The sequence below is a fragment of the Ascaphus truei genome, chromosome 13 (genome assembly GCF_040206685.1).
Source record: "Ascaphus truei isolate aAscTru1 chromosome 13, aAscTru1.hap1, whole genome shotgun sequence".
Taxonomy (NCBI): domain Eukaryota; kingdom Metazoa; phylum Chordata; class Amphibia; order Anura; family Ascaphidae; genus Ascaphus; species Ascaphus truei.
In genome coordinates this window covers 20,940,819-21,229,176 of record NC_134495.1, presented here as the reverse complement: position 1 = coordinate 21,229,176, position 288,358 = coordinate 20,940,819, and the positions used below count along the sequence as shown (strand labels likewise).

The following is a 288,358-nucleotide window of genomic DNA, read 5'->3' as shown; positions in this document are numbered from 1 at the left end:
GCTGGGGTATCCTTAAAACCTGGATGGGTAAGGGTGTCCTTAAGGACTGGAGTTGGAAAACACTGCATAGAACATATAACATACAACACAGGCCGCTTTACGTGATGGTTTGAAGCCAACAGAGCTCATTAAAGTCCAAAGTTGCAGCGGTCATGGTTTCGTGTTATTAGTATTTCCCCTCTATTTAAAAAAAAAAAAAAATGAATTAAATGGGAATTGTTTTTCATTGAAGTGTAATAAAAAATGTAAGTTTGTGGGCTGATATGAAAAAAAAAAAACCTTCCTTTAGTAGCAATGGAGTTAGGTCTTTAAGTGGTAGTTACGCACTTATTTTATTTATTGAGGTGCTGTGAGGGGTAGCCTTTAGCTGCTTGTATACTGTTATGTATACAGGGAGAATCTTGGACTTGGGGTTGTAGCTAGGCACTTATGGGGTTGTTTCAGTATATCATTAATTCCTCTTGTCTTCAGGTTCAGAGGAGTCTCCAGAGCCTTTGCCTATCCCCAATCTCCTGGTGGGCTATGACAAGGACTTTCTCACCACCTCCCCCTTCTCTCTGCCATTCTGGGAGCGGCTGCTGCTCGAGCCTTATGGGGGGCAGCGGGATGTGGGTTACCTGGTGCTATGTCCCGAAAACCCAGCCCTGCTGGACGGAGCGAAGGCCTTCTTCAGGGACCTGAGTGCAGTGTATGAGGTGAATGGCCCATTCCATGTGACCCTTGCTTACTTGCTCTTCTGCTACCTTCAGCCACAGTCCCAGGGCTGATCCAGGCATCCTTTTGTCTCGCCTCATGTTTCTAACATCATGGCACTTGGCTTCCTGCTTTCAACCAGAAATGTTCTTTAGTCCTTCTGCTGGGTGGGTCTATATTCCTACTACAGTTTGGGATGTCCCTAACCAAGACCACATGGCAGAAGGCTGTGGGGAACTATCCTAAGCAATGCAGCTTTGTGTTATGTAGATGAGGTGTTTACTTATGCGGTGCCAGTTCTCTGCCAGATGAAAGGATAGGAGCAATGGGTGTATAGGTGAGGGCTCTTGCCCTGCAGCTGCTAGCTAGTTAATGTTCTGTGTAGCAATGTGTACAGAAAATGCGTGCACTCAAAGAGAACAATAAATGATTGCGGGTGCTAATACTCAGTGGTGAATTCCCATAGATACCAGTGGGAAGAGTAGCACTTCAAGGTAGTGGTCAAGATTTATTCATCCAATGTTTCGGGCCAGCACAGAAGACCTTTCTCAAGGTTGGCAAACAAGAACACCCTGACAGATATTGTAACCCCCTTTGAACCCGCCGCTGGAAATTACATAAATGAGAATAATCTCCAAAAAATATAAATATATATATCACATGGAGATTAAAGATATGAACATTCAATGCACTTTTTCAGGGCTCTTAAACTGGTTCTCCAGCGGGGCCAGATGAAAAAACATTATGTAGAAGGGCTGCAAGCTTATTGTAAGGTCAGTTTAGATGCATTTAAAGACTTAAAAAGAATATTTCACAATGTTGCAAGCATGTATAATAACACCTGTACCATATATATTTACATTCCTATAACCTACAAGTGAGTTTCTGTTACAAACTAATATGAAATTAGCAGGAGCAGAGAGTCGAAGGGTCTTTGCAGGCCGCCAGTTGAAGAGTCCTGGTGTATGAAGTCTGAGCAGGGCACTACCTGGGCCTCAGTCCTGGGCTGCCCTGTACCTGGTCCCTTCCTGCCTTAGCAGCATATATAACATCTTCCCTTGGTCTGCTCCACAGATGTGCCGCCTGGGCCAGCACCGGCCCATCTGTAAGGTGCTGTGTGACGGTATAATGCAGGTAGGCCGGTCAGGAGCAGAGACGTCCACCGAGGAGACGCCCAGCGAAGAGATAGATAACCATGCCCGCCTGCGGCTCTACACGCAGGCCTGCCGCCAGCATCTCGGTGAGTCACAGTCGGGGACTGGCACCTCATTAACCCCTCAGCGTCAGAATGGTTTGCGACGCACTGCGAAGCAGGGATAAATGTTGGAGGGTAATACAAAGAGGAAACATGCTTCACTGTATAGTGGTACTATGTATTTACACTGAAGATTCTAAATACTTGGAAGGTTGTCAGAGCTTATTTTGCCGCGCACGAGCACCAGCGCGCCAGCACGCTCGCTCCCAGCCAGGCTGCAGCCTAATGTGGTTATCGGTGCAACACTGCGATTGAAGCGCTGCAGTGGTATGTTATCAGTACTAATATCCATTGGTATTGTGTGTGTCTCTGTTTTATACAGCTCCTTACCTGTCCACACTGCAGCTGGACAACAGCCTGTTATTACCACCAAAAGGCCAGCCTCCTCCTGTACAAGGCATCCCAAGCCCTGCCACCCCACCCTGTCCACCCAACATCCCCTTTAACTCCACTCCGAATGGCACAGGTGCCGCCCCCCTGCTGCCTCCCCCCTCCTCCGTGACTGTTGGAAACAGCTCTGTACCTGCAGGATTCAGCACCTGCCCAGCACAGAACCCTCCCAACCCCAGCGAGCGGGCAGCAGGGAGCCAACCCAGCGTGGAGGGGGAGACCAGCCAGCAACCCACACAGAATGAGCCCCCCGAGAGGTACGTACAGAGCATGGCCATTCTAAGGCCTGGGACATAGTACGGTGAGCCGTGCTGAGCAGATGCACTTACCCCCTGCATCTGTCATCAGTGCTGCTTTAGCAGCCGCTTCCGCACGCGTGCAGAGGCTTAGGTATTTTGGAGACAGGCAAATTTAAAATTTGCCGCTCAGGGAAGCGGAGGAGCAGTCACGAGAGCGAGGGACTAGCCCTGCCTCCCGCCTCCGATCCGCCTTTCGGCCTGCCTCCGCCCCGCCCCCATAGCGCGTTCACTGCCTCGCCTGCCAGGACACAAAAAAGCTCCAGTTTGAGCAGGCGAGGCAGAGCAGGAGCGCGGATCAGCGCGGCCCGAGGCACCATGCCCGAGGCCTAGGCTTCACGCGGCATGGAATATTCCCAGTAAGAGGGCCTTTACAGTCCATTCTCTTTGGGACTAGATGTCTCAATAAGAGGTCGGTGACAGTCCGTCGGGCTTCAAAAACTGACCATTCCAGATCTAGAGCAGGATAATAGAGCACAATTACCAGATGTACAATAATCCAGTTTTTAATGCGTTCTGGTCACTGGGAGCCTGTAATCTCCTAGGAAGCTCAGCTTTGTCGGATGATCGTAGAGCAGAAAAAGAGTGTTTAATGTATATATTTTTTTAATTTTATATTTATCTGTAACTAGCTGATATACCCGGCGTTGCCCGGGATGTAAATGCGTGAAATGATATGATGTAGTTGTTGTTCAAAAATTGTGAGGTGGGGTGGTGTGGGGGGGAGAAGAGGTGGTGTGGTGTGGGGGGGAGAAGAGGTGGGGTGGTGTGGGGGGAAAAGAGGGGGGAGAGGGGAGGGGGGGGAAAGAGAGGGGAGGGGAGGGGGGGGAGAAAGAGAGGGGAGGGGGGGTGAGCGGGGTGTTTGTGAGGTCCCGAAGAGTGGTAGCAGGGGAAAAGAGGGGGGAGAGGGGAGGGGGGGGAAAGACGGGGGAAAGAGAGGGGAAAGACGGGGGAAAGAGAGGGCAGGGGGGGGTGAGCGGGGTGTTTGTGAGGTCCCGCAGAGTGGTAGCAGGGGGGGGGGGTGATAGTGTTCTGTTTCTGCTGTCTGGTGGCGGCGATGTGGGGTACGTGTGCTGATAGAGGGTGTTGTTGGGGGGGGGGGGGGTGCCGCATGGCTGGCCGCTCCACTTCCCGCCTCGGGACCGGGCGGGCCTAACGCTCGGAGCACGCAAGTGCTTGTGCTCCCCCTGCGGGAGCACCACGTGGCACAACAGTGGCTGTACCTCCGCCTACCGTGCGCGACGCCGGACCCGAAGCGGGGAACCTGACTGCTAGACCCCTTCTGGCTGCCAGACCCCTCTGCTCCCCGAAACCACCTCTCCCCGCCGGCAATGTGCTCGTTTTAGAGGACCCGCGGCGGAAAGTGCCGCGTGGGGTAAGAGCGTAGCAAAGGGGCCGTAATGGTGATAGGGGGTGGCTCTGTTGTTGCAGGCCAGCGGCGGGAAGGGAGAAGGGGTGAGAGGGGGGGGTGGTCAAGGGCGGCCAGCCGTTGAGGAGGGCCAGAGGGGTGACAGTTGGGGGGGGGGGGGCAAGTCCACAGGGGTGAGAGGGGGGGGGGTGTTGTACTTATTTTTTGGGGGGGAGGTGTGTGTGTGTGTGTGTGTCAGTCAGGCCAATGAGAGGTGTGCGGGGGCGGGCGGGCCAAGGGACCAATGAGATTTCCCCTAGGGACACCGGACAGGCATACAGTGCTTTCACTAATATAGTATAAGATATGTTACATATAATAGGGATGCATAGCCTGTCACCTCACTTTGTACAATCTGCACAGTACAACAGAGCGGGAGCGGATTGGCATTCCCACAGAGGCGGAGCCTGCGGGAGGCCTCACTTCTCTTCCTGCTGTAGTCATTTACATGGTGGACCCCTTCGCATACACGGCGGATGAAGAGTCTCAAACTGGGAACTTCTGGCTGCTGGGTCTGATCCGATGCTTCACCGACATGCTGGAGAGGTTACCGGAGCAGCTGCGAAGCGCCTGCATCCTGCAGGTACAGAGAATGCGTGTCTGCCTCATCTGCCCAGCACACGAAAGCACATCTATAACGTGCAAATTGCTCTGTTTGTAAACGGCTCTTTAGGAATCATTTGTAAAAGTTTTTTGCTACGTTTCTTCAGGAACAGAATGAGACGCGGTTTTTGCTCGCGTTCTCGGTTCCTCACTTTTTCCGTGCTTCTCTTTGTGTATCTTTCTCGCTGGGCATCATTCTCTAAGCAGCTAATGCTTGGTATCACTATGCAGTGATGAGGAATGAACCTGTTGGCATTTCACCTTTCATTCTGTATATAGACTTGGTCGGTGTATCCCTCACTCTCTGAATGTGCAGTCTGTGTACTCTCTGTTCCTCCCCATCTCTTTCAGGTGGTGCCCTGCCGGTATCTCCTACAGACCGTGAAGGATGAGCAGGTCTCCTATATCCAGCACTTGAAGTCTCTGTCATTCTCCGTGTACTGTCAGTGCCGGCGGCCCATAGCCACACAGATACCCATCAAGCCCCTGACTGGCTTTGGCCCTGCAGCTGTTCTAAATGCAATACTCAGGAACCCAGAGGTGAGGTGAAAGGGAACAAATCAAGAGTTTAAGTCATATACCAATAAAGATAACCGTGTCAGTGCAGGGGATAAAGGGGGGAGAGCTCTTTGCTTACAGATTAAATGAAGTGACCTGTGTCCGTTTTCTGCTGTCATGTCAGTGCACATCCAATCTTTGTTTTCCTTTCGCCTTGCAGCAGCCGTGCCCTGGGCAGCTGTACTCCCCACCCTTCATGCTTGCCCCCACTAGGGACAAGCAGACCGAACTGGGGGAGACCTTTGGCGAAGCTGGTCAGAAGTACAATGTTCTGTTTGTGGGGTACTGCCTGTCTCACGATCAGCGCTGGCTGCTGGCGTCCTGCACTGACCTCCAAGGAGAGCTGCTGGAAACCTGTGTGGTGAATATCCATGTGCCCAACAGGTGAGGACACTTAGTATAGAACAGTATGTGTCTGCACACGTGGCAGTAATAGCCTGGCCTACAGGATGGAGCGATTGTGTGCATGTGAATAATGGGTCCCCAGAATTCTGTGTGGCTGTACAGAAGGGGAGCCGAGGTTTGTGAAGTGCGCAGTTTCTGTGCAAAAGGGAAGCCGAGAGAAGTACATGATGCTGTGCATTTTACACAATTGTGTGTGTAATGAGGGGAACATGGATTAATATAGAAAACAGAATGTAAGGTAAGTAGTTACTGCACAGTGCTACATATGTTAACGGGACGTCGAGATGAGTACAGAGAATACGGAGTGTCCGATTTTGTATTATTGCCGGATACTGTGAGTTGACAGTTGTGGCCCCTCAGGTTTCGGCGGAGCAAAGTTTCAGCGCGGAAGATCGGCCTGCAGAAGCTGTGGGAGTGGTGTGTGGGGATCATGCAGATGACATCATTGCCCTGGAGAGTGGTGATTGGCCGCCTCGGGAGAGTGGGTCATGGTGAGCTCAAAGGTATGTGGATTAACCCTAGAGAAAGTAACTCCACTGAATGTGTGCAGGGAGCAGCTGTGGCTCCTTTCTCTGCTGTGCATTGTAAGACTCTTCCCGTGCCTTTCAGATTGGAGTATCCTGCTAGGAGAGTGCTCCCTACAGACCATCAGCCGCCAGCTGAAAGAAACATGCAGGATGTGTGGCATCTCAGCTGCTGAATCGCCCTCTATCCTTAGTGCCTGTCTCGTAGCTATGGAGCCCCAGGGATCCTTCATTGTCATGCCTGGTGAGTTTATGAAGACTCTTCTACCATTATAGGCTCATTACTCCAAATCTGCTAAGAGGCGCACTCTACCTATCTCTGAGACACAGCTCTACCAGTGCACTGCAATTCTGCTCTGCAGCAAATACCCAAGTCGCAGTACTGCTCTCTGATTAGGTTACTGCATTAGGCCCTGCTACGCCAGTACTTATAGCTGTCAATACACTGCAGTCCTGCCCTGAGGCACCCGCTCCAGTAACCGTACTGATCCCCCAATATATACATGGGACAACATTCGTATTCTGCTCTGAAGCACTTACTAAGGCACTGGTAATCATCCCTAGCAGTGCCACTGTAGCATTCGCTCCCTCATTACCGACCCCTCGATACTCTGCATCTCCATTCTGCTGCTGGTGTTCCACAGTTACTCATCCACTTCAGATCTGAAAGCCCTGTCTTTTCCCACAGATGCAGTTACTATGGGCTCAGTCTTTGGTCGCGGTACAGCTCTGAACCTGCAAACCTCTCAGCTCAGCACGCCCCAGGACGCCTCCTGCACCCACATCTTGGTGTTCCCCACTTCTGCCACCATCCAGGTCGCTCCTGCCAATTATCCCAACGAGGATGGCTTTAGCCCCAACAATGGTGAGTGCAAATCACAATGTCATGGGGCTGGTGGCAGATGAGAATGCAGAAACAGTGCTAATAATTTTTTTTGTCTTTCTCCCGTTGCTCTCCGCTGGTCTTTCTTACCGTCTGTTCGTGCAAATGCCTGAGATAATGTATTCCTAAAAATGAAATTAAAACAATGACCAGCTCCACTTTATTATAAAATTCCTTTCATTTTACAGAATAATCTTCCTATTCTTCACATTTCATTCTTCCTTGCGAGTTTCTTTTTCCATGGACACTTGCTAAAAATAAATTCAATCATATTTGCGTACCTGTTTAAAATTCCCACTGGGAATACTCGCAGTATTCCCATCAATTTCTGCCTTGATTGCAAAGGCCGGAGGGGAAAGCAATATAAACATCACGGTCATTCTCTGTTAACACCAAGCTCCTTGTAGAGCAATGTCTCAAACCATTTACTGTCTCAGGCTGCGTCCCCAGTACGTTTGAGGCGTGCGCTGTGCGAACAAGCACCGTCTCCCAATCAGGCCGGGCCCACTACGCACCTTGGCGCGCATTCGGCAGCCGCTCTACCACAAGTTGGAAAACTGCCTTTACAACTTGCGACAGAGGGCTGGCCACGCCCCCGCCAGCGGTCCAGCCAATGAGGGCAAACCAGCCGCGTGAGGTCATGGGCACGCCGCTGCAAAAACCCTGCCACGCCCCCCTATTGCAATCTCCTGCATCCCACTTGAGGACCGCAGATCGCGGTGTGCACGCGTCGCTTCCCCGCCGGGCGCGCGTGCGACAGTGCAGACTGGGACCGCGGCCTTAATGTTTGGTTCCTGCGACAGATTAACTGCAACAACTGGTTCCCACTGCTTCTTACCACCACACCCCTCCCCATCCTGTAAGATGTGTGGTTATATATTTCCGACAGTAACTGAAGCTAATTGAGCTTTAGTCTTTCCCCTCCCCTCTTACCTTTTACATAAACCCCCAAGAGCCGTTAGGTAAATTAACAATTAAACACTGCTAACTGCTCCCTCCACCCCTGCAGTACATAACTTTCCTAATGATCCCCCTGCTCTCAAAGTCATTTCTGCTACAAGCTGTTCCCATTACCAAGGCTGACAATTAACCCTCTTCTCAGGCCATTAAGCACTGGTGTTGGTGCTTCTGCAGGGATCAGCGTTAAAATGGAACGTGTTGTTACTGCATGGATTGTAATGGGCCCTCCGCATTAGAGGGTGTGCGCTGGAGCTTTATAACAGAGGGTGGATTTTGTATAACACAGAAAGCATTACAAGGGATCGCTTTAGAGAGTGCATTATGTTATAGTGTTTATAGAGCCTTCTATATAGAGGTGCTATATTTAATAGATACTTTATAACAATATACATGTGAATGTGTTCCAATGGAATTGGATGTTTTTCAATGGAAAAGAAGAGGAGGAGCGGCTCAGTGAGTAAAGACACTGACTGGCACTGAGTTTGAAGCAGGGGGACCTGGTTCAATTCTCGGTGTCGGCTCCTTGTGACCTTGGGCAAGTCACTTTATCTCCCTGTGCCTCAGGCACCAAAAACATAGATTGTAAGCTCCACGGGGCAGGGCCCTGTGCCTGCAAAATGTCTCTGTAAAGCGCTATGTAAAACTAGCAGCGCTATACAAGAACATGCTGCTATTATTAATTGCTGTGTCGCATGACTTTTTAACCCCTTTTCTGCCAGACAGGAATACAACACATTGCAAAGCAGGCAGCATAAGGGAGAACACAGTATATAACGGAGGGTCCAGTTACAAATACAATGCTCCTGACTGCCCCTTCATATCTCTCCCACAGATGACATGTTCGACCTGCCGTTCCCTGATGATATGGACAATGACATAGGAATATTAATCACAGGGAATCTGCATTCTCCCCCAAACTCCTCCCCAGGATCCCCTACAGGCATCGGTGTGGGGTCCCACTTCCAGCAAAGCAGAGTGAGTAGGGGGGAATACAGGGCAGGTGATTAGGAGAGGTCACTGAGACCAAAACTTACTGTGTAGTTCTAAACCCGTTCTATTATTCCAGTGTGTGTGTGTGTGTCTGTGTATACATACACACATATATATACACATATACACATATACACACATACACACACTCATATACACACTTATTTATTTTCCATCCATCAAACCTGCACTTGTTATCCCTCCTATCTGCATATGGAGAACCATGAAGCCTATGCTGAGGTTATAATCTGCCTGCCCATTAACACTGATCCTTTTTATTGAGGTGTAATATCTGTGCTGTGCAGGGAGCTACGTGTTTCAGCTTTATGGGGTCAGCAGGGGTCATGGAGCTGCTGGCTATAAGAGTAATTAATTGACCTGACACACTTGGGGTCTCTGTGATTATGAGCTGTTTTCCTTCCCATCCCTCACATACTTGTGGGATTTTACATAATTTGCACATTAATGCCCTCCCTGCCGGAGGGTACTTCAGTGCCTTGCAATCTCTCTTGGTAGTAAAGGTGTTGATGGTTGTTGACCACTATAAGGCCCAGTAGTGTATTTCTTAGCAGCATGCTGGAATTCACCACAGACCTCTGCTCACTTAGGTTTCCTTTTCCCACTGCAGAGTCAGGGTGAGAGGCTCCTCTCCCGGGAGGCCCCAGAAGAACTGAAGCAGCAGCCACTGGCACTGGGTTACTACGTGTCCACAGCCAAAGCAGAGAATATGCCAGAGTGGTTCTGGTCATCATGTCCCCAGGCCCAAAACCAGTGCCCTCTCTTCCTCAAGGTAAGATGGCTTCTCTGACAGGGCAGCACTCTGCGGAGACAATTAGTGGTACATTGAGAAACATTGGCACATTCTCTGCCTATTGTAACTTGGCTCGAATTATTTTTCTGAACGGTTATACCTCGGTGTAAATAGGATTCAGTCGGAGACTACTTTTTCCCACAACATTTTGGGAAAATCAGAGCAGTCATTAAAATAAAATGAACCGTAATGTAACGAAGTGCTTTAAAGTCCAAATGCAGCGTTGTCTCCCACACATTCCCTGTTCTTGGGAAATCGCAGCACAGTGCAATTCCCCCTCTTGTTCTCCCTCTGTGGGAGGCCCTTACTAAGCTGTGCTAGTGAGCAGTCACTGGAGAGGCTGACCTCCTTTATCTAACTCATATGTTCTATTCTACCTCCTCTCCTCCCTGGCTCACAGGCCTCCCTGCACCACCACATCTCTATTTCTCACAGCGACGACCTTGTTCCTGCGCGCACCTCCCAGCGAGTCCCGCACCCCTTGGACTCCAAGACCACCTCAGATGTGCTAAGGTAAACGCTTTGTCCCTCAGCACAAGCTCAACACAGAGTTATGTGCATTTAGGGAGCTTGTAGGATAGGGGGAACCCTTGGAAAGGATTGATCACCCCATCTTCTAGGAGACTCCTGCTACTTATATAATGCTTGCTTGTCCTGTCCTTTGGATTGTGCTGTATTGTCTGGTTCCTCCCTTATAACCTTTTTTCTTCTGGTCTCCTAGGTTTGTGCTTGAGCAGTACAACGCCCTCTCGTGGTTGACTTGCAACCCTGCCTCTCAGGACCGCACTTCCTGCCTGCCTGTTCACTTCACGGTGCTCACACAGATGTACAATACCGTGATGGACATTCTCTGAATACCTTCACCCAACCCTGACCAGGGACATCTGACCGCCAGCAGCCTGAATGCCTGACCAGTCATCGGGGAACCACTGCTCTTCGCCAGGTTCAGCTTACACCTCTAGCTGCGGGAAGTCACAAAAATATCTTGCAGCATCACAACTGTTGAGTGCTACTTTGTGACCACACAACAGAGGGAAAGCAGTTTTCTGTGCAACACAAGCGGCAAGGGAACAACACAACAAAAAGGATGTACACTAAGAGCTGACAGAATGGACAGAAGTCTCTTAAAAATAAGAGGCAAATGATGTAGTCTGCTAGAAAACAACAAATGTGTGAGCAACCAGAGGAAATCAGTCTGCTTCATCAAAAGGGAGGACTGCACAAAGACGAGGAAAGCTCAGAAACACAGGACATGTCTGTAACCGCAGAACAAATATCCGCCTAGTTAAAGGGAGCAGCATGTCCAGTACATACTGCGCGGTGTGATACAGCAGGGGAGACCGGGCCAGGCAGTATATCAGCCTGTGCAGTGTAAAGCCTGGGAAGACACAGCACAGAGAGGCATGGGCTCGCGAGTGAAACACTCGCAGGAAAAAGCATGTGTTCGACACAGCCAGGCATGACGCAAACACACTGAGGGGGATATTCCCTACCTTTGATACAGGTGTTACCACACCGAAAGCTAGCGTTAACTGCCATCCAATTCAAGTGGCCAGTAACGTGAAAACCCGCATCGGAGATTAGTGACTCTCACTCTGTGTGTTTGAGTTGTGCTGGATGTGAATCCCAGTGTGAGTGCTTGTACAGAACCGACAGCACATGCCACAAACATATCTCGATTACAGACCAGTATTCTAAAGGTGCATTCACTTCATACCATGTTTGTCCAACCCTTATAATTATTTTGTCTGCCTCTCAATGAATTCCTTTGCTGCCGGAGGGACCTGCAACACATTGCAAGAGAGCGAGGTGCTGGTCCCCCTGGGAACGAAGGGGTTAAACATACTTGATTGTATTTAAGGTTTTTAAAGTTAGGCCATTAAAGTACATGCTTCTATCCTTTTGTGCTGTATGAGACTTAATTCATACACACAATATATTGCGTAAACCAATGTTTACGTTGTGTATAACAAAGCTATAGCATGGCAGCAGCCATCTTTCTACATGACCCATAAAAAATGTATACCAAGTGTTTCTCTGTTATGCTTGAGAATATTTGCATCAAATGTACAGCAATTCAACTACCCCAGTGCTTATAGATATTTAGGGTATTGTCAAAATGTATTTTCTCTCCATGAAGTCTGAATGCACTTTTGAAACCAGCTCATAATAGCAACAAGGTAGTTTAGGAGTTGAGTTCCCACAATTGAATTTCTGTAGAAGCTAGTTGGCCAGAACATGCATGGTAACCTAACCCTCCCACATGCCTTTTTCTGTCATGATGGGTACTCTGCTCCCCACGTGCCCATGGTACTATTCACATGTGCAAGTGAATGTTTTCAATAGATTTCCCTGCAGTAGGAATAAGGGGATCTGCCTCTGCAGCAGGGAAAGGACTATTGTCAGATTTACAAATGCAGGTAGGGGGAAGGTCAGGCTGTAAAGTAATGGGACCGAAACAAAACCCTTCAAATAAGCCTCAAAGGGCACACAACAAGCAGGGGAGTCAGAACTCCGACAGACAGACTGGGACATCCAGGAATAACGTTTCAAGAATTACACCTGTACAGATTTGCCACTGGGAGCATAGAGAGACCCATTACCATACACACACACACACGTGTCCGTGCGACTGGTGTTACTCCTAGAAATATTAGGTCAACCCTTTTGCTGCCAAAGGGTCCAGCAATGATTTGTAGTTCCTCTGGCAGGGGTTAGACAAATGGAATGAAAGTTGCTAATGAAAGAAATACAATACCATCTTGTTTTACTTTCAAATCTTTTCTTACCATCCGCTTCTTCTGTGCGCGCGTTCTGAATCCAATACAAAGCATTAAACACTTCTCCCTATTTTAAAGTGCAAGCAACTACAATGTATTCTGCAGCTGTATTTATATGTTGGGGGTTTTCTCTCCTTTTTTTTAATAGATGTTCACTATTTAAAGAGGGATTGGACAGTGGCTGTTATTTCCCTTAGGTTTATGGGCAGTTTTAGCAATGACAACAGGGGCAGATAATATGGTTTATTTTTAAATGGTCAGACACAGAAATGGGTGGAAAGATCACGCTGCACCTTGTGACTTTCACCTCTATTTTGCAGCAACACTGCAATTTTTTCCTTGCTCTGTCAACCCTTTAAATTTCATTTAAATCCAATTTTACTTCAAAATGTCCCCAATTAGGGGAGTAAAAGAAGAAAACGGTGTCTGGCAAGACAAAGATTAAAGGATTATGTATTTGTACATAAAAATATATATCAATTTTTTTTTTAAAATGTAAAAGTTGTACATTTCTCAATGAATCTTAATTTTTTTTTAAGGCATTTACTGGCTGTTTTATTTTATTATTATTTTTTTCATTTTATATATAAAAAATATATATAAATATATATACACACATTTACAAATATCTATAAAAAGCCGTAAAATTTGAAAGATGGGAAAAATAAACCCTGCAAAAATAAAGAGGATTCGGGGGGGGGGGGGAGGGGGAAATACTTTTTGGAGTTACAAAAGAAATTTTAATCCTGACTCTGGTACCTCACTCAGAAAAAAATAAGACTTTGTTATAAAAAAAAACAAAAAAACAAAAACAAAAAAAAAACATATGAAGTGAACAGAGTTAAAGAAACTAGTTCTTCAATATAAATGTGCTTCATAAATACCTTGTGAACAAAAAGGTCTATACTTTTACACACTTTTTTAGATGAATAAATTATTGATTTATTGATACCAGACTCGGACTTGTTTGTGTTAATATACAGTATGTTTCCCACTACCGTGCAATTACCCGGGGCACACAACAATTACTCGTACAAAGTGGGGGAGCGGCAGTGTTATAGTACTGTAGATGAGGTGGGAAAAAAGAAATATGTCCGCGAGTCTGCAAAGGTCACTCGTCCTATGTTTGTATTTATAACCAGTGGTTGACAAATCACCAAAAAATCTACTCGCCACACAAAAAAATCTACTCGCCACCTAGTACCAAACGTGTGCTGCTTGGGCCAATATTTACTCGCCCGGGGGTTAAATCCACTCGCCCGGGGCGAGCAAATGTATAGTTTTGTCGAACACTGTTTATAACGATCTAGAGGAAGGTGCACAACAGAACCCCAGTGACATTTGCCAATTTGGTCTCATAAGCAGAAAAATAATTTCCTTCCAATTGGATTTCTCCATGGATCAACATCCTTTCTCTGCGTAACTTATTGGGTATATATTCCTATATACAGCAGGGCCCCGCTCACACGGCGGGTTCCGTTCCAGGCCGCCGCTGTAAAGCGGGGCCCTACTGTACTGTATTGTACCTTTGAAAACTGAGATGCAGAGCTGTAACCCGACTGTTTCGCTGACATGGCACCTGACAAGGAGTTGCGCACGCGCTATAACTGTTGTTTAGTGACAGCCGGATACTATGCTACTGAGCGCGTCATGCTGAAAATTGGCAGAAAAACAGAACACGCGCAGAACTTAATGAATATGGGTATACATTGGGAAACGCTGTATGAGCGGAACGCCATAAAGCAGGGCCCTACTGTACCTTTCCCTTCTAATAAGATGTGTAAGCTCTGCCAACAACCTCCATGGGTAGTTCATTCCACAATGTTAACTCCCCTTTCTGTAAACAACCCTTTCCTCCAGCCTCAGTGGACCACCTAGTGTCATTGTACTGTTCCAAGTGGTCTTGGGGATGTCTTTAAACAACATAAAGGAAGACACAGGCGTTTTAGATCCCTGATGGTCTGCATTGTTTGTTTTACTGAAAGAGGATGGCTATTCCCCTATCATAGTTTAGTTGCCTGATAAGGATGAGTAAATATATCTGACTCCTACCCTTTGAAATCTCCACTCTAAATCCAGACTTCTGATAATGATTTGAAATACTTCTGTCTGCTTTCCCTTATGTGGTGTAAAATATTTTTATTTTTTGTCTGAAACTACCGCTCTTTGTGACTTGGAAAGAGTTCACTTTTTTTTAAAAATAGTACTCTTACAGCAATGTGTGTAAATGTCGCTACTTCGAGTGTCCCATCCGAACAGCTCATTACTGATCTGCATGACCTTACGCAAAAAGCAGGGGCGGCTTTATCTGTCACCCAATTCCATACGAGTAAAATAAAACGCAGGGAAATTATTAGTTATTATTATTAATAAACTTATTATTGCAGAGGAACTGTTTGTGAACCCCTTAGCTGCCAGAGGGAGGGCATTGCTCAGTGAAGGGGTTAATGGATACTCTGTGCTTAGCATTTTCATCTAATATAACTTTTTCCCCCAAGTTTCATACACTTAAAGCTGCAGTTCAGTCTTTTTTTAATTTTTTTTTATTTTTTATTTTTTACTTCAATAGTTTCATGTGGGCAATCTCTAATTACCTAAAGAACTGCATAGCTGCCGGTCAATTCGTTCTCCGTCTATTGATCGGCAAAGTTTGGCGACATCTTTAAATATGGGGAATGTAAATCGTTGCTATAGGAACAAGCATGCTTGTTAAAATAGAATACAAGAAAATTGGTCTTTCAAAGTTGTTTTTTTTAAAACAGAAAATGCTAAAAGTATTTTTTCTTACTACAGAACTGATTTATTAAAAAAAAAACACACATGCAGGATATTGCCTGAACTGCAGCTTTAAAGCAACAAACAATGTGAAATAATTTTTATTTATTTTTTAAATTAAGTTCTTGGATACTTACTGCATTTTTAAAATTATTATTCAACTCTTAATGCCATTTTTAATGAGTTTTAAAGCATCCTTTGATTTCTATAGCAGGTTTTAGCCCACCTCCCCAGCAGTGCAAGATCTTTGCAACACTTTCCTGTTTGTGATCATTTGTTGCCCATGTTCCCAGCAGTTTGAGCTGCAAACTGTAACAATAGATAATGTTACCTTCGTAATATATGGATACATTGTAGCTGCTGAGTTACACTGACTGAAGGATTCATTGAAACTGAGGTTGCCATTATGTTTGTCACACAATCAGTATCTTGACAGATTTTTAACAGGAGCAGCAAACAATGCCAGCTTAGGTAAGAATGTACAATTATACATTGCCACATGCTTTAGATATACAAGGGGGGGGAGAGATATAGTATTGCTGCTTTAACTTAACCTTAACATAACCTGGTCTACCTAAGGCTGCGCTTATAGTGCCCGGTGACGTCGCGCCAAAACATGCATTGGATCCGTCGCATGCGCTTATAGTAAGCGCGACGGAGCTTGAAAAAAAAAATTGGGCTTCTGAAGCCATTGAAATTTGATTTTGGGAGAGTGTCGCCACATGTAACTGTCTCTACACCAATCACAGAGCGCCTACTGCACTCTGCCCGCCCCCTTCGTGACATCACTGGCCTTGTCGACAGCGACGTCGCTCCAAACCTAAGTGCAACTTTCGCCAGTGGCGACAGGTGACGTCATCGGTCGCGTCGCCGGCACTATAAACGCAGCCTAAGAAAGCCAAGGTAAACCACAAGACAACTCTTAAGATATTAGCTGCTTATTTTTTTATTTTATTTTTTACTGATACATTTTTTGAGTTTGACCAAAAATTATCACAAATAAAACACCTTACACGCGGTGACCAACAGTAAAAACCTGAGCGGAAGCGTTTCCTATTGAGTTCCACTAGCGGGCCCAGCCACAGGTAGGGGAGGATGGAAACGATATAACAAATACTCCCCTTAACTTCTGCCAATGCAATCATCTATTATAGGTGACTAGTAGTTATTGTAAAAGTTGAACTACACCGACTATTTTAGATACAACCTATTGCTGTGTGCTGACACGGACATGCCACTCACCACCAGAGGGCAGTGTTCCACTATTAATGGATGCAACGCCTGTCTTTTGCGCGCACACGTATGAGTATATTAGTGTTGCTGTACTTGTACAGTGGAGATGTTACACTTACCCAGCATTGTGTTTGGTTTTCAACCACAAACCGCTTCACAATGCAAAATCGGTGACTGATTCGTCCAAAAGGAAGCAAAAGCTCCTTCTGCACTTCCCTGTGCCAGGCATAGCTGTGTGATACAGCAGGTACAACATATAAGCAACCCACGTAATAAAATGGAGAGGAAGCTAAAAGTTACACCTGTGCACATTTGCATTTCACTACCCCAAATCCTTGTCTGTAGCTTATCAACTGTATGACATGACATGGGTTGAATGTATGCACTGCTCTTCCTACTTGTTCCCCACACCTGCTTTACTTACGAGTGTTGTACTTTCCATCTCATAATGCAGCTGTTTTTGTATACAGCAAAAACATAGCAATACTGTTACTGCACACGTTAAACCTGTTACCCCTTTCCAAGCCAGAGGTGCTGGCAGCACACGGAGAAGGGCTTAGACAAGAGAGGGCCCCACTCCCAATAAATGCAGCGCACAAATGGTTAATGCCCAGCCATATGAACAGGTGCAGCTCCCCCCCCCTCCCTCCCTCACATCTACAAAGTGCTCACCCTCTGTGTAATGAGATGTGTTATTGGCTTATGCTCCAGGCTACTCGCCAGTGCTGGGGGACTCAGAACGTATTTGGAAAAGTTGTTAGCAATGAAACGGGTCATTAACCCACCCGCCTTGTTAACAAGAGCGCCGGCTGATTATTGCCCCAGTTTGTAATAATCCTGGAATTACTTTCATGTAAACAAGTGTGCTCCTTCACCCCTCGAGCACAGAGGTGCTAATACAGGAGGCAGCGGGCACAGTTAACCCTTAGCCCAAATGTCACCAACTTTGTTTGGTCCGTACAAAACACGACTTCCTGTACCGCTGATATTTTGAAGGTTCATCAAAGTATATACTTATCAAAGTTTTCTTCAGTTTTATTTGTTGTAAAATTTAATTTTTTTTTTTCTTTTCATTGTCCACATTTGTGCAGCTGGAAGGCTGGTCCAACACCGTCACCCAATGTAAGAATACTTTTTGCAGACATAAGGATACTGTACAGGGGTGGGAAGTACAGCAGGGCCCCGCTCACACGGCGGGTTCCGTTCCAGACCGCCCTAAAGCGGGGCCCTGCTGTACTGTATTGTACCTTTGAAAACAGAGATGCAGAGCTGCAAACCGACTGTTTCGCTGACAAATGGCATCTGACAAGGAGTTGCGCATGCGCTAAAACGGTTGCTTAGTGACAGCCGGATAGTCGGCTGCTGAGCGCGTCATGCTGAAAATCGCCGGGAAAACGGAACAAGCGCCGAACCCAATGAATATGGGTATACATTGGGAAACGCTGTATGAGCGGAACGCCATAAAGCGGGGCCCTACTGTACCAGCGTCGGTGGTTTACATTTGGTACAGTTTGATTTTGTCAGTAGTCGGAGGAAATGGTCAGACTGGACGAGCCAGATGGATCTCACTCGGACATCTCTTCCTATGTTAAAGCAGCAGTCTGACATTAATGCCATTTTTTATTTTTTTTTGCTTGCTTTGCAAAGCTATTTTTAATTTTTTTTAATCTGATGCTTTGTTCCGGAGATATAAGCGTTTGAAATAATAAGTGTCCGGGAGATTAAAATGAAACTGTTCCCCAGAGCACAGTGCAGTCGTGGTAATCTCAGAAGGTAGAGACGAAGTACATCATATTTTTTTTAACACTAGAAATGAATATATGTTTTAGGGTTTTTTTTAAGAGCGGGACATGCTCAGGGGGCAAGATGCTAACATTATAGGACTTAAACTCGTAGGTTTCTTTGGGATGTGGGGGGAGTGCTGCTTTAAGTGGGAATAGTTGGCTTGATTTCCTCTCTCCTATAAGAGCTAAAGACGTAGAAGCCACAGTAGTGTGAAGTACCAGAATCATATGATAGCAACACCTGCCTTAGAGGATTAGCAGTTCCCTAGCGTGCTGCTGGCTTCTCCAAAAGGCCAGTCTACCCCCTCCACCCAAATTGTTTCTGCAGAGTTTCAAAACCGTAGCAGTGGAATAAAATCCAGAGTATCTCAAGGTCAATAGATGTATTGACAACTTCAGCAAATGGTCGCCCCATATATTCGGCACAAAGGATTCTGTGACGCCTGCTGCCCTCAGGGTCATGGGGGAGCATAGAATAGGTGAGCTGCATCCTTCACCTGTTAATGGCTTTTATGCTTCCTCTTGTGTATTCATCACATGCTGTGTCCTTGTGATTGAGCCAATTCTGCCCTGAGTTCCTGAGAGCAGCAGGTGTACAACTCACCCCTCACACCCCCCTCCACCTCTCCAGCTTTTAGCAGGCAAAGTGTATCTTCCATGGCTCAGGTGGCTAAATGCACAAATCTCCTCTATAAGGATGTTTAAATATGCCATTCCACTTCCTTGCTCCAAAAACAAACACTTTTTTTTTCTTTTGGACCAACTGTCTTTACTTTGCCTTTTTTCATCCTGCTCGCAAACATCGAATTGCCAAACTCAATACAGGCATACCCCGCTTTAAGTACACTCACTTTAAGTACACTCGCGAGTAAGTACATTTCACTCAATAGACAAACGGAGCTCACGCATGCGCCTGTCAGCACGTCCTGAACAGCAATACCAGCTCCCTACATGTACCGAAGCTGTGCGCAAGCGGGGAGACTATAGAGCCTGTTACACATGCGTTATTTACATCAGTTATGCACGTATATGATGATTGCAGTACAGTATATGCATCAATAAGTGGATAAAAGGTAGTGCTTCACTTTAAGTACATTTTCACTTTACATACATGCTCCGGTCCCATTGCATACGTTAATGCGGGGTATGCCTGTAGTAGTTTTCTAGTTTTGGAGGAATATTTAATAAAATAAACCCGTTATAACTTGGCTGTGTTTATCACACAACTTTGATATGTTCTTCACTTATGCCCAAGCCCTTAACGAAAAGCGCATGCATGGTCTGTGTTTACAATATTTGTCTTGATGCTGTTGGATTTGGACCTTAAACATGAACACTTCTGTTTTCAGAGCGAAATGAAGGAGAGCATTGCGTCGAAAAATCAACCTGTCGCCTACAATCACACGCTGGTAGGCATTATTCATGTTCTTCAGTTTGGCACACGTTTTCTTATTCATTGTACGGTGTGTGTTATATTCATACATACGGGTGCACTAAGACATATTTGCATCTACTTGCATTTGTCTTTTACGCCGAGGAAATCTTGATGGGCAATTTTAATGCATTTATTCGGCACAAAAGTGGCGAATCCTTGAAGTTTAACCCCTTGTGTGCCCACGAGGTCTGTAAATGCAGGGGCCACGTGGCATAGCCACGCTAACTCATGGGCTTTTTGCTAAGTTTCCAGAGGAGATCTGACCGGCAGAGTAGACTCCCCCTTCTGCTCACCTCATCAGTGACGGTGCGATCACATGTGCCAGAGGCGCTGCGGCACTCAAACGGTTAATATTACATCATTTCCATACATGTGACACAACATCCAAACTCCGCCTCTACACCTTCGCGTAGTTTTTTTTCCTTTGTGAAAAACGCACACACTTATTTTTTAGACCATGGATCGCAGAGACGCGCTAACCCGCTATTCTGTGTTTCTGCGCTTTGAGTCGCTTATAGCGACGTTTCATACATAGCCTCCGCTATCTGGAAAGTCTGAACACGGGAATAGAGCTAAATCACCGAGCCATGTAGCAAATCAATAGGTTTTTGTGGTGGTTTCTTCTTGTATTATAAGTCAGGGGTGCTCAACTTCAGTGCACACGCCCCCCCCAACACCCCAAACAGGTCAGGTTTTCAGGATATCCCTGCTTCAGCACAGGTGCCTCACAGTCCTTGCTTCAGTTTTCAACTAAGCATCCGAGCCACCTGTCCTGAAGCAGGGTACCCCGAATACCTGACCTGTTGGGAGGGGGTGTGAGGGTGGGGGGGGGGGGGGTGCTTGAGGACTGGAGTTGAGCACCCCTGTCATAAGTGATTGGCTTTTAACTCTTTCTTTGCCAGAGCCATCTGCGACATGCTGCTTTGCAATGCATTTCTGGGCCCCTTTTGGGCATTTGGGCTATGGGACTTTCTCAGATAATCAGCAGAATTAAGGCAAACCCATTTCAGCTATAAGCAGCTTTTAAGCAGAAGAAAGAAACAGGTTAGCCCCTTCCCTGCTGAAGGGAAAGGTGACGCGTTGCCCTCCAGTGACAAAGGGGCTAAAAACAATTATTTTTTTTAAAAGCAACCACAGAAGTGTAACCCCCTGTCCCTGTGTACTAACTAATGGACGGTTTGGCAACATTGTGTGCAGCCCTGTGCTTGCTCTTTCTCTGCACTGAGCACAGCTGGGGATTACTGCAAACTGGGTGCAGAGTGGCAGAAACTCTTCACAGCGGAGAGGAATAAGTGTTTTTATTCGCTCTTTCCCTCTTCAAACAGATTGGCAGGGCGGTGTGCAGGTTAGAGAGCAGGGCTGTGCGAGTGTGCAGGAATAGCAGAGATAGTAACAGAGGTACTCTGTAAGTGTGTAGGGCTGCGGAATAGTAGTGTCTTGTATGGAGCTGGATAGAGGTGCAGTGACAGAGCTGTGTTTATCTTCTCCCAGATTGGGGATTCCCAACTCATAAAACACCTCGATGAAAGCAGTGTGTCAGCCCCAAAAGCACATAGCCAGGAGCACAAAAGCACGCCCCGTGTCACAGACAGACCGCCCCTCTCCCATCACATTCCTCTCACCGGCTACAGGGACACGAACTGACAGGCCTCCCAATCCCACCGCACCACAACTCTCATGGGCAAAGTGTCTTTAACCCCTTCACCGACAAAAAAGGGCCCTGTCGTCCATTTGCAAGCCACAGAATAACAGGAAAAGCAATGCACTGCACACTTGTAGAAGTGACAGATTGATGGTTTGTATGTGCAGTAGTGCACACCCCTACAGTACTAAGTAGTTCACATCACATAACCCTGAGGGTTTCATGTGCCCTTCGTGACCTTCAAAATACAGCGAGGCAATATTACATATCCCAAGATAAAGTTTTACACAGGCTAAAATCATACTCTTGATTCCAATATGATTGATATCATATGAAGGCCACAAAGCCTCTTACCAGGCTGTTCAATTCTTGGGTGGCTGCAGATTGATGGGCTGGTAACTATAAATGTTAGGTTGCCCAACTGGATGTGCCAGGATATAAAGATAACTGGCTGCAAGTTGGCATTTAGAAACAAGAAAGGGGAGTCTCGTACCCCAACTGTACCATAATAGCCACCCACAGTTCCCAAACCTATGATGGCTCCAAGCTGGGATGTCCATCCTGAGAGTTTCAAGCATATGACCTCCTATGATGGTGCCAAATGCTATGAGGTCAGATCCGGATGGTGCAGAAGTCTGTAATGTCACACGGAGCACACAGGTCAAGACTCCGCAGGTGCTGTGTGTCTGGAAGAGGTTTGTCACTCACACGACAGGTGCAGGTAATGACAACTGTCACTGCTGAGGTTTCACAGACGTCAAAATGTGCCAGAATTCCAAGCCCTCTCCCCTTGGGCAGGGCTGCAGGCAGACACTTCATCCATGCCAAACCCGCCTCTGGCCTTGTAGCTTCCAGGATCCCGAGGGAGGAATGTGATCTGCTAGCCACACTTTGGGCCTGCTAGCCAGTCTTACACCCATGAATTCCTGTCCAGTCTGCTGTGTTTTAGGGGGCCTGCAGAGCATCACTTAATACCTTCACTGCTAGAGAACTATGGAGTATCACTTAACCTCTTCACCGCTAGAGACCTGCAGAGCAGCACTTGACTGCTTGAATAGAGGCCTACAGCGCATCGCTAAACGTGTTTATGTCACTGAAATGCATTGCCAGCCCCTCTGGCAGCGAGGGGGATTAGGTGGACATGTGGTTAGCACTGGCTCCAGCCTCCCTCCCCTGCATGATGCACTGTGGTGGGTATATCTGCCCATGCCATCACTATACAGTCACATAGGCTGTGTCTCATTCTTTACAACCTAGGTCAGTAGGATTAGGATTTCCCCCCCCCCCCCCCCCATCAAAGGGAGCAGCAGAGCATAACCCACCCAGGGACTGAAACTCAAGGGGGGAAAGCACGATCTAATACTGCCTGGGTCCCTGCTAATTAACCCCTTTCCTGCTAGAGGGGCAAAGTCACAAATTTGATTTCTTTTTTTTTTTAAGTATGGCATTTAAGGAAGAAAACGCTGAGCTATTCTAATTTAAAAGTCCTCTAGTGTTTCACTAATCATTTAGAATTCGCCTTTTACCATTGAAATGCTTATTCTCACCCTCTCTGCTCTGTTCTGTCCTGAAATCCTCAGTGCATGTATACTTCGTTTCTGTGTCCCATTAGATTGCTAGCTCTTCAAGTCAGAACCGCCATCCCCGAAATATTTACATTTTATTTCCGCTCCCTTGGCCCTTCTGCAGTATAGTATAACGGTTTAACGTGACTTGTATTATTATTACTGTATTATGCTATAAAGAAGTGCACGTGTTTTAGTTCCAAACCTCTTCCTAGAAACCTGTCTGTGTCTAAACATTCCCCTTCACTCACAGATGATGTGTTATGTCAGCACTAAAAAGGCTTCCAGGAGTGAAAGGGGTTAATAAAGTGGCAGTTCTAATGTAAGGCACTCGTAAAATAAGTCTAAATCATAAAATACAAATATATAAGGGCCTCTGGCTTTATTTCCATATGGGTCGGGTTAAGGGAAATATTAAAAACTAGCCGAGTCCATTATGTGCAGGCTTATTAGGGAACGTTTGGTTGATTTATAAACTGTATGTACTTAATCGGCTGAAATAACAAGGGGGGGGGGGGGGTTGAGCAGGAAGAAAGGGGCGGGAGGGCGGAAGAGAGAGTGATGGAGGAAGCCGGTACATGGGTAGAAGAATATTCATGAAAGAAAAGGGAAAAATGAGCAAAGGGGAATTTGACTGAGTTACCAAATACACTGAGCCTTACAATTTAGTTTTTAAAGCCAGGGACTAAGGAGGATAACATTACTCACCTATGGTCACAAGATGTTGGTACTAGGATCTAGGCTGCTCCTTTTTACACAGTCTGTTGGCTCTATGACAGGATGGTCTAGAAGGAGAGTGGTACAAAGAAAAGAGTCTCTATCATCTACATCTTGGTGGTTTAAGAGATGGACGGAGAGGCAGATGCCTCGGCTTAGGTTCCCAACACAGGGATACATATATGGAGACCTATGTTAAGCAGTGTACTGCAAGCCTATATGGAGACCTATGTTAAGCAGCATACTGCAAGCCTATATGGAGACCTATTTTAAGCAACGTACTGTAGGCCCTTCTGGCAGCAAACCACAAGACAGCAAAATATCACACTGTACAAGCCAATGGCTTATTTTTAATCCTATCTTAAGCATCCTTCTCCCTCAAAAAAAAAAGAACGGAGAACTGCTGGAGGGTATCCCAATACAATGTCAGGATGAACCTATCCAAGCCTAAAGCAGGGGAACCCAGGTCAAACCTCCGGACCTTGAGCAAGCCACGTTATCTTCCAGAGCTCCAGGCAGATTGTAAGCTCTTCAGGGCAGGGACTGACATTTGTGTACAGCACTGGGTTCAGTTAGCCCAGTATAAAGGGGGGAAAGTGTGTGTATATACAAATATGTACGTATGCGATACGGAAGTGGACTATTGTGTGAGGCGGACAATATTTGAACCATCCGGCGGTACACTTTCCCTTGGCGAAATTAAACAGACTCCATTGCCACCCGGTCTGAAATACTGCGGATATTCATTCACGGATGGCGAGGTGAAGGTCTGAGAGTTGTGGATGTACCTCGCTTACCCACGTCCACTGTGCGCCGGGCGTCCTGTGCAGCAGAGTTCTTACGGTAACATGCAATATTTTCTGCTTCTTTTGCACCTCCCTATCTCCTTAGTAAATCGCCAAATGGCACCCCATGTTCAGATAGCGTGGCCGGTAGAGCTGTTAATTCAGTGGGAGCTTTTAAAGTTGCGCCCCCCAATGCCATGTGGCTGCTGTTGCAAGGCATTGTGGGATGCGACTTTGGAAACTCCCATGATGCTTGGCAGCTCTACCACCCGCATTGTCTTCATATACGGTGCCGTTCGGTGCTTTAGTAGTTTCATGATCCCCCGACGGGCTCCGGGATCCTACTATACTACCCGGGATTGGTGATACCGAATTAAAAATATAATAACAAATCTAAATGTTTCTCTCCCGGCTGGTTGGGATTGATTCAGCCTGCATCATTGATAGAGGTAAGGCATAGGGTCCCTTTAACATTTGGTATTTAGGGTTTGTGTGGTCAAGAGGGGTACGTTTACCTACTGTGTATCATGGAAAGAATTAGATTACATGTAAATGTAGGCCAATAATTCATGCAGTTATCTAGAACTTGTGGTGGATAAGCAACTTTTCTCTCTCGCTCTGTCTCTCTCTCCTCGTGTCTCTCCTGTCTCTCTCTCTCGCTCTGTCTCTCTCTCCCTCGCTCTGTCTCTCTCTCCTCCTGTCTCTCTCTCTCGCTCTGTCTCTCTCTCCCTCGCTCTGTCTCTCTCTCCTCGTGTCTCTCCTGTCTCTCTCTCTCGCTCTGTCTCTCTCTCCCTCGCTCTGTCTCTCTCTCTCCTCGTGTCTCTCCTGTCTCTCTCTCTCTCTTTCTCTCGCTCTGTCTCTCTCTCTCTCTCGCTCTGTCTCTCTCTTGCTCTGTCTCTCTCTCTCCTGCCAAAATTGTCCACCAGATGGAGATAAAATCTCACCATCCTACAGCACCTTAACCTGGTATTAAAACATCTTATATGCACCATATTCACAGCGAACAAAGACACACAGGGAACTTCATGGTTTTTTTTTTGGTTTTTTTTAAATATATCTACACATTTGCACATGAAAAAAAAAAAAAGAAACTAAACCAGAAAACACCGACGTTATGCACTTTGCTGGCCTGTGTTCCGGTTTCATTAGTAATGTTTTGCAGTCTTTATACCAAGGACAAAACACTTAATGCAAATAGGGTCTTTTAAAAGCTGCTGTTATTAGGAAAGGAAAGCTCTTGAAAATATGTCAGCTCTTGTGGATTAAAAGGACATGTTCCGGCTTTGTTTACTTTATCTCAATTCGCTGATTATGAATTAATGGGTCTCCCACACTGTTTCAGTTTGACATTTTGATATAAGAAGAATGTTTTCCGTATAAGATAAAAGAAGAAGAGGCACTTTATCTCAACGAGACCGTCTTTGAAAAAGCGCAAAGGGAATATTCAGACATTCGGCCTCGGGTTTTGCAGAGCTGTACATACGCAGAAGTGCTTCGGACCTCATGACGTCTGGTCTTAAACATTTGTCCTGCACCGTCCATAAAAGTTTGCAACATGGCCCCAGGATAAAGCTGCCGTCCCGCGGAAGGGGCCCATGTAAAGTAGCGGCAGGGACCAGGGTAACGGGCTACATTTTAGCAACTGATGCGGAAGAAGGTAAGGGAATGAAAAGATTTCCCAGTTCTTGCCGATTACAAACATTTCCAAGAGGACATTAAGAATTCACTAAGACGTACCCACATTCAACTATACCACTGTAGGGTCATTTGGGATGTGTGTACTTACACTTATGAGGGGGGTGAGCTACCACCTCTCCCCCACGGGGAGAGGTGGCGGGAGGGGGGGGGGCAGCAATTCTATACCTGCCGAAGATGCTTTTTGGGCCGTTTTCCCATAGACTTCAACGGGAACTTTCAGCCGCTTTGGAGTGTGTAGTTTATTTATTCCTAGGCCTTCAAAGCCAAGCACATAGGACATGACTTCTACAATATATCAGTGGTGAAAATGAGAAACATATAAGCAGATATCGTCAGCAGATAAGAACCACTGGTCCCACTTACTCTGCAGATTTTCCTATCTGGCGTCTTTGCATATTTGGGAGTCTCTTGTGTCTGCCACAAGCAGCTTTGAATTTATTTTTTTGTTATTAGCCTTCGCCACCTCAGCTTGGAGACTGTCCCATGCACAATTGCAGACTTTCGGTGACCGGCCACCCCGTCCCCATCATGACTTGTTCATCCTGCCAGGTGTGGGCAGGCCACTGCACAAACTTTGTAAGCTTCGTGGCACACGCACTTAATGTAGGTCTTCAGCATCTCCCCCACATGCGCCTCTGAAGAATGAGAGGGTGGGAGAAGAGAGAGAAGAGAGGAGGAGAGAAAGAGGATAGGGGCGAGGGAGAAGGAGAAAGGGGGAGAAAAGAGGAGGAGAAAAGAGAGGGAAAGAGGCGGAAAGAGAGAGAGGAGGGAAGAGTGGGAGAGGAGGGTAAGGAAGGGGAGAAAAGGGGGAAGGAGGATGAGAGGGAAGATAGGGAGGGGGATGGGAGGGAAGACCGACAGAGTGGGTAAGAGTTAAGGAGGGAATAGAGAGGGGGAGAGAGAAGAATAAAATGGGGAAAGAGAAGGGATGGGAGGGGGGATTGAAGGGAAGAGTTAAGGGGGGAAGATAGGGAGAGTGAGAGTGGGGAAGATAGAGAGGGAGGGAGACAGAAATGGAAGGTGGGGTGAGAGGGGGCTGGGAGGTAAGAGAGGGAGGCCCCCTCACTTAGAGATGAGGGGGGGGGCAGATAGTGAGAGTGGGGGAAAGAGAGGAGAAGGAGGGAGAGAGAGGGGGAAGAGAGAAAGGAAGGGGGAGAGAGAAAGGGAGAGGGCGATAGAGAGCGGAGAGAGGAAAGAGAGGAGGGGGAAGAGAGAAAGGAATGGAGATAGACAGGGAGGAGAAGAGAAAGGAAGGGGGAGAGAGGAGAGGGCAATGGGGAGAGAGGGAGGGGGATAGAGAGTTGGGAAGGAAGGTGGGAGAGAGTAGGGGAGCGAGTTGGAGAGAGGGAGGGTTGGAGAGAAGGTGAGAGAGGGAAGGGGGATAGGAAGAAGGGAGGGTTGAAAGAGGCAGGGGGGCAAGAGATTGAGGGGCAAGAGAGGGAGGGGGGAGAAGGGGTGAGAGAAAGGGAGGGTGATGGGGAAGAGATAGGGGATGGGCAAAGTGAGGGGGGAGGGGAAGGGGGAGAGTGAGATTAAGGGGGAGGGTGGAAGAGAAAGGGATGGTGGGAAGAGAGAAAGGGAGATGGGGAGGGGGAGAGAGCATAGGGGAGGGAGGAGAGAGTAGGGGAAGAGGGGGGAGTGCTGGAGAGAGGGACGTTTGGCGAGAGGGAGGGGGAAATAGGAAGAGGGGGGGAAGAGGGAGGGGGATATTACTAATTTTGAAAGATAAGGATAGAGTTCTACTAAATGCAGAAATTTCACGAGATGAGTTACTGGCAATAATTAAGGGACTTAAAAACCCAAAATCTCCTGGTCCAGACGGACTCTCAAATAGTTATTATAAAACATTTAAAACATTTTTGGTTCCAAGGGGAGAGGCAGAGGGGGGAGAGATGGGTGATGGTGGGGAGAGGGAGGGGGGAGAGAGATAGGGAAGGGGGAGACAGAGAGAAAGCGAAGGGGGGGGTGAGAAAGGAGGGTGGGAGAGATAGTGGGAGGGTGGGAGAGAGAGGGGGCTAGGGAGAGGGGGCAAGAGAGGGAATGGGGGAGAGAGAGGGAGGGTGGGAAAGATAGAGGGGGAGGGTGGAACAGAGGGAAGGTGGTAGAGTGGGAGGGGGAGAGAGGAAGGGCAGGAGAAAGAGGGAGGGAGGAGAGAGGTGGAGGTAGAGGGTGAGAGTGGGAGGGTTAGAGAGAGAGAAGGTGGTGAAGATGAAGGGGGACAGAAGGGGAGAGGAAGGGTTGGAGACAGGGAAGGTGGTAGAGAGGGAGGGGGGAGAGAGAAAGAGGGAGGGGGAGGGTGGGAAGGTGGTAGAGAGGGAGGGGGGCGAGACAGGGATGAGAGGGTTAGGGTGAGAGAGGAGGAGTGAGGGAGGAAGAGAGATGGAGAGGGGGAGGGAGGGAGGAAGAATGATGGAGGGTTGGAGAGAGGAAAGGTGATAGAGGGGGAGGGAGGGAAGAGAGGAAGGAGGGGAAGAGAAGAAAGGGGGGAAGGGAGGAAGATAGGGGGAGGGAAAGGGAAAAGAGAGAGAAGGGGTAAAAGGAAGGGGGAGAGAGGGGAAGAGAGGAGAGGGAGGAAAAAGAGAGGAGAGGGGAAGAGGGCGGGAAGGGTGGGGGGAAGAGGGCGGGGAAGAGAGGAGGGGGAGAGAGAAAGAAGGGAGGGAAAAGTTAGAAGGTGGGGAAGAGTGAGAGAAGGGGAAGAGTGAGAACGAGAGGGGGAGGGGAAATGTGTGAGAGAAGGGCGTGGGGGCTTTCCTTCCTCAGTGTCTTTGTCGCCTGCAGTGATAGGTGACGGAGACATACTGTAGGTTTTTACTGACTGTCACCTTGTGAAGTAAGGGACAAATTCAATGAGCCACAGGTTCCTGCGTCATTGTGCTGCCATGCTGTATCTGCCTTTTTGAACAGGCTGTGACAGATAAACACTGTTTGCTCGTAGAGGGTCATAAATCTAATAATTGCAGCAAGAAATTAAGGTTTTCCTGTGCAGAGATGTTGAAACTCCTTGCATCAATGATATAATTATACTACTCTCCAAAAATATTGAGTGTTTTGGGAGGAGATGAAGTCAAGGATGGTGAAGCAAATACATGTTGTTCAAACATATCTAACTCAAGCATTAAACAGGGTTCAGGAAGCGTCACTGTGGGAGAATGGGGCAAATGGGGTGAATGGGATCCTTATGTGCTCTGCCCTGTGCTCTAAGCTAAATTCATGCATGAAAGCCGTGGGCTCGGGGTGCGTCCTGCAATGTACAGCCTGACTTGTGTATTAAACAGAGGGCTTGGCAGAGCATCTTCACCAAAGAACAGGTTAGCTCTTTGACCTTAAAAAAAGACAAACTATATAGAAGAGGTCTCAAGTCCTATAGTCCGATAAACTTCACCTCAGCTCCTAACTATACACAAATAGAAGAGGTCCCCTCAGAGAAAGGGCAGAGGCCCCAGCACGGAGCCGTTGCCCTCATAAAAGCTGGGGGGGGGGAGGGGTTAGAATGCCGGTACTGGGACAGACTAACCTCACCCCCCACTTCCCCTGGGAGGATGAGGGAGACTCGTGGGGTATGTTTGGCCCTGGCTATGTGTGGGTGGGGCTGCATGGCCTTCTAGCACGTAGCCAGGTACTGAATAGAGGAGGGGCAAGGCCAGGAGAATGCTAACCCCCCCCCCCCTCCCGGGCAGGCGGATATGTTCCAACACCAGCAGCACCACCAAGGAGCCAGGCGCCGTATCTGGAAGATCCCCCACCCGAGGAAAGCCGCAGCACATCCCCACACGGAAAAGGAATACAGCCATGGAAAGAAAGACAGGCGGCCAGGAAACACAAGGGGAGCGGGTTTATTCAAAGGAGCAACGATATACAGGTCCCCCCTACAGCAGTAATCGGGGAGTATGTTTCCCACACCCCCTATCAATGCCACTGAAACGGAAAGCATGAGCTATAATCCAGGTCCAGTTCAGTGGAGCTATCAGACAGCGAGCAAACCCCTTATACAGGCTTATCAGGCCGCTACAAAAGACAGGGCCACGGACGTGGTCTGTGAGGGTGATGTCACCTATGTATGCGCGATCTTGTTCCCGCAAACAGTAATAAGAGGGTTATACTGGGCGGAAATGATGTGGACATTTTTTTAATTGTCCACATTCCTGGGTATGAAGGCAAAGGAAGGAGCGAACGCTGGAAGGGGGAGGGGGCACATGGACAGACGAGAAGTACAAGAGACTGGAGACAGCTTTTCACAGGCGCAGCTGGGGCACACGTTTTTTGGGGGGGCTTAGCATATCATTTATTTGGACCGACAAACTCTGGTGTAGTTTGCACAATTAACAGTTTAGCGGCAACATCATAAGACTGCGCAGGTGGCCGGTACGGCGGTGTATGGGTCTGAATATTAACTTTAAGGCTTGACATGTGCCCGAAAGGTTCAATAGCAGAGCAGATGATTTGTCGTGTTTTCAATGGGATCGTTTCAGAGGTTGCACCGGAGGCCCAGGAGAAAGGATTACCCTGTCCCAATCACCTTTGGCAGATGGGGCTCGAAGGTTTAATTGAGATGCTTCAGAAGTCCCTAGCAACTCGCACCTGGAAGGCATATAGCATCGCCTGGGGAAAGTGGCAGGCATTCAAAAGGTGCTAATAACACAAGGGGTAAGGCGAGGGGTAGGGGGACGTTTCTCCAGTTTCTGCAGCAGCACACGCCAGAGTAGGCATAATGCTGGCGGGCACACAGGGCCGGATTAAGACATTTAGAGGCCCTAAGCACTGAAAAGATTACGGAGCCCCCCATATGTAATTTAAACTAAAAACAATACTAAACCGTAAAATAAAATTGAACATTTATGCTGAAATTATTTTTTATTTTTTTACAAATTTCAATAAAAACTGCTTCATTTTTGATTTATCAAAAATGTATACAGAACGCATAAATATTTGTCATTATTACCATGTTTTTTTAAGTTACTAATAAAACAGTATAATACTTACATTTGCTTCAAAAATAATTGCAGTATTGAAAATTAGGCAAAAGTTTTGTACATACGAAATACTGAATTTTGAAACAAATTCTTAGTATAGGGCTTCTAACCTTTCTATGGATCGCGTCACCCAAAACCCGTGCCGAAATGAGATTAAGCGTGAAATGTGGGGGTTACGCAAAGCCATGCATTGGCCGCATAGTAGCGATGCAGCAACGAGTCATAGAGGACTAACATATAAACTGGCGTTGGTCCTGACATCCAACTGTGAAAATCAACACGTACAAAGTTTCCAAATTTGGCACTTAAAGAAGCAGTTCAAACTGCCAGTTTTTTTTTTATTTAATCTTTTCCCCTTTAATATGTGCTTCAATACAATCCAAACAATGATAAGTAATTATATACGTTGCTGACCGATCCGTTCGGCTCGGGGGTTCACTAAATGGTTGTCAGTGCAGCAGAAGAGGACCAAAGAGGCAAAGTTCTGTGAGGGAGATCATGTGATCAGGTAGTCACTAGATAGAATTTGTGCACTGCTGGGGAGAGGGCAGGGCTCAAAAAGGGATGTGCAGAGCCTGTTTCAGAAGAGAAAGGGGATGTGACTTTGTAAAAAGTTGCAATAGAAACAAATAATGCTTGTTACATTATAATACTTTAAAAATGCAATCTAGAGTTGTAGCATTTAAAAAAACAAAACAAAAAAAACAACAAATATTTTCTCATAGTACAGAACTGATTTACTAAAACTGTACTAAAAAAAAATACAATGTAAGATATTGCTTGGACTGCAGCTTTAATATTCAATTTAAAAAAGCTTTTTTTGCATGGTTGGCCAAAGTTGTCCACAAAGGGCCAATGTTACCACAGTTTTTGATATATATATATATATATATATATATAAGAAAAAAACTAAACAAATCAAGTATATACAATTCAGAAAAATATATCAATAAACATAAATTTATTGCAACACGACGGATCTGATTTCCTCGCATTATTTCGATCTACGTTAGTAGTGCACCCCCTGGTTTAGATGGGGATCATTTATAAAAGAGAACAGAAAAATGGGGACAGAGTATGTAGTGGAGTGTAAGAAAATCCAACAAAGTTTTGATTTTTCCCATGGTGCCCTCGCTTGCTTGTGCTCTAAGCGCGTGCTTAGTCTGCCCATTGGGTAATCTGGCCCTGCGGGCACAGCGTTTTTTATGAAACTTTATTTTTTATTTATTTATAAAAATGTGTTACCAGGAAGTGATACATTGAGAGTTACCTCTCGTTTTCAAGTATGTCCCGGGCACAGAGTTATAACAATACATGGTTATATTAAAGGAACAGGGTTATACAGTCAATTCACAGACATTTCATGGACAGATAAGAGTTGGATAATTGGGTACAGGGGATAAAAGGGCTAGTGAGTTTCAGATTGAAATAGAGCAGCTTTAACATCAGCAAACATCAGAGAACGGCAGCAAACGGCTCACACCCTTTAGCTGCTCTTCAGCTGCTCCAAAGGCTGTCTGTCTTTGGGGCGACGCAGATGTACACTGAAGGGGTTCAGGTTGAATGTACCTGCGAATACAAAGTTCTTTGTTCTCTTGGCTCATTAACATTCCAGTGGGTGGGGTTGACGTTCCACAAAGTACAAGCAAATGTTAACCCTTAGCACGCTGGTCCTGTGTAGAGGGGAGCAGCTCTTGGGGAGCCCCATCAGGCGTCTGCCTTTGGGGCGACACAGTTGTACAGAATGGGAAGGAGAAAAGATTTTATAAATAAGGCGGATGGATACTCATTGGGTGGGGTTGGAGGGAATCTAGACAAGCAGATAGCAGGGAGTCCATAATGAGAGTCCGGCTAGAAACTCTAATGGAAGCTGGACAATCAGTATGTAGAGACAAAAGGGAAAGCATCATGTCCCGGACAGTATTTGCTTTGGCTTTCCATGGTGCATTCAGGATTGTCGAGCTAGTGGCAACATATTTTCATGTAGTAGGACATGCATCGAGCACACAGAAATAGATGCCAAATATCGCAAATGGTACAGGGCGGATGGGGTTCACCTTTCAGACCCGGGTATAGGCGTGTTTGAGCATAACATTTGGAGGGCCTTACAGGTATTGATTGAGCAAGAGTCAAGGTCGCAGCTAAAGAATGGGGCGAGGAACTGTTAAAGGGTCGTAAGGGTTCCTCCGGGTGGCGGGACTGCCGGGCCACCCAAGTCATGGATGCAGAAAAGCGGACAGTTTTAGGCACCAGCCTTGTGGCCGGTAGGGTTACCCCAAGAAGAGGCGGGGGAAGTCTATATCAGCTGTTACAGACGCCATCTGTAAATACTCTCTTTGAGTATAATACCCCCCGGCTCAAGCAAATAGCATGCTAGATCTCACATTCCATTGGATCCCTCTATGATCCAATCAGATTGTAGCATAACGATTTCGCGCCACTGAACACATACGTCACGCATCAGCTGGAGGCGGGGGGACATTTCTATCAGCTGTTACACACACCATCTGTAAATACTCTCTTTGACAAAGGGCGACGGCCCGAAACGCGTTAGAGATTTTACCCATCCCATACCATGATGTCTACCATGGATTAAAGGATTTTTAACCTCACACTTACCGGTGTCTAGCCCCCGTTACTTCATTGCTGTGCTCCGCTTCTTTCCTCCGTGGATATTCTCCTGTTACCCCAAGAAGAAAGTGGTAGGCTGCACTTGCTAGCTGTACGGCCGAGCTGGCCATGCCCTAATATTAAGATGGACTCTGAGTGTCAGCTTTACGGTTGGACTCCAGCAGCCTCACGGGGGAGAACATTCTTGTTATTGTGCAGCTTTGGGGTAACCGTGGTGTAGAGTTGGGAGCTTACTCCACCCTGGGTATTTGCTGTAGCCGTCCGTCAGACTTGTCTGTTTTTATGTAATATGAAAATAAAAGCGATGACCTTTTATCCCACTGCAAATGTGTGGAACACCCTCATTTATTGGCTAGAGGGATAAATTCAGGAGGGGGCCTAAATTCGGCATCCAAAGCCTTTATGTTCCTATAGACAGCCAGAATAAGTTCTCTCAGTTTAAATACACTACTAGAAGAGGTTCCCCCCAGTATGTCTATATATACTTAGAATAGGTAACCAAAACGCATATACACAGATAGAAGTCCCCCCAGCTCCTATACAGATAAAAGAGGTACCCTCAGTTTGTACAGATTGATAGGAGACGTCCCCTTAGCTCCTATACAGATCTGGAGAGGTATGCTCAACTTGTATAGACTAATAGGAGAGGTCCCCTCAGCAGCTATACAGAGGTCACCTCAGCTGCTATACACAGATAAGAGACGTTCCCACATATCCCATTACACAGTACGTCAGTTCAAGGAGGAAGGATTAAAAAAAAAAAAAGAGTAATGCAAAAAATAATGTAATACGACTAAATTATTTAGCAGATACCCATAAAACAAGTAACAGGATCCTTGCTCATGGAAGCTTACAATCTAAAAGGATCTTAAAATGCAAAGTCAAATCTCAAACCCTGACACGGTGTGACACTCAGTAATGTCTCACTTCTCCCACTCCCGACATACAAAAACTAAAGCTGTCTCACCTTTTACCTCTCACCTCTGGTCTGTAACTGTTAGATACACCTATAATATATATTATCTCTAACTGCGCATGAATGTCTTGTATATAATGTATAACCTGTTCACTTATGTAACTGTATTTGTAACCATGTATTGTTTGTCATCTTAACTCTGTGCCCAGGGCATACTTGAAAACGAGAGGTAAACGCTCAATGTATTACTTCCTGGGAAAACATTTTATAAATAAATAAAATAAATACATATAATACAAGTCGATCTCCCACAAGTTCTTATGAGCTGATCCACCACAATGCTGCAGCCCTGGCAGGAGGCAGAGATAGTATGGCACTGCCCAGGACAGAGTGGGGGAATATGATTAATAGGTTTAGAGGAACATAGCACTGGGCAACCTCCCCCCTTTTTGCCCTGTTACTTTGCTTTCATGTCCCTTCTTGACAAGTGGACATGAATCATTAAGTGCGGAGACTTATTAACTCCCTAACACCTTCTGCATCAGGAGGCAATCACAGGCAGTCAGAGTCTCCCCCTCCTCCTCTCAACCCCCACACCTCACACCACATCTGCTTCTCTCTCGCACCCTTTCACAACCCCACCCCCTACGGGCTGGCGCTTTTATCTTCCGTCCTAGCGGCGGACGCATTCTTATACCTGTGTTCTTTCCACGTTACTAAAGTTTGAACCCTCGTCTAATGAGAAATCCTCCAGATAATTACCTATTACCCTTTCAGATGGGGAAGCCGGCAGGGCATTTGGTAGCTTCTCCTCTGCCAGAGATGCGCTGAGCATTGCTTGCAGGAGCAGTCGGCGCTCATTGTCATTTATTTTAATTACATTTGTTTTGTTTTTTAACTTTTTATCAGATGCTCTGTTCAGGAGTTAAGCATTTCAAATATTAAGGCTGCGTCCATAGAGGGGGGAGCCGCGCTCCTCCGCGCTCACGCTGAGGCTCGCCTGCGCAATCAGGAGCGATTGCATGAGCTAGCAGACGAGCCAGCGTGCGTGATCGGGAGGCCGGGGGAGGCGGGGCACTGACATCACTGGGCCAATAGCCCGCGAAGCGCCGACGTCACGCCACAGTGACGTTGACGCTGCTTCGCTCTGATTGGAGGTTTTCAGCAGACAGCGCTCTCCGAAACAGGTTCTGCTGTCGGCTGAAAACCCCTGCGCCTCAGCACGCCTGCGGGAGCCCCCTCTCAAGACATACTCATTGAGGATGACGGGGCTCATCGCGGAGCATCCGCACGGCTCAGCGCTGACTGTCCTTCTATGGACGCAGCTTAGGTGCGTAGGAGGTTTAAATGGAGCGCTCCCCAGGTCGCACTGCAGTCTAAAAGTTACCATGGTAACTTCAGAAGCTAGAGATGAAGAAAATCATGCTTTTTAAACACACAAACTTATTTTTGTCATGCTCCGGGGTACTCTCATTATAGGACTTAAACTCAAATAGACTTCTGGTGGGATTGCTACAATAACACCGTATACTTAACTATAGACCTGCAGGCAATCACTTTTGCAATATGTATGTATGTCTTTATTTATATAGCGCCATTAATGTACATAGCGCGTCACAGTAGTAATACACTGTAGAGAGACTTGCAGGGCATCACTTAATCTTTCCTTGCTAGAGACCTGCAGATCATTACTGAATCAATTCCGTGCTCCAGAGCTACAGGCCACAAGCTTAAGTCATTTTCCAATACAGACCAGTACAGTTTTATACTTCCGTTGCTGGAGACCTGCAGAGTGTTGCTTTATCACTTCCTCCGCCTGGCACCTGCAGAGCATTACTTATGCCCTTTCTGAGAGAGATGTGCAGAGTATTGCTTCACCCCAGTGTGTGCCAGTGTCTCTCTTCCCTCTGCCCCCTCTCCTCCTGCCCTTGACTCCCTGCCTGGGAATGCTGTGTGTGAATATTTCATGTCCGTGATTGACGGCTCCATATTATCAGTCTAAGGGATGGCGCCCAGTGAAGAGAAACACACGTTTCATGGGTCCCAGGGTGGAGGTGACTCATTCCCCCTATATAAACCACCATATAATAGGATTTTGAAAGCTGCAGTCCCACTTATGCTGCAGCTGTTAAAGAAGGGAGACCACCCAACCATGCCACACTTTATCATTGTTAGACCCTTCCCTGCCAGTGTATTGACATTAGAGCCAATTCAGCCTATGACCTAAACTTAACCCATTCGCTGCCAGAGAGGCTTGCAACGCATTGCCCTTCGGCGCTATTCTAAATTAATATATATACTGTATGTCCGTACAGAAAACATAAAGCACACAAATCATTAATATATATGAATACAAAAGGAAATTATATGTACTTCTCATCCAATTCTTCACAGTGCAATATTGAATTTTAAAAAATAAAAGTAAAATAATCATGGGTGCAATCTAAAAACCTTTATCAACAATACACTGACATTTAGATTTTTGGTTTCCTGTTGGTCGAGCCCTTTAGGTAATTCTCAGACACCCTTAGAACCCCTGATCTCTATAGTAATCAGCTAATTAGTAGATAATACCTACACAACCCCCTACACTGTGCTCCCAGATCCCTAAAGAAGGACCCAGTGACAGCTGTGACCCTCTGAAACTTGGGGACAGAGGAGTCAGGAAGGTCTGGCAGTAAGTGAATCCTGTCACCTCTCCCCCCTCCCCTCCTTCCTTTGTGGTAACACTATACAGTAGTCAGGGAGTCTGTCCATGCTCTGGCTAAATTGATTGTAATGTGGGGAGGGGGGGGGGGGGCTGGTTTTTAATGTGGTTAAGAAGTTGCTGTTTTCTCGCCTTGGCTGTCTCAGCTAATAAAGCAGAAAAGGAGAGGAGAGAGTGGGTAGAAATGCTAGTAATGGGTGGAGAGATCCATCCCATACAGACCTGTCCCAGTTCAAGGATTCAAGTGGGCAAGATTGTCCACAAAGCACAATTGTAATGGGATCATACTGACCTCAGAGTGAGATGCCACCCAGGTCTACGTGACCAGGTCTACGTGGCCTATTGACAGCTCAGTGTGGTCACCTGCCATATTTGCTATGCCATAATCTTGTCCTCTGGGTACCTAATTATCTCTCTCCCATCTCTTTGTTGCCCTCAAACAATTCAATATCTTTGACTCGATCCCTCTTCACCTATCACTAGGGTTGCCAGGTGTCCGGTATTGAACTGGACTGTCCTGTATTTGGATGTTCTGTCCAGTAAAAAATGAGAGGTACTGTAATACTGGACATGTATGTGTCCGGTATTTTCCTCCCTGGACATAGTGACCTGATGCACCTTTCACCACTGAGTGCAGTATTTTTGGAGAAGCCACCTGGCAACCCTACTACCTGTCACTTGGATTCTCTCTCTCTGTCCCTGTTTTGCGCTCTGGCCCGTGCTAAATAAAGCCGTTTTTTCGTTGCACAGTAAGTTTTATGCCAGATTCCTTTGAATGGGACATAAAGCTTCCCTGGTGAGGAGACAACCACTTAAAAATATGCAGAATATTACCCCGAATACTTCTCACTGTCTTCCTGTCCATTTTTCTCCCTCTCGCTTCCTCCCAGCTGTCTATCTCTCTTTTTCTCTCCCTCTCAATGTCGCTCTCCTTAGCTCTGCCTGTTTCTCCCTCCCTCAGTTCCATTCTCGGTCCCTCTCTCCTCACACTGGGTGCCTCCAGCTCCAACCTCGTGCCTCTGCTGCACAGAAATCAGGTTAGCGCTAAGGCTGACACTGATTAATTGGGGACTTGTGTACCCAACGGCCGGGGCTGCAGTCACATTGCCAGGGCCCGCTTGCAGGCAGTTGGGTCACATTACCCCCGTGTGTGCAGGCTCTGAGGGATCCTGTCAGGACTGTTTAGAGAACACACAGGGGAAGATGCCAGCCTGTTGGAGATAGTATCATCATTTGAGCAGCAGGAAACAAGGGAGAGAGAGAGAGGTCGGAGAGAGAGGGGGGAGAGAGTGAGAGAGAGGGAGAGAGAGTGGGGGGAGAGGGAGAGAGGGGAAGAGAGAGAGGGGGGAGAGAGAGAGAGAGAGTGGGGGGAGAGGGAGAGAGGGGAAGAGAGAGAGAGGGAGAGAGAGAGAGGGGGGGGGAGAGAGAGAGAGTGGGGAAGAGGGAGAGAGGGGGGGGAAGAGAGAGAGAGAGAGGGGAAGAGAGAGAGAGGGAGAGTGGGGGGAGAGAGAGGGGGGGGGAGAGAGAGACACCCCTATTTAATATAGTGAGAAGCAGAGTATCACAATGTAATCAATCAATGAATTTCCATCCAAGTGAATGGAATCCAAGGACTGGTCAGAGAGGGGAAGAAAAAATGAGAGCAAGTTTTGACAAAAAGGGAAGGGAGAGAGAGTGAGAGAGAGGAGAATGAAAGTCAGATGAAGGAAAGTTACAGAGAGAGTGGTAGGGATGGATGAAGGAAAAGAGACAATGTGAGACAGAAACAAAACTAGAAATCCTGGAGTGTTAGGCCGCGCCTATAGTGCCATCGATGGCGACGGCTGACGTCCCCCGTCGCCACCGTCGAAAGTTATATTTCGCCGGGCGGCGGCAGCAGCACGGGTTTCCTGCCATTTGATTGGTTCAAGGGCCGTCACGTGAGGCGACAGCCCTTGAAAAATCTAATTTTGCCGGCTACCAGTTTTCGCGCCGTCGCTTTGCCGCCGTCGGCGGCAATGCATTTGTTTTCGGGCAACGTCGCATCGCCGTCGCTATAAGCGCGGCCTAGGGGGCACTCATTTGGGACGTGTCAGTTATTGGAAAGCAGAATCGCATCTAGGGTTAGTTTAGCTGCTAATTGGAAGACTGTCTGATCTGTTTTGAATGAGTTTTGCTCGTTTTGAGTGCATCTCACTCAGCGTAAGGCAGTCTCACTCATCTAGAGTTAGTGTTGATCAGGCAGTCACTCTCCCATGTTGAGTCAGTCCCAGGAAGGCTGCCTTCCTTTGGATCGAGACTTGTCAGGCCTTCTGTGGGGGATGCTGCAAGATCGGGGAAGCTCCATGGCAGGATGTGAGGTTGAGCATTTGAGATGTGAGAGAGCAGTAGTGGAACAACCCAGGTTGTTGCAGCCAGGATTGAGGTGTGTGTGTGTGTGTGCGCTGGGGATAGTCCTACAATGGTGGCGTCATAAGAAAACCAATGGTGCTTTTTCAGCCAGATTATGGTGCGGTCATGAGATATGAGAGAGCAGTAGTGGAACAATCCAGGTTGTTGCAGCCAGGATTGAAGTACAGTGCTAGAGGTGTGTGTGTGCGCTGGAGATAGTCCTACAATGGTGCTTTTTCAGCCAGATTATGGTGCGGTCATGTACAGCATACCTGTGAGCACGTGAGCTGCATATGGGGCAAGGGTTAATACACACAGCTATCAAGCCGATTCACATTTCTCCACGCATGGACCTTCAAATCAAATATCTCCCCTCAAACTGTCCCAATATACCATCTGTCACAAACAGCACACCTGTGAGCACGTGACATATATGCAACCAGTGTTAATACACACGGCTACTCTAATGAACTCACCTTTCGCTTCTGCAAGGTACTTCAAATGAGTTAATATTTACCCTTACTCCGTTATAATATATATTTATCCCGCTGTCACCACCAACAAAAATATCAACTACCGGTATGTATATAGTTTGCAGAGTCTTGAGCCCCTGTTTATTAAGAAAACTATGCACTTAATGCAGAAAAATCTGCTGTAGCAAAATGTGTCCGAGAAGGTAAATTACTCCCTACAAAGACGGCAACAGTTCAATCAGAGTCCAAAGTATTACTTAATAAAGATTAGCTTTAATATACAAAACTACAGTGCTTAGGTTACAGAAAAAGTGCGGACAGTTTCATCAAAATAATAAGGATAAACACAGAATCTAATTTACGTTATCGTCTAACATTGAGTGGAAATTGAGATTTCATGTGTTCCAGCATGGACACTCTCTTAGTTGAAATCGAACTCATAATTAAAAAGTAGGTCTTTGTATTCTAAATTCCCTTAATTGAGAGCAACATAAGCCCACCGTTCTGCTTTTTCAACCCATCCCTGTCAATCTCAAACGTCTTTTCACCACTAAAAAGAAGAAAAAAAACCTGTTCTTGTGACATTTAAAGTTTGCCTCAATATACAAAAGACTTCATAAAATTGTTACTATAATACTTAGACAGGCGCTATCTTCACTGTTGAAGTCCGCCCCCATATAACTATCGGACCTAATAGAAAGCTACCTGCCTGTGTCGTCCGCCTCCTTTCTGCCGCCCTCCTGCTCTTTTGAAAACCCAGCATCAAATGACGCTGCGGACGCCCCCACCGTGACGTCACACGGCGTCTTGTTTGCCATGGCAACGTGACCGTGCAACGTCAAATGATATCATGACATCACATTTCCGTGGCAATGCGCCGCAGTACAACGTCACGTTCCAAAGCAGGAGGGCGGCACCAAGGAGGCGGCAGACACAAGCAAGTGCCTAGGGGCGGCAAATTTGGAAATCCGAGTCAGGGGCATCGGCTATATACCTGAATGGAAATGACAAAACTGTGAGAGATGAAGCAGCGAAATAGCAGAAGATTGCTGCAGCAAGGAAGAATTTGGGTACAGTGACAGATGTATTGTATTGTATGTCTTTATCTATATAGCGCCATTAATGTACATAGCGTTTCACAGTAGTAATACGCAACAATCATATAAATAACAAATAATATAAATAACAGGTCATGAGAATAAGTGCTTCAGGCATAAAAGTAACATTTAGGACGAGGAGTCCCTGCTCCGAGGAGCTTACAATCTAACTGTGAGGATTATGCAAGCTGGAGGTAACGTGCTGAAATATTGAGATGCAGTGACAAAGCAGTGACAGGAAGAGTACTGGAGGAGCAGTTGGTGGTTGCAAGGCAGGATACAAGTGCAGTGGCAGAGATTTGAAAGACATGCAATGAAGTTGCAGGTGTAGGGCGCACGGCTGAAGCACTGAGGTGCAGTGACAAAGCAGTGGTAGAGTAAGCAGAAGCAACAGCTTAAGCGTTATGTGGATTAATGAAGGTGCAGCGACTGAGCCACGCTCACAGATTAACCCCTCGGCTGCTGGACTTGCTGGTCCGCTCGGGACACAGGGTAATGATCTCAGTAGAGGATAGAGTGCAGTTAAGTTAGTCTCCCAGGGAAGTCCGGGTTGCTTGCTCTAATTGCGACAACCGTATAACAAAACCGCAACAAAGATCCCCCACTTAACCTAATTGAGTGCGAAGGTTTCCCAGGGACATAGGCCTCTTCCATAATATATGCACTATTGACCCACAATTGGCGCCACAGGGATGCTAATTGTGCTCTTGCCGTCGGCCTGACTGTGACTCACATGTGTGTGTGCAGGAGATGGTACTGTCAGTGTTAGGTAGAAGGATGGAGACACGCGTCTGTCATGAATGTAAGACTGCGGCCCTTAATTCCCTATCATGTCCTCCACTTACTACTGGCTTCTGTCTCTGTCATGGGGGAATAGGATAAGGAGACAGCTTGTCCTGCGTCTGTTAGATCACTGCGGTATCCCACAAAGGCCTCCGGAGAATAAACAGTGCTTCTTAACTTCTTAGCCGCCAGAAAACCCACGGGCAGAGAAGGGGTTAACCTTTTTTTTTAGTACATAGTATTATAGTATATACAGTATTTTGCTATGCATTGCTTTGCAGATTAAAAGGCACAACCTCAGTGCTGGGTTTTTTTACCCTCAGATCTGATAAGGACCATGATTGACAACAGTATCCCAAGTGTGGAAAAGGACCAGGAGACACATGGGGTCCGACAGTTCGCAGCAGGTAGAAAAATGAGCAGACCGGATTAGCCGAGTGGTCCATATCCTTCCTTATCTTGTACATTGAGATGCAGTATTTAAACATATGCTACCTTCCTAAGGCATCAATTCTTACCCTTCTTGAGTCTGGTAAGGGGGAGCTGGGGTTCTCCTAAATTCCAATTACCCTGCTCTTACTTATACTAGACCCCCTGATTGGCTCTTTGCAAAGTCCTCCTCTGGCACAGAAGAGGTTAATGTGCGTCCCACTGACATTCTATGGCTATGCCTTATAAGATAGTAAATAATTATATAGCAGTGGCAGATTATGCAGCATGGCACTATGGCCCATGTGTACGAAGTAATGTTAAACCATATATCACCTTCCAGTGCCGAAATATATCTTAGATTGTAAGCTCTTCGGGGCAGGGACTCCTAAGTGTTACTTTATATGTCGGAAGCGCTTCTTCCCATTATGTGCTATTTGTATTATCTGTTATTTATATGATTATGTCACGTGTATTACTGCTGTCAAGCGCTATGTACAGTACATTTATAGCACTATATAAATAAAGACATACATACATACATCTTGAGGCCCATTCAAGTGATTAGGGCCCGGAGAGGTCGAGATGGGTTTTTTTGTTTGACCTACCAACGCTTAGTAAATATGGGCCGTAGACTCTACAAGCGTAATGAGCTTAAGAGCTTGCAGTCTAACTTGTGAGAGGTAAAGGGTTCTGTGCATCAAGTTGGCTGTGCTAACTGCCAAGCAGTTATATGACGCAATAGGGAGAGTTAGGAGTTATAGAGAGCGACTACATGGAGGACTTTTAGGGAGCGATCATTAAATGGAGCGATGAGTGGAGTTTAGGGAATGGTTACATGGAGCAACAGGACAATTTCTGTGCTTGCACATTATAATGGAAATGCGTCAAATTCTGCATCTCGCGATGGCATTTATCTCCTGCTTGCGGTGTGAAAAAACTGCCAGTTCTGGCCAACGATGCGAATCAAATGTAAGAAACTTGGACGAAAACGACGGCGAACAAAAGCAGAAAGGCTAAGAAGTGATAGGATGCACATTACGGCGCACATTTCTGGAGCTCCCTGCATATCTCCCTTGTTACATGTCTAGCCCCCCTTCAAAAGTTCCTGAATAAATCTGAGGGGGGGGGGGGGGTCAGGGTAGCAGAATTCCCTGGAGTTCCGCCTACGATCACGGTTCCCCCTCAAATAACAATAGTGGAAAGGTCACTGGAATTGTGGCAGGCTTGTATATCTGGTCTGGATGACGCACGTCGGTGCTTCTCCCTCAAATTGAGTGTCCCAGTGGGGTAATTCCTTAGGCCCACGCACACCCTTCTAACAATAGCTGCTGTGCTGCTGTTTTGCTTCACTCTAGAGGTACACAGTGTTAAAGGTGCAGGCCCTCATAGGAATAACTTGGAACTAAAGGCAGTAGCATATTTAATAGGTAATAAGTATTTCCGAATCTTTACATTTGTAACAGATTGGTGGTGGAAAAGGGCAGCGATGTCCACCTCAAAAAGGCCAAACATTTTTTTTATAGAAAATTGCTGAATTTTATATCACTATTGAAGTCTATGGGATTATGGACGCTAAAAATCACGGAGAATTCCCTCCCCTTCCCCCCCCCCCCCCCAAAAAAAGTGTCAGGACCGAGAGGGGCAATAGTCAATCTTATTTGCTTCACCCCGATGTTTAATTAGCTTGATAGTATTTCTTAATTTTTAGTGATGGGGTTAAAGTACATGAAATGTGGACAAGCCGTGTTTTTTCGTTTTCAATAATCGACGGACGCTTCAGGAAATTTCGACATGCTAAATGCCGGCAATATCACATCCTCTCTACACAAATAAAACACGAGATGGCCAAAGGCCACTTTAGTTCTTTTCCGCCCCCCTCCACGGGCCAGGCGCTGACTCCAACGCGCTCGGCCTGTCTCCACACAGGAAAGGACACTTTAAGACCAACTTCCTGGTATTATGCCTCCTTAATAGGCTCTAGGTGTTACAGGCCTGGGCGCGGCTGCTAAAAATATTCTCTGACACTTGAAAGAGTCCTTTATTGTTCTCTGAATTTGTGAAGAATCGCTTTCCTTATTGTTCTATGGGTCTTCAGGGGGTTGCAGCGGAGACGCTCGCATTGTGGATAAATTTAGGCCCGGGGACTATATTGGTTTGCTGGCCGGGTGCCCTGGTGCTTTCACTAATCAGAACAGGAAGCATGGAGGCTCTGGATTGGAAAGAGGGGAGGGGGCGAGCAGAGCAGGCATAAAGCAACGGCTTCTTGCGGCAAAAATGTACGGCGTAGCACGAGTGTCTTTAACCTGTTCACTGCCCAAAGGTGTCAACAAATTTCTGACAGAGTAGCTTATTGGCAAGAGCACCGATTTAGGGTTTTGAACCGGGTTCAGCTGCTTCAGTGTCAGTTCTCCTCGAGACCTGGGGGCAAGGCACTTTTGCCTCCGCGTTTCAGGCACAAAAATGAGATTATAAGATTATAGTGCTGTGTACACGGTATATAAGAAAATATTTTTATTATGCAAGTGGACAACCTAAAAAAAAGTACACACACAACACTGTGCAGATTTGTGGCGCTTCATCCACATGCTCCTCTCTGAACAAAAAAGTATTACAGTGTCGTCGACTGTGCCTCTGATTGAGCCACCTGTGCTGAAGCAGGGATATCCTGAAAACCTGACCGGTTGGTAGCTGGGATAGAGGATATTTCTTTGTCAGGCGCAGTCAAAAAACAGCAAATTGTATTTCTGCTGCAGGTAGGTCACAGTAATTAGAAACACCTCCCCATTGTAATGGTCCTTCCAAAATCTAAATACTATCAGTAGCTTTGCAAAAGCTCTTGAAACCTACCGTGAGGAAAACATGTGGGAATATCAAGGAATTGACCACTGCAAATCTGGTGCAGAAGACAACACTAGATTGATCAAATAAAGACATCTCATTGAAAACTGGGTCTCTCCTCTTTGCCCAAGTCAAGTGCTGTGTTTGTACCAATATTGCAGCTGTTTTGCACGGGTTGTCCAAACGTAAAAAAAAATGACAACTACCAGAGCTGAGTGATAATAGTTTTTTTTGGGGGGGGGGGGGGGAAGCCCCTGCAAAAAAATAAAATAAGTTTGTGAATACACAAACGCATGTGAGCAGGACGGAAAACAGCGGGCAAGGGCAAATTACATGGAGTTTTTTTTTTTTTGCTCCATGTAAAAAGAAATGCACTAATACAATATGCGGATATATGTAAATATATCACAAATATATGAGGTCTTATTCTATATATTAAACCCTTGTTAGAGGGGACTGTAATACATTTGCAAAGGAATATGCTGCATGCTTGTCCTGTACCGAAGAGGTTGAGAAAACAATGCTAGAGAAGGTCAAAAAGGACCGGCAAAGGAACTTTGAGAGCAGTGACAGAGATAGGATAGAGACGTGAGAATGTCAGTTAAGGAGGCCATCGGAGATCGTGAGAGACAAACATACAAGCAGGGCACATACAGAGCAGCCTGCATACAGGATATCCTCCTCCTATTAACCTTCCCTCGGTGGGATAACTCATGACCCTTTTCCCTTGGAGGGTTAGCCGCAGGGCATTGCTTCACACTTTGTCCTATTAAGGATTGCTATAGACTGAGTATATAGAGATAAACAGGCCTATGCGCTCATCTTCCCTTGCAGTGATAACTGCAGAGTTATCGCCAAATTAACCCTTTCTTTTATATGTAACACCCCCGACCCCACCCCAGCATGGGGGATAGGGTGTACAGTGAAAAGGCGGTAGAAGTAAACAGTCTGTGCCGCTTCAAACAGGGTTTGTACCTTAATAAAGGATGTAGGTGCTCAGCGGTTTACCTGGTTGTATAAACAGGACAGGTCTTCAGGTTCCTCTCAGGGTAGTTGGATCCGCGCTGGCTTGTGTAAAGGAGTGGTGCCAGGACAAAGAAAGGGTGTCAGGAACTTTTAACTGGACTATATTAGAACAGAACTTAGGCTTACAAACAGAACAGGTTTTCACTGCTTTGGGACTCTGGAGTCCAGTTTCCTCTTGCTATGAGATTTACAGTACTCACTCTCCCTTAGAGCCTCTTGCCTGCCCAGGACCAAATCAGGCAATTATCCTGAAATTCCTGGCAGACCCCTCTAGGACTTTCCTCTTGAAAACCCCTAAGATGGGGAACTACTCTCTACTGTAGAGTAGGCTTACTGGATCACTGTCCCATAAGGCCCCCCTAACACTGGGAAACTTTGCCCTAGCACTGAAAACAAATAAAAGGGATTATGCTGCTTGCCTTACAGGCCAGGATAGCCTGGGGACCTCACTGGAATCCCCTTGGATGGAATAGGATCTTCCTGAAGTTAAATGGGGTCTTGCCACAAAAAGGCGGATACCCACCTTTTATACCCATGTGGTGTGGCCAACATTCTGCCCCAGTAACTCAGCTGAATAAATGTTGCAACCTTGTCACACCATTACCATGGGACCAGCACCAACCTTAAAAAGGCAACATATTAGACACAACAGTGTGACTAACTCACATATACTGAGGCCTGGTGAGGAGTTAACTCCTACACTGCCTGCAGCTACCAGGACTGACATGCAGAGTTCAAGGACTTTCTAGCAGGGTGCTACAGGTATAAATGCAGAGCTCCACTTGGAAAGCTTTGCCTCGTAGGGATAACAATTCCCTTACAGCAGTAGTTCTCAACCAGGAAACCTATAGGTGGCTCAGACTTTAGAATCCAGTAGATTCAGAATTTAGAAGCAATAAGATATTTGTTTTACATTTCTATAATAGTTGATGGTAATGAATGTGATGAACTGGAAAAGTGCCTCTGCACTCTGTTAGGGGTTCACTGTGGGCTGCAAAAGACCAAGAAACACTGCCTTTTAGGAATGACTTAGTGTAGTGCTCTTGTTGAATGCACCAAGTGTAGAGCAGTGGTGCGCAAACTGGGGGGGCGCGCCACCCAGGGTGGGCGGGAGATTTTTGTATGGGGGCGCGGTGTTTGCAGGGGCCCCACGCTCTTCCCCACGGCATTTAAATTAAATGCGGGGGGGGGGATCGCCTGAGGCCTCTGCAACCTATTACAGGCATACCCTGCATTAACGTACGCAATGGGACCGGAGCATGTATGTAAAGCGAAAATGTACTTAAAGTGAAGCACTACCTTTTCCCCACTTATCGATGCATGTACTGTACTGCAATCGTTATATACGTGCATAACTGCTGTAAATAACGCATTTGTAACAGGCTCTATAGTCTCCCCGCTTGCGCACAGCTTCGGTACAGGTAGGGAGCCGGTATTGCTGTTCAGGATGTGCTGACAGGCGCATGCGCGAGCTGCTGTTTGCCTATTGAGCGATATGTCCTTACTCGCGAGTGTACTTAAAGTGAGTGTCCTTAAACCGGGGTATGCCTGTACTTACCGAGATTCAGACAGCTGTTGACGCGCTGCCATGGCAACGCAGCGTCAAATTACGCCACGAGGCCATGTGACGTGACGGCGTCATTTGACACCAGAAACTGCGGTAAAGGGGGCGCGAGCACCGGGGGCAGCAGGCAGGGGCGGCGCAGCTGCAAAAGTTTGCGCACCCCTGGTGTAGAGTATGAATCTCCTTCTGTTAATGTCTGAAAGGTCTTTGTGTCAAAGTTGCTACTTTAGCATACTTTGCACAAAGAATCCTAAAGGGTTTGTACCGCCAGCTATGCAGTAGTGTTATTATTGCTCGCCGAATATATAATGTTTTCAGTACACCGAGACCTATAAATAGGGCCAGATTAACGCCCAGGCAACAAGAGTGAGGGTCCTGGCAGCCGCTGGCAAGACTGCAGACACGGGGGAGCAGCAGGAACTACTGTCACGGGCCCAGTGCCAAGCCCAATGTCTTGCCAACCATCCCAAATACAAGCAGAGTAAGCATGCCAGCCACCATCAAATCTTCCCACCTCCCCCACGTGACAACCAAGCCTCCTCAGCCACGGATTCAAGTCTCTGAAGCTCCAATCCCAGAACACAATGAGACACTTCTGAGGAGAGGTGGTCGTCAAATGACGGGCGGATCACGCGGCGTGACGTCTCGTGACCTTGCTGCGTCATTTGGCGCTGCAGGGGGGCGCGACACCGGAGATCAGACAGGGGGGGGGGCGCAGCGCTGGAAGTTTGCGCACTCCTGGGATAAGGGATTCAGGTGTTGGATAACGTCCCCATGGGATTGCATTGTGAGGCGTCGGATATGCCGTCCGTCGTGAAGTGAAACGGCAGATACCGAGGACCGCCTGTACTGAGAACTGAACCACATAACCGGGCTTATAATGGCACTGCAGGAATAAGTGATTATATGATAATACCAATTTGATGGGACAATTGGGATATCCTGGCATCGGCAAAATGTCTCTGTAAAGCGCTACATAAAACTAGCAGCGCTATAGAAGAACAATTATTATTAATTCATTATTATATCCTAAATATGGAAAGTTGCCAGGGATCAAATGTAGGTCTGAGGCTTCACAGCACACAGGAAATTAAAAGAGTGGGTGCACCATGTTCCTTATATACCGTCAATCTATACTTCTAAATTGCAAGTTGACACCATGGATTTCTAATGCAATAAAGTATTTATTAGTTGTGTTACCTTGAGGTAAAATGATGCTGAAGGGGTCTCATGGGTCCCTTCTTGTATATATTTTTCGGATGATTGCCCATCTTCTGAGTGCCTGCTTTCCCTGGTATTAACAACTCCTAATGCATCATCACATCCTGATGTGGCTCCTCTCCTTGCCCCCGCCTCCCCTGCTCTTTTCTGCCATGCCTGGAGCATTGATCATCTCATGAAGGGAGGAGGAGCGGGAGGAGAACAGCAGACAGAGGGACTGGCCCTTACTGAAAGCTCTCTAGATATGAGGAGGAGATGTCTGCCTTGTCCTGATGTTTATCTCCTGCATGTACTGTAAGGTTTAACTCTCCTTTCCAGCCTACTACAATTGTATTTCAGCAGCCTCTCTTACGTAGTCCCCACGTATATAGCGGCTGCAATACGGTGAAAGAACTCAGCCACGTAACACCTGCTGCCATTTTAACATCTGTTTCATTATTAAAAATGCAACAACAAAAATGACAGAATATGTCACACATTATGGAGAGGCTAGTAAGGGCCTTTGACATAATAAGTGGTACTTTTTTTATACAAACTATAAATTTATATTATCCATTTAACTTTATACCGGTGAAATCCTCCAGTAGCTTATTGCTAAGAAATATCTCTGGGTCTCTTCGCAGCTTGCATTGCAGGCCCCTCTGGCATTGCAAGGGTTAAATCAGCCTTTTACTAGGCACTGCTCTATAACTCTGACCTGGTCTTTGCAGTGATGGCATTTATACAGGGAGCTAGGTCGGACGGACGACATATCTGACGCGTCGCAATGCAATCCTATGGGGGCGTGATCACTATGGTATGAGCATTTACCTAGCTCCTAACAATATACTATATTATTATCGTTTATGTGTAAAGCACCAACATATACCAGAGTGCGGTACAATGGGGGGTGCAGACTCAGAGTGATGTAAATGACAAACAGATACAGGAGGTAATGAGGTCCCTGCTCCTGGGCGCTTACAAACTAAGTAGAAACGCTGAATGTTATTCCTTGAAATCTTCATTAAAAAAAGTTTTGAATCAAACAATTTTCTAGTGACCTTCCAGTCCAAAGACAGTAAAATGTAATTAAATTGTAAGCTCTTCGGGACAGAGACTCCTTTTCCTAAATGTTACTTTTATGTCTGAAGCGCTTCTTCCCATTATGTGTTATTTGTATTATTTGTTATTTGTGTAACGGTGTTTCCTCCACCCGGTGGGAGATTTGACACTTACTAAACGTGTGGTGCATGATACCTGCTGGTAACAAGAGGGCTGAGCCGTACACCGGTGGTAGTGGGGACACAGGGCAAGGCTTCTGGTGTTCATATCCTACATATTCTTTAGCAGTGCAGCGCCTCCATCTGCCGTAGGATCCAGGGAACTGAAGGTGATCTCCCACGGTAGAACGATTACCTATCCCCCCAGTAAGGTCACACACCGGGCAGGAGGTATAACAACAGGAACGGTTTATTGTCCTCACTGTACAGCACAGTAACAAGGCAGAGTTCTGCCCGATGCAGTTTCTCAGCTACCACTGAAGGATGGTCCCTGGAACTTCACTACAGGCCAAGGGCACCCGCAGCAGTCCCAGCTCTTCCCTGCCCCTCTAGCAGAGGCAGAGGTATAGTCCACGCGCACTCTCCCCCGGAGGGAAGAGGACCAGAGAAGGCCCAATAGTCAGGCTGTTGGCTGTGTGACCTACCCCTCTCAAGTGGGTAGAGGCACACCCGAATTTGGGGCAGCACTGCCCTTATGTACAGCCAGGAGGAGAGCACCAGGTCTGTCTCATGATTGGTCATGCCCATGCCGGATGTCACCGCCTCCCGCTGTCACTAAAGTGCAGCTGCTCGGAGGGGGAAAACTCCATATCAACTACTGGCAACCTGATTGTACCCAGGCTTACTGCCAGTACAGGGCAGAATAGTAGCCATCAGGTGACCTGGCTACACTCTCCCTCTGGTGGAATCCCAACAACCCCGCTTGGATCCTAAATTTTCGGGTACCATCCTTGAATGTAACCTGAACATAACAAGAGAACATTTCACATAATGATTATCACATTTGATATGCATGATAAAATTTTCTGTGAATACAGTGAGTACAGCTTACTAGAACCATGTAGCAGCTTATTTGACTACAACCATAAAATGGCTGCCTTACAGAACAAGGGTTCCTCCCAACATGGAGAATCTTATCAATAATAGTGTTCAGGATCCGGCACTTAGGCAAGTGGAAGCGGTACTCACTGGAGCGGGAATCGGAATAATCTCATTCGCCCCAGCGGTCGCTAGCAGCACGACGTCATCTCCGGCAAGTCGAACGCGGTCCTGGTGCATATCCAGATCCCGCACCGGAAGGGCATCAACATCCGACCGTTGCGTAGGGGTGCTGTCTTTGCCTTTGTCAGCTTCCGCCACATGGACGTCGGCACCAGAAGGTACCTCCATATGTACCGGAGAATCCCTGGATTGGCTTCCGGACACCTCCACGAGGGGTAGGCTCACCCACCTTTTAGGTCTCAAGGTCGCGGTTACTGTTGCCGGACTCCTCCGTCTCTCGGAGCCACAAGAACTGTTCGGTTCCTCCACAGCGTCGGTCAGCAGATTCGACTGCGGGCGAAACACCACGGAAGACCGTCTACTACTGGCACGGGAGGAGGGCTGGACACCTCCGTAGGGGAGTCACCAGCCGCAATCAGCAGAGCCGGTCCCGGCTCATGAGCCACCTCGCTTGACATGGTCAGCCTTTTCTATAAGCACGGGCACAAGAGCAATGGGTAGCTCACTCCTTTCACTCGCCAGGCTCCAAAGAACTGAGGGTGCGGTTCTCTACATCCAGTACCTCCCTTGTTCTCCAAAGTCTTTAGGCATTGACTGTCAGCGTGTCCTCTCCTTCTGGTGGAGATTAGAAAAGGGGCACCCGTTAGCATGGACGGGGCGTGACTCTGACTCCTGGCTGAGCCAGTCACATCGCTTGGGTGGGGTCCTGGCTCTCGCGCCAGACCCTTGCAGGACATTGCAAAAAGTTCACGTGCAGCCTGTTTGCAGGCAGCAAGGGCGCTCTCGAGCCTTGGCGGGAAACGCCATTTTAACTCATGTAACTCACGTGGCGTATTACCGGACAGGGGAGCCTCAATTTTGAGCACAATCCCTTCACAGTGACCGCGATTCCGACAGGAATCCGTTCCTCGTGGGTCCTCAAAGCACATAGATTAGCAGTCTACCAAGAGTAGGATGTACCCCAGGCTAGCAAAACTCCATCTTGATACGCTGCACACGATTACAGTCCATTACAAGCACTCTGTAGTTCCATGATCTGGCTACGGCTACTGGAATTCTGGGCTTCTTCCAACAGAGGGGTCTCGACACCTTGTACTTCAGGCACCCCTCCTAAGATACTCTCTATCAGTCCCAAGCGCCGCTTCCTGTTGGCTGCCAGCATTGCAGACCCTAGCTGAAAATAATCTTATTACTTACCTTTCAGCCAGCGACGGACGACATCTAGGAACAGCAGCAGAGGTCCTGTGGCAGTGGCAGCATCGGAAGTGTCTTCAGCCGGCGTGGGACAGCAAGAATCCATTTCACAGCACCGCAGCAGGTAAGGCTGCGGTCCCAGTACAGCCTGTGCGTGTAAGCACCGCCCCTCAATGGGGCTGGGCCCACTACGCACCGTCACGCAGAAGGTGCAGCCGCGCCGTGCTGCAGGGTTTTTCCCAACTCAATAAAATTGAGTTTACTCCTAGCGACGGAGGCGTGGCCACGCCCCCACCCAATGAGGGCGAACCAGCCGCGTGACGTAATGGCCACGCCCCCGCAAATCCCCGACCACGCCACCTCCCATCGCAAGATTCTCCTCTCCTCACAGACCGCAGATCGCGGTTAGCGCTGTGACACGTGCCCCCCCGCCCCCCCGCCGGGCACGCGTGTCACAGACATTACTGGGACCGCAGCCTAAGCAGTGTGTGTGTGTGAGCCGCCGGGGAACCAAGTGACCGGAGCAGGAGCGTTCCTATTGGACAGTAGCCATCAGGTGACCTGGCTACATTTGTATAATTATGTCACGTGTCTTACTGCTGTGAAGCGCTATGTACCTTAATGGCGCTATATAAATAAAGACATACATACAAAATGTACTAACCAGCCAAAAACATAACTTTACCTATCTTTTAGCTGTGTTTCTCCATGTCTTCCACTAGAGGGTGCTTGTTACACCTCCATGATGTCTCTGGCATGGCAATAGCACAAAATGGGCCCCATGCCAAGCTGTGAACAGGATGGGGAAAAAAACTGTGCAGATGTTAATTGTTACAGAATTACAGTAATTTCTGTATATTCATTTTTCTTCGCACCACTAATGTTTTTCTCTCTCTGCACGAGGAGACGGAATCACATTGCAAGGACCCTCTGGGTAAACACACGGTGTATAAGCCAGTGGTTTCCAACCTTTTTTTGGTTAAGGAACCCTATGGTAAATTCTGAGGAACCCCCAACCTTCTCTAACAACACATCTAACATCAGATGCATTGTAAATTCTTCCCTTTAGGAATGGCCGGGGAACCCAAGGGTTACAAGGAACCCTTGTTGAAAAACACTGGTATAAGCTGACATGAGCCTTCCCTATCAAAGAAACGTGTGTCAAAAGTCGATGTTATTACATTTGGAGTATCTTTTATTAATCTTGAGAGCAATCTGCCCAGTATATATATATATATATATATATATATATATACACACACACAGTGGTTGACAAATCACCAAAAAATCTACTCGCCACACAAAAAAATCTACTCGCCACCTAGTACCAAACGTGTGCTGCTTGGGCCAATATTTACTCGCCCGGGGGTTAAATCCACTCGCCCGGGGCGAGCAAATGTATAGGTTTGTCGAACACTGTATATATATATATGGGCTCCGTGTGAATGGATATTCCGGGCAAAAGGTGACACATTGTGTGCTCATTTGCATGTCATTTCCCAGAATCCCTTGCTGCAGTGGAAGCACTGTATGCTAGGTGATAATGGTTGAAAGGCAGGGTTGCAGACCTTAGACATGTGAATGTACTCACAATGTACTCACAAGTGATATTCTTTATTGGCTATATGCTAACGGTGGAGGTTTTTTGTCGCCTTTTTCACCCACCATAACGTAAAATGTATATATATTGTGACAGAAACCAGGGGATGGTAATAAATTCCGTATATAGGGCTCCCAGGATACTAGACAGTTTCTATCCTGTTTGGCCTGGGAGTGCAGCCTTATAATACATACACTCCATCCCACAGTTTGGCAAGCGCTGGAACTGAGGGATGAGAGATCCAGACCAGAGTTTGTCTGCTGCCTGATTTCTGTCACCTGTCATGTTAATTAGGAATCAGGTATGAAAGACTGATTTCCTGTTTGCTCTGGGCTCCCCACAAGAGCCAGGAGGCTGGAAGGCTGCTGAACTACAGAGGGGAGAAGCCTCTTCCCCAAACAGGTTCAATCTTTCTGTTCATTTGTGTAAGACTGCAAAAGTACAATGTTTTGTTGTTGGAAGTGGAAAAGCCACTTCCAACCCTGAGTCAGGGATATCTAAGTTAAGTTATCGCTCAGGTGAGCAGCTTTTGTTTTGATCTGTTTTCTGTTGTATGCACTGTGGCAGTCTCAGTGCCTGGGACTGAATAAACCAGGCATAGCCTGTTTAAAGGAACAGTACGTGACGCCTCATCATTTAACCTACCCTAAAAGACCGTGTTCTAAACAGTCCCGGACAAACGACGGAGCCCCGGAGTAAGCCGTTTGTCACATATGGTGGAGAATGCGGGCAGAGCACTAGGGGGTCTGCGGGTTGAAGAACTTTGAAAGAAAAAAAAAAAAAAAAAAAAAAAAAAGTTTTTTTCATCCTCTGCAAACAAGATGGAAGACGTGGTGAGTGCGCTGGTACGCAATGTCGCTGCCCAGAAAGACGCGAATGAAATCCAGCAACAGCTGTTAATAGCCCAGCAAGAAACTAATGCAAACCAGCAGCAGACGAATGCAGCCCAGCAACAGCTGCTAATAGCCCAGCAAGAGATTAATGCAAACCAGCAACAGGCGAATGCAAACCAGCAACAGGCGAATGCAAACCAGCAACAGGCGAATGCAAACCAGCAACAGACGAATGAAGCCCTGCAAAACGCGAATGCAAACCAGCAAGAGACAAACCGCTTGCTGAGAGAGGAGCAACAGCGGTTCGCTCAGGGCTTACAGCAGGAACTCGAGATCCTGAGGGGGACTATCAGTAACCTTCCACTGGCAGCGGCAGCCCCAGTTCCGAAAATGACCAGGGCAAGCCACTACCTTCAGAAGATGGGACCCTCGGATGATGTGGAAGCCTATCTTCTCACGTTTGAACGCACGGCGCAGAGAGAGGGATGGCCAGAAGCTGAGTGGGCTGGTCTAATCGCACCCTTCCTAAGCGGCGAACCCCAGAAGGCTTATTGATCTAGAGCCAGCCGAAGCTAACGTCTATGCAAAATTGAAGTTCGAGATCCTCTCCCGCCTCGGCGTAACCACGGCTGTTCGCGCCCAAAGGTTTCACGCATGGTCCTTCACGATGGATAAAGCCACCCGAAGCCAGATGTATGACCTCATCCACCTCGCCCGGAAGTGGCTACAACCCGAGATCAACTCAGCCAGCCACATCGTGGAACGGTTGGTCATGGACCAGTTCTTGAGGAAACTTCCCTCTGCCTTACGCCGTTGGGTCAGTCGGAGTGACCCCCACAATGCGGATGAGCTTGTGGCCCTCGTAGAAAGGTACAATGCAGCAGAAGAGCACCCGCAACCCACAGTCGTGGAGCAACCCCACTACCCGAGGTTCCAGGACTCTTCCAGAGACGGTAAAAGGGTACCGGGGTTAAGGGGCGCTGAAGAGCGGCGACCACCTTCACGCAGCACCAGCAACAGTGGTTCGCACACTAAGGGCAATAGCCAACATGGGGAGCCGGGAAAAGGCTCTAAGTGGGACACAGACTATGTACCTAAATGTGTAAATTGTCATGAGAGGGGCCACACAGCAAAAATCTGCCCACTAAATGATGAGCCCATGCAATGCAACAGCGTGGAACATTATTCGCTGTTGTCCCAATGTATGGGCCCTAGCCCAGAGGACCCCTTGAATAACCATCTGTGGGCATTTGTAAAGGTTAATGGTAAGAGGGTTCGGGCACTTCTTGACTCTGGGAGCATGGTCACACTAGTGTCCGAATACCTCTTGCCCATTAAGAAGAAACAGGGAAACAGTTCACAAAGAGTGGCAATTTGTTGTATACATGGGGATAATCATGAATATTCCACTGTTGATGTTTTTTTTGAAACAGAGTTTGGTTCTTTAGATTTCAAGGTGGGTATTGTACCCAAACTGGCACATGATGTGTTAATAGGGACCGACTTACCCCATTTTCTAAAAATGTGGTCCCCCGCTCAGAATAGCGCCCAGAGTTCAATAGCGGACCATAACGAAGTATTAGAAGAAACAAATCCTTTCCCTTTTTCAGAAATGGAGGTTGACGAGGGCCCAAATAAGAAGGGGGAAAAGGAGGAGTGCTGTAAAATTCCCTTCCCCATCACTACTTTGGTAGGGAATACCCCAAATCAAGATGTTGAGCAGACACTTACCACCCCAGAACCGGATAAGACCCTCGCTGACCTAGAGGTCAGTCCTGGGAGTTTTAAGAAGGCCCAGTGGGAGGACCCCACATTAGCGGTAGCAAGGGGAAATATACGGGACCAGAATAGTACTCCTGGCCAACCAGATAGGTCACTTGCTTACCCCTACTTCGAGGTAGAGAACGACCTAGTATATCGGGTTGATAAAAGGAAATCAGTTACAACTAAACAATTGTTGGTACCACGGACATTCCGTAACGTAGTATTACACCTCGCACATAGTCATCCATTGGGGGGACACCTAGGGGAAGGGCAAAAGAAAAGACAGCCTTCTCAACCCCAGACGGCCTCTTTCAGTATAAGGTGTTGCCTTTTGGCTTACATGGAGCTCCCGCCACATTCCAAAGAATGATGGATAAAATTTTAAAACCACATGCTCGGTATGCTGCCACCTACCTGGATGATGTGGTAATCCATAGTGAAGATTGGCAATCCCACCTTCCAAAGGTCCAAGCTGTGCTTGACGCAGTCCGGTCTGCTGGACTAACTGCTAACCCCGCTAAATGCACTATTGGTCTGGAGGAGGCCAAGTATCTGGGATATTCTATTGGCAGAGGTTTACTCAAACCCCAAACACTCAAAGTGGAGGCGATACAAAATTGGCCAAGGCCAGTTACAAAAAAACAAGTAAGGACCTTTTTGGGGTTAATTGGGTACTATAGAAGGTTTATTCCCAATTTTGCAACTAAGGCAACCCCACTAACTGACCTCACAAAAGCAAGAGGACCGCTAATGGTAAAGTGGTCCCCCGAAACCGAACAGGCCTTTAGAAGCCTGAAAGAAGCTCTCTGTGCCCAACCAGTGTTGGTCACACCTGACTTCTCCAAAGAGTTCGTAGTCCAAACCGACGCATCTGAGGTAGGGCTGGGGGCGGTACTCTCCCAGGAGTCTCAAGGTGAGGAGCACCCCATCCTTTATTTAAGTAGGAAACTAAATCCCCAGGAGAAAAATTACTCCATAGTAGAGAAAGAGTGTCTCGCAATAAAGTGGGCTGTAGAGACGCTCAAATACTACCTGTTGGGGAGAAAATTCCGGTTGGTCACAGATCATGCACCCCTTACCTGGATGTGTCAAAACAGGGAAAAGAATGCTAGAGTGACCAGGTGGTTCCTAAGCCTACAACCCTTTAAATTTTCTGTGGAACACAGGTCAGGGCACAAACATGGCAATGCTGACGGGTTGTCAAGGATGCACTCCCTAATATCCATGGTCGCTCATCCCTCGAGGTCTGAGCTGGGGGGGAGGATATGTGACAGAAACCAGGGGATGGTAATAAATTCCGTATATAGGGCTCCCAGGATACTAGACAGTTTCTATCCTGTTTGGCCTGGGAGTGCAGCCTTATAATACATACACTCCATCCCACAGTTTGGCAAGCGCTGGAACTGAGGGATGAGAGATCCAGACCAGAGTTTGTCTGCTGCCTGATTTCTGTCACCTGTCATGTTAATTAGGAATCAGGTATGAAAGACTGATTTCCTGTTTGCTCTGGGCTCCCCACAAGAGCCAGGAGGCTGGAAGGCTGCTGAACTACAGAGGGGAGAAGCCTCTTCCCCAAACAGGTTCAATCTTTCTGTTCATTTGTGTAAGACTGCAAAAGTACCATGTTTTGTTGTTGGAAGTGGAAAAGCCACTTCCAACCCTGAGTCAGGGATATCTAAGTTAAGTTATCGCTCAGGTGAGCAGCTTTTGTTTTGATCTGTTTTCTGTTGTATGCACTGTGGCAGTCTCAGTGCCTGGGACTGAATAAACCAGGCATAGCCTGTTTAAAGGAACAGTACGTGACGCCTCATCATTTAACCTACCCTAAAAGACCGTGTTCTAAACAGTCCCGGACAAACGACGGAGCCCCGGAGTAAGCCGTTTGTCACAATATATATTGCTATCTTGCCCTTCCCAATGTCTCTTGCTGCCCTGACTCACTGCTATCTCCGTCACATGACCTCTCACCCTGTTACAGAAACTCCACTGTCGCTCCATGAACCTAAACTGCTGTGGGTTGCTAAACACCTGCCTGTCATCCCTTGCATTGGGATGAATTGGGTAATATTATTACAGCCTCATTAGTTTTCACTCTGATACCTACAAAGTCATCTCTCTGGTTCATGTGAGGACTCCACAGTGGCAATGGGAGTAGTAGTTAGAGAACCTGTGCAGGCAGGGCAACCCTGTTTCGATTACATGGAGCTGGCCTGACAGAGAGCCGCACAGCCAGGACTATCTCTACAGGGGTTAATCATTCAACTGCAATAGTGCCGGGCAGTATTGCATGTCAACTCCTATTGACTTCAATGGGAGTTTCCATGTGATAGTGCCCTGAACTGGCAGAAGGAGAGGCTCAGTGAGTAAGGACACTGACTGGCACTCCTTGTGACCTTGGGCAAGTCACTTTATCTCCCTGTGTCTCAGGCACCAAAAACATAGATTGTAAGCTTTATGGGGCAGTGACCTGTGCCTGCAAAATGTCTTGTAAAACCAGCAGTGCTATACAAGAACATGCTATTATTATTATTAACTGCACTAGCATAGTTTAATTAATAACACCCGATGTATCAAGCTCCCAAAATCTCTGCGGGTTAGACTTTTGTTATTCAATGTTCGCGTGGAATCTCTTAGAAAGATTAATAATTTGAACTCCAATCTGTTAGGAGCATTAGCGTACACCAGATAAGACGTAAAGGTTTATTGGTTGCACAATAGACTGGAGAAGAATGATAGCAACATATGCTAAAATTGTTACCACCCATCCTACATGCATCAAATAAATCCTTTCTAAGGGCTGTTCTATAGTGGCCATGCGCACGTGGCACTTATAAATGGTTGTGGTTAGTCAGCCTTTCTATAATGGTGCTGCCCTCGCACACACAGCAGTGAGCGTGGAGCCGGCTGACGAGGGAGAAGATGAGGAAAATAATGATTTTGCGCCGCTACCGCCACTGAAATGTATGTATGTGTGTGTATGTGTGTATGTGTTTATGTGTGTGTGTGTATGTGTCAAAGCTGCACAATAAAAAAAAAATGTATTTATACAAAATGTCTTTTTTTTTCTTAAATATTATTTAATACATTTTTAACTCCCACAATCTATACACACACATACACTCACACACACACACATACATACCTTCCATCCCAGTCGCTCACAGCATACACAAAAAGCGTGCGTCACGTGCACGCGCGTTCTCACGCGCGCGCAGCACACTATATAATGGCCCTAAATCCTCAAATTGCTGCATATAACCAATAACCAATCTGTCTCACTGAAGTCAATAGGAGTTTCCATGAGATATCGACCCAATCGGCACAATTGCAGTTTAGGAGGAGCGGCTCAGTGAGTAAAGACACTGACTGGCACTGAGTGTGAAGCAGGGGAACCTGGTTCAATTCCCAGTGTCGGCTCCTTGTGACCTTGGGCAAGTTACTTTATCTCCCTGTGCCCCAGACTCCAAAAAATAGATTGTAAGCTCCACAGGGCGGGCAGGGACCTGTGCCTGCAAAATGTCTCTGTAAAGCGCTATGTAAAACTAGCAGCGCTATACAAGGACATGTTAATATTAATGAATAGCTGTATATGCTCAGTATAGTGAAAGAGACACAGAAGCGCACCAAGGGTTAAGAGGATGTATTAAGCAATAAGTATAGTTAAACATAAAAACATACACATCATAATAAAAATCCAGTAGCGGTCAGTGCATGAGTGGTGAATCCAGGAGGTTTTGCCTGGTGTTTGCAATTCAGTCCCGCGCGCTGGGGCTGACTTGCCCGGCAGTGCTCAGATCTTTCTTCCGGGTTGCGGCTGATGCAGGACCCGTATTGAGCTGTCCTCCGATTGCCTGTATACTCCAAGTCCCACTCGAGCAGGTAAAAACAGCTCAAAGCTTCGTTGGAGGCTGGGAATGGTGCAACCAAACGTCTGGACACCAACAATTACTGTATTCACTCCGCAACGCGTTTCACACTAATTCGTGCTTCATCAGGCAGTATAGAATAATTGCTAGATCATTTGATGATCCACAACACATTCCAGCCCCCTCTTTCCCCCTTTCCCCCCCTCCCCTTCATGCCTTTTTCCTTATCTTCCCAGGTATTTTACATCTTATTTATTCTTTGATTTTGTTTTCTATCACTTATTTTTACTCTTTATTTATTATTTTAAAATATATATGTTTATTATGGTATTAATTTTGTTGCTTAGTGATTTAAGTAATTTATAATCATGCATGTTTCTAACAACTATGGGGACAGCCTCTAGCAGCATGATATTCCAACACTGCTTCTAATTGACCTTTATTTGGTATCTTAGTGTTGTGGATCATCAAATGATCTAGCAATTATTCTATTCTCCTGGGTAAGTGTTTACAAACACTTGCAGCTTGTTAGATACTCAACATCTATAGTATATCTAATGTTTACATTGAGGTACTTAATTAATTCATTTATTGGGCAATTGGATTGAAGTGTCTGCATAAAAGGCCCCCCCCATAGGTGTCTCTATACCGCCTGATGAAGCACGAATTAGTGTGAAACGCGTTGCGGAGTGAATACAGTAATTGTTGGTGTCCAGACGTTTGGTTGCACCATTCCCAGCCTCCAACGAAGCTTTGAGCTGTTTTTACCTGCTCGAGTGGGACTTGGAGTATACAGGCAATCGGAGGACAGCTCAATACGGGTCCTGCATCAGCCGCAACCCGGAAGAAAGATCTGAGCACTGCCGGGCAAGTCAGCCCCAGCGCGCGGGACTGAACTGCAAACACCAGGCAAAACCTCCTGTGCCTATACAACCTCCTGGATTCACCACTCATGCACTGACCGCTACTGGATTTTTATTATGATGTGTAAGTTTTTATGTTTTACTATACTTATTGCTTAATACATCCTCTTAACCCTTGGTTCGCTTCTGTGTCTCTTTCATTATCTTCTGACGTCGGAGTCTTCCTACGGAAGTTAGCAGTGGAGGAGGGGCGCCTCCACATCACAGCAGCAGCAAGAGGGGAGAGTGGATCTACTACAAGATTTCTTCTAGGAAGCATGAGCGTGGATTGACTTTCATGCTCAGTATAGTGTTTGATAAATAAGCCCAGGACTGGCCGAGCCTTTTCTTGGTAATCACTTTAAAGTCGTCAGCTTTGTGCAGAATAATAAGAGAATACAATATGGAGTCCTCTATTAACCTTTCAGTGTCAGCGGCCCGGAATGGGGTTAAGCACTGACTGTTACATTGCTTTGAGGTTTTCTGTGTGTTCCAAACTGTGTGTCCCTCCACCCTTCTTTTTAGCTATGCAGACATGGAAGTAACTAACCTTGTATCCCATCTCAACTGTCCAAGCCCAGACTTTGCAAACACATACACACGCTGTCCAGCCGGAGAGGTGGTTAGCTATGCTTCCCTGCATCATACCCTGACTAAAGTGTCCATTTCAGATTGGGATAGAAGCAGCTTTCATTGGGGTGGCTGCAGGGTCTGACTAAGCCCTTGGAAGCTCCTAGACTTCTAGACATCAGAATATGAAAATCAGTCTATTGTAATATTTCATGCAAGAGCTCTATGGTAAAATGACCTCCTCTACAGTGTTATCCAGCAATTTTAGACCAAAGTAAACCACAATTTTTAGAAAGCTTGCAAAACTGAGAGCTACTGGAGGATTGCACCATGAATTTTGTGACCCAAAAAGAAAGAAAAGGCAAGGGGCAACATATAGCGGACAATACAGCACCAATTCTTGGGTTTAATATATGGGGGACAAGGAGGGGAGCAAATGTGGTCCTCATTGCCCCTTTAAATGATACCTGTGACCTAGCCGTCCAGGCCTGCAGGTGGCAAACTTTGTATCCCTGAGTCTTTATCCCCTGAGTTGCCAAAACCTGAGCATATGGAGTTAGGCCTGGACAATTGTCGTCATCACATGTGCCTCCTTCTCCATCTTTTTAAATGCCTCTTTCAGCATCATTAGCAGTCTGAAAATTCCAACTCCAACCAAACCTCCTTACCAACCTCTTCATCAGCCCATCTTGTGAGGACAACACCTAACCCAACCCAGTGTGGCGAGGCATGCGATGTCGGCAACCAATCAACCAGCAGGGCCCTCTTTCCTCCCACCCTTTGTGCAATGTGGAATTTTCCAAGGCATTACCACTCAGAGAGGGGGGTCAGAAATAGTGTGAGTTTCCTTGCCAAGGCAGTGAGCAGAGTATGGCAGTTCTTTCTTGTTTAGGGGATGGGCTAGCAGTCATGGGTGTAATCATTTTCCCATTCATAAAGAGCAATTAATTTCCAAATCACTGACGGAGCTGTCAAGGTTCAAGGACATAAATGAGATATGGGGTACCAGATCCTTCAAAATAAATATAGCATTTTAGGATTTTAACCCGTCACTGCCAGAGGGAATAGCAATGTAGTGCAGAGTTTATTCCTAGGCCATGTTGAAATTCCCATACACCTTTCTCAAGAGATAGAAAACTACTGGAAATTTTCCACAGTAGAATATGTGATCAGAAAGTAAAATACGGATTGTTTGTTTAAATTAATGCACAGAGTATGTGGGATTGTCTTTATTGATGCATTTTGTGGAATTATCTTACGCTCTCTCGCTCTACTAATGCGTAGACTGCAGGTTCTGCTGGTAAAGGACACCTCTTCTATTGCTACCAACTATGTCTGCATTATATACTCTTGTACTGAGTCCTATTTATGTAATAATTATAGACTTTACCCAAGAAAAAAAAAAGAAACATATACAGTATAATCAGTGTGTCTGTATCAGTGGCAATCTTGTGGTGTACTGTATGTGTATCAGTGCGTGTTCGTGTTTGTACAGCAAGGTTAAAGAGCATCATATACAGCCATTAATGGTCAGCAGCTATAAATGGTACCATAAACTCTCTGATGCCAGGGAAGTCAGCAATTGGGTTAATTTATGTGTGCCTACAAAGGGCCTCATGCAGAGAGCAGCGCTATTTAAAATCTCGCCATTTTCCGGAGAAAATCGCGCAAAAAACAGCTGAAAATGGAGAGGTAGGAAAAACGCGCCATTTTTTTTTCTATTTGAAAATCTCGCTGCGCGGCTGGCGAGAAACTACATCTCGCCAGTCTGAAAAATATCCGAATTCAGAAAGGCGCGCTCGCCATCTAGCGGCTGTTTTTGGCGCGATTTTCTTCAATTTTCTCTGCCAACTAAAGTTGGCAAGAAGCAGGAGCTCGCCGGCTATAGGGGGAAAAAAAAAAATGCTCGATTTTTTTTTTCCCTTTCAGCTGCGCGCATCTCCTCATTTACAATTCTCCACATGCAGTAATGCTAAAAATAGCGGATTTCGCCCATTTCTGCATATGGAGAATAAAATTCTCCATTAAACCTACTTTTTATTCCCCTCTCCAATTTTAAATAGCGCTGCTCTCTGCATGAGGCCCAAAATGTTTGCTGTCCCTGATTTCCTACAGTGCAGAGTATACCGACAGAACTGCGTGCGAAGAAGTGGTCTAAGTGGTAAGGTCACTGCCTTTAGATTGGATGAACTTAGTGTTGTCTCCTTGTGACCTTGGGTAAGTCACTGTCTCCCTGTCTCCCTGTCTCTTAGTCAGAAATGATAAGATTGTAAGCTCTGTTGAGCAGGAACTTGTGAGCCTGACATTTGTACATACTGAGCTGTGTACACTGCAGCGCCATAAGAGCAAACACTGCAATTATTGACCGCAGCAGAACAAAATATCAATGCTTGCAATCCCTCTTCCCTATGAATTTCCCCGTGCTTCAGAAATCCCTCCCATGTCAAGCTCATAGCACGAGTCTTCACGACACCTCTGCTGTTAAAAGATTTATTAGCTCCCATCGCTTGCAGGCAAAAATTAGGCCAAGGAATTAATTTATGGCCTTGTGAAAATCTGCTGCGTTACCCGCCCGGGCTCCATCGCAAGGTCATGGGGGTGGCATGTATATCCCCTGCGTGTTTTTCACTGGGAAAGACGCCAGTAATCCTAGGGGATGCACAGGTCGTGTTTAAAACGTGATCTTGACATTGCAGTATTACTTGTCTTTATCCCTCCCCCCAAGGGCTCTAAGGAACAGTTACAATATAAATTCACAGCTCAAAGATAAAGGTTAGCTATAAGTCCTTGGTTACACTGTTACAATACTGCTTCCCACACAGGTGTGCTACAGCGTCTGCGATCTAGCTGTGGTAGACAGCAAAGGATTCTGGGTCATTGTCTCCAAGAGACAATGGCAGTCCTAGACATATGAAGTGGGATTAGGGTTGCCAACTGTAGGTTTAGCTGCACTCTCTCATATATTTAGGTAATAGGCCACATCACAATTGAGCAAAGTGTCCATTATTTGGGGACAGTCTACTGCTTATGCTCTTCACAGAGTTAATAATGGAAGAGTGTGAACTGGAGATGCACACAAGGAGGATTGAAAAGGAAAAGATGAAGGGGGTAATTCAATATAAGAAAAACTCCATTGATTTTTTTTGGCAATCTGCTGCTTTTGATTATATAGAATTAGCCCTTAAAAAAAGAAAAAAGAAGGAAAATAGCTTGTATAGTGATACTTTATTTATTTTTTAGTTATATATTTCACTCTGCCAATTTGTATCTAAATCTATTTATTTTGTTTTAATAACTGGTGTATGACAAAGCTAAATGTCTGAATATCAGACCCATTATTGTCAACACTTATTTTGTATTAAAAAGAAGATATTGATTTTAATTTGCTTCTCTAATGTCTTTTTATAACTATTTATTTTTGTGTAGTGCTGAACATGATCAAATTCACCTTGGCGCAGCAAGGCAATACAAGATCAATACAAGGGTAAATGCTATGGGCATAAATGGAAACAATATGAGAGGGAATCACTTCCCCGAAGAGCTTACAATCTAATCATGGTTTTCTTCCAGGTTCACATTTAACATTAAAAAAAAAAAATAGTCATTTAAAGAAGGACATGCAGAGGGAAAATAAATGGTACTAAAGTCCAGGAGTGGCCAACTCAAGCCCTCAAGCGCCACCAACTGGTCAGTTCTGTAGGGTTATCCCTGCTTCGGCACAGATGGCTCAATCAGTGGCTCAGTCAATGACGAGCCATCTGTGCTGAAGCAGGGATATCCTTAAAACCTGACCTGCTGGTGGCCCTTGAGGACTGGAATTGGCCAGCCCTGTACTAGTCACTCCACCTCTGATAGCCACTGGCAGATGATGTGGATATCATTAAAAACAATGAGTGACCCCGGTTCTTATTTGACAGATGGTAAACCTAAGCAGGGCACTCGATTTGAGATCAGGTCCCCGTTCTGTGTGCACTTGGACAAGTAACTTCATCGCCTTCCACCTCAGATTGAAATCTCTTTGGAGCAGGGATTCTCGGTTCCTGGAAGTTCCGTCTCTGCTCAGCGGCTGCTCTATACGAGTTAGAATTATGATAAATCAGGTAACATGAGTAACTAAAATCAGCCGTCACCGACATTTTGCCAGAAAACAAGGGCTCCCTCGAAAGGTTTATTGACAACTCTAATAATGCAGCACCAAAAAAAGGAGTAGTAACATCATAGTTACACATAGTTACATAGTACTTTAGGTTGAAAAAATACATATGTCCATCAAGTTCAACATATGCTAAATTTAGACGACAGATACTTATCCTATATTTGTATTTACAGTATTTTGATCCAGAGGAAGGAAAACAAAAAAAAAACCAGTAAAACATCAAACAATGATGTCTCATAAGGGGAAAATTAAATTCCTTCCTGACTCCAAATTATGGCAATTAGATTTCTCCCTGGATCAACATCCTTCCCATGTTTACTAATTTGGTATATCCCTGTCTTTGAAGTGGGTGAAAAATACTTACATTTGTCTGATTTTTTTAATTACCAAATGTAATCCATTAAACATCTCACTAGCATCAGTTCACTGGTCAGAAGCAGGTCTGCACCTTTTTGCTACCAGAATGGCCTGCAGATCCCGCTGGCAGTGAAGGAGGTAAATCTAGCTGCATTTATCTCCCTTTGCCTTTTATCAACTGAGGTGGCTGTATTGAAGGAAAAAAGTCCTTTATCCCTGGGGCTCATCCACACCCGCTCCCCAGGTGTTACAAAAACAGTACAATAAAACACTAAACACACACCTTCCCTCCCTGACCTGTGTCCCTTCGCACCTATCCGTCCCGGGCACCAAGGTAATTGTCTGTTTAGCCTCATAAAACTCTGAGTAAACTTTTACTTTTATGTGTTTATGTAGGCTGGGGAGTAGGTGGAACAACAGAGGGAAGAGAGAGAGAGAGAGAGAGGAGATAAGAATGATAAGGTCCCGGTGATCTAACACGCCTTATCAATTGCCCTGAACCCTGCATGCAGTCAGAGTAATTAATGAATCCCCCCTCCCCCTTCCCTGCTTATCAAAGGTGTAAATGGGAGCGGTGTGGAAGGGAGATACAGTGCTGGCAGGGATGGGCCCTAGCAATTTCTGTGGTAATATATGAGTTTAGTACAGGTGATAAGGTGCCAGTCTGTCTATCAGGTGTTATTTCAGTGACAGGGGATGGCACCTTTGTCACCAGAACTCAAGCCAGAAGGGGTGGGGCTGTTCAAATCAAATGCCCTCCCATGCATTACTCTGACACAGATATCCATTAACCCCTACGATGCCAGAGGGGCCTATATTGCACTGCTTTGCAGGCCACAAAAGAGTTGTAGTTACAGTATATATATAATTTTATTTACATAGCGCCAACAGTAGATACAGCCCTTTACAACATTACAGGAACAATAACGTACTGTACACAGTGGGAATAAGAGCAACAAGTACATGGCAACATAAGGCAAAGGAGAGGCCCTTCCCTGAAGAGCTTACACTCAAAATGAACAAGTTGCATTCACATTTAAACAACATATATATCGGGTGGGAGAGAATACACATGAAGACACCCCGTTTATACCATGGCTTTCCTGTGTGTATATATGACATTTTTTTTTTAATTTTCACATTTGCGCACTTTCAGCGATGGGTAAACCTAGAGTTTCAGTATAATCAACATTTTCAGGCACTCATCATGTTAAAGTAGAATATTCTGTTGATACACAGGTTTTACAACAATCCTCCATCAATTGATATCAGGAATGTTTTAGGATTTCAAAACCCATCTGAAAACTCAACTGTGTCCAATGAAGCATAAATATTTCTGGGTGACCACTACTGTACAGTGGAAAATAGTGATAAAAGGCGCTAACTACTTAAAGTGTGATATTATAACGTGCAAATATACACAAGTGCAAAAAATAATCAGTGTGCTCAATAATTAGACCAAAAATAATGAAAGCTAAAATTGATGACCCTGCTCAAACCCTCTGGTGGGACCTGTTTCACGGGTTCCAGAACGTATGATATATCTCAGACAATCCAGGAGGAGCACATAAGGGAAACAAGGAAGAAATAATACAAAATTCCTTGTTTCCCTTATGTGCTCCTCCTGGATTGTCTGAGAATGACCACTACTGTACTCATTAAACTACACTACGCTCATGTACACACACTTTAACAAAATCACTCACATTTACTCCTACTGTTTCTGTTCGTCTCCCCATATGCTGATTAGACTTTAAACTCCTCGGGTCAGGGACTATTTTCTACCAATGTTAAATTTATGACTTGATGCATTATATCCAATCTGTATTGTAATAATGGTAAAAAAATGGAAAGCTTTGCGTACCTCGTTGGCGCTAAAAAAATATACATAGATACATTTAATTGTAAGCATAAAGAGATACTGAATTATAAATCTAACTTTGTTTTTTTTTAAATATATTTAAGGGAGGCCACCAATGCTGCTTTAACAGATATTTTTAATACATTTATATGCAGGTGTATGTACACACACACACACACACACACACACACACACACACACACACACACACACACACACACACACACACACACACACACACACACACACACACACACACACACACACACACACACACACACACACGTAACCCCTCTGCTTTTAGCTCTCAGACTTACAACTATCACTGAGGCTGCGGCCTGAGTCCCTTGTTACTTACTGGACCACACGTGGCCTACGGTCAGACGGCAGGAATAATACAAAAAGAGTATGGATAATTCACTTAGTTTACTACACACTTATTAAACTCAGGCACCTTGTGATCCTCAGCAGAGGATTACTACACACTATACTCATATACAACACAATCCCCTAGTAGCGCTGTGCGGTGTGAGTCAGTGGTGTAGTAGTCACCCAATCCTGGGTATGTTGGCTTATGATGAGGCCGGCACACTGTGGGAGCTCATGTTGTACTGAACCTGTTGCAGCCTTGTTCTTCAAAAAGGTGCTTCGGTGCCACTGTGTCTTTACAGCCGTTGAGTGTCCCCACTATGGAACTGTTCAGCTCGTGTCACCACGTGCACACGTGTACTCTCTCTGCAGAGCTCGAACGAACCTGCTGTGCTCAGGTCCATGCAGATGTAATTCAACATGGCTGCCTTTCCTTTTCTTAAAGGCTCGCCCCCACATAGTCCCTCCTCTTCCACAGCCGTTATTATTTGCTGCTTTCATGTCCATCACAGTCATGTTGGAGAGGAAGAACCTGTCAGGGGGCAGTGCGATAGAGAGTGAGAACTCACACACTGGAGGTTACATCCATATATGTCTAGCTATATATCTATATAAGTCAGTAAGGGTCACGTTAGTGATCCAAAACACCAACATGGCACAGGAATGGAAAAAAATGAGAATTTATTTAGTTCAACAAGCAAACATTTAGCCCGGCGTTTCGGTCCCCAGTGGGACCTTCTCCAGAGTGACCCCGGGTTCAGACCCGTCACACATTTAACCATTTATCTTATTTTTTTTATAATAATGTCAAGGCAACAGTCTCGCCTGAGTTTCTAGCATAAACCATGGTGACCATATTTTCTGAAACCTACTGACCGTGTCATTGATGTAGGCTGTAAGCTTCTCTATTATAATGATTTCCCATATTTTGCTTTAAACGGATGCTAGAGAGGGGATTTGGGATCCTTCCATTTCCATGCAATTAATCATCTGATTGCCAATAGTATCTGCGATATTTACTGGAACAAATAAACAACTACAGCGCTATACCCGTTGACAATCAAATATATCAAATATATAAATACTGTTCACAAAAACAACCTGATGAAATGTAAAAAGTCAGACAATTATTATATACCAATATATTACAAGTATAGAGTGTCTACTTGCAAACAAAAAGTCCTGCAGCCGTGAGTCCTCTGGGGTTATCCAAATCCCATATGAACAGCCTTTGCAAAATAGAATCCTCCTTGGCCCTGGAACAATAATGTTCTCTACACTTTTTTGTTTTTCCATTTCTTCATGTACTGCATTGTGCAAGACTAACAAGTACCAGTGCCAAGGTGGACTCTATTTTGCAAAGATCTGAGATATTAACCTTATCTCGCAACTATGTAAATCTGGCATAGGTTGTCCCAAAATGATCAACCGGGGATCCCTGGCTATGGTTATTCCCAGTATTTGATTTAACATCTGATTTCAATGCAAAGATTTGTGGCTATCAGAAAGACGATGCATTAGTTGGTAAGTATGGTTACGGTAACAGGAATGAACGTGGGAACAGATTGCAGAATGTGGAAACTTCTACAGCATGAATTCATTCTTCAAGCATCCAAATAGAAAATTGACATGGAATGGACCCAACGGAACCAAGAATGAAAAGGACTATATCCTATTTAAGAAGAAACACATGATTGCAGACTGCACAGTCCTTAACCGTTTTGATACAAGGAGGGATCACGATTGGTATGCTGCTGATTACGTCTGAATGCAAAGTTGGAAAGAAGAAAGCAGATTAAAAACAAAACAAAACAAAAAAACAAAACATTACATCAATAACCTCAGTAATGACCGCAAAGAATTTCAAATACAACTGAAAAATTGCTACAGCTCGCTCAAAATGCATGGGGACACTTTAACTAACGATTATGAAGAACTTATGAATATTGTAATTGAAATCGCAGAAAAAAACAGGATAAGAAAATATCTGATGAGACAAAACAATTGAATGAGGAGACGACAAGAAATGAAGCAATCCCAGGATGCTAGAATAAGAATTGAATATGCAGAGCTATCCAAGACAATCGGCAAACGTATAACTGAAGATGTAAGACGGTTAAACTGTGATATGGTGAGGAAGACTATTGAAGATAAAAAAATCTTAAAGAAGTCAAAGCAACGATTTGTGATTGGGAAGAAGCAAATCATTGTTCTCAAACAAGATGATAGATCAACAATAAAAGACAGCGCACTTATCATAAAAAGAGTTGAGGACTTCTACATGAAATTGTATGCAAACACAGATAACACAGGGCATAATCCAGCAGAGGACAAGCGAGAAGAAGCCACCAATGATGTCCCATGCGTCCTTCCAGAAGTGGCAAAAGCAATAAAATCCACGAAGACTGGGAAGGCTCCTGGGGAAAATGGAATTACAACTGAAATCTTAAAAGAAGCTGAGGAAGAAGTAGAAAGAATCCTTAAAAAACTCTTTACATGCGGCTTGAAAAACAGGAAGATTCCAGAGCTATGGAGTAATGCCATAGTTATCCTCATGCACAAGAAAGGAGACAAAGAAGACCTCAAGAACTACAGATCAATCAGTCTACTTTTAATCACTTATATCAAAATTACGAAGATACTCACTAATCGGCTACAACAGACCCTGGACTTTGCCCAACCTAGAGAACAAGTGGCATATCGCATTGGATACAACACAATGGACCACATCCAAGCAGTACAAGAAGTGATTTAATGAAGTAATGAATACGATCTTCCACTCAGTTTAGGATTTATAGATTATGAAAAAGCATTCGATTCTGTCTACACCTCAATGGTCCTGATGCATTAAGAGAAAATGTTGAAGTGTACATTGATATTATACAGAACATTTCCGAGAATGCCACATCAACCATTCCATTACATGAAGATACAAGCAAGATAAGGATCAGTAATGGAGTGTGGCGAGGAGACACAATGTCACCAAAGCTTTAAACTGCAACATTGGAAGAATTTTTCAAGACATTAGATTTGGATGAAAAAGGAACCAAAATCAACAGTGCATATTTGAGTCACCTACGATTTGCAGATGACATTGTTATTTTTGCCACAAGTCCAAAATACCTACAGCAACAAATTGTAGAACTCGCCAAAGCAAGTAGGAATGTGGGCCTCCGTATGAATCTCAGCAAGACCAAAGTAATGTTCAACAAATGTGTCAAGTCAGCAAAGATTCAAATATATGGAATAGAACTATGGATGGGAACCTTTTGAATTAAATCAATAGGAAAATTAAGATGGGATGGAGAGCATTTGGAAGAAACAAGACAATATTTTAAGGGAACATTCCAAGGTGCCTCAAGAAGAAAGTTTTTGACCAGTGTATTCTGCCCATGCTCATGTATGGATGTGAAACTTGGACCCTAAATGCGAAGATAATTCAGAAACTTCAGAGAACACAAAGAAGCATGGAGAGCTATATGCTGGGTATTATCCAGAGACAGGAAAAAGATGAATGGGATCGAAACCAAACTAAAGTCTGTGACATCACAAGGGTGAAGAACTTAAAATAGCAGTGGGCCAGACACATCGCAAGAAGAAATGACCATCGTTAGACAAATATGGTACTCGACAGGATTCCAAGAGAGATAAAAAGACCAGGACGATGACCAAACGTAAGATGGGAGGATAACATCAGAAAATGTATTGGAGCAACGTTGAGAAGAGAGGCTGCAATCGCAGTACGTGGAAGATCATTAGGGATGGTCTAGGACATTTGGTCGCGGCTGTTTTGTCGCAACCAAATAGCCACCAGTGCTTCACCGTGACTCACCCTTCCACCGGAAGCTGCCGCTGCCACCTGCTAAGGTAAGTGCCTTAACTCAAAAAACCCTACCCTAAGCTCTTACCCTAAAACCCCGTACCCTAACCCTAAAACCGATACCCTAAGCCCTTACCTTAAAACCCACTACCCTAAGCCCTTAATCTACAAAACTTATCATTTACCTTAGAAGCAGTCGGCGGCGGCGGCGGGGACTCCAGCAGCAGATCAGCGGCCATTTTGTCGCAGCGAAACGGCTACGACCAAATGTCCCATTCCGCATTGGGGAGGCTTCATCCAGCAGAGGATCAACCAGGGCTGAAGATGACAATGATGATATATATATAAATGATTTTATATATTATATACACATTACATTATATAGAGTATTGAATTTATGTTAACCTGGTTTAATATGCAGCACATACAGTTTGTATTGGACAAAAGTGGTCAAGAACATGATTGACGCATCGCCCTATAATTACTTTGGTGCTTGAGAGAAATTTATTTTGGCTCACTGTGGGGTTAATGGAGTTAATCTACTGCAACTGTACCATAGCTCAGAGGTGCGCAAACTTTACAGTCTGCGCCCCCGCCTGCTCTCCCCCCTTGCTTGCGCCCCCACTATCTTACCTTGGCTCTGGCGTCACGTGACCCCACGGCGTAATTTGCCATCACGTTGCCATGGCGACGTGTTGCCTGAAGCCAAGGTAAGGGACTTTATAGAGACCTCACGCAGTCCCCCCAGTATTTGATTTAAATGCTTTGGGGAAGACCGCGGGGCCTGTGGAGCGCTGCGCACCCTCCCCCCCACCAGAAAATCTTTGCGCACCGCTGCGTTAGCTTAATTATGTTGATTCATTTTCCCCTCATCTTTGGCCCAATCCCCCTCCTCCTCTTCTTTTATTCCTTTTTCGCTTTATCTTTCTTTCGCATCTCTCCCTTTGATATTGTTTCAGCCAATAAGTGAACTTTTGCCTCTTCTAGGTTTACAGATCCTGTTTAATCTCAGTTTACTTAAACATTGATTTACTACAACACGCCTTCAGGAGCAGGGATGCCTTCAAGGGGGTAACAAGCAGAAAGCGTTTTCACAGCATCATATTTAAACGCAATAATATCTAAGATTTATTGGTCTCCCTTTCACCTTTTCACTCTACTGCCAAAAAATATTTATTAAGCATTAGCATTAAACAGCAATATTACTTTTCACATAAAAATAGACTTGAGGACACCGATATTTCTCTCTTTGCAGCCTCAAAAAAAGGAATTAATGAACACCAAAGCAATTACAAAATAAGAACATACAGACACACACAAATTCACTGCCCTGCAGAGCTGATATCTTATATCCTAAGATATAACCTACAGTGCCAGGTCCGGATCAGGTCTGGACCGCCTACCGAAAAATAATGCAGCTGCATAAATTAATTCTAAGTGGGGTTTATTTACTAAAGTCTGCTGGCTGCAAAACAAGGGTAAAAACAGTGCAAAATAATTGATTTATTAAAGGAAAAAAATCGAATTACTTTGAATGAGATTCCACTTTTCCACTGCTTTTTCCCCAGCTTTATAGCTGGGAGACTTTAGTATGTAATACATCAAAGTCTCACGCCTGCAAAACTGGGCCAAAAAGCAGGATCAAATGGGCCCCTAGCAGTTTCTGTAGTAATATAGGAGTTAAGTACAGATGAAAAGGTGCCAGTCTGTCTGACAGGTTTTATTTCAGTGGCAGGAGATGGCAACTTTTCTCCAGTTGTACAGCAGGGCACTCTAGTAAATCAAAGTCTCCCAGATGCAAGACTGGAGGGGAAAAAAACAGGATTACGTAAAAAAAAATGTAAAATGTTCAAATTCTGATGCAAAATAATTCAGGAGCTCCTTAAAAATACCCAGTATTGTGGGTTTTACAAGAGACGGTTTTTAACTTAGCTCTGACTACTCCAACTATGGATCAGATGAGTCGTCGTTGCACTGTTCAGAACGAGCACTTGGAACTTAAAAAAAAAAGAAAGATTGCATTTTGGAAATTGAAAACGAAATGAATAAATGAGGTACTGTATAGGTGGTGTCATTTCATCTGATAAGGTTACATAGTTTAAGTACTTGCACTTTATTACAAGTCCAATATGTGCTGCCAAGCAGGACTGCACCTTTTTAATTAATATCACCTAATGGTAAGACAACATGTGAGTGACTTCTTGCAATGGTAGCAACCTTGTAGCAGCTTCTAAATGCCCTTGATTACATATGCAATAAGACACGCCAGGGTGTGTGGTTATGGGAAAATAATTAAACGGCTCAAGCCTGTTTTCACAAAACAGCATGCAATTATTCCCTCATAATTATGCATTTCTGAAGTGTCCAATTGCACTTGCAGCATACTGGTAAACCTATACGAACTTTGTTCTGAAAATAAATTTCAAAGAGGGCATTGATAATGGATCTACAATGGATTACTTTATGTTACGCATATATGTATAAAGTAAATAAAGTAGTTCCCAAGTCAGCTTGAACATGGTGCGTCTCTTGCTGTTCAGTGGTTTGCGAAAAGGGTTACACAATTGTGTAGATGTCCAAGACGTGGAGAGCGCAGGTGTTGTTACCAAAAAACTATGAGAAGACACAAAATAGTAAAATACTGTATGTCTGGTTCCTGAGAAAAATTAACACAACTTTGATGGGAATAAAAGTTACTTTTGACACAATGTGAGTGTTGAATTTTATTCTGTTCTATGTGATAAAATCAGTTTGCAGTCTGCACTACTTGTCCTTTCTACTTCTCTACTTCTAAAAAGGTCCTCTCGTCTAAGGTTACCAGCGGGTCACATCATAACCACCATTGCCACTGATTTGGGATATGCTTGTGATAGTGGGGAATATGTGAGTATATTCCCATCAAAGTTGTGTTACTTTTCTCGAGAACCAGACATATTGCACTATTTTGTGTTTTCTTATATTGTTTTTGGCAACAACACCTGCACTCCCCACGTCTTGGACATCTACACTGAGGGGATTGAGAAAGCAATTCACACGAAGGGTTTGAGCTGCAATCAACCGTGGTTTTATTGATTATAGCACATTTTTCACTTTTAATCACAAATGTGCATACTTTTATTTGATGGATGTGTAAAGGTGTCATTCCTTATTGCCTATATGTCATATTAGGATTTTCTTATATTGTTCTATTATTTACATTGGTACAAAGGACCTTTTTTTGAGGTCCCTTTACTGGGATTCCATATATTTATACCTTTATATTACACTGATTGGGTATAGAGTGCCACAGGTAACATCCGTTCTTTCTCTTTACACAATTGTGTACAGTACATGGTTCATTATTCATGGTTCATTGTGATGGAGCGGATCAGTGAGTAAAGGAACGGACACTGAAAATAAGGACACCGATTTTGAAGCAGGGGAGCTTGGTTCAAATTCTGGTGTCAGCTCCGTATGATCTTGGGCAAGTCGCTTTATCTCTGTGCCTCAGGCACCGAAAAAATAGAATGTAAGCTCTACAGGAAAAAAACATTATCATGGTTGGGAGGGAATTTTCTTTAAACCTATACATGAGAGCTCACCGGTTTCTTAGTATGGTACAAAATTGTTTTTGCAAAGTTTTCCGGGTTCAACAACAGATTGATCAAGGAAAAGATCGAAAATATAAACCCATCAGATTTCTTTCCTTAATACATTTACATCCCAGATGACCCAGTGTATGACATTCACAGTTGTACCATGTTATATTGCTCAAGGGCAGCCCAATGATAAGACTAGTCCATTGCAATCCTGGCTCAGGTAGCTAAAGCAGCACTTGGTCGCTTTCATAAAGGTCACATTGTCAGTAGCGGCTGTTTCTCCATGAGGCTCTCAGATGCATGCTCCACAAATCTGACATTTTGCAAGTCTCTTCCATTCAAGGTTCTTATATGTCAACAGCAGCAGCAGACATTGCTAGCATTGCTGGACTAGGCATAGATGGATGACTGTAATTCACCTTCCATGCTTCTATGCAGGTAAATTATCTTATTCATTATTATTACAGTTTGTCTGTTGGAAACATTGTATCCATGCATTGCTCAAGCGGGCTATCAATGGGAAAATGATAAGAATGCTGGAAAGCCACATGTAATATAGGATCATTTATAATCTAATAAAATACTAATCACTGCAATGACTGAATGAACGTTAAAAGTGAGTTTTAATCATACAGTGAGGGTCTGTTAGATAGTACGCGATAGCAACTCAACTCCTGTAGAAACAAAAATCGTAACCATCTTGAGGACTACGTCCTAAGCGGAGATCTGCTGCTGGCACATTACCCCTTGACCAAAAGACCCTGCAATTCCTCGACAATTTGTGACAATTTGTTTTCTTTTTAGAGTCAAATGTCCACACACTCTCCTAACCCCAAATGAAAAACCTCTGGGGTCCCATAAAAAAAAGCTGTCTGAGAAAATAAAGCCGGCTCCCCAGACTGCCTCTGTGTGTGTTCCCTTTTACTGGTCTATTAGGTTATTAAAACAGGGCTCCCTCTTACTGCCCCCCCTCCCTTTTGTAGGACATGAGTATCCATTAGGCAGCTGTTGACAGTTGTTAGACCTATCAGCAGCTCTGGAGAGCCTGTTTGTTCTGGGGAGGCAGAAGTAAGACACCTTGTAAATGCCATGGCCTGTGGTTTGATGTGTAACTTGGGTGGGAAGCAGACCAAGGATAGGGGGACTTGAGGTGGCCTTGGCAGTCCGAGGGCTTGGAAGTGTTTCTGGAAGTGGCTGTTTGATATTAACCAAATGATTCCCCTGGTACACATTACGCAACACTTGGGGTCAGAAGGACTGTTTTATTCCATCCCCTCTGTTATTTTGTGCCTAGTCCAGAGCATTCTTCATAGATGTTATAGTGTGCACAGACCTTTCTAAACCGCACAGGTCTCTATACTCATGACCTGTGAGGTTGTACACACTATTACTTCTATGAACAACTCGTTTGGTCCATTAAAAGGTATCAGCCTACAATACAGCAACACTTCTCCAGGAACAATACAGCTACTGGCCACAGCCAACCTGTTTAGCACAAGCACGGATTGTTGGAGTGCATATGGGTGAGGGAAATTTGTTAGTTTCCCTATGTGCCTGCCTCTCACACAAATAGCACCGAAAGATCTTCCTAGGGGATTTCGTATCCCAAAATAAAATGTAGTGGCACCGCACAAAATGCTGGTGCAGAAGCTCTATTTGCGACTGTCCGAAATTGGCAGGGAGTGTCCAATATTGTGGTGGTATGAACCATGTCCTGAATTTGGAAGGAAGTGCCTTCTTTATATGAGAATTTCATTAACAGGCATGTGTAGATTGGGATACAAAAAGCGATGAGCAGGAAGAGACGGGAAATAGTTGCTCAGTGGTGATGGCAGGAAAAAAAATGTCAGCCACATGCCCACCATAGTGCCAATCCCAGCCAGCTGCTCTCCTGTGGAAAAATCTGTAACCATAAGTAACTGTCTTTACGAACTACTTTCCTTGCTTGATAGCTGGTAACCCTACTCTAAACAGATCTGCATACACAACACAACACAACATGATAAACACAGCATGCTTCCTGTGGAGCTATTAAAAGGTTTAATCCCCTGAACACCTCAGAGCGTTAATAACCCAGCCCACTCACTTAATCCTTTTGCGGAACATCTTCCCTCCTGAGGCAGGATGACAGTTTTGGCAACTCTTTTTGCCTTGTTTTCAGCCCAACATACAGTTATGCTAGCCCTCGGCTAATGTTCTGGAGCCGGGGTGCTGCTAACCAGTTCCGGTCCCTAAATAGGAAAATAAAAAGGGGAGCACAACCTTAAACATCTTCATTGCTGGAGGGGCAATGCACTGTAGCCAGCCCAGTACAGATGGCTCAATTAGTAGCTCACCTGTGCTGAAGCTGGGATCTCCTTAAAACCTGGAAGAAGGGAAGAGAATCAGGGCACTACGGATATCAAAATAAAGTGAATTTATTCAGCCAACTTTATTTTGATATCCGTAGTGCCCTGATTCTCATCCCTTCTTCCATATTAATTTGAATTATCCCACAGGTTTTCCTTGGACCAGGAGCACCGGTAACTGTATCTTTAAGATTATTTTATTTATGGCGTGCAGCATCCACTTACCTTATTCATATCCTTAAAACCTGACACGTTGGGGGGGTCTTGAGGACTAGAGTTGAGATCCTCAGTCTTAAGGGTGACACGGAAAGTCCAAGTGCTATTAAAAATATTAAACATTGACATTTTTAGTTCCCATAAAGCTCTTATATTAATCACAATGTATGTTGCTATCTCTTTGCTATGTTTCATGCCTATGGCCTTTCAGCTAAAATTTGCAACACTATTTTTGGGCTATGAAACAAATGTCTCAAAATGTTAGCGGTTAGGGGGCCTATACCTGGAACCCCCGGTGTTGCCAATACAAAACTGACCAAAAATGGAATGCAATTGGATGCGATAAAAATATTGCCGCATTCATTAAATATGATCTAAGCATAAAAATGGCATTGTTTAACTTCTCATTTGCTGCAATGCTGGCCAGAAACTGACAGTTCAAAATCTCACCTCACTCAGGTAGGTGAAACAGGAGATTTGTGTGAGGGAGATACCTGGGGGATAAGGTGAATACGGCGAGATGCTAATCCCAAATCCCCTTATCAGAGTTTAATTGATAGCAGTGTAAGCCCGCATCCAGTTAGCGCGATGCGCACAAAAACCTGTAAGGCAATGCGCACGGCCATAGAGGCACGCGACAGTGCGGCTGATTTTTCGCAAGACAAAATCTTTTGATTTTGTCGCGCGACAGCCGGGTCACGTGAGCGGTTAAGCCAATGAGTGTGAACCGCTCACGTGACATCACAGGCACGCCCCCAATCATTGAATTAGAGCTGATCTTGGTCGCGTCTCCTCCAGACCCCCCAGGTCACAGATCGCCTGTGCAGCGGGCGCATGTAACATCACACGCTCCGTTGCGCGCCTACTATGTACAAGGCCTAACAGTGCTACAGTATGTGCTTTTGCAGTTCTAATATAGGCTGCTTGGTAGGACTTTACCTATGCACAGATGCGTGTTAGTTAAAATGTTTATTACTTCCTATCTCAGTATCCTGAAGGTGGCAGGGTAGGGCTTGGAAATATCAAAGCTCTTCTTAGATTGTAGCAGAGATGTTGGGATCATGCGATCCCCCTCCCCCACCTGAAAATGAACATGCTGCATTGTAAAACAATGCTGAGGGCTATGTATAAAGGGGTCGCTATAAGTGACTGCCGTAAGATAGGCGCACAGAAGAATAGCAAGTTAGTGCGTCTCCGTCCACCAATGTATAAAAACTATTTGTATGTGTTCTGCAGTGTGCACATCAACATCAAGAAAGAAAAAAATGACGTTAAGGAGTGGCGTTAGAGGCAGAGTTTACATGTTATCTGTGGCACATATGTAAGTAATATGTAATATTACATTTTATGTATGTGCCACTTTTGCACACCACAAAGACATCAATGATTTTCTTGGCACAAAAGACAAATTCAAGTAGATGCATACAATTTTTAATACATTTATATGTATGAATATGAAGCCCACCATACGAATAGCAAAAACGTACGCCAAATAGAAGAACATGAGTAATTACATTTTAAAGCAGCAATACTAGATTCCCACCTCCCTTTCACCCCTTATCTTTATATGTAAAGCATGTGACAAAGTATAATTCTACATTCTTATTTAAGATGGCAATCATTTGGTGCTCCTGTTATAAATCTGTCAAAATCGTTATGTTGTGCCTAAAATAATGGCCACCTTTCAGTTTCAATCAATGAAATCCTTCAGTCAATGTAACTCAGCAGCTACAATGTATCCTTATAAAACTAAGGTAGCATTATCTATTGTTAGGCTGGGGCCATGGTGCCTTCACCCCGCGTGGAGGTGTGCAGAGGCTGGGAAGTGACTCGCGTGAAGCGATATATAGATATATGTAAGTCCCCGCTCACGCTGTGCGCGCTCGTGCGCGGGCACACACGCTCGGCGCTTAGATACACAAAAAAATTATACTTTCCAGCGTGCTCAACTACCCGCAATGCCCCCCCCCCCTGCGTGCACGTACATGCAGGACACCCTGCGCTCATGCTTGGAGCGCTCTCCAAGCATGAGAGCGCTCAGCGCCAGCGAGAACTCAGCCTTATAGTTTACAGCTCAAAGTGCTGAGAACATTGGTAACAAATTATCACAATCAGGAAAGTGTTGCAAATATCTTGCACTGCTGGGGAGGTGGGCTAAAACCTGCTATAGAAGTCAAAGGCTGCTCAGTATATTAAAACTCATTAACAATGGCACTAACAGTTTAATAAAAGAACAAAAAAACAGTCACTATTATCTAATACAGGGGTGCGCAAACTTTTGTTGCTGCTCTGCCCGGTGCTTGCGCCCCCTCCCCTTACCTTAGTGCGGCATCAAATGACGCCGCGGGCCATGTGTCGGCACGTCACATGACCTCACTGCATCATTTGATGCCACAGTGCCATGGAGACGCATCCCGAAGCCGGCTGCATCTTGGTAAGTTGAGTTGCAGAGGCCTCGAGCGGTCCCCCGGCATTTCATTTAAATGTCTTGGGGAAGAGCGCGGGGCCCTTTGCAACCGCCGCGCCTCCCCCCCCCCCAGAAAAATGTTGCGCCCCCCTGATCTAATACTACAGAACTGATTCGTTTTTTAAAAAAATCATAAGATTTCATGTTTTGCTGCTTTTACAGCAATTCTTTAAGTGTAAATTATGCTTAATACATAGCCCCCACTGATACATAAGACACACACACACAAATCCATTCCTGCAAAGCAAAACATATTTGGTTGGATCAATTCAAAAATAATTTTTTGTTTAGGTCGGTGTCTGATAGAAGAATCTTGTTAATCATGTGTCTTATTTTAGAAGCAGCTCGTTAGTCACGGAGAGTTTGGAAAACTTCAGTTGTAAAAAGGAGATTTATTTATTTTGTTTTTTTGGACATTCCCCAAATCACATCCCTATGCAGAAGATGCCAAAGCAGTCCAACCCCACACAAAATGCCTCGATACATTGAGGCATGTTCAAAGCGTCTTTCTCAGTGTCAACGGCAGATCTCCAGTTTTGATTCATTGCCTGGTTGATTCTGCAGTAAAATGAATGAACTCGGGCATGTAATACCTTATTTACCATTTTTAATGTTTGCTTTACGGATTAACCTCTTGGGGACCAGCAACGCATTGCTGTTCAAGGGGTTAATGTATATGTTTAACAAGCTCTCAAATTGAGGGCTGCGTTAGGAGCTAGTTGAAGGATTATTCCTTAAAACAGGGGTCTCAAACTCAGTCCTCAAGGGCCACCAACACGGCCAGGTTTTATGGATATCCCTGCTTCAGCCCAGGTGGCTCAATCAGTGGCTCAGTCTTTGACTGAGTAGAAAACTGAGCCACTGATTGAGCTACCTTGGCTGAAGAAGGGATATCGATAAGGCTTAGGAGGTATGAATGCTACATGGGCGTTTCTTACAAAAGTCACAACAAGCCGTCCACTGCCAGGAGGGCGCGCATCACACTGAGAAGTCATGCCTTCCTGGACACACTGGCTGTGAACAGTTTGAGAATGGCCACAATGTATTATTTTTTAACTGATATTTTTCTCAAACTGACCAGAGCTTGAACATTGTACAATGATATACGTGGAATTTAAAAAAAATTCAATTAACTCTTTTTTTTTATTCTCTAAAATATAACTGGGGCTTTAAAACTTTTCTGTCCACAGGACGGAGAACCAAAATAAACACTTTTGTCTCTCACCAATAATTACAGGTGTGGAACACCCTTCCTCCCTCTTGACATCACGGTTTGCCCCTAATATATTCTGAGCCAATGCAAACAAAGAAAAAAAGATCTCCTATAGGTTTTTCACTAGAGGTTAAAGTGGACTGGCACCGCACAAAGCATGGTTTCCAGCAAGATGATCATGATGCATAGCAGATTGGGGCTTCTTTAAGTTTTGCTAATACAGGGCAAAATCAAAATGGGTGCCAACCCTCCGGCTGCACAAGGGTTAAAGCACCCGCAGCCGCAGTGCATTGCTCTGCTGCATGCTGCCCTAACTCTGTTTAGACCTGCAGATCAAAGCAATTATGAGCCATTACAAGCCCTTAAAAGAGCCTTCGCTCTTACAGACATGTGCTAAAGATCACTTTTATAAATTCTCCCCGCCTTGTAATCACTTAATCTTCTTCTCTTTCTTTCACTTAAATGTCCATTCTTTAGAATATTTAACATTTTAGAAAGTAGGCCCTGAAGTGTTAGAAGGTGTTGTTGACCAATGTCAACCATTGGCAAATATGTGTGTTAATAGGTTAAAGCAAGGTGATTGTCTGATTGAATTAAATGCATCAAAAAGAAGCATTTTAAAAATCATTAAATCGTTTTGAAAGCTTATCATTTCCAATAAAAGAGTGTAGACAAAATGGTGGGGTTTCACTGACCATATCATTTTCTGATCATACCCCTTTTCCTAATTGGTCCTAAAGGAAGGACATACACACTTTTTTTTTTTTTAAGTCCCACAGCAAAGAAAATGCTTCAAACTTTCAAAATGTAAATAAAGTGCTTAGACTTTCTAAGGGTGTCAATCATCTAGCTTTAACCTTATTAAGCCTATGGTCATTATATCACTTTGATCTTATGTAAAACTGTATCTATAAAAGGTACAATTCACAGATATTGTTCATTGACACAAAATGTTACCTTTCAATTAACATTTTATGATTTGTACTGTAACTTACCTTTTTCCCCCTTTCTTTTATTAACTCTCCAGAGACATTGGCTTGAAAATGTTAGACTTATTTTCTAAGTATTTCATTTCTAAATATTTTTTTCGCTGCCTAATAAATCTGTTTGTATGTGTGAGACATTAGTTGATATACGTTTCAAAATAAAATGTTATTTTAATACTGGGAAGGTGCCTAGTCCTCAACTTCCAATAAATTCCCAAGAAGGGACAAATTAACAATTATATTGTGGCTGCCACATTACAGACAGGTAATCAGAAGCACAGGGAGATGAAGGGAAATAAAGAGATACAGTGAGATACGATGTGACCTCGTGACCTTTTCCATTGGAGGAAACCTCTATACCAAGTGAAGATGAGACCCAACCAACCAAGTGACACATTCTTATAGCAACATCTCATGCTAAAACTGCCAGGATATATTAGCAAGTAAGGGCAAAGTGGCTAGGTCAGAAGGGTGACGTTGAAGCACATGCCGAGGCCCATCTGAACCTGTTCGCTCACGGGGGATCCCTGGCAGAGATCAGGCCAGCAGTGCCAGAGACAGAGGGCAGAGCTGTCACCACTCTGCCAGCTCCTCCCACCGCAAAAGCAAACAGTGATTCACTGCAGAAACACACGCATAGCTTCGTAATGCTGTAGCCATCTAAGGTCTAGAACTGACTGAACCGGATCCTACACAGTATGAACTGGCAGGTAAGATAATAAGGGGTCATGTGATGCAAACAAGGCCTCTGGATATATGTTACTTCTATGGCAACACAACAGCCTTAGCACAGGTATATATGTGGGAGGGAGGGGAAAACGATGCCAATTGAATGTTATGGGTCAAAAGCAAATGCAATTAAAAAAAAAATCCTCCCCGCAATAACCTTATCCCCTTGTGCTTTAAAAAAAATATAATCCACGTATTCCAGAGATGTTTAAGGACTAGCTGTATGTTTAACGCAGCTGTATATATTTAGGAGATGCAACCAGCTAGTTTGTTTCCCTCTTTCCAACTAAATTCAGACCACCTTAAACCAGTGGTCACTATATACTGTAGGAGAGCCCAGGCCTGCAACGTAAATAAGTGCTTGCAAATTCTCTAACAATTGGAAAATGCTTTCTAAAGTGTTGCATAACACTTAGATTGTAATTTGCAAAACAAATGTACAGTTGCTGAAGCAATCATCTACGGGACAGGAAAGTAGCAAGGAAATTCACAATGCACACCTAGAAATAATGGGGAGGAATAATAAAAGCAGCAAGAAAATCTAAATTCAACGTTGAATGGACTATAGGGAATAGGGCTCATGCCTGAGGTGACGGATCACTGTGGGGTAATGAAGGGGGTAAGTTGTTTGAACTGTGGAAGTCCCAGGGAATGGATGGCGGTGGAGGGGTGAGACTAAGTAAAGGACTGATAAGGTGGACAACAGGCTGCAGGGGTAGCCATGTTAGGATATCTGTAACAGGTTAGTTACTCTTACAGCAGGTCAAGCAATTCACATTCCCAATAAATCTTGGCGTTGGCACCATTACCGTTCCACAATGAATCCCAGCTTGAAGAGGCTGTGGTAAGGGGAAACCTAGGATCAGGATTCTTATCCCCAATGGAGCTGGAGTTTCTGTTGGGGAAAGTAAGAGAGCAGCCATCACAGGATGGATAAGAAGCCAGATTTCTGGAGGGTTGGGTTTAGGGGATAGTGTGTCCTTAGATGAGGAGGCTAGCACAGTGTGCCCTAGAGTTTGGTTAGTGGATGCCCTCATGAAGAGGGCTAGGAGATTGAGGACCCTAGAAAGATTAAGCACCAGCATCAGCCCAGTGATGAGGAGATGGAGTTCAACAGGGGTCGTAGAGGATCGGTGGAGAAGCAGGAGTGTGGCAAGGGGAGCGGCAGGCCTGGTACGGGCTGGCTCCACGACCAAGCGACGGAGAGCAGGGGGAATAGCGCTGGATAGGGGCATCAGAATGCGGGCTGCCGAGACCGTCCATCGGAAGTGGGAGCGACACAGAGGTCTCTATTACGTGGTGAGGGTGCACAGGAGCCGGACAGTGGCCCTAATGCACTAAGTGGGTGGCAACAGCAGAATAATCGGTGCATGGGCCCTAGAGGGCCTGTTGCACCCTCAGCTGCCTCTTCTTTTTCCTCCATCTCACCTCAGGACTTTGCTGACTATTTTAAGGAAAAGGTGGAATCCATGTCAGAACATCCCCCGTTTCCTCCTCCCATCTTACACCACTTCCTAACTCTGCTCCTGCCTTCCTTGACTATTTTCCCCCTATCTTGGAGGAGGATGTACCACTGTTGATCTCTTCTCCCTCTACCACTTGCCCTCTTGACCCCATTCCCTCCCGTCTCCTAAAACCTCTTGCTCCTACTAAAATCCCTACGCTCACACACATTTTTAACTCCTCCCTCTACTCTGGTACCTTTCCCTCCTCCTTCAAACATGCAACAGTTATACCATTACTCAAAAACCACAAGCTTGACCCTACCTGTTTTTCTAACTATCGACCTGTCTCCCTCCTGCCTTTTTCCTCTAAACTCCTTGAACGTCTTGTATTCTCTTGCTTGCTCCATTTTCTCAACATCTATTCTCTCCTAGTCCCTCTGCAATCTGGCTTCCGCTCTGCTCACTCGACTGAAACAGCTCTCACTAAAATAACTAATGGCCTCCATGCTGCCAAAGACAGAGGTCATTACACTCTGCACTTATTACTCGACCTCTCTGCAGCATTTGATACCGTGGACCACCCTCTTCTCCTTCCCATTCTCCATAATCTTGGTATTCGTAACAAAGCTCTATCCTGAATCTCCTCTTACCTCTCCCATCGTACGTTCAGTGTCCCTTCTGCTAAAACCTCCTCCACCTCTATTGATCTCTCTGTGGGGGTACCCCAGGGTTCTGTCCTAGGACCTCTTCTCTTTTCTCTGTACACACTTTCTCTAAGTGACCTACTGTAATCACATCTCTTAGGTTTAAATAACACCTCTATGCTGACGACACACACATTTATTTTTAAACCCCTGACCTTACTCCAGCTGTACAGACCAAAGTTTCTGAATGTCTCTCCGCGATATCATTCTGGATGGCCCTCTTCCGACTTAAACTTAGCATGGCAAAAACAGAGCTCCTCATACTTCCTCCCAAACCTGGCCCTACTACCTCCTTCCACAATACTGTTGGAAGTACTATCAAGTACCTTGTCAGGTTTTAGCGCAGTGGTTTGAAGGTTTGTGTAGTGAGGTCTTGCATTTAAGGGTACTTTTTAATATAGTTGTGCCAACCAAGGGAAAAAGGTTTATCGGGTTATGGGGTGGATAGCAAATTGTCAGAAAATGCATTTTTTATGAAACTGATAGGATGTAAAGGTGCGATGAAGGAATTTTTGATAAGGAAAATGGTCAAAGGTTGGAAAAAGGGAATGGTATGAAGGCCAGTGACGTTTGTATTGTTGGGAAAGTTATTATCGAGGTTCAGAGAGGTTTGTTATTTGGAATACGAAGTATCCTTATTCGAAGTGTCTTTTGTGATGGCATTCTTCAGAGCAATGAGAATTAGCGAATTAATAGGTACTGTATGAGTAAGAGGAAGTTAGAGGGAATCCAAAGTGGTGATGCAAGAATCTGAGAGGAATAAAGTGACTTTATTAATACGTATGTCCAAGACAGATGTTTATGAAAAAGGTGTGTGGTTGTCCTTTGTGCAATAGGGGGGACATATTGCCCATTGTTCTTGCTGAGAAGAAGGCTTGATAAGGCAATGGCCTTGTTAATACAGGAAGGTTTGCCATTGACACAGTGCCAGTTTCATAGGATTTGTAAAATTGTGCTATAGAAGGTTGGTAGATTTTCTGGGGATTATGGAACTCACACCTTTCGGATAGGGGCTGCAACAGAGGCTGGACGGCTGTGCATGTCTGAGAGAGAAGTGATGAAGATTGGGTAGTGGGAATCAAGGCGCTATAAACTGTATGTGCGCCCGAATCTAGTTGAATAATGTGTGTCCCATTTATATTTAAATCAGACAAGCCAGCCCCGGCAGTATGGATTATGAGCCATTCATATATGTTTTTTTTTCAGTGAAACAATGGGTGGACGGAAAGGTCATTTGGGGAAAATTTGGGATTAGGATCAGTCAGTGTTATATGGTGTGTTTAGGGGTCTAGTATGGACTGAGTTTCTGCCGGACTTAATGGTAATGAGAAAGCAAACTAGGAGCCCAGTTACTATAGTAATCCATGTGGGAGGTAACGACTTAGGCCAGTTGAAAACTACTGAATTAATTAACACCATTAAATATGATGTGTCAAGCTTGTTATCCTTGTTTAAAGAGGGTTGTTTGGTTTGGTCAGAGATGATTCCGAGGATATTTTGGAGAAACGCAAGGAGAGGGATGGCAATAAGTGTGGGAAAAAAGTGAATGCAGCAGTTTCTAAGTTTGTAAGGAATATGGGTGATATTGTGGTGAGGCATAGAGTTGGAGGGTGACAATAGAAATGTGTTGAGGAAAGTAGGGCTGGATATTTTTAATGTGAGTCTCCAGGATGGGATTGAGAGGGCGTTGTCACCTGGTGGGCTGCAGAGACATTTTAGGGCCCTGCTTGAGGGATGTTGCTTGTCAGTGGAAGTGCTTACCTGCTTTTGGCCCAAATTTGACCTCGCAGCAGGGCTTGTGCTAATATTTGGAGAGTACGGTGTGACGTGCCCATTGGCCCGAGGAGTAAATGGCTGGCATGATAGTTTTTTTAAAGTTCGTGTTTAAATGGTTAAGTTATGTTAAATGTCGCTGCCAAGTTTGTGTGATGTACTTAATACTGTAAATGCTGTGGTTATTTTACATCCAAACTGGTCAGAGTGTTATTGGGGTTGGGTAACAATGGCTTGGACAGCAGGGAACATGGAAGCATCTGGAAGTCATCCAATCACCCATGTGGAAGGTCTCCTCTGGTGGCAGCTTTTGACTATGGCAGCAATAACTTGTCATCTAGCAGAGCCATGCTGACCAACAGCAGTGCTCAATTGAGGATCTGGTGGTTAATACTTTTTTTTCTCAGCAGGAAAAGCAATGCTACACATCACAGAGTTATTACTGAGGTAAGGAAAAGAATAGGACTGGAGCAATCTGTCATGGCATGGAACCATGTGGTTACCCCCGACATGGCTTACTGGTGTCTACCTCATGCATATTGTACCTCCTCTACTCTATTTGCCTTGCCAACTAATCTGGAATAATTATATTATATAAGAAAAACCTTCATAGTACATTTACACTTACATTATTAGGTTTTTTTTTTGACAATCATTTTGTTTTTTATTAAGCAAATAAAAATATCACTTGTGAGCACATTCACAAGTCTCCGACAGGTCGGTAACACTGTTTTCACCATTATCGCCTAACATACAGTGCTTCCAATGCAGCCAGGAATTCTGGCAAATAACACGCAAATGAGCAGTGTCTCCTTTTGAATCAAATCCATTTTAACATGAACAACCCCTTTGAGTTTTTGATGAACAATTTTATTTTTAGGTTTGAGGAGACTGTGAGAGGAGGTTAGAGGAGATAGTGTTCAAGGAGGCCTATACTGAGAATACTGACCCGGTGCTGTTGTGGTAGAAATACATAGACGATATGCTTATTCTGTGGGAGGGGGTGAAGACAGAGTTTGTTAAGGTACTCGGCCACAAAGGCATCAATCTCAAACTTGCATTGGAGTTTAATCATACTTCTGTGAATTTTGACAGCTGATGGGACCTTCATTACTGACCTTTTTGATAACTCAACGGCAACTAAGTCATTTACATGCATCTAGCCTACATCCTAGAGCAGCGGTGCGCAAACTGTGGGGCGCGACCCCCAGGGGGGGCGCTGGGTTTACAGAGGCCCCGCGCGCTTCCCGAAGGCACTTAAATTAAGTGCCCGGGGAGCTGCAGGGCCTCTGTAAACCTAACTTACCGTGGCTCCGGCGGCTTCCTCCCTGTGGCGCCATGGCAACGCGGCGTCAAAATGACGTTGCTATGGCAACGTGACGTCATTACGCCGGAGCGCGGGTAAGTTGGGGTTGTCCTAGAGCACAGATCCAAGGGATCCCCACCAGCCAATTTTTACCAATTAGGGAAAACTGTAGTGCTATTCAACAGAACCATATGAGAAATAAGGAACTTAGGGGTTTGTTCAAGGAGAGAGGCTACTGCCATAGAGTTAGCCATGTTGTATATGTGCTGGCATTAAAAGCCGATCATAACCAGTTATTAGTAGGTAAAATACAAAAAGGTACAGGATAGTGCCATACGATTTATTGGTACTTGGAGTTACAACATCATTGGTATGTCTTGCAACTTGATCCACATTTTAAATCTATTTTGGGAGAAAAAGTATGCATACTGTATGAGATTGGCTGATTTAAAAATATATATCTTTGTGAAAAGCCCTTTTGTTCGTAAGAAAATAAGAAACACTGGACTTCAAGGCTCATTTGGTTGTGGGAGCTGCAAGGCTGGTCAATATACGCCTCCTGTAAAAGAATTTGAAACCCCAGATTGTAAGATTTATCTGGCACGTGACTTAATTAATTGTAGGACAAAGACAGTTGTTTACTGTTTTACTTGTCCATGTGGCCTGAATAACAGTGGTATGACAGCTAGGGAGCTATGAAGGTGTGCTTGAACACATTAACAATAGTACTAATGACCCTGTAGACCCAGGGTCTTCAACTGGCCAAGTTCGGCTCGCATAGGACCTGCATATGGCCACAGACCATTCCCCACTAGAGAAATATATATATTATGTAACTCCCTATGAGATTACCATGGCCTTTATGGGGTACACGGTGTGGATTCACATAGAGTTATACCTTTCATATTACACAGCTAAGCCCGCCTCGTGTTGCCTGAAGACAAGGACGTCAGAGGGTTTATAAATAGGAAGGAGAAGATTCTAGAGGTTAGGTTGCTGGAGGGGTGAGAGTGGAGGAGCGTCAGTGTAGATAGTTAAGAAGTTTGTTCTTGGGTATATAGGACAGACGAGACCCCGTTTATTGTATTCTAGCTAGGGACAGTGCCCCTTCAGATAGGGTCCCAAGAGATGGCTAAGGTGAACCCAGTGATTCACAGAAGAGGAGGCATGCATGCTACAGAGCCTCCATGAGGGGGGCCTCAGGGTGCCATAGGATCAGCTCTGCAGGCAGATTCACACACGCCTCAGTTACAGTCTGTCTAGAAGTGACAGTTCAGAGACAGGAGTGGGGTGTAGATTCCCCATCTATATTGAGTCGGCCAAGGCCCGAGAAGGGGTCCATATTGACAGGGTGTAACGGACGTTATGCAGAATGGAGACAGATCATTTAAGAAAATCCAGTCAAGTGTCTGCACCTCCACAAGTTGTTAAGTGAGGGTGCCTGGGGATGCAACCGTCAACTGTACAGACAAGCGATATGAAACTGATGACACCTATGCTTATGGGTTCTGTGAATGGATGAGAGGAGTCCTATCGCCAATCATTTCTATCTTTACTACCTCATCACCCAGCCACACGACTCCTGCACCCTGAATAAAGTAAAGCCTTCTGAGTAGCAACTAGTACAGACTATGATGTAAACTCCCTAGGAGCCGGGCAGGGAGGGTTTTATATATATATATATATATATATATATATATATATATATATATATATATATAAACGGAAACACATTTAACCATTATATATGTATCTGTAGTCTTGGAAAACATAGCGTGAAAATTATATTCAAATATGGTTCTTGGCCTTCTGACTTTATTGTTGTTGGTCCGGGACCCTTGGAAAAGTCGTTGAAGAGCACTGCTGTAGACCATCAAAAAGGGAAGTTATCTAGTGTGGCCAGACACTCGTTCTTCAAATCTACATCCGGCTGAAGTTACGGTTAATTGGATTGATCAGGTTAATTTGGGGATCAGGGGTGGCAATTATGAGCAGTGTTTACCTAAAAAATTAAGTCGTGGCTTTTAACTGTTGGTGTTTAACCAAATGGACTCAATGAGGAACTCACGTTTTCCATGTTTATTTAGTGACCAGGTTTCCCCTAAGTGTATTTTATCTTGTATTATTAGGTTTTTAATATGTTGCTGGTTTTTCCTTTTTTTAAAAGATATTGCTGGGAGATGGCGATTTGTAATGCGGTCTGTACATGGTATTTGGCCTATTTAACTATTTAACTAAACACCAGATAATGGTGGCGTGCAATATGTTTCCAACTAAAATACCGCAATTACTTTAATTATACATGTATACATGAAATGTTGCTGTCAGACACACAAATGATTTTTTCATAATTTTCTTTTTATGTTTGTACTTTAGGATTTTTTTGTAATGAAAAAATATTATTAATTTTGCATATGGAATTTTGCATAATGTTCCCTGAGAAGTTGAGTGCTTTTTTTAACCTTTTTTTTCCCAGTAGGTTTTTCTCATATCATTATATGCATATTGATTCCACTAGGAGCACCGCTGGGACACATTCTTTCCTTTCACCAGCTATGTATGCTGCCTACAGCAGTCACTCCTGGTTGTTTTTGGTTGCTCTGCTGGGATGCTCTTTCATGCACATACTACCTTATTAGCTAACAAATATGTATTTCAGGTGTACAGCACCCCTCACCCCCATATTACTGTACATTATCATTTTCATCTACAAAGAATGTCTGTTCATTAAAAGGTATCACAATCTGTGTGACATCTAATTTTCTTTAGGACTAATGGCGCTACTGAAACTTTGAAGCATCTTTTACAAGCTTTTATTGCCTACTGGAAGACTTGGTTTTTCCAATGCTGTCAAAGCAACGCTAAATCTGTTCTGAAATGATATAAAACCAGGGCCCGATCACAATCTATAAGTGACATGGCCTAAGGTTTGCAACTAGGCCGATTTCACTGGCTAAGTTGACAGCTATGCCGTTGCCAAAAGGGAAATCTGCCCATGCTGCTACAGTACAAGTATTTTTTTTTTTGTGTATTTGGGAACGATGACTGCCAATTAAAAGGCACCAGGTCTCCTCCAGGGATGATGTTTCACTTTTATTTGTTTATTTGTTTTCCCGAATCCTCCTCGTGTCTCTTTTTCTTGCTTGCCTGCCTTTTCTCTCCTATGGTGACTGAAGGCTGTAGCTCTGGTCACACTTCCAAGGGGAAGCAGCTCAGACTGCAGGCTAAGTAGATGCCCAGGAATATAGGCAGTCATTTTTTATTTATGTACATGCTGCTCCAGAGGCCTGAAAAACTGTCTTACTAGCCATTAGCCTGTAGATGTTTGCATTTCTTCTGAAACTGGTTGAATCACATTTTTTTTCATATGCATCACTGTACAATTAATTCCTAGAGCGGTCTTTTTTTTTTATTGGTGACCGATGTTCATGGAGCTAAAGGGACATGCCCAACTCCCACAAGCTGTTGGAAATAGGTCTTGATCTGATTTCTCCTACTTCAAAGGCTGTGCTGCTTATTTGTCAGCAATATGGTTATTTCTCCTAACTTTAACAACGGCCTTGGCCTGCTAGATAAGGATTGTGGGTATGCCAATGGACTGTATTGCTCTTCTGGTTTTACCTTATTGCTGAGGGGGTGGGAGTCCTGAGGGACTATTATACAGTGCGACTAAAATTCTCCTGGTGTTATCAAAAAGAAAATTCTGGTCCAAGTCCCCTTTATACAGAGATGTAATCAACCCAATGGTGTTATTGGTTGGGTGACCTCATTTGACCTTTCTTTATACAGAGGGACTTATCACTGCTGTGAATTATTAGCAGGGTGCCTTGATATAAGGCTGCTTTATCCATAAAGACGTTATATGTCCCACAGTAATTAGAATGGAATGTCCTGATGTAGGGCTTATTTTACAAACTTGTTATCCATTTGTCAGTATTATAGGGTGAAACATTCCATAGGGTGTATGGAAATACATATGGGGTGAGGGGATATCAGGTCTCCCGATTGCCAGTAAAAAGCAGCATGACAGGAGAAATCTTTGTCTGCTCAGGGTGTCTTAAAGTTTCCATTTATAACATGGTTCTTCTCCGCATGACTTAGCTGCTCAAAATCAAACACATATGCAGTTTAGTAAAAATATACAGTTACAGCTTTGACTTCATCTGTATTGGAGGACCTTGCAACACTGCGTCCAAATATTTAGCACCTGTACATCATTTAATTTAAAATAAAATTATAGAGATAATTATTTGACTTACTTATTGGCTACCATCTCGGAATGATGATGTCATTTGTGATAATGAATGTATGAGAGCCTGCAGTCTATTCAGATTCCTTATTAATCCATCTGGGCTCCTGGGTCCTCCTGAACCAGAAAAAGTACACTACCGTATAAACTATTTTAAGCACAGGGCAAACAAAGTGGGATAAGCAGATCCACTAAGCCAGGGGTGGGTGGCCAACTCCAGTCCTTAAAGGCCAATAACAAGTCAGGTTATAAGGATATCCCTGCTTCAGGGATATCCTTAAAACCTGACCGGTTAGTGACCCTTGAGGACTGGAGTTGGCCACCCGATCTAAGCAATATAAGCTATGTAGCCTACCTGGGCCTCTGGCTATTATCTTTCCCTTGGCCCTAGCAGCATAAGTCCTGTTAGACACAGGCAATGTGGGGGATAAGCTCTTTCATGGAGGCCTAGCTTGCTGTTGCGGCCAGGATGCATTATTGCTGTATCCAGGGGCTGGCCTAACAACAACCAGAGAGGGTCATCTTTGGGGAGGATATTGGCTGGGTCACATGCCCCTGATGTGATGCCTGTCGGTATCGGACCTGCCCTGTTATGGGGCAGGGTTACAAGCCCATCCCCTGGGGTACATAAGCTGACACTCTCCCAGAAGTCAGTAGGTTACTTCCCTACTCCCGTGGAGTGGATGTGTTTACCCCTTATTCCATCAGGGGGTAAAGGGAGCCTGAAGGGCCTCAAGCCCAGTGTGTCTGCTCCAGGGAACATCTATGCTGTAACCAGAATGATGCTAATACACAGTTGAACCCATATGTTGTGGCTACTTGACTGGGCCACTATTTGAGTTGCCCGTGCGGACCATCTTGGCTGCACCAGGATCCTCACCGTCTGGAGGCGCTGCACTACGGATGATCACTACTGAGAGCCTGTCCCGACATCCCCATACCATCGCGGAGTTCTCAGGTCCTTCTGTTCAATCTCACAGGTATGCACCGCGCCAGAATACACGGTAGCTCTATGATCTCACTTTGTGTGGGGGGAATGGTGTTACAGCTATATACAGATTTACTGCGCATGTGGAGAAACTAGCCCCATCATTTTTTTGTAAGATTGATTTTTACAAAAATATAACAAACCATATTCAGTGAGGGTCATTCATAACAAGTTTACCTCTAATTTGACTCAATTGAGATTTTTGATACAAAGGCCAGGAAAAATGACAGATACATAATTGTATCTCTATCTTTATAAAAGTGTCATGTACCACTTCCCTAACTCCTAAACACCACTGCGGTTGCAAGCGAATGTTTTGAATATGCTGTAAAAACATCTTTCTTGCGACAGATAAGCTTTTAGTTCTGTACATTTGAATGGAGCTGAAATCTCCAGTACTGGGAAGCAGCTTCGTAGATAATGTATAGTGTCGATTTTCAGGGGAAAAGGGGGATTGCATCCCTTAATTCCAGTGATTTGCAAATATCCCTAATCCCTTCTAGTTGGGGATGAGATCCTATTCCCATGCTGCTGACCCTTTCCTCCCTGTTGTTTCTCCCTTGCTATCCCCCATCACTTGTTTATAGCTCCATCCCACTCCCCCATTCTAGTTGGGGATGAGATCCTATTCCCATGCTGCTGACCCTTTCCTCCCTGTTGTTTCTCCCTTGCTATCCCCCATCACTTGTTTATAGCTCCATCCCACTCCCCCATACTCTCTCTCTCCTTAGACTTCCTAACAGCTATAGCAGTAGCAATATGTTTCCAATACCTCTTGTGTCTCTTTATGCGTGCTTCCCTCCGCCCCATGCCGAGAAGGGCCTGACCTTTCCAGTCTCGAGGGGGATTGAAGCGGGAGGAGAGCAGTTTGGAGCGGAGAAGGAAAGCAAGTAAGAGAGAGAAAGGTTAGAGAGAGAGGGTCAACCTTGTCAGAAAGCTGCAGGCATCATGCAGTCTAATGGGCCTCGTTTCTACGACACCAGGGATGCATTTAACCTGGAAGAGGCCACTGTTGTCTAAGGCCTCAGATGAGTAATTTTGGCATGCTCTGCCTTACAAATGCTAAGCGGGACCTGGCTAACAGCTTTTGACACAGATCCATAGCAGAACCTTTTCAAGCCCTTTCTGTATGGGGATAGGTCATGTCTGGCTTTGTGTTTTGTTCGATAGTACTGAAAGGATGAGAGGACACAGCTACCGGTGTATCTGTCTCCTTGTATCTCGAAACATGCCCACTCCATGTGACATACTCAAAGGTCTCATACCCTTCTCATTCTCCCTCTCCGTGAAACTTAAATGTTTTTTGATGCTTCAGGCACAGGGAGAAAGCAGGAAGCCCAATGTCATACTGCACACTGTATTTAGAAACTCGATGGACAAAGGGGGTTATATTTAGGAGTATCATTGTATTAAAGGCACATTACTTCTTACAAACATATGCTAAAAAGATCACTTCAAAAAGTTTTTCCTACCTTATGATTATTTCATCTTCTTTTTTACCCTACTTACATACCCGTCATCTAACTCGAGGTGTACAGCGTGATGATGATCCCGTCCTAGTTTTGTATTCCCATTTGCTTCTCTGTTAGTAAGCTTTGGCAAGTTGTGAAGAAATCGCCATTATCGCACTGTTGATCTGAAACTAGTTGGTAGGCATGCCCTTAGCAGAATCTAATTTTCAACCATAAACAAAAGCACTCACCGAACACATTTATTTCATTTTATATTGTGTCATGATTTAAGATATGTTTAATAGCTATTCAAATATAAATTTCAATGCCTAGAATAGGCATGAACACAAATCATTGAACAGAACTTCCTACAATTCCACAGTCCTGGGGTTTCTAGTTGTAGGACTACAATTCCAGTCCTGGGGCTTCTTCTTGTACGACTACATTCCTGGCGCTTCGTCACATTCTGCAAACAATTACAATAGTTGCACTAATAAATTAAATTGCATTAAGTCAAAATAAGGGAAAATATAGAATGGGATGGTAATGGTGTAGATGAGGGATTCTCAAACCTTATCATACTGTGGACCATTTCAGTGTTAATAATCATTTGAAGGACCAATATTCTTACATCTAGCTCTGTACTTCCACACGTTTATACAGAAGAATAAAATATATTGTAAAAATACTGGGCTTATGTACAAAAATCAGCCAATGTATACAAGTTAGAATATATTCATACTGAAAAAGAGAGCTGCCTGATGTGAATTTTGAAAGGCTTCATAGAGCACCCAAGCATTGGTCCAGGGACCATCGTTTGAGAACCACTGGGGTACATAAAGAACTTTACAAATCTAGAAGAAAAGAAATGTGGTACGGAAAGTTTTGTTCTGGTATTATTGTGGTAAAGAACAAAATAAGCGGTCTTTATATAACAAAAAAAAAAAAGATGCAGTATAGCAATAGTGAAAATCCTTATTAAAACTTTGCACTTTAATTGGAGTATAACACCTTGCACCTCACATTTTTGTATCTAAAAAAATACTTAATGAGAGATAGTATTAGAAAAATTGATCAAAGTCCCAAAATAAACTGAAACATACAAATATAAATGCAAATAGATAAAAAGAGAGACCGGAAAAGAAAACCAATAAACATAGTAAAACTTCTTGAGCCCAAGATGAAATATTAACTGGCAACTGAATCATTAGCTTTAAATTATTTCTCATAATCAAAATTTGTTCCATTTTACAAAGTACATTCCGACCTTTGTAAATATTATACCCAAGAGCACGATTTTATAGCTGTGGCCCAATGTTTGTTTTATTAAACGTTCCAATTATTTTTATTTTTAAATGAGCAGACCCTGAGGCAGGAAACAGCATATTTGGTATACTTTCCTCCCTGGGTTATTCGAAGAACAGTTGCATGCATATCATGCACGTATGTATGTTTGAATTGTGTGTGTGTGTATAAATATATAAATATATATATCGGAAATAGTCGTTAGTCCAGTTGCGATAGTGCAGAATAAATGAGTACTTCAGTATTAGGTGATACTTTATTTATTTGGACTAACAATTTATGTCATAGGACAAGCTTTCGAGAGTTCTCCTCTCTTCCTCAGGTCTTCAATACTGGTTTACAAAGGAATATATGGCTAAAATAGAGGTTTGGAAAGCAGAATGGTTAAACTGTAACGCCTGTATGCCCGCAGACCTGGCCAGTCCCCAGTACTGAGGTGGGTAGGGTTATAACAAGCACCCACAGCAGTGAGGGCGTGCTCGGAGTGTGGTAGTGCGTTGCCGGGCCTGTAAAAAAAAGGTTAAGGTATACTTGCAACGCCTTGGGTTTCAGAGTTCGGATAGTGATGTCCGTAAGCCAGAGTCCAGGGATAACAGAAGGCAGCGAAGTCGTATCCGGATGCAGGGTTCAAGGGCAGGAGAGAGCAGGGTAATCCAGTACAAAGCACAGTTCAAGCCAGGGAGATCCAAAGGTAAGCAGGAACTGGAACAAACGCTGAAAGAGACAGGAGAGCCAAGCATAGGACTGCACACACAGGGGTCACAAGAAGCTATGCAGAGCAATGAGTGTGAGGACAGACAGGGGTTATAAAGGAGGGAACACCGATGGGAGAGAGAGGAGTAGAGGGTAGAGTGAGAGGCAGCAGGGATAGGTGAGAAGGAGAGAGGTAGGAGACAGGTAAATCAGAGAGGGAGAAAGCCTGTACAGCATGGGGGGCGGAGCCAGAGGTCTGGGGAGGTTTACAAGAGGAGCGTGTGCGCGCGCCCTCTGTAAGGATGGGGCGAGGGAGGAGAGAGAACCGGAGGAGTGACTGCAGAAGGTATTGAGACCGGAGGGGAGACAAAGGGACGCCGCGAGCAGAGTGTCGCGGAGGGGATCGGGTGTTTGGGAACATGTGCACGCCCTGCGGGGAACGCGCACGGCAGCTGGGAGTGCGTCAGGGCATGCCGCAGAGGGACGGGTGTGGGAGGAGCAAGGGAGAGCAGAGCGAAGAGGCAAGGGGGAAAGATCAGAGGCAGGCGAAAGCGCGGTGACGGGGACACATGGAGAGGAAGAAATCCCCTGAACCGTCACAGTATCCCCCCCTTGAGGATCGATATCCGGGCGATCCTGCCATGGCTTCTGGGGAAATTTCTGATGGAATTGCCAGAGGAGTTTGGGAGCGTGAATGTGACGTGACGGAATCCATGAACGCTCCTCTGGGCCATACCCCTTCCAATGAACGAGGAACTGTAGGTTATTTCTGGACCAATAGGAGTCAATTATGGAGTGAACTTCGTATTCCTGCTGTCCGTGAATGGTCACCGGATTGGGTTTTCGGGAACGGTCCGGGAAGTGAGAGCTCTGGATAAATGGTTTGAGTAAGGACACATGGAACACAGAAGAAATCCTCATGGTGGGAGGAAGTGCCAAACGGTATGCAACCGGATTGATCCTCTCTAATATCTTAAAGGGACCCAAGAATCTCGGGGACAACTTTGGAGACGGGGTCTTGAGCCTTATATTTTTTGATGACAACCACACTCTGTCTCCGAGTTTGAACGAGGGACCCGGTTGATGACGTCGATCTGCCTTTATTTTTTGTCTTGAGACAGCAGTTTGTAGGGTCTTAAGGATCTTCCTCCAAGAGTTCTGAAGAGTAGAAACATGAGAATCCGCTGTGGGAACGGAACACCAGAAGGGAGGGAGGAGAGGGGAAGACTGCTTGGGTGGAATCCGAAATAATGAAGAAAGGGGACTCTTGCGTAGATTCATTTTTAAGAGAGTTGATAGCAAATTCAGCCCACGGTAACAGATCCACCCAGTTATCTTTAGATTTGGAGACGAAACATCTGAGATACTGCTCTAAGGTCTGATTCATTCTTTCTGTCTGACCATTGGTCTGAGGGTGATATCCAGAAGAAAAAAGAAGGGAAATCCCAAGTCTCTGAGAAAACGCACGCCAGAACTTAGAGATGAATTGAGAACCTCTGTCAGAAACAATCGAAACAGGGACACCGTGCAATCTGAAAATTTCCTTAGAAAAAATATTGGCCAAAGTAGCAGAATTAGGAAGGCCCTTGAGGGGAATAAAGTGTGAATGCTTAGAAAATCTGTCTACAACCACAAGAATGGTATTCATTCCTTTAGAATTCGGAAGTTCGACAATGAAGTCCATAGAGATGTGTTTCCAAGGTTGCTCCGGAATGGGAAGAGGCATGAGAAGGCCAGAAGGTTTGTGATGGGCGGATATACTCTGAGCACATACCGGACAAGCACTGGTGAAATCAAAAATGTCCTTATTCATCTTAGGCCACCAAAAGGTCAGTTTAATAAGATCCGCTGTCCTCTTGAAGCCTGGATGACCGGCCGAGCTAAAAGAATGTCCCCAAAGTAAAATTTTGTGACGAAAACGTGGAGCTGCGTATAAGCGTCCCTCTGGTACCCTGAATCTCCTGGGAATGTGAACCTGGGCCTTGTTGATTTCATCCAACACATCAAAATTATTGGCAGAGATTATGCACTTGGCGGGGAGAATAGATTCAGCGGACTCATTGGATTCGTACTCCGTGGCGAACTGGCGAGAGAGAGCGTCTGCTTTGATATTTTTGGTACCAGGAATATAAGAAATGGTATAGTTGAAATGGGGAAAAAAAAGAGATCAACGGGCCTGACGAGATCCTAATCGTCGAGCCCCCTCGATATAGAGGAAATTTTTGTGATCGGTGAGGATGGCAATAGGCTCCTTGGTGCCTTCAAGAAAATGCCTCCACTCCTGAAGAGCCAATTTAATGGCCAATAGCTCACGATTCCCAACATCATAATTTCTCTCGGCAGACGAGAATTTCCGAGAAAAAAAACCACAGGGATGGAGTTTTTCTTGGGGAGAAGATCTCTGAGAGAGTACTGCACCGGCTCCCACATCCGAGGCGTCAACTTCTAACGTGAAGGGAAGTGAGGTATCAGGATGTCGTAGGATGGGTGCAGAAACGAAGGCCTTTTTGAGAAACTCAAAGGCGTCAATGGCTTCGGGAGGCCAAGACGTGGGGTCAGCACCTTTTTTAGTCAAGGCGGTGATGGGCAGAGCAATGGAAGAACAATTACGGATGAATTTCCTGTAATAATTGGGAAAGCCAAGAAAACGCTGCATGGCCTTGAGAGAATTTGGCAGCGGCCAGTCGAGAACGGACTTCAATTTTTCTGGGTCCATAGAAAAACCTTGGTTAGAGATAATATAGCCTAAGAAGCAAGTAGACGTTTGGTGGAACAAACACTTCTCCATCTTGGCGTATAGGCGATTGGCACGGAGCCTAGAAAGTACCAATTTGGTATGATGAATGTGCTCATCTAAGTCTTTAGAAAAAATGAGAATGTCATCCAAGTATATGATAACAAATGTTCCCAATACGTCTCGGAAGATATCGTTCATGAACTCTTGGAAAACGGCAGGAGCATTGCATAGCCCGAAGGGCATCACTAGATACTCATAATGTCCAGATTGCGTATTAAACGCAGTTTTCCATTCGTCCCCTTCCCTTATACGAATGAGATTATAGGCCCCTCTTAAATCGCAGAATGTAGAGAAGCAAGGAGCACAGCTGGGTTGAAAATCTGCAGGAAGGGTCCTGTAGAAAAAATGAATGAAGGGCACAACTCCGTTCTAAAACTGAGGGTGGTTTATTGAATAAGTGCACAGGGACAGAAACACAGCCCACACACCGACATGTTTCGTCCCACGGGACTTTATCAAGGTGTTAAGGGGGGTAAGCAGGGTAAACCATATCTGCGGTAGTCGTGCTGACTGACCGCTAGGTCCCATGTATATGTCCCCCCTTAACTCTGCATTATACAATGATGGAATGATTTATTGAAGTTCCCATCTATCTATATGTTGATATACAGCTTGTGAGTCCATACACGTGTATGAGCGTCAATCTTTACGTATATACATGTTGTTCCCTCTTAAATCGCGCTTGGAGAAGATAGAGGCTCCTTGGAGACGACCGAACAGTTCAGAGATTAGGGGAAGGGGATATCGATTTTTTACCGTGATTTTGTTGAGACCGCGAAAGTCGATACAAGGTCTTAGCAATACATCCTTCTTTTTCACGAAGAAGAAGCCTGCCCCAGCGGGGGAGGTAGAATTGCGGATGAATCCTTTCTCCAAATTTTCTTGGATCTAAGACGTCATAGCCTCAGTCTCAGGGACTGATAAGGGATATGATTTCGACTTCGGGAAGATGGTTCCTGGAATTAAATCAATAGGACAATCGTAGGGACGATGAGGGGGCAGTACTTCAGCTTGTACTTTGTTGAACACATCCAGGAACTCGTGATACACGGTCGGAAGAATCGACAGGTTGAAAGGAACGGAGTCCACACCGGTGAGCACAGCAGCAGGAGGAGTAGTAGAGACTGGCTCGGCTGGGGAAGGCCATTGGATAGGTAAGGCGCCGGTCCAATCAATGCGCGGATTGTGGAGCTGCAGCCAAGGCAATCCTAGAATAACCTGAACGGTAGGAGAATGGAAGATATCAAAAACTATTACCTCCTTATGGCCGTCGGCCAAGGTCAAAGTAATGGACTCCCAGATGATAAAGGCTGGCTGAAGCGGACGTCCATCGATAGCTTCGAGGCCAATGGGTGCTTTTCTCTTGACCAGAGGAATTTGGTTCTCAGAGGCGAAGGTATGATCCAAGAAGTTACCGCCAGATCCAGAGTCAGTGAAGGCTTTTACTTCTAATAGAAGGTCAGGACCCGCCAGCGTTACAGGAAGCATGAATTTCTTTGGTAGATCCTTAGGGAGAGAGGGGAAAGAAGAGATAGTACCCAGTAGAAGCCCCTCTACCTTTACTGTGTGTTCCCGTTTCCCGACTTCAGGGAACAGTTCTGGAGGCGATGTTCTGGAGAACCACAGTAGAAACAGAGTCCCTTCTGACGACGTTGCATTCTCTCCGCAGCCCGAGGTTGTTGGCTACCGATTTGCATTGGTTCCGGGGCGTCCAATGCCAGGAAGGGTGAAGGAGAAGACCTGTGAGAGACAACCGGGGAAGAAAGAGAACGGGAACCGTGTTGCTCATGACGTCGTTCCTGGGTGCATTGATCCATTTGTACGCTGAGAGTAATCAGTTGTTCCAGAGAGGATGGCCGGGCGTGGGTTGCGAGATCATCTTTCAGGGTGTCAGACAGACCGTGCCAGTATGCGGCGGCAAGTGCCTCGTCATTCCATTGAGTCTTCGCGGCGAGGGTACGGAACTCTATCGCGTACTTGGCAGCAGATCTTCGAGCCTGTGAGATATGAAATAGAGAAAAAGCGGCCGTCTCCCGGGGTGCGGGAGTGTCAAACACTTGTTGGAATTCACGCCTAAACTTAGGGTAATCTTGGTTAATTCAGTTTTGTTTTCCCAGAGGAGAGAAGCCCAAGCGAGGGCGTCACAAGTGAGTAAGGCGTAAATGTAAGTCACCTTAGAACGGCCGGTAGGAAACTGAGAGGGAGACATTTCAAAATGAACCTCACATTGGTTTAGGAATCCGCGGCAAGTGAGAGGGTCCCCATCATACCGGTTGGGAGGTGGTATACGTGGTCCAGAATTAGCATGGGTCACAGAGACAGGGGGTGACGGAGCCACTGGAGTTTCCTGGATTGACAGGTTAGTAAGTTGTTGCGAAACAGTGGTCAACTGGTTGCTCACAAATTGTAAATGTTCCAAGGAAACACCTTGACCCACCTCAGGGGGGTCTGCATTTATTGGGCTCTGCATAATGTAACGCCTGTATGCCCGCAGACCTGGCCAGTCCCCAGTACTGAGGTGGGTAGGGTTATAACACGCACCCACAGCAGTGAGGGCGTGCCCGGAGTGTGGTAGTGCGTTGCCGGGCCTGTAGAAAGAAGGTTAAGGTAAACTTGCAACGCCTTGGGTTTCAGAGTTCGGATAGTGATGTCCGTGTGCCAGAGTCCAGGGGCAATAGAGAGCAGGATAGTGATGTCCGTAAGCCAGAGTCCAGGGGTAACAGAAGGCAGCGAAGTCGTATCCGGATGCAGGGTTCAAGGGCAGGAGAGAGCAGGGTAATCCAGTACAAAGCACAGTTCAAGCCAGGGAGATCCAAAGGTAAGCAGGAACAGGAACAAACGCTGAAAGAGACAGGAGAGCCAAGCATAGGACTGCACACACAGGGGTCACAAGAAGCTATGCAGAGCAATGAGTGTGAGGACAGACAGGGGTTATAAAGGAGGGAACACCAATGGGAGAGAGAGGAGGAGTAGAGGGTAGAGTGAGAGGCAGCAGGGATAAGTGAGAAGGAGAGAGGGAGGAGACAGGTAAATCAGAGCGGGAGATAGCCTGTACAGCATGGGGGGCGGAGCCAGAGGTCTGGGGAGGTTTACAAGAGGAGCGTGTGCGCGCGCCCTCTGTAAGGATGGGGTGCGCGCGCACAGGCTGAGTCAGAAAGCGCGCAGAGCGCCGCAGGGGCACCCACCGAGGGAGGAGAGAGAACCGGAGGAGTGACTGCAGAAGGTATTGAGACCGAAGGGGAGACAGAGGGACGCCGCGAGCAGAGTGTCGCGGAGGGGATCGGGTGTTTGGGAACATGCGCGCGCCCTGCAAGGAACGCGCGCGGCAGCTGGGAGTGCGTCAGGGCACGCCACAGAGGGACGGGTGCGGAAGGAGGAAGGGAGAGCAGAGCGAGGAGGCAAGGGGGAAAGATCAGAGGCAGGGGAAAGCGCGGTGACGGGGACACATGGAGAGGAAGGAATCCCCTGAACCGTCACATAAACGCACCCAAGAACGGAAAACATTTGAACTCAGAATGATAAGACTCTTTGACACCAAAACAAGGGGACATAATGCGGATATGGAGTTTTTCACACACTATCACAATTGTTTGTAATTGTCCTGCCTGCCTCTCTGCCAATGATCTTATCCACACCTCCCCCCCCACCCACAGCATCCCCTTCCTCCTCCATGCTGTCCCTTGACACCGTTTTATTACCCTTCCTATGTTTTCAAACACCACTTTCTCACCCTACCTTATCTACAGTACATCTCGTTTTTTCTTTCTGCTCTCCTAAGCCCTGTTTTAGCCATAGATTCCTTGTTAATCAGTATTACCGATCTGAGGAAGAGAGGAGAACTCTCGAAAGCTTGTCATATGACATAAATTGTTAGTACAAATTAAAAAGCATGCTGCTTTAAACACAGCTTTTAAACATTGCCTGGGATGAGATGCAAAGCCAATAAACCCACTCACAGACAGACTGTTTCGACCTTGTGGCTCTCGTCAGTGTGAGGTTGGTTGTACTGGCTTTGCAACATGAGACATGAGTAGGTCTTCAACACACATTATTTAGGTTATGGTGGGTGAAAATGTGACTAAAAACCCTCCACCATATTAGCATATAAAAATACTACTTGTGAGCACATTCATATGTCTTAGACAGGTCTGCAACCCTGCCCATCACCAATATTGGCTTTGCATCTCATCCCAGGCTATGTTTAAAAGCTGTGTTTAAAGCAGCATGCATTGGCTTAAGGGGTTTCCATGTAATGTGGTCTTGAGACAAAAGGTGGCACTGTGTGCTCATTTGCATGTCATTTCCCAGAATCCCTTGCTGCAGTGGAAGCGCTGTATGCTAAGTGATAATGGTGAAGGGCAGGGTTGCAGACCTGTCTAAGACATGTGAATGTGCTCACAAGTAATATTTTTATATGCTATACGGTGGAGGGTTTTTAGTCACATTTTCACCAACCATAACTTAAATAATTTGTGGTCTATATATCCCTGAAGAAGTCACCATGTGCCAAAACGCGTTGGGCCGTCATTAAGTAATTGGCGCTGCGCCAGGAGGAACAGAGTTCTAGTGTTGTGTCTCCGCCGGATCCCCTATACATTGCGGGCCACTGAGTGTGTTTTACGAGCCAGGAAGGTCTGTTGAGAAGTCTGCTGTCTCTATTTGAAGTACCGGTCACCTGGTTTCACTCTACAGCAGCAACAAAGTACAACAGACTGATACAAAGGACAACAGATTTATAGACTGTTAGCACGGAGACATAACCCACTACCAGCACAGCTGATACTGAACCCGTTTTTCCTCCCCTGGTGATACCTATCTACATCTCTCAACGTAATGTGTTTTTAATCCCTATGTGAGTGCACATCTTGCAGATTTTCACTCTTCTGATTGTAATAAATTTACGGTTTTATGCTATGGAGCTGGCGCTTCTCTTTTTCTATTTTTTCATATATATATTGTGATACCATCAGGTATATCTAGGTGATGGAACAGTGCAGTAAGTGTACTTTTCCAGTTCACAGAGAGTTAATCTTCCCTGGAATGGCTAATGCAGCTGCTGCCTAATTAATCAGAATGGACTCCTTGAGTGAACAAGGAAGTGTTTAAGACAAAGACAGAGAGTTGCAATGATGCCATGCTGAGTCACAGAGTGAGAGATTGCTGTCCCAGAGAGGGGGACAGAGAAGTGCTCCCCAGCAAGTAAGGCTGGCACAGTTCCTTGGACCCACTGGATGGTACTCGTGGAGTCCGCTGGGACTGCCTGGGTTTGAGTCCCAGAGGAAAGCAGGAAAGACGACAGACCGTGCTGAAGCGGGGATGTCCGGTCCTTGGTATTTACAGAGGAGAGTTTCTCTGAGCTCACGTGGGGCCAAGTTCCCCTAGGAGGAAAGAGTGCTTGTCAGGACCTTGTTTTCATGTTCTTTTCATTTAATAAACCTTTGAAAAATACTCCTCGTGTCCAATGTTACATTGGTGAGGCTGTGCTCCAGTTCCTGATTTGGATCCCTTCCCCTAGGAGGAAAGGCCACAAGGTCGCGCTGAAGCGGGGATGTCTGCTAAAACATGGACTTACAGATAAGCAAACCCCTTTATTTCTGTGTACAGAGACTATGGGGGCTATGCACTAAGCAGTGATAACTGCTTTTAAGAACACAAAGTGGCTTTTAAGGCTGATAGAGCCTGCTGCGCGATTCACTAAGCAGTGATAACAGCGCTTTATCGGCCTTAAAAGGCATTTTTCAGCTTTGTGAAAAAAACACGTCCGATCAGGCAATATATATTGTGACAAACGGCTTACTCCGGGGCTCCGCCGTCTGTCCGGGACTGTTAGAACACGGTCTTTTAGGGTAGGTTAAATGATGAGACGTCACGTACTGTTCCTTTAAACAGGCTATGCCTGGTTTATTCAGTCCCAGGCACTGAGACTGCCACAGTTTAAACAGAAAACAAAGCCAAACAAAAAGCTGCTCGTCTGAGCGATAACTTAAACTTAGATGTCCCTGACTCAGAGTTGGAAGTGGCTTGTCCACTTCCACCAACAAAATAAGTACCTTTGCAGTCTTTAGACAAACTAACAGAATGAATGAAGCGATTTGGGAAAGAGGCTTTCTCACCCCTCTGCAGTTCAGCAGCCTTCCAGGCTCTTGGGCGGGGCCCAGAGGAAACAGGAAACAGGTCTTATATACCTGAACTCTAATCAGCATGACAGGTGACAGAAAACAGGCAGCAGACAAACTGTGGAATGGAGTGCCTGTACCACGAGGCTGCCCTGTTCAGCTTAGACAGGACAGAAACTGTTCAGTATCCTGGGAGCCCTGTATATGGAGTTTATTACCAACCCCTGGTTTCTGTCACATATCCTCCCCCCCAGCTCAGACCTCGAGGGGTGAGCGACCATGGATATTAGGGAGTGCATCCTTGACAACCCGTCGGCATTGCCATGTTTGTGCCCCGACCTGTGTTCCACAGAAAATTTAAAGGGCTGTAGGCTTAGGAACCACCTGGTCACCCTAGCGTTCTTCTCCCTATTTTGACACATCCAGGTAAGGGGTGCATGATCTGTGACCAATCGGAACTTTCTCCCCAACAGATAATACTTGAGTGTCTCTACAGCCCACTTTATTGCGAGACACTCTTTCTCGACTATGGAGTAATTTTTCTCCTGGGGATTTAGTTTCCTACTTAAATAAAGGATGGGGTGCTCCTCCCCTTGAGACTCCTGGGAGAGTACCGCCCCCAGCCCTACCTCAGATGCGTCGGTTTGGACTACGAACTCTTTGGAGAAGTCAGGTGTGACCAACACTGGTTGGGCACAGAGAGCTTCTTTCAGGCTTCTAAAGGCCTGTTCGGCTTCGGGGGACCACTTTACCATTAGCGGTCCTCTTGCTTTTGTGAGGTCGGTTAGTGGGGTTGCCTTAGTTGCAAAATTGGGAATAAACCTCCTATAGTAGCCAATTAACCCCAAAAAGGTCCTTACTTGTTTTTTTGTGACTGGCCTTGGCCAATTTTGTATCGCCTCTACTTTGAGTGTTTGTGGTTTGAGTAACCCTCTACCAATAGAATACCCCAGATACTTGGCCTCCTCCAGACCAATAGTGCATTTAGCGGGGTTAGCAGTTAGTCCAGCAGACCGAACTGCGTCGAGCACAGCTTGGACCTTTGGAAGGTGGGACTGCCAATCTTCACTATGGATTACCACATCATCCAGGTAGGCGGCAGCGTACCGAACATGTGGTTTTAAAATTTTATCCATCATTCTTTGGAATGTGGCGGGAGCTCCATGTAAGCCAAAAGGCAGCACCTTATATTGAAAGAGGCCGTCTGGGGTTGAGAAGGCTGTTTTTTCTTTTGCCCTTTCTGTGAGGGGAACCTGCCAGTACCCTTTTGTTAGGTCTAGGGTTGTGAGATATCGGGCTTTGCCCAGTCTCTCTACAAGTTCATCCACCCTGGGCATAGGATAAGTATCAAATTTTGACACCGCGTTTAGTTTCCGGTAGTCATTACAAAACCTTGTTGTACCGTCTGGCTTTGGGACTAAAACTATAGGGCTGTTCCACCCACTTTGGGATTCCTCAATTACGCCTAGTTTTAGCATTTTTTTAACCTCTAAACTTATAGCCTCTCTCTTGGCCTCTGGGATTCGGTACGGTTTAAGGTTAACTCGGACCCCCGGTTCAGAGACTATGTCATGTTTAATTACGTTAGTTTTACCTGGCTGTGTAGAGAAGATTTCTTTGTTCCTTCTCACTAAACTCTGGACCTCTCGTTTCTGATGCACCGACAGTGTTTCAGCTATGCTAACCTCTGGGTCAGTTTCTTGATTCTCTGACGGACCTGGGGGTACTAGGGTTAACAAGACCTCTCTATCTTTCCAGGGCTTGAGTAGGTTTATATGGTAAATTTGCTCAGGTTTCCTCCTACCTGGCTGCCTTACCCTATAATTTACTTCTCCCACTCTTTCCAAGACCTCATATGGCCCATGCCATTTAGCAAGGAATTTACTCTCCACGGTGGGAACCAGAACTAGTACCCTATCACCTGGAAAAAAAATTCTGACCCTAGCACCCTTATTATACGTATTCCTTTGTGCTTCTTGAGCTTTCTCCATGTGTTCCCTCACTATAGGTAGGACTGCAGCAATGCGGTCCTGCATTTGGGCAACATGCTCTATTACACTTCTGTAAGGGGTAACCTCGTGTTCCCAAGTTTCTTTGGCTATATCCAGTAAGCCCCTTGGATGTCGGCCATACAATAGTTCAAACGGGGAGAAGCCTGTGGATGACTGGGGAACTTCCCTAATGGCAAATAACAGGTATGGTAACAAACAGTCCCAGTTTTTCCCATCCTTATCGACCGCCCGGCGTAACATGCTCTTTAAGGTTTTATTGAACCTTTCCACTAAACCATCTGTTTGTGGATGATAGACTGAGGTTCTGAGATGCTTGATTTTTAGGAGTTTACATAGCTCTTTTGTTACTTGGGACATAAATGGTGTTCCCTGGTCAGATAAGATCTCTTTAGGAATTCCGACCCGGGAAAACAGAAGTACTAACTCTTTTGCTATGTTTTTAGCAGAGGTGCTACGTAGGGGAACTGCCTCCGGATATCGGGTGGCATAATCTAATATTACCAATATATGCTGATGTCCCCTAGCAGACTTTATTAGGGGTCCTACTAGATCCATAGCAATCCGGTCAAATGGTACCTCTATTATGGGAAGGGGTACCAATGGGCTGCGGTATGCTTTGAACGGGGCGGTGATCTGACATTCTGGGCATGAGGAACAATAGTTTGTAATTTCTGCCAGAACCCCAGGCCAATAAAAGCTTCGGAGAACCTTTTCTTTTGTCTTTTCCACCCCTAGGTGTCCCCCCAATGGATGACTATGTGCGAGGTGTAATACTACGTTACGGAATGTCCGTGGTACCAACAATTGTTTAGTTGTAACTGATTTTCTTTTATCAACCCGATATACTAGGTCGTTCTCTACCTCGAAGTAGGGGTAAGCAAGTGACCTATCTGGTTGGCCATGAGTACTATTCTGGTCCCGTATATTTCCCCTTGCTACCGCTAATGTGGGGTCCTCCCACTGGGCCTTCTTAAAACTCCCAGGACTGACCTCTAGGTCAGCGAGGGTCTTATCCTGTACTGGGGTGGTAAGTGCCTGATCAACATCTTGATTTGGGGTATTCCCTACCAAAGTAGTGATGGGGAAGGGAATTTCACAGCACTCCTCCTTTTCCCCCTTCTTATTTGGGCCCTCGTCAACCTCCATTTCTGAAAAAGGGAAAGGATTTGTTTCTTCTAACACTTCGTTATGGTCTGCTATTGAACTCTGGGCGCTATTCTGAGCTGGGGACCACATTTTTAGAAAATGGGGAAAGTCGGTCCCTATTAACACATCATGTGCCAGTTTGGGTACAACACCCACCTTGAAATCTAAAGAACCAAATTCTGTTTCAAAAAAAACATCAACAGTGGAATATTCATGATTATCCCCATGTATACAACAAATTGCCACTCTTTGTGAACTGTTTACCTGTTTCTTCTTAATGGGCAATAGGTATTCGGACACTAGTGTGACCATACTCCCAGAGTCAAGAAGTGCCCGAACCCTCTTACCATTAACCTTTACAAATGCCCACAGATGGTTATTCAAGGGGTCCTCTGGGCTAGGGCCCATACATTGGGACAACAGCGAATAAGGTTCCACGCTGTTGCATTGCATGGGCTCATCATTTAGTGGGCAGATTTTTGCTGTGTGGCCCCTCTCATGACAATTTACACATTTAGGTACATAGTCTGTGTCCCACTTAGAGCCTTTTCCCGGCTCCCCATGTTGGCTATTGCCCTTAGTGTGCGAACCACTGTTGCTGGAGCTGCGTGAAGGTGGTCGCCGCTCTTCAGCGCCCCTTAACCCCGGTACCCTTTTACCGTCTCTGGAAGAGTCCTGGAACCTCGGATAGTGGGGTTGCTCCACGACTGTGGGTTGCGGGTGCTCTTCTGCTGCACTGTACCTTTCTACAAGGGCCACAAGCTCATCCGCATTGTGGGGGTCACTCCGACTGACCCAACGGCGTAAGGCAGAGGGAAGTTTCCTCAAGAACTGGTCCATGACCAACCGTTCCACGATGTGGCTTGCTGAGTTGATCTCGGGTTGTAGCCATTTCCGGGCGAGGTGGATGAGGTCATACATCTGGCTTCGGGTGGCTTTATCCATCGTGAAGGACCATGCGTGAAACCTTTGGGCACGAACAGCCGTGGTTACGCCGAGGCGGGCGAGGATCTCGAACTTCAATTTTGCATAGACGTTAGCTTCGGCTGGCTCTAGATCAAAGTAAGCCTTCTGGGGTTCGCCGCTTAGGAAGGGTGCGATTAGACCAGCCCACTCAGCTTCTGGCCATCCCTCTCTCTGTGCCGTGCGTTCAAACGTGAGAAGATAGGCTTCCACATCATCCGAGGGTCCCATCTTCTGAAGGTAGTGGCTTGCCCTGGTCATTTTCGGAACTGGGGCTGCCTCTGCCAGTGGAAGGTTACTGATAGTCCCCCTCAGGATCGCGAGTTCCTGCTGTAAGCCCTGAGCGAACCGCTTTTGCTCCTCTCTCAGCAGGCGGTTTGTCTCTTGCTGGTTTGCATTAGTCTCTTGCTGGGCTATTAACAGCTGTCGCTGGGTTTCACTCGCCTGTTGCTGGGCTTCATTCGCGTCTTTCTGGACAGCGACATTGCGTACCAGCGCACTCACCACGTCTTCCATCTTGTTTGGAGAGAGAAAAAAAAACCTTCTTTTTTTTTTTTTTTTAAAGTTCTTTAACCCCCAGACCTTTCAGTGTTCTGCCCGCATTCTCCACCATATGTGACAAACGGCTTACTCCGGGGCTCCGCCGTCTGTCCGGGACTGTTAGAACACGGTCTTTTAGGGTAGGTTAAATGATGAGACGTCACGTACTGTTCCTTTAAACAGGCTATGCCTGGTTTATTCAGTCCCAGGCACTGAGACTGCCACAGTTTAAACAGAAAACAAAGCCAAACAAAAAGCTGCTCGTCTGAGCGATAACTTAAACTTAGATGTCCCTGACTCAGAGTTGGAAGTGGCTTGTCCACTTCCACCAACAAAATAAGTACCTTTGCAGTCTTTAGACAAACTAACAGAATGAATGAAGCGATTTGGGAAAGAGGCTTTCTCACCCCTCTGCAGTTCAGCAGCCTTCCAGGCTCTTGGGCGGGGCCCAGAGGAAACAGGAAACAGGTCTTATATACCTGAACTCTAATCAGCATGACAGGTGACAGAAAACAGGCAGCAGACAAACTGTGGAATGGAGTGCCTGTACCACGAGGCTGCCCTGTTCAGCTTAGACAGGACAGAAACTGTTCAGTATCCTGGGAGCCCTGTATATGGAGTTTATTACCAACCCCTGGTTTCTGTCACAATATATATATATATATATATATATATATATATATATATAGTGTTCGACAAATCACCCAAAAATCTACTAGCCCAACCAAAAAATCTACTCGCCCCTAACCCTGCCCCTTGTCCCGCCCCCAACCCCGCTTTAAAATAAAACACATTTAATAAATTCCTAATCAGAACAACATTCATTTTTGACATAAATGTATTTATTGTATTACATTATACTACAATTAGTCGTGTGTGTGTAAATGCCGGATCTTACCTGATCCGCAGTCCCTCAATGTCAAGATACCCTCATTCCCGCAATGTTATACATTGGAGGGGAGATGTTCCCTACCTGTCTTCTGGGTTAGGGGGGGTTCCGATGTCTTCCGTGTGAAGCTTGAGTCAGATCTGGAAGAAAGCAGTATAGGTTATTCCGGTGTAGTATAGGGCAGTTAAGATATATAGGGTAAGTAAGATATTCAGTTCCAGTGTGAGACAGACACAGAGAGAGGGTGAGAGGGGGTGAGAGAGAGGGAGAGGGGGTGAGAGAGGGGGTGAGAGAGAGAGAGAGGGTGAGAGAGAGAGAGAGGGTGTGTGAGAGAGAGGGGGTGAGAGAGAGGGGGTGAGAGAGAGGGGGTGAGAGGGAGGGAGAGAGAGGGGGTGAGAGAGAGAGGGTGAGAGAGAGAGGGGGTGAGAGAGGGTGAGGGGGTAAGAGAGGGTGAGAGAAGGTGAGGGGGTGAGAGAGAGGGGGTGAGAGAGAGAGGGGGTGAGAAAATGGGAGGGGGTGAGAGAGAGAGAGGGCGAGAAAGAGAGGGGGGGCGAGAGAGAGAGGGGGCGAGAGAGATAGAGGGCTTGATTGGGTGGGGTGACAGGGTGATTGGGTGGGGTGATTGGGTGGGGTGACGGGGTGATGTGGTGGGGGGTGATGGGTGACGGGGTGGGGGTTGACAGGGTGGGGGGTGACGGGTGACGGGGAGGGAGTGACGCATTGATGGGGTGGGGTGACGGGGTGGGGGGTTGGGAGGGTGATGGGGTGGGGAGGTGATGGGGTGGGGTGATTGGGATGATGGGGGGTGATTGTAGTGATTGGGGGGGGGGTGATGTGACACTTCTGGTATCCTACACACACACACACACTCTCCCATGCACACACACACACACACACACACACACACACACACACACACACACACACACACACTCCCATGCACTCTCTCTCTCCCCCCTACACACACACACACACACACACACACACTCTCCCCCCCCCCTCTACACACCTAGGGATCGCTGTGGTCTCCCCCGGAGAGCGCCATATCCCACGGAGAGAGGGAGAAGAGGCGGGGGGCAGGCTGGGTGTCGCCCTTGGCGGCTGTCGCTGCGGGTCACCGCCGGGACATGGGGTTGGCGGCAGCAGCCTCAGCTCAGTGGCCGGGAGAGATTGGGGTGAGGAGGGGGGGTCACGGAGGCCGGAAGAGTTTGGGGTGAGGGGGGGTCACGGAGGCCGGGAGAGATTGGGGTGAGGGGGTGTCAATGAGGCCGGGAGAGATTTGTGTGAGGGAGGGGGGGGGGGGGGGGGCCGGATGGCCCGATGCGAGGGGGGGGCGGATGGCCCGATGCGAGGGGGGGTGGATGGCCCGATGCAAGGGGGGGCCGGATGGCCCGATGCGAGGGGGGGGCGGATGGCCCGATGCAAGGGGGGGCGGATGGCCCGATGCGAGGGGGGGCGGATGGCCTGATGCAAGGGTGGGGCGGATGGCCCGATGTGAGGGGGGGTGGATGGCCCGATGGGGGGGGGCAGATGGCCCGATGCGAGGGGGGGCGGATGGCCCGGTGGGAGGGGGGGCGACAGATGGCCCTGCAGGGGCCTGAGGCAGACAGGCGCGGAAGGGGCTGGCTGCCGGAAGGGGGAGGAGTGGAAGCGCTGAGGGAAAGTTGCTGAGACGCGGGGGAGGAGCGAAGGCACTGCTCAGAGAGCCGGAGGCGGGGTAATCTCCCCCAACAACATGAACCCGCCTCCGGCTTTTTTTTTTTTTTCTCCAGCGCGAGCGCGGGAAAAACAGCAGCGCGAGCAGGGGAAATTTAAAAAACACACGTGTGCTGCTTGGGCCAATATTTACTCGCCCGGAGGTTAAATCCACACGCCCCGGGCGTGTAAATGTATATAATTGTCGAACACTGTATATATATATATATATATATATATATATATATATATATATATATATATATATATATATATACACACACACAGGTTGATATCCTACAGCTGAGGTAGGACAGAAAAAACTCTTACCTGTAGGTCCTATAAATGGTCACACCCCTTCTTCCCAGGTAGTCTTGTAGTGTCATAGCTGAAAAATATAATCTTACAACATTAATATAGTCCCCCCTAATCAAGGGATGGGATTGGTGCGCATTGCCATGGAGACTATCCAGGAAATGAAAATGACTGTAAGTAGGGTATCAATTTTCTTCGAAACACTTTACTTAGCTTAGTGTCAGTGTAGTATGGCTTCCCTTCCTTTCCGTTTGCGGGAGAGAGGCTCCAGCTACAATGTAGCTAGTGAGTGTATCCACCGGTGCTGCGGAGTGACGTCATGCCGTTGAGTCACCTGACGTACGTTTCGCGCGTCCAAGCTGGAGCCTCTCTCCCGCAAACGGACAGGAAGGGAAGCCATACTACACTGACACTAAGCTAAGTGTTTCGAAGTCCCCCCCCTGTTTATTGTGTTACCACGTTATTTATGTGGTTCAATAGGGGCACTTTGGTTTATTGTATTATTAGTTACTAGCAACAGTTACGATTCCTGTTGCTTATGTTCTAATACTATGCTCGTGATGTTTAATAGCTAAGACCCAGGTTATTATACAGACTGTGGGTACTACAATATTAATGCATTTATCTATCACCAGCACGTGTATTTCAACCTTACTACATATTTTACTATGTGTTTGCCCTTACCCTGAGGACTATACAGCGATATTTATTACCTTCTGTTATATTCTCTGTGGTGATCCCACTATATTACTCAGTGCATACTGCTTACTACATGCATTTCTCTAAGTATACACTGTTTAGTTGGTTTAGGAGGCTTTAACTGGATACGGTCTTTGAACCGTGCCTCTGGGCTTTACTATTGCATATTTCATGCTAGCCCTTTGTAGGATCCCATCCTCCTATTATGTGCTTTATTCACACATGGATTTTGCAGCTAACATTTATGTAGGTGATTATTTTTCACCGGTGTGTGTTTGTGTTGTGACCATATGTTGTTATACATTTATATGATTACGCTACACTAGTTTTGTATTTTAGGCTGGCCATTTCAGCATATACTTATCGTTAATGACTAGACTCCTCTAGGACTCAGTACTGGTAGTGGTCAGTACAGTACCCTGCCAGTTTTTTAGACAATAGTACTGCCATATTTTATGCAGCTACTTATTCCTTTAGAGTGTATCTGTGTGCATGATAGCCTATACCATACGATTATATACATACTAGTGTTCCTTTAGGTCCCCTTCCTCATAAATTTTATGTGGAAGTTTCTTGTAGTATGTCATTAGGGGGTGGTCTTGGATCCTCTTACCACGCCCCTCTATACAAAATACTTTTTATTTGGTATCTAATAAACTAGTTTTATTTATATATCATTATTCATACTCTATCATTTTGAGTGCATTCAAGAGGGTATCTTTTCTGTTTGTTGTGTCTACTCATGCCTATTTAAGTGAGAAACCACATCCCTTTGAGGCACAAAAAAAGACTCCTCTGTCCTCTTCTCCATGCTAGTGATCTTGAATGACTGACTTCTTCCCGGTCTGTAGGATCTCATCTCTGAAGGCTATTCTTTCATTTTGCCCAGATGGTACCTCAAATCTTCTTACTCTTATTCTTCTACTGTCTTACAGTAGAAAAATACTTTTGCCCCCATTTGTCGATGATTGTATCCAGTTTCTGCCCAAAGAGTAGATTAACTTCAAATGGAATAAGAGATTATTCTTTGAAGCATCCGCAAACCTGGGTCGCAGCCACAATGCTCTTCTAGCAGGTACCTATAAGGCCATAGATCTGACCGCCAGCCTTATTGAGTCCAGCAATGCCTCTGCAATGAAATCTGTAGCTAGCTTTATCCCAGAAAGCATGGTAACGATTGATGCTCACTTGACGCCATTCTCCAGTGCTTCTTCAATATTGCTGATTCACAACTTAATTGCTCTGGAAATAGCAGTGGTTGTTAATGCCAGTTCGCAGGAGGCTCCTGCTGTCACAAACGACTTTCTTAATACACTCTCCATGCATCTAACCATTGGATTGCGAAAAGATGTTGAATCGTCTACTGGCAATGTTGTTTTCCTTGAAAATGCGCCAATGGCTGCATCCAGCTTCGTAGGGTTATCCCACACTTCGGTCTTCTTGGCTTCAAAAAGGTACATCCGTGTAATTTTCTTACTGATTGATACCTTCTTATCAGGTAGGCCCAACTCTTTCGTTATGATCGCCTTGATCACCTCGTGGACTGGAAACGTCCTTGACTTTCTTTAACATCCTCGAAACATACGATCTTTGAGTTTGTAGGGCTGATCTTGATCGTTAATTTGCAGAATATCTTTTACTGCTTTTATCAGCGGCTCAACCAGATCAAGATGAAAATATGATGGATCGTACATTCTCTCATCCTCTTCAAATGTGTAATGGGATAGCGTCTGGTGCGTGGGGTGGATCCCAGTGACCGGAACAGCAGGGCAGGTAGAGGAGTCATAGTTGGGGTCAAAAGCAGAGGTGCAGGGCAGGCAAAGTTGCATCATCGGGTGGTCACAGTCAAACCTGACAACTAGTAGTGCATTTTCAGTGCGGGTCAAGTAATCCAGCTTTTGTTCCTGATCCACTTTTCTAGTTTATGGAGCTATCTTCAATCTTAGAACCGGATAAATGCACCTTCTGGGTACAAAGCTTTGGCATTAAACCCTCTGCCTCATCAATGGGTGGACCCAGGAAACATTCAAACAGGGTAACTGGAATCCGCTTCTTGCTTTGCGACTCACTCGGGTCTTTGTTGTGGCTCGGGCCCATTCCCGGGACACATCTGCCAGTTACTCTGGGCTGCAGCACGTCTTGTACAGCAGGCATCTCGGTAGTTCTTTGACAGACACTTTGCTGACATCGCAACATCATCTTTAACCATTTCTACAACTTCCAGGCACGCGGCGCTCACCACAAACAGGACTAAGACCGCTGGGGTGGGGATGTATAGGTACCAACCTACAACCACGCGGTCCTGTCCGGAGTGCGTAATCCAAGTCGTGTAGCCGGGTCAGGTTTACAGAGGTCAGGGTAGTCAAGGTACTTGCCGTGGTTCGCTGTTGGAGAGTAGACTTTGGTAGATGTCCGTAAGCCGTGGTCCAGGGTAGAGAGGGTAGAATGGTCGAGGTACATAGCCAGGGTCAAAGGGTTGGAGAGTGTAATCCGAAGTGAAGCCAAGATTTAGGACTGGAGAAAGGACTAGTCAAATACAAGCAAGGGTCACGGCACAAACAGCAGGAACAAAACGAACCGACAGCAGCGAGCACAAAGCATAAACCAAAGTTTAGGCTCAGCAATGAAAGAGTGGGAGAGCCCAGTATAAAATGGGCAAGGAGCCAATCAAGGGACAGACTGGGGTGTGAGAAAAACCCTCCAATGGCAGGATTCAGAAGGAGAGATAGGGATCCGCCTCAGGTGAGGACTCTGGCGATCAGCTGATTGGTGGTTCAGTGACGCGCGCGTGGGTGGTGAGGGGCGTGGGCCGGTGACGTCACGCGATGGCGTGGGAGTGTTGCCTCCCCGCTGGGGTCGTGCCTCAGCGACGTCGCTCCTACGTGTGCGCCCAGGTCTGCCCGCGCGCGGCCCTGTTCTCCTGCTGTACCGGGACCTTTTTTTTTTTTCTTCACCCCAAGTTCTGCAGTGGCTGATGCTGCAGTTGCTGTCACTGCTTGCACCTCTCTCCTTGCTGAGGGGGTGGGGAAAGGGGTGGGGCCTTCACTGCACACACCCTCCCTGCCTGTTTTTCCCGCCCCCTGCATGGCTAAGGCCGAGCTAATACACTCTGCTTGCTTGCGAGAGTGCGAGCTACATCTGTGCCGCGCTTCTGTAGCACAGGAGATCTGTGCTCATAGTGTTGCACGTGTTTGGGGACGTGGCGAAGGCGGCACGAAGCTAGTTTGCCCTCACTGGCTGAAACAGCTCATGTGACGCTGACGTCACGCGGCAGTCACCTGAGAACACAAAATGTATTGTCTTCTCAAAACACTGCCAGGTAAACGCACTACTTCGCCGGCAGGCGCGCAGGCACTTGGCTAACAACTATAGCCAAGTACTGAATTGTGCCTGACGTGCTCGCGCACGTAGCATCACCGCCACTATAAGCTCAGCCTAAACAGTAGAGTAGCTCAGACGGACCGAAGCAGCCCTACTACCCCAGGTACATTTCTTGAGATGGGGAGGGAGGGGTGTTGTGTTGTTTTGTATTATGTGTGTGTTGTATTATATTATTTGTGTTGTATTGTGTGTGTGCATGTCTTGTATTGTGCTGTATTATGTGTGTGTATGTGTTGTATTGTGTGTGTTGTATTATGAATGTACGTGTGTGTGTTGTATTATTTGTGTACGTGTGTATTTTTTGTATTATGTGTGTGTGAGTTGTTGTATTGTGTGTGTTTGTGTTATATTATGCCTATGTTTGTGTTGTTGTATTATGTGTGTATGTGTTATATTATGTGTGTGTGTTGTATTATGTGTCTGTGTGGGTTGTATTATCATGGGGAAATGCCCGGTGGCTGCCCTGTTGCTGGATTGCACCCTTTACCCGGCTGTCCAGAGTCTGGGGAGAACCCCAGAGGAAGCACCATGGTAGCGCGGAATTGATCAGGTACTGGGTCAAGTAAGAAAAGCCCAACAGGATTCCCGTAGGGGCCCCGAATAATCGGATTAATACTGATGATGGTTCTGAAGCAACAAGGGGGGCCGGATCCCACACCTGCTCAGAGCAACTAAGTCAAAGTACCTTCATGTGAGTATTAAGAGTGAGCACTGATGGAAGAGCTGTATTCCTGTATGTCTGTTATAAAATACAGTACAGCGTTATGAATATGTCCCTGTCCATAGGGACACGAAAAAATGACAGTTGTACTACAAAAGTTCCTACCGCCCATTATTCTACAACCTTGATACCTCATCGCCCAGCCGTCTGAATCCAGCCCGAGTCAAGGTAACCCATGCAGAGTAGCCACATCATACACACCTAATTCATAATATACATAATAATAGCACATTTAGAGTCGCAACCGGCTTCTTTAGTGTCAAACAATGCCGTTGCGCCCACGTGTGCCGATAAATATTAAGCTCAAATGATCCATTTACGCCCAAAATGCTTTCTTTTTTTATTTTTGGTGCACAGAAATGGACCCCGCTTGGCATATGTAGTTAAAAAAAAACATAAAATCAATAAAAGTGTATCAAAATCATGCACCATGATCAACTTGGCATAAACCCTAAAAAAAGACTCTTAGGGGCCTATGCAGAGAGCAGCGAATTTTAAAATTGGCGAATTTATTAAAAAGTAGCTTTTTTGGAGAGTTTTATTCTCCATATGCAGAAAAGTGCGAATTCTGCTATGTTTAACATGGATGCGTGTGGCGAGTTTAAATTGGCGAGATGCGCGCTTCAGAAACGTGTAAAAACAAATTCGCGCCTTTTTTTTCCCTTTGCAATGGCCGCGAGCGGCAGCTTCTTGCCAGTATTTTTTGGCGAGGCAAAAAGGAGACAATCGCGCCATTTTATTGGCGCGAACAGCCGCTAGATGCCGTTCGCGCCTCTCTGCATACGGATATTTTTAAAACTGGCGAGATTGAGGTTCTCGCCAGCCGCGAGGCGAGTTTTACAAATAGAAAAGAAAAATTGGCGCGTTTTTCGGAACTCGCCATTTTCTGCTGCTTTCTGCGCGATTTTCTCCAAAAAATGGCGAATTTCGAAATAGCGCTGCTCTCTGCATAGGCCCCATAATGCTGTTAGTGCAGAATAAAATTGATATGGATCAGCCTTAAAAATAATAATAAAGTATTTGACGCAGCACGGATGTTTTATTTTCACAGTGTGGCTAATGTAAATATTAATAAACATTAATAATGAATTTATAGTTACGATTACTTGTAAATAAAAAATGTACAAAGTTCTGTTTTTAAACTCACAAATTATGTGTCTTGTGTGAAATTTTCATACATACATCGCACAGTAGTATTTTAGGTTTTGTATTACTTTTTAGCACTGAAATGCACACAAAAAAATGTAGAATAGAATCTTCGTATATAGCTACCCTCAGGAAGCACTATGCTTAACATCTATCCACAGAACACAGAAGTGCCCCAACACACACACACTCTTGCTGCATTCAGCACGCTCTGAAATAACGAAGCAGATCTGATTAAATTTTGACTGGATGAAGCAGCGCAGTTAATTTGGACATGGGCTTATTACTTTAATGACTTATCCGGATAATCAGAATTCATTAACGTCCGTGACTGCCGTCTCTCGTGTTAGCCTTGGGCATTGCCCAGTGTTTACATACATGGGCACAGTCATATAGCTACAGTGTATACACACACGGGCTTGTGATATTATTTCCACTTTGGAAGAAATTCCCTTTGTTATTTTGATGATTATTTTTCCTCATCCACCTTTATTAGTGGCAGAAGTAATGTGGGTGATATGTCCAACGAGCTTGTTTAATGAATAACACCCAAGAGAAAGCAGTAGTCTGTGTAGGGTTCTAGATCCTTTTATATTTTATCGTTTTAACCATGTCAGTGCAGGAGGGCTTTTAAAATGAATGACAGGGAATAGGACGGGTTAATGCTACTCTGTAGAGTGGGAACTCTTATATAGGAGACCCGCAGAACATCCATTGGTCCATTCTCCAGTACAGGGGTCCCCAACACGGTGACCGCTAACACCATGGCACCTGCCAAGTCTTTTGTGGGTGCCCGTGACTGGCTGGCCAACCAGTTGATAATATGGCATAGATCAGGGGTCTCCAACACGTTGATCGCGACCTACTGGTAGCTCGCCGGCTGCCAGTGAGTAGCTCGCCGCAGTGCTGCTGACAGCTGCTGGGTGCCTCTCTCGTGCCGGAAGACTGACCAAACTTCTGCATCTGGAGAAGGTAAATGTATTTTGTGTCTGTGTGTGTTATTTGGTTGGTGCCCACCATTCTCTCCTGACCTATGAAATCTGCCCTTTGGCACAAAAAGGTTGGGGACCCCATGCCTAATAGAAAGCCTTGTAGAGCATCACATTATGCCTATCTGCGAAGTATCAAATCAGAGCAAATTAATTCTCTATTAACTTCTTCACTGCCAATGGGAGGATAAGCGCATTTAAATGTACGGTATAAGCATGCCCACGAATGTCATTGTGTACAAACAGCTTTATAAATGATTATTCACTATATTTTTAAAATCACTGCTGCATTATTTCCTCAGTTGTATGAGAGCACCAAACTAGTTCAAAAACAGCTTGCATGGTATGTCTTGGTATATTGGTTATTGCTTCTTTCGCAGTCTTGTGGCCTAAATTTACAGTGCTGTAAAACAGAAATTCTGAATGGTCTATGAAAACCGCAAATCTGTCAGATGGCTGTATGCTTTCTTTTTATTGCAACACGTATTCATGTTGCTAAGTGGGACTATACCTTTAAAGCACTAGCTTTGGTGCAGGGAGTAGTAGCTGCTAATTGGTAGTCGCTGACCTTTGAAGTGGGGACCTCCCTACAGGGTTTGCAAGATTTTTTCTCTCTCGCATCTCCAATGGTAGGCAACAGATAAGATTGTAAGCTTTACTGGTAGGGACTTGGTAAGCCTGTATTCTTCAAAGCACAGCGCTACACTCCCTGTCAGCGCTACACATGAATAAATGGATTATTCTCACTTCCTGGCTTCCCTCGCTTCAGTGGTGCCAACTCAGCTTGTCAAACGGCCCAGATGCTGAACTGGGAGTTTCCTCCCTGTGGGGTGGGATGAGGATAAGGAGTCCTTGGGTAGGGAGCCTTGCGTGCACACTCGTAGGTACAGTAAACTCACATTCCCAGCCAGAGCTGGCTCCAGCCGAGGAAATAAAATGTGTAGCAACCTGGCTGTGGAAATGAGCCGGGAGCTGTTGAGAGCTGGCACGGGAAGAGGTGTTGCAATACTCTCTGACACCTTTGGGGCATTTAGTGTAATTGTTTGCAGGGCGAGGAGAGCCTTAGTACACAGCTGTAGCCTACATCCATCCCCTAAGACCGCTAATCATAGAGGTGCCAGGCTCTGTACACATTCACTTACTCTTCTTCCCTACATGTGGCAAACAATGTGTCCCTGCATTCATACGATGAGTCAGCTAGTCACAGAGGCGCCAGGCACCTATCCACTGAACCGTCTTAACCTTACAGGATCTATAATACCACAACATCCATTTGCTGTGACAGCTTGCTGTAGAGGTGCAAGGCTCTGTATACTTTGCTCACTCATTATTAGTGGTACCAGGCTCTGAATCCCTTGATTATCCATCACTACAGGTGCTCTGTACATTGTATCCAACACTAAACCCCACTATGCTCTAGAGGTGACAAACCCATTACTGGATCCATCATCAGAGTTGCCTAGCTATAGTTGTACCATGCTCTTTAACTGAGGGTAAACACTGCGTCACTGCGTCATTGCATCCCCATCAAGCCCTATAAGTTGCAAATTCTGTGTTACTGAACTATCCATCAGTAGATGTGATTATATCCCTGTACCATTCCCCTGTACCAGAGAGCCTGAGACAGGGCAAGTTCTGTATGCCAACATTTCCTACGTCAACTAAGAAGAGAGGTGCCAGCATATTCATGCAAGTAATAATTACCACTAGGAGGTGCTCGACTCCGCACCTCCTACTTCAGGTTCTATTTACTGAAAGGGGAATAAGCTTTGCCTGGTTTAGAACTGTATATCGATAATGAGTATCTGTATATACTCTGAGAGGAGTTCAGACTGCAGGTTCAAATCCCATCTATAATCAAATAACTTATATTTAAGTCTGCTAACTGCATAAGTATATATAGCCCTAATTGTTATATAAGCACATGATAATTATTACTATGGCAATACAAATTATAATAAATGACCCATAAAGAACATTACTATGACAGGGGGAGTGTATGGTTTTTTTTTTTACTTGTTTCATAGCTGTGTGTAGTCCTTAACATTTGTTTGTAGTAACGGAGGCTGAGGTATAGTGTTTGCTTTCTTTGAGATCATGCTGCAATGTATAGTGATGCTGAAGATATTTAAAAAAAAACGAGAGAGGGGATGGGTTAAGTATTATGGTAATAATGACATCAAGTACTATAATTCTTTTATTTGCAAACTTAGGGGCAAGTTTCATTACGGGTGTAGGGGTGTGTGTGTTAGGCACCTTATATGGTTGCAGTGTGTGCCCTGAGAGAGTGGTGTAAGGTTCCGTGGCGGCCCGACAGTGTAGGGCGCCGCCATGTTTATTGCGCAACATCACTAATGCACTGGCCGAGCGGAGAGGTCGCGCATGCGCGATGCAAGCGCGCGAACGACGAGCCAATAAGGGAAAGGCTCTGTCGGTGGACTACCAACTCCCATGAGCTCCAGGGCAGTTACCTGATACCGGGGAGCCAATCAGGGGGCTGGAATTACGGGAGGAGGAAAGGGAAGCGTGGGGGAGAGACCACGCTAGGCAGAGGGGATCCGGAAGGTGCAGGAGGAGGTGGTGTGAGTGCAGGGGGTCCGTGACCCGCCTGCATAGGATAGCTTTACCCCGCAGGCCCCTAGGATAATCCCTGAGTCACAGTAGGCTGCTGTGCTGCAGGGACGCCCCATAGTGGTAGTAACGTCACCCCTTACTGAGTACCAGTTAGGGACAAGACACAGAGTTGCGGGGTTGCAGTCATCTGGGACCAGACGACTGGACACCGTGACACACCTGGGAGCAACGTGTTGGATCGACGGATCCTTTTTGAAGCTGTTGCCGGTCACCACAGTGACTGGGAGGTATTTACATAAAGTGCACCAACACCGGTCAACAGGCGCTGATCCCGCCTTAGGTATAACTCTTTGGGGACACTAGTGAGTGGCCAAAGGACTGAGCCTACCTAACGACCTTTTCTAAGTGATACAAGGACACGGTGTGCGGGGCACGCGGTGGCGAGCAAGGACAATACTCCTTAGGAGCGTGGCTGAGCCACTTACGTTATAAAGACATTACCGGTTAGCAGTGTTATGAGTTATATGTTATGATCCCGTATAAGTGATAAGGCTATTCTCGCCTTACAGTAAACCGTTCAAAGCATATGTGTGTGTATATGTTTCTTGCCCAGGGGAATCTCACATAACGGGGATCCTGGGTAAGTGGAGGCGCTGCGCTATAAGTGTTACCCCAGGCTCCCAGCTAGCGGAGGCTCAGATCTCCTGGAGCCACAGCTGCGTGCAGTATTCGTAGTCTCTTTAGAGTATCAGAAAGAGGGCTACACGGGTTAGCACCGTGAAAAGGGAGTTAACTGTCATTGACTTGAATTGGAGTTAATGCCACTTCGGGTACGTTAGCCTGTAACAAACCTTAATTAATAACCCCCTTTCTAAAGAAAAAAATATTTATTTTGAAGGGTCAGCTTTCCATTATATAATGTGCAACCCTCCCTGCCTGCCTTCCTATGAAGGTTACATCTGAGTGATATGGATATGGCTACTGTCACGGAAGTGCTGCCCGCAGACCAGACCCGTCCCTGTACTGAGGTGGGATGTATAGTAACACCCACCCACAGCAGAGGGAGTGTGTCTGGAGTGTGGTAAAGGTGTTAACAGGCCAGTGAGTATAGGTGTAGAAACAGACACTTGCCGGATCCGGAATAGTGGTACCATGGTAGATGCCGTGGCCGAGAGGTTGAGGTCCAAGCCGAGATCAAGGGGCGAGAGAGACAACGCAGTGAGGAGCAAGCCGGGGTCCAGAGCCAGAGGAGGAGAAGCCGAGCCAGGTCAAAACCTGAGAAACACAAACAAGCACAAGGAGGATCCACACTAGGTAAGCAAAGGCTATGCAGAGCAATGATTCCAGGGAAGAACTGGGGTAATAAAGCTGGGAGAGCCAATCAGAGAGGTAGGTGGAGCAGAGGTGTGCCGTGGAGCGCAAGTTGATAGGTGCGCGCTGTAATCCTGAAGCGGCATCAGCTGTGAAGCAGGTGGGCGTGAGTACGGCTGGAGCGAGTGCCCGGGGCGTGATGGAGCTGCCAGTGCAGTGAATAAATTATAGCCGGGAGCGCGCGCGGTGTAAGGCTGTCCCGCGCGCGTCCTGGCCAACATGGCGGCCGCGTGTGTCAGCGTCGGCTGACAAGGAGCATGCTTGCAGAGGGGATACCCCTGGGAGGGAGAAAGGGAAGCAGAGACAGTTCCTGGAAGAGGTAAGGAGGGGTTGTGAGAGCCCTGCTTCCTTGCAGCTACTCCGCATGGATTACCTTGACTCAGGCGTCTGGAATTCAGGCGGCTGGGCGGTGAGGTAGCAAGGTTGGATAATAATGGGTGCCATTAACGTTTATAGTACAACTGTCATTTATGCGTGTCCCCAATCACAGGGGCCACTTATTTATATATTGACAACGTTCCACTGTATGTTATATCACACATACATGAATACGGTTCTTCCATCAGTGCCCACTCTTAACACTGAAATGGAGGTACATATCTTGTTTCTTCACTATGCTAAGACCCGGGCCTCCCTCATTGTTTTGTGATAGCTCTCCTCATTATCTCGGTAATAATAGGCCCATTGGGGATCCTAGCGGGTCCTGTATACGTAACTCTATACCTTGGCCTTTATGGTAACGGCCACTGCCACTTCAGCCTGAGAGGAATTTCTATGCAGATCCGCGGTTAGAGCCGATCCGCTGGTATCCGGGAATCCTCATTACTGAGGCACTCTGGTCACATGCCGGTTCCCTTATATAACATAATAAATTAGGGGGGGCAGGTCTAAAATAGTACTTTAAGAACATGGGTGTCTACTCTTCATGAGGTTCCTCTCCTCTTGTCATCCTGGAACCCAACTTTCTAGAACAATCCCTCCTCATTAAATACCCTGCATGACGTCTGGATCTCCATAGCAACCCAGGCTGGGGCCTAGCAGGGCCGCCATCAGGGGGGGACAGAAGGTACTGGCTTCCCGGGCCCCGTGAGTCTTTTGGAGTAAACCCTCTTCCTTAAGTTTTGTGGGGGGCTCAGTTGTATATGGTGAGTCTTGTCACTACTTATGCATACCCCTGGGCTCAGCGTTTACTCCAAATAGGGACATTACTTGTGTCCAGACTATGGGCTTTAAAAATGTGGCGAAGCACTGTAGAGGGAGAGAGGGGGTGGCCCGGTATTAAAGGGGTTACACCCCATTTGGCCATCCCCTGACCTCACCAGGGAGACAATAGGTTAACTGGGCTGAGGTCCAAAACTGTGATTTAACCCTTGTTATGACATGTAAATGTGTATTCCCCTGTTCCCGTTTTATTGTAACATCTGGTTTAATCAGTGTCTGCATCACACACACACTAGGATCCATCCAAGAGCACAAGGGTTAATAGTTGTTTAGTGATTATAGCCCTTTGTGTAATTTTCCCGCCTTTTCAGGCACCATTTTGCAGGCTCCCATAGGCCGCCATTGAGGCTCCATGTGTTTCAATGGCGAATCTTGCTGTTGAGTCCTGTTTCCTGAGAAGACCAGTAGATGGCGTCCGAGAGGAAGAGCGGCGGTTTCCCATTGTAAGTCAATGGGCCCATTGACTTCAATGGAGAATCCTCGAAAGAGCTTTCCAGGAACGAGTTGGCTGCCGTCCAAACCGCTTAACCGCAAAGCGGATACATTTTCAATAGGAGAGCTTTGATCACTTAACAAGTCAAGTTAAACGACAAGTGGCGTGGGAATAAACAGTTCTAGAGCACCTAGAAATAAAATTCTTTCTGCCCCTAGTTCCTAGACCTCCCCCCACTCGACCACAACCGGGTCCCCGTATCCTGGACCCCCGATAAGGGTCGAACCGAGAAGAGCGGGTCGCGCCATAGGTTCCAATGGCGGCGGCAGAAACGGCTCAGGAAAATGGCAAAGTGTCAAAAGCTGAAATTTGGTAATCCATAGCTCCGGTTCCGGAGGGCCCAGAGGATCAGGGTTTGGGGTATCTGTAGTCACTGCTCCGGCATCGCTGCAGAACCATCCTTGACTCTCTTGGACCAACCCGACGGAGTATGGACCCCCTTGAAAGTTCAGGACTTTTCCCATAGACTCCAATGGCGGCCAAACCCCATTGACCGGCTATGGCGGAAAACCCCCATTGACTTCAACGGCGGCGTCGCCCCATTGAAAGTCTATGGCGGCGGATTCCCATAGCCGCCAACGGCGGCGGTTTGCCATTGAAAGTCTATGGCGGCGGAGCCCGTTGTTTTCAATGGGGATTTAGTGAAAAAACGTGATTTAATTTACAGCGGAGATTTTTGTATTAAAATGTGAAACGGTTTTAAGTGTATTTGTGTATCTCCGGTTCCGAAGGTCGTAGCAAGTCTCAAATTGGACCATAGGGTGTCCCAGTTCCGGCATTGAGAACTGGGAAGTTTGGACCTGCTGGACCCAACGGAACCGGATATTTTAATATGTTAATGTTTTATCTTTCATACTGTGTTCCAAGGTATGGGTAAAACCCAGAGGAAATTCCTTTGGATACCAGGGTAGCATATGGCCAGAAAGGCGACCCAATGTCTACGACTTGAGTATGTTTCAAAGGATTTTGTCACCTCCACTGTTTGCATGAGGGCGGAGATTACTCAAACCAGAGCAGTCTTCAAGTGTTCCATTTCACACCTCACAACAAAGCATATCCTGCCAGGAATCCAATCTGGTAGACTAGCTGGCATTCCTGATGCAGAGGAGGGGTTACAGAAATGAGACCCCAGAGCTCTACTGCACATGTACCAACTAGCAGGGGGGCATGTGTCAAAATGTGTTTCCACATTAATGAGTGGCTAGAGTTAATTGAAGACCAATCCACTGTACTCAATGTTAAGGATAGGGCACAAAAGGTTTATAAACTGTTGTCCACCCTTTATCCTTTGTCTTCTGATATCATCTGATTGTTACCTGATTGCGAGAGAATTGCTATGCTTCATACTTCTCATCCCCCATCCCCAAAATAAGTGTACTTCTTGTCTGTTACTGTATTATTTCGTGTGTTCACCTATCCAAAGGAATAAATATACTTTATTATATCTAAGCCTCGTTCAGTTCAACCCAGTGATTTGTGTAACCAAAATACCTGTGACAGGCTATTGTCACAGGCACTCCAGGAGATTTGTCAGTATGTTTGAGGCAGTGACTGTGCAATGAAGATCGGAGAATTATACACGGCGCATGCGCCGTATCCATGACAACCCCAGACGCTATGAAAAGGCTGACAACGGTGAACATTGGCCATCACGCATGCGCAGTTGTCTTGACAAACGGGGACGCAATGCTGCATGTACATAGAAGCCTCTCAGTAATGCAGATGCCTTATGCCTGATCATGTGAGTGAGACGTGCCAATGGGAGGACTCCAGCACAGATGCAGCTGATTCTTATTGACTTTCTCTGATCTTTGTATTGTCTCCTGCTACAGCGCGCAATTATGTCATCTAATTAGTGGGTGTGTTTTATGTCACATGGGTGTATGGGTATTTAAGTCACTAGCTGTCACTTGTTCTCTGCACCCCCCTGAGGAAGATCCCACTGTGGGATCGAAACGTTTGAGATATGTGCTATATGTTAAATACATAATACTGCTTCAAACTGTCTGAGTGCTGTCGCCTCTTTGCCGCTTCATGGTAATGTATGCTTTTATTATTTTTATGGGACATGCACCAGCCCACTACTGATTACCTACAGAAGTGCCAGTGACCTTCTATTAAAAATAATAATAATAATAATATATATATATATATATATGGACAAGTTATGTAGTGGTACAGAACTCTGGCAGAGCCAGGGGGGATAAAAGAGTTGAGAAGGCTTCCCTAGCTCGTATGATTTATAGCTGGGTGAGAACAGAGGCTGGACTGCACTGTGACTTTGCTACTTCTTGTTTGTGCCTGAGTCGCTATAACAAACCCCATTGCTATGGAAGCCTAAACTTCGGCTACTCCAAAGCTGGCTGACATTAGCTGGGATGCGTGCAAGGGAGCAATCTCATGTCTCTGTGACCTTTGTTAACCCTCACGCACCCAGAGGACGTGGTGCACACCGTGGGATCTGAAATGAGCTATTCCTCATCACAAAGTAGGAAGGTTATTTTTTTTCTACTTACCTTACAATTACCACTGATCGTACAATCCCATGAAGCAAAACACCAACTGCAATACATTTGAAACCCCTCAGCAACATAACACATTCTGTACTGTTTTTATAGTGCAAGATACAATGTATTACCTATGGAAATTTAGGCCGAAAGCCAAACTGCAAAAATCTCAATAAGGCTGCTGCCACGCTGCCGCTGAGAGAGCTCATGCTTGAGAGTGGTGACGTCACCAACTCTCCAAGCATGAGCGCAGGGTGTCCGGCAACTTTTTCTGTAAGCGTGAGCTGGGGGGGGCGGGGGGAGGGTAAGTGGCCTAACAGTGACTGGAGCTGATTGGCTGAGGAGGTCATGTGACCCTTCAGCGTGCCTCAAACTCAATTTTATCTGTCTCGGCAAGCACCTAGCACCCGCGAGCATACGTGCACGCCGCATGAGCGTGGCCGGACAGATAATTGTTTGTGCTGACCGCGCTAACTGCCAAGCGCGGTCAGCAGCAGTGTGGACGTAGCCTAAGGCTGCGGCCAGTCAGGGAGTGAGCGCGCTGGCGCTCAAGTGCTGTGTCCTGCTCAGCCGAGCGATTCGTGGCCACGTGGGTGCGCGTTCGTCTGGGGGCGCGGCCACGACGTCATGGAGCTGGTTCGCCCTCATTGGGCGAACCGCTCACGTGACACGCTTGCGGGCGGCAAATTCAAATTTGCTTGCTCTCCAAGCATCTAAGCATCGGCAGGCGCAGGCTCACGCTGGCCACACACATTGCCTCAATGTGTTTCATAGCGGCCAGCGTGAGCGCGTCCGCCTGCACAGCGCCACCCTGGCTGAGGCCTAAGTCCTAATACATACTGCTTTTGTTAAAAGCACTGCTTAGAAGCTCATACTGAACTGAGAAAAAAACGCAGGAGTAGTTCGTGAGGAGTTATAAGAAACACTTGAGGAGATAAAATGATTAGTCATATGGAGAAATAGGAGGAGTCAGGGTGGATTTACTTGATACACATAGGAGTTGTAACAATGTTAGCATATCTTGCTAGCATTCTTCTCCATTCTATTGTGCATCCAATAAACCTACAGGTCTTACTTACCTGGTGTACACTAATGCTCCTAACAGATTGGAGTCCAAATTATTAATCTTTCTAATTCCTTAGTTTCACACAGACTAAAGCAAAAGGAATAAGAAAAATCTAACCCACCTCTCTCTGCGCCTTAGGCTACGGCCCCAATCCTCCCTGCTGCACGCGCGCCTGGCAGCGCGTGCAGAGACTACAGCCACAATCGGCGGTCTGTAGGGGAGCGCAGGGGCGGGGCCATGACGGTGGGACGGCCATGACGGGGCATATCTGACCGTGTCGCGGCATGGGAAGACAAAATTATTGTCGTCCCTGCCAGCATACGCGTCACAGAGCTTTGCACGCCCACACACAGCCACTAGGGCCTGCCCCATAGAGTGATGTGCTGTGTGGCACGCATTCTGTAGCACGCGCCGCCGTGACCGCCGTTAACTCAACATTAGATGTCACATATTAGATTGTAAGCTCTTTAGGGCAGTTAGTTATTATAGCTGAATATCTATTACATACAGCATGTTGCACAGTCCTACATTCCCAGGGTAATTTTAGTCCACAGATGCTTCTGGTCTCAGTTCTCTGGCAGTCCCCACTGACCCCCACGGAATGAGGCAGTTCTGGGTTTGCCATATTTGAAGCAGAAAGTCAGGAAAAGAAAAGGTTGAGATTTTACAGAGAGGGGTTGGGGAAGGGTCACAGCCATTACTCATACACAGGGCAGAAGGAGAAATAATTCTGGTATCTGAAACCCAAGACGACAGGGAAACTTAACTCCATCCAAGCCAGAGAGCTGCATAGCATGTTGCAACCTCTTCCCTGTTTAAGACCAGAAAAGTAGCACCTAACCCCCATTCATGCCAGCAAAGCATTTCTTTACCCCAGATTTACACAAGGCTAAAAACGAACCACGTTGCTCCCAGTGAGGCTGGCAATGTACGGAGGTTAACTGCTCTTATGCACTGCTTATCTGTTGCTGATCACCTTCCTTTCCAGAGCCCTGCAGAAAATTACTTAACTACTGCTAGGGAGATTAGCATTTAACACCTTCTTTGCCCGATACTCCATGAGAGTTATCGCATCCCATTCTAGCTCAAAATGCAGAACATTACAGTATTGAGTCTTATTTTATATCCACGAAGCCGTCGATCGGGCGGTTTTTCGTCCGAAATGCTCCATTGACTCCATTCACTTCAGCGGATTTAGAATAAACCCCTTAATCTCTTTGTTGGTAATACTAAAGTATCCACATTAAATGGAAGTTGTTTAAATCTTGAGAAGGCTGCAAGGCAAGGGTCCACCTAGCGAGACATTTACGCCCAGATTTACTAAACGGTGATAAATGAATGGGACAAAAGATGCGTTATGATTGCACACCTCCTAATATGACCTTTAATCCAATCTGTCAGGAAAAAAATCGTCTTAACGTTTTTGCTTCAATAGCGTGTCATTCCTAAAAAAGCGATGAGTGTCTCGCCTTCATGGTTGTGAGGGAGATAAAAAAAAAAAACACCTAGATAAAAGGTGTTATTTAAGATCTTAACCACTTATAAGGTTAAAATATTTATTTATTTTTCAAAATGCCCTAACTTTTCCTTTTTTATTCTAACATCACACTTCACTGCATAGCAGTTTTCAATACCAGGGACATGCTGATATAAAGTTGATTTTTGAGAACGTTATAATAAATGGCATGTAACTCAGCCTGAATGAGTGCAACATTGTTACCTTATTTAGGTCCAGTTCCCTAGAATAGTAAACATATCTGAACTATGAAACAAACATAAACAATACTAAACAACTTCATACATGTCGGGTGATTTTACTTTGTGACTAATGCAATGTTTGTTAATAAGTGAGACTTCAAGTAGAGGGTCAAATAGGCCTTTCATAATAACAGTCACATCTCGGGAGGTTGTAAGGAGGTTGAATGTGTTTATCTGTTGGTCCCGCGCAAGGAGTATGTTGCTCTGGCAGTGATGTAAATGTTCACATGACCTTGTACCCTCACTATCTCCCATATTGTGGAACAAAGGAAACAGGAGGATCAAGCTATCAGACGTAGATATTAAAACTGGCAAATCTCTCTCATTTAAGCCAACAGGAGTCCAGCTGTTCTGTGCAGTTGGAAAACGAATAAAGTGATGCTCCTGGGGTTGTCTCTAATAGAGAATGGGCTACATTTTGCTGTGCATGTCTGTCTAGTAGTGTGCTGCTCATCAGATGGGTCAATTCAAAGTCCTGCAGAACTCATGCACTGTATTACAAGTAAGAATGAGTAAAGTGATGCTCCTCAGTCTCTTGCAGGACAAGGGACTCGAGACAATGCAGGTATTTTGCACTGGAGGTTACACCAAGGTTTGCAGATTTCCAGTTTACATGGGGCTATGAAATTATCTGCGGTCTCTAGCAGAGTAATGTCTTCTTGATTCTCTGCCGGCCCAGAGCAATGAAGGCCGCTAAATGATACCCTGCAGTCCCTTAGCACTGGAGTTCTCTGTGACGATAGTGAGGATTTGGCCCGGGATTAACGGGGTTACCCCCCAAGGGCCCCCTCTAACCTCACCAGGGAGACAAGGGGTTAACTGGGCTGAGGCCCAGAAATGTGATTTGACCCTTGTTATAACATGAAAATGCTTATTCCCGTGTAAAAATTATGTTGTTGCTGGATCAGTGTCTGCATAACACACCCACTGGGTCATAAGGGGTTAATGAGCTACAGTTTAAGAAAATTCCACTGTATGGTGTCTTTTCAGGAAATCTGGACTTCAAAGGGCGTAATTGAAGTTGAATGTGAAAAGCAGAAGGGTTTTTTAGTGTACAGTATGTTAATACCTGTTTGCAGCCAGCCCCTGAGTCTTGGGGTGCAGCCTCAGGGGAACCCCCCCAAGTACCCACATATTAAAAATATCACTTTGTCATAAGAGGGACATATATTTTTGATAAAGTGCTTTTCTGGGGCAGTTTTTGAAATGTACAGGCAGAATGCTAATGGTGTGCTAATGCTAATGTACAGGCAGAATGCCTGCCCTTTTGTAATGCATGAGGAACCAAATGGTCTTGACACCTTAAAGCTGGGTTACCTCTGTATGCTAGATAGGACATCTTGCTAGGTGTGATACATAGTGATCAAAAAGTAATTACCTAATTGTTTATGCGGGGAGCTAAAAGCCTACTTCAAAAGGTTTTATTGATGGGGCCAGGGTGGGGCTACCCCAAGCAGGATATCTGAATGGGTGTCCTTATTAAATATAAGAATATTATGAGATGTCCTTGGCTGACCAAGCTAAGAATTACATATTTGTATTAGTGGGAGTTAGCCCATCCTTTTGAGTATAAACACTGTATATGTAACTGCTGCGAAATGCCAGATATTAATATCTCTATTCATTTTCATATTACACCGTAATGTTTGGTCTCTCTGCGAGCGTCAGGTGTGACGGAATGTATTAATATATCGCACCTGCCTGTATGTATTACTGAACTCAAGTTAGGGAGTGATTTGCAGTAAATATGAAATTTTGGTTGAGTTCTGAGAAACTGCAGCCCCCCTGCTATGATAATGAGCAGTAAAGGCTAGAATTTACATTGCCTGGTCTAAAGGCTAAATTGCTAATTGCTTATGCTTGGCCCAACGGACAAAAGGAACTAATCAGAAAAGTGTGACCTTTCACACTGGACACTGGAAGTCCAAACTGAGCTTCAAAAGCTTCAAAGGGACTTTTGCTAGCCGTCGCGGCACCTAGGGTAAAAGAGATGAGTTTGACATAGTATATAAGTCAAAGCCACCCTTTACCCATTGTTCTTCATGCAAATGTTCTTCATGATCTTCATGTCTGCATGTCATCAGGCCTGTGTCTTTATGCAAGGTCTTGGGATGATGCAGGTTTTGCTGTATGACCTGCCTGTCTTGCTGTGATGTCAACTGATATATGGGAGAAGTGGCCCAGTCTGTATCCTGATGGCCTTCTGTCCTAATCTTTAAGTAAGTGTCTATATTTTGCCTGTTATTTGTATAATCTGTTGTGTTCACCTTTATCAAGGAATAAATTATATTTTATCATATCTAAGTCTCGTCCCAGTTCAAACCCAGGTATATATATTTATATATAGTTTTGGTGTAAATTACAGCCTGTCATAAGCTACCGTGACATTCTCTTGCATGGAAACGACTTGCTGTTTAAGGAAAATCAGAATGAGAGGAGAGTTAGACCGTTGGACAGATGAAGGAACTCTAGATAAGCCCAATAATAAATAGTGTCTCTTTTTGTGCATTGCCCGGGGCAGCAGGATAGTGCTCAACATCTCTTTGCCCTTAATCACTTCCTCAATGTTTTTTCTTAATAAGGGTCCATAGTTTTGTTCCTTTTCTGAGCACATTTGGTTCCCATTAGTGTGCAATCCTCTCTGTTATGCTACATAATTGCTTTAATAACAAACCAAAGAAGAGCTTAAAAGACCAATTTTTTTCTTTGCTGTGGAATAAAATCTAACACAAACCAAAGGGGGAGGGGGAGAAAAGATGGAAAATTAAATCATTTCCTTTTTAACCCGTCGGGTGTTGAATAAGTCTACTGGGACTAATTGAGTTAATGCACCAGTACTTTGTCCAAAACATTGTATTATTTGCATAGAACATTTACATTACCTATAATTGTCCATCCAGAATGTCAAAAAAGCTAAAAACTAACAAAATGAGTATGTTTTTGTGTGTTCTGTTGAGGATAAAAGAAATGTAAAACGTCTTATATTGAGTAATAGGAGGACTTAGGGGAGTAGTTACTAGGCGCATATTAAATAACAAGCTATTTCAAATTCTGTGTCTTGTTATTTTCATTCCATTTTTTTGGTGCCAACAAGTCTGATTTGGTGTAAACCTACAAATTAACATGTTTCTTACACGTCAAGCAGAGATTAACAGACTTATGAAGCGTCTATGGTGTTAAAGCGGTCGGGTTGATACATAGGACTCGAAGAGAGAATCACAAGTGTTTGTGATTTTTGCTGCTCATCTCTAGGCTGGAGTTACTTGCCTGCCCAAGGCCACGTCCATGGTCGGCGAGACTGCGGGGAGCGATCAAAATGCCTTATGGCAACGATCGCGGCCACAGACCGCACGTGTGCACGCCAGCATGATGGGGCGCGGTGTGTGCGAAGAATCAGATAAATTTGATTCTGCGGCGCGACGGCCAGGTTACGTGGGCGGTTCGCCCAATGAGGGCGAATCAGCTCCGTGACATCACAGCCACGCCTCCCCATCGCGTCTACCCCGGCCACAATGTGAAATGGATATATAGGGGGTTAATAAGTAAAGTCTACTTGCTACAATACCCAGGCAAAATCTGTGCAAAAGAATTGCACCAGATTTATCAAAATTAAAACTCCACTTGCTTTCAATGTGAATCCTTGTCTTTTGATTTGTTTGGTGCGGTTTGTTGCACTGCTTTCGCTCCAGTTTTGCAATTGGCAAGCTTTAGTAAATAACACCCATCGCTACCCGACTTCTTTATGCAGAGATGGTTTTAGGCATATGCAAACATAGCATCTGATTTTAATTTCAATGGCCCATATTCAGTTCATATTATTATGGTCAGTCAACTGCGTTATATTTTCATATGTTTACGAATGGAGTCATTTACATAAAACAAAAGATCTGTTAGAACTAGCAGTATATAATGTTTAGTGCTTGACAGGCAATACATTTCAAATTGTATGTATGTCTTTATTTATATAGCGCCAAAAGTATACGCAGCGGTTCACAAGGAATGCAGTACAGGGAATTATAATAATACAATAAGCGCAGCAAAATCAGACAATAGGAAAGGAAATCCCTGCCCCAAAGAGCTTACAATTTAAGTGTTATGATGGGAGACTTACAGAGACAGTAAAGGAAGGAATATAAGTGCTGTTGAGGGCAGTGCTTGACCACAAATTCTCAAAAGTACTGAAATGGTTAAGGGTAGGTAAATATTGTGGGCAGATGATATATTCTGAGTTACAGCCCACAGTTGGCTAGCTGCACCTCTGGCTCCGTTCAACCCTTACATGTCTATTACTGTTGTAGTAGACATTATAAACACCCTCAGGACCATTACTCCCTCTCTGGGTACTCCATCTCAGGAATAGAGGATATAACCAGGCTGCATAATGGGCATATTAATATTTTACATCTCAGCTTTTTATCTGAGTTTCCGTCTCTCTCTGGGGGGTGCTCCTTTATTTCAGAGTACTGTGCTCAGCCACTGAGCAGGAGGAAAACTATATGAATAATATAATAATGCTTTTCGTGTTTGTACTGCAGTGTTGTACTTTGCACAACTTTTTAGGTGTGGCAAATGACTGCCCTACAAGTTGTAAGACGCATACTGCCCCTGTCCATTAATTTTGTGAAAGGGATACTCTCTGCCACGGCTGGATGGTACAATGGCCATCTGTTGCCTTAATTATGAGGCACAGGGTCAGAAAGTCCTTTACTGCATTAGAACAGAATGAGCTGATCCTGTTCCTGGTAATCTATAGCCTAGTTGTATGCCTTCACTTACACCAGTGGTGCTCAACTTCAGTCCTTAGGATATCGCTGCTTCAGCACAGGTGGCTTAATCAGTGGCTCAGTCTTCGATTGAGCCACCTGTGCTGAAGCAGCGATATCCTTAAAACCTGACCTGTTGGGGGGTCTTGAGGACTGGAGTTGTGCACCACTGATTCATTCACTGACCATGTGTCATGCTGTAGCAAATGAAAGAGAGGAAAAGAGAAAATCATTTTAGTCAAAGCTCACTCCATCATGTCTGGTTTGACATCTTGTCTGCTTCTGTGCCATATTTTTTTTAATGCTTCCCAAGTCTCATTCAATGGGTTAAAGTCTCAGTTATACCATCAGTGGGTGCTTGGCACAGACACAAGAGTATCTTAAATATGTTTAAAGATCAGAAAGCAATTGGGGTATAAGTTTTCACATCTGGTGCGGAAACAGTCAGACTTGATGTTGTTTCTGTGAACTGCAATGAAATGTTGCTCATTTGAAAATAGTTTACCATTTTAGCATTGCAGTGCAGTCTCGCTCAATTAAAGCAGTCGCACCCATTGGAAACCATTCATTCTCAGTTAAGATTAACATGATAAAATGTCGCCGAAATCACACTCCTGGATTCATGGACCTTGACCGATAAATATAGGTTAGCAAAGTAAACATTAGGCTGTGACCACCACAAGTGACATTTAAACTGCCCATGTTGATGTGTGACACCTCCTACCCTGCTGAGGATAACAAGTCTTGGCTCTGAAGACTTCTGCTTTTAGTGACACCAGTTTTTCATGCCTCTGGGAGTTGGATAGTGGCAGAAGGGAGGCGGGTCAGAGGGTTGGTGGTGTGGGAGGGGATTGAAGATGTTTGGAGCTAGGGGAGCAGAAATTAGTAGACTCTAAGGGACCCTTTGGATGCCACCAGTTTGATTTTGTCTCCCAAGGGCCTGTTGGGAGACTTGATTGAGTTTGGCCTTAATGTTCCATGCCACTTTCCAGCACTTGTCTTTACACATTAGCAAGGGGAGCGGATGCTGGTTTTAACGAGGCAATGCTAATCTAAGCTTGTTAATTCTCTGGATATTCAAATGAGACAAGGATGGAGAGCCGGGCTGGTCTCATACACACTTTAAAAGAAGAGAAAGATCTACAGCCATTTTGGGAAACTTAATGTGAAAGAACTATAGACATAATTGTGTCTAAAAAAGGCTACCATTTTGCGGCTAATTGATTAAATGCGACTATTAACATTCTCTTGTGTTATGGATGTAGTATTTTGAGTTTATATCAAATGTATGAAATTCTCTAGAATGTTTAATACATTTGACAAAAGTTTCTTAAACTCGAGACGGCAAATGAATTGCAAAATCAAAAGTGGAGAAAAATGATGGCAAGAGATGTTAAAATGGATACATATAATTGTCAGACTATGTGTGGCAAGTAAAACCATCCCCAAACTCCTCCAAGTGTTCTATATAACCTTCCCCTATATAAGTCTGTTAATCTCTGCAACATCAACACTTGTAGCGCAGAGATTCAGGGAGGAGACAGGTTAAGTACATTGCAAATGTCCAAGTACATTTTAATTTACACCAAAAATAAAGTATTAGGTTAAAGGGCTGTCTGAGCTGACGCCAATTTGGTATCCCATCTTGCTTTATTGCTTTGGTTTAAAAAAAAAACAATGGTTGAGTAGTCCGAGAAAACGGAGAGAGAAAGAAGAAGAGAAATCGAGGGTGGTGATAGAGAAAGTTAAAAGAAAGAAAACAGAGAGATATAGTGACAGAAAGGAAAAAAAAGAGAGAGAGGAGAGCGAGAGAAGGATAAGGAGTAAATGAGGGGACAGAAAAGGAAATAAGAAGACACAAGACAGAATAAGGACAAAAGATAGAAGCACTTATTTTACTGTACTGTGAAGAAACTTCCCAGTGTTGGGGAAGAGTTCAGCTCCTTCCATAGGAAAGAAGGCGTCACTACATATTGCATAGGGGCCAGAGAGCAAAAAGATAAAGGAAAGACAGAAGGGTCGAATGCAAGGGAGATGGAATGGAGACAGTAAAAGGAAGAAGAAAAAGAAAGGGGGAGAGGGAGGCAATATAACAGACACACAAAGACAGCAGGAGAGAGAGTGAAAAGAAAAGATAGAGGAGAGAATGAGCGTGACAGAAGAGGACGAGAAAAAGAGTAGAATAGAGAGGGGAACAGACATGAACTAATTAAGGCTTTCCTAACAAGCGAGAAACATGTCCGCATGTGACAGTCAGTCAAGCAAATAAAGGAAATGAGCAAAAATCTGGCCTGCGGAGGGCCCGCTAAAGAGGGGGGAGCGGGGAGAGAGGGGGAGCTGGCAGTCAAGAGCGCATTGGGAGCCGGGGGAAGCCATTCAAAGGTCATTTGCATGAAACACGTTGCATGCCTTGTCATCCGCTGGGGATGGAATTAACCCCTTCTTTATCACGAGAGACTTGAATGTAGCGTGTCCACCATTGCAGTGCCTGAGAAGCTTGCAATGCACTGGAAAGTGAGAGTCTCACTCATTGCAGTGTAGTCTCAATCACATGGGCGCAGCCTCATTTATTGAAAAGCAGCCTCACTTACGGAGAGAGATTATACCCAATGGCAATGCCTTCTCACTCATATGGAAGACGTATCACTCATTGGAAGATAAACTTTCACAGATGTGATCACGAACTGGAAGGCAGTCTCTCTTATGGGTAGCGAGTCTCAAGCATCAGTAGACTGTCCGAGTGCACAATGTAAACTCTGATATTGGCAGTAAGTCTTACTAAGGGGAGGGTAGTTTCATGGATATGGAGTATGTCTCACTCATTTTAAGACCCTTTCACTCGTGTGAAGCGAGTAACTAAATGGAAAGCAGAGGCTCCATGCTTCAATTCTACTCTTTGAGATCACAAAATATTTCACTGTAGTGCCTCATGTATATTTAGTTATATGATAATATATCAAGCAGTCCTCCTTGTGTTCACACTCACGTTAGACACATCAATTACCCCAACAGACTTCAATGGGATCACCATTCGGAATCCCTCTTACACAAACCAATATACTTCAATGGTGTGAGATTCATCTTTATTACATCAGGTGCTCTATGTAATAAATGACTTGTAAGAGTCAGGATAATCCTTATATATAATTTGCTCCAAATGTTTTAATACAACAGTTCCCCTCAAAATGCAGCATATTCAAATATAATCCAGATCCTCAAGCATAATTGTCTTCTTTTTTTTTTTAGTCCCTAAAAAGATGAGGGAGTTATGGATACACTTATCTTTTTGACCAACTAGTGTGGGTGCTACCATTTTTTTTTTATCAGGATTTAGCATACCCGAAATTTAAAATAAATGACAAGAATGATGAAAATATAAAAGCAGAGAATGAGAGACAGTGAGATGAGAGTGGGAACAGCAGGTTCAAAACATCGAGAGAGAGCGAGAAAGAGACAGAGCAGACAGAAAAAGATACATAAAAACAATTTCGTAAAAGGTTCATGCAGAGTATGTGCCACTTGTGTCAATATATCTAGGTGCTTTATATCCATTTTTGCCTCGTGTATGTCAGCAAATTATAAAGGTAGCGGCTATATGAAGCAGTAGCAGAGGTTAGGGAAGACGTTTTGCACATATGAATATACATGTATCAGTTGTTTTCAATTGCATTCGTCATTGCTCCGCTTTAGTATCATTCAAACTTATGACAGGACATTTACCTTTCCTTGTAGAAGAAACGGGTGTCTAATATATCAACAATTTATTACATTTGGCACGTATGCTGGGTAATGGAATACTGAATACTTACATTTAATAAGTCCCGGGCAGCATGGCATTACCGCCACTGCTTACATGTGTGGCCCCCCCTAAGCGAAAACATCAGCTGGATGTCCCCCTTACATCTTCCCAGCCTGCGTTGCTCTTTAAAGAGTGTGTTAGCCCCCCTATGGTTTATGTGCGATTTATGAGCTGGGGTTGTTCCAGCGCACACTTCTCACCTGCTATTTACATGGAAGAGCCCGAGGAGAAGACCCTCACTTGTTTTTGTGGCATAAGTAGCAGCTTTAAAGGCCTCTTAATTGACTGTAAAACAGGTTTGACGAGGAGCTGTAAAAAAAAAAAAGTTAACTTCCATTATTCTATGATAAAAGTGTATGTTATGTTGTAAGGGATTGTAAGGGAAATGTATATGTCGTAAGGGATTGTAAGGGAAATTGGCTAAATAAAGACGTATTATCTCTTACAAAAACGTACGGGTTCATATGCTAAATATATTATTTAATATAGATGGTGTATATACTGCAATAATGTGACAGGTCTGCACAGTTCTCTGTGTGTTGAATGGAAGAAAATGTATAGTATTTGTTTTATGTTGTCGTTGTTGTGGGGTTTTAATCAAACTCTTTCAGTGCTGTAGGCACCTGCATCGCATTGTATGTATAATTTTATTTATGTAGCACCAGCAAATGTACACGCAGCGTTTTACAAAATGACAATACAAGGTAAATTAATTGCAGACAATGGAGATAAGTGCAATGGATAAATGACAACATAAGGCAAAGGGAGAACCTGCCTCAAAGAGCTTACAATCTAAGAACATTGGGGAAAAAAGGTATTACCTAGGCACATCTGACACAGATTGTTATGACGAGATGTTTAGATTACATTAGAACCGATGGATTTTGAAAAACAGGATTCAAAAAGATGTAGTATTTTATACACCTCATTGTAACATGGTCACCAGGTAAGTGCAGTCGATATATATATTCCACATTGCTTTGTGATTCAAAAAGGGCAAAATTGCAGAGCAGTAGCTTGACACATTGCTGTACGGTGGTGCAAGATGAAAATGCTTCTTAAGCAAGAGTTTTTCTCCAACCAGTCGGCCAGCCGCAACACTAAGGAAAAAAGGTGCAAAACTGATCCACCAGACTGAATAAAAGGATCATCTTCTATTGCTTCTATTTGAGATTTCTTTGCTGTGATAAAACTGATACAGTTTTTTGCTCCAGTTTTACAGCCAGAACTCTCCATTCCAAATGGACATGTAGACTTGGGGGTTTTAAAACAAAAATTACAACTGCTGGCTTGAACCAAGGAGACTTGGTCAGACCCCGTTCCAACCAGTCCCTGCTGTATTTTTCTGCGACAGTGACACAGAGAACTTATGACAACTGTTTGTTTTTTTCTTACAAACTGACAGTGTCACACAGCAGCCCCCTGAAGACTGAGATGTGAATCCTAGGGGTGCAGAGAGAGAGTAGAGCAGAGGAGAGGGAAGCAGAAACCAAGCTGCAGGGGAGACAGAAGGAGAGGGGTTCTTTACTGTTGTAGGAGAGGGAAACAGACAGTAAGCATATGCCTTTCTGGGTATGAGCATGGACTCTTGAGTGTATTTTGTCTTTACTGTACTCTATTTTTCCCACCATAACATAATTGTGTCTGGTCCACAATGTGCTTCCACTTTCACACTGAGGCAACCAAGCCCAGCTGATGAGAAGACCAAAAGACCATCTGTGAGTGGGCCGATGGGTCTCTCCCCCATACCACAGAATTTAGTTTTTGTGGAAGGGAGACCGCGATCTTTCATTTCCTTTTTACACAAGCCAACATGGGATATCCCTCTGGGGTTTTTCAAAGACATGGCGTGGTTTCCGGGCTGCAGCCCCTTTAATATACCCCACCACAAATAGGAGCATTTGTAACACCAGTCCTATTTCCTGACTCAAGGGAACATTTACTTTGTTTTAAAAAAATTCCTTTGCATTTCCCTTTTCATCTTGATCACTTATCCAAGTGTGAGATCATCCAGTGGTTTTTTTTTTAAAGCTAGTTATCCAGGTCTCCCTGCAAAACTGGGGAACAACTAACTGCCCCGTATGCAACAAAGGAAAATAATTCGGCTGATTTTATTATAATTACTTTTCTTTGATACATCTGGTGCTATTTTGCCCATGGAAATGTTTATAAATAGGCCCCAGTGTCTCATGGGTGTAAAACTGGTGCAAAAACAATACCAGATTTATCAAAGGAAAACATCCTCCTGCTTTCAATGGGATTTTTTTTTTTATCACTAGGTTGCCGTTTTTGCATTAATATTGCAGTGGTTTTGCAGAGAAGAAACTTTAATAAATAGCTCCTAAAATGATTACAAGAGATGGCAAAATGATTACACACTATTATTATATGCACACTGTCTCCTCTTATTCCTCTATATAACCAGTCCCATATTGCCCCAGTTTTGCATTAGAAAAGACTTTGATAAATAACCCCGTCATTATTTAGTTTTGAAGCTGAATTCACTGCCTCAAAATGACTTGCTTATTGACACACAGAGCTCTGGGTCTCCCACTTCCAAGGCCAGTGCCCTGGATGTAAGTCTACTCCTTTCTCCTAACTGCTATTAAAGCCACACATCTGGACATCTGCAAGAAATATTAGGGCTGGTAATCACAGTTTGTGGGCAAAATTGGCCTCAAAAATCTCCCAAAGGGCTGAAGGGGTTAAAGGATAAGACTAAACCACAAGCATGGCCCACAGAAACCAGAAATCAAATGTGGTTGGTGGATGACGGAGGCACTCTAGAGAGCGAGATGTCCGAAACAAAAAAGGCCCGGATAAAAGCAGAAGTGTCCTGAGGAGATGCCTGGACACGACTTAGATCTGTCAATTATGAATGAGCAGAAATAAACAGTCAGCCATTTGCTGGAAATTATGGGTCGTTAATAATACAGGAGGGAAGAGGGGATTGGTATAGGCAGCCCCAGGGGTGCCTTTCTCTCCTGCTGACTCACCTTGGTGCATTTCCTTGTTACAACCGAACTGACTGCAGCGTGATAATAGCTTTGTAGGATTAGATAATAAACATAGATCTGATGTTTGCTAAATGGACAGGAATGGGTGGGACTCAGGTTGCTGAGGGCCACTGGTTCTTAAATCTAGTATTTTAGGTTCAGTGGTACTAGGTACAGAGTACCACTACTGTTTATATTTTGAAAACCTGAAATTAACTACTTTTTATTTTATTTACAAAGACATATATATTTATTTATTTTTTAAGAAAAATGGTCTTAATGAATCCTTCCCTTTCTGTTTTAAAAGCATAATAATAGTTTTTTTTTTTTTTTTATTAATTCAAGTGCGTACAGCTACTTTTTAAGGTACCACATTTGAAAACCCCATGTGCCAATTTATACATCGCAAAGGAATTAGCGAGATCTCCCCCAAAACTCCAAAACACCCATCTTTACTAATGAAATTCCTGCAGTAAGAGCATCTCTTAAATAAGAACATCCCTGCACATATAGAAGACGTCCTTTATTTTATTTGTTGTACCCAAATCCACCACTCGGCAATAGCATCAAAGTGTCCATCTCATGAAAAAAAATTCTATTAATATCCTCCCTTATAAAATGTATCTTACAGGTCCAACGTGATAATTAGAAACTCAGCTAAAAATCTGTGCTTTTGAACATTGCCATCCTGTTATTTACCTGCTTTAAAGATGGTCATTGAATTAGTTTCATGGGATTTACAAAAAGATGATGCTGCCCTAACCTAAAAATAATACACTGTATGCATGGCTTATGTTCCCTACAGTGATAACAATGTTCTGTTATATTCCATGTCCATGTTCCCCTTCTAATTTCTGTACCCCATAATCCTGAAAATGTTCAATACAATTTGAGCTTTAAAATTAATAAATAAACAAAGATGTTCAGTAAATATAACCCTGTTTCTATGCACAGACTCTTTCTTGCTTGCTTCCTTCCTGTGTCATTCTCTATGCCTCACTATTGCCCAATTTTTACACAAAGGAGACTGACAAATACACGGCAGAATGGATGGTTTTATCAACGTCTATTGGGTAGCACAACTGGTGCAAAACTGCATCCGATTTTGGGTTTTTTTTGGTCGAAAAAAAAAATCCTATTGAAAATAATGGGATCTATTTCTCAAAACTAAATTGGCTGCAAAACTGAAATAAAACCAGTGCAAACAAAAAACCAGACCCGATTTATGAATGTAAAAAGTCTCGCTCTAACGTCAATAGGGTTTTTTTTTTAGAAAGAAAAACAAAGTTAAATCTTGAGCTGACTTTTTGCCCCAGTTTTGCAAGAGTTATATTTTTGTGTGACAAATAACCTCCTCCTCTCTATCTCTGCATCTCTCTCTCTCTGGGAGAGTCTCCTGGCGGGAAAAACAGGGATAAACTGATGCATAAAAACTGCACCAGATTTATCAAAGAAAAAAAACCACATGGCATTCCGTGGGATAATATTTGCCTCAATAAATCTTGTGCTCGTTTTGTCCTGTTAGCAGACTTTGATAAATAACCCTTAATGTTTCTGTCTCTCTGCTTCCTGACCCTCTCTCCTTTGCTTCCTCTCCCTCTTGTTCACTATCTCACACTAAGGGGCCAATTCTATAAACTTCGATAACTAACTCACTGAGGATTTTGAGCAGTTCCCGAACGATTTGGCAAGGTTGCTATTCAGAAAGCTCCTGAAGTGCATCTCCCCGAGAGGTAGCACTCCTGTTCAAACACACAGAGCTGGAGCTGAAAAACAGCTCCAACGTGCGTTTTTGATAAAACCACCCTATTCTAGTACCTCCGATGAGATCATTGAGGCACTCACCTAGCGAGATCCTCGCAAATGTCAGATTTCCCAAAATGGGATTTGCGAATAGGACTTAGGGGGAAAAAAGTATTTTTATTGCATCGGATTGAAGCCGGGAGTCTCCGGAGCTGAAACACATTAATACCAGCTCCTGAGACCTCTGGCTTCCATGCTAGGTGATAGAAATACATTTATAGGCACCTTCATTACCTTAGCGGTTAGGGGTGTGCCAACTTGGGGGGTGCAAGGTTTTCTAGGGGAGGCACAGCGGTTACAGAGGCCCCGCGCTCTTCCCCAAGGCATTTAAATTAAATGCTGGGGGAGGCGTGAGTTCTCTTACCTGCTTTCAGCCGACTCTTCGGCAACGTAGCGTGAAATGACGCCGCGCGGTCATGTGACGTGACCCGCTGCACCATTTGCCGCCGGGGTCCTAAAACAGGGGGGGGGCGCGAGTGCTTGGGCTGCCAGGCAGGGGGGCGCAGTTCAGAAACTTTGCACACCCCTGTGCTAAGGTAATGAAGGGGTTACACACTACTGCCTAGTTTATTGGTGGTAGCGGGGGGGGGGAGGGCGGTGGTGAGTGAAGGTGGTGTTTGGCCCATGGTGGGTGTTTTTCCTACCGGGAGGAGTTAACCCCTTCATTATCTTGGCAGTTACAACCGCTACGGTAATAAAAGGGGTTGACCCATCCCACTACCCACCCGGTAGGAATAAACACCTAGCACGGGCAAAATACCACCTTCACCCACCCCTGCTACCCCTAATAAAAATTAAAACCCAATACAACCATTGATTGCCAGTGTGGTTACCTATGCCCTCAATGGGAGCGAATAATCCCAACCTATAACCCCAATGGCAATGAATGGGCACCCCCTCTACCCCCAACAACCCGCCACCCCCAACACATACAGTACAGTAATGGGCAAAATTACTACTAGAATCACTTAGAGAAAAAGAATCCCAGTTATGAGCACTCAATACCTAATTGTAGTGTAATAAATTCATCATTACACTACAATTAGGTATTGATTGCTCATAACTGTGATTCTTTTTCTCAAAGTGATTCTATGTTATTTATATCCCGGGCAGCACCCTATCTATCACTGCCCTATATGCGAGCAGAGCAAGGGTTCCCCTACTCCCTTCCCTCTATTTTTTTAACAAAATTACTATTATCTAGATCTGGATAATAGCTCATTTGCCCATTAAAAATAAAACATTATGCAGCCAGCATAAAGTAAAGTTGCACTTACCCCTGCCAGAATGAAGGCCGTCCTTGTCTTTCTACCCATCCTCAGTGGCAGCTACTTAACAATAAAACACAAACTAATGGCCACTAACCCCTTAATCACCTTAGCGGTGCGGTTAGTAACTGCTATAGTAATTAAAGGGGTTAACTCCCCTCCCCGCTATCCACCAGGGACACCTAACCACCCTCCCCGGGGCAACAACCCCAATAAATAAATAAACCAAGCACCAAATATACACAACAATTAAATATAACAAGCACCAAAAATACACAACAATTAAATAAACCAAGCACCAAAAACACACAACAATTAAATAAAACATGCACCAAAAATACACAACAATAAAATAAGCAATGCATTTTTTGGCAAATGCTTTTTTTTTGTCAGTGTTTATCTATAGCCCGAAATGGGTATAGATAAACACATTGGCAGTCAATGGGCAAACGCAAAAAAAATACGCAATGAAAAAAAAATACAATCAATGTTTTTCTTACTTTTGATGTCTTCACCCTCAGGACACTCTTGACACTCGACGCAATGCTCCTCAACAGCCGGTAAGTTCTTCTTCTTTTATAATCCAATCCAATGGGGCGGATGTTGTCCCGTTGTCTTCTTGGCTTCAAATGAGATGAAACAGGCCTTATGTAATGCCTGTGATGTCACATTTGAGTGTCAAATGGAACACCCCCAATCCTATTGGCTGGTAAACCATGTGACAGGTTTTTTTTTTTTTTTTTTTTTTTAAGGATGTGATGTTATGTTAATGGGAGGGACGTCACATCCTTTAAAAAAAATCGGATGTTGAGATATACCATGTAAGGCATCACATGGTACACCCCCAATCCAATTGGTTGAAGTACCATGTGACAGCTTACAATTTTGTCCATTATTGTACTGGATGTGTTGGGGGTGTTGTTGGGAGTAGAGGAGGTGGGTAGTAGGGTTGTTGTATTTTAATGTTTCTTGGGAGAAGAGGGATTGGGTGAAGGGGGTAGTTGCCCCAAGGGTGGGTGGTTAGGCCTCTCGGATGAGTAGCGAGAATTGTTAACCCCTTTATTACCATGTACTGAAGCAGGGGGTCTCCGGAGCTGAACCGCATTGATTACAGTCTCGGGGACCCACTGCTTCCCGAGTTACAGGCGGTGACGGTCTGCCTGAACCTTCTGTTTAGCGCTTGCCTTCTTAAGATTCTGTTTTATCTTTCTCCAGGAATCCTGTAGAAAACTAATTCTGTTATCCGATGCCGGTACCCCAGAACTAGGTGTGCTGATCGGTAGGAGAGATGGGTGAAACCCATAATTTATGAAAAAAGGCGAATCCATGGTGGACTCACTGCGCAGATTATTGTGAGCAAATTCGGCCCAAGGAAGAAGGTCGGTCCAGTTATCCTGAGTGTCCGAGACGAAACAACGTATGTATTGCTCCAAGGACTGGTTGGTACGCTCAGTCTGACCATTGGTTTGGGGATGATACCCAGTAGAAAAATGAAGAGAAATACCCATTTGTTGAGAAAAATAGCGCCAGAACTTCGAGATGAATTGTGAACCTCGATCGGAGACGATGACATGGGGTACCCCATTCAGACGAAAATTTCCTTGACAAAGACATCTCGTAATTTGGGAGAATTGGAAAGGCCTTTCAGCGGAACAAAGTGTGCTTGCTTGGAAAAGCGGTCTAACAACTAAGATGGTGTTCATCCCTGTAGAAATAGGCAAGTCTACTATGAAATCCATGGACAAATGGGTCCATGGACGATCCGGGATGGGAAGGGGACGTAGAAGTCCTGGTGGTTTGCTCCGGGGAGTCTTGTTACGAGCACATGTTGAGCACGAAGCAACAAATTCTTTAATGTCCTTCTGCATGCCGAGCCAGCAGACGGTCCGCTCCACAAGATTGGTGGTCCTCCTAGTACCTGGATGTCCTGATGAACTGGAAGAATGGCCCCATTCTAGAACTTTCCTCCAGTATGGTAATGAGGTGATGAGACGACCCTCTGGGACTTCGAGACCCTGTGGAATGTGAGACTGGTCTTGTAGAATCTCATTCAGTGCATCAAACGTATTAGCGGAAAGTATGAACTTAGAAGGGAGTGTGGACTCAAGATGATCCTCGGTCTTGTCATCAACCAGAAACTGTTGTGAAAGGGCGTCGGCTTTGACATTTTTAGAATCTGGCAAAAAAGAAATTATTAAATTGAAACGTTAAAAGAAGAGCAACCAGCGAGCTTGTCGAGCACCTAAGCGTCGAGCACCTTCGATGTACAGTAAATTTTTGTGGTCGGTCAAGATGGTGATGCGGTTCTCCGTGCCCTCTAAGAGATGCCTCCATTCTTCTAGCGCTAGCTTAATAGCAAGGAGTTCCCAGTTATCGCACAGGAGCGTCCTGCAGAACTGGAGGAGGTCGTCGCTCTATGCATCTGGGTAGGCCAACGGCTACAGGAAAGGAGAGCCGAAAGGACCCGGCACAAGCAAGGTACGCAACCCTTTCACAGTTTCTACACAGGGGCTGTTAACCTGTCTCCACCAGACCTGGAGGAACCCATGCAGCTTGGCGGTAACAAGCTATCTCCCGGCGAGAAACAACACCGACACAATGCCGGACTCTGCTTATACTGGGGTAACCCCAGACATAAGGTACTTGCTTGCCCTCACAAGTCTGGAAATGCCAAGTCCGAGTGTGAGCCTGGAGAATCACACTGGGAACCCTATCTCTTTCTCCTCCCAAAAAGATGTCTACTAGGATTCTAGTGCCCATTTCGTTAACCAGTGACACCTTCCACGTCACCGCACGGGCCTTTCTGGACTCCGGGTCAGGGGGTAATTTCATTGACCAGGGATTCATGGAGAGAAACAAGATTCCCCTAGTACACAAGAAACACCCAGTGAGACTGGAGGCCATCAACGGCCTTACAACCTGCATTTATTTAGCAGGAGGATTAAGCCGCAGATTCACCAGCTCCTCGCGGTCGCGTGTAGATCTATGGCGGCAAATTCAAAAGATGCTTTGGTGGAGCAGCCGCACGGCACGGTTTGCGGGGATCAGGACAGTCTCAGTGATACCAGGGACCACCCAACGCGTTTTGGAAGCCTCTGCCTCCTTCCTCAGGGGTAAATTGACCCCTGAGGAAGGAGGCAGAGGCTTCCGAAACGCGTTTTCTTTTTTTCTTATATTTCATGGTTGATCACCGTCTGCTGAGATCATCATTGAATTTTCCAATCGCCATCTGGTTGTATATCTTTTATATTATATATATTTTTGATAGCGCCATTGATACCATTACAGTCCATTGCTCTTATCTGACTGGGGGTCAGATGTGTATCTAGGCAGCTTATATTATATGTAATTTCTTTGTTCTATATCTATACATAACCTATTCTTATTAGCGCTACCTATTGTGTTTTACTGCATTTATTTATCTGCAAACCATTTTCTTTCAGTTGCGGACAGGATAGGTTCACACGAGAAGATCCAATTGGACACCATCCATACGCATACGGTCAACGTAATCCTGGGACTCCCATGGCTCCAAGTACACAATCCTTGGATAGAAGGAAAAAACGAATGGCGCACAGCCAGGGAGCCAGGTGTAGAGTAAAACTGCTTCTTTATTTGTGCATGCAGAGAGACAACAGGAGATCCCCTTGATGGGACAAGGACAGGAACCTCCTACGCGTTTCGGACCTGGGGGTCCTTTATCAAGGAGTGTGGGGTGTGCTGGGATAAGGCACCTTAAATACCTGAGCAATAATGGGTGAATTGAAAAAATCTGTGCGAAATTGGCCCTCCGCCCAGTGCGCATGCGCGTGACGTCACTCGTGGCGCCGCGCCGACCACCCGAAGGCTTGTGGGTAAGGACCGCCCATGGTGAGTGTCCGCGCATGCTCAGACTGGAACGTGAGGCTAGCAAAGATCATCCAGTCTGTATCACTACTCCTGCCCTCAGTGACGTCACCGCGGGTCTCCGATAGGCCGGTACATGTCGCTGCATCACCAATGATGGTGCTGAACAGCCGTCATTGCACCAATCATACCAGGTCCCCTGCGCTCACACTAAAGGCTATTGCAGTGTACACAGACTGGGGCTGACTAAAATAAACACTCACCAATGCCCCACAACAAGAGCAATAGCCTTTAGTGTGAGCGCAGGGGACCTGGTATGATTGGTGCAATGACGGCTGTTCAGCACCATCATTGGTGATGCAGCGACATGTACCGGCCTATCGGAGACCCGCGGTGACGTCACTGAGGGCAGGAGTAGTGATACAGACTGGATGAGCTTTGCTAGCCTCACGTTCCAGTCTGAGCATGCGCGGACACTCACCATGGGCGGTCCTTACCCACAAGCCTTCGGGTGGTCGGCGCGGCGCCACGAGTGACGTCACGCGCATGCGCACTGGGCGGAGGGCCAATTTCGCACAGATTTTTTCAATTCACCCATTATTGCTCAGGTATTTAAGGTGCCTTATCCCAGCACACCCCACACTCCTTGATAAAGGACCCCCAGGTCCGAAACGCGTAGGAGGTTCCTGTCCTTGTCCCATCAAGGGGATCTCCTGTTGTCTCTCTGCATGCACAAATAAAGAAGCAGTTTTACTCTACACCTGGCTCCCTGGCTGTGCGCCATTCGTTTTTTCCTTCTGCCTATCACTGGACTTCGGATCCCTCATGGCTGGCACGCCTTTCCATCACCCCTGGAGATGACGTGAGTGGGTTCTTCATGGTGTTTAGACTCTTATGGTTAAGCTTAACAGCTGTTATTGAGGACTTACAAGTCTATATATTCACCACCCACTCCCACTGGTATCTCCAGGGTTAAATGTTTATCACTCACTGAACTGAACAGAGTCGTCCTGGGTTTGAGCACCCTATATTTTCTTTATTATCTCACAATCCTTGGATAGACTGGACCGAATCGGAGCCCTTCCAATGGAGTCCACATTGTTTGAAGAACTGCTTCGTCTCCTCCCAAAAATGATGCAGGGTTTCAATACCGGAACAGGTAAACATACACTTACCGAAAATCTACTCTGACTTCCAGGACATCTTTAACAAAGCAAAGTCTGAGGAACTACCACCCCACCGGGCATTCCACTGCCCCAACGATCTGCTTCCTGGCTCAGTTCCCCCATGAGGATGTTCCTACCCGTTATCTCCCCCGAGACCCAGGCCATGAAGGAATATATTCTAGAGAACCTACAGAGGGGATTTATCTGGAAATCCTCGTTGCCTGCTGGAGCAGGTTTTTCTTTGTAAAAAACAAAGATGGGTCCCTCAGACCCTGCATCGATTATCGGGGCCTGAACAAGATTACAATAAAGAATCGGTATCCCTTACCCCTGATTACCAAACTCTTTGACAGTCTACAAGGGGCCAAGATCTTCACCAAGCTGGATTTATGAGGAGCTTACAATCTAGTAAAAATCCGTCACGGGGACGAATGGAAGACGGCCTTCAACACCAGGGACAGTCATTATGAATACGTTGTTATGCCATTCGGCCGTTGCAATGCCCCAGCAGTATTCCAGGACTTTGTTAATGACATTTTCAGGGACCTCCTGGATCAAAACGTCATTGTCTACCTTGACAATATCCTAATCTTCTCCAAGTCCGTACAAGAACACCCGGGTCATGTTAAACAGGTACTTCTATGCCTACGAGAGAATCACCTTTTCGCTAAGTTGGAGAAGTGTCAGTTCCATCAGACCACTACTGCCTTTTTAGGATATATAATCTCTGATACTGGCCTTGCCATGGATCCTGCCAAGGTGAAAGCGGTCATGGATTGGCCTCGCCCCACGACTCTGACAGCCGTACAACGCTTCTTGGGCTTTGCCAACTACTACCGAAGATTCATACAAAACTTATCCTCTGTAGTAGCGCCCATTACGGCTTTAACACATAAAGGTGCTGATCCTGCCTTATGGCCCCCAGCAGCCACTCAGGCATTCGAGACACTGAAAACGGCCTTTGTGTCAGCTCCTTTCCTCGTGCACCCAGACCCTGGGTTACCCTTCACCCCTGATGTGGACGCATCTGATGTCGGGGCCGGAGCAGTATTGTCCCAGAGGAAGTCACCTCAGGCCAAACTACACACATGCGCCTTCTTCTCTAAGAAATTTTCTGCTGCCGAACAAAACTATGACGTAGGCAATCGGGAGCTCCTGGCCATCAAAATGGCCTCAGAAGAATGGAGGCACCTGCTTGAAGGCACAGAAAGCGCAGTCACCATACTGACTGATCACAAGAATCTCCTGTACATTGAGGGTGCTCGTTGGTTGGGGTCAAAACGAGCACGATGGTCACTTAATTATTTTTCGGTTTAACTTTATTATTTCATATCTACCAGGCTCGAAGAACGTGAAGGCAGATGGTGGAAGACAAAGCTGAAGACTGAAAGGAGACTATACTCCTTCCAGAGTGCATAATATCCGCAAACACCTCCATGGAGAACATCGTTCAAGGTCAGTCCAATATTTATGAGGGTCTCGTATTCCCAGAAGGTCGCCTTTTCACCACCCCTGCATATCGTAGGAAAGTGCTGGAGTGGGGTCACTCCTCCAAGAGCTCTGGACACCCAGGTGGCAGGAGAACCATCGACTTATGGGAATATGTAGGAATATACATATAAAAACCCGGTTTCCTATTTTATCTCTAAATGATTAATGTCTATTAACATTCAATTTTCGAGCAGTGATTGCTCTTGATTTCTCCATGAGGCTTGGTGTCCCCTGTGTCCCAAAACAAAAGACCCTAGCCTTTCTAAGTCTTTGGGCCAAGGCCCCCTCACCCATCGCGTTCGATCTGTGTTCATCGGTTTCATCCACCGGACAGACCCTGTAATAGATTGGAGAAACTATAGGGGGAGACAGGGAGAAAAGCAGAAAGAAAAGTGAAAAAAAAAAGTTACATATCCAGGGTATCTTTCCTTTGATTGCCGTTGGTTGCCATATTGCCGGTCAACGAGATGGCCGCGAACCAGATGAGAGGTAAACTGCATCACAGTCGGTCTAAAATCTTTTATCTCCGGGTAACTGCGCCCTCAGCCAATCGATTGTCATCCATGTTGTTTTCTCGAGATCTTTGGTGCTGACCCAGTGCTGGGGGTCAGACTCAACGCCGTCAGAAAAGATGCTGATTCCTCGGGGTAACGGATCGAAATCTGTCTGTCTTCATGATTTACCACCAGGCGGAACGGAAAGGCCCACCGGTAACGAATAGCCTTTTCCTGGAGAACCACGTTACAGGTCGCAGCCCTCTCCTCCACTCGATTGTCATCCTGGATAGATCCTGGAAAACATGGAGGGAATTGTTTTCAAATTCAATGGAGCCTCTGTTTCTGCAGCCTTTTATAATCCTTTCCGTGGTTGCATATTGATTTTAGTCTTAGAACCACATCTCTGCTTCTTTTAGGGTCATCAAATCTCGGACCTAAGTGTAAAGAATCGGGAAACACGTCCTTTGCGACGTGTTCCTTCCTTACCTGTCATTACACAGTCCTCCACTCTGGCACCAGTGTGTGCGTGCACCCCCACTCTGTTTACAGAGCGTGCGCGCACCCCCAGCTCTTCTAGCGTGCCATGGAGCTTAGCTCTGACCCCTCGGACGCGCCGCGCGCGAGACGCACACGTGACGCCGTGCATCGCTCCCCAGCTGTGTGGCAAGTATTCATCCAGCCCACTTGTCTCCTGCAGCCAATCCTTGCCTCCGGGGAGACCGCGCCTCCACTCCGCCTCCCTTGCTACTGGTTCGTGTGTGCTACAAATACCCTGCAGCTCCCTTCCTGCTTTGCTGAGCATAACTTGTTGTAGCCTTGAGCTCCTGCATCTGTTATGCCTTGCTCCTTGTCTTATGTTCCTTCCTGCAGTTTGATTCTACGTGTACCAACCCGGCTTGACTTCTGAACCCCTCTGGATATTGACCCCGGCTTACCCTCAACTCTGCGGACCTCTCCAACCCAGACTACGGCTATATGGACTTTGACTATTCTGACCTCTCCACTCCAAGACCATGGCAAGTATCAGGACTAACCCACTCTCTCCAACCCAGACCAGGCTACGTTGACAATCCGCCTGCCAGGCACGCTTCCGCTGCTGTGGGTGCGTGGTTCTATACTTCCCCACCTCAGTACCGGGGTCCTGTCCCTCTCGTGGGCAGCGCAAGTGTTACACTAAGGCTCTATGGGCTCTATCCATCAGAAGATCGCCATCTTGTAGCTAGGGGTCAATTGACGTAAACAGTCTCTTAAGATATGGCTGGAGGGCTTCTGCAGACACCGATTCAGGGACATGATGGATTTGTAGATTCGGCCACTGCTCCCTGTTCTCCAGGACGTCTATGCCGTCCCTCATAGTTCTTATCTCGTCAATGAGAAGCAAGACTTCATCATCAGTATTTACCTGATTTTGCAGGGAAATGTCCATCTTATTTTCAAGCTCCGTAGTTCTTTTAGCCAGTAAGGAAACTTCTGTTTTAAATTCCTTTACAGGTCTATCTAGAGCTGACTAAAAGCCTGCTTGCATTTCTCTAAGCAAGTTCTGGAGGTCTTGCTGTGCGATTACTGTGTCATCCTCAGCCATATTCAGCTCACTGTTGGAAGCAGATCTACCCCCTTTCCCCTCCTCTGGCCCTCTCTGCAGAGTTTCTAAGGGTTGCTTTTCTTTCAGGGATATCCCCCTCCGGCCCCGCAGCTTGTCTCTCTCTTTTGTTTGCCTTTTGTGAGCGCGTGTTCTGCGGCGCCATCTTTGTTTTTTTTCTTCTTTTCAGACACCGCTGGCTTCCCACGGCTGAAACGGGCGAGATCAGGGGTTCCCGGCTTCAGAGTTTTCTTCAGCGCCATCCCCGCTGGTTCCCCCGGCCTGTGTGATGTCCTGCAGGGCCGATCAGCGCGGCGATCGGGGTTATATCAAATTATGATGGTGGAGTGCACGGAGCTTCCTTAGCTTGTGTGCATCCACGTGACATAACGCGCGCGCCCCACGGGGGAGAGCTTTGAGAGAGGCTGAGATACCATCGCTGCTGTCCCAACCGGTATTGGCATTTCCCTACCTCACGGTTTGTGACTTGCGGAAATGCTTTCAGATTCTTTCTGAATACCGTGATAACACAAATGACAAACTGTTTGGTGGAAACATGCCAAACCGTTTGAGATAGCAGCAAAGTTATCGAAGCTTCTAGAGTAGGCCCCAAAAGGTTCACTATACATTGGTGAACTCGCAGGAGACGCAGAGCTCACTCAAGAATTCTACCCAGCTTTACATGAGGAGGATTCAGGGAGGGGTGGGGTGGGGGGGGTGGGGTTCTCAGGGCAGCTCATCGGATCTTCATAATTGGGAGCCAAATCAGTAAACCTGACCTTTCACCTTTACTTTTGCACAGGCTGCAATGCAGAAAGGTTAATCTACCAAATGGGAACTTTAACCTGTGGACGGGACAAAAGAAAGGGGGAGAGGGAAAAGGGGGATATAGGATGCTGACAAATTGGGAGCTGCAAAACCTTGAAAGCCGACTGCGCATTAAATAATCATTTTAACCATTCTATTGCATGTAGGACCTCAAAGTCATTGCAGGTTCCTGTGGCAATAAAGAGGTTAACTCTTGATAATTTATAGGCTTTGCCGATTGCTGCAGTAACTGCAAGGCTGCAGTTATTAGGCCTGCATAATAAAGAGTTTTTTTGTTTGTTTTTTATATTTTATAGAAAAGTAGCTATTTGTATGAATCACCACGTTAATTGTATTTACATAAATACAGTAATTTTTTTAAATGCAAGAATTTCTCATGAAATCAGAATGAAAAAGTGGATGTTAAAAAGTAATTTGTGTGTGAATATATATATACAGTGTTCGACAAACCTATACATTTGCTCGCCCCGGGCGAGTGGATTTAACCCCCGGGCGAGTAAATATTGGCCCAAGCAGCACACGTTTGGTACTAGGTGGCGAGTAGATTTTTTTTGTGTGGTGAGTAGATTTTTTGGTGATTTGTCAACCACTGTATATATGTATATATATATATATATATATATATATATATATATATATATATATATATATATATATATATATATATATTCATGTAGAGGTATCAGTACCGTGTTAGCCGAGCTTCAATAATCAAAAAATAAATAGATGATACCGTTCTGTGGCTAACGAAATGCTTTTATTTGTGCGAGCTTTCGACATACACAGTGTATCTCGAAAGCTCGCACAAATAAAAGCATTTCGTTAGCCACAGAACGGTATCATCTATTTATTTTTTGATTATATATATATATATATATATATATATATATATATATATATATATATATATATATATATACACATACACACACAAAAACACACACGGTATATATATTTCTTTAGGACTGGTTTAGTGAGATGATGCTTTTAAATAAGTCTGTCTTAAGCCCCTGTCATAAAAAAGGTGAGGATTCCCCCTCCCCCCGCCCCAACCACTAACCACAGTAAATTGCAGCACTTGTTGCAATCAATGAGATTTCATTGGGAGGAAATAGGCAAGAGTAAATCACAGCAGCTATGCCTTCACCCCAGAAATCAATGTTCACACATTAGGGCTATTAGCTTATTGAGAGGAGCGTGATGGATGGGGGCAGCGGTGGGATATGGGAGCCACACCTGGATTCACTGCTTCCCATCCTTCCTGTAATGATTGCTGAGGGGGGTGATGAAGAAAAGTGCAGACAAGATCAGCATCTTTTTTTGTCACTCCAATAAAAAGAAGAGATGGTGGGGAAGAGAGGGGTGGGAGTCAATACAGGAAAAGTCCTGGATGCTGCAGTGTATGACTGTAGTGCAGTGAGAGGTGTACAGTATGTGGGTTCAGTACTGGTGCAGTGTTGGATTGAGATACACTTACAGGTTAATGTAGAAGTCTTATCTCTGTAAAAGCAGGAGCTCTTGCAGTGCAAGATTGAAGACACACACACCATTTTTCCTGGAACCATGAGGTCTATTTTGAATAGGAACATAGATTTCACTGATGCCATGTGTGTGACATTTGCTCTGTGGGTATTTACTGTATTACACAAGTGTTAGAATTGTGGCTCTTTACTTTCCCCCAAACTGCTGCACCTTGAAATGGCTAGTTCCTTGACACTTGGAACATAATTAACCCTTTCGCTGTCAGGCCAGCATCACATTTCTTACAATGCCGTTGCTGGCCCTTCTGACAGAAAAACGATAAATTGCAAGGAAATCAGTCCATTGTGCTTCCAAATGCTCTTAGTGCTTTATCAGTATAAAGTATTATTATGTTTGCATCACTATCCTGTCCAATAACTCATCTTCATGAGAACCGACGCGGGGTAAACATGGAGGAGCCCAATGGTGAAGGAAACCTGCCAAACGTCCTAGATCTGGTAGCGTCTATGGTTTTGCTATCAGGTATGGAAATAGGGAGACTCAACTGCCAAATGGCCCTTATCCGCCAATGAATTTCTATATTTCTAGGACTCTCCTTCAAATCCAATCTAGTTTTGTATTTAACTCCCAGGTCTGAGGAATATTAGTGGCTTACAAACACACCACGCCTCAGTCTGCCTGGTAACTGCTTTCACCCTCCTGCTAATTAGCCTGATCCTTTACACGCTGTAAAATCCATACAACACCCAACGAGTCCCCCTCTGGCTGTCACCGACCGGCACTGGAGACCTTGTAAAAGCTGAACACACATACACACACACAGACACACATGCTCTGGTTTGCAGCACATGCATGATACAGGTACGCACAGGCAGGGCTGGTTAGTGTAAGTTCTTTCCTCCCCGTGATATCTACAAAAAGCCTCCATAAAACTCTTTTTTACAAGGTGGCGGGATGGAGTCTGTGAATAGAGAATAAAAAAAGAAAGCTCTTTCTTCATTTTGAATTTTATTGTTCTTTTCTCATTTCCATCACCCCACACCCAACCGCTCCCACCATAAAATTTCTTATTGGTGGGATTGCAGATGGCGCTGTGTGGTCCAGAGGGGCTATATGGAGGAAACATTAGAGGGCTATTTATCAAAGTTGCTGGGCTGCAAAACTGGGGCAAGCCTAGTGAACCTCATTGCCTTACAATCTGCGTCAAGTAGAACAAACTTGAATAACAAGCTTGTTGCATTAGACACAGCCGTAATCCGTGATCTCTTAAAGCCAGGGATTTTATTTAGGATGCATTTTTTCTGCAGCAAACCTGACTACCTACAGTAAAAACAAATGAATGCACAATTAAACCCCACTCTGGCAGAAGGATCTTAGAAGACTAGTAGGGGCTCCAGCATTGTTCCCCAAATGGGTCTATTTATCAATACTGGTGCAAAAAAACACCACCTATCATAGGAAATTAAATCCCAGAAGGGAATTTTTTGACTTGGATAAAACCCTTGCTGTTTTTGGCACTAGTTCTAAGTTAGGATAAAGGGCTATTCATGGAATCACGCTCATGCAGAAGTGTCATTGATCATGTCCCACAATATCTCATTATCATTTGTTTTTGTATAGTTCTAGCAGTGTACATTACAAAGACTCTGATGCATTTTATACTGCCCCGTCTGATAACGTCAATCACTGGAAGTTTTAGAATGTCCATTTTTTTCTCTCTTTTTTTTAAAAGTAAACTAAAAAACAAATTGCAATCATATTTCACTTAAAAAAAATCCTTGTTTTAAACAAAACTGTTCATGTTTTGTTAACGCGTCAATTCCTGTGTTAATAGAGAGCAGAGCAGTACTAGCTCTAACCACTAGTTCCTACTAGACCGTAAAAGCAATGGGGCAGATTCACCAAGGTCAGGTGCGCGATATCTCAATATGTTGCGGCATTTACTGCCATTGTAGTCAATTCAACCTTAGTGAATCCCACTTCTACACAATCTGTTGACAGTGCCACAGCACTGGAAACCATTTCTGCCCCCTACACCGTACGAGCCAAGGGGTTAACCCGAGCCGGGAGAGACTCCACAGGCTGAAGAAACAGAGAATACAGCCCTGTAAAAGTAGCTAATTAAAGCTTTAAAACGAGCCTTTACAAGTTGGTTTTATAGTGTCACTGGCTCTTTATAGGGTTTTCTTAGATTAGCTAGATGGAAAAAGGGAGCCTGTAACTTGAGGAGACTTAAAAAGCATGGAGAGGTAGGTGCATCTGGAGCAGGAGACATTTCTCATTGCGCTTCATAATCTATTTTAACCCCTTTAACGACACTTATGACCCTATTGGCCTCTGGCTTGATTCATTATTTCTACCAGGGCTTTACTAGACTCTCTATACCCAACAATGAGGTAGCCCCCAAGTCAATTACTTCCCAATCATATGGACTTCTATGGTTTAGAGTGGGATGTTAGAACTAAGAGAAATGTATGTATTTGTCTCTCTCCAGTATGTGTGTATCTGTGTTGGTCTCTTTTGCATCTGTATGTGTTTCTGTGTTTGCATGTCCATCTCTACGTATGTTTGTCTTTTCCTCCTGCATGTGTATGTGTGTCCTCACGTCTCTCCTTTATGTATGCGTGCCACAACCAAAGCTGCCAGCACAGAGTGTGTCTCTCTCTCCTTCCCAGGCCCGCTGTCACCTCCTTTTGTTCCACGTCTCCCCAGATCCCTCTCCCCAGTGCTAGCAATGTAATTCTTCCTGGGCCAGGAGTAATGCTTTGTGAAAAGCTGACAGAAGCGAGCCTTGTCACTGGTGTGTGTGCCCGCCGCTCGCGAGCTGGCTGTAATACCCACTGAGGTGGCAGACACTCTGTCCCCTACGGCCATCCCATCCCGTCCCTAATGAGGCTGCTGCTCTGACACAGCCAGCTCCGCAGCCGGTATGTGCGAACTTGGAATTAATTTGCCTCTAAAAAGGTCAAAGCATATTAATGAGCCCCTACTTGTGTCTGTGTGCATGTATGTCTAGGTATGTGTGCCTGTGTACAGTGGTGGCTCTGGGAATAAACAATCTAAGCAAATGCTTAGAGACACAAACATTCCATGAGAGACAACAGATACAGTTTTTTTATATTTCTTCAACCAGGGTACTTTGTTTTCTTTGAATCTTCCCATGTATTGTGTTTATTTAAAAGGAGTCTATGGGGCTTGTTCTTGTAGCTCCGAAGTGTGACATCCCGCTTCTAAAGTGAATCGGCAAAGCGGATTGGCATGCTATGCTATTCTGTAAGCCCTTCTCGCATTTCCAATCCTCGTCTAAAAGTCTTTTTTGGCAGCGCTTTCACTCTTGCTTTGCCAATTCGATCGGTTTGTCAAAAAACCCACCAACTCACTTTGTTTTTTTTGTTTTTTTATTATTTTTTATGAAAACTGCACTCATACTCGTAGCTCCATTATGCAAACCGCTTCTAAAAACGTGCATTTTTTTCACGCAACCTCAAGGGTGATGAGATTGGTATTGCGATTTCCATCCAGAGCCTGAAATATCGGTTTGGCTGAGAGAGCAAAACCCCATAATTAGACTGGGTATGGAGTTAGCACCAACTGTGGTCAATCCACTTCTAAAGCAAGTATATAGTGGGCGGTTTGGCACTCACAACTTCAAAGCTATACGAGAATAGACCCCTATATACATATCATTTACAATATAAGTTTAGTGCCTGCACTTACAATATAATTTTAGTGCCTGAAGCACAGGGAGATATAGTGACTTGCTCAGGTCACAAGAAGAGTTTACACTGGGATTTGTAAAGGGTTCACCCACTTGAAAGGCAGTGTACCACTGAGCTACTCCTTCAGTGCAATACAAACTGTTGTAACTTGATGTAGGAAATTCTGCAGTTGGGACCAATATATTTTCCCTTCATGTCTGAAAACCTCAAAGTCTGAGTAGGCATAAAACAGATGCTCAAACTCACTCCCTGACCTCTCCCCCTCCCTCCTGTCCCGTGTTTTCAACTGTCTCTCTGCAATCTCTGCCTCGAAGTTTCACCAATACCTGACGCTTAAAATGTCCAAAACAAAATGCATATTATTTCCCCCTTCCACTGGCACCGCTGCACCAAGAGTCTCCCTCACTGCCAACAACACCACAATGTCCTCAACACCTCAAGCCCGTTGTCTAGTGGTCATCTTTGACTCCGATCTCTTCATCATTCCTCACATTCAGTCCCTCACAAAGTCCTGCCATCTACACCTCCAAAACATCGACCAAGATACACCCTTTTCTCACTCATGATGCAACTAAAATTATAATCCACTCACTGATATCCCTACACTGGCTTCTCATACCCTCTATAATTAATTTGAAAACCACAGTAATGTCTTACAAAGGTCTCAGCAACACGCCCCCCCCCCCCTTATATCTCAGTGCTCATCCACAAATACATAGCTAAACGCCCCTTACGCTCTGCCCACGACAGCCACCTTTCCTCCTACCTTATTACCTTCCTCTCACTCCCACCTGAAAGACTTCTCCTGTGCTGCCCCCTCCCTATGGAATTCTCTACTATGTATCATCACTCTCCCCCCAGCTTTGAGATGTTTAAAAACTCCCTGAAAACTCACTTTTTCAAAGAAGCCTACTCGTCTTACCTCTAACATCCAACTCCCCTCCCCCTCCAACCCAATTGGGACCAGCTGTGTAGCTGGACCATATGTAACATCACCCGAAAAAAAACATTAATGGCTTTAGCTGTCAGACTGGGCCATATTCTAACCTGAGCCACACCTTATCCTACAATGAGCAGCCACCTTACCTTCTTGTTTCAACATTGTCGCTCATTCCCTCTAGATTGTAAGCTCTGTATTTGTATCTGTTTATGCATGTTTGTCCTCGCCTGTACTGTATGTAACTGTTCATGTTTTTGTAATATACATAACTCTGTACCCTATTGTAACGCGCTGTGGAATATGCTGGCGCTTCACAAATAAACGATAATAATACTATAGTCCACGGTTCATAGATGTAACACTTTGGAGCACTGTATACAACTATTTCTAGAGATAGCTCTTACTATTCCAAATACTAATGCTCTGGCCTCAACACATGAAAGCATTGTTCAAACTCTTTTCATGCTTCAGGTGGAGATGTGCTGCAGATCCCTTTAGGAGTTAAGACGATGCCTGCCAGGCCTCACCATTTCTCATTACACTTTAATTGTACCTCTAGCCTACAAATCTTTATTTCAACGCAGGAAACCGCATTGGTTCAGAAAAAAAGCATTAAAAATAAATCCTGCTGTAGCAGCAGAAGATTTAACCCTAACTGGGAGAGACTTACGTAGAGTGGTTAAATAAATTATTGTCAGCAATGAAATTATTAATGTGGCGGTATCCTTAACACAAAAAGGACTGGGAGCAATGCTCTTCAGGGAAAACCATAATGGAGCGAGGCATTCTCTCCAGCAGAATAGTTAAAAGTAAGTGATTATTACAGAATGTCTCACATCTTGCAGTGTCAGGACATCAATTATTAAATATTACAGTTGTACACTATCTCACAAAAGAGTGAACTGTATGTTCAAGGCATCGGAGGGCTGCAGAGTCTGTATAAGGCACACAGCAGGAGTGGACTAGAGAAAAAGAAGGACCAGTGCAGCCGAGAGGAGCAGAGGATGAGCAAACAGTGAAAGAGGAACACGGAGAGTGAAGGGAGAATATAAAGGGAGATGAATATAAAGAGAGATGAGCAGAGGTCAAGACATGAGTTGAAGGTGGGAGAGGCACAGGAGTTGAGAGATGAAGTGAAGATGGGGGAAGGAAATCGCATAAAGATGGAAAAGTCTCAAAATTAGTTTATGGCACTTTCCTCTCCGCTTCTCCCACAATTAACCCCCCCCCCCCTATCGAACAGTATTTGGGTCTCGGATTAGATTCCCAACTTCCTCTACCCACAATAATCTCCTGATCTCTCCCCCACCTGTATCAACTCTCCCCAAGCTACACAAACCTTTCTACTTAAGTGTATATTGACCTGGATCCAGTTGCTCTGACTTATGTCCAGTAAGTCAATTGAAAAGACATAAATTGTGGGGAAGCGCCAGCTAATGATCCAATCTCAGACCCTCTTAACCTGTAGAAGCATTACACCCTGTGAGAGATTGTTTCCCTCTAACAGGCAACTTCAAGATACAGACAGCCCCCACACAACCTGCCTACTCTTAACAGGAACTGTATTCTTCTTTCAAACCACTAGGGCTGCATAATAGTCCCAAATACATCTGTGCTGCCCTTGAAAAATGACAATCCCTCCACCCCTTCCCTAATAGAGACCCACACAACATTATGTAACATGTTTTCTGATAGACAGCTGCCAAGCATAGCTTTCCTGGATACTCCAAACTTAACCTCTCAACTGCTGGGGAGATCTATACAACATGATGTTAACCGTCGCTTTTAATCACCTTGTCGTAGAGGTGCAATCTGATAAAACAAAGTTGCAGTAACCCTTCATATGCACGTCTTAAGTGTCATCATGCTCGCTGGGATTTAAAATGGTGACTCCCTGCCCTTACATGCTTCATTTGGTCACAGTGATGATGCTCTGCAGGGCCACATTGTGGTGAAGGAGATAAAGATGACCCAAATCAGGCTGTGTAAAGAAATGCCGGTCCCAGCGCCTGTCAACAAGGCTTCTAATCTGGTCTCAGTTTTGTCCTGCTGGCCCCTCAGCTAAGTGCAGTTTCCTTGCATTAAATCAGCGGGCGTTCCTGACAGCTGCTGTGTGTGGACTGCAGACAGAGGGGATCTGAGCTTGTCATGGCTTCACTCTGATACATTGTCTGGCAACATATGTGGGATTGCCTAGCAGTGATCTGAGGGGTTACTTGCAATGCTATTTATGGACTTCTCTTTTCTCTCACTGTTTCTTTCCCCTTTTATTTTTTTACTTTTCCCTGTGTTTATTAGCCTTTTCCATTCTGTCTCCATATCTCTCTCTCTTCCTCTTTTTCTGATCTCTCTCTGTATTTTTGCTTTCGCTCACGTTTTCCCTTTTCTATGCAAATTTCTCACTCTTCTCCATCCCGTGTCTTCCTATAACTTTATTTTTCCTCTTTGTTTCCTTGCTTCCATTTTTTTTTTATTTATTATTATCAGATCTTCCTTTTTCTAATTCATATTGCTTTGCACAGCAAACCCTTCTGGTGCCACATGATTTAATCCCCCTAGTCTTGCCCCTCTTATTTACACGTTCCTCTACTTTCTTCCAGCTCAATTTCTCATGGTTTCCAGCGCCCTCTTTCCTGATGGAAATCTGAGAAGTTCTTGTCGTTTTCTTGGTTGCCCCCAATGAAATATTAATGAGAGGGTCAGCCCTCTCCCATGCAGATTTGGACCAGCTCAGGTTAAGAGTGAGTCAGAATGGAGTGGTGTAGTGGTGTAGTGGTTAAAGGTGCAACCCCTTACACAACCTAAATGAATTAAAGATGTCTACAATATGGGTGTGTTAGTGCCTTTTCCATACAAAAAAATAAATAAAAATCAGACACGGATTAGTATTTTTAAATAATGAATAATATATAATAGTAATATTTTTTACTATATATAACGCTGACTAATAAACTTTATAATTAAAGAAAAAAAAGGTTTTCAAAAGCTCTCTCCACTATAATGTCATCCATGAAGAACTCTCATGCTGGTCTATTAACAGGTAATCACAACCTACAACGAATCTAGAGTTGACGGCAACATGTTTCTGGGAGATCAGATTAATTGTCTTTTTAACAGAAAATAGGCTGGTGGAAAAAGAACCTAAATGTCTCAGCACCCTCTATGCTTTTCTGCTGCATGCAGGAGAACACAGGGGAAGCTGGGAGGTGGGCTTACATTTTTGAGAGGACAGATGTGCAAGTAGATCACTTCATACAAATATTTGTTAGGCACCGCATTCTCCTATAGTGGCCAGTTATGAAGCATAGAGGTACACTGGTGCTAAACAAATGCCACTGGAATTTGCCCATTTTGTGTCATCTGTTATAATGATAATAAGGTATTACATGTGTGACGTTGGGCAAGTCACTTTATCTCCCTGTGCCTCAGGCACCAAAAAAACATAGATTGTAAGCTCCACGGGGCAGGGACCTGTGTCTGCAAAATGTCTCTGTAAAGTGCTACGTAAAACAAGCAGCGCTATACATGAACATGCTATTATTATTACATGGCAGACACTTCATTGCAACCCCAAAATATGGTAAGAAGTGGCATTGCACCTTTCAAAGCATACAGTTGGCAATGAAATACTCGAACCATTGAATGAACTTTCTGCTCTGGGAGAGAGAGAGAGAAATGTCTGGCATACATGTAAAAACAGAGACATCCATTTTCTCATAGGACAATAGTATGAGGTCATATTGCTTGAAGCAGTTGAAGGAAGGAGATGCAGAAGCCTGGAGCTGAGGAAGAGCTTGCCAGAGTGTATAAAAAGCATATGAGCTGCTCACACAATAAGCGAAGTGTACCCCTTTGCGGCCACAAGGATTGTAACGCATTGCATGGCCCTCCTGGTAGAGAAGGGGTTGACTCATCTAGCAAGTCCCAACTAAATTGTTAATACCAAGAGAAATTGTGTCCTTATCTCACCTCCTTCATGTAACACGGTGTGTGGAGGTGGCAGGTTTACTTGTAGAAGGTCTCCTTCACGGCTGGAAGAACTGTTATCAACTTATCATCAAATGGCCTGGCAAAACAAAAAAAAGAGGAGCCAGCTGATTTTATCACCTAATACTGCCTTACATTAGGGGTAAACATGTCTTCAGTGTCATCTATAGAAGGAACAAGTTAAACTCCTTGTCAAATATGGTCTAGCTTGGGGAAAAAGGACCACTAGATTAATCATCTATTAGCGACCAACAAATGCAACAGATTAAGGGGTGAATTCTTTATAGTTCAAAGTCTATGGGGATTTCCAGACGAAAACAGCCCGAACAGCCACTTCAGACAATATAGATTTTGCCCCAAAGGGCCATATTACTAAGCGGTGCTACTCCAGAAGACATCTTCCAGCGGGGAAAGACGCCTTACAGCCCACTTACTTCGATTGCTGTAAGTGGTCTTTGACGCCCAAATGTATCTTATGAAGTAGCACTGCTTCGTAAATACAGTCATAATTGTCTAGGGTTCTCTGGCTATGGAAGAGGTAAAAATAATAATCATCATCATCCTCATCATCTAGTACTGCGTTGTAATAGATAAAAGGTCTAGTAATGCCTGGTCATAGCTGGAAGGGCACCAATAGATTCATAAATCGTAATAGTACTGCTACTGCCAGAAAGAAAATGACGGATGGTGACACTAAAATACCATTGCCAGATAGGCATTGTGTAACTCCCTGTCTTTCTCCTCCTTTTGCTCCATGCATTCAATCTTCTTTCTCCTCCTTTTGCTCCATGCATTCAATCTTAAAATCACTTTCTGGCACTGCGGGTAAATATCTTGATACATTGGTGTTCATTAATCTTAGTCAAACTGGTACAAAAGCAGCAATTACTTTACACCCCAGTAAATTTGTTTCTTGAATAAATCTATTTTTGTACAATAAAGGAGACTCAAAAATGGCCCCACTAACCTTTTATGTACGTTTCCTGATTGTTATTTAAAAATATATATTTTTGTTCATTGATTTGCACAGCATTCAAGGAGGAGCAGGCCAACATTTACTCTTGTTTTCCGTTTGTGTTTTTCTTCTTCAAATCTGCAGCTGTTTTTTGCATCGGTTTTGCAGCCCAGACTGGGGTGTATGAATGGAGTGTTGGCGTCACATTTAGAAATAGCATAATTTTAACTTGCATTGTTTTGCTTCAATGTATCCATTGTATTTCTGCCCCATGTCAGTCAGCTTGCAATTTCAGGAGTGTGTAAACAGGAGTTACATGGCACATATATTATAACGGCACATATATAAAAATCCTGCGTTTTTTTTTTTTTACACCTTTTACTAGTGTCAGAAAAGACTGATGTGGCATACATTTCCTCAATAATCTGCAAACGGAAGCAGAAAATGGTGCTTAGTTTGCTGATGCCTAAAACCTCTGCTATTTTCAGTGTTAATGTGTACATTGGCACAGTGTTTTCCCTAGTCCAGTGCTGACAAGTGATGTTAGAAGCGCGTGGTTAACACATTGAGAGACCCTTCTTATCTTATCGCAAGGTTCGGCTCTACTTTGCTCTGCAGCCAGGCTCTGATACCACGATAACCTTGGAGCCCCTGGCTTGTGTCAGGAGGTCTTTGTCCCCAGAGTCAAATCGCAGGACTGCACAAATATTGACCATCGGGTCTCATAAACTGGCGAGTGGCGTGCTCCTCGGGTTAACCCCTTCATTGCTGGATAAGCCTCCAAGCCCTTCTCTATGGGGTTACATTTACGTGGTCTAAAATATGTTTATTTTTGTCCCACTGTAAAAGGGACTTATCACTGTTTGAGAGAAACGGCCTCTAAATCCAGCAGGGAGCTGGTAAATTGCAGACAGGCAATTAACTAGACTCTACCTGGCCACATTAGAGTTCTAAGAAAAGCCTCCTGTTGGAAACAGATTTTCTTATCTCACAATGGCGCTGACATAAGGAAAAGGAGGGCTGTGTTCTGAGAGCAAGACACAAGGGGACCAGACCTCTATGCCGGGACCCTCAAGCAGACAACTACCCGGACACCACTGACCTGAAGGGCCACCTGCGTTAAGGTACCGCTGAGACTTTGGGGTGATAAGTGGATAAGGGGTTCCCCCCCCCCCCCCCCAGCCTTGCAGAGAGGGACTGGGGAAGTAAGTCAGCACTTACACTGGGATAGGTGTTTGTTGTTTTATGTATATTTTTGTTTGCTGTATTGTTTAAAGGAACAGGCAATAAAGCCTTATATTAATTTCACCTTAAAAACGGTCCCCATTGCATACCTCTGCAAATCTCTGCACACATCTCTTACATATGGTTTCAGAAGTTGGGATGAGAGGTGGCCCTTGAAGTTTAAAGGGGCCCCGGAGACTGCCTGTGAAACTTGTTGTGCTTTTACCTGCATAAAGTTCCTGCAAACAGCCTGAGCAACAAAACAAAGAATCACGTGCAGAAGTGACCAGAATTAAAGGGCTACTAATCAAAGCAGGAAAACTACGCTGCACTGGAGAAAGTCACAACGCCACAGTTTTGAATTGGAGGACTGCGACAAACCGTGACCCACACAAGGTACTGATGCTGTGACCAGAGTCTACTCCACCACTTGTGTGAAGAAGAAAAAACATGGGATTTTAAAATGGCCGCCCAGCTGAAGTCAAATAGACTCTGCAAGAATGGGGAATAAAATGTGTTCCTGGTGTAAAGAGCCCAGCCACACGGAGCAGTGTCCCTTATTCCGGTGATGAGGATCCCTATGTGGCCCCAGAAAAACAGCTGCAGCCAGAGGAATATTTTTTTCAACATGACAAGGAACTGCAGCAGCAAGCAATGCGCTTTGGTCACAAGGAAGATACAGAAGTTTTACTTGGCAAAGGCACATCCAGTATCACTGATGAGAAAGAATGTGTGCACAGTACTGCTGATGTTTCAGAACCTACCAAAGTAAAGAAGAAAAAGTCTACAGAGACGCATGTGAGAGCTACAAACTCTGCCAGTCTTCCCACCCATAGGACTACCAGCTGGGGTTCTAGCGAATACAGTGAAAACAGCTGCAATAGCACCTCCCGAGGTCAGGAAGAAAAATACACCTTATAGCCCCAAAATGGAGGACAAAATGTGGCGTTCCTGTAATGAACCCTACCCCACGGAAGAATGGCCCTTCCGGTCTTATGAGGATACGGATAAGGATGAAGGTATATATTGGGAACCCGAACCGAGTCACACCCACAAAACACCCCAAGAATGGTGCAGGTGCCTAAACTCGGTACGCACCAAACAAACAGGTCTCTATAACCCCGAATATTCCTGCCAGATGAAGCAACTGCAAGAAAAGCCTGGCGGCTGCTGAAGTTTCAAATCAAAAAGACGGAAACCCCAGTATCCCTGATGGTAGAGTCGTCCAAAACAAAAAGGCGGAAAAAGAAAAGCGGTACTTCACTTACCGTGGAAGGAACAGACACTTCCGCAGATCTTGCGGAGAAAAAGGGGGTCCGAGATGCCCTGCAGCCTATGAAAAATGGAGGATTCATCACACAGATGACAGAATATCCAGAGGGCCCAAGGCAGAAGTCAAGTAACCCAAAGAAGTGTCTGTCCGGTGCCAACTGTGAGAAACCCTCAACCAACCATACCAGGGAAGCAGAGCCGGAACCAGTGAGTGACGATCCCTTGACCAGCCCTGAAAAGGCACTGCAAGCTGCCAGGCATAACTGTGATCTGCTCTGTGAAGAAGTGAAACTGGAGAGAGAAAATAACGCTGAGCTACAGAAGACTGTGCTCGCAATTTACTCTGCGGCCAAGACCGAATTGGAGGATCTAAGGACGGATCTAGATGCTGCAAACACTACTATTACCACCATGGATGAAAAGCAGAGGAAGTCTGACCGAATGATTGCTAATCTGAAAAAGAAATATGAGGAGGCACTGATAGAGATTACAGTCTCACAGAAAGAGGTTTGTGATTGCCATAGAGAATTGGAAGTCTCTCAAAATGAGGTTCATACTCTCCGCATAGAACTGAATGCCTCACACAAGGAGGTCAACAGTATCTGGACAGAGGTGGACATATCTCAGAATGAGGTTCATGCTCTCCGCATAGAGCTGGATGCCTCACACCAAGAGAGCAGTAGTTGCCGCACAGAACTGGTAGTCTCTAAAAAGGAACTTCACAGTTTCGCTTAGGAGCTGGACATCTCTCAAAAAGCTGTCTACAGTCTTAGTATGGATCTTAAAGTCTCTCAAAAAGAGCTTCACACCCTCAACCTAGAGATAGAAGTCTCACACCAGAAAACCGGGAGTCTAAAATCAGAAGTGCATAAGTGGAAGGAGGACAATGAAGAGGCCCTGAATATTAGAGAGACTGTAAAGAGTAAATACCAGCCTGAAAGAGGTAAATTCTGATTTGACTGACCACGTCAGTGAAGCTTCATGAGCTACAAAAAAGGAATAGACTATTGGAAGATGAAAATGTTAAAGCATTGCAGCAACGTAATTCTGCGTACGCGCCTCCAGAATGCAGAGGAGAAGCACCGAACTCTGCAGGAAGAAAATCTGCAGACTGCTAAAGAAGTACAAGTACTGCAGAAACGTCTAAGAACCAAGTATGTCATTGCAGAACAGAATGAGGAACTGAAGGCTACCCTGAGTATCACCAGAGCATCGCTGGAGGCCAAGCTTAGAGGCCAGGTGACTCTGTATGAGAGGGAGCACAAGAAGGTCCAGAAACTAGAGCAAGAGATGGAGAAGCAGATCAGCTACTCCATCCCCAAAAGTCAGTACGACCAGGAGAAAGAGGCGTGGAAATCGCAAGCAGCGGCGACCCTAGTGATGAAATCTGCAGAGCTCCAAAATATGAAGGATACATGGTAGCAAGCACAGAGAAAGCGCAGTGAAGAGATAAAGACCCTGAGAGGAGAATTGCAGGATGCACTCAAGAAACAGGGATCTCTCGCTGATGTGTTGAACTTGCAGAAAAGCCTAGAAGAGGAAGAGCTAAAGCTGGCAGCTAAACACACATGCCAGAAACTTGCAGCTCTGCAGATGCATATTGCTGAGCTCAAGAGAGAGCTCGCCAAAAAGGAAGAGGTGTCCGTTCGTCAAGTGGCCAGCTTGACACTGTGCTATGAGGCCAAGATGGCTGATTTCCGCAAATTGCTGGATCACATGGACAATGAGAGGGCCTGGCTGCAGCTGGAGCTGGACAACGTCCGGGAGGAGCACCGGCAGATGCAGATCAGAAATAGAGAAAAGGAAACAGATTTAAGCCTTGCTCTGAGTCAACTGGGAGATGTGGAATCGCAACTCAACTCCAAAGAAGCTGAACTGGCAACCACATTGAGTGGAAAAAGAAGTGCAGAAGGGTAGCTTCACGAGCTGAAAACTCAAATAGCTATTCTTGAATGCTCTTTAAGTGATACCATGAAATGGCACGAGTCTAGAATAGTAGAAATAGATTCCGGACATCAAACAGAATTCAAAAGTAAAGTCAATTAGTGATATGTGCCCCAACATATAGATCCAATCTTGGTATAAACCCTTAAATGAAGTGTAGAAAATAGGTACTGGGGCTAGTGAGGTATGTATTCATTGACATTGCATATACCACATATCAAGAACTCTGACCCTGAAGGCTGAAGGCTGAAATATGAAGAAAATCAGACCTACAGCCTCATTGGGAGAGTCCAAAGGTAGGTAGGAAAAGAATGCCCGAAACGCGGAGGGTACCTACCTCCGTTGTTTTAACTATGGAACAATAAAGTACTTTACATATTTTTATTAGTCTTTTGTTGTGGGACCCACTTTGTTCATGGCTGTGCGTTGGAGTATTTTCCCTTAGAATTCAAAAGTAAGCTGACAGGCTTTACAAGACCTGAGCAAGGGTTACAAGGAATGGACATTTAGTGCTAAATTAGAGTCCATGGAAAAGATGGCAAGAGAAAACTATTTGCGTAAATGCTCTGCGACTGTCGCCATACAGTCTGCCTACAAAGAAAAAATCGCCCGACGCAGGGGAAAACTCATGACCAAGCAGTCAGTAGAAAGACTGTACTTGGAAAAAGTCCTCCACAAGCGACTGAGGAGTGCTGATCTCAAGCACCTTCTGGAGGAGACACGACTAAACTGGAGAAAGGGCTCCAATCCCAGCGGGACTGAGGGTTCTCGTACTCCATCCACTCTTATGCGAGATGCAGAGATATCTCGAGTGAGATGGGCTTCGGCCGTGTTAAGCCCGAGCTTCCTACAAACAGGGGAGGTATGTAACAGGGACTTATCACTGTTTGAGAGAAACGGCCTCTAAATTCAGCAGGGAGCTGGTTAATTGCAGACAATTAACTAGACTCCACCTGGCCACATTAAAGCTCTAAGAAAAGCCTCCTGTTGGAAAAAAAGAGAGATTTCCTTAGCTCACAATAGAGCTCACATAAGGAAAAGGAGGGCTGTGTTCTGAGAGCAAGACACAAGGGGACCAGACCTCTATGCCTGGACTCTCAAGCAGAAAACTAGCACTGACCTGAAGAGCTACCTGCGTTAAGGTACCGCTGAGACTTTGGGGTGATAAGTGGGTAAGGGGCTTTTCCCCCCCCCCAGCCTTGCAGAGAGGGACTGGGGAAGTAAGTTAGCCCTTACACAGGGATAGGCGTTTGTTGTTTTATATATATATTTTTTTGTTTGCTGTATTGTTTAAAGGAACAGACAATAAAGCCTTATATTAATTTCACCTTAAAAACCTCTGCAAACATCTCATACACTTTATTATGATTATTTTCGCTTTTCCAACTGGATCGCATTCTTCGCTGAAATTATTCAGTAATTTTCTGTTGCAAAAGATCGCCCTGGAGCCATTTCGATTTTATATACATGCTCTACAGTATATGTATCATTTTATTTATATAGCACCAACAATGTACGCAGCACTTTATGACTTAGCAAAGATTACGGCAATAATAGAAGTGTAGCAGCGTTTTCTCTCCTAGCTTGGCATAGGCCCTTAGAAAAACAGCATGCATTGTATGTATATTGTTTGCTGTTTGTTTTTATTTAGCCTTTAGGCATTGAGGCCTAATAAATCTGCAAAGCAACAAAACATATCTATAATATATCTTAAATTATTAAAAATCTGCCTTCACTTTATTGCGACAATTTGTTAAATGGGAGGTTTTTTGTGTTTAGTTTTTTTACTCTTTTGTGTACATATAGCCTTTTAGAGTTCTAGTCACACTTATAACCAATTATTGGAGCAAAATTAGAGTGAAAGTGCTTCACATGTGCATTTTTATAGCTTTGCAAATTGAGAACTGGAAACTAAATTGTAAAGAAAACAATGAAAAATATAAAATCCTACATTTTAAATGAAAGCAAGTTCGGTATTCATACCCAAGAGGAAAGAATGCAGTCTTTTTTAATGATGCAGACATAAAGCACAACGTTTCGGGGGAAATCCCTTCTTCGGATGCAAACATGTATGGGTAACGTTGTGCATTATGTCTGCATCATTAAAAATAGTTTAAATGTCTATTTGACTTTTGTCACTGAGTTTTTGAGTGAAACAGAGATATTGTTCTCTATTGAAGTCTAAGGAGTGATTTCAGCTGGGATTCTCACTTTTCTGTGTGAGTACCAACCCCCATTTTGTAAGAAATGGAGTGTGCCCACCATCTTTGGGTCCTTTGATGTAATAATTTAGGTCCACTGGCACACCTACACGTGTCACTAGAGTACGAGTTAGTTTTGAAACAGAGCTGAAAAATACTAATTAGCAAAAACAGCGGCATGACTACGTTATTTCTGTGCTGTAGTATTTCCATGAGGGGGGTGGGGCGAGGATTTGTGTGCGTTGGTAGGTCTTTACTGGAATAGCAGAGGTTGCCGCAGGGCCTCAAGGTTGATCATAGTGGATGGTTACAGTATAACATAGCACTTTCCTTTGTTTGTTATATGAAGCTTTGCTGATGGCAATCAGTGACGTGGCAGATAAAAGGAATTGTGATGTCCCTACACCTGCACCCTCCTCCCCTCACAGATCTCATACTGGGGGAGGGAACTTCACTAACCTGTCACATTCTATCTTTCTGAGACTCACACTAGCAGAGATAGTTTTCAGGATGATATGGACATCTCTTTCTGTGCTGACAGGTTTCCAGCAGAGAGAAATCAGCATCCAACAGAGAGATAGGGGGTGAATAGAGATGCTGTGTATATATACATATAAAGCATACTTGCTCTCTCTCCCTTCTTCTGTAATAGAGTGGATGTTGCAGGCTGGACCGGGTTGCAGTAACAACTGTGTGTTGGGACATTATTGTAATAGTAGAAGATGCTGCAGTGATAAGGCATAGTAGTAACCCAAGTCAGGATTATGGTGCAGTGTCAGTTGTGTGGAGGAAAAGCACTAGAATAGTAGTGGATGCCAGAGGTAGGGTTGATATAGTGACAGCTATGTAGGGGACGGTAAAGGAACAAAAACGATAGAGGCACGCTTGGGTATAGTTACCTTTAAGTCAAACCTTAAATCTCACCTCTTAAAGTAAGCATTTCAATAGCCTAGACTGATGGCTGCTGTTTCACGCCCACAGTCGCTCCTACCAACCATTGTGGACAAGCCCTGTCACCTACTGCACTCATTCCCTCATCTGCTGTCTCTGTAAGGCCTCATCCATGGTGGCGGTGAGCGGACGGGCGCGCTCACAGTCGCCACGATGAGACATATTGCAACAATGTGTGTGTTACGCTGTGCTCACCACGGACAAGGAGGGACCCCGAAACTGAGGTGAGATGGGTAACAAACTGCACCCAAAGCTACGGGGACACGCCTGGAAAGTGGAAAATAGGCGTCTGGAACCGTCTGGGAGTATAAGATAAAGTAAGATACTCGCCAGACGAGAAGGGAGATTCCAGAAGATAGGTGGTACCGAGAGCCTGGGGTCCAGAGCCGGGAGGTAGGTAGGAATCCGCAAACCGAGGTGAAGGGGTCGATAAGTCCAGGAGGTCAGGATACAAGCCAAGGGCAGGAGACGAGAGCGGATCCACAGCCAGGCCGGTACGGTATGCAAGGGATCACTAAAGAGACAAAGAGACAGGAACTGAGGCAGGCACGACCGTGGTAAATACAGGTCATACAAAGCTATGCTCAGCCAAAGAATGAATGGCTGAGCAAGGTATAAGTAGGAGGAAGGACCAATAGGGAGAGGGGGAGTAACAAGGGAGCGGCCCCAGGGAAGATAGTAATAGGTAGGGAGAGACTTACCACAGCTGTGTTGAATGTGCAGCTTGTGGGCGGTGCACGCGCATCAGGCGTGTGTGCCGCGCGGGATAGACGCGCGCGGCCCCAGCAGGGGGCAGGAACTCCTCCTGAGGGAGGACGTAAGGTTCCCCAGCCGCGCGCGCGCATGCGCGGGTTCAGTAGCCGCCGCGGGGAGCGGAGGAGAAGGGAGATCCCGCCCGCGGCGGCGGCAAGAAGGCAGAGCAGGCGCAGAGACAGGTAAAGTCTCGGGGGGAACCCCCTTAGGGAGAGGTGTTCCCCCGGACCTCACAGTGTGTGGCCTGCTTAGCGCTTAACTGCTTGCCGAGCAAGCAAATTTGAATTTGCTGCTCGCAAGCGCGTCACGTGACGCCCAATGAGGGCAAACCAGCTCCGTGACGTCGTGGCCGCACCCCAGATGCACGCGCACCTAGCCGGCCATGAAGCGCTTGGCCGAGCAGGACGCAGCGCACGAGCGTCAGCGCGCCCGTTTCCTACCTGGCCGATGCTTTAGTCTCCCAACATAGCACATAGATTGCAAGCTCTCTGTGGCAGGGATTTTCTTTCTTATTGTCTGATTATTATTTTTTACACTTATTGTATTATAATTTCCTGTACTGTCTTTTGTAAAGCGCAGAGTACATTGTTGGTGCTATATAAAGATTTTACATACATACTGTAACGAATGCTCACCACAAACAGGACGGGACTGCGAGACTGAGGTGGGGATAGTGATATGCACCGACCTACAACCGCGTAACCGCGTCCGGAGTGCAGAGTGGAGGTCGTGTAGCCGGGTCAGGGTAGGAGAGGTCAGAATAGTCGTGATACTCGCAAGGGTCTAGGATTGGAGAAGTCAGATGGTCGTTGGGTGTAGAAGGCAGCGGTCCGGGTACAAGCTGAGGTCAAAGGTAACAGAGAAACAAGGCAGAATGCAAGAGCAACAGCAGGGCAGCAGGATGCTTGAGGCAAGCACTTGAAAAATAAACAACGTTTATGCTCAGCCAATTTGCCTAAGGGCTGGCTGAGCATATAAAGAACAGAGAGCCAATGGGAAGGAAGCAGGCAATGAGTCATCACAGGTAGACTGTGTACTGATAGGCAGGGGCAGAGTGTATCGCAGCTGTGGAGTAATTAATGTTGTTAACTCCTTGAGTGCCCCTGGTAATGAGACGTGGGTGTGTACTGGAGGCAGGAACATCCACCGTTGCGTGACGGGACTTGGCACAGGGGCGGAGCTTAGGTCCGGTCTTGGCAGGAGTACTGCGACGCTTGCGCAAGGAGCGTCACCCAACGCGTCACTGGACGCATCACAAGGGCGGAGCCGAGGTCCAATCCTCACAGTACCCTCCTTTTCAGGGGTGACCTCCGGGCATCCAAGGGATGGTATGGAGGGAAATCATTGATGAACGGCCCGAACGAGACTAGGGGCGTGTAGTTGGTCCCTTGGAATCCATGAACGCTCTTCGGAACCAAAGCCCCTCCAATGAACCAGGTATTGGATCTTTCCTCTGGTAAACCTGGAGTCTACGACCATCTGGACTTCAAATACCTGTTGTCCCTCTATCAGGAGGGGACACCGAGGCAGGAGACTGTATGAAGGGTTTAAGTAATGAGGTGTGGAATACAGAAGGAATCCTCACAGATGCTGGTAACTGCAGCCGGTAGGCCAACGGATTGACCTTCTCGATGACGGGAAATCGGCCAATAAACCTGGGTGCAAATTTTGCACTGGGGACCTTCAATCGAATATTCTTCGTGGATAGCCATACCTTTTGCCCTGGAATGTAAGTTGGTGCTTCTCTGCGATGCTGGTCGGCCTGTTTCTTCTGGATAGAGACTGCCTTTCTGAGGTTCTCCTGAATGTTTTTCCATGACTCCTGAAGATGCAGAATCCTATTATCCACAACTGGTACCCCAGATCCAGGTCCCGCGGTAGGAAGCGCTGAGGGATGGAAGCCGAAATTGGAAAAGAATGGTGAGTCCCGAGTCGACTCATTATGTAGATTGTTATGAGAGAATTCGGCCCACGGCAAGAGATCTACCCAGTTGTCCTTGTTATCAGAAATGAAGCAACAAATTAACTATTCAAGTGATTGATTCGTCTGTTCCGTCTGACCATTAGTCTGAGGGTGATAGCCGGAAGAAAAGTGAAGAGAGATTCCGAGTTGTTTGCAAAAGGCCTGCCAAAATTTAGAGATAAATTGGAAGCCTCGATCTGACACAATAACTTGGGGGGCCCCATGAAGACGAAATACTTCCTTGATAAATATTTCACATAGTTTGAGAGCATTGGGTAGGCCCTTGAGGGGAATGAAATGGCCCTGCTTGGAAAACTGGTCGACCCCCACCAGAATGGTATTCGTTCCTTTGGATACAGGTAGTTCAACGATGAAATCCATGGAAAGGTGAGACCATGGACGGTCTGGAATAGGGAGAGGCTGCAGCAACCCTGATGGCCTGATATGGGGAGTCTTGTTTTGGGCGCAAGTACAATATGCGGTGATAAATTCCTTAATGACCTTACGCATTTCTGGCCACCAAAAGGTCAGTTCCAGAAGATCAACAGTTCTCCTTGTACCTGGATGACCGGAGCTTTTAGATGAATGACCCCATTCCAATACCTTTTGACGATAGGCAGGTGCGGTGAAGAGACGTCCCTCTGGAACTTCGAAACCCTCCGGAATATCAGACAGACCTCTCGCGATGTCCTCCATAGAGTAAAATGTGTTAGCAGAGATGATGCATGATGGGGGGAAGTATGGTTTCCTGTCGGTCCTCAGTCTTGTCTTCTACTAGAAATTGACGGGAGAGGGCGTCTGCTTTTACGTTTTTAGAACCTGGTAGATAGGAAAAAATTAAATTGAAGTGAGAGAAGAAAGGGGACCATTGAGCTTGTCACGACCACAAGTGGCTAGTGCCTTCGATGTAGAGCAGATTATTATGATCTGTCAGAATAGTAACCGGATTGTCAGTAACTTTGAGTAAGTGTCTCCATTCCACCAAGGCCATTTTGATGGCCAACAGTTCACGATTGCCCACGTCGTAATTCTGTTCGGCAGGCAAGATTTAAAAAAAAAACAAACGCACATGGTTGTAGTTTGGCTTGTAGAGTCTTCCTTTGGAACAAGATTGTCTCGGCCCCAACATCTGAAGTGTCCACTTCGAGTGTGAAGAGTAGTCCTGGATCGGGATGCACAAGCACGGCGGCTAATACAAAGGCGGTTTTTAGCTTCTCGAATGCATGAAGGGCTGCAAGAGGCCAAAGCGCCGGGTCAGTTCCTTTCTGTGTCAATGTCTTAATGGTTGCTACTATGGATGAAAAGTTCTGTATGAACCTTCAGTAGTAATTTGCGAAGCCTAAAAATCGTTGTACGGCCTTCAGGGTCGTAGGACGAGGCCAATCCAAAACTGTTTTCACTTTGGCTGGGTCTATGGCAAGGCCAGTATCGGAGATGATGTAGCCCAGAAAGGACATCGTAGTCTGATGAAAGTGACACCTCCAATTTTCGCGAGCAAGTGATTTTTCCGTAGTCATTGGAGTACCTGTTTGACATGACCCTGATGTTCGCGTGCGGACTTGGAGAAGATAAGAATATCATCTAGTTAGACAATGATGTATTGGTCCAGGAGATCCCTGAATACCTTGTTGAGAAAGTCCTGGAATACCGGGGGAGCATTACAAAGCCCGAAAGGCATGACTAGGTATTCTTAATGTCCATCCTGGGTGTTAAACGCCGTTTTCCACTCATCCCCCTGTCGGATTCTTACAAGATTGTAGGCTCCACGTAAGTCCAGTTTAGTAAAAATGGTGGAACCATGTAGTCTGTCAAAGAGTTCGATGATGAGAGGTAAGGGGTAGCGGTTCTTGATTGTGATTTTATAAAGTTGCCGATAATCAATACATGGTCTGAGGTATCCATCTTCTTTACAAAGAAGAACCCCGCACCTGCAGGAGACGAGGACTTCCGGATTAAGCCCCTTTGCCTGTTCTCTTGGATGTAGTCCTTCATGGCCTTGGACTCTGGAGGTGACAGTGGGTAAGAACATCCTCACGGAAGCACTGAACCAGGTAAAAGGTCGTTAAGGCAGTCGAAAGACCGGTGGGGCGGGAGCTCCACGGATAGAGCCTTGTTGAACACGTCTTGAAATTCCGAGTAGATCTTTGGCAGATGAGAAGTTACCTTTCAGGTACTGAAACCCCGCATAGTCCATTGGACAGCACAGAGCAGTACTGTAAGCAGTAAGAACTCCATTGAAAAGGCTGCTCTCCTGTCCAGTCGAGCCGAGGGTTATGCTGTTGAAGCCATGGGAGACCCAGGATGACGTCGATAGTAAGAGAATGAATGGCATCAAAACGGATCCTTTCGGTATGAACTTCTGTCTGCAATTGAAAAGGGGTAGGTTGAAGAGAGATGAAGGCGGGTTGTAAGGGTCTAGCCCCACCGGGTGACTTTTACGTTCCAAAGGAATTTTATTTTTCTCCGCTTACCCCTGGTCCATAAAATTCCCACCTGACCCAGAGTTCAGAAAGGCCCGAATGGTGGCCTTGAAGGTGTCACCAATTAGGGTGATTGGTATCAAAAGCCTGGTTGGCATCTTGGGAGGAGAAGTAGATAATGTTCCCAGTGTGATCCTCCCGGCTCCCGCAGGGGACTTGGCGTTTCCCGACATCTGGGGGCAAGTAATTACCTGGTGTCCAACATTACCGCAATAAAGGCAGAGTCCAGCATTACGCCTGCGTTGTTTCTCACCGGGCGATAGCTTGTTGCCTCCAAGCTGCATGGGTTCTTCCAGATCCGGGAGAGGGGGGTTAAGAACCTCTGTGTAGTGGCTGCGGGGAGACTGCATACCTTGCCTGCGTCAAATTCTCTTGGCCCTTCTTTCCTGTAATCTCAGGTCCACTCGGATGCATAGGCCAATGAGCTCCTCCAGTTCCGTGAGGGGTTCCTGTGCAGCAAGTTTGTCCTTAAGGTTCTCGGACAGACCTTGCCAGAATGCTACCGCCAATGCCTCATCATCTCAGCGGCTATGGTCCGAAATTCGACTGTGTACCGAGCCATGGGACGACTGCCTTGGGAAATATGGAAGAGAGATGAGGCAGCGGTTACCTTGTGACTGGGTGTGTCGAATACTCTACGGAACTCTTTGGTGAAGCGGCCTATGTCGCACGTGAGGTCCGGCCTTTGTTCCCAGATGGGTGAAGCCCACATCAAGGTGTCATCAACTAGCAGGGACACGATATAGGCCACCTTAGATCGCTGGGATAGAAAACGTGATGGCATCAATTCAAACTGAATAGAACACTGGTTAAGGAACCAGCAACAACCAAGAGGTTCGCCGCCATAGCGGTTGGGTGTAGGGAGCCGGGGTTCGTAGGCTCCGTTCATGGGAGCGGTTGTGGGAGCAGACACCGCTGAGGGGACAGGGTCCACAGGAGCACTTTTAGCCTGGTCAGTCATAGCTTGTACTGTAAGTAGAAGTAGCTCCATACGCCGACAATTCTGGTCAAGCTGTTTCTCCATTTGGTTAAAAATGTCAGAGTGCATGTACAGGACTCGACCCACCTCAGCGGGGTCCATGTTTGTGGGTCTGAGCATACTGTAATGAGTGCTAACCACAAACAGGACCGCGAGGCTGAGGTGGGGATAGTGATATACACCAACCTACAACCGCGTCCGGAGTGTAGAGTTGAGGTTGTGTAGCCGGGTCAGGGTAGGAGAGGTCAAAATAGTCGTGATACTCGCCATGGTCTAGGATTGAAGAAGTCGGATGGTCGTTGTGCGTAGCCGGGGTCCAGAAGTAGAGACGGTGGGAGTCCAAATACAAGCCGAGGTCAGGGGTCAGAGAAGGCAGCGGTCCGGGTACAAGCTGAGGTCAAAGGTAACAGAGAAACAAGGCAGAATGCAAGAGCAACAGCAGGGCAGCAGGATGCTTGAGGCAAGCACTTGAAAAATAAACAACGTTTATGCTCAGCCAATTTGCCTAAGGTCTGGCTGAGCATAAAAAGAACAGAGAGCCAATGGGAAGGCTGCAGGCAATGAGTCATCACAGGTAGACTGTGTACTGATACGCAGGGACAGAGTGTATCACAGCTGTGGAATAATTAATGTTGTTAACCCCTCAAGTGCCCCTGGTAATGCAACGTGGGTGTGTAGTGGAGGCAGGAACGTCCACCGTGGCGTCACGGGACGTTGTACGGGGGTGGGCTTAGGTATGGTCTTGGTGGGTAGATGTGGGTCCTTATATAGAGCCTACAATATTGTTTCCTCACCATCGGATCTATTTTTGTACGCAAAGTGAGGACACACTGGTTATACAGTGCTGATCTTTTTGCTTGTACTCAGCAATTGTGATTAGACTCACACCACTCTACGTTATCACCTTGTGACCTGTCTGTTACTCTAGACAGGCTATCAGCTAGCCCTCCTCCTATACCAGTACACACCTAACTACCACTAATAGGGAATACTGCATATTGGATCCCTGGGAACGTTCTGATCTAATATACCTCAAACGTTTCCTCTATTATATTGACCCGGAGTATCCTATATACTCATCACAGGGTTTATATATATGTGTGTCAATTGTTGAATTTTAATACCCATTATTTTAATTAGTTGAGCATTAAAGAATATTTTTTAAATATTTCATTACACAATTAGGGGATACTGAGTGCTTCAAGTGGGTTCTTGCTCTTTCATTATTTACCCATTACGTTACCCATTAGCACCTTACCCCCCATACACTCACTTTATTCAGCTGTAGCGGGGTTCTTCACTAATGACTTGGTAGGAGTACTGCAGCGCTTGCGCGCAGTGCACACGCAAGGGGCGTCACCCAACACGTCACAAGGGCGAAGCCGAGGGCCAACCCTCACACATACATAGTTAAAGCTATGGGCAAGGATTAGTAGTACTAGCATAGCAGAGAGTACTGAATGGAACGATTGAGATGCAGTGACAGAGCAGATCATGTAAAAATGCGAAAATGATAACACATTACTGCTTGACCTCAGCAAACAGAACGGCGCGACTGTATCAATTACACTATAGCCAGTGACGCCAACAGATGTGAATAGGAGCTGGCTTAGCACGCATTCCAGCAGCACAGCCATCTATCTGAATATAACTCTCCTTCCCGGGTAACCTTTTCACCCCATTATGTCACAGGGGCTCATCCGCAGCGAGTTCATGGCTTAGAACAGACATTCTCCGGCAGGTCAATACTATCACTCTGCCTTTTGTCTTCCTTTGCCAAACCCCACCCCCTCACAGCGCCCTCACATGGATATTACTCTCTTGGGATGCTTGGCTCCCTGATTTGATTCACCCTAATGGATTTCACCCTGACACATCCGCCTTCCTTCATCTCTTCATTCCGGAGCTGCCAGTCCTAATCCAGCCCTCAGTCATCTCAGCTTGTACTCTTCATATCTAGCCCGAGTCTTACATACTGGCCTAATCCCATATACTTCATATCTAGAGATCTGCACATCTGCTCACATCTACAAATATTGTACAAATATATATACATACATATATATATATATATATATATATATATACATATATATATATATATATATACATATATATATACACACACACACACATACATACACAGGTGACACAGTGTGGTCATTTGCTTGTCATTTCCCAGAATCTCTATCTGCAGTGGAAGCAGTGTATGCTGGGTGATAATGGTGAAAGACCGGGTTGCAGACCTGTAGGCTGCGCTTATAGTGCCGGCGACAGCGACAGCAACGTCGCTTTAAAACAAATGTATTGAAGCCATCGCGTGCGCTTATAGTAGGAGTAGGAGCGACACAACGTATTGGTCGAGATCGCTGGAAGTCACTTCAATTTGATTTTTCCTGCGACCGCAGCGTGACGTCGCTGTCACCGTCGCTATAAGCGCAGCCTAAAATGTGAATGTGCTCACTAGTGATCTTTTTATATACACATTGTCAGTGGTTGACAAATCACCAAAAAATCTACTCGCCACACAAAAAAATCTACTCGCCACCTAGTACCAAACGTGTGCTGCTTGGGCCAATATTTACTCGCCCGGGGGTTAAATCCACTCGCCCGGGGCGAGCAAATGTATAGGTTTGTCGAACACTGCACATTGTAACAGGGACTTATCACTGTTTGAGAGAAACAGCCTCTAAATCCAGCAGCATGCTGGTTAATTGCACACAGGCAATCAACCAGACTCCACCTGGCTGATTAGGACTCTGAGAAAAAGCCTGATGTGAGAAACAGGAGGGGGGTTCCTTAGCTCACAATTGGGCTGACACAGGAAAGCAGAGAAGCCTGCACACAGACACTGTCTTGAGCACAAAGGTGTGCTGAGATCAAGACACCCAGAGACCTACTGTATATTTAATGGACACAGAGGACCCAGGAACCTGCCAGAGACTGACATGGAGGGCCACCTGCTTAAGGTACCTCCTGAGACTTTGGGGTGATAGGCTGGTAATGGGAATATCCCTCCAGTCCTGCAGATAGGGTCTGGGGAAGTAAGTTAGCCCTTACAAAGGGATAGGGGTTTGTTATTTTGTTGTTTTTGTATGTTTTGCCTGGATAAAGGAACAGACTCAATAAAGCCAAGATATAATTTCACCCAAATCGGTCTTCATTATATATACCTCTGCGCACATCTCTTACACACATACATATACACAATGTTCAGGAAAAAGGGGACCCCTTTCTTTTTTCATAATATCCTATATATTTCTCGCTCAATCACCATGAAAATGTGTACAATTGTAGGTCTGTTATGTAGATTAACACTATACAAGAAGCACAATGTAGACAATCAACTTATGGTAACTAACTTGATATCACTTTATTATGTCAACAAGTACCAGATACACTGCGGTCAAGGTTGCCACCTTCTATCGAAGGCTAACCAGGAGACTTTTCGCAATTGAATTAAAATATTTACATTTATTTATTTTATTTGTATACTTCTCTTATCTTATCCGGTGGCGGCATCTCCTCCTGCAAGGTCCAGTCAACATGGCTCCACGGCGTCAAATGGCACCGCGTTGCCATGATGTGACATCACCATGTATCAAGTTACCATGACAACGGGCCACCTTATGATGCTGAGGCCTCACATGACATCCCGTTGTCATGGCTGGCAATGCTATTTAATGTTGCTGAGCCATGTTGACGGGACCTTGCAGATGCTGACGCCCGGCAATTTCACAGGTAAACCCATAGCCCGGAGATACGTGGCAGAAACCATTAGTCTCCGGGTCAAACCTAGAGTGGTGACAGCCCTGACTGCAGTAGGTTCATGTACATTAAACAGAACTTTTTCGTTGGTAGCTCGTAAAAGTGTTAAACTGTTGTAATCTAATCTGAAACACTGAGATTACTATAAAGTTTGAGTTCAAAGTGTGTTCAAAATGTCTTCCTTCTGCTGAAACGCGCGCCCGAAGACGAGAACGTCGCTGTCTGATTGCATAATTCTCATCAAGGATAGGAATAAACAAACCCTCTGCACATATGCTTAAAGTACTGGGGAGGGGGCTGACTGATTCCATCTTTGTGCTTCACATTTGGCCTTGGGCATATATCCAGGTAAGGAGCCCCTATAAAATTAATATTCAACCTCGGACCTATACACAGGAGAAATACTACCTACCCCTTCCCCATAATCTAGCTTTTTAACCATCATGTTTTCCAAATGCTCACCAAAGGAGCAGGAGAGATAAGAAGTGGATGTCAGGGCAGTGTTCAAAGTAGCCACAAGGATGCCTTGATTAGAGCTTGGTGCCTACTTTTTAAAACATCAATATTATAAAGTACAGACGCTAAAATGAAAAAAAAAAAAAAAAGAATATTAAGTGATTTTTAAGGGGAGACCTAAGAGTAATTTGTAGCATATGTCTGCAAGAGTGAATGCATTATTAATACACCCCCCCCCCCTCTGCTATGATGTGCAGTATCTGTCTCTCACAGCCCCATCCAATTCCCTTAACCCCCCCCTACGCCCCCCCTTGGATGAGGAGGCCCCTGGTGCTGAAGCTGGAGCCAGCAGGACCCTGACCTTCCGGTTGTAGGTAACAAATTGGAGGCATGTAAGCTACAGGCGCCCGGGGAGGGGAAGGTGGGGGGGTTAGAATTACACAGACGGCATCTGTTACTCTGGGTATATCAGCCACACAACTTGTCCAGTGCCCCAGGGAACACTGCTTGCTGCAAGGATGGTAGAGAGAGGGGCTTCTCATACAACTTTATCATCTGTATGTTAAATGAAAACATTTGAATATAAATGAACAAATGAAAGTACTTAACTTTAATGGCACGCTTATGCTGTTTATTTTTCAATAACCATTACTATTCTATTTTTAAATATTCCTGCAAGGTGTTGACAATATACATATTTGCAATGTTTCAATATACCTTTTGAAAAGCCTAGCAAACACAATGCATTGGCTTACCATCATAGGGCCATGTACTATAAGTCTAATGGATTTCTAATAGTCTGCAGAGGTCTCCCAAGATACAACTTAGATTGTAAGCTCTGCAGGACAAGGATCTAAATGTTTGTTGTTTTTCCCCAATATTGTGCAATACTTCCCTGTATTGTAACACTAGTACCCTTTGTCATGAAAGCTATTCATAGATACACATGAATTTGCTATGTTAAAACTTACAATCTACTTTTTATGATATCCGAGACAGGGTGATACAAAGAAAATTGTTATTACCTGCACCAGTCTATGGCAAGAGGTCACTCATCCACCTCTGGGGTAGACACAGGAGAGACCATAGCTTCTGTAGAATCTCTTTGGAAGCAGTGCCGCCAATCACCGCTCTGCCTGCCAAAGTAGTACCCCAACATGCCTTGCAAGGCATGATGGGGTGCGACCTTGGGAAGCAGAGTGGCAATTCACAGTTCTGCTTCCGAAGAGGTCTTGCAGCATCCACTGGCTTTCACACATTGCCTTCGATCTTCCACTCTTCCTGGACAAGTGGGTTTTTCGAGCCACTGAACAGACCCTTTCCCCAGTTAAGGGTGTAGTTCTACTAAGCTGCAAAACATAACTAATGGCACTGATAGGTTTAATGGATTCAACGTTGGTGATTGCCTTAAAAAGCAGGTATAAGTAGATTGGGAAGGCTTTAATTTACAATAGACTCTGAAGGAGAGTGATTGTTTTTCCATTTATCCTGTTTTTCAAGCCTTAATGATAACAATCATATTTATACATGCATTGTCAGAGAACCAACTAGGAAAATGTCCTTAAAATAAAGGAAAAAAACACATACAAGGGCAGAAGACATAGGGAGTAAAACAGCTTCTAAGAATTTCCTGGTATAGGAAATGGTTAACACAAATGTTTCTTTACATTTGTACACTGTTGGTGATGCCTTGTGTGGACGTGCCTTGTGCACTGGTCCCAGATACGTAGTGGTGGTAATGGAAATGTAACAGCAGTAGGCTAGGGGAGGGGTGGGAGAGGGGTGTCCAGTTTTATTAGCTATGAAGGCAAACTGGGTGGCCTAGTTTTCATTCTCTTTTAACATTTGATGGAATGGCCACTAGCTGTCTTTGACTCGTGTGTTGGCATAGAGTTTTGGCAACTCAAAGCTAACAGGGCACTTCCATTAACCCCCCCCCCCCCCCCCACCCCCCTGCTGCCAGTGGGTCTGCATTTGGCAATAATGGGGTTAAGTGATTAGTATTTTAGGATGCAAGGAAACCCACATATAGTTATGTTTGTCATTTGCCCTGATATAAAAGGCATTTAATTAAGTCTGCCAACGCAGACCTTCTCGATGGCCATTATGTTAACAATTGCATGGAGCACTACTATTCTTACTTGGCACTGCTAATATTTTCATAAGCACAAAATATAACGGAGTACCTTCAGAAAAACAGCCTGTCACAACACAACGTTCAGTAAAGATTACCGGGCAGTGGTAGCAAAAGCCCCCAGGCTGCAAGATGCTGTCTGAAAATAGGGGTTTTGTGGAACACAAAAGATATTAGGGGCCTCCAGTGGTCCCGTGTATGTGTTAAATCTTCCCCCTAGACCTCCCTTGGCTCCCTTTAGTCCCTTAGGGTGCGTCCAGGGTGGCGCTGAGCTGGTGCTGGTGCGGGCGCTCACGCTGGCCACGATGAGACACATTGCAACAATGTGTGTAGCCTGCGTGATTGCCCCCCCTGCGCGTACCCGTGAGCTGCAGTCAGAGCTCAGTTTTAGGAGATTCAAATTTTTTACTCTGCCGCTCCGACATTTGAACACATGACCAAATGTACCCAATCAGAGGACAGCAAGCAAAACCAATGCAACACAAGCATTGGGAGCTTGTATTGTATTGCATTGCATTGGTTGCTGTCCTCTGACACGAAACAGGGGGGGGGGACACAAAACGGGGGGAGGGGGGAACACAAAACGGAAAACAGAGACATGTGAACGGGGGGGAGGGGGTAAAACGGAGTGGTGGTATGGTGTAAAACGAAGTGGTGGTGTGGGGGGGGGGGGCAAACAAAGTGGTGGTGGTGGTATGGGGGGCAAACAAAGTGGTGGTGGTGGTGGGCAAACAGTGGTGGTGGTGGGGCAAACAAAGTGGTGGTGGTGGTGGTGGTGGTGGGGCAAACAAAGTGGTGGTGGTGGGGGCAAACGGAGTGGTGGGGGCAAACAGAGTGAGGGGGGATGGGGGAGAGAGAGGAGGGAAGGGGGAGAGAGAGGAGGAAAGGGGGAGAGAGAGGAGGAGGGAAGGGGGGGAGAGAGAGAGGAGGGAAGGGGGAAGAGAGGAGGGAAGGGGGGGAGAGGGGAGGGTCGGGAAAAGAGAGAGGGGAGGGGAGAGAGGAGGAAAGGGGGGAGGGGAGAGAGGAGGGAAGGGGGGGAGAGAGGAGGGAAGGGGGGAGAGTGGAGGGTCGGGAAAAGAGAGAGGGTCGGGAAAAGCCCGCTCGCTCCGCTCTTCGCTTCACCCTGGACGAGGCCTCTGGTATCCAAACCAGAGTATCTCCTACTCCTGGACTAGGGCTGCAATCGTGGTAAATTGGAAAACCCCATGGTTTGAAATAAACTTATGTTTATTAAGAAGATGGCATGATTAGCTTGCTGGTAATGTGAAGGCTTAGAATGACTTTGGTCTCCGAAGCAGTGTAGAACCAATTTAAAGGAAACAGGTTTAAAAGTCGAGCATTGTGGATTCCTGCTTTAAAAACCTGGACTGGCTCAGGATTCCAATTAAGTAGGTGGCATTACTTCTTAAAAATGGCTGCTTATTTTTGTCTTTGCTTTGCAGCTATGAGTTTCTTTGCTCCACAAACGTGCCATTATTTTTCCAGAGAGGCATAAGTAAAAAAAAAAAAAGAGAAAGAATTGAACAGTCCGGATGGCAGAGAGTCTGGAGTGCAGGAGTAATGCTTACCAGACCCCCTTCTCATCTGTCTCTCTTCCCTTGTCTGCTCAACTTCGGCAACACCCCTCCCCATCCCCACAACTTTTTGAACCTTCAACTTGTATTGAACTTGGGGGAGACAAAATGGGGAGAAAAAAACCAGTGATGATTTGTTAGTGCGCAAAACGTGGATGCGGCGTATAAGTGTAACTAAGGGTTAGGTATCAACATAAGCAAATGTAATTTCTGCTTTAAAATTGAGACTTGCGCGTTGTGAACATGTCTCTCTAAGCATCAATGTATTAAGGTATTTTCACTTATGAGCCTGTGTGAGCTTGCAATTTGGGTAGTGTCAATAGTAGGAGTTAAGAAGGAGTTACCCAACACACATTAATGGGATGTAAATTTTGCATCTCTGTCATTGTCTCCCCTTTTGTAAAAAAAATAAATAAAAAACTCAGTCTAGTCTGACTTGTCATAAACACCTCTGACTAATGATTTGTGTCAAATGAAAGAAACTTGATTAGCAAGATATAATATATATATATATATATATATGTATGTATATATATATATATATATATATATATATATATATATATATATATATATACACATATATATACAGTGTTCGACAAACCTATACATTTGCTCGCCCCGGGCAAGTGGATTTAACCCCCGGGCGAGTAAATATTGGCCCAATCAGCACACGTTTGGTACTAGGTGGCGAGTAGATTTTTTGGTGATTTGTCAACCACTGTATATATATATAAAATATATATAGCAAAACGCGCTAAAAGGATAATGAAGGTGTGTAGTACATGAATAATATATTGCTATATAAATGTTACCATGATTTGTTGCAAATAGAAAAAGTGAGACAATGCGAGTCCAATGTTATTGGTGAGTGAGGACAGACCGGATACCAATAAGGCGGCGTCCATGCTGCCAAAGACCGTGCGTGCTGCTCGATCATAATGCCTTAAGGCAATGATCGCGCCCATAGACCACGCGCACGACAGCAGGAGGGGGTGCGCGGTCCGCGAGGAATCAGTTCAATCTGATGATTCCTTGGCACGACAGCCAGGTCACGTGAGCGGTTCGCCCAATGAGGGCGAACCAGCTCCATGACATCATAGGCATGCCCATAGACATGCCCCCCACGTCGTGTCTACCTTGTCCAGAAAACGCTCCCGCTATACGCGGGTGACGTCAAGTACACGCACGCCTCTGCGCGGTCTTCGGCAGCATGGACTCAGCCTAAGAAGTGCTGCAGCTCTTGATAGTGGTCTTGAAGGTCACTTTGGTGTCAATTGTCTATAGGAAAGAGCGCAAGAGATGCTTTTATGGCATAGTAGTCATTAAGTGAGAGTTAACAGATGATTAAAACATGCGCACTTATAATTTCAGTAATTGTTCGCATGAACGCAGTATTCAGGTACTGTAACTTGATGATTAAAGGTAAGTCAGTGTGGGGCTCGTCTGCAGGGTGTGTTTTCCTTCTGCGGGGGTTGTTCTCCGGCGTGTCAGCGGTGGCGAATGTCCTCCTTCCATATCCGGAGTCAGTGGATGGTGACATCACCTCCTCAGCCCTGCTATCAGCCGTGTCTTCACTTGTTTATATTGTGCCTATACCTTCGTTGATTTTTGTACTGCACATTATAGGTACTCTGATACAGAAGCAGCCTCCTCGCCAGTAGTGTGACTTTTACTACTAAGGCCGCGGTAACGCTGCATCCGATGGTGCGTGCGTCCGCACCACTCACCTGCACATGGCTTCCTCCCGAGTCGGCCCCAGTCCCTCCTCACTGCAAGGCTCACTACGCGCTGTGACGCGTCAGCCAGCAGGGGATGCAACAGGGTTGTTTTCCCCTGTAGTGACGCATCACATGGTGCGCGAGGGAGCCAATCACAGACTGAATCCCACCAGCCAATGATAATGTGAGCTGCTTTGTGCCTGTGTTTTGGCCCCCACACCCCTGTCATGGCCGTGCTCCCGACCCATTTTGGCCACGCCCCCGCGCCTGAAAATGCTCTCTACGGACCACAGATAGCGGTGAAGCGCTGTACACGCGCCGCCTGGACGCAGTGCAGTCGCGCCGGCGGGTAAAGCGGGGCCTCGGCCTTAAGTGTGTGTCCCAATCCCTTCACCCTAAAATAAATATACACACACACACGTAAAACAGCAACAAGAAAAAAAACTTGATTTCCCTAGAATTTTCATGTAATTTGAAAATGGTACCATGTACAGAAGAATTTACCATGCATCTGATCTCAGAAACGCTAATAGAGAGGGTTAGGGTTCCGTACAATGCAACTGATCTCAGAAACGCTAATAGAGAGGGTTGGGGTTCCTTACAATGCATCTGATCTCAGACGCGCTATTAGAGAGGGTTGGGGTTCCTTACAATGCATCTGATCTCAGAAACGCTATTAGAGAGGGTTGGGGTTCCTTACAATGCATCTGATCTCAGACACGCTATTAGAGAGGGTTGGGGTTCCTTACAATGCATCTGATCTCAGACGCGCTATTAGAGAGGGTTGGGGGTTTCTCCAAATTTCACAATATATTTATAGAGTTCCTTAACCAAAAAAAAAGTTTAAAAAAAACACTGCTCTAGATGCATTTTTAGGATACAAATGCTGCACGTGGCTGGTTTGCCATTAAACAACTGCTAAAAGAGACACTGTGCTGTGCATTCAAGCTCCGCCCCCCAGTCAGGCCGGTCGCAGTTAGTACCCTGTCGCGCACCTTTCCTCAGCGGTGCGCGCCAGGTTTTCAGGCAGGCAGGGAAATTTAAACTGATAGTTTGCGATGGAGGCGTGGCCACGATCGAGAAATCTACCTCAGGTCGAATATCCGGGGATCCAATCCCTGAAGTGCGGAGTGAGGTGACGTGAGTCTAGCAGAGCTGTGGGAGAAGGAACCAGTTCCAGTCTTCAGCCACCGTTGTCGATCCATAGACCAAAATGCCTTATTTGATCAGACACAATGTGAGTGTTTTACCTATGGTTATTTGATAAAGTCTTTTTGTATCAGTCTGCACTATCTCCGGCTTTTTACATTACCGCAGCAAGGTCTTATCCGGTGAATTACTGTATGTTCCCCGTCTACTGCTAACCTGTTGAAAACACGTGGCACAACAGCAAAAAGATACTTTTATACACAGTATAAAAGATTGGAATTTGCGAGTACAAATTTCATTGGATTTGGGAAGGCATTAACTTAAAATTACCAGACCTATTGCACCATTGTATGTATGTGTGTTTCCACATATACCTGCGCTCCCCTTCTATCTGGACGACATAGTCAATAAAATGCAACATTTCTAAGTGAATGTCAAGATGAGCGTGATGTAAGAAATGCGATTAACAACCTTTTAGCATTAGAAGCTGCACACATTTCATAAAATAATTGCAAATGTCAACAGGTTAACACATACATGTGTATGCATGACACAGCGGTGCGCAAAGTGGGGGGCGCAACCCCCAGGGGGTTGGGAGATTTTGCTGGGGGGTGAGGGAGTGGGGGGGTGGGGGAGTGGGGGCTGCGGGCAGATGCAGAGGTCCCGCGCTGTTCCCCCGGGCATTTAAATTAAATGTCGGGGGATCGCGTGAAGCCCCTGTAACTGTTTACTTACCGGGATTGTGTGTGTCGCCATGGCAACGCTGCGTCAAATGACGCCGCAGCGCCATGTAAAGTGACGTCACACGTGTAAAATGGCACAGCGGGTCACATGACGTGACATGACCCGCAGCGTCATCTGACGCGGATGAAGGAAGGCGAGGGGGGGCGCGAGAGCTGGGGGGAGAGAGACAGGGGTCGCAGCACTAAACGTTTGCGCTCCCCTTGCTTAACATATACTATGCCGTTATATGTGTGGTGAGAAACATCTCCTGTAACATCCCCTACATCGAAATAGCACCACCTATATTTGCTCGTGGATGCTAAAAACAGTAAAGCAACTAAACCAGTAATAAATTAATATTGTAAATATCTATTTATATATTTACACACATACATGCATACATGCATACATAAACGTGCGTGTGTGTGGAAGGAAGGGGTTATCCACATTACAGACTTCCCTGGAAAACCATTTGTATTCTTTTTAATAGAATTTGTAAATATTTGCGTGTCCCCAGCCGTCTCCCTCAGGGAATATCTGGGGGAAGAGTCAGAGGATGGCCTGTAGATTAGAGGAAGTCTTCTAGATCTCTCTCGGGCTCTCTGAACTCATCTGTTTTTTCCTGCAGCTGTTATTTCTCTTGCTCTCTATTTATCTCTCTCAGTGTTCTCTTTGTCCTTTTTACTTACTTCATTCTCTTTTTCATTTCATGCTCGCTCGCTCAATCCATCTCCTTTTCACCTTCCCTTTATCTTCACCACTTTTCTCTCCCAACTTTGTCTCTAATGGTTTTCTTTTCCATTCCCACATACCTCCCCTTCCTTTTTTGCTCCCCAGTTCTCTAATGTGCCCTATCTGTGTCTCCATATCTCTGCCCATCTTTATAATTTGGGGATGAATCTCACAGATTACAAGGCAACCTGTTTCCTTTTGAATGAGTCACCCTCAATCCAAGCCGTATATATATATATATATATATATATATATATATATATATATATATATATATATATATATATATGTATATGTATATGTATGTGTATATATATATATATATATATATATTATATACAGGATTGAAGCATGGGGTCTCCAAAGTTGAACCCCATCCATTTCAGGTCCGGGGACTCCCTACTTCCGGAGATAATTACCTCCATAGTGGGAGCCGGTAGCCATTCCAGGGTTCACATTATGGCTGCTTTTCAAAGCTCCCGGGCACTGCAGGCCAATAGGAAGCCGTGACATCACGCAGTGCGACTTCTTATTGGCCCATGTGACAGGGGGGGGTTTAAACGGCAGAAAACTGCAGAGAGATACCAGCACCTCCTTCAGGAGGTAAGTATATCTGGAAGTAGCGGTCCCCAGAGCTGAAATTAATGCCGTTCATCTCCGGAGACCCTCTTCAATGCTGTTTTATAAAATGTAAAAAATAATAATTAAAAAAAAAAAAAAGCCCTAGATTGCTTCTTTAAGGCAGTTTATTTGGAGTGATTCTCACTTATTCATGGGTAGTCTGACTAAGGCCGAGCTCACTCTGCTCACTGCACAACGTGGCGTGTGCGTCCGGTTTGCGAGCATGTCTGCTGGGCGATGTGTGCTCATCCCCAGCAGAATGAATGACGCAACTTGGAGGCGGAACTTCCATATCCTCCGTCATCCATGCAATTGAAAAAAAAGAAACAAAGTGTGCGTGTGCTTTTTTATTGGCTGGCGAAGTACACGTGACCGCTTGAAGTTACAACTTCAGTTGTCTCCCTGTGCACCAGCGTCAACACTGTACTTCGCCGCCAGGAGTCGTTTGTAGTTTGACAACCATTAAAGAGTCAGTGAGCGTTGACGTCATGACGTCATCCGTCGTCGTTGCAGCAGCGATTTTTGCTTATAGTGTTAGAGACAAGAGACAGCGGAGGGGGGCAGGGGGGGTGGGGGGGCCATGAGCGGTTGGCCCTCATTGGCTGAACCGCTCACGTGCCCGCTGACGTGAAAAATCAATTCACATTGACTTCCAGCGATCGCGACCAAGCCGCCGCTTCGTTGCGCCGCTCCTACTAAAGGCGCACGCGACGGATTCAATACACTTGTTTTGATGCGAATTAGCGTCGCTGTCGCCATAGCCAGGACTATACGTGCAGCCTAATATGAAGACTCACTTAGAGTGTATCTCTCATGGAGCAACTCTCACTTATAGGTAACCAGTTGCAAAATTTACAACAGACCAACTAATTTGTAGAAGATGATCTCATATACTGGAAAATAGTAAAATGAATATATTGTAGAATGATTTTCACTTAGTGCACAGAAGTCTACCCTTGTTTGGTTCAAGTCTCACACTATTGAATTATAATAACATTATATTATACATGATTCAGGATCTCCAAATCTCACTCAATTGGCTTATTCAGCTTTGACAGATCTGATATTATTTCCTATGTCTTTTGCATACAATCTCTCCCCTTTTCTGTCATACTGTACACACGCTCACTGACACCCCCTCCCCCTCTGGCCTGTTAGAGACAAATAGCAGAAAGTCTTAGCTGGGGCCTGGTCATTACGTAAATTCCGGGCCTGTTCTGTGCTTGTATGTGTGTTCCAGGTGGGGGTGGTGTAGGTCTACAGTACATAGGCCTGAAAGGAGCAAGAACACAGCATATTTTATTCCGGACTCATTTTTCAAAGGTGTGGCAAAATACAGTTTCCAAACTGCAGTTGCTGAAAAACTGCAAAGGCACATACATTTTGTGGTCAATAAATAATTACATAAATATTACATTTAGAATGGCCTCATCGTGGTTTAACCTATTCAACACACTACGGTCATTATTTCACATTTGTCCTAAGTGGAACTGCCACTTTAAATTATATTTTCTGTAAACAAAGGTACTCACTATCCGTATACATTGCAGCATGTTAATTTTCATTGGGGTTGGGTAAATATTTTTGCCCTTGAACATAAAAATGCTGTTCTAATTAACCGCTTTCTCAATGCTCCTGTTCTGTAGAAACGAAAACTCTCAAATTAAACTCATTCTCCCTGTCTGACATTTCCGCACATTGCCATCTCTGGCCCTTCATTTAATTCTCTAATTTGTCCTAATATGCTTGTTGCCTGCATCTCTAGCCATCCATGACGCTTCTTTTCCTGGGCTCCATCCTTCCCGTCTTTGCGGAGGGATTAAAGGGCTCTCTGTGCCCTGCCACAAGTGCAGGAAATCAAGTTAAGGGACGTATTAATTGGGGCATCAAAGGCCGATCTTGTTTCAGGCAGTTTCCTTCCTAGCGTCACTTTGATGCTTCCTAGCTGGGCTCTGTTTCTCATTAAAAGGAGCTCTTAATGGCTAATGTTGTTTATGCATGTTACAATTATGTCACTGTGTACGCCGGTCGACAATGATTGTTACAGGGGATCGCAGGGGTGCGTGGGGAGGGGGATTTGTGGAATGTGAGCTGAGGGGAGAGGGGGAAAAAAGGCAGAAGTAGACTGGGGGAAGAGTGGATGTTGCAGGTTCAGAAATCTTAATGAGAAGGTGTGGTCTGGTGGTAAGGGAACAGCTCTTTGATGTGGGAGAGATTAGGATGAGAGCCAGTCACAGCTTTTGCAACATTGGGCAATGCACTTTATCTGCCTTTGGACCGTAAGCTCTGGTCCAGAGGTTTCATGTGTCTAAGAAACCAACTACTGTATGTACAGCATGGTGTACACTGTTATTATCAAGAATAAACACTTCTCATAATGCCACAGAACATAATCCGAAGAAAGATGCTTTATCTGCCTGTAATTTAGACCCCATACAAATACATTTGAGGTTCTCTGAATCAGGAATTCAATGTGCATTCACATTCTAATTGCAGCACTGCTTACACTGTCACACCTAAATAAGCAAAAAATGTTTTTATACCATGAATATGCATCAAGGCAATATGGGAGCAAAGCTGGCACACCGAGGTATTTTAATCTTGCTACAATGTATCAAGGTACTTTCCTGGTACTGGAAATGTTGTGCCCAGTCTGCTCTAGGGCTCTTACTGTTTGCCTGTTATATTCTCTCATACTATGATCAATACACACAGCTTTCTCAAACAAGCCCTGTGTTTACAAGGGTAACCATTTATGAGCAGCAAATACAAAAAAAGTTGGTTAGAGTGACTGACTGGAGCCGCAGGAAAGACACGACAGAGCCAGAGATAGATCTATGCAAACAAACTCTAGGCACACCGATACGGGAGGTAACAGAAGTGTACACAAAAACACAGGCATGTGAATGCAGATTTACAATCACATAAGTATACATTTGATAACAAGCAAAAAAGGTCTATAGATGCCAAAGTCAGAAATACAATGGGACAAATTTACTAAGCGGTGCTTCTGGCACCAGAAGAATATTGTTGACTCCTCTGTTATGCATGGCCCTTAGCCAATCAGAGATGTGCTGAAGCACCTTGTGAAGAACTAAAGCTTCAGACTTCAGGAGACTCGTAACATAAAACTGTGCTTGTTTGACAAGCTTCCTCGTAAATTAAAGAAAATACAGCCGTAACGAGAAGCCATCTTAATGTGCACATGCAATTAGCACGTCATCCTTGAAAGATGCAATTTTCTGCATGCAAAAGCACTCATCATGCACCCCTGCTCATCTGTGTGCATGTTACACAGTCTTACACACACTTACTTCCTATTCATGGTAAAGTAACCAAAACTGCATGTGGAATGTACTATACACTGCAGCAGAAACCAAAAAATAAATACAGATAGCAAGCTAAAAGCATGTCTCTTGTGAAAGGGAAGTTGGCAGCTTCTGATGTCCACTTTTGCACCTCTTATTTAACTGTAACACAAAATTCTGGACATTGTTTGAACAAAAAATGTCATATACATTACTGCACTAATGCATCAATCATATTAACTTATTTATGATTTACAATTATGCTGCGTTATACAGAGTATGATTTACACACTGTGTGAATATTGCCCTAAATTAATTTTTCTTAGCGGACGCTAAGGGATAGAAAGCAACTGGTCTTTCTCCCAGAAGATCAACAATCTACATGACCACCTTAAAAGTACATATTTTGCTTTGCTGCGAAGGTGCCATAATTACTTTTTAAAACATCAAAAGGGATTTGTCTGGGCATCAGGATCCCAAGCTGTTAAAAATCTAATTGATGTAAAGACAGCAATCCCCCCCCAAAACCTGTTTTTTTTTTTAACCTAAGAAAAATCAGGGTGTACCGCAGACATTAACTGTGGTTCTCCCAGCACCCAACGTTTGCCGGTAAATAAACTTTAAATATTTTTACGTTACTTTCAAAAACTACAAATATGGTCACATGGTTACCAAAAGAAATCCGCAGTGTCATCTCCCAAATTTTTGGGCCACTGGAGCAAGTTTGACCATATGGTCATTTTGCATCCACCGTGCAGCTTGGGAGCCAGGTGTTCCCTAAATGTCAAGGGGACCACGGATCAGCTCCAAGTTCCCCCCGGTGCAGGCAAGTAAAAACAAAATTCCCTTTCCACCTCAAAAAAACACAAGCAGGAGGGCTACTGCTTTCTAACTGCCCATGCCTTGGATAAAGCATCTACATAGTAAGGTGGTTGCTGTAATTTTGCTCAAATAATAATAATAAACTACAAGTGGGGAGGTTAGTTATAGGAACACATGGCTTGTATAATAATTGGCATGTATAATTTTTTGCACCTCTTGAGGTTGGTTTTCAACATTTTTTTTACATCTAAATACTTCTAGATCTGAGAGATTAGTGCCAATGGAAGAAAAATTGTCAAAAGTTTATTGCACTTGATGCAGATGCTAAAAGACTAGGGGGCAGATTCATCAAGCTCCGTTATGGGTTAACACACCTGTCAATGGGCGCTAACCCTGGATCAAGTATGTTAACTTGTAAGGGAACTTGATGAACCTGGGTGTAAGTAAGAAGTGAATGAGGAGCTTCAAAGTTATAATGTGGTTGGCTTGTTATTATAAGGTGCAAAAAAACAACTTACAAGTGGGTTTTAACATAAGTTTATAACAATGAATGCCCCTGCAGAGTTCCCTGAAGCTCACATGATAAAACCAGTTTGTTTTTCTTGACCACAGACACAACAGAAAACAGATAAAGGGAGCCTCTCTCTTTTTGATCCCGTTCCTGCCTACCTCGTCAGACCATCAATTTCCTGTGACCATGTCAGCAGCCCTCTAGACACATGGATTGTCTGCTAAAGAGCTGTTACCGCATTTAAAGTCAACAGCATCTGTGGGGGACAAGCTCCTGTGACACAAACAGAACTATCCATCTTTTTCCGACTCCAGCCGTTTCAGGAAGGCTGACTCTGCTAAGGTTTATAGTAGCAAGTGAAGCGCTCTGTGAGAAACTGCTTTAATCTGTGGAGAAATTGATCTATTCCCTAGGCAAAGCATGCCGAGCCATAGACAGGAGCGGCAGGTTGTTTATTCCTTGGCACTCCATGAATGATGGGAACCTGGCCTCGGATGTATCATGTAGGAAAGTGGGGCAGACCAGCTATGGACAAGGCCATCTTTGATCTGTAGCCAATGGATGAAGGGTTGTAAGAGTGTTTATATGGCCGACAACGGTTTTTACATCACATGGGCTCTCATCCAGCTTGTTGGAAGTCAGTGAGGAAACCTAGTGTTATATCCTTTGGCATTCGACATGGTCAAATCCAGTTCAAGATCTGGTTTGGGTGCATATCGCCTTGGGAAAATCCATTTTTCTCCTTGTATTTCATGGACCAGAACCTGGACTGTAAAATCTTTAGAGCAGGGATTCATTACACTTGTAAATTATATTATATAGAACAGGGGTGCTCAACTCCAGCCCCCCTCCCAGTCCCTGCTTCAGCACAGGTGGCTCAATCAGAGAGACTGAGCCTCTGATGGAGCCATCTGTGCTGGGGTATCCTGAAAACCTGCCCTTTTGGGGGGGGAGGGGGTGGGGGGGTTGAGGACTGGAGTTGAGCACCCCTGATATACAGCACTGTGTACTCAGTCATTAATAGAATAGAACAATAATGGTTCACAATTATTAGCCTGTATAGAGCCAGGGTGCTGACAAAACAATACAACCAGTCAATAACCACTTACAGTATGTACTGAATAGGTTAGTCTACTGGGGAAGAAACACTGGGAGGGAGTGTATAATGAATTATTTTTTTAAGCAAACAAATTGAAAGAGTGCACTGTGTCAAAAAATCAATCTCTTACCTAAAATCATTAGCAGCATATGTTGGTATTGTCATTATTCGTGTTCCTATATTTGGCACACATTTTTTATTTGTTGTACTTGTGTGTGATGTTCAAACATATGAACACATTAACATTTTTGCGTCTACTTGCATTTGTCTTTTATGATAACACACACTTCTCGAACAATTTTTGGCACTTTTAAAACACACAAATGTGGTGCATACGTGAGCTACAGACAGCATGCACATACCTCCTCCCCTACCCTAATTTCGTCTTTGTGAAAAAGTTGACGCACATACCACACAAACACATACAAATTGGTTTATACATTGAGACACAAACGCACTAACTTATTCTTCTGTGCATCTGTTTTATGACTTATAGCAATGCTATATACATAGCCCGCATAATAATGGCAGGGTGATAGAGACAGGTGGGACATGAGCCATTGATCCTTTCACTCCCCCTGCAAGGTGACACAGATATACAAGGGATCAATGGCCCACTGAGACGCTCATTTACAGTTGTGACAGGAGTGACTAATAGGCTATACAATAAAGCTTAAGCCATCTGGTTACCCCTGAAACCGTGGGGTCCCTGGTAGCTCCATAAGACAGGGACCAGGGATAATACATGTGCAAAATAAAGTGCTTTTTCTATTTTCATGTTCCCCTAGCCCTAGAACTGTGAGATTTCTTGTGTGTCAGTTTTAGGTGGGATATTTGGATGGAAATGCAATTATTTTGTTTGCAGGAGTTCGGGGGCCAAAGTTACCGGTAGTCGTTTAATTCTCCCCAGCGAGCAGGCATGATTTGCCGGTACACTGAGTGACTTACACCGGGGATAAACAGTGTCCCCCAGACTCCTGCATTTCGAGCCCAAATATCCCCAATCCATTTCCCGTATAAGTATAAGGTTCCCCAAAATATATTCTTTATTAAATTGTACTTTATAATGTGCTTTACATTTACTAGAAGGCTCTATGCAGTCCGCCAGGCATATGTTTAAGTTGCCAGCAAGTCTGCATAGAGTCCGTAGTTCAAAGAGGAGACGGGATGTTGAGAGGTGTCGGGGTGCTGTGTGGACGGGCCAGGGCGGAGTACTGCGTCTGGAGAACAGAGACCCCCTGCGAGGACGACCCTCTGGCCTGCCAGACTCAGTGGAGCCTGCCCAGTAGGTGTAAATGGATTGACTGGGGAAGCGGCAGAATGTCGGCGCATTTCCCATTGGTCAGCCCGTATGTCCCGCCCCCGGGACATCCTGAGTCGGCTCGACACGCCCCTCCTCTGACGTCAGCCAAAGTACGAGCCTCACTTTCTATTGGCTGGTGGGGAGGAATTCCAACGCTCTGATTGGTCACTCCTCCTTCCTCCATGCTGAAGATAGCTTAGTGGAGGGTATGTAAGGAGAAGCCTGAATCAGAGTACCAGACCTTCCTGTGATTTGAGTCGATGAAGCTTGGGCGGGCTTTTCAAAGTTGCTTTGTTCGAAATAGCAAAGCAACCAGCTTCGTTTTGAAGCTAGAAAGTCCGTCTTTTGCAGCCAAGTTCAACAAATTGTTGTAGCGATCACGGTCAGAATTTCGTGCCGAAATCGGTTCCAGGAGATTCAGGACTAGGTCCCGGTCAGGCTTTTCTGCTGGATTTCGGTCCAAGACGTCCGTTCAGGGTAAGCCCTTGCAAGCAGGCGCCCTGCACATAGGAAAGGCTAAATCTCATACCGCAGACTCCAGTGAGTGTGTATATTTCTGTATTTTGTGTTTCTGTGTGTTTCCGAGGTCTTTATCCAAATAAAACTCATTTTATTTCACTGCCTTGTTTTTCCTACTGAATGATCCCTAAAATATAAATGTGTTAAAAGACCTGGTCTGCCGTGACAGGCTTTTTTCTGGTGGCAGCATGTGGGATCATAGGGCTTTGGACCATAGATTCCTGCAGGGAATTATAGGACAAAGTGGGCTTGTGGATTGCAAGCTCTCAAAACAAGTGGTGTCGGAAAACACGTTATACAAAATCAGGAATCACACTTTTTTTGTGTCACTAAGTTTAGTGCCACAAGCCAAAGATGTCTCAACGTTCAGGACAGTATCGGTCCTATGATCATGCAGCAATAGCTGCCAGGTGTGATACCTTCGGTCTGCAAACGGAGGGCCGCAGCAGAGCTGGAAGCCATACTGGAGGAACATAAAGATGTCCTTGCCAGTGCTAACCCAGCGGGAGCTGTTGCCTTTGCGGGGAGTTGAGGAACGGAGCCAGGGAGACCGGTCATGGTTGCCCCGGTGGCTCAGGGGTACCCGTGGCCTCGGGGACTCCAGTTCGTTCCCCTGGGGACACTGCAGCTATGGTAGCTCTCCTGGGGCCAGGAGCTACGGTAGCAGACAAAATACAGCTAATGCAGTCCATTGTTCACGCCCCGGCTTTACCCATGCCCAGCGCACCTTGGGACTACTCTCAGGCAGCATAGCAGTGGAGACAGACAGGCACCCAGTTGCAGACCTTCGGGCTGCAAGCAAATGATGTCCGGAGGAAGCATTTGTGACCAGTGACCATCGGAGATCGCCAGGCAGCCGGCCTGATCGGCTCCGGTGCTAAAGTTACCCTGGTGCGACCTGGTATGGATAGCCCAGGGTATCTGCTCCCTGTACCAGGGATGAAGGTCACCATGCCAGACGGGTGACCTCGGTCAATCCAAGTCGCCCCGGGTGTTTCTCGACTGGGGTGCCGGTCGAGGAATAAGAGATGTGGGTGTTTTGCCAGGGTTTGGGTACTGAGGTGCTACTCCGTAACGACCTATGACACCTCAACTGCTCTTTTTCAAACAAAGATGCTCCTGTGGCTGTGGTCACAAGGAGCCAAAGTCGGACATTTGCCCAGGCTGGCGAGCCTTTGGTACACATGCCCACCAAGGAGATCACCGTCCCCCTACATTTGGGAACACCGATACCTGCGGTTCTTGCAGAGACCGACCAGGTAAGCAAGACGAGTCTGTACTGTGTCCTGACCTCCCTGCCAACGTCCGTGTTTCCCCATCCCCTGACATAGTGACTGAGGATGTGTGTCTGGAGTTGGGTACACGGTTCAGAGAGGCAGTGCGGTCCGATCCCAGCTTAGAGGGCATGGGACTTTGGACGTCCGAGTCTGCCTCTGAGAGTGGTCGGATCGGTATCTCTGGTACCGTGGGTTCCTGTAAAGGGAGGAAGCTCCGGTTGCTCCAGACAGAGTATGGACAGGTAAGAGACAGTTAGTGGTACTCAGGGAATATAGGCAGCAGTTATTGCAGGTAGCCCACTCCATGCCAAGAGCGGGGCACCAGGGGGTCGCCCGCACCAGATCCCGGCTATTGCAGCGTTTCTACTGGCCGGGGCATCGCGGGCAGTGGCAGATTTTTGTCGTTCCTGTGATGCTGTAAGGATTGGGCTTCGGTCCCGCCCCCATGATGCGCGCTGAGACGAGACAGGTGACGCGCCTTGCTCTGAGGTTGCGCACTAGCGCTGCACGCCCAGGTGTGCAGTCACCACACGGCTCGGGCTTAGGCCCTGCCCCATGACGCCACGGAGAAGCTCCATGGCACACCGGCGCCGTGTTGCCAGGGACACGCACGGGGTTAACACGATTACCTCCAATTACTCCACACCTTCGGTACACTCCACCCCAGCTTACCAGTGGACAGAATATGTCTGATTATTCATCCCTCACAGCCTAGTGCAGCCCTGCTATTGGCTGTCACTCCCTTATATGCTCAGCCAGCCCTCCTCCAAGTTGGCTGAGCATTACCATAGTTTGTGACTCGGGCTTGCCTCAAGCAACCTGCTTTTTACATTGCCTTGTTTCCTGCCTGCTGCTTTTCGTTGTACCTGACCCGTGCTTGCTCCTAGGCCTCTGCCTCTCTGACCCTGGATCTCAGCTTCTATCTGGAGTCCGACCTTCTATATTCCTGGACCCCAGCTACGCACTATATCCATCCGACTTCTCCAACCCCAAACCACGTCAATGTAAGGATTACCGAAGTACAGCCGCTCCGTGCATCCTCTCGAGCACCACCGCGCACGCGCGGGGTGCCTATGGACCACATTCCTTACCAGACGCGCGCAGCATGCACGCGTGCCAAAATGGTGTCATCCGACGCTGTGGACTAAGGCTCCGCCCCCGGATCGTGCCGCACACTGACTGCACGTGGAGCTCGCACGTCACACGTGCGCCACATCCCCAATCTCCGTGTCAAGATTCATTAGCTGCCCAAACAGCTACACCTGCTCATTGAGCCCTGGACTTATCACAGCTACCGCGGAGGCCGCGCCCCCGCTCCACCCCCCATGGGGGTTGGCCGATCCAGTCTATATATGCTAACCAATGTCATAGGCACATTGGCTGAGCATAGATATATGTTACCCTGTGTTTACCATTGCTGTCCTGCCTTGTTCCTGTCCTGTTGCTTTGTTCCATTTTTGATCTTCTATGTACTGAACCGGCTTGCTTTGACTACTCCTACTCTCTAATCCTGAACTCGGCATTGCACCTCGACTACTCTCCACTCTCCAACCCTGACATCGGCAAAAGTACCTTCTATGCTCCGGATATCTCCTACGTTGAACTCGGCAAGTATAAAGACTACTCTGATCTCTATATCCCGGACCCGGTTATCAAGGCAAACCTACACTCCGGACATGGCCCCCGTGCCTGTGGCTTGTGTTTGTTACTACTCCCATCTCAGTACCGGGGTCTCGTCTTGTTTGTGGTGAGCACAGCGTGACAGGCAAGTACCACGACCATCCGACTTCTCAAACCCAAACCACGGTGAGTATCACAACCAGCCTAACCTCTCCGACCCTGAGCCGTCTACACGACTACGGCTCTGCAATCCGGACGCGGTTGCTTGGTTCTTTGGTCGGTGTATTCAAACATCCTCACCTCAGCCCTGCGGTCCTGTCCTGTTTGTGGTGAGCACCGGTTACAGATGCCTGCCAACGAGTAGGCAAGTCAGGTGACCGTGTGAGGGTCTCCCTGAACCCACTACCGGTGAACCTTTCCAATGGGTAGCAGTCAATATTGTGGCACTTCTTCTGGTCCCTAGCTGGACGGGGAAGCGCTACATCCTCCCTTGGTCGATTTTGTGACCCGATACCCTGAGGCTGTGGCACTGTCCTCGATCGAAGCTAAGAAGGTGGCAGTAGCACTGATAGGGATTTTCTCATGGGTAGGGTTCCCTAGCGAGATTCTAACTGATCAGGGCAGTTAATTCATGTCTGAATTGCTCCACTGTCTCTGGGAGGCGTGTGGGGTGACAACCCTCCGCATGGCCTCTTACCACCCCCAGACCAACAGACTGTGTGAGCAGGTCAATGGTACCCTGAAGCAGATACTGCAAACCTATGTAGAAGCTGAACAGGTGTGTTCCCTCCTTACCTGCTGAATCTCAGTCCCCCCCTCTGTTTACAGAGCGCACGCGCACACGCAGCTCTTCTACCCGCACCACGGAGCTTGACTCCGGCCCCGGTCGTGTCGCGCGTCTCTCGCGCGCGGCGTGCACACGTGACGTTGTGCACCGCTCCCCAGCTGCAAGCAAGTACACACACCTGTCTCCTATGCCTTGCAGCCAATCTCTGCCTCCAGAGGCTGCACCTCTGCTCCGCCTCTCAATCCCAGTCATGCATCTCTATTTAAACCCTGCTCTTTCACTTCCTCATCGCTGAGCATAACCTGTGTAGCCCTGTGTTCCTGCGTTCTGTTTTGCCTTGCCTTGTGCTTTGCGGTTTTCTTTCCAGTTACTTTCACGTGTACCACCCAGCTTGACTATTGGACCCTCTCTGGATAACGACCCCGGCTTGTCTCTGATTACCCGAACCTCTCCATCCTTGACCACGGCTTTTGGATACGCTACTACTCTCCCGGCTCCAACCCAAGATCACGGCACAATGGACATCGGCCATTCTACGGGCTCTATCCCGGACCTAGGCAAGTATCTGGACTAACACATGTGAATAAAAAACATATATAAAAAACAAATTAATGTGCAGTATTGTGATTCATTACTAAATAAATGTGCAAAGATCTTGGCTCTAAGGGAGAACCTACTTACAACACAGTGAAGGGTAAGTTAACTTATTTCAGATACTTATAGACGATGAAATGATTTGTGAGGTTTTCTTTGTGTAGGACTTTTTCTCCCCTCTTGAACTTCCCTTCAGAGGGTTACTCCAGGAAAGGTGTAGCTCAATTTCCCATGGTATGCATGTAAGAGAGGAGCAGAAAAAAAACGTGCTGCCTGACGAAGCTGTATGACGCAGCGAAACGCGTAGAGCCTGATCCAGAGCTTATCCAGTCAAAGCTGCAGCTGACTGTAAGCGAAGACCAAAAGACCCTAGACGTCTGCACTCCCCAGTGATTCCCCGTTCGGCGCCTCGCAGTCCACTACCAACGGATGCGACCAGATACCATCCGGAAGTGACGTCAGACGCCATTGGCGACGGCAGCACTAAGAACAGAGGAGGACAGGGAGACATCACAGCGGGCGCACATAGCGCAAAAGAAACCTTTATGTGCATGATATCAGTGTACTGAATGTGAGTACATGTCCTACGATCTCATTGCCTATAAAATTTTGTTCTCTGCAACCTATACTATTGGCCGTTTTTTTTCTGCTCCTCTCTTACATGCATACCATGGGAAATTGAGCTACACCTTTCCTGGAGTAACCCTCTGAAGGGAAGTTCAAGAGGGGAGAAAAAGTCCTACACAAAGAAAACCTCACAAATCATTTCATCGTCTATAAGTATCTGAAATAAGTTAACTTACCCTTCACTGTGTTGTAAGTAGGTTCTCCCTTAGAGCCAAGATCTTTGCACATTTATTTAGTAATGAATCACAATACTGCACATTAATTTGTTTTTTATATATGTTTTTTATTCACATGTGTTTTTCCTGACTGGGTCGCTCACTTTCCACAACCAATCACGACTGTACTTGTGGGAAATCCGAGCATATTTCCCTGGAAGGTTTGAGAAGTACCCTGTCGGGTAACATCATTTTATTCACTGAATTATACTTTATAATTTATTAGACAGCTGTGGCGCCTAGGCAAGTCATTTAGTATAAAGTATCTGGACTAACCCAATCTCTCCAACCCGGACCCGGCTATGCTGACGATCTACCCTCCAGGTGTGCCTCCGCTGCTGTGGGTGCGCAGTTTCGTACTTTCCCACCTCAGTACCGGGGTCCCGCCTTGTTTGTGGTGAGCACAAGCGTTACAACAGGAAGACTGGGAGATTAATTTACAGCGTTTGCCATTTGCCTACCGAAAGGTACCGCAAGAATCCACCGGGTTCTCACTCTTTGAGCTCCTATACGGTTGCAGGGTCCGTGGACCGCTTGACCTGTTCCATGAGGGATGGGAAGGGGAGACTACTACTACTGATGCTTCTGTGCTACAGTATGTAGTAACTCTCAGAGACCGACTAAACCGGCTCATGGGGTTAGCACAGGCTAACCTTAGGGATGCTCAAACCAAGTAGAAGACTTGGTATGATAAAAATGCCCATAAAAGAGAGTTCAATCCTGGGTAGCAAGTGCTTGTTCTGAAGCCCACTCGGCAGAACAAACTCGTGGCTGCCTGGGCTGACCCATATACGGTACTCCGGCGGATGAACGAGTGCAACTATGTTGTACAGTTAGATCATGAGGCAGGGAGACATAGAACCTCGTACATTAATATGTTTAAGGAGTATTTCTAGAGTGCGGCATCGGTGCTGGCTATCTGTAGCCTCCTAGGGGAAGCTAGGATGGGGGCACAGTAGAGCAGGTAGGGATAGGTCCCCAGCTTGAGGCACCCCAGCGGGTGCAGGCACGAGCTATGCTAGATCAGGTCAAGGACCCGTTCACAGATAAGCCGGGCAAGACCCATATCACTGATCACCCAGTCCACACCAGGGATAAGAGACCTCTGCAAAAGAATGCCTATCAGATATCAGCAGAGGTGAAGTGTAGCATAGAGGAGGTAGAGAAGATGCTGGCCCTAGGGGTAATTGTACAGTCTCAGAGTCATTGGGCTTCCCTGGTAGTCATGGTACCTAAGAAGGACGTGTCCACTCGGGTCTGTGTGGGCTACCGGCAGCTCAGCGCTCAGACGGTGTCGAATGCCTACCCCATGCCCCGCATGGATGAGCTGCTAGATGAGCTCGCCGGGGAAAGGTATCCCAGTGCAGGTGGTCACCCTAAACTCAGGGAAGAAAGGATTGCCAGACGCAGGAGAAAATAAGTACCAAGCGGTCAGAAGAAAGACTGTGCTTGGGAAATGTCCTCCTCGAGTGACTGAAGAGTGCTGAGCTCAAGCACCTTCTTGAGGAGACATTACTGACCTGGAGAAAGGGCCCTAATCCCAGTGGAACTAAGGGTTCTCTTCCTCCATCCACTCTTATTCGAGCTGCAGAGATATCTCGAGTGAGAGTGGAAGTATACGGTTTAGCTGTGGCAAGCCTGAGCTTCCCACAAACAGGGGAGGTATGTAACCAGGACTTATCCCTGTTTAAATAAAGCAGCCTCAGAGCTCTGAGAATCCAGCAGAGATAGTTAGACTAATGAGAGCTCTGTAAAAAGCCTCATGTGAGGCACAGGAGAGCGATTCCTTAGCTCACATTAGAGCTGATAGAAGGAGAGCGGAGAAGCCTGCACACCGACACTGTCTTGAGCACAAAGGCTGTGCTGACATGAAGACACCCGGAGACCTATATTTCCTGGACACAAGACCCAGAACCTGCCAGAGGCTGACATGGAGGGCCACCTGCTTAAGGTACTTCCTGAAACTTTAGGGTGATAGGCTGGTAATGGGAATATCCCTCCAGTCCTGCAGATATGGTCTGGGGAAGTAAGTTAGCCCTTACAAAGGGATAGGGGTTTGTTATTTTTGTATGTTTTGCCTGGATAAAGAAACAGGCTCAATAAAGCCAAGATATAATTTCACCCAGTCTCCATTATATGTACCTCTGCACATATCTCTTACAGGAAGATATAAAGAAAGAACTAACTATTCAGTCCCACTGACAAGTGACATAACAAAGAAAAAAGTACCAAAAACCTTAGGCCTCGGATATAGTACAGGTGCGCGCGAGAAGGAGCACATGTCACGTGCGCCTGTACTACAAGCGATCCGTAGCCTGTAGGACTGCGCGATAGGGAGTGTGGTGAGGGTGTGCCCATGACATCACGTGAGCGGTTCACCCCCATTGGCTGAACCGCGCACGTGACTCGGTCGTCGGGCAGCAAAATAAAAAAAATTATCTCGCAAAGTATCAGCCGCCCCGTCACTCTCGTGCAGACGCGGTCTATGGCCGTGTGCATTACCTTGCGGCCTTTTGTTTTCGGCGCGCGCAACGTCGCTTGCGCCATCGCTCATACTATGGATGCGGGCTTAGCGTTTCTCGCTTTCGCCAGCAGGTAAGATACAGGTTTAGAAAAGCAAATACTTAATTGGAGCAGCCAATAACCTCTCTTTCTATTTACGTTTCATCAGGTGCTTGTACATCAGTTATGTAATAACTCCCAGTATTTAAACCCATCTATATACTAATTCTGTAAAATGTTGAATTCATGACTGACACAATAAAGTGAATCATAATAATTGCACATTCAGAAAAACACATGCATCTCTCTCCAATAAATAGACATTTAGTAGAATCTGACACAATAGCACAGCCAGGAAAAGCCCCAGCTCTTGAATGCCAAGTGCTTGAATAAACAAATAGAGCAGGATGGGATAGTGCACAACATTGGCCTGTGAGAGGAGCGGTAACATTGTATCTGATGTTATGACAGATTATTTTCTAATGATGAAAGAGGGCACAAGATTGCTCAATGCTGGCAGCAAAAGAACAACTGGTGGAGGAATGTATGTTGAAGTTATTAGAATACCTTGTTAATCTTCGATAAAATGCGGGCGTGTCTTTATCTTGACATTGTACTGGAGCATTCATTCAATGCTGGGTCTAGTCATAAAGAAGCTAAGACCTCCACATGTCCCAAGGTGCCACCATTTGCTTATTTCATTTTATTGGTTTCCTCCACGGTGCATTTACTGTTCCAACCAAATTATAAAAAATGCCCTATTTTTTAGGTTCTCTTCTCATTTTATAATCACTGAAACAGTGCAAAAAATAACAACAAAAAAACCTTACTGTTGATTTCCAGAGGCGAGAGAGATTTAATGGCTTTACAAATTGTTCAAGCCTCTCCTGAAAGTTGTGTTCTTGTGTCCCTAATACACAAGTTAGTCATCGGTTAAATATTTAATATTACCCAAAAATATGTCACAGCTGTACTAGAATGGAAACAGATGCACACACAACCTATTCATAATGCCAACACACAAGCACTGAGATACTATAACACAAACCAACCTACATAACATATATTCACATGCATCGGCATACAGAAGCAGTCAAGTGCTTTAGTACACCCAGCCTAAAGTGCACAGATACACACAAACAGAAACTCCCAACATGTGTTCAGACATAGACATATACATATTAATCCAAAAGTAATGTACAGCACATAGCACCCACATTCACACCTGCAGTGATCAATACACATCCACAAGCATGCAGTCCAATATTCACACATGCATGCAGAATTCACACAGCTGTTAAAATATACACACAGAATTATACAACGGTAATTGCTAGTTGATGCTAAAAAATGTATTCTAAAATTTTAAGAAGTTTGCCAAGTTAAAAAAAAAAAAGAGCAATACAACACAGTGTGAGATACCTGTGAGCACGCCAGATAACTGGGAAAATACCGAATTTAAATATTCAAATGAGCAGATTTAAATATGCAAGGTAGCTTATTCCCCAGGTAACTCTGGTGTGTTCACAGGTATCTCTCCACGTCTTGTATAGAGGAGTGTTTTGGCTTTCCCCATCCCTCCCTATATTTCAGGATAGATTCTTCTCTGTCAATTTTACAATTCCGTTAGAAATGTCGAATTTCACTTTAACTGGCCACTTTTTACCAAAAAAAAATGTACTAAACTTTTTCACAAATTTTCTAACTTTTTTTTATTAAACTATGAGCAAAGCGAATCTGGACACATTTGCACATGTCTAGATAGTGCAACACACACTGAAAGACTGTAACACACGTGTACATACGCACACGGGAATTCTCATATACGTCTTAATTCCTAATAACACTCACACAAATATACCTACAACAATACTATGACATATTTATTGTCAGTCACATATAAAACACATTATTGCTGACATACCTGTTGTCACATAGATCCAGTCACACAGCTATATGAACACGCAATATTCTAATACACCTGTTTACACTCTGGCAACAATTTGGACAAAAGTCCGGTAGCAGGGACTGGAAAACTTCTTGTGAATCACAGTTTGGTCTCTTGCTTCCCATAATCCCTACAATTGTTTTCCATGGCTGCACAATGAGCACTGCATTAGTGGCTGGGATGATATCCCGGGGGGGCCATTCTGCTATTGACTACCTGTCCTCTGACAGGTTGTCAATAGCCGACTTCTGTCCAAGAGGTCAAAATCAGGGGTCAAAGGTTGATCAAGAGGGGTCACAAGAGACCATGCCAATGACATGAAAAAGAGACTGTGCTCTTATTGTAGCTTTGCTGCAGAAACAACACCCGGCACACAATGAACACATCCTACTTCTTACCTGCTCAGACAATTGTATCCCAGAATCCTTAGCCATGGGAACACAGGGAGACAGTGTTACCACTCAGGTAACAAGGCAAAATGTATCCCTGAGGGGAAGATTAAGATGACATACAATGGAGTCAGTTACAGAACCAAAAGCAACTTAGTACCTAAAAGGGAGAGTGGCTTGGAAAGTAGTTGTGGGGATCCTAATGAGTAGGCAAAATAGGCAGGAGTGAGAATCCAAGAGAAGCAAGCTGCAGAGCTTGGAGACTGCGGAGAGAAGACATGATGGTCCGACTCTTAAAAAGAAAGAGGGAGCAGGAAAGGCAAGGGTAGAGAGGATGGAAGTACAGGCATTAAAGAGAACTTCAGAAGGCAACAGGTAGAGAAAAAAGGTAAGAGGATGGGTCAGAAGGGGTAAGAAGTAAATTGCATGCAGGGTTGAATAAACCTGGGGCAGAGGATTAATAAGGTGACAGGTCCCCTCTTAACTTGTTCAGCAGCAAAAGGGCCTGCTAAAGAAATTGTAAGTCATGTGGCATTGACAGGGTTACAAAAGTAGCCCCTTCAGCATCTTGCACCTTTGCAGAGGGTCAAACTGGAGGCTGTTATATAGAGAGAATAACATGAAGAGATAACTGTGTGAATGGAAGGTTCAGTGCAGTGTGCACCTTTTTCTCTTTCTACAGCACTCAGCAGCCCCACTTTAAAGCAGAATAAGCCGGCTTTCCCTCTAACAGCACCGTGTCCCAGCCTCACATTGGGATGTCTCCGTATCTATCAACTCTTCCTCATTTGCCAGAACAGAGCCCCATTGTGTGCCATGAAAACTGCATTGTTCATGGCACACCGAGGCTTGTTAGAAGCAGAAACTGATACAAAATCATAATGTACTGTTTAAAGGAAGAAAAGCTATGGGCTTCATGTAACTCAGCAGCTAGCTTTGCTTTCCTCTAATCATTGCCAGTTTTCAATTTTAGGTAATGTTCCTTCTATTTATGTGCAATGTGGGTGTAGACAGATGTATACAAGTCCCCAACATATATAACCATTGTATGGACAGCAACAGTGCAAGTTTCACCCATAAGCAGCCTGTTCAAAGGCAATGGAATTTTCTTTATAGATATCTTGTACGGTTTCCTGCACCACTATTGCCTCAGTTTTGCACCTGGGAGAATTTCATAAACAACTCACAAAGTATGCATGAGTGTATCAATGTATTAATGTATGTTGCATGAACGATAGAATAATTTGCATCGAGTGAAATGGGGAGTGATTATATAAAAGTTCATCAAAATCACCCACACCGTCAAAACGGAGGAAGAAAAACGGCATCATATTTATCAGGTGTACCCGATTCAAACTGCATTTTTCCCCCTTTAACAAATATTGTGTATTTGGCAATGGATTCTAGACTTTTATTGCTTTTTTTTTTAACATAATTTTGTTTCCCTTTTGGCTCCAATAAAACCATCAGATCTGAATTGATCTCTTAACCCAAATATTTCAACCGTGAAATTCCAAAAGCCGCTTGTGTCCCCTGCTTTTGTGAGATGTTATTTTTATATTGTTTGATGATAAAAATCACCCCCTCCCCCCCCCCCCCCCCACACCTTTTCCCAAGGCTCCGGGGCAGATGGTGAAGGAAAAAACACAGGAAAGCTGCCTACTGATAAGATACGGTGACAAAGGACGTGGTGACAAGTAACTGAGAGAGACAAATGGAGAGTGCCATGTTCTGCCATTCTGGCACGGAAAACGGAATGTCATATTTCATAAAGCAGCGGCAAGGCAGGGAGCAGACTCTGCTCTGAGGGAGGAAAGCAACACTGCGTCATTGGGGTTCAATATTTCATCCAAAATGATGAGATTAAATGATTGTTGCTGGCAACAGTATCTGCATCCCAGAGAGGCATTTAGGTGAAGTCAGGCCATCTTCCAGACTCCCCTGCATGTAGTATAAAATAAGGACAGACTGGGCAAATACGCTGACCTGGGATAGGGACAACTGTGGTGAGAAAGAGTATTGGGGCAGAGAGAGCCAGGGAACAGCGACAGATGAAAGTGATATCTTGGTGACTGTGCATAAGGGACAGAAATAGGAAACTTTGAGAAGGGAACAATGGGATCAGAGATTGATAGGCATGGGCAAAAAAAGACAGTTGTAGTCTTAAAGCAGGGGTGGCCAACTCCAGTCCTCTAGGGCCACCAACAGGCCAGGTATTGGCGATATCCCTGCTTCAGCACAGGTAGCTCGGTCATTCTGAGTGTGCCACCTGTGCTGAAGCAGGGATATCCTAAAAACCACTCCTGTTTTAGAGACTGCAAAATGGACAGTAATGGGTCTATGAGAGGAAAAAAACAGTCATTGGGAAAAGGTGCTTATTGTCACCCCAGTACATGTGCTTATTGGGCTTTTTTTGTCAACCACGCCACATCAACTAGAGTCAGAGGGTCCAAATGTGCAGCTGGCGGCTTTGGCTTTGAGTGGGTGCAAACAGAAAGCTGTTTTGACAAAATGCTCAAGTCGTGATTTCCTGCTTTGCTGGTTATCCTCCTACTAGTGCACTTTGTTATAATAAGCATTATATTTTTTATAGTGATGGGTACGTATGCAGCTACATGGAAATAGAGATGTTAGCCCCTAACCAATACAAACTTAAGGGGAACAAAAAAGTACAAATAAAATGGACTGAAGCCATAATGTAATAAGCTCTGCTATGCCATGTGACACATTATGGTGTCGGAAAGACCTTTTTTAAGGTGTCATCCTGAGCTAAACAATTGTTTGGCTTAGCACCGCTTGGTAAATAAGTCTCTAAATCCCTATGCATAAAGTAGACAAAATCCCTACTTAAGAGATCTAACAATTTAAGTAAAGTACAATTACAACTGTGAATTAGGACTAATTACAAAAAATAATTTTTCAATCTATATTTCTTTGGTTAAAATTACCCTCCGTGGAAAACATCTTTCTCCACCTTCCCACTTATCCTAATCACTGTCCATATTGCAGAAGCAATACAATGCACGGCAAACCTCTCTGGCTGCCGTCAGGGGAGGATTGTTATTTCAATGCCTAGCTATGCATTTCCGGACTATCTAGAAACGTAGGAGTGGAAGACAAAGTATCTGCCACTGTATTGGTGTCTGGGAACAAAAACCCTTCGAAAATATATCCTCTCCAAAGAAAACATTGGCTTGTTATGTGCTTGGAAATAAATTCCCCATATTTGTTAAGGGATTATAATTATTTCTGTGGGAGTGAAACATCTTGTCCTCTCTGCTCTGTCATAAGGGGTAATTCAGGGGGTAATTCAATATACAGGTAGTCCTCGTTATCCAACATTTCATTTTACAAAGAATAGCATATCCAACGCTTTAAAATGCAACCCTAAGGGCCGTTTTTCGACACCTGAATGCGTTATCCAATGCTCACCGCCACTGATTAACTTTTGACTCACTTTACAATGGTTTCACTATCCAACGCTACTTCCAGAACGGATTCTGTTGGATAACCGAGGACTGCCTGTACTCTGAAGTGGACGATCATAAACTCCCATTTGACTTTAAAAGGGTTTTTTAGGACAATGGTGAAAGAGTACACTGAATTACCCGCATTAGGGGACCAGTTATAACGTAGAATACTTATTTGGTATTACTACACTTACGTTTCATTGTGGATAACGTTTCGATGTACACCAACCATATCCTTCACTAGAGGTAGGTACCAACACATATATCCAGAGAGCAACAATAAAGCTTTAATATGATGATGCAAAGCAGGTCTGCTCTCATTTGGTACAATTCCTTAGTATGGACGAATACGTGTTGTTCTGAGGTCCCCACAGTATACAGAATCTCTACCACACTCCATTAAATAATTACTAAATCCATTACATAAATACATTTTTTTTTAAGTTGTACACATAATTAGGATTTGTACAAACGGCAGTTATTTAATTTGACCGAACAACCACTTCGTATTCCTGCCTTCACAACATTAGCATCCATTTAGTTTTGTATCTCTTGGCTGCCACGTGTTCCTGGCTTCGCTGACAGCAAAGTATTTAATTGAACACATGTGTGACACGTTTCCAAGACAGGTACTCACCACGGTCCCAACAAGTGTTATTTACTTTCAGCATTTCCACATGCACTCTCTGCTTTACTATCCGGCTCCGTTTTCCCTAGGCTTTCTGGTCTACCTTTAGGGCTCATTATCATCTTTTTATGAGACCTGTACACACTTTGTATCAGTATTCCTCCTCTCAACCCCTCCCCCCCCCCCCCCCCACCCTCTGATGTCCGGGCCTCTCGCTCTTCCCCTCCCTCGCTGCTCCTTCTGTTTTTCACATCTCTTTCTATTTCCTTCCCTGTCTCTTTGTTGTCAAATCGCCACCTTATCACGGAGCCGTCGCTTGTCCTCCTCGCTCTGCGCAAGTCCTATTATTATATGTGCCATGTCTTGTTCCGCTCACTCGCCCCATCTCCTTCCTGACAATAACACGCAGTCTTCAACTTACTCACGTTACTCTTCGTTTATATATATATATAAGAGATCAGTGTATCTCGAAAGCTCGCACAAATAAAACAATGTCGTCAGCCACAGAACGGTATCGCGTATTAATTTTTGATTATTTTAGCTCGGCTAACACGGTACTGTTACCTCTACATATATATATATATTTTTTTTTTGTGGGGGGTTGAGAGCTCCTTTTAACCCTTCTGCTGCCAGGGGGAGAGATGCACCAACGCATTGCTGGGACCTCAGACAAAGAAATGGTTAAAGTGGAAATTCCTCCAGGTACCAATTTTTTTTCCTGTTTGTTTTCACAAAAAGAGGAACATTTAAAGAACTAAAATACCTGAAACTCTATATTTGGTTATTTTTAACCCTAGTGTTGCCAGAAGGCCATGCCACGCTACTATGCAAAAAAAATATGCAATTCCTCCAATATTTTAGTTTTTTTTAGTATATATATTTTAGTAAAAAAATTAAAAACACAGGCTCTCAAAGCACTCCCAGCATCGCAGGCTCGACCGTAAGCAAAAAGTATCACGTTTCTCATAACGTATGCATGCCACACCTGAAGGCAAAATAGCGGCCATTTTATATGCCCCGGAATAAAAGTGGATGTCATTGTAGCGCTTTGTGATGCGAATCGAAGAACGGTGGAAAGCGAGTGGAATCTTGTTAACCCTTGGAGGAGACCTGCGATGCAACGCAAGTTCACCGTTCTGGCAGCGATGGGGTTAACAAGATGCTCCATCCAAACAGTGTCAAGTGCTCCGCAGCAGCATCACAAAGGGCTTGTCTGCGGTGACCCTTTACATAGATTGTGTTTCATGCATTAGAGTTTTCCTTATATTATGCACATAATAGGATTTATTTTTTTACAGTGGGACTAAAAGGCAAATAAAACCAGAGCGCTGGAGAATTTTACTTCCCTATAAAAGAAAGGGAAGAAGCTTAGATGTGTCGCATTCACAAAATATACAGTGAAAAGCATATACTGGATGTGTCCGCGATATATATACATATATATATATACATATATATATGAATAATACAAAATACTGGGTGCACTCAAACACAAAACTGTATGAAGAAAATAAAATATAGTATATACTTAGCAGAAATGGAGGTGCACGCAGAAGGACAAGGAACACCAACCAGTCAAGTAGATACACAGCAACAAAAAAAAAGAGTCTGCAGCACTCTCCAATAGACAATCGTAGTTTAATGAAACATCAGGCAACCAATGTACTGCAGAGCAGGGGTGCGCAAGGTGGGGCGCGTACCCCCATGGGGTAGCTGGAGAATTTCCATGGGGGGCGCGGCAGCTAGAGGTCCCCCGCTCTCCCCCAAGGCATTTAAATGAAATGCCGGGGGACCAGGCGAGGCCTCTGCAGCCTCTCCTACCTGATGACGCGTTGCCATGGTAACCGCGGGGTAACATGACCCTGCGACATCATTTGACGCCGGAGCCGAGGAGATGGGGGGTCCCGAGCCGGGAGGTAGGCAGGCAGGGGGGCGCAGGTTAAAAACTTTGTGCACACCCCTGCTCTAGAGCAACGTACGTTTCAGACCAACAAGGTCCCTTGTCAAGCTTGAGAAAGGACCTTGTTGGTCCGAAACGTACGTTGCTCTGGAGTACATTGGTTGCCTGATGTTTCATTAATCTACGATTGTCTACTGCAGACCCTTTTTTTGCTGTATATACACACATCTTTGGTCAATCTTTTCATTTAAATGTTTTCAAATTAATGCTTTTTGCTTATTAACCCCTTTGCTGCCAGAAGGGCCTGCAACACAGTGCGTCCTGGCAGCGTAGAGGTTCACATGGGCAGGTTTAGTCCTGTGTGTCTCTCTACACACTGCGTCGCTGGCATGCAGCACTAAAGGGGTTAAACCTGTCTGCTGCAGAGTCCTTAAGTCCCCACTGCTCACCTGCTGGATCCCTACCTGCCTCAGGTGAAGTGCAATGAAGGCTCAGTGTCACTTACAGGGAGTATGCATGTCTATGTCACATATGAGAAGGCTCACTCCATTCAAGAGTCACAGTAGTTATCAACCAGTCTCACTCCATTGAAGACAGTCTCAGTAGTTATTACACAGTCTCACTCCATTGAAGACAGTCTCAGTAGTTATTACACAGTCTCACTCCATTGAAGAGTCTCAGTAGTTATTAGTCTCACTCTATTGAGGACAGTCTCAGTAGTTATAAAGATAGTCTCAGTACTTACCAGACAGTCTTATTCCATTGAGGACAGTCTCATTCCATTGAAGATGGTCTCAGTAATTATAAAACAGTCCCACTCCAGAGAAGGCTGTCTCCATCACTCAGGTCTGATGTCAGGTCTCAGGTTACTCATGTAATGATCGCATTCGCAGTCCCCAAACTCAGGTCTCTTTGCAGCCTGTCTCACCTCCCTCCTTGAAAGTCCAACACGAGCCCTGTCCCTCACTCCCTCCCTCACGCTTCCTGTCTGCCTGATACACGAGGCTCGGTGAGCTGTGCTTTTTGCCATCCAATCCCGCTCACTTGTTTCTTCCCGTTCAATACCCGCCCACGCGCGCCTCTTTCCCATCACACGCCTCTTTCCATCCAATACCCGCCCACGCGCCTCTTCCCGTCCAATACCCGGCCACGCGCCTCTTCCCGCCCAATACCCGCCCGCGCGCCTAATACCTACCCATGCGCCTCTTCCCGCCCAATACCCACCCGCGCGCCTCTTCCCGCCCAATACCCACCCGCGCGCCTCTTCCCGCCCAATACCCACCCGCGCGCCTCTTCCCGCCCAATACCCACCCGCGCGCCTCTTCCCGGCCTATACCCACCCGCGCGCCTCTTCCCGCCCAAGCGCCTCTCCCTCCCCCCCCAATTCCCGTTCACGCGCCTCTTTCCGTCCAAGCGCCTCTTCCCGCGTAGACACATGCCACGCCCCCCCCAATTCCCGTTCACGCGCCTCATTCCGTCCAAGCGCCTCTTCCCGCGCACACATGTCACGCACCTCTTCCCGCGCAAACACATGCCATGCGCCTCTTCCCGCTCCAACCCGCGCGCTCTTCAAGACCAAACTAAACCCACCAGCATCTTACCGCCCTAACGGACCCCGGGAGAGGGCGTGGTGACAGGTAATAAATAGCCTGAAAGGGTCCAGAGGTGTATGGAGACAGGGTTATAAACAGGCAGTCGTAAGGAGCAGGCCTGGATTGAACAGCAGCCACCCTGCAGAACTCACACTTCAGCAACTTCTGTGGATCTTTCTGGTGCCTGGAGATGAAAAATGAGATATCCTGCTTATCAGAGAGAAATCTGCATCATTCTATAAAGGTGCAACATTACACATTTACTCACGCATACATATAGTTTAAACGTTTGATAATTAATTAGTATTGTATCCGATTTCACGGGAGTCTGCTAAATAAGTGGAAAGGTCTTTGAGACCCATTTCAAAGGTTTGTTTGTAAAGAACAGAGTGGAAGAGCCTTTCAAATATACGGTTTGTTTTAATGGAATTCAAGTTTTGTCAATAAAAAGAAAGCAGTCATACTTGGGATTTTAAACACACAATAAAATACAAAGTATATAGTGGAAAGTGTTATATGGTTAAATGCTTTCACTTTGTAACATATCTGATGGATGCACCTAAGTGTAATATTCTTCTCCTCAATCTACATCTCGTCTCCCCATCTCTCTCATGTGAACTCTGTCTTCTTATCCCTCTACCTTTTCTCTCTCGCTCTTTCTCCCTCTTTCTTACTTCCCTCGTCTCCCTCCCCATCCCTCATCTCGCTCCCCATCCCTCTTCTCCCTCCCTTCCTTGTCCCTCGTCACTGTCCACGTCCTTCGTCACCGTCTCCCTCCCCGTCCCGCGTCTCCCTCCCTACCTCTCCCTCATCTCCCTCCCCGTCCCTCGTCTTCGTCTCCCTCCCTGTCCCTCATCTCCCTCCATCCCTCGTCACCCTCAGTCTCTCGTTTCCATCTCCGTCCTTTGTCTCCCTCCCCACCCTTCCCCTTCTTCCCTCCCCATGCCTCGTCTCCCTCTATCCGTCCCTCGTCTCCCTCCCCGTCCCTCGTCTCCCTCCCCGTCCCTCGTCTCCCTCCCCGTCCCTCATCTCCCTCCCTGTCCCTCATCTCCCTACCCTCCCCTTCCCTCGTCACCGTTCTCTGTCTCCCTCCCTGTCCCTCATCTCCCTCCATCCTTCGTCACCCTCAGTCTCTCGTTTCTGTCCCCGTCCTTTGTCTCCCTCCCCGCCCTTCCCCTCCTTCCTGACCCTTGTCTCTCTCCTCGTCCCTCGGCTTCCTCCCCATCCCTCGTCTCCCTCCCTGTCCTTCCCCTCCTTCCCGACCCTTGTCTTCCTCCCCGCCCTATATCCCTCATGTCGGTCTCCATCCCTCTTCTCCCTCCCCATCCCTCGTCACCCTCCCCGTCCCTTGACTCCCTACCCCCCCTGTCCCTCGTCTCCTTTAAGGCCCTCGTCTCCCTCGTCTCCTTCCTTGTCCCTCGTCACCCTCCCCGTCCACTGTCTCCCTCCCCGCCCCTCGTTTCCCTCCCCATCCCTCGACACCCTCCCCTTGCCCCGTCACCATCCCCGTACCTCTTCTCCCTCCCCACCTTTCCCTCCTCTCCATCCCTGTCCCTCATCTCCGTCCCTCGTCTCCCTACCTTCCCCATCCCTCGTCACCGTCTCCCTCCCTGTCCCTCTCTGTTCCTCATCTCCCTCCATCCCTCGTCACCCTCCGTCTCTCATTTCCATCCCCGTACCTTGAAACCCTCCCCGTACCTCATCACCCTCCATCCCTCGTCACCCTCATTGTCTCCGCTCTTCCCGTCCCTTGTCTCCCTCCTCATCACTCTCCCCGTCCCTCGTCTCCCTCCCCGCCCTTCCTCTCCTTCCCCATCCCTTGTCTCCCTCCCCGTCCCTTGTCACCCTCGACTCCCTACCCTCCCCGTTCCTCGTATCCCTCCCCGTCCATCGTCACCCTCCCCGCCCTTCCTCTCCTTCCCCATCCCTTGTCTCCCTCCCCGTCCCTTGTCACCCTACCGTCCCTCGACTCCCTACCCTCCCCGTTCCTCGTATCCCTCCCCGTCCGTCGTCACCCTCCCAGTCCACCGTCCCCCTCCCTCGTCGCCCTCCCCGTGCCTCGTCACCATCCCCGTACCTCGTCTCCCTACCCTCCCCGTCCCTCGTCACCGTCCCTTGTCTCCCTCCCTCCCTGGCCCTCATCTCTCTCCATCCCTCGTCACCCTCTCTTGTTTCCGTCCCCGTAGCTTGTCTGTCTCCCCCCCCCCCGTCCCTCATTACGCTCACTGTGCCTTATCCCCGTCCCTGGTCTTCCTCCCTATACTTCCCTACCTGTCCCTCCTCTCCATTCCTGTTCCTCGTCTCCCTACCCTTCCTGTCCCTCATTTCCCTCCATCCCTCGTCACCCTCAGTCTCTCGTTTCCGTTCCCATCCCTTGTCTCTCTCCCTATGTCCGTCGTCTCCCTCTCCATCCCCATCACCCTCGCCATCCCTCGTCTCCCTACCTGTTCCTCCCTCCCTGCCCCTTGTCTCCCTCCCTCCCTGTCCATCTCTCTCCACGTCTCGTCTCATTCCCCGTCCCTCGTCTCCTTTCCTTCTTGTCCCTCGTCTCCCTCCTTCCCTGTCCTTCTTCTCCCTCCCTGTCCTTCTCCCTCCCTGTCCCTCATCAACCTCCCTGTCCCTCATCTCCCTCCCTGTCCCTCGCCTCCCTCCCCTTCTGTCCCTCTCTCCCTGTTCCTCGTCTCCCTTCCCATCTCGTCTCCCTCTCTCCCCATCCCCCGTCTCCTTCCCTTTCTCTTGTCTCCCTCTCATCTCCTGCCTGTCCCTTGTTTCCCTCCGTCCCTCGTCTCCCTATCCCTCCCCATTCCTCGTCTCCCTCCCAGTCCCTCGTCTCCTTCCCTTCATCTCCCTCCATCTTCGTTCTTCGTCTCTCTCCCTGTCTCTCGTCACCCTCCTTGTCCCTCCCCTCCCTCCCAGTCCTTTGTCTTTTTCCCCATCCCTTGTCTCCTTCTCTTGTCTCCCTCTCCTCTCCCCGTCCCTCGTCTCCCTCCCCTTCTTTTGTCTCCCTCTCTCTTGTTTCCCTCCGTGACCCTCGTCTCCCTCCCTTTCCCTCGTCTCCATCCCTGTCCTAACTCTGCCTCACTGTTCCTCGTCTACCTTCCTCCCCATTCCTCGTCTACCTCCCTCACCGCCTCTCGTCTTCCTCCCCTTCTCTTGTCTCCTTTCCCTCTTCTCCTTCCAGGTCCCTCGTCACCCTCTCCGTCCCTCGTCTACTCCTCCCATCCATCATCTCCCTGTCCCTCGTCTCCCTCCCCATTCCTCGACTCCCTCCCTCCTTGTCCCTCGTCTCCCTCCCTCCGTGTCCCTTGTCTCACTCTCTCCTTGTCCCTCGTCTCCCTCCCTCTGTGTCCCTTGTCTCACTCTCCGTCCCTCGTCTCACTCTCTCCTTGTCCCTCGTCTCCCTCCCTCCGTGTCCCTTGTCTCACTCTCCGTCCCTCGTCTCAATCTCTCCTTGTCCTTCGTCTCCTTCTAGTTTGCCTCAGATCAGCTAGTTCTGTGTTCTCCCATTTGCCTCTGAGTTGTGGCTGATCTGATTCGAGTACCCACGTTTTGGGTTCATCCTTCGTTGTAAGGAGAATTTCTGAGTCCCTGGCCGATGCTTCAGGGCTCAGTCAAATTGCTCTTGTTTGGAAGTCCGACTTGAGCTGCTAATTTTGATACCATCCCCTCCTTCGCTGCTTGTCTCCCATTAAATCCTATTAAATTCACCATCACCAATCACCTCTGTGCTACAAGGCTGAATCTGAGCAGAGACTGGGCCTGTCGCACACAAACACACGACTGTCTCTGATCGGCTGTCTGCTGGAAAACAAATCTGATATGTCAAATATTTCACAAGGTATTATTTTAACCATTTTGTTGCTGGAGAAACTGTAACGCAGCAACCTGCGCCGATACCCATAGTAACCTCAACACGCTAGAGATTAAGAAAAGTGTGGGACTAGAGCAGGACATGCTCAGGTGGGAAGGGGCTAACATTACACGGGAGTATTAGTTAAAATAATCAAGTCTTCTTGAGGGGGAGGGCGGGGGGGGTTTGTGCTTTAATTAAGCATTGCAAAGTAAAACAGGATTTTGTGAAAAAAATTGAAATCTTGACTTGCTATGTTGAGATTGATACAGTAACATTAAAGCATCAGTCCTGGCTGCAAGTTTTTTTTGTTGTTTGTTTTTTTTACCATAGTTTTTTTTTAAAAAACAGCAGGTAATTCTCTGCAGCTTAATCGTGTTATTTTCTGAGATACTTACCGGTGCATTCCTCTCCTTTCGGGAGTTAAACATGGCCGCCAAATGTCACAGGCCCCCGTAGTCCAATAGGAAGTCGCAATGCCGTCCGTTTGCGACTTCCTATTGGATGGCCATATAAATGCCCTTTTTAATCACGGGGATCAGCTCCGGAGGGCACCCTGGTTCCAATGCCGTTATAAAATATATTAATTATAAGCAATCTTCCTAAAACTTCCAATCTTACCCAATGAAGGACCCTGAGAGGTTTGAAAGCTTGTAACATATCAATTACTTGCTCATGCAATAAAAGGTATCATACCACCTACTCCCTCCTTTGTTACTACATGGAAGTAAGGACCAACACGGCTACCCACCCTCCTTTGCCAACCCCTCTTTTGCCATGACAACACTTACCACCTTCTGAATATCTATACCCTGTACAAAATTCTGCCATTCTTTAACAATGTGATCCCTTCTGCCAATCCATGCCCCTTCTGCCAAATACCTACTGTACCCCCCTTCTGCCATCCTATACCCTCATAACTCCTTCCACAAATCTTTGCAGATGCGCCTTTTTCAAATCCATACACCCATACCATTATATGCCCTTGTGATCCCTTTTTCCCAATCCATACCCTGTGTCACCTTGTGCTAATCCATACCCCCCGGGGTCCCCTTTGGTCAATGTATATCACCCTATGCCTCCTTGTGCCAATTTATACCCATTGATTGTGCCAGTGAATTCCCCTTGCTTTTATCTCTTTCAATGCATACCACAGTAAGTACCCACCAGTAAATGTATGCCCGTCATGCCTATTATTACCTCCTGTGTCTCCTTGTGCTTATTAATGCACCCTTTCACTGCCAATCCCTATCCCACATCATTTCTACCTACAGGTCAGGTGGTCCTTGTGTGCCTTTACTGCTTGTTCTTATTCTGACCAGGCACCCTTCCCATTCGGCACCCTTCCCATTCTTCTGCAGTGTGTAGCTCTCCGCTGAGCTCCAGACACTTGCCATCACAGCTGGTCAGGTGACAACACCTCTCTCCCCCTAATCTTCTGCCCCCTCCCCTGCACCTTGTGGTCATGCTGAGTCACAGCCCAACACAGGTAATGCAGGGTGGCTCATTTCCTTTGCCTATCAATCATGGGGCTCATTCATCCCGGCCAATTGGAGACTGTTGGCAACTGGGTCTGAGATGTCGTAAAGCAATCTAACATATCACCTTTATTGACAAGTATCTCACATTTGATGTGGGAACCAACACTCATGTGAAGATCAACATTTAGGAGCTTCACATATAACACACACCCTGTGAATATACATCAGGAGATCTATTAAATGGAATCTGGTATTACTATAGCATTGAATGCCATTCTTGCCACACACTAGGATATCATGTAAGTGCCTTATTTCCCTTGAAGTAGCATGGCAAGTTGAAACACATCATTGTAAAAGCAGTTTATAGAAGCACTTCATTACAAGCCATATGCAAATATGATTGTGTGTCTGTTAGTTTGATTTTCCAACCCCCTTAGAAATATAGACTCGGTGTCAAAGAGGGTATCCTGTCTGTATTGTGTCTCCTTGCTAAGTAGGCAGATTGTTTATTCAGCACCCACTGCTCTTTTTGGGAAAGGCGCCTTTGGGATCCCCTAAGTCACAACACATTAGAGGCGAGTGCTGGCCCTATGGGTGTGCTGTGTCTGCGAGCAACCCAACTCTATCCCATCTGACTGCAGCCTCCATCCAGCGCAGTGCTGAGTCTCCTAATTAATGCCACGTGTGGCAGCGCCCTGTCAATCCAAATCACTGTTCAGAGAGCTATTAAGAAGCTGAATTTGTATATCAGCGCGGCTCCTCTCTTGGGGGGGGGGGGGGGAGAGAGTGCTCCGTATTCACCCCTAAGACTGTAAAGTTTTAATAAACACAAATAGGACAGGTCATCGGGGTTCAGAGAGACACTTTTCTTTTGATGTTTAAACCTTTATGCTCTGTTGCAGGCACCTCCTGCATTGAAGGGGTTTAGGGGTAAATAGTACTACATAATGTTGTGGCAGCCTGCATACATTCCTCTGCAATTTACTGCAAGGTCCCCTTACCTTAAATGGTTTAAGATAGAGAGCATGTATTTTATGGGGGTTATTGTGTTATTATTTATAAGGATTTACAAAGCCCTGTTGGGAACCGCTGCTCTAGAGTCTATACAATCATCATATTGAAAAGGATAGGAGTGAGGAGGTGTCTGCAACATGTAAACGCAACACTAATGGATAACTGATAAGTAAAAGTGCAGGTTTGTAAATGAAAAGAAATCGTTCTGCATCAGATTTTCAAAGACTCATTTAGGTTAAACAAGAGAGCAAAGTTATTTAAACCACATTTTATTTAAAAAAAAAAAAAGGATTTTACATTTTATCTCGAATAACAAAATAAAAGAGCTTATTTTTAAAGCATCTTTATCTTCATATAATTTAAAGGGTAGGTTTGTAAACTAAATTGTAGCTGTACCCCTTACAAACGGTTATCATCACATTTAGTTTAGTGAAGGCTGTTCTAAGATGAAAAAGCATTTGAGAGATACTAGTACAATTTAAGAAAAGGAGATATTAAAACAGGGATAACATTGGAATTAATAGAAGTGAGTATCAACAAAAGGGAAGTTCTGTCTTTCATGGGAGTAAATCATCTTACCAGATTTTTTTGTTTGTTTTTTTATGGGGTGGAGGGGGGATTTGGCCGCAATATTTAGTTTTTTGTTGTTGTTATTGCAATTCTGCTTTTTTTAAATTTCTACTGCAAGAGAGACCAATCACACATTGCAGTGTGTTGCTGGCCTCGGGTTAATGGCATTTATACCGTTACGCGCACATATTTCTTACTCCAGTTGCTGTCTTTACTCTTGGTGCCAGGACTGAAATATTCAAAATGAACAAAGGGGAGGGAAGGAGGGGGAGACATCTCTCTGAGGCTCTAAGTGACTGGAGACCGTGGACAATTGAATTCTTATTGACATCCGCGTCTGAGTGTTCATCAAAAGGACTTGACTCGTGGGCCAGATCATTCTATTACGGGGCTCCTGTCGGACGCAGTCGGCAGCCTAGCGATCGATTGTAATATCTTTTGAGCTTGTTTGTTTGTGAGTTTGGCGGGTAGACTTGGAGGGATTGCTGTATGGGAGAGTGCAAGAGAATTCAAGTGGGAAACTTCTCAATATGTGTATATCAAGACAATTCTGAATGCTGACATTAAATTGAAGCTAATAAGGTCATTTTAATCCCGAGCTTCACTGTATTAAGGTTCTTTGTACTTATTTTGCCTCATGTGTATTTATTTTTTTAATTGGATAGCTAAAAAGGAGTTAGGAAATAATAAAGTAACACATAATAGAAACTTGCTTACATTTGGCACCTGCATGAGCAGAAATTAAAATAAAAAATTGCTGGGCTTCAAAGCAAACTTTTCTTTGCTTTGTTGCACAAACCCCTTAATGTGTGATGGTGCTTTGGTTTCTTGCATTGTTGTAAACCAGTTCTTATAAAGCAGTAAAGTGGTTAGTGCTGACTGCTGAGTTGAGGCATAATAGACTTCCCTAGTGTTTAGTGCCTAAAAAGTCCAAATGAGCCAGATGTCAACATTTTGTAAATATATTTGATCACTTTCCTAAGTAGAAAACTCATCAAGCTGCATTTCCTATTCTTAATTGAAAATTGTGACTTTTTAATTTTAACATGGCTACTTTTTGCACTAAAGGAACTTCAGCTTTTGACTTTTTTTTTTTCAGGGAAAGAAAAGGTGACTTTTCAAATGTAAAAACAAGGGATCTACTTATTACGGTCACCTGGTTGAAAATCCGGTAAAAAAAAATAAAAAAATGAAACAGGTTTATTAAAGAAAATGAATCCTATTGAAAGCAATGGAATGATTATTCTTTGATAAATCTGGTACAATGCTTTTGCACTTGTTTTGCAGCAAGGGGAGTTAGATAAACAGACCCCTCCCAAAATGATTGTAAAAAGCCCAGCAAGAAATACAACGTTCTATATACAACACATTTTGAGAAAACAATGCTGTAATGCTGTGAAATATGCAGTCACTATCCCTAATTATACAGTTCTACAGCTGTTAATAGAAAATGTACAGTTGCAGTCATTTTAATTGGTCGCCAACAATATTATTTTACATCAGTTTATATTTAAGAAAAAAAAAAGTGACCAGGAAGGATTAGTGGAGGCAATATGTAAAGAAATTTACATTTTTAGAATTAACATTAGTGGGGCTACACGTTTAAGCCACGATGTGGAGAGATGCTGGGTGAATGTTGTAATTAATTAGTGTTCTCTAACCCTTGGGCAATTTCAGCTTTTTTCTGACAGGGAAGAGGCTGCCGTTTTGTGTATCAACAGAACCTTTGTGGCCTGCCCCTGGTCATTACATCCGCAATGACTCTCTAGGGACACAGGCCATGACCCGTGGCTAGCCTCCCTGGGGACTGGCGAATGGTCAAAGGGCAAGCCGCGCTGCTGATGGGATATGCATTTATTGAAGTGACAGACGCACACAGAGGGACAGTGGGAAAGTGGAATTAAGGCCGCATTTTTCTATTTTTAATACAGCACTGCAAGAGCAATAGTTGCATGGAACAGACTTCCAGCAGAAGTGGTAGAGCAAAAACAGCCAATGTGTTAAAAAATGTTGGAAAACACAAGGGAACCGTATGGGACAAAGAAGTATAAAATAATAGTGTTACGTTTGGTAAATTTAAATTGCCATCCTGTGCTGTAAATGTTTATTGGTTCTGTGCATAGTATAACAGTGTGTGTGTGTATGTGTATGGTGGCTAATTAGAGACTAATACACAATGATATAGACTAAAAATATATAGCAATATTTATTTATTTTTATTTATAAAATATTTTACCAGGAAGTAATACATTGAGAGTTACCTCTCGTTTTCAAGTATGTCCTGGGCACAGAGTAAAACAAATAATACATGGTTACAAGTACAGTTACATAAATGAACAAGGTATACATTATATACAAGAATATATACAAGCCAGGGCGTGACTAGTTTGGGACCGCCATTTGCCCACGAGCACTGAGGCTAGTTGTTGCCAGAGACTTTATCCCTTGTGTGTATCACACGGCCTAAATCCAACCCAACCATAGAGGACTGGTTGCTGTCCGGAGTGTCTCTACCCAGCCGAACACTGCATGTGAGCTTCCGCTTCCGGTTCACCGGCTACACGAGGGGAGTCACGTGACGACGCCAGTACCTGGAGCTACACCGAGAGGACTAAGCTGACGGCACATGAGAGCCAATCTCATACATGCTATTTATCGCTTTACCTTTGTGAGTGGGCATTTGAAAGATTTTATGTTCCTTGAAATACAAATTTTATTATGTTAATGCACTTGGTTTGCGCCTGGTTTTTTCTTTTCTTTTTTTTCATATATATATATATATATATTATACTGCTGTGCAGTCATAGTAGTAAGAAACTATCTTTTTGGTGTAAAGCTGATGCAGCATGATCTTCACTTTTAATGTGTTTGTGTCGGTTTCAAAGTATTAAGCTTTTTTCCACTGATTGACATATTTTGGTCAGTTTGGTATTTAGGGAGGATAATAGGAGGAATTAGTTCAATATCGTCCAATTCTTATAAAGCAATGTATCAACTATCAAGTTTTGACTCTAGTTTATCACATTTATTTTGTACCTGCCAAGTCTGAAGTAGCCTATACCCATCTGGCAAAGGATCTGCATGAAATGCAATCAACTGAAAAATGAACAAGCTTCTAACAACTGATGCGAAAAAAATAAATATTTACTGGGCATCTAGATGTACTTTCTGGAATCTTGCAGTGTTGTCATTAGGGGATTGTAGTTACCCACTTCAGCTACAGCCTCCAGAAGATCCAAATGCATTGCTGGCACATCTCACACTGAAGGCCTCATGCTATAAGCAGGGATAAGACCCTTATCGGCAAAAAAGCCTCAAGCGATTTTGTAAGCCCCGATAAGCTGGCAATAAGAGCAAAAATCGCTGGGTTTTATTGCCGGAAAAAAAATCCGCCAAACGCACGGCGATAAGCCACTTATCGCCAGCTTCTTAAACTTGTTCAATTCTAGTAGCCCCGATCAGCTTATTGAGACTGATCACCACTCTAGAATGGAGATTTCCTCTCCAAATCGTCCCGCCACAAAAAGTTGGCAAGAAGGTGGTGAGAAGCGGAGATGGCACTTAGAAAGAGACCCCTGGTATGAATCGGATGCATGAAAAATGCATTTACAGGCAACTTCATTACCTTAGTGGCTAACCGCTAAGGCAATGAAAGGGATAACCACCAGTGCCATGCTTATTGTGGGTAGCGAGGGTGGGTGAAGGAGGTATTTGGCCCTTGGTGGGTGTTTAGGCCTTGCGGGTGGCTTGAAGGTGGATTTAACCCCTTCATTACCTTAGTGGTTAATACAGCTAAGGTGATGAAGGGGTTAACCCCACCCGGTAGGACTAAACACCCATCCTTGGGGCTAATACCCCCATCACCCACCACCGCTACCCACAATACAAAAAAATACACACACCAGCCTTACTAGCCACCTCCAATGCTACCATAAAACATTACAATATTTAATAAACAACAATACACAACCCATCCACCCCCTGTGCCCCCACATAAATGATTATTTTTTTTTTTATATTATATTAATTTTTATATTAATACCACAGGCCGGCGGGGGTCCCAGGGTGTTACCCACTGGTGTCTGGGGGCCCTCAGGTGGTCCCTGCGGGTGTCCGGGGGACCTCAGGTGGTCCCCGTGGGCATCCGGTGGTGCTAGAGTGGTCCCCGTGGTCATCCTGGGGTCCTCGGGTGGTCCATGTGGGTCCCCGGTGGCCTACCATTCCTGTATTTAAAAAAACAAAAACATGGCCTACATTTCAATAAATACACCTCCTCTCACCCCACCAAACACATACAGTACATTAATGTGCAAAATAACTATTATCCAGATATGGATAATAGATTATTTGCCCATTATTAAACACAAGATTAGCCAGCCAGCATAAATAAAGTAAATAAAAACTGTTCTACTTACCCCTGCCAACATGAAGGGCGTCCTCGTCAGCATACTGCAGGGCCATGTCCTTCGATGCCAGCAACAATACATAAAAAATACAATCTAATGGCCACTAACCCCTTAATCACCTTAGCGGTTAATAACCGCTATAGTAATTAAGGGGTTAACCCACCCTGCCCCACTACCCACCCGGGAGGCCCAGCCACCCACCCCGGACCTACTATACCACCCTGTACCCATTGAGTAGCATTTATTTTTTGGGTAGTATTATGATTTATGTAATTGATTGCATAGTGCAGCGTTTCCCAAACTATTTTTTCCGTGACCCGGTTATTTTTGAACTTCTCCTTCGTGACCCACTAAAAATGTTATCGCCTATACTGGCCTATAGATAAAATAAAACAGTTATGAATGTCCATACAGATTTCATATATTCTCCCAATCCCCTCTATTCTCCCCCCCCCCCCATTCTCTCTCTAACCTGCACAGACGCACACAATCACTGACCTAGAGACACTCGCACAGATAGAACAACACAGCCACTGACCTACAGACACTCGCACAGACAGACCAACACAGACACTGACCACGCACAGACACAGACACAGCTGGCCTGCACAGACACAAACACAGGCACTGATACACAGAAACACAGGCACTGATACACACAAACACAGGCACTGATACACACACACAAGCGCACCCGCAGCCTCTGACCCACACACGCAGCCACTGACCCGCACACGCAGCCACTGACCCGCACACGCAGCCACTGACCCGCACCCGCAGCCTCTGACCCGCACCCGCAGCCACTGACCCGCACACGCAGCCACTGACACGCACACGCAGCCACTGACGCGCACACGCACATGCAGCCACTGACGCGCACACGCAGCCACTGACACGCACACGCAGCCACTGACGTGCACACGCAGCCACTGACACGCACACGCAGCCACTGACGCGCACACGCAGCCACTGACACACACACGCAGCCACTGACACACACACACGCAGCCACACTGCTACACAGACACAGATACACACACTCACTGATACACACACTGATACTGATGCGCACACACACACACACACACACACTGATACACACCCACACACACACTCTCCCCTATACATACACAGACACACACAGTGAATTATAGGCAACGACGGATGTGAGTGACTGGAGGGGGGGGGGCGGGGGAGAGAGGAAAGGACGGCGATCCAAGCTGGCGGCTCCACCGCCTCCCCCTGCTCACCAGCGACCCCTCATCCACCATTGCCCGCCCCCGCGCCCATCTCCCGCACCAACTGACTTTGGGAGACTGTGACTGGGTGGGAGAGAGTGACTGGGTGGGAGAGAGTGACTGGGTGACAGTGACTGGATGGGAGAGAGTGACTGGGTGACAGTGACTGGGTGGGAGAGAGTGACTGGGTGGGAGACAGTGACTGGGTGACAGTGACTGGGTGGGAGAGAGTGACTGGGTGGGAGAGAGTGACTGGGTGACAGTGACTAGGTGGGAGAGAGTGACTGGGTGACAGTGACTGGGGGGGAGAGAGTGACTGGGTGACAGTGACTGGGTGGGAGAGAGACTGGGTGACAGTGACTGGGTGGGAGAGAGTGACTGGGTGGGAGAGAGTGACTGGGTGACAGTGACTGGGTGGGAGAGAGTGACTGGGTGGGAGACAGTGACTGGGTGACAGTGACTGGGTGGGAGAGAGTGACTGGGTGGGAGAGAGTGACTGGGTGGGAGACAGTGACTGGGTGGGAGACAGTGACTGGGTGGATGACAGTGACTGGCTGGGTGGGTGACACTGACTGGGTGGGTGGGTGACAGTGACTGGATGGGTTACAGTGACTGGGTGGGTGACAGTGACTGGGTGGGTGGGTAACAGTGACTGGGTGGGTGGGTGGGTGAGTGACAGTGACTTTGACAGTGACTGGGTGACAGTGACTGGGTGGGTGGGTGACAGTGACTGGGTGGGTGGGTGACAGTGGGTGGGTGGGTGACAGTGGGTGGGTGGGTGACAGTGACTGGGTGGGTGACAGTGACTGGGTGGGTGGGTGACAGTGACTTTACAGTGACTGGGTGGGTGACAGTGACTGGGTGGGTGACAGTGACTGGGTGGGTGACAGTGACTGGGTGGGTGACAGTGACTGGGTGGGTGGGTGACAGTGACTGGGTGAGGTGACAGTGACTGGGTGGGTGACAGTGACTGGGTGAGGTGACAGTGACTGGGTGGGTGACAGTGACTGGGTGAGGTGACAGTGACTGGGTGAGGTGACAGTGACTGGGTGAGGTGACAGTGACTGGGTGGGTGACAGTGACTGGGTGGGTGACAGTGACTGGGTGGGTGACAGTGACTGGGTGGGTGACAGTGACTGGGTGGGTGACTGGGTGAGGCGACAGTGACTGGGTGAGGTGACCGTGACTGGGTGAGGTGACAGTGACTGGGTGAGGTGACAGTGACTGGGTGAGGTGACAGTGACTGAGTGGGTGACAGTGACTGGGTGAGGTGACAGTGACTGGGTGAGGTGACAGTGACTGAGTGAGGTGACAGTGACTGGGTGAGGTGACAGTGACTGGGTGAGGTGACTTACCTTGCCGCCGGACGCTTTCCCCTGCTGCCCCTGATATCCCAATGGCAGTTGCCCGGGATGGGAGGTGGGCTTGGGGGTGCCACGGGAGGTGAGCTCGGGGGGAGCACGGGAAGCTGGCCGCGGGTGGAAGCGGGCCGCAGTAGGATCTAGTACTTCCTCCTCCGTCCCACGTTTGGAGCGGGGGGGGGAGCCCCTGCTTGTCCTGCGCGGGGGAATCGCCGCCATTTTTTTTAACTTGAGCGGGGGGGGGGGGGGGGAGAAACGGGGACACCGCGCAGCCAGCCTCGCTGCGACCCGGCAATTTAGTTTCCGTGGCCCGGTGCCGGGTCGCGACCCACCATTTGGGAAACGCTGGCATAGTGGTTTTAATTATTTTATTGATTGCCTTGTGTTTTTTTTTTCTTTAATTGATTGGCTAGTGGTTTTATTTAGGTAATTGCTTGGTTGGCTAGTGCTTTTAATTTTTGTTTCTGGGTGATTAGGTGCTTGTTGTATCTGTTTTATTATTGTGTATTTTTTACATTCATGCTTTGGTGTTAGGGTGACCATTGACTGATATACTAACTTATCATGCCCATATTATATGGGTATGATGTACTACTATGCCACTCAATGGGTACAGGGTGGGTATAGTGGTTACCCATTGAATGGCATAGTAGTCAGCTGTGTGAGGGACCGGCACACGTCCTACAGTCAAAGCTAAAAGAGCCGGATCGCCCAGCTGCAGAGACCTGGAAGCAGGAGAGATTGCTGACGGAGGGGATCTCCCGATGGGTCATATGATAAAGTGGTACCAAATCAAACCTTTGTGAAGTACAGGCCAGCGACACACAGTTATAAAACACGAGCTCCAACATTGTACAGATACTTCAAATATAGGCCTGACCACCCAGGATTTGGGAGGCCTATTAGGTTAACTATAACCCATGCACAGCGCTTATGTGAACTGAATGGAGAATTGTACTGTGACTTGTATGTGGTGATCCTATGCCCTAAGGGTCACAAGGTTATTGTTAACTGTTTATAGATATACCAATATATATATAAAAAATATATATATCTATATATATATATATATGAGTCACAGAGCCAGTCAGCACACTGATGTAGAGCATAAAGCAGATGCCTGTCCCATAAAATGATGCAGCATAGTTACCAGTCCAAGAACCAATAAAAGAGACAGCATACAGCAGGGAGTAATCCATAAGTAATGTATTAGAAAACACACTGTTACACGAATGCCAACGTTTCGGTCCCACAGGGAGACCTTCCTCAGGGCCGTGCAACCATCAACTATGAGTGACCCATATATATACCCGCACCACAAGTGCATATAAACCAAATACACCAATCATCAACACCCAATCAATATAAAAATGCACCTCACCTGGTAATCTCACAGCTCCAACCAATCTCTGCAAGGAGTTCATGTCTACTACTCCCCCAAACGTAGGGAGTTCAATCCTGTAATCAGAACAGTCCGTTCTGACGTCATTGCCTGGCGTCTAGTGCCGATATTCACAGTGCAGTCCCTGTCGCGCATGCGCGAGCAGAAGTGCTGTGAGCCGAGGAGCCAACAGGGCAGACTCAACTGCAAACTGTATATGGACACAGTGAGCGTCAGTGATTGCCCTGGCAACTTCAGACGCCATCAGACAGCATTGCGCATGCGCACTAGCACTAATAAGCCACTAGGGACAACACTGCATCATCCAGCATAGACAGACAACGTGATAGTAACCAAATGATTAAGCTGCTGGCATAACTAGAGATCAGAGCAGGAGATGTGTAGTAGAAAGAAGTAAAATACAGGTGAGGCTATATCTTGATACTGGACAGAAAATAAAACACAAAAAACAACAGGGAAGGTGAAGTTGTGCAAATAAAATTAAGCTATGGTAAACATTTGGGATCACTGATAATCAAGCGGGATGGTAAAACTAAAACCACACACATGCAAGTCAAGCAATGGGCCTGTATCACAAAAAGCACCCCAATTTTAACTCCTCATTTAGGCCACCAGGTGCCACCGTCCGTAACTCAAAAATGAGTCTGGCCTCTTGCTTTAACAAGGTTTTGCCCCTGTCCCCTCCCCGTGTAGGTACCAGGACCTGGAGTATAGGCATACACCTAAGTGTGGCTAGAGAATGTCTTTCTTCTTTAAAATGTCTGGCAACAGAAAGACATTTCAGGTCCATGTCATCGGGACATAGCCACTTGCTAGGGCTTTTCTGATTGTCGTACGATGCATAGCCATTCGTTCTTTGAGCATTCTCACGGTCTTGCCAATGTACAGGAGTCCGCACGGGCATTTGATGTAGTAAATCACAAATTTGGATTCACAATTGAGTGCTTGCTTAATTTTGATGGATCTGCCCATATGTGGGTGATTGTAGCTCGGTCCTAGCTGCAAGAACTTGCAGTTTGTGCAGCCGTGGCAACGATATGACCCGGGTTTTTTAGCCAACCAGGTTTTGGAGGTAGCATACTTTTCTATAGGGTTTGAACCAGTAACCATGTCTCCAATACTGGGCCCATGCCGAAAGCAGAACAATGGAGGTTCTTTGGCACACATACCCACTCTCTCATCGTTCTCCAGGATGCGCCAGTTGTTACGGACACTTCGCTTGATCCCATTTGAGGCTGTGCTGAAGGTGCTGACAATGTTCAATCTGTTCGTAACCTGCCCATGAGGTACTGGTGTCAGTAATACACTCCTGTCAATTTGTGCAACCTTCTGTCAAGCATAACGGATATCTTTAGCATCATAGCCTCTCTCCCGAAAGCGTGCAGCCATCTGTATGAGTGCCCTCTGCGTCTCATCTGGATCGGTGGTGATCCTCTTCACTCACTCACTCTGTGAGTAGGGGAGACCCTTCTTCAAGGGTAGTGGGTGATGGCTAGTTGCACATAATAATGAGTTCTTGTCAGTGATTTTCCGATAGAGCTTTGTGGCCAACATGCCACGAGATTTATACACTACAGTGTCCAAAAAAGCAATTTCATTGATGTTATAGTTAAGGGAACATGGGTTCGAACATGGCACCGTCTTACGCGAATCTTTTTATGGATTTATATGAGCGTATGCACATTATACATGATGAGACCTATGGACAGCACATTGTGAAATATCTTCGCTACATCGATGATGTCTTCATTCTGTGGGATGGCAGTGAAGAAGAGTTGCTGGCGTTTGTGTCGGCTTTGAATGGGATTCCATTCACAATACGTTTTTCCCTTAACTATAACATCAATGAAATTGCTTTTTTGGACACTGTAGTGTATAAATCTGCTGGCATGTTGGCCACAAAGCTCTATCGGAAAATCACTGACAAGAACTCATTATTATGTGCAACTAGCCATCACCCACTACCCTTGAAGAAGGGTCTCCCCTACTCACAGCTCCTAAGAGTGAAGAGGATCACCACCGAATCAGATGAGACGCAGAGGGCACTCATACAGATGGCTGCACGCTTTCGCTTTAGCTATGATGCTAAAGATATCCGTTATGCTTTACAGAAGGTTGCACAAATTGACAGGAGTGTATTACTGACACCAGTACCTCATGGGCAGGTTACGAACAGATTGAACATTGTCAGCACCTTCAGCACAGCCTCAAATGGGATCAAGCGAAGTGTCCGTAACAACTGGCGCATCCTGGAGAATGATGAGAGAGTGGGTATGTGTGCCAAAGAACCTCCATTGTTCTGCTTTCGGCATGGGCCCAGTATTGGAGACATGGTTACTGGTTCAGACCCTATAGAAAAGTATGCTACCTCCAAAACCTGGTTGGCTAAAAAACCCGGGTCATATCGTTGCCACGGCTGCACAAACTGCAAGTTCATGCAGCTAGGAATGAGCTACAATCACCTACTTACGGGCAGATCCATCAAAATTAAGCAAGCACTCAATTGTGAATCCAAATTTGTGATTTACTACATCAAATGCCCGTGCGGACTCCTGTACATTGGCAAGACCGTGAGAATGCTCAAAGAACGAATGGCTATGCATCGTACGATAATCAGAAAAGCCCTAGCAAGTGGCTATGTCCCGATGACATGGACCTAAAATGTCTTTCTGTTGCCAGACATTTTAAAGAAGAGAGACATTCTCTAGCCACACTTAGGTGTATGCCTATACTCCAGGTCCTGGTACCTACACGGGGAGGGGACAGGGGCAAAACCTTGTTACAGCAAGAGGCCAGACTCATTTTTGAGTTACGGACGGTGGCACCTGGTGGCCTAAATGAGGAGTTAAAATTGGGGTGCTTTTTGTGATACAGGCCCATTGCTTGACATGCATGTGTGTGGTTTTAGTTTTTAGTTTTACCATCCCGCTTGATTATCAGTGATCCCAAATGTTTACCATAGCTTCACTTTATTTGCACAACTTCACCATCCCTGTTGTTTTTTGTGTTTTATTTTCTGTCCAGTATCAAGATATAGCCTCACCTGTATTTTACTTCTTTCTACTACACATCTCCTGCTCTGATCTCTAGTTATGCCAGCAGCTTAATCATTTGGTTACTATCACGTTGCCTGTCTATGCTGGATGATGCAGTGTTGTCCCTAGTGGCTTATTAGTGCGCATGTGCAATGCTGTCTGCTGGCGTCTGAAGTTGCCAGGGCAATTACTGACGCTCACTGTGTCCATATACAGTTCGCATTTGAGTCTGCCCTATTGGCTCCTTGGCTCACAGCACTTCTGTTCGCGCATGCGCGATAAGGACTGCACTGTGAATATCGGCACTAGACGCCAGGCAATGACGTCAGAACGGACTGTTCTGATTACAGGATTGAACTCCCTACGTTTGGGGGAGTAGTAGACATGAACTCCTTGCAGAGATTGGTTGGAGCTGTGAGATTACCAGGTGAGGTGCATTTTTATATTGATTGGGTGTTGATGATTGGTGTATTTGGTTTATGTGCACTTGTGGTGGGGGTATATATATGGGTCACTCACAGTTGATGGTTGCAAGGCCCTGAGGAAGGTCTCCCTGTGGGACCGAAACGTTGGCATTTCGTGTAACAGTGTGTTTTCTAATACATTACTTTTGGATTACTCCTTGCTGTATGCTGTCTCTTTTATTGTTTCTTGGACTGGAAACTATGAAATATATATATATCATAGTTACCAGTCCAAGAACCAATAAAAGAGACAGTATGCAGCAAGGAGTAATCCAAAAGTAATGTACATATATATATATACACACAGGCATACTGTACCCCGCATTAACGTGCGCAATGGGACCGGAGCATGTATGTAAAGCGAAAATTTACTTAAAGTGAAGCACTACCTTTTTTCCACTTATCGATGAATGTATTGTACAGCAATCATCATATATGTGCATAACTAATGCATTTGTAACAAGCTCTATAGTCTCCCCGCTTGCGCACAGCTTCGGTACAGGTAGGGAGCCGGTATGGCTGTTCAGGACGTGCTGACAGGCGCATGTGCGAGCTGCTTTTTGCCTTTTGGGGCGATATGTCCTTACTCGCGAGTGTACTTAAAGTGAGTGTCCTTAAACCGGGGTATGCCTGTATATATATACATCCAATGTTGGGTCCCCTTACTTGCTCCATGTGTGGTATCTAACATATAAAAAAAGAGGGGTTACATTGGAGGCACTGCTGAGATTTTATGTTTAATTGGAGTGACACACACAATAAGTTTTCCCATTAGTTTGGCCTATCAATGGTCTCAGTTGCAAAGGTCGCTACAAGCCATTGCCCTAAGACCACTATGACAATGAAGAAAATGGAAGCAGGCACACGGTCTTCTGAAGATGCAATTTAATGTGCCACCAAAGGGTCCAACGTTTCGGCAAAAATTGCCTTTATCAAGGAGAGGGCTACAGGATACACATAAAACACCACTATATATACACTGATAGGTACTCACCCCTCTATGATTACTGCTGCCATGCTCCTGGATGTCCACGCCCACATCGTGACGTCAGGACGCTAGCGTGACGTGGCGTGATGATGTAATGCGCCACCAGGGGGGGGGGGGCCATGGGTACCTGTGAAGAGACAGCCTCCCTGATGCCTGTAACAGGCAAAGATGGCGATCCTGCAGCGTGTGGGACTTGCAGAGAGCAGCCCCTCCACTGGCAGCCGAGGCTCCCCTGGAGACGTCAGCGTGCCCTCACGACGTGACGCGATGACGTCAGACGTCCAGGGGGGAGAGGGGGCGGGCCCCAGGCAGCAGACCTGCCTAAGAGTGTGAAAAAGGAAGCCCGATGCCTAAGGGGACCTGCATAATCATGTAGTGGTGAGAGCCCTTACATAAACAGACAAGTGCAGTGAGACCTTAATACATTAAAGTGAATAAGGCAAAAAAGTGTACAATATAACCAATAAAACATAATATCACCTAATAAAGTGTTTAAAAGAGGTATTGAACTGTATTTATGCTAGCAGCTATTCGTGTAGACATGATAAAACATGAAAGGATACATAATATAAATAATGCATATATAGAAATCCTCAGAGGAGCATAATGTTCCATAATGAGTCGCAGGGGCCCATGGCTGATCTCCTTTGGGATGTCTGGACCTCCCTGGACACAGTGCACCGGCAGATAAGTACCCCCCTCCAGCACCTATTAGCGGTGTGCATGCACTTCCATATATGACAACTATGACAATGGCCAGTTTTGGTGAGTGGTGTGCGCGGGAAGGCCTGGACAGAAATAAAGCCATACTCCTAATAGTCCCAGATATGATGGATGATGTGAACATTAATGGAGTGATAGCGGTGAATCCCATGTGGGGGCAAATTCAAATAAAAGGAAAAATTATGTGTACCCTACTAAGACTGCATATGTATTGTGTATGTGGGATAATAATATTGATCCTGCTAAAGTGTCAATCAGTATTGCAAGGAGGGAACATGATATGTGGGATATCACTATGGGATGAAACCCTGCCACTGGCTCTAATGTTGTGAATCACACTATAGTAGATAAATTCAGAGAGTTTGTTGCTAAAGAGGGGGCCACACTAGAAGAGTTCTATAATGAGATGTATCCTGAAGTTCCCACTTCTTCTATGGGACAAACAGTGGCGGGTTTGAAAATCCGCCAGCCCATGGCACGTAGCTGTTACAGCCACCTCCTTACCTGCCACCCCCTCCTCCTGAAGCACAGTGTCAAATTACGCCGTGGACGTCACCAACGTGACGTCGCACTGTCATGTTTCCATGCTAATGCTACATCATTAGACGCTGCAAAGTCACGTTGCCATGGCAACAAGACGCCATGATGTCTCGGTGACAACGCTGCAGTTCAGAAGAAGGAGGGAGGCAGGTAAGCAGGCGGCTGCAACAGCTAAATGACTTCCCATCAGGCCCAACTGGCCCAAGAGTGCGGCAAAAGTATATGGGGGCGGTAATTTTTGCCGTCCCAAAATTTTTAGCCCGGGCCTAATGGGAAATCCGCCACTCGGGACAAGCCACTGATTCACCACAGGCCTTTACCACCGCCATGGGACAGTTCGTGTAAAAATTCATGCACTCTGCAGACCACATAGATAGTGCAGGAATGGGGGGGCACAGATCAAGACAAGAAGGTCCGAGTTGCGGAAAGCCTAAAGGAGCCCGCATTAGCCATAGTAAGGGCTGTCTGAGAAGGAAATGCAGTTAGCAACCCTAGCAACTACCTGAAGGCATTAGAAAATAAATTTGACGCACTTAAAGTGGGGAGGAACTGTATTTCCGATTCCGAGGAATGTACCAGCAGGAAGGGCGAAAGCTATCTGAGTTCTTGCTCAGACTAGAGGTGGCCTTACAGAAGGTAGTGAGGAATAAGGGTATCCCCTCTGATCAGGTGGACTGCTCCAGGGTAGAACAATTGATCCAGTGGGCACCTGCTGGGGATGTAATGACCCTCTATTTGTGACTCCGAGATCGAAGAGAATCTTGCCCAAAGTACCTAGAGCTACTACAAGAAATAAGGGATGTGGAAAAACAGATGGTGCTCCACCCGGTTGAAGGGCAGCCCGCTAAGAGGGTAGCAGCAGCTAGCCAATGGGAATCAGGATATAGGACAGCTGTCACCTGGCCCGCCGAGGATGGACCGATACGTGCCCTGACCCTTGATAGGCCAAGTGAGGAGTGGCCGAGCATGGGCCAAGCAAAGGAGCCCACAAAGAGGTGACAGAATTGATGAACGCCATGCAAATGGGAGAAGTGGCTAGTGCAAATACTCGAGAGGAACGTCGGAAAGAAGCACGGTGGTCACCCCATGAAGAGAAAACCCAGGTGGGGAAGAAAACCAAGGGAAAATTCTGATCCCAAAACCGGAGGGCCGGATTTCAGCTTTAGATGCGAGGAAGAAGGACACTATGCCAATCAGTGCTGTAACAGGGAGAATCTACCGCATGTAGTGAAGCAATTCATCCGCTCTCGCTCGGCCTCAGGAAACAACCTATGGACCCAGTGAAGGAGCATACTGGGTCCCAAGTGCAGAAAGGCTCTGTTCGGATGGCACCCACAAGAGCTCATTCTTCTTCCCACTTACCCTGAGTACTTCTGGGGTCCTCAGCGTGAGGAAAGCGATGATTGAGGGACAAGTATGCAACGTCCTCTAGGATAGTGGGTAACAAGTATCCATCATTTTCAAGCCCTGATATGATCAGTACCTAAAACACCTGCCATTGCAACCACTTGAGGGCCTGTTCGTTTGGGGCCTCAGTGACTCCAGCTACCCTTATCTAAGGTATGTATTGGTGAAGCTTGAGTTTACCAAGAATGTAATTAGAGTAGAAGAACCATTGACGTGGTGGCCCTCATATGCCCTGAAGTCCACAGCAAGAAAGAGACTGGAGCTATAATTGGAACGAAAGCCAATATTTTTGTACAACTAGCAAAATGGTGCTAGACCATTGGTGGAAACGATTATGGCCAGACATTGACAATCCATCCTTTGTGTTTGTTTGAAGGCCTAGCAGCAGATGGAGAAAAAAGACAGGGCTCAGAGTGAGATTCCCTTGGGGGAGATTACGTGGGTGGGACCCGCCCTTTGCAAGTGCCCCCCAATAGCATACAGAGGATAATTGGAAAAGTGATACTCATGTGAAACATAGAAGGGACCACTGTCATGATTGATCATTCACCCCATGAAGGATAACCTGGAAGACTACTGTTAAAGGCCGGAGTGCAGTCCATACACAAAGGGAAAATGGACACACTAGGAGTAGAAGCAGCGGCAGATTTGAAAATCCGCCACCCCTAGGCACTTACATGTGGCGCTCACTTCCTTGCTGCTGCCCTCCTTCTTCTGAACCGCAGTGTCAATGACGCTGCTGACATCACCAACGTGACGTCGCATGGCATCACATTGCCATGGTAACGCAACGTTATTTGACGATGCGACATCGCATTGCCATGGCAACGATATGCCATGTCCGCTGACGCTGTGGTTCAGAAGGAGAAGGAGGGCGGCAGCAAGGAGGTGCATGCCAGAGCTAAATGCCTTCCCATCAGGCCTGATAGGCCCACGGTAGAATTGGAGTATACTGCGCGAAATGCGTAAGAGTTCTTTCTTGCTACTTTTTATGTGCCGGTCTCCATTTTAACTTACAAGGCAGCTACACCCCCTCTTACACTCCAATTCTAAGTTGATCTTACCTGGTAGGAGCACACCAACAGCACCCGGGACCCCACGGTGTACTGAGTAATCCATTCATTTGTACACATATCCTCTTTGCCTTCGTTATTATTGGCTATCAAGGTTTATATTCACCACTGCATGTTCAAAATACAAACCTTATACCATCAAGATTTGAGTGCTGTCTCCTGGTCTCGTGTAACAACGGTATTGTATCTTTATTATATTTATATATATATATATATATATATATATATATAAAGAGAGGAGAGAGCGCACGCCCCATAGCGTAAAATGTACATTTATTTGATGAATAGGGAGGGAAGAGGGGGGGGGGAGAGAATATCACTCACAAGGGTAATAAAATATAGGGCAGTTGTGAACATATGTTGTCACCGCCAATCCGGAATGTCCTCGTGTGGTCCACGACCCAGTAATCACTGGACAATGCCAGGAAACGGTACTGTCCGGAAGGCCAAGAAATCGCCACTGCAAGTTCCTCAGAAAATCTGCATAACACCTCTGCAGGCGCTCCTGAGGAGACCAGCCGCAAGTATTACTCCGTGCGTGTTCCGGCTTGAACACGCGTCGCGTGATTACGTAGTGTCCGTACGTGATGACATATTCCTGACGCGTTTCGTTGCGCACCGGCAACGTTTTTAAAAAAAGTCACTCCACGTGATGAAACGCGTCAGGACGTTTGCAGCGTCATTACGTCATCACTGGGGGACGGTGAATCGTGGCCGGATCGCGTCTTCAGTGCTGCAGGAGGCTATCAGCATCGTGTACTCATTGGAGTTAGCTGTGTACGCTGGGACTTTTTGATGCTAAGGACCCAGGTCTTCCCTGAGCTGTGTGAGGACACTTGAGAACTCTGTTTTTTACTGCCGACGGCTTACCAACCCGATGAGGTGGTGACTATATGTGTTCACAACTGCCTGTTTATATGCTTTCCTTGTGAGTGAGCCTGTTTTCTCGAACCCTATATCCCTTGGCAATAAATGTCATAAATTTTATGCTATGGGCCGTGCGCTTTCTGTTCTTCTTGTTATTTATATATATATATATATATATACATCCAAGTGTTCTGTCCCCTTACTTTCTCCACGCACGCATGGTATCTAACATAGACATACCCACTCAGGCCCCCACCTCAGCGCAAGTTGTACAGTCTGAGGTACAGTAAAAGTAGAAGGGTTACAGTAGGATGGAATGTATCTCAGGTTGGAATATGGCACATACCAAGACAGCTGATTCCATTAAGGTTTTGGGGGGGGGGGTGTTACATAGGGTGAATATTGGTTGAGCCACAAAGCTGGTCCCAATTGGGTTGGGGGGCAGGTGGGGGCTGGATGTTAGAGGTGTGCAAGATAGTCTTCCTTTACAAGGTGAGGTTTCAGGTAGTTTTTAAATATCTGAAAGCTGGGGGAGAGTCTGATTGGTGCGTGGTAGGGAATTCCATGGAGAGGGGGCACCATGGGAACAGTCTTGTTGGCCGTAGTGAGAGGATGTAACAAGGTGGGAAGAGAAGAGGATTTCATGGGCAGAACATAGGGGGCGTTTGGTATGTATTTGTTAAATTTAATTCTAGAAGATATGGAAAGCCAGTGTAAGCATACGTGTAGTGGAGCTGCATGTCTGCCTGTATACCTCTTTCTAAAGTATGCAACTGATTGGTGTGTGGTAGGGAATTCCATGGAGAGGGGGCACAACAGGAACAGTCTTGTTGGCCGTAGTGAGAGGAGGTAATAAGGTGGGAAGAGAAGAGAATTTCATGGGCAGAACATAGGGGGCGTTTGGTATGTATTTGTTAAATTTAATTCTATAAGAAATGGAAAGCCAGTGTAAGCATAAGTGTAAGCATACGTGTGGAGCTGCATGTCTGCCTGTATACCTCTTTCTAAAGTATGCAACTGTTCTGTATATTTTGGAGGCTCTGCTCTGTTTGGTAAAGGGAAATCCTCTGGTAGTACATACGGCCATCAGTCTAAGTCAGCGGTGCGCAAACTGTGGGGCGCGACCTCCAGGGGGGGCGCGACACTGCCGACGGGGGGCGCGGGGTTTACAGAGGCCCCGCGCGCTTCCCGAAGGCACTTAAATTAAGTGCCGGGGGAGCTGCAGGGCCTCTGTAAACCTAACTTACCGTGGCTCCGGCGGCTTCCTCCCTGTGTCGCCATGGCAACGCGGCGTGAAAATGACGCTGCGAGGTCATGTGATGTCACGTTGCTATGGCAACGTGACGTCATTACGCCGGAGCGCTGGTAAGTTGGGGTTGGGAGGGGGGCGCGGGAGTGAGGGGACAGCCGGCAGGGGGGCGCAGGGAAAAAAGTTTGCGCCCCCCTGGTCTAAGTGATAGAATTATGTGAAGAGCCTTCATATTCCCTGTTCACAACCTCTAAACCATCAGTTACTGCAGATACATTGATTGCATCTCATCTGAGAACAAGTTCACTAAGTGAAATGAACCGAAGGATCCATATAGATAAACGGCCCCCTCTAACATTCCTCATTATTTTATTATCATATGTAATGTTGTTAGCATTACCTAAAGGGGTGGGAAAAGCTATAAAAAAGATTGTAAGCTCCTGGAGTCAATTATTTATTGTCTGTATATGATCATACCAGATCTAATAAATAATGGATAACACAATAGACTATTGCCAGTTTTTTTTCTTGACGGGTTCTGTCTGAGATGTAATGGCTTTATAATGATGCTAAAAGAGACATTTGAAACGTACCTTTTAATGTCCCTGAATCAAGTTACCTAATACTTGTATCAAGTGTGTATGAGTGAATAGAATGGAGATCAGTTCTTAACAGAAAAAGGGGGAAAGCTACATGAAGTATATTTACCAACCATTTATAACTGAGGGTTACTGCAGTGGAATGCTCCCCCTACAACCAACACAACAGGAGTTAATGAGCAGTCTCATCTTGTGCATTTTTACTTCATTGTCTTCCCCTTTTAATATGAAATTTTAAAGGGTCAGTCATAAATCGTAACCTTTACTCCAGTTGCAATACACTGACAGCCTTCAGCATTGTAACACATTCTACCATTTTAAAGGGGCATAGCCTCGTGTACATTTTCTATTATTATTCTTATTTATTTTTATAAATGCAGCATTTTCTTGCCTTTACGATAATGCAGTTATCTAAGGTGCGGATCGATCCGTTCTCCCGTGATCAATCAGTGAAGATTCTGCTTCCCACAGCACACAATATGGCTGCCTATTTCAAAAGAGAAAGTGGTATAGCTTTCTAAATACTGTAGTTTCTATAGCAGCTCAAGGAAGCTTAATACATATGTAGCCAGGTCACCCTTTGCCCCCTGCGACCCCCTCGGGAGCCTCCGTGGGCACAAGCGATGCCGGGTACTGCCGCTGGCCAGCGGCAGACCCGACGGCCATCCCAAGGGTGGGGGCCGTTGCAGGGAGCGGTGCGCTGTCTCCGCGAGCGGGCCGGTTGCCGGGGACGCGATCGGGCCGTTGCTAAGGCCGCGGTCGCGTCTCTAAGGTCCCGGCGGCCGGCGAGGAGAGCGCCGCCATTGCGCTTCAAGTCGCGCATGCGCAGTGATCGCGCCAGGGCAGGAGAGCCCCAGATAGGTCGCGCATGCGCAGATAGGGGTAGGGAGCTAAGGCAGCTCTTAGGAGGTCGCGCGAGAGTAGGGAAGCATAGGGAGAGCTTGAGGCGGCCATTAGGAGTTAGTGTAGGCAGAGGGGAGGAACGCACGCGGTCCCAATGTTATTGTAGGGGCCTCGGGACTACAATTCCCATGAGGCATAGCGAGGCAGGCACCAGGTGCTTGATAGGAGCCAATAGAGATGTAGGACAGCCCTGGAGGAAAAGAGATACATTTCCCGGGCTTTGCATGAGTCACGTCAGTCAGGAAGAAGCAGAGCAAGGAGGCAGACAAGGGAAGGAGGTAGGGTGCAGGAGAGAGGGACTCCCCTGTATTAGGCCAGCACCCCCTTGGTCAGAGATAGCTCAGCTCCCCAGTAAGGTGAGTGTTGCCAGGGGCAGCCCTCAGGTTAGGGACCCTGCCACTTACATTAGTAGGAGCTGAGAGAAGGAAGTCTGCAGTTAGAGAGTTGGAGTCAGGGAGCTGTTAGGGAAGTAGGGTGTAGGGAGCGAGTGCAGCTTCTGCCCCATATAGGTACCTACACTCCAGGTAGACCCCAACTCCCCACTAGTTGGGTGGGTAACTGTTCAGAAGGTGATAGAGAGTTGGAGCTAGGGAGCTGTGAGGGAAGAAGGGTGCGGGGAGTGAGAGCAGCTCCTGCACCCCATAGGTACCCACACCCCAGGTAGGCCCCAACCCCCCGCTAGCGTAGTGGGTTAAGTACTGAGGGAGGCCCAAGATAGGGACGCTGCCCTTAGTGTTGTTAGAGTGCTGCATTGTCAGGGTCACAGCGAGCAGTGCTGTGAGGTCTGATAGGCAGGCACCTTGTTGCGCAGCACGTTGGCTGCAGCCTCCAGTGAGTTACAGCTTGCTGCGGTAGGCGCTGGGACTAGTCAGAGAGTAGTGGGTCTGGAGAAGGGCTATAGCTGTTCTAGTCACCTTGAGGTAGCGCTAGGGGTAGGATGCCTGAAGGGATAGCCTGTTAACGAGGTCAGGAATTCTGGAGAGGATCTGCACTAGGCTAGCCAACAGTAGGTAGACGCCCAAGTACTGCATGGAAGAGTACTCTAGTCCATTCCAGATCACTTACCGAAGGGACTTGGGTAGTTGGGGGAGTGGGACAGGTCATTACCCCTGCAGGCCCTAGGAGTTCCCCAAGCCACTACAGGTTGCTGTACTACAGGGACAGGCCCTAGGTTAGGGTTCCTGTCACGTTAGTACCATTTATATAGATAGGGACACAGCGGCTGCTGCTGTTCCTGTGGAAGCGGTTGGACCCACGTTGGGGTCCACAGAGACGATTCCAGAGTGGGACCGCCCTAGTGGTCCGCACGTGCAAGAAGTTCGGTTGGAGGATCAGACGGACTCATCACACGTCTGACCCTTTGAGAAGTTTGTTGCTGACCCGAGCACCGGAGTGCTCGGCAGGTATTATACCATCACATGTGCACCAACAGGCCTAGAGGTTCTTAGTGACTGCGCAGTCACCCATTGACTATCTCTGTAGGAGTACGGGACATTGGGTGGGGTTCTTGGGACACTGGGTGGGATCACCTAGTGTTTGGGAATCGTCCTGCGAGACGTCACTGTTAGTGTCTCACCGTGAGAGAGACACAGGTTATCATTATTATTCGTTAGTAAAGTCCTTAGTTATATAATCACTGTGTGTGTGGTTTCTGATTGGGTTCCTATGTAGGGTCATTCTACACTTCCATAGAATCCTACACAGGTGGAGGCGCTGAAAGAAGATTCGTTCCAGAGGATTCACCCCAGGCTCTCATTAGCGGAGGCTCAGACCTCCTGTGAGCCTGCAGGTATACGCACCACACCGGTAACACCGCATGTTCTACTCACCCACACTATATATGAGATTGGGTGGGGTGGAATACCCGTTACACATAAAAACAATCATTAAAAAGGGCATAAAGTGTGGGGAGTGGGGGAAAAGCATTAAGTATTATCTAATACTTTATGTTTTGTTTCATCATTGTTCCTCATTCCCTCTAGATTGGAGTCTCTCACGAGCAGCGCCCTCATTTCCTTTCGTATCTGTTTGTGATTGTTTGTCCTTATTGTGTATGTAATTTACATCTCTGTAACCCCATTGTACTGTGCTGCGGAATATGTTGGCGCTTTATTTAATTAAAAAAATAATAATCATACTTCACAACTGATTTTTTTTTTTTTTTTTTAACGCATAGAATTTTGAATCAAATGCTGCCTAAATGTCTGTCTCATAATGTAAGATAAATGTATGAGGTCTCCAATGAACTGTAAAAATCTCAAGAACAAATATTACAGACTTTACTGGTCAGGAGCTCATATCTATTGGAGGAAAGAAAGTTGCAAAAAAAAGGTTGTAGTAATGATGGCTGAGCTATTCGGTTAGAAAATCGACAATTGTGACCATATTTAATTGACCCTAAAAAGAAAAAAATGACATCAATATTTCCTGCTCAATCTAATGCAAATGAGGCATGAAAGGAACCAGGAAAACAAGTTAAGATAAAGCTAATTGTGCAATATATATTATATATTATCTGTATATATTTATTTATATATTTATTTTATAAGCTACATGGACTACCTCTAACCATTTTCTCAGTACCGGTACATTCCATTCTTCCTTTAAACATGTACCCAGCCCACCCATTCTAAAGAAACCCTCTCATGACCCAGCCTCCCTCTCTAACTACCGTCCTAACTCTCTTCTCCCATTTGCTTCCAAGTTACTAAAGAAGCTTGTATACAATCACTTGATTCACTTTTCCTACTCCAACTGCTCGACTCTGCTATCTAGCTTCCACCATCTACACTCCACTGGGACAGCACTAACAAAAGTGGCCAATGCCCTACTTGCCACTAAGTCTAAGGACCATTTCTCCTTACTTATTCTCTTGGGTTTCTATGCTGCCTTTAGCACTGTTAACCACTCCCTTCTCTTGCATCCTCTCTGCTCTATTGACATCCATGATTCTTGGTTCCATGCTTCCTATATAGCTGCTCCTTCAGTGCCTCCTTATAAAGGTGCTCGTCTCAGAGCAGGAAACGGCCCTGCAGGGCTAAGGTAGGGTTTATGTTCACTGACCAGAGCCAGGGGACAGAGTCCTGTTTAGTGATATCATGGTTGGGATGCAGGCAGAGGATCAAGGAAGGCAGCACAGTGCAAGATCGGATCACATGCTGTGATCAGAGGTCAAGGCAGGCGGCTAGTTTGGGTCACAGGCTAAGGTCGGCAACAGAATCCACAGGCAAGAGGACAGGAGATTCAAGGTAACATGGCTGGCACTTCAGTCAAACAGGAAGCTAACTTAAGTGCAGCCTTAAGTAGGTGGCTGCCAGGAATCAAGATGGCCACAACGACCATTTAAGGTCAAGTTCCAGCACACCCCTCTCCCCCCCCCCCTTCAGGAAAGACATTCGGCCAATTTAGGCCGGGTTTGAGGAGAATTTCTGGTGAAAGCCCCGGATCAGAGAGGGGCATGGACGTACCTGGAGTTGATCTAGGAATTCTCCTCAGGACCATTCCTTTCTAGGAGACCAGGTACTGCAGTCAGCCCCTGGACCTTCTAGAATCCTTTATTTTTTTTGTACCGTAAATTCCTCCCGGCCCTCGACCAGAAGTGGTCTAAGAGGGGAGGAGATAAGAGAATGGATGAATGGCTTGAGGAGAGAGATGTGGAACACCGGGGGTACGCTCAAATTAGTGGGGATTACTTGATTGACACTGATTTGCTTTACGATCTAATAGGGACCGATAAACCTGGGGCCAAGTTTGGGAGATGGCATCCTCAGGCGGATGTTCAGTGTCGATAGCCAGACTTGGTGACCTACTTGAAAAGTAGGGGAAGGCCATTTCCGTTTGTCCTGTCCGAACAGCTTTTTAGGCTGCACTCAGGGTGCCGGCGTCGCTACATGCGCACTCTTACGTGTGCGCGCACGATCGAGACATACTCATGTTAGAGAATGAGCTATAGCAAGGTAAATGCTCCTCCTGGCGGCCAAGTTGCGTTTGGACAAACAAGTTAAATTGTCTCTCGGGCTGCAGTAGCGTGACGTCAGCATCACGTGAGCATGTTCAGCCAATGAGGGCGAACCAGCTCCGTGACGCATTCGCCACACCCCGATCGCCTCCCTAATCTCTTGCAACTCAGTACTGGGATGTTCACACATCACCCGAGAGACTGCTGCGTGCAAGAGTGGGGGCGCGCTTGCTACGTCGCAACGCCGGCACCCTGAGTTGCAGCCTTAGACAGGTTAACATGGATCTTTTTCCAGAGGTCCTGCAGTTCTCGAAATCTGACATCAACCTGGGGAACTCTGGAGGGAGAGGCAGAAGTGGGGAGGACTGAAGGGGGATACCCATAGATGCAAAAAAAAAAGAGGGATTCCAGAGTGGAATCATGTTTAAGCGAGTTGCTGTAAATCTCGGCCCATAGAAGCAGGTCCATCCAGTCATCCTGTAGCTTGGACACGAAGCAGCGCAGGAGCTGTTCCAAGGACTCATTGGTCATTTCTGTGGGTCCGTTGGGCTGGTGGTGGTAGGAAGAGGAGAAGTGGAGATTGATTCTCATTTTCTGGCAGAAGCCCTCTAGAATTTGGAGATAAACTGGGACCCACGATCAGAGACTGTGTCCGTAGGTACTATATGCAGGCTAAACACTTCCCTGATAAAGATCTCCACAAGCTCAGAAGCCGTGGGCAATTTCTTGAGAGGGATGAAATGGGCCCGGGTGCTAAAGCAGTCGACCACCACCAGAGTGCTGGTCATACCCTTTCATGGCGGAAGCTCCATGATAAAGTCCATGGACAGGTGGATCCAAGGACTGAGAGAAACAGGTAGAGGCTGGAGCCAAAAACAGGGCAGTGCTCTGGGCGCAGACAGAGCAGGTTGAGGCAAATGTTTTCAAATCTCCGTGCATCTCATGACATCAAAAGTTGCATTCCAGGAAGTCGCAGGTCTTCCTCACCCCTTGGTGACAACTATTTTTGGATTGATGCCCCCATTGTAGCACTTCTCTTTGCAATTGGAGGGGGGGGGATGTTGGGTTAGAATGGGTGGACGTTGGCCTAAGAGCTTCTGCCTGGACCTGAGAAATCCGGTCCAGAAGGGGAGAGGATACTGCTGAAATGATTTGTGAAGGAGAAATCGTCGGACCCTGATCTGATTCCTCAGAACAATCTGAGGAAAATTGTCGGGAAAAGGCATCTGCCTTGATGTTCTTGGATCCTGAGTGAAAGGAAATCACATAATTAAACTGAGTAAAAAAAAAAGTGCCCATCTTGCCTATTGTGTCCCGAGTCTCCTTGCTCCTTCGATGTATACAAGGTTCTTGTTATCCGTAAGGATTATGATGGAAAACACTGTTCTCCCTAGCAAATGTCTCCATTCCTTCATGCCATTAGCATTTGAGAAAGGCCATAGGGGCCGAAACGTCATCATACTGGCTAAATAAATCTTTTTTCACAAGCAGAAATCCGTAGTGCTCAGGCTCTTCCTTCCTATTTCACTTGGAATACCACCCAGAGATTCCTGAACCAGGAGCACCGGTATTTATCATTATTTTCTTTGTTTGGGAGTGCAGCATTCATCTTCCTTTTTGTCCATTCCTCAAGAGCCATTTTAATGGCCAGCAGTTCACAATTACGAACGTCATAATTCCTAGCTGCGGCTGAATTTTTTTTAGAGAAGAAGACACAGGGATTGAGTTTTCCTTGGAAAACTCTCCGGCTGCCAGGGTGGATGCGTCTACTTCTAACACAAAGGGTTTTGTAGGAGCTGGGTGGATCAACACTGGTGTAGAGGAAAAAGCAGATTTGAGCTTTCGAAAGCCAACAGAGCCTCAGGAGACCATTTAGTAGGATCCGACCTCTTCTTGGTAAGGACCATGATGGGAAAAACTTCCCTGGAGAAGTTCCGAATGAATCATGGGTAGTAGTTGGGAAACCCAAGGAATCGTTGAGTAGGTTTGAGACCTACTTGTAACGGCCAACTACGGACTGCTGACACTTTTGTGTGATCCATCTCGAAGCTAAGAGGGGAAATTACATAACTGAAGAAAGATATCATCTTCTGCTCAAACTGGCATTTCTCAAATTTAGCCAAAAGTGACTTAGCCAAAAGTATACTTTAACCTGTGTCTGATGTTCGGACAAGGACTTAGAAAAGATAAGAATATTGTCCAGATATGCAACAAGAAACTGATCGAGTAGGTACTGGAAAATCTAATTGATAAAGGTCAGAAACACTGACAGAATGTTCCATAACCTGAAGGGCTTGACCAGATACTCATAATAGCCATCATGAGTATTAAAGGCCGTTTTCCACTCATTGACATCCTTGATCCGAATCAAGTTGTTTTCCTTTTGAAGATCCAGCTTTGTAAACATAGAGGCTCCGCGTACCCGGTCGAAGGGTTCTGGGATGAGGGGTAAGGGATCTTTACCATGACTTTATTTAGGCCTCTGTAATCAATACAAGACCTGAGGAAACCGTCTTTTTTGGAGACGGAGAAGAAGCTAGCTCCAGCAGGAGAGATAGAATTGTGAATAAACTCTTGCAGAAGGTTATTTGAGATGTATTCACGCATAGTCTTGGTTTCTGTCTCCATAAGGGGGTATGTGCGCCCTTGAGGAGGGATAGCCCCTGCAAGAAGTTCCATAGCACAATCGTAAGGATGATGTGGGGGTAACTCCTCTGCCTTTTTTTGTCGAATACATGAGCAAATTCCTGATATGGAACTGCAAGGTTAAACGAGGAGGCCACCGTAGATACTCAAATTGCCGAGATGGGACGAGGCACTTGAAGACAGGACCCATGGCAATGTTGTTCCCAAGTTGTCACTTGACCACGCGTCCTATTGATTTTGGGGTTGTAGTGTACAATCAAGGGAATCCTAGGAGCACTGGATTCGAGGGAGAGTGAATCACATAAAAGGAGAGTGTCTCTTTATGTAGTATCTCCGTGGTTCGTAGCAAGGGTATGGTTTCACGAATTATGGTCCCGGGTTTCAGAGGCCTTCCATCAATGCCCGTCACAGCCAATCAAATTTTTCTTGCCCGGAGAGGGATGGAATGGTGTTCCACAAAGGTGCGGTCTATGACATTCCCTGCAGCTCAAGAATCCACAAATGCCTGGGTGGTAAGAGAAGTTGTTTCCCAGGAAAGCGAAGCCAGCAGGAGGAGTTATGCAGGTTGTGTTAGCGGAGGAATAGTTTAAATGTTCAGAAAATATTCCTCTAATTTCCCTGAGTGCGGGGATCCCATTTTGTTAGGACCGTTTCGGGAAAGGTGTCCTTTGAGTCCACAGTACAGGCACAGACCTGCAATTTGTCTCCTAGTTTTCTCCTGCTCAGTTAATTTCATACAACCCAACTGCATCGGTCCCTCATCTGGGAAAGGAGCAGTTAGAGGAGGCTTGAAATGGGGGGCTAGCCAAATAGTAGAGGCACTTGAAGTACGATCCTGCTCGATTTGCCGTTCTTGTATCTAGAGGTCCATCCTGATACATAGAGCAATGAGTTCCTCCAGGTCGTTAGGGTTGTCCTGACAGGTCAGTTCATACTTTAAACACTCGGAAAGCCCCTGCCAGAATGCTGCCACCAAAACTTCACTGTTTCACCCTGTCTCAGCAGCGAGGGTACGGAATTCAATCGCAAACTGGTCAACTGTACATGTTCCCTGGCGAATGCGAAGGAGCAATGAGAAAGCTGAGGAGACTCAAATGTCCCTTTGAATACCTGTAAGAAGGCCAGAGAGTCATTAATGAGTGGAGACTCCCTCTCCCACAATAGAGAAGCCCATGCTAAGGAGTCCCCCATAAGCAAAGAGATTGTTTGCTACCCTGGCTCGGTGGGTGCAAAACATGGAGGGCTGAAGTCCAAACTGAATAGAACATAAAACCTCTGCACATATTGTGTGCTCCGTAATGAAGAGGCACTGGAATTTGTGGTTCATCGAGTGTCTGGAGTGATGGAGCTGGTGCAGGGTGCGCTGCCAATGCTGGCGGCATGGGGGTAAAACCCACCTGAAGGGTGTCCAACCGGCTGGTAATGGTCTGAAGAGAGCTGGCTATGAGCCTCACTTGTTGATCTTGCTGGGCGACAAGTTTCTCTTGATCTCCAACTACATGTCCCTGGAGAGAAACGTCCTTCCCTACCCCAGCAGGGTCCATGTTTGGGCTGAGCAAAACATAAGGTTGATCGTCATGGGGCTATGGTAGAGTGGCATAAAACGTTTGTGAACCACCATGATAAGTACGGAAATTCAATATTTTTCCATGTTAACCTTCTTGAATCAAAACTAATCTTTTCTTAAATATCCAGTAGGGTTTATATTAACCAATTCCATGTCTTTTGAAACAAAATGATGCATGAATTAGACAAACAATGAATAATTAAGAGTCAGGGTATGAGAAAAAGTAAGTTAAACCCTGGTTTTATCAGCTAAATTAAAGGTGATAATTAGAATTGGGTTTTGAAATAATTAAGTAGATCTTCAGTTGTCAGTTTGGGAGGTCCCACCCTATATAAAGATCCGAAACGTTGTGAGTTTGGTCTTCACCATACAGGTGTGTGGAAACACGTCATGCCACAATCAAAATAAATCTCTGAGGAACTCAGAAAAGCAGTTATTGATGCTCATCAGTCTAGAAAGGGTTACAAAACCATTTCTAAGGATTTGGGGCTCCACCAATCCACTGTCAGACAAATGGAGAATTTCAAATCCACAGTCACTACCCAGCAGCGGTCGTCCTACCAAAATCTGTCCCAAGTACAAACCAGCAAATCTTCCAGGAAGTCACAAAGATCCCCAGAGTAACATCCAATGATCTGCATGCCACTCTGTTAATTAATGTGAATGTTCATGACTCAACTATGAGAAAAAGACTAAACAAGAATAGTGTTCATGGAAGGATAGCCAGGAGGAAACCACTGCTCCTTAAAAGAACATTGCTGCCGTCTGAAGTTTGCAAAGAACACATAGGTGATCCACAAGACTTCTTGGAACAATGTTCTCTGGCCAGACGAGTCAAAGGTAGAACTTTTGGGCCTCAATGAGAAATGTTATGTTTGGCAAAAACCAAACACTGCGTTCGAAAAGAAGAACCTCATCCCGACAGTCAAGCATGGTGGTGGGAGTGTGATGGTTTGGGGCTGCTTTGCTGCCTCAGGACCTGGACGGCTTGCCATCATTGACACAACCATGAATTCTGCATTGTATCAGAAGATTCCAGAGGAGAATGTCAGGCCATTCGTCCGTGACCTGAAGCTGAAGCGAAAGTGGGTCATGCAGCAAGACAATGATCCTAAACTTGCAAGCAGATCTACAAAAGAATGGCTGCAGAAGAAGAAATTCCGCATTTTAGAATGGCCTAGTCAAAGTCCGAACCTAAACCACATCAAAATGTTGTAGCAGGACTGGAAGTGAGCTGTTCCTGCAAGGAAGCCCCCCAATGTTACTAAGTTGAAGCAGTTCTGTATGGAGGAATGGGCCAACATTCCTCAAACCCAATGTGAGAGACTGACCACCAGTTACAGGAAACGCTTAGTTGAAGTTATTGCTGCTCAAGGGATACTGAATCTAAAGGCTCACATACTTTTTCACGCATGGATATTGAATGTTTAATCACTTGTGGATAAATAAATGTTGAAAAAGTATAATGTTTTTGTGTCATTTGTTTGATAAGGTTATCTTTATCTATTACTAGGACTTAAATTAAGATCTAATAAATATTTTGGATTGAAATATGTGAAAATCCTAAGCGGTTCACAAAAAAATTCTCACCATTGTAGGTGTATATATTTACTGACCAGACCTAGGGGACAGAGTCCTATTGTGAGTTATCATAGTTGAGATACAGGCAGAGGATCAAGGCAGGCGACAGGTGCAAGGTCGAGTCACAGGCTCAGGTCGGCAACAGAATCTGCAGGCAAGAGGACTAGGTAACATGGCTGGAACTGCAGATAAACAGGAACCTTTGCTCTAAAACTTCCTGTAGGAATTGCAGCCGTAAGTTGGAGGCTGCCAGGAATCAAGATGGCCACAAGGCCACGTAAGGGCAAATTCAAGCAAAACCCTGGAGCAGAACCCTTACACCCATCTCCATTCTTACTTTATTTTGGGATCCCAAAAGTCCTGTCCTAGGCACTCTTATGACTCCTCTTCTCTTGGTGAACTAATACACTTATTCAGATTTCAGTATCCTCTATGAGGACTAACCCCCAAATGTAGCTTTCCTCCCATTCTCTCCTGTCTCGTGACACCAACTATCTCTCTGCTATCTCTTCTTAGATGTCCCACCGCTACCTGAGCTCAACATATCTAAAAAAAAAAACGTTCCTTCTTCTTCTTCTGTCACCCCTATACCTAAACTCTCACTAATTTCTCAGCAACTTCACAATCTTGTTAACACCCCAAGCCCAGTGCCTGGTTGCCATATTTGACTCTGCCGGCACATTTAATCCTTACAATCTGTCTCTCACTATACTGCTGCCCCCACCTACAAAATATTGCTAAAATACACTAATTTCTTATCCCCCTAATCCGACTATTCCATTCAAAATGCTGTTGCCAGACTCTGCTCATCTGGTGCACTACTATGCAAATCCCTACACTGAATTCGCATATCCTCTAGAATTACATTTAAAATCCTTGCTGTGACATACAAAGCCCTCAATGGTGCTGCACACTCTTACATCTCAGCCCTCGTCGCCAAATACACCCCTAAACATCCCCTCCATTCTGCCCATGGCCTACTCCTTTCCTATCACATCCTCATGCAAAACTTTTCCCATGCTGTACTCCTTTATTTTTTTTATTCCCTGTCAAACTCTCTTCCAGATTTCAGACTTGTAAAAGCTTCCTGAAAACTCACCTCTTTAAGGAAGCCTATCTGACAACCAACCCCGACTTCCACACACCCCAAAGCCAAACAGGACTAACAGTGCAGCCGACACATACTCCGTCTCACAATGAGCAGCCACTTGTACTATACCTTAATGTTTCAACGGTTCCTCTTATATCCTCTAGTTTGTAAGCTCTCACAAGCAGGAACCTCAAAACCTTTTGAATAGATTTGCATCCCTTTGTTCTTATTTGTGTGTCATTCTAATTAATGTAACAACTGTCCCTCCCCCCCCCCCCCCCCACCCCCCACTGTAACGCACTGAGCAATATATTGGCGCTTTATAAGAAAACAATAATTGTTCTGCCCCTTTAAACAGCTACATCTGAGCTGGTGTAATTTGTTGCATATGAAACAAGATGATTCAGGATCAAATTATGGGTCAATTATAGCCGGCCTTGAACCCTGAGTCTATAGACAGATGCACTTTTCCAAACCTCCTCCTTCGCTCTTTTCCTGTCCTGTCTTCTTTACTTTCATGCCCCCTACTTTCCCCATCTGGCTCTCATATCCTTGACCTAGAAATTCCCTCTATACATCACAAGGGCTAAATCTTTCACTATTTCCTAATCAACACACCCCCCTCTCCCTTTCCAGTTGCCCTGTCTGGATGGCTGGTGGTTTTCTCTGATCGTTTACAGGTTGTAATTAGCCCTGGGGCTAGCGGGAGCCCTGCGGCCTTTCAGAGAGGCTGAGTAAAAACAAGACAGGAGAGGCAGAGGGAGGCAGTGGCCTGTCTGGTTGATGTGGGGAGGGGGTCAGTTTTCAGATGACCGCATGATCAAAGGCTTAGAACCGGCGGGGCTGAACAATGACTTACTTTATACCATTTCTGTAAAAACAAAACAAGGATATTTCCATTATAAGAAAGGGCTCCGGGGTTATAGACATTTCAGAGGAAGTAAACGAGCTAGTCAGATGTGTGGAGCAAGCTAAAAGGTGCTAAGGACCCAAAGCAGTCCAGGGGATATATACACAGTAATTTTATTATAATGGAGAAGAGTGTCAAGTTTCAGAGATATTCATCTTGGTTCACAGGATATATATATATATGTGCTGTATGCTGGGTGATAATGGGGAAAGGCGGGGTTGCAGACCTGCCTAAGACATGCAGATGAGCATACAGCTATATTTGCATATTTGCTTTCCTGTGGAGGGTTTTTGTCACTTTTTTTACTCACCATAACTTAACTCAGTATTATATATATATATATATATATATATATATATATACACACACACACACACGTGTGTGTGTGTGTGTGTGTGTGTGTGTGTGTGTGTGTGTGTGTGTGTGTGTGTGTGTGTGTGTGTGTGTGTGTGTGTGTGTGTGTGTGTGTGTGTGTGTGTACAAAAAACACACAGAAAGCGCCCGATCCTAGTGCAATAAGTCCAAAAAAATACACATTTAATATCCCTTAAAATTCCAACAAAATGCAAACTCACAAACAACAAAGTTAAAATAGCATGTTATGAGGTATACTCATGCACCAAATGAGGACTCAGCTACTCAGCTCACTCGATCACTTCACCGCATGGAATCGCAATGCTCCTCTTGGTCTCCGTCCAGCAGGAACTCAGGGAGCGACACAGTTACTCTTGATGTCCTCCGGCCACACAACTGGCGTGTGTTAGGTGCCAGGCAGAGCTGTGTACTACGTGCAAGCTGATATTGCAGCCGATAGCGTCTATGAGTCCAGGATGCCAAGGTGAGCAACCACACTAGCAACGCGACATACACCCTACGCGTCTCTTCACATTACGTGATTTCATCCCCTGAAATCACGGCTGCAATATCAGCTTGTACGCAGTACACAGCTCTGCCCGCAACCTAATACACGCAAGTTGTGTTGCCGGAGGACATCAAGAGTAACTGTGTCGCTCCCTGAGTTCCTGCTGGACGGAGACCCAGAGGAGCATTGCGATTCCATGCGGTGAAGTGATCGAGTGAGCTGAGTAACTGAGTCCTCGTTTGGTGCATAAGTATACCTCATAACATGCTATTTTAACTTTGTTGTTTGTGAGTTTGCATTTTGTTGGAATTTTAAGGGATATTAAATGTGTATTTTTTTGAACTTATTGCACTAGGATCGGGCGCTTTCTTTTTGTGTTTTTTTGTACAGATCTGCTTGGAATTCGTTGGTTCTTTGTGGAAGGCTGCCAGTATCCTGACTATAGTGTCATCAAACTATTGATTTATTCAATTTTCGGACATTTATTTACGGTTCATGTATATACATTGATTTTTATCCAATATTATCCCTTGTTCATTTTGTTTTATATTATTTGTGGTCACATATATTTTCAGTTAGCAATATATACACATTAGCAATATATAGACATACTTATATCATTCTTTGACATTTATATATAATATCCATTTGGTTAAATCATCATCTTATTAGAATTCACGTTATTATATTTAATAGCCCATACTATCAAGGGCAATTCTAAAATTATTTTATGTATACGTATAACATTTGTCTAATATGTACACCCATTTATAGGCGCAGTCTTTTGTTTGTGTATGTATATATATATATATATTTGTATGTATATATATATATATATATATGTATATATATATATATATATATATATATATATATTTCATTTGTGGTTAAAAAATAAGAAACTTGTTAATAAAGTTTGTAACTTTGATGCAATTTCTTAGCCAGATGTGTATAGATGTGTATGTGTATATATAAAGGAGAGAACAATGACGAGACTTAAAGAATTTGAACCAGTCATATTAACCCATGCTAAATGCTTGTGAGTCTTGCTGATTTTAATATCAGCGTCTCATAGCCTTCCGTTGAGTCTAACTGATGAAATTCAGTCGTTTCCCATTAAAATGCCATTTTGTCCAGAACCCCCAACTAACAGACGTCTCTATACATCCTAATATAATACTGAATCAAGTAACACCCAAAAACTCATTGACACAAGATTCTAAGCAGTCAAAGTACCTTGCTACAATGACTCATTTTTAAAATGCCTGATCTAGGATCGAATCCGTTATGTTACATGCACAGAGGTCGTTGTAATCAATAGACCGTACAGAATCAAGCACCTCCCAGCCAACAAAGTGGGTTTTTCAGGAAAGGCCTAAATAATGGAACAATACACATTCAGTTCAATTGTCTGTCTCTCTTTTATATAATTTATCATTATGTATTTTCTTAAAAAAAGAACACCAGAAAAATAAAACAAAAATAAACACTTATTTTAGAAAATAAATCACCGAACATATGGATATATGTATAGTTATTTGTTTTCATTTTATTTAAGTATACGTCTGGGAGTTTTTAAATCCCTCTTGGGTCCCCATGTCCCCCGGAGAACGAACTCTTCATCTCTTGATTCTTGCTCCGTAAATGTTCAGAGAGCGTGACTAATCCCCTATAGATCTGACATGGTGTGGGATGTTTCTGATCCAAAAACAAGCTCATTAAACAAGGCTGGGGGTTTGGAGGAGACAATGACCTGACAGTCCTTGGGCCATGAGATATACCACCTTCATCTGCTGATCCCCCAACAAGAATCCCTCTTAACGCTAATCTCCTGGGTGCCTCTCACCAAAGTAGCTCTGGCTCCTCTAAGTAGGCAGGGCACCTGGTCTGACAGTGTCACGTTACTGAGAATCACATGATCTGAGAGTTATGGAAGGGGGTGAATCCGGGTTAAGATCCAGTGCCAGCTTCTTGTTGCCTTGAAGTCACTTAGCTTTACTTTGCCATGGATATCACACGTGAGATTGTAAGCTCTTCAGTACAAATTATATGCATCATTAAAGCTCCAGACCCATCTGGACAACCCATTTATTTATATACTGTAGCTACATTTGCCTTTGTCATACTGTGATCAGTTATTTTCTGTAAGTGAAATATTGATATGAAACTGCTGCAATTTTTTTTCATCGTTAACCGTAAACCCTAATTAACTTGTAATGTAATACAAAAAATCTGCAGTCGATGTTATTTATTATTGTGCCCTTTACAGTTAGACTCTTGGGTCCCAAAAACGTTAAGCACAGGTATTCAAAAACAATGATTAATTAAACGGTTACAATGTGCAGTGCATTCGCTTTATTTCAACACTACAATATAAATTGCTTAGTGGGACTGGAATGTTAAAAAAAAATAAACATAAAGAACAGGTGCACAAGTCCTTGTGACTTTGAGCAATTTACTTTTACAATGAAAGAAAATAGTCATATAATCATGTGTAAACGTGATATTAATTAAATAAATATATCACACACCAAAACCCAAAATTGTGAAAAATAGGTGATTAAAGTGAACTGGTGTTACCAAATGGAAGAGCGTCTGCTGCTGAGTATAGGGTAGCCCAAGACCCTGATATCTACAAACAACAAAACAAAGCGCAAAACACTCATCGTGAACACGTTTCGTAGCACTACCTCAAGAAGTAGCCCGTAGTGCTACGAAACGCGTTGGAAAGATACCACTCAACTATCTATTTTTATCTCTCTTGAGTTCCAAGGATATCGAGTAACTTGTGTCCCTGAGCTATACGCTTTACGCTATACGACCAAACTGCCTCCTTCGGCGCATGCGCCGTGATGTCATCAACCTTCGCGGATGCGCAGTGAGGTGTGGAGACTGGACGGTGCACACTGCTTCACAAGACTAAGCTGGTTGCTCTCCGGCTCCATCCGGCGCATTCATTTGGACTTTGGGATTGTTCTAATCTACCTAAATACTGGCTATTTGACTGCTGCTCTACCCCAGCTGACTGTGCGGGATAGGAAGCGAGACCTTTGACGGGAGAACCCTCTGCAGTTCCTGGTCGCAGCTAGTGGTAACAGCTACATTGTAGCTTCATGTGCCCATTTACTTCTTATCTGATGTACGCATAACCTTGAAACACCTATTTTATAAACATTGTGCGTTTTGCGCTTTGTTTTGTGGTCTGTGAATCAGAAGCCTGAGAGTAGGAGAGGGAAGTCAATGGTAACCTCATCTGAGATAGCCCATGCATTTCCTTGGCTTGATCAAATAATAACTGAAGCAGATGTAATTGCAATGAGGGAAATCATTTTTCACACGCAAGAAAATATTAGAAAGATCTAGGACTCGACAATGAAGTGTGAGATCAGGAAAATGGAAAAAGTGAAAGGGTTGTGTGTGTGTTTTGGTTCTTAAACAATTCTGTGTTTTGGTTTTGCGGGAATTCTAATGGTTTTTCATCGTAGGAAAAAATAAATGGGCGAAATATTTTCAAATGAACATAGCTTTTATTACGCTCGTAACTCAAAAGTTCACCCAATTTATTAAAAAAAATATATAAGGATGCACCTTTCTTGGGGTTTGGCTTGAACTTTGTTCGGAGGGGATAGTTTGCGCTAAGCTCGCCTTCCAAACGAACTTCGAAGTGCCCCGCCTCATTATATATATATATATATATATATATATATATATATATATATATATATATATATATATATATATATGCAGTTTCATAATATTATATTTATCCATGTATATGTTATATCTAAATAATATAACATATATATTTATAATTACAAAAATAGTTTTATATTATAATAAATACATGCACATATACATAAATGTGTGTGTGTATGTATATATATATATATATATATGCATACACACACATTTATGTATATGTGCATGTATTTATTATAATATAAAACTATTTTTGTAATTATAAATATATATGTTATATTATTTAGATATAACATATACATGGATAAATATAATATTATGAAACTGCATTGTTAAACACCTTCCCTGGCAGTGAAGGGGTTAAATGTGTGTATTGATTTTGTTTTACGTTCTCGTAGCCTCGGCACTGCGGGAGACAAATGATTTCCTGCGTCGCTTCGGTCCATTGGCATCTTTTTGCCAGTAGTTTCTAAATCATCTTTCTCCAGCGTCTCCCTAATGGGAACCAGTTGCCGCTGGAACCTGCCGGGCTCATTTCCAGGGTTAAGGCTCAAAACTAGAAAGGATAAAAAACACCCTCCCAATAATCCTTTCACGTTTACTCTCCTTCACCCTAATTCACTTTTATTTTCGGCAGGGAGTGGGGGTGGTGGAGGTTGACTTTTTTTTCCTCCCTTTTTCTCTTTAATTATGGCGACTTTCTTTCGTGTGTGTGTGTGTGTGTGTTATGGTGATCACCTGCCTCCAGATTATTTTAAATATACCTTTACCAGTAAAGTTAAAAAAAAAATAAAAAAATATGGATTTAAAATGAAGTTGTTTGATGGACACGTCACCGATCTGGCAGTTTATTTTATGCAAAAAAGAAGGAAGGAGCACTCGCGCTGAAATTATTGGTATACTGCCATGGGTGCACGCAGGACCTGGGTTTCAGGTAGTTTGCTGAGGAGAAGAAAAATGCAGCACTCTCACAGTCTTCATGCAAAGGATAATTTAATCACAGATCGACGTTTCTGTCCAAAAATGTGTACCTTTCTCATGAGAAAGGTCCACAGTTTAGGACGGAAGTGTCGATCTGTGATTAATATCATACTTTGCATTAAGACTGTGAGAGTGCTGCATTTTTCTTCTCAGTTTATTTAATGCAACATTATTATTATTTTTTAGATAAATCACGAGACTCCCCTAACTCTTCCTCTTGCTCCAAACAACTGTTCACTACAGCTCCTCCCATTACTCCTCCTATTGCTCCATATAACCATTTCCTATCACTTCTATTTTTCTATAGAACCTCTCCCTTTAACTCCTCCTTATGTCCTCTTATTGCTCTGTGCATAACTAGTCATAAACGCCTCCTGTAACTCTATATAACCACTCACTATAACCCCTTCTCAAGTTACTTCTATTCCTTCGTTAAACTCTTGCCTAACTTTGTATTCCTCCATAATTCATTAGTTGTCTGTTCTTTAGAGCAGCAGTTACCCCCTTATTTGTTTTGTATCTCCCCGATTTTTTTTACATAGATGGAAAACAGAGGGAGGGCTGTCACTGTCCCCTCCTGAGGAAACAAGATGGCGTTTTAAATCTCATGCCCTGTTCAGGCCAATAAGAAGCCACAACGCCCCATTGTTGCGTCTTCCTATTGGTCCGTGTGACACATGGGTTTGATCAACCAGGAAGTGCTAGTGTTCCCGGTATATATTCATGGAGCCAGGGGGTCCTCGGAACTGGAATTAATACAGCTCAGCTCTAGGGGCACCTCTGCTTCCCACCTATGCAATAAAAAGGGAATGGGCGGGGGTGGGGAAGACTGCTGCTTACCAGTCATATCTAGTATTACTTCATTTTTTTCCCCAACGTATATTGAATTGAAAACCCTCCCAATAAATATTTATAGTAGTGCTGCACTCTAACCCTTTCACTGCCAGAGGGGCCTGCAACACATTGCAGAGTAAGGGGCCCCATAAGTAAACAACGTGTAGTGTCCAGTCTCTCCACATATCTAAAGCTACAAAATGTGTAAATCCACCACTGGAGAAAGACAAAGGCACAAGCATGTCCCCATTCCAGTGATGTCACCGCAGGAATTAAAACGAGTTTAATTGACATGGACGGTTAGCAGCCGTCAATCAAAACCCTCTAATCCTGCGTTGTACTAAAGAGTTTGCTGCGGGCTCAGATCCAGCAACTGTGGGAGACTCACCTCTCCCAGCCTGACTCCAGAATACTCAGGCATTCTTAACCCCTCTGATGCCAGTGGTGCCCGCAACCAGCAGTTGATATGGGGAGTTACAGAGCCCAAAGAAGAAAGGCAATGCAGATAAAAAAATAAGTCTGTTATTATCATGATCTAACATTTCAGTCCTAGATTTAGAGTACCACTACTATATATACACCGTGTGTGTGTGTGTGTGTGTGTGTGTGTGTGTGTGTGTGTGTGTGTGTGTGTGTGTGTGTGTGTGTGTGTGTGTGTGTGTGTGTGTGTGTGTGTGTGTGTGTGTGTGTGTGTGTGTGTATGTGTGTATATATATATATATATATATATATATATATATATATATATACACAAAACTTCTACCTCTTTATCTCTTTAATCTAATTTAAGAGATCCCTCCATTTCTTTCCTTCTAAGGCTGCGATTATACCCGATCCGGCAGGGCGCGCACGCTCCCTCACGGTGAGAAACCCTCACGCCCGAAACCTGCACTGCAGGCAGGAGGCATCGGGAGGTGACAGGGAGGGGTGCCGGAGGCGTGGCCATGATGTCACATGAGTGGTTCACCCTCATTGGCTAAACTGCTCACCTGATGCGGCCGTCGCTCGTGGAAATCAATTTCTCAGATCTGTTCTAAATTTGCCCGCTGGGCTGCCTCGTTCGGTCGCGCGTCTTTAGTGCGCGCTCAGCGGAAAACATGCATTTGTTTTGGCGGCGTTCAGCATCGCGCCCTCGGCCCTATTTGGTATAAGCACGGTCTAAGGCAAATCATGTTGTCACATTATTTAAGATGTGTTACTTTCTGCAATGAAGGATAGCAGCACTGCTTTTTTTCATGTCTCCTTATCCACTTGCAGCCTATCAAAATAATTGGCAAACCATTTAGAAAGTTATGTGAAAAATGTTTTACCAGGAAAGGTACATTAGGATGGATATCCCATTTTCAAGTATGTTCTAGGATACTAAGCGCAGGGGCAGACCATGAAAGTGGTAGAATACTTTACAATCACAGACTCGTTTAGGTTCTATCCAGTCCCTATGGCAGAGAAAGGGTTACAAGGAGACCGTGCAGTGCACTTGAAATTTCCCTGGGTGCGTGGATGTTTGAGGGAATAGTATTGGCTGCACTGTGATTGGAAATGATCCCTCACTGCTAATTAATTAAATTGGTACGGTGCAGAAATCAGCTGGGCAGATGAGTTGCAATGGAAATCCCCTACATATACTGAGAGAAACATAAGGAGAGGCAAATATTTGGGGGTCTGTGTATTGAGGCAAAAGAAAGTGCAGTTGCTATTTATTGTACAGTAAGAAAGTTATTTATCAGGTTTGTTGCATATAATGCAGATGTTTAGAGATGTATTGTATCATTTTAAACTAAAAATAATGAAAACAGGATTGTAAGGTAAAGCCATCTTTTACCTTTTTACATTCATGTCTAGTGGAGGTTAAGAATACAGTAGTTTGAGAATACAGTCACATAATATTAAAGGGAAAACATTGCATTTGCAATAAAAGAAAACAAAATTCCTTCACGTCATCACGCCTCAGACTTGAGTTTTTTGGATGTTGAGATAGGGGAAAAGAATTGGTCTCAGACCTTCAGTAATGTATATGTAATATTAAACTAGAAGCATAATTTAACACTTGCGACATATTTATGTGCATATCATTTTACAAATAAGATGTGCGATGAATGTAAAAGCATGAATAATGACATAAGAGCATGTCACTAATGATTTCAGGTAAGCTAATGAATTCTTAACACAATGCATTCTTTCATTTTCATTTTGAAAACACAAGTCTTTATACATAGACCCCCTTTGGGTCCATAAATACAGTTAAACTGGGGCAAAAAGGACTGCACCATATTTATCAAAGACGATGAAGTCCATAAACGGCAATTACTTTTTTTGTGTGTGCCAGTTTTACCCCAATTTTGTATCCAGAAGACTGATAAATAGACCCTTCACCGTCAATTTAACATTAAAACAAAAACATTGTTTTCAGTGTGGGAAAACAACAAAAGATTTACCACTATAAACAAATTCAGTTACTTTCAATGGAGTCTATCACTGATAATTTTTATGTTCCCGTTTTGCAATGAGGAGACTTTGATAAATAACCCTGTATGTATCATATATGACGCAATGTGTTTTTATGTTACTTGAAGTTAAAACTTTTGGGCCTGAATTTTCACAGCGGTTAAAAAAAGGTAGGAAATTGTACACCGTGTAGCATTTAACATTTGGGCTAGTACTCTAGCTTTTTGGGGGGGAATATTGGCTATTGGCTTGTCTAACAATATATATACTGGGTCATGTGGGACAGTGATTTCTAGGATCTTGTGTATTAAGGTGAACACTTCCGTCCATGTTTGTTGGATTTTGGGACATGACCAGAATATATGCAGAATATTCCCCACTTCGCCACAACCACGCCAGCATAGTGGGGAGACCCCTGGGAGAAAAGAGTGCAGTCTGGCAGGAGTCATGTACCATCTGTATATTAACTTGTAAATATTCTCTTTTATTACAACGCACGATGAATTTTTGGAGGCAGCTTCCCAGATGTCTTTCCAGGTATCAAGATCTATACAAACGTTAAGATCTTTTTCCCAGGATACCATATATTTATCGGGGGTTTGATTGCTCTTGATAGAGGATGGGCTTTGATAAATTCTGGAGATGATGCCCTTTTTGTGGGGTTGGTGTAAACACCATTCCTCAAACAGAGTTAAAGTATGGGGTTGGCTCGGTTTATAGGCTGATTGGATATAATGTCTAACCTGGAGAAATCTGAAAAAATCGGAAGAGGGGATATAATGATTCATTTGCAGAGAGGCGAATGGGGGGACTTTCCCTTGAACGAGAATATCTTTGACTCTCGTGAGACCTTTTTGAACCCAGGTATGAGAGCGGGTTTTCTGTGTAAAAAGGAAGAGAGGGGTCCGAGAATAGGGGTTGCATGAGGGAAGGGGTACCGGTGTACAATTGCCAAAAATTGGAAACAACCTGCCCCCCCATCCTTAAACCAAATAAACAATAACATCTGGCATATAGTTTATATGGAAAAACTCTCAGCCTATCTGAACGGTTCTACCTCGCGATTTTCTGAGATTTGGGCCCCCTGGTTTCGCCATGCAGGTATATCCCCATATATAGATTAGAATATTCGGAACAGAGTGATACATGTTGTAACTAAATGTTGTGTACAATGCTATATTTTTTACAAATGCTTCCCCTCCCCCACCTTCCCACCTCCCCTTTTTTTATTTGTTATATGTTTTGTTAATTCTTATTTTGTATGAAAAAATGCTCAATAAAAATTCAAGTAAAAAAAAAAAAAAGTAGGGAAGATGTTATATTCATTGGCTAAAGGAAGAGCTTAACTTTAAGAGCAGTGCTTTTTGAAGTGCGTGGAGTTTAATACCTTGTGACCTTCGGTACATCACTTTACCTTCTTGTGCCTTAGGCTAAGTCCCCGCTAGCGCTGATTGGGCTCAGCAGGCGGTGCTTGTGGAGGAGGCTTACATATATAGATATATGCAAGTCCCCATGCGCGCGTGCGCACACGCTCAGCCGCGATCGGCGCGTAAGTAAACAAAAAATCTATACTTACCTGCGCGCTGAACTACACGCAATGCCCCGCGCGCGCGTACAAGCCGGACACACGGCGCTCATGCTTGGAGCGCTCTCCAAGCATGAGCACGCTCAATACTAGTGGGGACTTAGCCTTAGTCACCAAAACGTAACCCTTTGCTGTCAAAGGGGCCAGCAGTGCAGCAAAGGGTTTATATTGTAAGCTTTTGAGGCATGCATTCCGTTTGCCTGCAAAGTTCTCTGCACGTTGCAGCTTACTGTATGTTGTCAGGCCTACTAAGAAAAACTATTACTGTTGCGTGCTTTCACTTCACTATTTTTGCTCCAAAGTATGTTGCCAATGAAGACTGCACCTCTTAAGATTCCTAAGCTGTGCAGCCAGTGCATGGGGTGTATGTAACACTGTACCTGTCCTGCAGAAAAGAAAAAACCCCTCCTGTGTCACTCTCCCCTTTCACTGCGCGCTGAGTGCTCTGAAATAAAGGCTCGTTTATGACATATCACTCACAGCGAGCGGGGTGCAGGGCAAGGAATTTAAAGGCAGCCAATGGGAGGCTGCGAAGGGGATAAATTGAGTGATGTGTTTTTATGGGGAATGCTTCGGTTGCAAAGATTTTAACAAGGTTCTACCCCGAAGGCACATTTAGAAGAACGAAAGAAAAGGAAAAAAAATAAAAAATTGGTATTTTACCAACTGAACTAGAGTCGTGTACTTACATGGCATTTCCTTTTGACAGCTTTTGTAAAGATTAAAGGCGCAGTCTAATTTAGCAACATATATTTGAGTTGTAATAAAGCAAAATTGCTTGGTTTTGTAACACCTTCCCTGCCAATTTTAAATATATGTTTTAAAATATGTTTAACCCTTCAGCAGCTGGTGGGCCCAGCAACGCACGGCTTGCTGGCCTCTCTGGCAGCGAAGGGGTTAACCGCCTTTCTAAGTTGAACAACACTACACCGAATATTAAGAATTAGGCAATGCATTCTTGTTCTGCTTACGGGCTTGTTCGGGGGCTCATACCAAACTGAGAATGAAACAAGCAAAAAAAGTGTGTGGTTAGCTCTTTATTTCAGTTTGTAGCTTAATTTTCTGTGAATATTTGTTTCCTTTAACCAATTAAAGCAGCAGTCCCGGCTTTTATATTTCATTTTTTTTTTACTGCTGGGAAACGAGGGTATCCTCCGGAGCCCAACTGCGTTATTTTCAGCTGTAGGGACCCACTGGTTCCCGAGATCCCTACCACTTTAGTTATCAGTGTCTGCTGTGCTCCATCCAGGGAAATCAAAATGACTGCCATATCTCGCATTCCCCGCTGGCAAATAGAAAGGTGCAACGTAATTTAGTGTGGCTTCCTATTGGATGGCCATTTAAATCCTTTGGGGAAAAAAACATGATGTATCACCAGTAAGTATCTTGGGATCCGGAGGGTCCCTAGAGCTAAAAATACAGCGGTTTACCTCATATAGAATACCCCCCCCCCCCCTCGTTCTCCATGCTGTTAAAAAGTTAGGCCGGACTGCTGCTTTAAATAATCACAGAGCTACTCTGGGGGACATATATATATCAATGTTTCTTTGGTGCAAATTCTGGGACAAAATACTACACCACATTTATGAAAGGTAAACATCCAATCATAAGTAATAGTCTTTTTTTTTTCAACCTAAATGTAGGGGCATCAGTTTGTCTTTTCTACGTAAACTTCTTTATATCCTATAGTAAAGGATGTATATCTTTATATGCACAATTTTTTTTCATTCAGATTTAGAATGGGACCATAAGTGTTTTGGGACAATAAAGAATGTATTAACGGGGAAAAGTGAAAGTTAGCTCCTTTATAGGTCTTCTAGTCTCTTCAACTTAAAAAATAGTTAGAGGTGATGGGGCCTATATGTTGAAGCAAATAAAAGTGGGTTTTGGCACATGGCACCATTTTTGTGCTCAATTACACCAATTGCAAGCCACAGTCTGGAGCAGATTGTTAGTGAGAAAAGTCAAACCTGGTATAAAAAAAAATTTGGAGCTGAAAAGAGAACTTAAAAATGTACAATATGTGCGCTGTGCTCCTCCTTCTCTCATCGTATTGATTTGTCCCCACAAGGTTGTACACACCAGGCAAAATTGGAGCAAAGTTTGTTGATCCAATGACACAATGTGAAAAATACTTCTTTGCTTCTGTTTTGTTCCAATATTATCTTGATACATAACTAAATCTACTAAATCTCTCAGTTGACTCAGAACTGTCCCAGTTTGCACCGGTATGCACAGAGGTACACATTGGTCACGTATAACTGTAGGCAGCATAAAAAAATGTGTTAAAAACACTAAAGCTGTGTTTAGGCATAAATCTGTTTTTCTTTACAAAAATGTGGTGGCTTTAACATAAATCTCTGAAGCTAAAGGCGTTTAAGTTTGAATTTGTCTCTTGAACTCAAAGGAAATGAAACGGATGAAATGGTTTTTCCAAAGGGGGTAAAAATAAAATATTTTGCAGACCTCTCTGATAGTATGAGGATTATGGAGTCGTACATTTCATCTCAAATACATGTTCTGCCAGGACCTAGGAGGTTTGGATCTTCCATCTCCTCCCCCCCCCCCCCCCCCCCCTCTCCTTCCCCTCCCGCTACCAAAGCAAAACAGCACAACACGGGGTCTTGATTTTTAAGTAACTGTAACTAAAGACTTGATTGGCTAACGCAGTGGAAAATATGCTAAAAGCGCTCGGAGGGAAAGAAGCGGGGAATAGAAGAGTAATTTAGTCAGTGTAGCCTCATCTCCCTCAAATGAAATGGCACGGTGCAGAGTCTGTGTGTCAAATGCACTGCTGCTTCCCCAAGCACAAACACAGCAATCCTTTCTGCTTGGATTCCATCCCTGCTCTGCACATCGAACCTTCTCTACATATTATTCCTGTGGTCCTTGGTTTACATGCCATGCAAAAAAATAATAATGTATGCTTCATTGCAGAATACAGCAATCCACATGATTAAAACCTAAATTAATTTTTGTTTTCTTTTGAAATTGTTGGCGCTGCATTCCTGTACTCTGTTTCTTAGGTTTCATGTGCCATTTCCCAATCCTGAGCCCTGAAAATCAGGATCCCAGATATGGATTGAGACGTTGGTCATGGAAACCACCAAGCAAAAATGCTAAAATCAATAACTCCATCATTGATGATTTGTGGAAAATACAATTAGGAAAGTGTTATGCTTGTGCAACAGGTTGCATCATAATGTGTTTTTAGCACGAATTGTTGCTTTTTTAAACTTCTTCACTGCCCATTGCTGCCCTCTTTGGCATGAACTGCCCCTGAAATTAAACATTATCCCGTATTTATACTGATTATTGCTACAAAAATCCAGTCCCCCTTGTTTCTTCAACATGGAGAAGATAGCACCAATATGCTGACCATTGCTGTGCCTGAAATTCTTTGTGTGGTATATACTCCTGCTTCCCTAAAATCGTAGAAAGAAGCCAATAAGTGTTATCCTACCCCTAATGATACCTAACCCCATTATATGCCCTTTCAGTGGGGATGGCTTCTTTTTTGGTTTCTAAAGAACCAGTTATTCCCTATTAACCCCTTTCATTGCTAGAGAGGCCCATCTAGCAGGAAAGGGATTAATGTGCACAGCAAGCAGGTGATAAGAGGAATAGTGAGGGGTGCAGATTGGAGATAGAGGAGTATAGAATGATTAGCTTTTGGTGTGTAGAGATACTCAGTGTCATTTTTAAGGTGAGTTCATTTATTGTTAAATCCCCCAAGCTGCCCACCTCTCCAAACAAGAACTGCTGCACCAGCCCTCTTTAACTGTTGCATTCTGACAGGACCATTGATAACAATGATTTTTCATTCGCCCAAAAAAACTTTCCTCCTTCGCCCCTAAAACTTGTTTCCGATTCATCAAGCGGCAAAAGGTTGAACGATTCCAGCAACTCTGTTTGCTCACTAGCGGAAAAATATGCTTTAGCATATTGTGTTGGGCTTGCTATTTTAAGGCAATGTTTTTTGCAGTCTGATTAAAGATGACTTTTGGAGGGGCAGAGGGAGGAGAGATGCAAGACAAGCCTCTTTGTAGATTCGAAAGCTCTTTGTTTTCCCTTGTTATGCTTCAAAATCCAAAGGATAAACAAACCATTCCAGAAATGACTTGGAGAGCTGTCTATTTATTGTTTTAAACAGATAGTAAAGGAAGTTTTAACTGCAGAGATGCAAGTGTAAAAATAGTAACAAAGGGATCCTAAATATAGCAACATCCCAGACCCTTAGGAGTCTGATCCTTTCATAGCACAGTGACATGTCTCTATAACTGCAATGTAACACGTTGAAGAAGAGACGGAAGGGAAATATGGCCTATTTCGTGTGACCTTCAGACTAGTGACAGTGCAAAAAAAGACGTAGGCTAAGGCCATTCTGTAACGTCACCCGCGTGAAGCGTGTGCATTTTCCGTCCATGGTGGACGCGCCGTGGGGGCGTGCCTAGGGGCGTCACGGTGCTGGTTCGCCCTCATTGGGCGAACCGTTCATGTCACCTGCCTGTCGTGCCAAGAAATCAGTTTGAACTGATTTCTTGCGCAACGCGTGCCCCCTCCTACTTGTGTCCGCGCTGTCTATGGGTGCGATCAATGCCTTTAGGCAATGTGATCGCACCCCGCACTGACGCCTCAGCGCGGTCTGCTGCAGTATGGACATGCCCTTATGGTCCATCATATCTCTCCCTGACAACTCAGATTAGCATAGATGGAACTTTCGTCAATCAAATCAGTTTCTTACTCTGTAGTGTGACAAACACAGAGGCGGGTCCAATAACAGGCCCGTCTCTTCCCAACTTCATGGTAATATAGTGACATTGACACTGAAGGGACCAATAACCCATCCTGTCTATTCATCCCACAGCAAGGTGACATGGTGACACAAATGGCCTCTAAAAAATTATATGAGTATACAATGGAGCATGTTCATTTTCAAGGGTGAGAGGGCAATATTTTTACCCCTCCTTCCTAACATAAACCGCCACTACAGTATATCCAAACTCACAAGCTCAAGAACAAGACAGAGTTTTCCAAATGTTTCTCATTTTTGCTGATTTTGGCATAGCTTGAAGGAAACGTGAAACAGAGGGAATTTCAATGGTCTGGCAATTAAACCTAACCCTGGAGAGGCGGGTTTCATTCATTCTCTCCCAGCCTATCCCTGTTCCTTTTTCTCCCTCTCCTCCTCTCTGCTTCTCGTCTTACTCTCTTCTTCTTCCTGTTCCAGAATGTATGTCTTTGCTTTGTTTCTTTTTCCATGACTTCCTTATTCTCTCTTGATTTCTCAGCTTCCTTTTTATTCATTCTGTACTTTCTCTCTGGGCTCAATTGATGCAGCACTTTCATTTACATAGACTTATGTTACTGATGTCGACTTAACCCTTTAAAATGCACTATAATGAAGACAAGGGGCCATTTCAGGAACCCACTATATCTAAACAGAACACAACACAGTGACCAAGGGGGTCACTAAAAGTCTAACCATGTTGCAATTTATAGTCATACTGATTATCTCCATACTTATTTTATTTATAAAAGGTTTTACCAGGAAGAAATACATTGAGAGTTACCTCTCGTTTTCAGGTATGTCCTGGGCACAGAGTTAGGCCTCGGGCATAGTCAGCGCTTAGGCGCTGACCCGTGCTGAGGCGCACGCAAGCTTACCAGTGAGCCCCTGCAGCCGCAATGAGAGTGGCTTTAGCAGAGGCTCGCGCACGCTTGCGAAATCGTGTGTCTTAATACATTTTTAGTTTCGGCGCTCACGGGCGCGCAGAGCCGGTTACGTGAGCGGTTCGCCCAATGAGGGCGAACCAGCTCCATGACGTCACTGGCCCGCCCCCAGACACGCCCACGGACAGCGCGCGCTCTAAGGCCAGGGAAAGCACCCGCTTTCCCTCGGCCTCAGTGCGTCTCCGCACAGCTGCAGTCTCTATGGACTCAGCCTTATGCTAACAATACATGGGTTTACATTAAATGAGCAGGGTTATACATTATATTTAAAGACATTTCATGAACAGTTAAAGATAATATGTTATGGGTGTATGTAACAGTTGCAGACTAGATTAAAACCAGATACACTTCCAACATCTCAAAATAGTATTGTTATTGTCCTAAATGGTATAAATTGGATCTCTCCAGTGTCCAGTAATCATTGATACCCTCATACTCGGGGCTTATACTCTCCCCGGTTTTCCTCTTCTTTCTGTTACTCATCTTTCCTTTTCAGAGTTTTCTTTCTTTTCTATTCCTTTTTGACACTGACTTTTTTCCTCTTTCCCTTTTTTCAATCAGTCGCCTGTTTTAGCTCCCTTTTGACGAAACAGCAAAACATTTGCACTATTGCATGTTAGCAGAAAATAGCAAGATACACGGTGCAGCTCCATTTAGGGACCTATGTTGAAGTTGCATGAAGCGGAAACACTCAGCCAATTAACAACTTGTCTGGCATCTTTAGTCTGCAATTTGATAGTACAAGTTAGGCCGTGTTTATTGTGCCGGCGACGCGACCGATGACGTCACCCATCGCCACTGGCGAAAGTTGCACTTTAGTTTGGAGCGACGTCGCTGGCAACAAGGTCAGTGATGTCACGAAGGGGGCGGGCTGTGTGCAGTAGGCGCTCTGATTGGTGTAGAGACAGTCACATGTGGCGACTGTCTCTCCCAAAATAAAATTTCAATGGCTTAAAAAAAAAAATTGTCGCCGTCGCACTTACTATAAGCGCATGCAATGGATCCAATGTATTTGTTTTGGCGCGACGTCGCCGGGCACTATAAGCGACTTATATAGCGACTCCTTTCCAAAGTACTCTGTGACCTATTCCTACAGTATGTTACAATATGGCCTCTCCACTGTTCTTGCTCATGAAGCAGCCATGCTAGTATATGATTTAACAGGGCCAGCATCCCAGTGCATGGTACTGCATTGCAGACCTCTTCAACAGCGAAAGGAATATTACCTGCTCTGAATAATTCTTACTTATTATTGATCTTATGTTTGCTTTGGTAAATATAGGGAGAAAGTTGACACTGTGTGCTCATTTGCATATAATTTATCTTATCCCTAACCACTAAAACCCCTTAAATTAGCCCCATACCCTAACCACAAAACATCTTAAATTAACCAAATTAGCCCCATACCCTAACCACAAAACATCTTAAATTAACCCCCTCCATACCACTAAAACCCCTTAAATTAACCCCTAACCGCTAAACCTCTTAAATTAACCCCTATCCATACCACTAAACTAAAATTAACCCCTTACCCTAACTGCTAAAACGCCTTAAATTAACCCCTAACACCCCTTAAATTAACCCCCTAACCAGTAGTAAAACTTACCTTTGAAGCGGCCGGCGGTGGAGGTAAGTGAGTGGCGAATCGGCTGCAGTGGAGAGTTCCTCTGCGGCCGAATTCTCCTCTACATCAGACTATATATAATATATATATATATATGTATATAAATATATATATATTTCTCTCTATATTCATTGCATTATCTTTGGAGTAACATTTATTTATAATGCGCCAACATATTGGGCAACGCAGTAAAATGGTATCCGAAAGACGATAGCAAAATACCAACATTGCCATACACTGGTACAGAAAGTATGGGTACATTATGGAAACCTTAATTACAGCAGTTGCTTAGTGTAAGTCACCCACTGGATGTTTTTGCAGTGCATTGTGTCCCACAGAGTTTAAATCCCCCCTCCCAACCACCTTTTCTCAGAGCAGCTATTTCTCCTTTGCAGTTTCTGTAGTAACACCTCTCTTTCTATCTGATACTTTATTACAGCAGCTGTTAGAAGTAAACTGAGGTGTCACACTCTGCTCAGGAAAGACATGAAACACCCTCACTTGCAGCTCTCCCAGACCTGGTTTCAGGCTCTGGGTATTGTCCTCCTTGTGGAGTTATTAACCAGCACATGGGCCCTTGTTAAAGATACTTTATTCATTGCTCAATTCAGGTGGAGGTGGAATCACTTGAAGCAGCATAGAATTAAAGATGCCACCTCACTGAAATTCACACAAATGGCCAGTGCAGGTTTTTAATCTTTTTGGTAATGTTTCAGGTCTTTGCATTGCAGGCTTCTCTGGCAGGACGGCTGAAATTCCCTCCTTATGTTTTCAGCTGTAGCTGTATATAAACTTATCTGAACCTGGATTCTTCCAGAGAACAACTAGTTTGTTCCAACCCCTCCAGTAAATGTTTAACCCCTTGCAGGCAAAGGGGACTTTCAAGAATGGGCCATAAGGTTTCTGAGAGCCTAGCACTGCTTAGTAAAGGCTGCCCATTATCTCTCTGCCTCAGGCACCTAAATTATACTGTAAGCTCTTCAGGGCAGGGACACCCTCTACCTGCAAAAATACTATGTGAATTGCTGCGTACACTTAATGTACAGTATAAAGAAAGGGCAGCAAACTCCTCTCGAGGACTGAGCCACCTGTGCTGAAGCAGGGATAGCTTGAAAACCTGACCTGTTGGTAACTCTTGAGGACTGGAGCCGGCTACTTGTATAAAGTGTTTATTTAATTAACTGGCATACTCAATGTGTATGTGTATTCTGGGCGCCACTTACTGCTCCCAGTTGCTGGTTGCCAAAGGTGTCCTGCAAGCACACTCGTATGTCAAACCAATTAAACAACAGACAACACCGGACACCTCCCACCCCCCACACTTTATACACTTGGTGTCCCAAAGTCCACCATAACCAATACATAAATGATCACAACTTCTGTCACTTTCTCTCATTCTCCATCTTTTAAACAACACGTACAACCATCATATTTAACAGTATTCACAAAAAAGGAGATGGCGGGAATTTCATGGCAGGGTGCGGTCTGACCCCGCACCCCTGCCTCTGTATATTTATAACCTCCCTGGCCCCTCCAGGGGGGGGGAGGGAAAGGGGGGGAAGGGGGGGAGGGGAAGGGGGGAGGGAGGGGAAGGGGGGGGGAGAGGGGGAGGGAGGGGAAGGGGGGGGAAGAGGGGGGAGGGAAGGGGGGAGGGGAAGAGGGGAGGGGAAGGGGGGAGGGGAAGAGGGGGAGGGGAAGGGGGGGAGGGGAAGGGGGGGAGGGGGAGGGGGGGAGGGGGGGAAGGGGGAAGGGGGAGGGGAAGGGGGGGGCTCATGGCTACTTTATCTGCACCAATGACTGAATAAAAGAAAGCATGTAAGCGTATTGAGCACCACAATCCCCCTTTGCGGTTGCTGAATTGGATTTACAAAGTAAGAAAAATTGTCTCACGGCGAGAAGCTGCCTGCAGCCATTTTGTAAAAGGGATATTGTCATTCAACCTGAAAAAAAAAGTCTTAATTTCTTCTAAACCAGGGAAGAACCCCTTTGGTTTGGATTAAAAAAAAAAAAGAGGATTGTAGAGGGGATTGCAGCTGTAACCTCCTGTGGTGGTGGGTCATCCAGCACATTGCACTTCAGGCCTATAAAGCATAGAAGGGGTTAAAGAATCCCAGCACACACAAACAGCTCACCCTTTCATCACCCAAGCCTGATCTAAGCGTGTTCCAAACATGAAACACGCCATAAATCTGTGGGTCTGGAAAGTTTTAACATACAGTGGGGAGGGAAATGCCTTTAGATGAAGCACCTTCTTGGGGCTGTATATTTCAGATCACTGCGAGGTGGGAAGATTCCCAGAGCCACCTCTTCCTCCCCCATCCTGCACACTTGCATGGAGCAGGAGACCAGATGTCTCACACTTTATAAATATTGCTCTTCTGAGACACCTTGATTTGCGTCCCCCTTCCCCCTCCCCCCACCATTCGCCTTTTGCTGGTGACCCCTTTAAAAGGGGTTTGCAGTACATCGCGTAATCTGTTCTTTGCTGGAGAGTCCTGCAGTGTATCACATAATCAGTTTTTTCCGTTTTGAGAGTCCTGCAGTGCATCACTTGATCTGCTGTTTGATAGACCTGCAGAGCCTCACTTACTTTACCGGAGAGGGACATGCACCATATAACGAAATCTCTTGTTTACTAGAGAGCTCGTAGTGTGATTTGCTCTGGTCAAGCTCTTTGCTAATGAGACCCGCAGACTATCTCTTTATCTGATATCTGAAGCTGAGCATTTTTGCTAGTGAAACCTTAAGGCGATTTAGGGGCTGTTTGTATATGTACCGTAATTAGGGTGACCAGATTTTGAAAATGAAAAACCGGGACATTTTTTTTTTTTACATAACAGTTTATTTATTGTAGTACACTTATACTTACGACCATTAGTCTTTGTTACATAGTTGTGTGTGTGTGTGTTGACCTCACTAATCGAACAAAAAAACCCAGATGTGAATGATTCTGAACCCCTTAACCAGTGTCTGGATGCCCCCTCTTCACAATTTCTAAAGCAGCTGGGATCTTACCTGATCCGCAGTCCCTCAAGGTACTATACTGGAGGGGAGGTGTTCCCTACCTGTCTTTCGAGGTCTCCCGTGTGAAACTTGAGTCAGATCTGGAAGAAAGAAGGGTAGGTTACTTCGGTGTAGGGTATACGGCAGTTAAAATAAGACAGGGAGGGTGAGAGACAGAGAGAGGGTGAGAGAGACAGAGAGAGACAGAGACAGACAGAGGGTGAGAGGGTGAGACAGACAGAGGGTGAGAGGGTGAGACAGACAGAGGGTGAGAGGGTGAGACAGACAGAGAGAGAGAGAGGGTGAGAGAGACAGAGGGTGAGAGAGACAGAGAGAGAGAGAGGGTGAGAGAGACAGAGAGAGGGTGAGAGAGACAGAGAGAGAGGGTGAGAGAGACAGAGAGAGAGGGTGAGAGAGACAGAGAGAGAGGGTGAGAGAGACAGAGAGAGAGGGTGAGAGAGACAGAGAGAGAGGGTGAGAGAGACAGAGAGTGGGTGACAGAGACAGAGAGAGGGTGAGAGAGGCAGAGAGAGGGTGAGAGAGGCAGAGAGAGGGTGAGAGAGGCAGAGAGAGGGTGAGAGGCAGAGAGAGGGTGAGAGAGACAGAGGGTGAGAGAGACAGAGGGTGAGAGAGACAGAGGGTGAGAGAGACAGAGGGTGAGAGAGACAGAGGGTGAGAGAGACAGAGGGTGAGAGAGAGAGGGTGAGAGAGACAGAGGGTGAGAGAGACAGAGGGTGAGAGAGACAGAGGGTGAGAGAGACAGGGGGTGAGAGAGACAGAGGGTGAGAGAGACAGGGTGAGAGAGACAGAGGGTGAGAGAGAGAGAGACAGAGGGTGACAGAGAGAGAGAGAGGGTGACAGAGAGAGAGAGAGGGTGACAGAGAGAGAGAGAGGGTGACAGAGAGAGAGAGAGAGAGGGTGACAGAGAGAGAGAGAGAGAGAGAGAGAGAGAGAGGGTGACAGAGAGAGAGAGAGAAGGTGACAGAGGGTGAGAGAGACAGAGGGTGAGAGAGACAGAGACAGAGGGTGAGAGAGACAGAGACAGAGAGAGAGAGAGGGACAGAAAGGAGAGGGTGAGGGTGAGAGGGTGAGAGGGGGAGGGAGAGGGGGAGACAGACACGGGTACACACACACACACACACTGGTACACACACACACACACACTGGTACACACACACACACACACACACACACTGGTACACACACACACACACACACACACACACACACACTGGTACACACACACACACACTGGTACACACACACACACTGGTACACACACACACACTGGTACACACACACACACTGGTACACACACACACACTGGTACACACACACACTGGTACACACACACACACACTGGTACACACACACACACTGGTACACACACACACTGGTACACACACACACTGGTACACACACACACTCTGGTACACACACACACCACTGGTACACACACAGGTACACACACACACACTGGTACACACACACACACTGGTACACACACACACTGGTACACACACACACACTGGTACACACACACACTGGTACACACACACTGGTACACACACACTGGTACACACACACACTGGTACACACACACACACACACTGGTACACACACACACACACACTGGTACACACACACACTGGTACACACAGGTACACACACACACACACACAGGTACACACACACACACACACACACACACACACACACACACACACTGGTACACACACACACACTGGTACACACACACACACACACACACACACACACTGGTACACACACACACACACACACTGGTACACACACACACACACACACACACACACTGGTACATACACACACTGGTACACACACACACACACACACACACACACACACACACACACACACACACACACAGACTGGAGTACAGAGGCAGCCACGAGCAGGTGGCTCTCCACCTCCCCTTGCACCCACCCCCGCGCCCATCTCCCGCACCTAGGGGGGGGGGGGGGGATAGGAGCGCCGGGACACAAAGGTAAACTGCCGCCGCCCCCCCCTCCCCCGGAGGGCAGCCACGGGCTCCCGGGGCAGAATGGGGGGAACACCGCGCAGCCACCACTGCCAGCCCCCGCGCCCATCTCCCGAACCAAGGGGACAGGGGGGGGGGAGGGGGAAGGGAGCACCAGGACAGGAGACAAAGGATAAAAAACCCACCTCCTATCCCCCGGGCGGGCAGAGGGGGGGAAACACCGCGCAGAAGAGCCAGGAGCCGCGGGCAGAGACACACACCACGTGTGCTCTGCCACAGGAAGCGGAAGCCCCGCCCCCAGGCACCCTTCCTTCCATCCATTCCACATGCCGGTCCTTGGTGAAGGATGATGCCGGGGGGCGGGGCTTAATGCCGGGACGCTGGGGATTGGCCAACAAGGTAGGAAACTGCCGGGTGGGGGGGTTGGCATTAAAAAAAAAAAAAATACTTACCAGCCGGGGCTGCTGCCGTCTCCTCCTCCGCGCCGCCGCCGCAGACTCGCGCACAGCGCACAGCGCACCGCAGCTTACTCGCGCACCGCCGGGGACAAAAAAAATAAAAATGGGGACACATTGAGGAAAATCCGGGACATTTCCGGTACACACAGAAAATCGGTACAGCTCCCGAAAAACCGGGACTGTACCGGCAAAAGGGGGACGGGTGGTCACCCTAACCGTAATGGCTAGATTGAACTGTTTCAAGGCCTAAAAATTTCCCATTGACTTCAATGTGGAATTTCGACTGAAATCTGCCCAATTGGCTGCTTAGGCACATATAAAATCAGCCCCTTAATCTATTGTTTGCTATTTAGTGCTAAACAGCTCTGCAAATTCTGGTATTTGCTGAAGCAACCTGCAGAGCATTTTGTAAACATTTCTTGTTTTTGCTACGCAGACCTGCAGCACCTATTTCATCTTTTGCAGAGTGTTTTATCCTCTGCTGTTAAAGACCGTTTAAAGTATAATTTAACCCATTTAGTGTAGAATGGTTTTAAGCCTTCAGTAGTAGTGGGACCTGCAGAATATCACTTAACCTCTTCCAGGTCAATGCTGTCATTTCTTGTTTGTTTTTGTTTTTTTCCTAGTGCTAAACTTCAGGGGTTTATGTCCTAGAAGTGAAAGGGTTAAAGGCAACATTTCTAAAAATATATATATATTTGGGGATTTAGTACCATGGATTTCACCTTTTAACAAGGGGATCACAAAAATATCTCTGCTGAAACTGAACTTTTGAACTTTACCCTCATTCAGCCAGGCTCCAGCAAACCTGTGCTGTCTGTCACATCTTCCATGGATTCCTTCACATATGAAAAACAGATAAAAGTTACACAGTTCTGCTCCGTTGTTTGACACTTCATAGATTTCACGGCTCTGCAGTAGTTTCTCTCTATCCCTATCCTTAGAGAGGCATCCAGGATACAAACCTCTCATCCTAAACTACTATATTGACATACCCTCTCACTGCCACCTCAAACAGAGACACAAGGGACACATACCTCTCATCCCCTCCTAATACACAGACATCAGGGATACATACCTGTCACCTCCTAATACACCGGCATCAGGGACACATACCTCTCACCCCTCCTAATACACAGACATCAGAGACATGTACTGCACATACTCTTTCTCTCTCTTCCTACCGAATGGAACATTTGGTCGCCTGCCGTCCTGCCGAGACCACCCCTTGATGACGTTTATCCGCAGGGGAACCCGCAGCACTCCACCGCCGGCTGCTCCGACGAGAAGGTAAGTTTTAGGGTAAGGGGCTAGTTTTAGTTTTAGGGTAGGTGGTTAGTTTTAGGGTAGGGGGGTTAAATGGAGGGGTTTTAGTGGTTAGGATAGGGAGTTAACTTTAGGCAATTTAGCGGTTAGGGTAGGGGGTTAACTCAGGGGCTTAATTACTCTACTGTAAATCCCTGCAATGTAGGGGGGCCTGGCACGTCAACAATGGAAGTTGGGCATGGCGTGTAAGGCTGCCGGGGCCTTTTTTTGCCGCATGGCTCTCAACGCCAAGCCCCGCCCTATCCTTGCCAGTGTACTTATGTTCCAGTCTGCACCAGAACTTTTGCATCTGCCAACGTGGCCCCAGCTTCCACCGACGTGGGACTTGAGGCCTCACCCCCATCCCACATTGCCCACAAGGCAAAGTAACGGGGGATTGAGTAAAAGAGAGGGGGTTTGAGTGCGAGAGGAAGGGGTGATTGAGTGTGAAAGGAAGGGGATTGAGTGTGAGAGAAGGGGGGATTTAATGAAAGTTAGAGAGGAGAGGGGGAGATTGAGAGTTAGAGAGGAGGAAAAGTGAGAGTTACAGAGGAGGTGGGAGAGAGGGGGAGGGTTAGAGTGAAGGGTGAGAGACTTGGGCTGCGTCCATGGTATGGACGACCGCGCGGACGCGTCCGCACGCTGAGCGATCAGACTGCCTAAAGACAGTGATCGCATCTATACAGCATGCGGGAAGGGGGCAGAGACACGTTGTGCAAGAAATCAGTTCAAACTGATTTCTTGGCGCGACGGGCCGGTCACGTGAGTGGTTTGCCCACTGAGGGCGAACCAGCTCTGTGATGTCACTGGAATGCCCCTAGACACGCCTACGGATGGCACGCATAACATGAACAGGGAAAGCACCCGCTTTTCCTCAGCCTCCGGGCGCCTCCGCATGGGTGAAGTGTCTATGGACGCAGCCTAGGGTTGGATACTTAGAGAAAAGGGTGGGAGAGTTAGAGATGGTAGGAGAGTTAGAGTGGGGGGGGGAGAGTTAGAGAGATGCGGGGAGAAGACAGTGACAGAGGGGGGCCTTTAAACAATGTTCGCAGTGGGCCCAAAAATTGTAGTTATACCACTGGGTTAATTTAAGAGGTTTTAGAGGTATGGGTAAGGGGTTACGTTTTTTAGGGTAATGTTTAGCCTTAGTATTAGGAGTTAGCATTAGGGTTTTTTTGGGTAAGGTTCACTTTAGCGGTGACGCAGCTGGCGGAGGATTGTCCTGGCAGCGGTGTGAATTGCGGCCAAGCACTGGCTGTCATTTGGTCGCAGTGAATCGGCCGTGATGAAAAGTCCTAGACCACTCTCTACAGTATATACATGTTTGTGTATAGATATAAATGCCACAAGACATATGGTTGTATTTGACAGCTTACCTTAATTTATTATATTAAGTGAATTTATCCCTTCTGTATTTGTTCCAGCAAAGAAGGGGTGAAAGAGATCTGTCTTGGAATGTTTGACAGGGAATGAAGGGATTATGCCAGCACCTTCCCGGGAAGCTGTCATCTGCTCAGCAGGAGACGTACAAATATCTGAATCACGTTTCTTAAAACCTTGAACACTTGTCATGGAAAAAAATGTATATATATATTTTTTTTGCATGCCCCCTTTAGTTCTGGTTAGACGCTGTATTTTAATATTTAACCCATTCTGTGCCAGAGGGAACAGCAATGTATTGTCCTCAAAATATCCCAGCATGCACTTCTTCTTTCACCTGATACTGCATTGAGCATTACCTTACACAAAGCAACTCCACTGGTGTGACTGGAATGACTGACTTTCAAGAGTGAGACAGTGAATGGGGTAGTTATTACTCGGAATGGGAGAGTGCCTTCAAAATGAGTGAGGCTTGGGAGAGTAAGCGTGGGATGAGGAGAGGTGATGGCCCGTGGGTTTTGGGAAGAAGTGGGAGTTTGACACAGTTGCTGCTGTCTGCTAGATGTGAGAGCCAGTAGGGTGTGTGTGACCTCCTGTTCACATCTCTGATGGTGATCAAAGGATTTTCCATGATACTACAAGACCAAAAGAGTCCTAGCCATGGTGCTCCCACTCACTGCTCAGACAAGCACAACTCAAAGACACTGGCACTTTAGCAGCTGTGTCACTCCTTAGGGACATTAAAAATTAAGGTTTGAAAAGCATTCTTTACTACAATTAACATTCTCTGTTTTCCATATAGTGCTTAGAAATCAAAATACAAACTCCTAACCCACAGCAGAAAAAAGAGGTGTAGTGGAGCACACCAGTTTAAGTAATCAAAACATTCTTAAATAATATTGATATGGGTGTAACCATTACTCCGTAAAGTCCCAATAGTACAATAACAATACTAAACAATAAAGCAAAATATTGGGAATTAAAGAATGGACACCAATAAATTAATTTGCAAAACCAAAAAAGTATTTTTCAAATAAAGCAATTATGCAAAATAGAAAGATAAAAAAGTACACACACCCTCCCCCCAAAAAAAGGGTAAGACGAAGGCCAGATAAACTGAAGGAGACCCCAACGTTTCAGGCACAAAGTCCTTCTGTGTAATCTTTCTTGGGGGGGGGGCGGGATGTGTAAGTTTTTATTTATTTATTTATTTCTATTTTGAATTTTTTTTTTTTTTTAAATAACGTCTTTTTTTTGGTTTTGCTCATTTATTTACTGTTGTGCATTCTTTATTTTCCCAGTATTTGTTTTTAGGAAAAAATACAAATGCCAAAAATAACTGGACTCGTGAAGATGGTCAAACAAAGTATACAGAGCTTGTAGAGGGTTGCATCTCTTAGAAAAGTTCATACTTTAATACATTATCTTTTATCTCCTTCTTTTTTGTGATAATTCATCTTTTATGCTGATTTTTTTTTTCTGTTTTTTTTACCATGCAAAGTCCTTGAATTTTATGAAGATTTTCTCTTCCATGTGTGATCAAGGTGGTAAGTCTCTTCTTTCTCTGGGATTGTAGAGTTATTTTTGGCTGGTGACTTTTGTGCGACCTTGTTTTCAGGGACTTGTAATTTGCTTGTCTGGTGACTGGCCAAACTGACCCTGGAATGAACCCTTCATGATCTCTGACCAAAGCTAATGCCACTTGTTTCAGTCTTTATATATTTCTCATACCAAAGAGAAACTGTGATGGAGACCAAAATGATTATTTGATCCCTTTTGGTTCTAAGTATGACACTGATGGGGTCTGTGGTCACTCACCACAGGGTAACATGGTGACACATTTAGATAAATCCCCTTTCTCTTCATGTCATTATGGCCAATGTAATATTTCTGAACTTCCCAGGGTGACATATTAAAGCAGACATAAACGTAACCCACACAAAAAATGGACATATTGTATATGTCATGTGTGGTCCCTTTTACTAAAGAGTGCAAAAGTCCCTAGTATAGCATGCCCTGTCTGATCATCATAGATATTGATGTCAAAAGAACTATGTGGGCCAAATGGTTTTTCTCAAACAAGGTTATTTAGTAACACTGATACATTGTCAGTTATTTCTATCACAGGGGGACACAGAGACTTAATGGACTTTTAACCATTAGAGTTTGCCCCTCCTACTTCATGGCGACAATGACAAATAGAAAGAAAGGCCCATTGTGTATTGTTTCCATATTGTCCATTGCCCTGTTAATGACCTTGTAATCACCCTCAGTAATACCCGTGTTGTTTTGAATATTGTTGTATTTCTCTTCCAGGTTTTAGTTTCCATGCAGCTTTGCTTCACACTTGCAGTCTTCCTACTTGCATCTTCATCTGTCCTAATCCTGTATATTTTTTGCATACCTCACACTGTCAGTTCTGTTAGATTCCGTGCAGGTATTTAATGCCTCTGCACATCATTCCTGGACATTCGCACAGGAGAAGCGTAATATTACTGATCAGCAAGGGAAGGTTTAGTGTTGCAACAAATATATATAGAGCTCCCCTTTCCTGTGTCTAAGGGAACTACGTGTGCTGAGTACCTGTCTGGCATACAGGAGGCCTGATCCTCTGCCACTGGGAGCCACGGGTGATCGCGTTCTTTGGTACACAGCGCCTCCACCTGGGAGGGATCCTGGCGCAGCAGGATAGCCCCTTGCATGAACAATACGGGCAGTTAAAAAAAGGCACACACAGGTATAACCAACTATATTACTGACACATATAACCTAACACAATAATCACACAAGGCCCCACATGCAGTACCCACACAATATATACACCCGGGGAGATCCCCAAAGTACTTAGATGTCCTGGGCACCTAAACACCCAGTATCCGCAGAGCCAAGCTCACCCAAAGTGTGTGGAGTAGCGCTACCCACTGTGTATGTGGCCGTTGGTGCACGTGGTACCTGTCCTGGTCTAAGGCCAGACCAGGTCAAACTGTAGAGGGTTGACCCGTCAGTCCATAGAGTGATCCCACGACGCGGTCATCCGATCCTCTTCATCCGCCAGGCGTCCGCCTCTGGAGGGATCTCCCACTGGAGTGTGTCCCTGTAAATGTCTTTAGTTAGCTGACTGTGGTCTGGTCCCAGGCCACACATTTATTTATTTATAAAATATTTTACCAGGAAGTAATACATTGAGAGTTACCTCTCGTTTTCAAGTATGTCCTGGGGCACAGAGTTAAGACAAATAATACATGTTTACAAATACAGTTACATAATGAGCAGAATTATACTCACAAGGATGCTGAGTTTTAAATCAAAATAGAAACGCCCGACCCGGCTACCCAACAGCAACACACAGTCCCTGGTAGTCCTTGCCAGTAACCGCGTGTGTCTCGCGTTGTTCGGCTCGTGAGCGTGAGGACGTCACCACCTCCGTTCCTAGATGGGTGATTGAATGAGTGTCCAGGCCGGCGTCTCCTTAGGCTCCTCCCTACGCGTTTCGTGACGGGGAACGTCACTTCGTCAGGGGGTGTCTGATATGACCAGTTATAGGGAAGGGAGGCTTAGGGAAGTACCTCTGGGACCTTTTGGACCTTGGGGGAGGTAGTCCCTCGAAACGTCGCCCCCCTAGCATACTTTCCGTTCTCCGTTTTTTGTGTATATTCCTTATGTTTCATGTTTTTTCCCTTTTTCCCTTCCCCCCCCCCCCACCCCTCACATTGTGACATGCCCATTTGTGATACTGGTTTCTGCAAACACTTTGATTTATTTCTGGTTTGTTTTATTATTAAATGTATTTTCTGCATTACAACTGTTTTCATCATTTAGCTATTAGACAGTGAGTGCTGGTACTTACGTAGATTTGTTAGTACTTTATTGCTGTGTTCAGAGACTTTATATGTTCAGCTATAATAGTACCTGTTTGGGGTGGTAACCAGCTTAGCTGTCCATCCAGGTAGTAAGGGTTGACACTGAATGTGTAGTTAGTCTCCTAGAGATGTAGGAGTTTATTTTATTATT

At 45.4% G+C, this 288,358-nt stretch overlaps 1 protein-coding gene and 2 long non-coding RNA genes across 8 annotated transcripts in view; 2 read left to right on the top strand and 1 right to left on the bottom strand.

Moving 5' to 3' along the window:
- The window catches only part of MED13L (mediator complex subunit 13L), a 17,425-nt gene extending 3,918 nt beyond the window's left edge, over positions 1 to 13,507 (top strand). For both annotated transcript variants that reach the window (XM_075568832.1, XM_075568831.1), the window contains exons 6-18: positions 472 to 695; positions 1,768 to 1,933; positions 2,271 to 2,595; positions 4,406 to 4,625; positions 4,997 to 5,185; positions 5,364 to 5,587; positions 5,969 to 6,111; positions 6,218 to 6,376; positions 6,821 to 6,997; positions 8,808 to 8,950; positions 9,594 to 9,755; positions 10,177 to 10,289; positions 10,498 to 13,507. In XM_075568832.1, the coding sequence (XP_075424947.1) occupies positions 472 to 695; positions 1,768 to 1,933; positions 2,271 to 2,595; positions 4,406 to 4,625; positions 4,997 to 5,185; positions 5,364 to 5,587; positions 5,969 to 6,111; positions 6,218 to 6,376; positions 6,821 to 6,997; positions 8,808 to 8,950; positions 9,594 to 9,755; positions 10,177 to 10,289; positions 10,498 to 10,630 (2,378 nt within the window). In that variant the 3' untranslated portion in view covers positions 10,631 to 13,507. The remainder of the gene's footprint in view (positions 1 to 471; positions 696 to 1,767; positions 1,934 to 2,270; positions 2,596 to 4,405; positions 4,626 to 4,996; positions 5,186 to 5,363; positions 5,588 to 5,968; positions 6,112 to 6,217; positions 6,377 to 6,820; positions 6,998 to 8,807; positions 8,951 to 9,593; positions 9,756 to 10,176; positions 10,290 to 10,497) is intronic.
- Positions 13,508 to 67,583: 54,076 nt separating this feature from the next.
- On the bottom strand, positions 67,584 to 219,031 carry LOC142465005 (uncharacterized). 5 transcript variants are annotated; one of them, XR_012787769.1, is made up of 9 exons: positions 218,650 to 219,031; positions 166,768 to 166,864; positions 141,384 to 141,492; positions 95,546 to 96,415; positions 93,796 to 93,902; positions 78,923 to 79,016; positions 78,436 to 78,580; positions 72,957 to 74,768; positions 67,584 to 69,483 (listed from the first exon to the last, which is right to left on the bottom strand). It is a non-coding gene; the product is annotated as an uncharacterized LOC142465005 (long non-coding RNA). The 5 variants fall into 5 exon arrangements; XR_012787767.1 differs by lacking the exon at positions 78,436 to 78,580; XR_012787771.1 differs by lacking the exon at positions 78,436 to 78,580 and having other exon boundaries at positions 72,957 to 73,089.
- Positions 84,208 to 155,317, top strand: LOC142465006 (uncharacterized). Its single transcript, XR_012787772.1, has 4 exons — positions 84,208 to 84,289; positions 88,638 to 88,677; positions 147,772 to 147,810; positions 155,121 to 155,317. It is a non-coding gene; the product is annotated as an uncharacterized LOC142465006 (long non-coding RNA).
- Positions 219,032 to 288,358: the final 69,327 nt, after the last annotated feature.